Consider the following 244,353-nt stretch of genomic DNA (forward strand, 5'->3'; position numbering starts at 1 on the left):
TTCTATGTTTCAACCTCACAACCTGTGTCCCCTATTAAACTATAGAGGAAACACCAGAGCAGGCAATATCACATGTTTTTAATAAGGCATGCGAGATTTGAGGTTTAAATATGGGAAGTCCCACATTATAAGGGATGTCTGGCAACCCCAGTTGCTTTGAGAAAAATGTGGATGATCTGGAAAGGGTCCAAAGGCAAGCAGTAAGAATGATTAGCTGTCTTGAAAGATTGACAGGAATTAGGTTGTTCTGCTGAAAGAAGAGAAGACTGTGGAGGGGGATTGCAATAACCTTCAAACATAAATATTTGCTGCCACAAAGAGGAAGGGAGTAACCTGCTTGCCATGTTCACGTTGGATACAACAAAAAATAAGAGCCTTACATGTCACTGAGGGAGATGTAGAGTAGATGTTAAAAAGTGTTTCTGAACAGGCCAGGCAGTGAAGCACTGAAATCAGATTGCCTGGGAGTGATTTGGCACAAAAAGTCCCAGTTGCCGGGGATGATGGAGGATGGATGGCAGGGTCAGAGTGGGTAGAATTGAGCACGCCACAGGTAGAAGAGCAGCGGGAGTGACCTCGCAGAGTCCTTCCCAACTATAAACGCTATGAGCAGTGCTAGGCCTGAGAGGATGCTTGTTCATGAGGTGGATAGGGTTGGATGGGTTAGTTCTAGGGTTGGTAGGTGTAGGATCAATGTAGGTTCAATGCCTCTGTAAATCCATAAACAGCAGCAGAAAGAGAGACTCAGCTGAATGGCCATTTTGAAGTGTCGTCATGAAAAATTCATTAGCTCTTCAGGCAACAGTGAAGTTCCCATAGCGTGTCTTGGAAAGGATGGAACTTACCTTAGGGAATAGTCCACATGAAATAAATTACTAAATTCAAGTCAAAGTCCAATTTTCATCTTTTATTGCCTGCCTTTCTTTGCAGATAGGTATCATCTACAGGAACAGAGAGTACTACCATACTTACAACATGATAAGGAAAAGACAGAGCTTTATTTATTTATTTATTTATTTATTGTTGCAATATTGACAATGTTTTAATTTGGTTTTGTTTGTTTGTTTTAAGGTAGTGCCTGGTCCCTGAATCCTTTGTGGTGCACCTGTCACAGAAAATGTTAAGTGGATAGTAGGTGTGATAAGTAATGCTCAGAGTACATCAAATATATCCCTTCTACAGTATACATGACCCTCACATTCCATACAGGAGTATTTGCTCCATCCAGTTACCAGACATATTTAAATTTAGAACAGTAAATTTTTTTAAGTCTCTGTAGGGTTAGAAATTCATTTTCCATGAAAAACCCTGTGCCTCTATATGGAACTTCTAGGCCCAATTTAGTAAGAGTTCATGACACTATGATCAAAAACCAGCAGCCTATAAGAAAAATATATATTAATCACAGAAGAACTGTCATGACAGTGGTTAACTTATCATTTTAATTATACTGCATGATGAAACAGCTCTATTAAATAACTTCTCTAATGACTAAGCTTTACAGTACAAGCTACACTATGACTTTTCTCTAAGATATTAATTTGTCTTAAGACTGGATTTTTTTTCTGATATGGGTAATGTTTCTGCACCGATGTCTTCATAGTGCAAAGTGATTTACTTCTGGGCAGAGATGAGTTTCTGAAATGCTTTTGTATTTTATTGTATTCCTTCTTTAATATTTGAAGGTACCATGAAAAATTATCTAAATTTCTCACTCCTCCCCGGCTTTGTTTCCTTTTGAAGCTATACATATTTTTGCAGGACATAATAAAGGAGAAGCTGTTCATAAAAGGTTATTTTTGTGGTTCTCAATTCTTTGTATTCAGTCATATAAAGGTGACATCATTGCCCAGGGGGACTGTTTTTTGTTTGCAGTGGCACCCCAGAGGCAGCATAAAGATGCATTTAGATAGCCATTGTCCTCAGAAATGTCACATTATCAAATTTAACTTACTGAGCAATAAATTCTTAACAGCTTTCAAATCCAAAAGGGGCAGTGTGGGAATTACTCTTTATATTACATCTTTAAACAAGCATTTCCTGCATTTTCTAGGTGATAGGAAAATTATAGCGAAGTAGAGAGGGAATAAAGGGTAAAAAACAACAATCCGACTCAGTGGGAAAATTCTAAAAGGTCATTTCTTGTTTCTGGTCTGGTAGACTGGGGGCACATTTTTTTTCTGTTCCAGCGCCCAGCTTTTACTTGTGCTTTTCAGATAAGGAAAAGACTTACCCACCTTCATAATGCAATTCTGAGTGAAGATAGCACCTAAACCAAAACCTTCTGAATAGGAGCAAAGACCATGAGAAGATGCTTTCAGCCACGTTTTCCCCCTTCAGTTATCTTTTCTAACACCAGATTCATCTTCTGACACCAGATGCTTGACAAATGGGAACAGTTTGCATCAGTTCCCTCATCCTGTTCTTAGCTACTAGTTCAACTTTGACTCACACCTATTTTTACCTCCATAATAGGCTTTATACCTAGTCAGAATTAAATTACTATTTTAGCTTTGATCATTCACATGCACAGCCTGTCATGTAGTCAGCCTCTGCCTCTGTCTCTCTCCTTGTTGGTGTGACCTAAGTAACTGAGAAAGTATTGCTTTTGATGGCGTATGTGAACCCCACAGTTGAAGGCATTAGTATGGCCCTGTCACTGCCCAGTTCTGGAATCATTACATGTAAAATTTTAAACACTCAAAAGCCTAGAAAGATTCAAATACACTGTTAAACTATGCTTTCTACGTCATAGTTATCCTTCATATGTAAATACCCGTAACTAAATTACAAGCTGCAGATTCCCATTGCAACAACAGGCAAATCTGCAGTCTGGCCAGTGGGTGGCAAGCATGTTTAGTAACTGGAAATTTGATCTCCCTTGCTATTTGACCCCCACTCTACAGTATTTTAAGTATTGCTTTCAGCATATCGCTCCCATCAGAGGTCCTGCTATAAAGCTCCAGTGTCTGTACTGCTCAGAAAGGCAGCTCTAATCTACTCACTCATGGTCCTAGTCTTAAAACCCCATTTCTTCCATTCTCATTAGAGGCCCCCAGATTGATACAGTCCATCATGACGAAAGTACAAGCTTCAGATGAATAATGCCGTATATAACCCTAGGAGGTACTGCCAAAATTTTGGCAGCAGTGAAAACAGATCAAGCTTCTGAGATAGAGGCACGACAGCATCCCATACATGAAAGAGCTACTATAAAATAGGTGAAGGATATCCCCTTTCCCCTTTCCACAGCTTTTCTGCAATTCAAAGGAGGCAGGTACATAGCATTTCTCACTTCTTCATGATCAGATATTTCGAAAACCCAATCGTTTCCAAGACTGTTACTGGTCTTTAAAGTAAAAATGAGTCAATAGCTAGGTGCAGTCCTTAGCCAACCGCACCAGGTGACAGTGCACCACCACCATCTACTGATCAACTGGCTGTACTACCACAGAGCACCCGCTCAGGCTGATGTGAATTCGCAGAGATTTTAATCCTCACACTAAACTTCCTGGACTGAGCTAGTTTGTCTGAAAAGGATAGGAAGACAGATAAATGCAAGAATTTAAATTCTAGAAGAATCATGAAACTGAAGAATTTCAGTGAGACTATTTTTATTTTATTTTATTTTATTTTATTGATAATGTTGAACTACTTCTGGAACAACTGCAAATACAGGTCCTTCAAATGTCATTTTGCTTTGACTTGCAAGTCATGAAAACCTGGTGACACTAGTGCAGGCAACATTGACTAATGTTGTACTGAAAGAATTAAAAACTGCTTTCTCTTCCTGCATTTTTACTCATTCTAATGAAAATCAGCAGAAATATTGTGTAAATGATCTTAGATCATATTATTCCAAGTTATTTAGCTACCTACACCCATTGAAAGAGCTGAGTAATGTAATGCCTTTCATTGCATAAGAGACATGCACTGATTCTTCATGCTAAGATCCCCCTGGAATCTCTGCTAAGGCATGCAGAAAATAAGGAGGTGACTGGTGATGGCCAACACGGCTTCATTAAGGGCAGACCATGCCTAACAGATCTGGTGGCCTTCTGCAATGGGGTTGCAGCACTGGTGGATAGGGGAAGAGCACTGACATCTACCTGGACTTGTGCAAAGCATTTGACACTCTCCCCTGTGATATCTTTGTCTATAAATTGGAGATACATGGACTTGATGGATGGGCCACATGGTGGGAAAGGAATTGGCTGGGTGGTCACACTCAAAGAGGTGTGGTCAATGGCTCAATGTCTAAGTGGAGGTCAGTAATGAGTGGTGTTCCTCAGGGGATGGTATTGGGACTGGCACTTAGCATCTTTGTCAGTAACATGGACAGTGAGATCGAGTGCACTCTCAGAAAGTTTGCCAATGACACCAAGCTGTGTGGAGCAGTTGATATACAGGAGGGAAGGGATGGTATCCAGAGGACCTTGACAGGTCTGAGAGGTGGGCCTGTGAGAACCTCGTGAGGCTTAACAAGGCCAAGTACAAGGTCCTGCACCTGGGCCAGGGCAATCCCCAGCTCAAATACAGGCTGAGTTGAGAATGGATTGAGAGCTTCCCTGAAGAGAAGGATCTGGAGGTGTTGGTGAATGAGAAGCTCCACATGAGCTGGCAATGTGTGCTTGCAGCCCAGAAAGCCAACTGTAACCTGGGCTGCATCAAAAGCAGGGTGGCCAACAGGATGAGAGCCCCTCTGCTCTGCTCTTGTGAGACCCCACATGGAGTGCTGCATCCAGCTCTGGGGCCACAGCACAAGGACATGGAACTGTTAGAGTGAGTCCAGAGGAAGCCACAAGGATGGTCAGGGGGCTGGAGCACCTCTCCTATGAAGAGAGGCTGAGGGCGCTGGGGTTGTTCAGCCTGGAAGAGAGAAGGCTCTGGGAGACCTCACAGCAGACCTCACAGGGTGGTGAGGCCCTGGCACAGGCTGCCCAGAGAAGCTGTGGATGCCCCATCCCTGGAGGTGTTCAAGGCCAGGCTGGATGGGGTTTTGGGCAACCTGGTCAGGTGGGAGGTGTCCCTGCCCATGGCAGGGGGTTGGAACTGGATGAGCTTTAAGGTCCCTTCCAACCCAACCCATTCTGTGATTCTATGAAATAGACTATGAAATATGAAATATGAAATAGGACCTTTCTTCAGGTCCACTGTCTTTTGTCCACTCCATCTGACTGCCTCTTCAACCCACTCTTCTTTTGTCAGTGTTGATGGAGTTGTGCCAATTTACACATATGGTGGGTGATATGGTGCTGTGTTCTGTGCAAGCGTTTTTTTTTTACCCATGTTTTGCCTTATTGTGTGTGTGCACTTAGGTGCTAGGTGTTTTTTTGGCCAGTTATCTTGTATTTTACTCCTCAGAGTGCTAGGCACACCTCTGATACTACAGAAATATGATAACAACAACTTACTCCCATTGAACAAGAAACCAGACACATTACCCAGCAGACTGTCTTGTCTTTGCAACCAAGAGAATTTACAGGTGTTCAGCTGGCCACAGGAGGGCTCTCATATTATTCCCTAAATTCTATAAGGAATACAAAGAACAAAGACCACATGATTCACGTCAGACAAATTCTCTCTCTTCCGAGATGACACTCATAGCTTATGAAAACTGAAGTTTTTCATAGCTCTTAAACAAAGCCCTTCCATCAGAGTTAAGGCCAGCTGGGACCATAAGATCATCTTACAGAATATGAATCGGTTGTTCCCATCTTTCTGTAGCCAGAAGTTCCTGTAGCCACCTTCTCAACTTTCCCAGTCCCGAGACTTCATCTTTGTCTGTCTCACCCTTTCCACCCATCCTCTTCTCTTTTCCTCCTCATGCTCTCCCTTGGTTTAATATCTCTTATGAGCAATAGTGGGGAGGTCATGCTAATAACCCCAGCAGGGTTTGTCAGCTGGATTCCAATGACCAGTATTCTGTTTTTAACGGAGGGGAAACACAAGAAAAGCATACTTTGATTCTACAACTTCCACGTTGGCATTACAGGATTTCCATTTTCGATAATTTGTGTGTATCCACATGCGTGTGCATACATACATGGCTAAGCCTCACATTTAAAGAGTTTCAATTTCCTAGGGCTAACATTTCAGCAGTATTTACTCAGGTTACAAGCAACCCGAGCCCTTCATTTTCATGGGAATGGTGTGTCTAAATATTCCTGAGAACACCGTGCCTGACAGTCAGAGGTACTGCGGTCCTTTACTCTCTGAATGGATGCAATCAAGTTTGGGGCCTATTTTCCTTGGACCAAAACCTCTCATTTTTATCTTAAATTTCTCAAGCTAGATAAAATGACAGCATTGTACCATACATGTAATGAGCTCACATCTTGTACAAGGTTTCCCCAGAAGAGTTATATTCATTGTGCTCTGGAAGATAACATTGAAATAGATGTCTTTTAGTTCGTACAACACTTGCTGCTGAAAGCAGACATAACCTGCAGCTCAGTTTTCATGGGACACTGGCTCTATAGTCTGTTTGATGGCTGTACCACCTCTTTCAAGGAGTGAGTTTAATATATTTTCACAGTTCCTGTCCCCCATATTATTCTTCTGCAGCGTATAAGCATTGTAAAAGTTACGAGGTGGTCCTTATGTCCTTGAGACATTACAGATATGACCTAGCTCTTATTTATGGAGATTATTCCATGCTCCCATGTTCTCATAAGTTGGTGTCACATAAGTTTCTTCCTTCTAAGGGAAAAAAATAAAAAATAAAAATAAAAAAAAAAAATAGAAAGGTTTAAGATTTCTCCTTAGTCTTCCCAACATATGGCTACACACTGTCTTGCATTCAGTAGATTTCCTCTGTGTTGGATGCAGGGGCTATAAAGACATATTTTTTTCCTTCTTTGCAGAAAGTGTCCTTCAAGCTGGAGGGCATTCAGGGAGCACCCAGAGGTGCTGGAATGCTCAGTGAGAGGCTGCAAATATTCCTTGGGAAGCAGAACAGGGTTTGGTGTAAGATTAAAATGAGTAAGCCATAAGCCATCAGGTATGTGGTTGTTCAGATCAGGCAGAGGTTGTGAGCAGAGCTGAGGTGAAGGGTCTGGGAAGTTTGCTGTCTTTTCTAGCAGCAGCTGATCCCTGTGTCAGTGGCAGCAGCAGTTTGTTGCTCCCAGGACCCTGCTTCAATAGGCAGAGATGTGCTTTTCCTTTCTCAGAGCCAGTCTTGCCCACAGCAGTCTTCAAAGGGTTCAGAATCCCAGACACAAAAGCAATTTAATCGTGGGTCATCCCCCACCTCCTGACACTTACACCTCTTGAGAAACCTCAATGTCTTCCTGAGTAATTGTGAAACAAGTCCCTCCAGCCAGTGGTATTTAGGATGAATTATGATGCCTGGCCTTATTAACTCATGAGACAAATAATAGAGCTCTGCCCATCATTTCAGTATTTCTCATTTCACTATGTTTATTGTGCGTGCTGCTTAAGCTGTCTTTTCCAGATGAGTAATTCAGGCAAAACCACCTGCAGAAGCTCCCTCTCTCGTTCACACTCTCCCCTTGGAAATCTGCGGTGGCATCTGTTTCAGACAGACAGCCTTCAAAAAGAAGAATGGGAAGGGCTGATTCTCAGATAGCAACTGAGACAATTACCATTCTCCTATTTTTTAATGTCATTTAATAAAAGTTTTAGCAAATGTTCACCTCTCGTACGTTTGTAATCAAGGGCACAGATGTCAGGTTTAATTAGCAGTCGGTGATGGGTTCTGCATTTATGCTTCAGTCAGTATGATCTACGGTATATGGAGTATAATGCAAACTTACTGTGAAAAGTGTTGCAGTTCAAACGAACAAACTGTTCAGCCATATCTACATTCCCTGGGCAAATACAAGGAGAAAATGGAAAAGAGAGAATAGTGCAGAGTTCTTTGCATTTCTAATAGGCGTACAGGGAAATACAAGGTAAGATATGCAAAACCTAACCTGGAAAAGTCGTGGCACAAGTGTATAAATATTTGCCAGTATGGTAATTAACTTCTTGGCTGAAGCTAGCCTACTTAAAATGTTCAGTCTCAGTGCACTCAGAAAAGAAAAGCAGTGAACCACAAAATAAATAAATAAATAAAAATATTTAAATATAATAACCAATTACCTTAGAACTCTTTTTTTTATTATTCTCCAGGTAAAACCTGTTCATTTTCTTTTGTCATTTGCATTTTAAATACATAGGGAAATAGCTGTTTTCTTCTTTTCACTAAGGTGGGGACTAAATTCTTTCCTAAAGTCTGGCATAAAAACACTGCCATCTCTTCTCCCCCTCACTGGCAAGAACACTTACATTGCTCATCAGTCCTTCAGTCATTGCCTTCCCTACATGCTAGGTACACCGTTGACACCTCGCTTCATATGTTTTCCCTCATTTCCACCATTTCTTCCCTCTGTGCTACGCATTGAGGACAGGTGTTCAGGGACCACCTGAGCTTAGCAGGACTGTTTCTACCTCCACTTTCACACTTCAAGTTTGCAGGGAGTGGCAAAAGGGTGATGGGTCTGGCTTCTGGTTACTTGTAAAATAATGGGAAAGAGCAGCATGAAGAAAAAGCACAAGCACAGCAAGGTGCTTCCTACGACAATAAGCTCTAGATCATCCGCAATTGTGCAAATTGGAAGCAATAAACAATCAGAATCATTTATAGGCATAAATACATGTGAAAGCCAAGCTGTTTCCACATATTATTATTGTAGAATTTAATACATATATATCACACAAGACCACTTGCTAGCAAATTGTATGTGAGCTCGAAGACATCTATAACAAGAACATGAGTACAGTGACAGAAGAAAAAAAAATAACCTTGCAATGTGCATCACATTAACCGTGGTAGGAGGGACACTACTTAGCACCAGCTAATTTAAAGCCGGGCCTTTGGGAGCTAAGAAACTAGTTGCATTTGCTAGCACAGCTGTAGCTGTCTGAGAGATTACTAAGCCTTGATGGGATGTGTGTGGCAATCAGATGTAGCAGAGCAATCATTTGTAAAAAAAAGAATACCAATAATTGCCTTGATATTTTCACTAGGTAGATAAAAATGAAATTTTCCAAAAAATAATTCTAGTAAGGACTGATGGTAGTGGTAGTATAATATGGTGAAATGAATAGCTAAAATATTTTTTGAAGCTCAGATAAATATATATATATATATATTTTTTTTTTTTCTGGAGGTTCCATGATTATAATATAATTCTCCATCTTTGTAAATTACTGATAACTGTGAATTATTTCTAGCCACTGTAAAATGGCATTTAAAGAAATAATAATTAAAAAAAAAAAAAAAGCTGTAACTTTAAAAATCTCTGGTTTGTATGTAGAAAAAAAACAATCAAACTGATGGAGGATTGTCTGTTTGAATCAGCAGATACGTTGTCACCAAATGAACATAAGGGATGAATTCTCATCAGTCAAATAGAACCATTCCTCAGTTTTGACTAAAGAAGGAAAGAGGCTGGAGTAGGAAGGTGGGAGTCAATGGGGAGGGAGTTGTAGGAATCAAGATTAGGTAAGACTGTTTGAACAAGGGTATAGTAGTAGGTATGCTCAGTAAAGGGTGAAGCTTAGAAAGATAACCTGTGATAAATGCATGAGATAAAACAAATACAAAGAATGAAAAGGAAGTAAAATGGAAGTGCTGTATTTGAAACTATGGGTGAGGGAACAGTAAGCAGGTTTCAAATATGATTAAAACAAGGGAAAGGACAAGGTTTTTGAGGGATTTATAATTTCTAACTGCAAAACTGATGTGCTTGAGAGCACACGGTTAAAGTAAGAAAAAAATTGGACAAGAAAATAAATGAGATTTTGGCAATGTAGGCAATAGCTGAATCCATGAGAAAAAGTGAAGTGTCCTGAGCAAGAGGAGGTCTGAAAGCAGAGATGACAGGCAGATGGGAGGAAGGGAAGCCAAAGAAAGAAGATGACTGACACAATTGTCTGGAGAACTTTAGCAAAAATCAGTTTTTAAAATCTTGCTAAAATTATGGCTGTTGAGAACAATGCTTGCCAGGCTTTTTTATTGATTTATAAAGTGGTTTCGTTATTTTTCCAAAGTCTGAGATCTGTACAAAGCCTCTTAATGACAGCTCAGGGCCATTAAGCAAGATCCTTGCATTTTATTTTTGCTGAATTGGAGGGAGAGAACAGAAGGAACTGCCGCTAGGAGGGACAGGGAAGCGCAGTCACTTCCAGGCTCCCAGAACAGAGCTGCACCTGGCTGGGTGCTTGGACGTACATTCCTCCATCACCTTCCAGAAGAGCTGTACCACTGGGGTTTTCAGTGTTTATTTTTGTTTGTTTGTTTTTAGTGATTTTATTTATTTTTTTACTGAGGTGTTTTTATTAAGGCGTTGCACCAAAGCAGTACTTTAGAAAGCTTAAAATTTATCAGTATGCTTTTGTCATCCTTTACTGCAGCACAAAGATAGTTTGGTTTGTTTACATCTGACATCGATTTTGTTGTGTTTTTAACTGCTTTTGGCAGCTCAATCCCATAAGCGGTGTCCAGCAGAGTTTAAATCAAGCTTTCTCCAGAGAAAGTTTTAAGTTCTTCTAGCCCATATCAGAAGGATAGAGTCATTCCTTCCGCTAAACAGAGCCATAAATAACTATAAAGAGGAAAAGAAGGATTTTTGAGCTGAAGAATATCTTTCTCTTAATTACAGTCCATGGTAACCTTATAACAGTCCTTAGTATGAATGTTGTCACTTTTTCTTATCAGGAAATTTATTATGTTGGTGGTCTTACTAAATTCTTAGCTCTCAAAGTCAGGGGCTCAAATGGGGTTTTCAAATATTTGTTGTTTGAGAGTAATGAAAGCAAGTGTGTGTCTATCCATTTGATGCATTATGCATGGCACTAAGTCTTCAGGTTTGCAAGAACTGAGACTCGAGATCAGGACATGCTTAGCTACTCAGCCGTAAGCAAGACCAAAGTCTTGTATTTTGCATGAGAACTGGGGTGGGAGCTGGCAGATGCTGAAATGAATCATAGCTACAGTTCTGTTGTAGAGTATCTGCAGGCAGATACTGAGACCTTGGTTTGCTTGTCAGTGTTCTGATTTTGAATTATCTTGGTGTTTTGTCTTTTGGTTACGTGAAATCCCTTCAGCCTAGCAGTAGGGTTCTGGCTTGTTTGCTGTTAGTAAGCTATCCACAAAGCAACACATCCTCTCCAGCCTATTCCCTGCATAAACTTCTTAGTTAAATAAATAATAATTTGGACATATCCCCACATGCTGATTTAGCATATCCCCACGTTTTGGAGAGAGACTTCCAGCTGCTGCACACTTGAATACATTCTGCCCTAACACAAGAGCAGCAAACTGATGCATCGGTGCGTGGCTTGCCTAGGCACACGTTTCACTGGTAAATATCTAAGTACCAGGACTGGCATTTCTCCACGGGACTGGCAGACTAATGTCTGGATGCCTTTTTCATCGTATGCTTCCTCCAAATGTTTTTCTAGCAGAAGTATGAGTCACTTCAGAAAAGTGGTGGTTTATTGCGCAGTATTTCTGAACTTGCATTTTCCCCTCTGTGAAACCTTGAGTAGCATTTTTTGAAAGCCCGTGCCCTAGACTCCTTACAGTGTTTGGGGTCAATCCAGACTTTTTTTTCTTCTAAGGTAATTAAATATCATCAATTTTTTTGTTGTTTCAGTCCATTTATCTACAAGACAATCTACAGGAGCTGCCATTCGACTCCAGTAAGCGACAGATGTTTCCTCACAGCACACCAGCCAAGGTGGTTATGCAGATCTCACGGAGCCAGACTTGCTGCTGTTCCTGCTAAGAGAACAGCCATGGTGGAAGGAAAATTTGCCACTTCAAAGAGCAGTCTGTGCAGTGGCAGTCACTGCCCTCTCACCTCTCACCCCAGCTCTGTTCTCCCTTTCCACTGCTCTCAACCCCGAGCCTGCTCTTCACCTTCACTTTTCATCCATTGCCAGCTGCTCTTCTGCTAGAAGAGGAAAAGCATCTAGGAAGGAGGACAGCTGTGATCTGCTCATCTTCTGAGCAGACCATGCTGCAGGATGGGTACAAGTTTACAGATGCTGGTGTCTCCTGTAGTTAACAAAAACTCCACAGACCTTTCTCACTTTCCTTCCCCACTGACTTCCCCTTCATCTTTCCCACAGCCCACTGACTCCTTGATCATCCTTTTGTCCCTGCTTCAGGTCCACCACTGCCTCACAGTCTCAGCTGCTGCAGCCCAGCCTCCTAAAACCCCCATTTCAAGTTCAAGATTCCCCCATAGCTTCTCCTCTGCAACCTTTGGGCGATGCTTACAGATCTTTTTTAATCCTACCCCAGTTCTATTCTGGTAGTTCCCACAAGACAATAATTAGTTTAATATATAAACTGGGCAGTAAAACCTAATTTTGGCTTTAATGTTTATTGAAGGCTTGAGCCGGTCCACATCCTTGATTATCAAGGGGGTTACTGTGCATTCAGGTATGGAGATGTATTTCACACGTAACTGTGCCACACTGACTTCCCTATGCAAACAAATACTTAGGTCTTGCTTAGGCAAACATTTCTTCACCTTAGTAGCAGGTACAGGTACTCGTTGACTTTCATATTACTAGCACAGCATGGGTATGGTCTGAGATCTGAAGGGTAAAAGATATTTATGCCAAAGATAGCATTATAATTTTATATCCACACTCAGCGTTGGCTACAGCTAAAACAACAGTTGTGCTCAAGCACTCCTAGATTTCTGGTAAGGATAGGAAGCTGTCATTGTCCTGGCCATAAAAATTTGTTCTCTCTCAAAGATCTAGGACTAGATATCTTCTATAGTTTTAATGTGAAAATGTTGAATACCACAAAATCAGTGGCTGGCTCTGCTTACCAGGAGCATTCCAAAGTAATCTTCAGGGCTTTGTACTCACACACTCACTTTTTTTTTTTTTTTTTTTTTTTTTAATATTTAGTTGTGTGATCTTGCATATGTCATGTAACTTGCACGCTGGTAAACAAGGACTCTGCTAGAAATGATAAAAGTACTTCAAAGCCATTCTTAAATGCACAGACTGGTATTACCACCCAGAAAGGCTGGATAACAGCTTGCTACAGATATGTATTTATGACAAATGTTTGTGCCCCATGGATCACTGAATTCACTTGCTATATAGAAAATATTTAACTGTTAATGCATTATAGATTTGTCGTTGGCTGTCTGAGCATTGCTTTCAGAAGTTACATTTGTACACATGGAAATAATACCACCTGAAAAGATGTGCTAGAAGATGTGAGAGAGAACAGAAAGGAACTAATTAGCCTGAATTTTTGTTTAAACATATTCAACACACCGTTCAAAAGCATCTGTGAAACTACTCACCATAGGAAACTGAAAATTTTAACTACAAGCCTAACCTCGAAGTAAAATATATAGTCTTCAAGGCACTCTTTGAATACCTGTTCACTAATGCCTGGTGCTAACAGCCTTAGTAATAGCTAATCATGTAGTAAGTATATTAGTATACATGACTTGAATGGTCAACTATTTAGAAATTTGTTCATACAATGTGAATATATATAATGTGTAGCCTCGGCTTGGACTAGAGGAATAGTAAATGCTGTAGAAAGGAGACATTTTATTTCCCAGCTTGGGTTAAGAATACATCCTGCCCCTGCTGCACCTCCAGTACCAGGGCTCAAATCTCCCTCCTAAATAGAAATGAGCAGAGTTAGCTAAACTCTCACAGGAGCCTGTCTCAGGGCATTTTACTGTGTTTCAGTGGGATTTACTGACATCTCTCATGTGTTGTTTACTCAAGCTGCAGGAAATCGGCTCCTTTTTTCCTATAAAGGTGTACAGCCAATAGGTACCAATAATTAAAAAAAAAAAAAAAAAAAAAAAGGCATGAAAACATGACTGGGGTATAACTGATATTAGCTTAAGTCTGAAGAGGATTTGAACTGAGCTCTAAGACATGAACTATCCCACATGTCACAGTGAGTGTTCATTCAGAAATCAATGGCGTTACCAATATGTCAGTATTAGATACTTAAGTGCTCATTGAAGCAAGGGAGAAAGGATCATCTCAAGAGGAGCTATTTGGAAGAATAGCTTGGTTTCATGACATGAATGGGTGCATTTATGAGTGCTACCATATAATTATATATATAAATTTAGCTTACTTGGGAAAGAGACAAGCCCTGTGTGCTCAGTACAGTCTTTAAGTATATCTGGGCTCCAATAAAGAGAGCTAACACAGGAAGCCTGTCGTATTGTATATATAGCTTGTTTTTAAAATATGCATAGCCTGTTTAGGATCAGGTGTCTGCATCTCATTGCAGAAGGTCAAATTAGTTATGGAAATAGAGTGGAAAACACCGCTTTTCTTTTCATCATCTGAGAAGTTATCTTTAGATGGAATATTGTAATATCAATATAGAGATATTAACTGATACGTCATTTGGAAATAAGAGATCTCTGGATAACCACTTCCCACAAAGCTTTCGTCCTATCTTCACACCTAATTCTCTTCTGTGAAGTGGTAGCAGATAATGGCATCTCTTAGTCATGGATCCAGATTGGCGAGCTGTATTTCCCAGGCTAAATAAAACCTGAAAGCTATGAGACCACTAGCCTTACAAAGTTTAATTTCCTAACTTTAAGGTACCTTACTCAAGTTAGGTAGGGAAACATAACAGGGTAAGGCCAGAGCAGTGTATAATCCTGATGAGTTTTGATAGTTCTCAATGTACAGCCACGGGAGAGGGGCAGGTGCTATGCTGAGTGGCTACACATTGTCTTTCTTATTTGAGGGAAGAAGGCAATGAGGAAAAAGCAAAGTTAACTTTCCATACGCCTGTAGCTTTTACTATGAATTACAAACCTTTCTCTTCTGAAACTGCAAATTCATTGAATAATGGGTCAGGTGAACAAATGCCGCCAAAACTGAATCTTGAAACAGAATATTTGTTTAGTAGTGATAAAGCAAAAGTTTATATTTTTTGTAAAACATGATCAAGCCCCATGTAAAGGGCTTTTCACTTTCATAAATGTAAATTCTGGACAAAACTCAGTGTAATATCCTATTTCTCAGTGCAATATCTCATTTCTTTTCCACCCCAACCATTCCAAGGAGATATATTCAACACCAACATTTGATGGCAAAATTGTTATCAAAATATTAATGCTAATAATAAATATCCAGGTACCTTGTTGCTTTAGAGTAAACTTTTCCTCATTACATGGACTAATAGTGAAGTACTTTCCAGCCTGTTTCAGCTTGCTCTTGCAAAAACTTGACTCGTGCCAAGTTCTGGTCTACAGAAAATGAAGCATTTTTGATGTAATACAGAAACTTGAAATCTGTTTCCATTGCTACAGCTACCCAGACATACTAATCAGAAATGGAAAAGCACTTCTATGCTGTTTATTTTGCTTCAATGTTCTTAAAATGGCCAACAAAGAGACAAAGTATGGTAGCTCTTTGATGCTATACACAGACTAACGCCTTCTGTGAGGTGATGTAGGGTTTACTGATAATTTAAAACAGCATGCTTTTCAAACAGCAATAATAGTCAAAATTTTGTTTGGAGTCGTTATCTGCTGATGCTGCAAGGACCATGGTATCCATTTTCTATGAAAGGAATAAAACTATATTCAGAAAAATGCATATCCTTTGTAAGAAATAGGTCTGGCTTTCTTTATGGACAGAGATCTCTTACACTTAACTTTCAAGCTATGACTTTCATCTTATTTGTACTAATTTAAATCCATGGACACCCAAAGAAAGAGAAGTAGGATCTTAAAAAAGGTGGTAGACTGTATGCATTTTTTTTTTTTTTTTACCATATGGCTAACATTCTTTCTTTATGAATGAATGTGTCATAGTAATGATGGTTGGTGGTTGGACCGGATGGTCTTGGAGGTCTTTTCCAACCATAATGATTCTGTGATTCTATGATAGTAACTAACAGCCTCCAAGCCTTCATCCAGTTTCTGTTTTAAATCCTCTGGGCTCTTCAGACCATTTTTGGTTCGTTGCAAATGTTCAGACAGGACACGAGACAGTATTCAAATCTTTGTTTTAAGATACAGGGATAAGATCAGATGATCTGTATGTGCTCACTTGGTCTTTTCTTTGAAATGAATAGTCTTTCTGTAACTACTTTACTCATTGGAATGAGCTTTACAAATAAATCCTCCAAACTGTCAATAAAAATAACAACAATAATAAAAAATAGCAATGTCTACACCATTGTTGTCAAGTCTAAGAAAATGTATTTGAACCTCTTAACAATAAAATCAGGGTAAAATACATTATAATCAACTGGAGTGTCTCCAAAAAGAAAATGGAAAATATTCAAGGATTGCAAAATCAGTTTTATACTTCTGGGATATGAGTTGCATAAAATTCAGTAAGGAAACAACCTGTAGCTTGTGGTAGCTAGTCTGGTTACATACTGAAGTGGTAAACAACTGTATTGCTTCCTATAAATAAATATCCAACATTTTTATGGTAGATTTTATTTAAAAATAGAATTATGTTACAAGTAAAAGTTGAAGCTGTAAAATAAGATGCCTCTATGAGGGATTAAACTTCCAGGTATGCGAACTTCAGCCTTACAGGCAAACAGAAGCATAGACAGCATTTGGGACCAGATCATGGGAAATCTGTGAGCTGGTGGGGCCGAGGCTTTGCTTTGCACAGCTGTGTAAAGACTTGCCATAATAGCTGGCCCTAGCAGCAGTCAGGAAACACGAGCAGCGCCTGGGAAGCACAACGCTCAGCAGAGCCAGGCAGCCGTGAGCGCTACGGCATTGTGTCGTCTCCTGGAGAGAAAGCACACCGAGAGATGTACACCGAGAGATGCTCTTACGGATGGGGCAGGTTAAACCTGAGAGAAACCCTCCTGTGAGGCCTGTTAGGATGCGCTGACAGCCACCACCGCATCCCCACGGGCTCTGCAAGGCCACAGCGGGCGCAGAGCCGCCACCTCGGCCTCCAGCATCTGCCTTCAGCCGCTCGCCCTTCCTTTCTTGCCCCATTTCTGAAGGCCCTTTCCACGAAACGATTCCGTGTGCCCAAGCAGCGGAGCCCCGGCTGGCCCTTCGCCCTCCCTAGCCTTTATTTCCAACACCGCTTTCGCCCTGCAACAGGCGAGCAGGCCCCTGCGAGCCACCGCGCCCCTCGCCCGCCTCGTCGTCCCCCCCCCCCCCCCGCCGGGCAGAGGCCATTTTGCGGCTGCCGAGGGGAGGCAGGGGGGCGGCCGGGATAGCGGGGACGAAGCCCGGGGGCAGGTAAGCACGGCCGGGCTCCAGGGCTCGGCGGAGGGACCCCCATCGTCCGGCCGCCCCCCTCGGCGGGGCAGGGCCGGCAGGGAGCGCTGTGCCCCCCCGCAGGCAGCCGGGGCCGCGGAGCCCTTCCCCCGTCTCCTCCCCGCCCGGCCCGGGGGGGACGGGGGCAGCGGCGGCCGGGCGGGGAAAGCAGGAGGGGCAGCGCCCGGCAACATGGAGGGAGGCGCGGAGCGGGCCGGCCCCTGATGCGGCTCTTCCTCCTCCTCCTCCTCCTCCTCCTTCTCCTCCTCCTCCTCCTGCTCGGGGCAGCGGCTCCGGCGGCGCTTCGCTTCCCTCCCGGCGGCGATGAGCAGGTCGGCGGCGCTTCTCCTCTGCCTGCTGGGCTGCAACGTCTGGAAGGCGGTGACCAAAACCTTAGGGGCGCCCGAGGCGGCTCAAGGTCGGTGCGGGGAGGAGGGCGGCGGGACCGGCCCGCTTTGTGCCGCGGCTCCCCGGAGCTGGAGGCTGCATCGTGCCAGCAGCCTTGGGCGGTGGGGGGGGACCGGGGAGAAATCGGGGGGAATTGGGAGGGGGGGGGGCGACGGGAGACCCCCTCCCGAGGACAGCCCCGCGGTGCGACCCCCGCGGCTGGGGAGCTTTTGTTAGCGGCAGGGGCTGCCGCCGGCCTCATTGTGCGGCCCCCTCGCTCCTTCCCTCCCTCCCTCCCTCTCTCCCTCCCTCTCTCCTTCCTTCCCTCCCCGCTTCCCGAGCTGTTGCATTGCGTCCATCCCCCCCGGCAGCCCTCCTGCCGCAGGGCCCGGGGTTGGGGGGCGCCCGGCTCCTGGCCCCAGCTCCTCGCCCCCCTTCTGTGGGGCCGCCGTGCTGCGGGCTCGCCCCCTTCCCCCGGGGCTGGCCGGGCCCCGCAGGGACGTTTTGGGGCCTCATCCCGGCCTTTTGTTCGGTGCAGAGGGCTGGGGCAGCCGGGGAAGGCGATTTGATGGCTTGGCACCCACCAGCACCTCTGGGCTGGGAGCAGGAGCCCCGCTGGGGCGAGAGCCCAGCACCCCGGGGTGCTGTGGGGGTGCCCCTGTGGCAGTCGCTGTCCTCCTGGGCCCAGTTGTGCTGCCCTGCACCTTGCAGGTACCCGTGGGCAGGGCGTGGAGCAGCACCTGCCCCATAACCTGTACCCCGTGTGGATGCCAGGTGGGTAGGAGGCGATGCTCCGTGCCCTGCTGGCTCCCGGCGTGGTGTGACGGGAGAGCTGCTCCTCGCTGCGCCTGGAAAAGGGCCCTGCAGCAGCAGTGCGACCAGGACTGTGTCAGAAAGCAGAAAACCTGGCGACCTGCTGGTCCTGAACGTGCCAGGCCCTGGATGTGCCACGATTAAATGCATCTCCAGCATCGCCAGTTGCCTCGTAGCTTGCGCTGTCAAGTGGCCGCACACCAGCAGGGATGGAAGAGGTCTTACTCCAGCTCAGCCCCCGTGGCTGTGCTCAGTGGCCTTCTTCCCTCTGCGGTAGGATGGAAGTGCATCTTGTAAAGAGGGTGCTTGTGTCCCGTTTCCTATAAGCTTTCCTGTCCTGCCCTTCATTAAGACCCAGTAAGCAATGCTTACCACAAGGAATGAAGGAATACGTTCGAAGTAATATTTTTTTGACTTTTTTATAGTTATAGTTATGGTATACGCTGTAGGTAGACTCTTGTGCTAATATAGAGTATTCAAAAGGTGCTGGTATCTTGTAGCAAAACCTACCACGCTAGGCGATCTGATGTCAATGTCATATTCAGTCCTTCTTTTAAGGACAGAACATCAGCTGTTACAAAATAAGTACTAAACTATGACTCAAGGGCCATTAAACTCAGGACTGTATTGAGTTTACTGATAGGTGAGATGGGGAGAAAAAGACCTGTGTTTATCCCTTGATGCTAGCTAGTACGTGGTATCTGAAGTTCTATTGTAATTTCTGTATCATAGGAGAAATCGGTTGTATGCACGATGAGAATGGTGAGGTATCAGCAAAATTAATGCTTTTCAACTGTCCTGTTGATCTTACCTCCTACTGTAAGCTCAGCTCAGTGTATCTTGGAGAGACTTGTCTCCATAGCTGCTGCATTCCCATCAGAACTGCTAGCTGATGATTTAAGTAATAGCAGCTATGTCAGTGAGTTGAGAACATTTGGATGTAGATGGAACGGTCTAATTTTATCTTCAGTGTAAGAGCAGCTCAGCTTTCATAGGTAGCATTATTTCCCAAATTCTTATTGTGAGCTTTGGATGTCTGCATTGGTAAATGGCTATGTAGAGCTGATCTAGCACTGAAGCATGAGCTGTAATTATTAGTTACCAGCTATTTACTGTGAATCTCTTTTAAAAAAGCTTGTGATGCAAAATTGTTGTTTGTGTACCCATCAGGTGTGAACATCAGGGGGATGGGGATGGGGAAGTGTTTTAGCACCCCGCACATTCCTTGTTTGTGTGCTGAGCACAGCAAGCGCTAAGTGGTTGTACAGCTTAAACCAACTGTTTTTTTCCCTCCTGCCCTTTAGCACCGTGGTGATAGTTCTAGCTACAGGTGAAGAGAGAGCACCACTGCCAAAGTTTAGGGATGCATGCAGATGACATTCTTTCCTCTGAATGGATGTACCCCCTGTGGCTGGGAAGAGACTAGAGTACCAAGGGATCCGAATGAAGGTGGAGGTGAGAAAACCAGAGGATGCTATTGTGAAGTAATTGCTTCAACTGCAGCATTTATTACTGGACAGATTACAAGAGACTATGGCAGAATCCTCCCTGTGGTGGGATAGGTTAGATGAGACACATAGTTAAGATTTTCCATTCCTCTGTTAATGTGAATATGTCTCGGAGTTGGAGCTATTTTAACATGGGATATGTAGCTGGTGTCCTGGTTCAGGAAGGGAAGATGAGCGAGTCTTTGCATCTAGCATTTCTCTTTCTCACTGCTCTCGGCCTTCTGTTCAGACGATTCCAGCCTGAAATTCTGCTCAGGCAGGCTGGTTACATAATCGGTGAATATGGAAAGTACTGGTAATTAAGCTCCGCATTTAGCACCCTATTTAGAAAATTGGATGACTTTGGCAGGCTGTTACCTTATTTGGCTCATTATGCAGATACAGTGTGGCCTCCGAAGGTCACAGAGGTAACCTGTAAGTGTCAGTAAGTGGAAGAATTTTTTTTTATTTTATTTTATTTTTTTTTTTGTACACCAGAGTCCATGCAGATGAGTTATTCATTTTTGTCATTACTGGGCCTTAGCACCCCAGCAATGAAGTTGTATAGAATTCCAGGAATATACTTTAAGGATTGATATGATGTTCTCTCTGATTTCTCTCACATGCTTACAACCTGGCCAGTCTTTCAAACGGGACTAAATTATATTTGATTTTTTTTTTTTAAATGTTCTATTATTTATTTCGAAACTTAAATTGGTTTGAATGTATACTGAAATTAATGTATAGAAATTATAATTAAAAAAAATAATATTAAAAAAAAAACACAAGCAAACAAAAATACCCACAACCCCTTAGGCTGGATTTTGACTGTCAGTTGGTGATTTGGCTGAGTACAGCTGAAATACTCGATGAGCCTCTTCACATGAGCAGCCCCTTTTAAACTTTGGGAGCCTTGGCAAGGTGGGAGTTTAAGAGTTATGTGAGGAGGCGACAGGAACCCGGGCAGAATGCAAGAGAAATCAGTGTAATTTGAGAGGGGTTCAATCTCTTTGTTGGCTTTTAACTTTGCTTTGCAGTGGAAAGCGGTGATGATTCATTCGTGGATGCTAGGGAGGATCTCATAAAAGAACTGCTCCAGTATTACGTTGTCGTGCAGAAGCCCAGGATGGCTTTCAGCTGATGCAGTGGATATAGGTTTTAATTTATGTCTTCCATGGTCTTTATGCTTTGTTAGTTGTTCAAAACTAAGAAGTTTTGAATAATAAAATAACACATTTGAATAATAAATAACATCCAGTTCAAGAACTGTTCTGCTGGTAGACGCGTGTGCTCAGGCTGTCCCAACTTTGTAACCACGGGATAAGATCAGGCAGATTGTTTTTTCCTAGCGTGATGGTGAATAAAAGTTCAGCTGTCACAACTTAGTCAGAATCCACAATATCTTCACCCTCTGGGTGCATGGGCGATAGGGAAATTGATGCTTGAGTGCTGCTTGCCTGCGTGCAACCAGGCATTACATTACTTGGTGCTGTGAAAGCCAATTTCACAGCCATTTCAGCTGGACATTTTGGAAAGGTTTCTTCTCTGGATGGTTCAGTAACTGCAGTGAAGAGACCCTCAAGTTCTTGGCTTCTTTTTAAGCCACTTATGCCAGGCTTGCAGTTCTAGCTGTGATGGTAGATAAAGTTAAGATGAAGTAAAACCAGTCATCTCTTTCATCTTGCACTGCTGCACCATCTCTTCTCAATCTGCCATAAATTACCGATGTCCTTCAAATGCAAACATTATTTCACTGAGACCACAAATGGACTCACAAGAGTGGAAACTAAACTGCTCTAAAACAGCACAAAAGATGTTTTAGTTTAGGAGGAACAAGTTGTTTGCTTAGTGCTAAATGGTATTGTAAAATCTGAATGAGGGGGATGTATTTGTTGGTTTCATTGGTTATCAGATTAAGAAAAATGCTAAACTTTTTTGTGTTTACCTTAAACTCCTAATGCTTGCAGATGGCATGCTGAGAGCTGGGCCAAATGAACAATTGCCTTGGTGAGTTCATGGTGTAAAATTGCAGCCTTTCTGGCGAATGTTTGTGTTCACCTTTTTGGCTTGTATTACTTCGCAGTGAGTGGTTCAGCGTCCAGTACATGCAGTTAGGAGCACGCGTGTATGCGCTCGTCAGGGGGTGGCGAGTTCCCACGCTGGCTTCCCTGTGCCACTTGTCTGCTTGAGCCTTGAGATGGTGTTAATCACGTGTGTTCCCTAATACACAGGGAAAAACAACCTTTTCCCTTCCTCTCTTGTTTTTTTTTTTTTTTTTAATTGTTTTTGTTTTTAACCTTATACCGACACCTCTGACTGGATGAGACCTGGTTCGTGAAAGTTTTAGGGTTGCCTGCTTTCTGTGCCGACTGCTGGCCGAGTGAAGGGTTTCAGATAGCAGTCCCCTCTCTACAGGAGAGGTTTCTTGGAGCAATGAAATCCAATTTTACCATATGCCCGGTACCTAACAGAAGCCTCGGTGTATGTGTGTGGGGATGGAGGGCGGGTTGTGCCTTCAGGGTCATTGGAAAACTTGAGAAATCTTCAGTGATTTTGGTGCACTGAGTGGTAGGAATGTCACTGCCCGCTGTTAGAACAAACTTCAGATTAGTTCTGTACTCCTGTAAATAAGCAATGACTACCAGCAGTCTTGGTGTATGAAGAAAAATGAGAGCAAAACTCATGGCAGGAAGACTTAATGTGTAATCTGGGGGCTAAGGACCATTCCCACCAGCTTCTCCTAGTGAATTCGTTTCACAGAATGGTTTGGGTTGGAAGGGACCTTAAAGACCATCCAGTTCCAGCCCCCTGCCGTGGACAGGGTGGCATTCCCTATGAAGTTATATTTCCTAAGGCAGGAGCAAAAGAGAAGATGGAATACATTATAATGCAAATAACCAGCACACGTTTCTTAAAGGCAAAACTAAACTCCATGACAAGGAATGGGCATGCTGCCTTCTACACAGCAGCTGTGAACATCTCACATGGAGGAGATTCACTGCCTGTCCAGCAGCAGTTCATCTGTCACCACAAAGCAGCCTCCCCAGGGTGGATGCACAGGGCAGCTTGTGCTGCTGCGTGACAGTACGGGTGCGTGCCTTGGCTTCTGGGTAGCAGTGTGGTTGGAAGTGATGCTGCTTGCAGGTATTTGTAATTTTTCCAGTCCATTTGATCAATCCAATTGTCATCTACCTCGAACCAGTGATGTAGGGAGAGAGTTACTGTTTCCAGTCAGCCAAAGGCAAATCAAACAGCCTCCAAAATGTCTGCAACCTGAAGTCAAGGTGTGCGTTTTCAGTACTTCTTTTTTTGTGACACTGATGTTTACCTTGTATGGCCCTTTTTGTAGGATTAATTTCCCTTTGCACCGGCATGTATCAGTTCCGCCTTTGGATCTGAAGAAAGGCAGCTTCTGTGAGAGCTGTGGTGTTGGTGTCCTGCCTCTCCCGCAGGTCTCGGGGGTTTTGCTGTATACCTGTCGGGCAGCACAAGTAAGGAAGACAAGAAACCTGTGTAAAGAGGCTTGTATTTACTAGAACAAACAAGTAATACAAAAATTTTTACGTTAATTTACCTGGGGGGGGAAAGGACATCTTAATTTCTTAGTCTATTCCAACAAGTTTTTGTGAGGGGAAGGAATCCAACCAACCTACCTGTAGCAGCGCTTTTTAGAACCTGCCATATACACTAAAACGTTTTGTTATAGGAAATACCAAAGAGAACTGAGTCCTTTTTTTTTTTTTTTTTTTTTCCAGAAATTCCAGAAACATTTTCCTGTAAGCTGGTTTACATTAAGTTTTCAGCTAATGTAATATCTGGCTTGTTGTGCATGGGTAATAAGCATTATAGACATGCTTTTTCGGAGCACCATCTTTAGTTTTATTGGAAACTGGAAGGATGCATTTGTTACTACGGAGCCATAAGAATGTGAACATACTGTAATTTGTTCTTGCTTTTAATAAATGCATTGAATCTTTCACTTTAAAATATTAACACAGAATCCTATCTGACATATGGCAAGTCTGGGACCTTGAAAGCAGGATTCAGCACAAGGCTACATTTTTCATTCCTTGTGAAATGCCGGTGGGTCAAATAATGTGAGATGTTCTGTTTCGGATATACCCATTTTGCTTTTTCGCTTGTTTGAAGAGCAATGAATTTAGAGATGATCTGAAAGGAAAATTAATTTATGTACAGTATAATCTGTAAATTTGGCTCCCGTGCTGACTGCGTGGGGGGTTGTGTATATTTAAACAGAGCTGCTGTTAGTGCAAAGTATACAATGTAGAATAGAAGTGGTCTAAGTGCAGGCAGGGCACAAAAACACCTCTGGAAATCCAATATTGAAGTTATCTTTTAATTGTTCCCGCTGCTAGTTTTTGCAGTTCTACAAGCTGTCACCGTGGGTGAAATCCTGTCCTTATCCATTATCTGTGCACCTCGTACACCAGGCGGTGAAGCAGAAACCTGTCACTGTGAGCTGAAACCTGTACCTGCACCGGTGGGAAGCTCAGCTGTGCTGCTTGCTGGTTGCGTGGCAGATAGTGAGGCAAGTAAGGGATGGGGATGAGCCCGCATAAACCTTGCTGGACTTGGGGTGACTCCGCAGGGGCCACCCTCAGCCTCCCCACTTTATGGGAAGCAGACTTTGAGGAGCCGCAGTGGCAGCAGTGGTTAGCGGGGAGGAAGCGGGGACGTGGGGGAAGCCGAGGGAAGGAAGCAGCAGCATCCTTTTGGCACGGGGGCAACAACAGAGCTGAATCCAGGAAAGTGCAAAATGCTTCCATTTTTTTTCAAGAAATCCCAGCTGCAAAAGTGATGGAGAACTGTTGTACCGAGTGGTAGGTGTGGGTAATGTAATAGCGAAGTTTAACAGGGAAAGGGAGCTTAATTTAACAGTCAGTAAATGCCAAGGTAAATAAGAGGTAGAGTTATAAGGTAATCCTGCTTTGCTTAAAACAAAAAGGAAACAAACAAACAGACAAAGAGGCCTTTCTTCTTCTTGGAGATGTTTCTAGAGGTGATAGCAATGTTGGGAGCACCCAGTTTCATCCTACATTGGTGATCACCATTACTGAAAATGCTGTCGTCTTCTATCCTTTAGAAGCAAAGCTGTATACTAACGTGGCAACAAGTGTTTCTCCAGTGATGTTATGAGACTTCCTTGATTTTAAAAAAAGAAAAACAAACAAACAAAAATGTAAATGCTTTATTTAGGCTGTTGCTGGGAGGAAATAAATGTATTGGCAGTTTTATCTATCCCTCTTGCTCTCCACCTTATGCCTTGGGCATTTGTGCAAAGTGAAAGGTTGAGATCCAGACATCTCATCTCTCACTTGGTGCATGAGCGTATGACTTCCCATGCAAAGGACATGCAATTGTCATCCTGGGTGGGATGCATCTCGCCTCATTCAGGCATCTGCATCTTAGTCAGTCGTCTGCAGTCCTCCCGCAGACACAACCATCTGATCTATCCAGCTAATGGAGCTGAGCGTCGTCGCTGCTACCCAGGGCGAGCACCCTGAGTCAGATGAATCATGCTGCAGCATCCGCTGGCTGTAGGGATCTCTGCTGATAGCCCAGCAGCCCGGGCACTCCCCAGAAATGCTTTTTGCACTCCCATTTAGTCAGATGAATCCTCCCCTAGATATCATAACTGGAAGTCTCATCAGGACGCTGTTGCCCTGAGCTTAAGAGCTACTGAGTACGTTGCACATAACCACTGCTGAAGGAATGAAAGCACACCCATGGCCTGCCTGGCTGGGTTACCATGCATTTCTCAAGGCTCAAACCAGTTGTTGTCTACGGCACTATTTTACATTTCTAAACCATTTGTCTTTGTAGTGTTACGTTTATGAGTCTTAAGTGTTTTCCTCCCAAGGGTAAATAAACAAAAAGAAAGGTTTAGAAGCAAGTAAGGAGGCTTGCTGAGTTGTTTGGGCTTGTCTCCATGTTGTTTTTTTCCCCACAGTTTTAATGAGTTTTGTGTTCCCAAGAGTTGATTTATTCTGGATTAAGCTGCATTGTTACTCTCACCTTTGTCTGTTTTCTCTCTTACTGGCATCTGTGTAGCTGGGTGATAAATCAGGTGGAGGAAGTTACCCCACTGAAAACGCTTGTACACACAGGGTCAGTTTTCACCTGGATCACTTCCCAAGTCGGGTAGATACCCTGGGAGTTACACAGATGCTGCTGCTGGTGCAGAGGAAGGGGCTGAGAGGAGCTGGTAAATGAAAACGAGGGCTTCATGGTAGCAGTGCCAGTTGTTGCAGGATTAAATCGATTGTAGGACTACAGTGTAAATAGCAGGGGACAACTTCTAGCAAGTGAGCTGTTTTAGAAGTGAGACAACTGTTGAAAGTTTTTTACCACCTCTTTGCTCAAAAAAATAAGGTATGAAGACTTTCTGGATAACTCATTTGCTCACAGGAGACTGAGAAAACTGCACTGGAGCTTGGGGCAGTGCATATGGCCTCGTGGATGTACTCATGGATGGTTTGAGATGCTTGCAGCCGTCTGTCTGCAGCAGGACAGGTTGTTCTCTCTGCTACTCCACTTCGTGCCTGGTCGTTTCGGCAGAGTTTTGTCCATGGTTTAAGCCGATGTGACCGCGGTACGTAGCGCTCACCAGTTTTTCCGCCAGTTGTAGAGGAACGTGGGTTAGCACCTGAGTCATCTTGGCTCTGCTCTCAGCCTCTCCCTCACGGCCTGGGAGGAAACGATGCTCTTTGGCCAAATGAAAGGTGGAAGAAAGGCAGAGGGCAGGCCTGGGTGCTTAACATAGCATCCTGATAGAGTAATTTTTATCAGCTAACTCCAAGTATGTGATTTGGTGCAATTACTGCCTGGCGCCTGATAGCGGCTGGGCACTCCTCTCACACCTCTCTGTCGGCCAGAGTAAATCCCGCTTTCCTCCAGGTAATTGCCTTGCTCTCCTTAGTTATTCTGTTTCTGCATTGATGGCTCCTCCTTTGGGGTGTCTGCTGAGAGAGAAGACATGAAAACTTCTTATCCTACCCTTCTGCCTTCTGTTCCCGTGTTGCCCCTCTCCTACCTTTTGCCTCGCACCAGCAGGAAGCTCTGAAAGCTCAGGGAGCGTGTGTGGCGGCTTTTCATTTCTGCTGGGGTCGGGTGGGCAATGCTAGGGCATGAAACGTGTTCAGGAGCTCTGCAGACAGCACTGGGCTGTGGGGGTGAGGCAGACGAGGACGGGAAGGTGCTGCTGGGCAGCCCGGCGACAGCTCGCCCAGGCGCCGCGTTGTGTTTGCAGAAGGGGTGGCATCGGCCCGAGGTGGCAGCGAGAGCTGTTCCCTCTGCTCTGCCCTGAATCGTGCTCCTGGCAAGTTCGGAAACCTGCTGAGCAGCACGCTGACCTGGACAAATATTACAGTAGTTTAAAGAGCTACTTGTGGTAATAATGTTGACAGGCACTGCGGAGCACAGCAATATACTCGCTCCTTTAGCTTTCCTGTTAGCACCCAGAGCGTTCCTGCGACTCAGCTTATTTCAGCCCGTGGTGCTGCAGTCAAGGTCCTGGCAAATAACTTAACTTTGCAGCAGTCTCTGGGTTCATGATGTATGATTTACAGGAGCCAGGAACACAGATGGTTGAAACGAGAGCTGTATTTCTGTTGTTTTGCAGGGTGTCTGTGTGGGGGAAGTGTTACTTTTTGTGTTTTGTTTTTTTTTTTTTCTCTCCCCCCGCTATTAAAACTTTAATATGAAGAAGCTCATTTTCTTCAAAAGTTAAGATTTTCTTTGTTCTTACCGGGATGGTTGTTTTCATTCTTTAGCATACTGCTTGTTAAAACTTTTTTCGAGGGAATTATGGCACTGGACTCAGTCGATGTAAATGTTGTTGTTAGCAGCCTGTGTGAAAATTACAAAATACACTTGCTCCAAGCAGTCTGAAGCAGTAGGAGCGAGAGCTTCTGATGGGATGAATTTCAAATTTTCTTATTGCTGCAAGCTATTGGGTTGTAACTGCAGCAGGCTTCAGAATATTAAGCTGGTAAAAGTACTTTTAAATATCGGTTGTTGAAGGAAGAGAACCTACATGTACTAAAATTCATGCTGAAAACCATTAGCTTTTCCAGACGTTTGATTAGATAAGAACTTCCTTCTTTACATCAGATCTGAATAGCTGTCTGCTCTGTGAAGCTTTACCGCAGTGAAAACTGCTTGGCACTCCTTAGCTGGGTTAAAAATCTGACTGGAGATCTTGTTTTAATTAGTAATTTTACCTGTGAGCGTGTAGTTAATCTTTCATTAACATTCTTTTTTTTCTTTTTTTCTTTTTTTTAAAGCATGATTTACTGTCGTTGCAGAAAGATAGCTGCAGAAGTCAACTTAGCAGACATCTTTAGAGAAAGGATCAAAGCTGTGTCATGTCACACGTTAACCTTCAGCACAGACAAATCTTTGGGCTTTCAGAGGTGAGGGGCTAGGTAACAGAGCCAAGCCTTTTTTTTTTTTTTTTTTGATGCTGTTGTAGAAAGGTAATGCTTTTACCCTAGTGCAAGAAAATACTGTATATGTTCATTTAGTGCATAATTTAAGTGAGCAGCCCAAACTTTCAGAAATTATTCTGTGGTGAAGAAAAATTAAAAAAAAAAAAAAAAAAAGTAATTGTAAGCTCTCAAGATCAAACTCTTATAAATAAATGATAGTCCTGTAGGTTCAGTCATAGCAGTGGAGGATCTGTTTACCATGGGTGATTGCACATAAACAAAGATGCTTTTTAATATCTGGTGCATTCGAGTATTAAAAGCCTTGCATCAGTTAGCCACTCAGAATGGTCAAGTGTCGTCTCCCCTTACCCCGAGCCTGGCTGCATGGTGGGAAAGCTGAAGCTCAAATCAGGCCAAACTCCTTCTCAGGTGACGTTTCTTCAGTTCATGCATGCCTGTGCTTTACAAAACCGTGGTGATTTTAGCTTTTACAAGAAGTTATGTGTTTAATTGGAGGAAGAGTGAATGCACAGCAGTGTTTCCTGACCATGATGTGGGCAAAACTTTCATTGCTTTTACATTCACTGTTACTTTATGCCACTCTGTCTACTGTTACTCAGATTAGCTGCTAATAAGGATGTGTTCTAAATAATCCATTGTGAAAGAGCTTTGTGGATCTGGGGGCTGACCATAAATAGTATATGACAAGATCAGGTTGCTGGCTGGTCATTGATTATGTGTCTTTTTGACCTTTGTTAGTCAAAATGTTGTTAAGTCAGAAGCACTTTGGACAGGCTTTGAAGAAGGTATTTGTGGTCACCAAAAGGAGTAGCACTTTCTCTTGCTCAGCTGCATCTCAAAATTGTTCTTACAGTGTGTTGAGTGGTAAAATAAAAGTTTGTATTAATAAATGGGCATAACTTTGAAATAGAAGTAACACTTGTTGCTTCAAGAGCTTACTCTATCCACAGGATGGGGAAGATACTCAATTTGTGCAGAAGATGAGTTGAGGAGTACAGAGAAAGCACAGTGATGGAGATGGCACACTGTCCAGGTGAGGGCTGGGAAGTAAACCCAGGCCATACAAGAACTGAGGGTCTTAACTCCTGCTGCTTTTACTTCAGTGTTCAGGGACTGTTTAAGGAATTTACTGGTATTCAGCCAGCAGTTACTGCAGGACCCTCACGAAATTATTTTCAGGTTTCGTCACCTTTTTCTTGCCATTCCATGCTTTTCTTTGTCACGCTTGCGTGAGTGTAAGCAGAAATGCCAGGAGCTGCCTGGCCCTGGGCAATGAAGCTTCCCCAGCCTGGGCTGGCGTTCAGCAGGTGTGGAAGGCAGACAGTAGCCGCCTCGGTGACCATTGCTGCTATCCTGATGTTCGAATTTGAGGTTGTTTTTTGTAAGTAGACACAGAGTCACTTGTCCCCAAAATGGATGATGATCTTGGTTTCTGAATCTGTCTAATTAAAGTAAGAAAAAAATAGCATAATGATGATGATAAGGTGGGCATGTAAAACTTCCAGTGTAGGAAGCGAAATCTGAATGGATTCCAGCTACAAGTACTAAAAACCTTCTTCCTTTTCCTCTTACTCTTTCCCTTACCCACTCCCAATTGAATTGAGCTAAATTTTAAAACTAACTTCAGCCTACCAGAAGACAATCTACATTTCCAAAAGCAGTCATGTGAACAAATATGTATTTCAAACGTAACTTGCAAGCTTGATGTTGTTAGTAACATCAGTCTCATTTCATCTTCTTAAGCACCAGGGGAACAAAACACCTTGAATCCAAGGTGCTGTTGGAAAGTCAGTGATTGTTTGTAGTTAACAGTAAAGAAAATATTGTAAGAAGCAATTATTTTATCTCAGAGTGAGGCAGTGCAAACAAACGTTGATTTCAGAGAAATATGCTGGTAACTAACTGATCTTGTAAGTAATGCTGTCTGTGGTCCTAGTATAATATTTGGTTTAGATTTCTTTGGTTTAAACCCAGACTGATGGCTTCAGATACGGTTTTATGAGGTAGCCATATATTGTGTTAACAGGGACTTTTTGCCCAAGGGGCAAATAAACTGCTGTATGCTTTATACCACGTTAAACAGAATAGGGGAGAAGAAAAGAACTTAATGATAAGTCCATCGATCCTTTTCTTTATCATGAATTATTCAGGCACTGGTGTGATTGATTGTTGTTAGGTTTTACTGGTTTTTAAGCATTGTAGAGAAGTGGTGTAGTATGTAAACATAATTAGGTGTTATCTTCATGCTTTAAGTTATCTTGGTTTGTGTTAGTTACCTGATTTCTGAGACAAAAACAGTGAATCATGATGGACGGTTTTCCTGCATGGCCCTGAAAAAGTATGGATTTTGTGTTTGCCCAAATCCTCACGTGTTCTCCTCACTTCTAGAAGAGTGGGATGGACACAGCTGTGGATTGGAGGCCTCGGCGTTTGTGCACACATGTGCCGACGTGCGCACATGCTAGCCGTGTAAGGCCATATGGTATGAATCAAGCCTTACCTCACGGTAGTAAAAATGTAATGCATTTTCCACCATTTTCAGCTCTGTGTTCGTGGTAGGGTATCCTGTGCTTTGAACGACTTAAGTGATTGTCTTCTGTCCATGGTCATTGTTCTGTGGAATTAATGTGTTATCCAGGATACTTGGCTTAAATTTTGTCCTTGGATCGCTGTGGCTATTTTAATAACGCCAGGAGTTGTCGTCTTTTCTTTCCTGCTCCCTTGCTTTATTCAAAGCAGCTTTGGCTTGCAAATGTATACAGATGTGTTTGTGCTCTCTTGTTCATAGCAGTAGATTTGAAATAAATCCTTGCTAGCATATACAAGGCATGTGAATAATTGTGTGTATGAGTGTGTGCGCTTCCTTGTTTGAGCGTTTGAAACAATCAGCTGAGGCCTCTAATTAAGCACTACTGGCTTCTTGTCTTCTCGTCCTGCAGTTTTCATGGTATTTGCCTACTGTTATCAGGTCTTACAAATTTTCAACTTTCACGGGAACAGTGGATTTTAATGTTAGACTTCAATGTTTTCAATAGTTGTTTTTTTAAAGCTTTAATGTTTATTTAAGTCTATATCACTTAGATTTTTTTTTCCATATCACTTATTTTTTTTTCCATCTAGTAACTCTAGAGAATTCATCCTTTACTCTGCAATAGTGCCTTCATAAATAATCCCTTCTAAAAACACAAATATGCTTACTACTAAAAAGAGACCTGACCTACTTTGTATCTTTCTATCTGTATTAAGATAAGCAGGAGTCAAGAGGTAGTTATGATATATCTGATTCAATATGTCAGTTTGTAGGGTATTTGCCCAGAACCGATGAATTTTGTGTATTTCTGTTTCTCGTTCCAGACTCAGCGGTGCTTTGTGCTAGATACCATGTGGTTTAGCATTGAGGTATTGTCACCAAAGAAAAAAAGAAGTCCTATTTCCAAGATTATATGGCCCTGATGTAAGGCAAGATGCTCAATTAAAGGCATCATGTATGAGAGATGTCTAATGAGAGAATGGGAATTCTGTGGATACTTTTAATATCCATGGTGAGAGAGACAGATCTCTAGCGTTGATCTCTTCGTACAGTTTGTAGATGCTCTGATCCATCCCATCTGAACATGTCTGCAATGGCTGAATCTTCTGCCACTGTCTTTTTGACTTTTGGTGCTGACAGCTGTGGTGCAGAAATTGGATTTTGGGGAAAAAGGTCCAGCTGGAAGTTGCCCACAGCTCAGTGGCGTGGGCTTTCTGCCAGCTCAGGATCCTAAGCTGCAGCTTCTCGCCCTGGGCTGGTGCGGCAGGGCACTGCTGCTCCTTCGCACTCAACATAATCCCGGTGCTTGCTTTTTTTTTTTTTTTTTCCCTGAATAACTCTGCATCCGGATCGTGCGGAGCTATGCGATAATTACAAGAACAGAGCGATTCTTCCAAGGATTCTTTGAACTCATTTGGGGAAATTTAAAAACAAAATCAAATAAAATCATCCCGTTGGCTTCTGTTCAGGAGAATGGTGGCTGCTGTGCAGTTGTTTTTGCCGTGCTGTGTGAGTTCAGAACAAATGTCTCCTTGTTCTGATCTCTGCTTGCGGGAGGCAGATGCTGGCCTTGCGCTACCTACCGCCACTCCAGCTTTTTGGGTCTTACGTTGTTAGTAAATAGCAGCAGTGCATCAGGGCCTCAGCTTGTGACCAGGGGGCTACTGAGCTGTAACCTGTCAGGTTGCTGCATTTGTTCTCCTCTTCCCACTGCACAGGGAGCTGAACAGCACAAGTTGTGCTTTGTGATCCTTCATGCTGCGAGTGCGCGGTAGGGAAGAGCAAGCCAGGTGGAAACGCAGAAAAAAGTTCATATGAAAATGCAAGTAGTTGGAAGAGGTGAACAAAATAGCAGAGGATGCTTGAAAGATATCCACGTGGGTCTTGCTGGATTTGGGTGCTTGTTCTAAACCAGGAAGAGGTGAATTTTCCCATCCTTACTTACCTAAGAGACGTGCTCAGGAGTGAGTGCTGCAGAGGTACTGCCCTGCGGTACCAGGTAGGAGCCCGAGGGTAGTTCACTGTCCATTCGTTCTTGCTGACAGCTTGGGTTTGATGGAAGTGCGTGCTTTTAGAGGTAGCAAAGGTAGTGCGAAGTTACGGAATGATGGGATAGCAATTTTTTAAGTGTCAGCTTCTCTTTGGCATAGGGACTCTCCACTCCAAGGTGTGTTGAATTGTCTAGGTCCAGGGGCTTGATGTAGCACTAGGCAACATGTGTGTGATGAGATAGCCTTTCTACCTAGGTGTGGAAAGAGACTCTGATGGGAAAAGCAGATTTATTTCTTTTATTTTATTTACGAATTATAAACAAGTGTTTCTCTTTCTTAAGCTAGTTTGCAAAAGATTCTGTCATAGGTATTCTCTTCAAACACAGTCTGTTGTGTGCTGCATGCCCTTCAGTTGTTCTGATGCTGACACTGTCTGGTGAGTTTTCTTCTTGCTCTGATTTTACTGTGGCTGGATTTTAGTACCAAACATCGGTCTTTATTTTCTGAGCAACTTTAACAGAAAACTGGTGTGCCTTGTACTTGAATACCAGCTCTCAAAACGCTTATTTTTTATAAGAGCACTGAAGGTTTTATACTCATCTGTCCCTTCCTCTTCAGTGTGCTGGTAGGCTCTGTCCTTGTCCCTCCTCTCTGCATATTTTCTCCCTCTAGGAAATCATCCTGTTCTGCTCACCCACTTACATCACTTCAATATAGGTCATGTCCAATTCCACGCTCTCTCTTAGTTTTGATTTCTCTGTCTGTTCGGCCTCAGTCAGCTCCTGGCTATACCATAATTTATTACAATTGACAGATTCAGAGGCAGAGGTCCCCTGCTATATTATATCTGTTGTACTCATGGCAGATGATAGGGCTGTGACATTCCTCTGCTTGGGTGCTTTAAAAAAAAAAAAAAAAAGTTGCAGGATGGAGGAACTGACATGCTCTGCAAATTATAAAACCCAAAGGAGTTGAAAGTAACAGCTGCCAAACAGCTTTAACTCTTTACCTTCTGTCTTTTTTTTTTTATATCGAGTGACAAATAAAGCTAATATAAGAAGAAGAAAAACTTTGGACTACATCGTGAACTGATGAGAATCAGATGCTAAGTTTTTATTGTGTGATTGTTTAAAAAGTTAACATGATAGCAAGGGTGTTAATCTAGCAAATGTCTTCTGTTCGTGTTTTAAACCCAGCATGAACAGACAGGGATGTTTTTAATAAAAAGACAGATATTTAATTCCAAGAAATATACAGGTCATATGCCAGAACAAATGCAATTTGTGATTTCTGGTTAATTTTTTTATTATTATTATTTTAGAATCATTTCCTTGGGGACCATTTGTAGTCTTTGGAGCACTTCATAACTTTCAGTAATAGTCTCAAGATTTTGTGTATTACATAAACTTCAGATTTCCTTGCTAGTAATCTGTGTTTATTTGACTTTCTGAAAGCTGTTAAAGGCATCAGCAATAGGCTGAACTTGATTTTTGGATTACTGTTGTGTTTTTCCTTTTTTTTTTTTTTTTTTCTCCTCCCGCTTCATTTTAATAGTGTAGACCACCTTGTCTCCTTTGCTTTCAGCCTGGAGCAGGGTGATTGTTACCTGCACAATATGGAAAGCAAATATTTGCTGGCTGATTTCTCCTTTTTGGTGTGGGTGCTTGCACGCAGAACAGGATTTGGAACTAGGTGAAACTCCTCAGCGTTACCTTGTGGGTCACACCACACGTCCCTTCTGCCATCGGATCTGGGAACGTGTCCCTGCAGACGTTACCGGTGGCGTGCGTGATGTGACCACGGCTCCCTTTGTAGACAGGGAGAGGTCATGAAGTGCAGCCACGTGTTAAGCTGTGTGCTTGATGTAAGTATGTTTGGAGTGCAGTTGTGAATATGGATCCTAAGCCCAGTGGAAGTGTAGGAGTGTGGGACTGGAGCAGGCTGGATCGTCACCCTACAGCAGGTGCCATGTGAGCTCTTTGTCGGTCTTTAAGACCTCGTCTTAAAACTGAGTTCTGTTCGATTTCACAATTGGTGTATCGGAAGATGTTTCAGAGCATGCCACCATTTACAATTCTGTACCGTCCCGAACAAATGCAGCAATACTTTTTGTCTGTAACAGCAACCAAAATAGTTAGGTCAGAGCTCCTAAGTGGCTTGAATTGTTTGGGTCAGTGAACCTAGCACTTGAACAAATGCCCTCACAGGGGGAAAAATCACAGGAATAATAAAATGGAAGTACTTTATAAACCAAAGATTGGACACACAGAGTCACTGCCAAAAAAAGATGCAGAAAACACTTTACCAGTACAGAGCCACAAGTGCTTGGAAAAGGAAGTGTTTAATTCCAGTTGGTAATTCAGGAGAACTTAAGTCACTGAGCTGTAGCATTAAGCTAGCATGAACCTGATAATACCTCGTGCTTTCCTTCTCTGGTCTTATCCAAATGAATGCAGAAATCTTTTTTTTTCTCCATGTCTCAGACAAAGTTGGCTTTCCAACTTGCACATACCTCCGTGCAATTGCTCTGGCTTGGATTTAGTTAGTATCAAGGCAAATTGAAGGGTGGGACAAAGTTAGTTTATGACCATCAGCTTGAGGAAAGGAAGACATTCAAGTTGTGAGGGGCAAGGAAGACAACGAGACAATGACTGAGGTTGGGGGAGACCTGTGAAGGTCATCTTGTCCAATGCTCCTCCTCAAGCAGGGACACCAGGACCATGTCCAGGCAGCTTTTGAATATCTCCAGCGATGGAGACTCCGCAGCCTCTCCATGCAACTTATGTCAGTGCCCCATTACCATCACTATGTAGTTTGTAGCTCGGCAGGAACCTCCTCTGCTTCAGTTTGTGCCCATTGCCTCTCCTCCTGGCACTGGCACCACCGAGAATAGCCTGGCCCTGTCTTCTTTATGAGGAAGAAGAATGTGAGGAAAAACTGACACATAATAGCATAATTATGCCACATTCAAAACAGCTTTTTCCTGGTTGAGCTTAGCTGGAAGGTGCTGCTACTGATAAGACCAGAAAGGGTAGAAGGAGTTTTGTATTTGAAAAATTATCAAGCTTTTACTAATTATTCATCCATTAAAAGATATCTTCCTTGGAAATCATGCCTCGCTTGTTTCCTCCAGGTTATTAATTCCATACTGGGGCTAAGATGTTGCCAGCAGTCTGCCAGGTTATTTTGAGTGGAGTTTTACTGCTTTGATAGCCCTTGTTAAAACGTGGATGGTAAAGATACAAGGTGGGCTGCTAGAAATTTTGGGTGTTTAATGGTTAAAATGTTTCATGAACAATGTTTTAACACTGCCTCTGTCTATCCATAGCTCTGGCTATGTAGAATTTAAAATACAGTGAACTGTGGTAGCACTGTGCTTCCACAGTGTAGTGGAAGTTTGTAGGGTCATATTTGTTAACATCTATACCTTACTTGATAAGCAGCTTTATAACATACTCCTTATACTGTTTCTTCCTCACAGTTAAGATGTGATCATACCCTCCTTCCAGATCCAGAAAAATCAGCTTAGGATCTTACAGCATTTCCTGGTTGCTGTTATACAGTTCAGATGACCTTTTTTTACCCCCTTACCGAAAACCTGTAAGCATCATTGGCAAAATTAGCCAGATGGGGACTCAGTCTACACTGACAGAGTTCACGTATGCTCAAGTAATGCACTGCAGTTCTTCTGGAAGAGCAATAATACTCAGGTGAGGGATGGAGCAAGGTGGCATGGGTATGAGCATGCTAAGCTGCTACTGATCTTTGTGATTTTACAGCTTCATACACCTGCGCTCCTGTATCCATGGTAAGTAGCTGTAACAACAGTGTTTTGTTCTGTTCAAAAGGCTGCCTTACTCTTCTGGATAATATGAAGTGGATGTTATTTGCCTGTACAGAGAAGGTTGCTGTTGCTTGCCTGAGCTCAGAGCTTCCCAAAGCCATGTGTGGCTGTGTTTATTCTCTTCAGGTCTGTTTGTGCCACCTGGCACAACTCCATCACATTCAATTTTTTTTTTTCTCTTTTCCCAGAAAGGAGGAAACAGGCGCTTCAGGCCCTGAATAATGATCTAAACATCAACGTGTGATGACTGGAGATAATAAATGAATTATTAATCTTTATTTCTTGTTTCTGTTATGTTTGTTGATACCTAGTTTTTGAACTGCAGATGACCTTACTCAATCACACATCAATCATTTTATATGGTAGATTTTATCAGCATCTCAGTGTATGTCAGTGTGTGATTTTTGACTCTCATTTTTTTTGTGACCTAATGAGGCATCCAGGTACTTACAAAAAATTAGTAATCTATCCTTTAACAAAATAAAAAAGAGCAGGGGGCATTGGGGATAGAAGAAAAGTCTTAAATTTTCCTACATTGACTGGTTTTCTGTACCCTGCCTAACCACAGGTTACTCCCATTTGACCTGCAGCCCCTCTTCAAAGAGTTCTGGAAATGTTCTGGATAAGGGCAGGTGCTGGAGCACCTGGGCATGATAGGTGTTGTTGTCACTGCCTCCAGGCAAAAGGAGGAGATAGAGGTGGAAATTCTCTGCCTTGTGTACACGTCAGGGAATTGGGCACTTCTGCAGCCCTCTGCTGGGCTCTGTCCAGCATGTCCACGTCTCTCTTGCACCTGGGGGCCCAGCACCAAACACAGTTCTCCAGATGCAGCCTCACCATTGCTGAGTTGAGCGGTTGGATCACCTTTCTGGCCCTGCTGGCGATACTTTGCCTAAAGCAGCCAAGAATACTGTTGGCCTTCTTAGTGGCCAGGGCACAATTCCATCCATTTAGAGCATTTGTGGCTCTAATACTGTAATTTAGTTTTCACAGATAGGAAGCTCACTCTCACAGGAACTTTCTTAAGCATTTTATCCAGAGATAACAAGGTATTATTTTGCTTACCTTACTGCCCTTCTGTGGGTTTGACTGTTTGTAGAAACAGCACTGCTTTTTTGGTGAGGTTGAAATTACCTTATCAAAGTTCATGGCCTGAAGAGTATGTGCTTGCTTTGTGTTGTTGCTTTGTTAATGACAAACATAAAATGAACCTAACACTATTAGTATTAAACAGCATAAATATATCCAGTCATGTTCCTATCATTCAGTTAATATATATGTTAATGGCCTTCAAATAAGTGGCTTCATGGTGCAGCAACCCACTAGTGTGAATAAGCATCCCACATGTATCTGTCAGGATTGCTAGCAGAGTCTGAATCTTAAATTTTTACTTGTGATCTTCTGACTCTTTCAACTTGATAAAGGCTTTAACATGGCTGCAGATTGCACTTGTCTTTAGGTTTCCAGAACCAGTGCCTTTTTTTTTTTTTTTTTTGTAGGGAAAAAGTCTATCCTTCTAGACTTCTTTTGCCATTTCATTTGTTAGAGTCAGAAAACAGCTGTGAAAATGAACATTTATGACTGTTTCCGTCTATTTTCTACAAAGCTGAAATCCTGACAGAGAGACTCTTGTAAACGCTATTTTAGATCTTTCTCTGTAACATGTTGCCATTGCACATAAACCTAATAGGACCAGCACTATTATCCCATTCAATATTAAGCTTGTAAAGACCAAACCTTACGGTACCTGTAGTAACAAAGCTGTTAGTAATGTTTCATAAGGATTTTGCTTCACATTTGGCATTGTAAAAGCATTCCTGTGTGACCTAACCCACCAGCCTTTTGAGTAGATATTGAATATTTTTACTAGTGGATTTTTATTCACATTTCTAATAATAACATTTATAAAGACTTAATTTTATAGCATTCTTTACAATGTGAGGCAACTATATTACAGTACGGATTTGTGTATTTTGGGACCAATAATAAGAATGTCTAACTTGGAGGCTCATCAGTTGTTCATTACAGAGGAAGTAAAAGATACAGGAATATTGGTCAGTCGCAGTGTTTTATGAGCCTCCGCAGTGATTCTGCTATGGAAAAAGCAGATGTGATTGCAGAATGTATCGGGTGAGTTGTTCTCAGCAGAAAGGGGGATATTAATGCTGCTGTAAAGACATTGGCAGCACCTTCCCTGAAAGTCTGGCTTCAGATCTTTTTTCCTATTTGGAAAAGATGAGTTCAAACATTTGGAAATACTTGCTAAGTTGATAAATCGAAGGAGAATGTGTCTTGATCAGCGGAGAACCGCATAAATAAATAGATAAATAAATAGGAGATCTGTTTAAGGAAAGAATAACACCAAGGAATTTGGCCATAAGAAAAGTATGCAGGTAAAAGAAATAGCCACTGAAGAATGGTGTTCTGGCACAGCACCTTACTGTGTGGGGGCAGGAGATGTGTAATTACCTTTTAAGATGGAACTTGAAAAGCTTGAGCCTTTTTATGACGTGTGTTTCTTGTGGTGGTGAAGGCATTGATTTGACTTCCCACAGGATTCCTTTATGTCCCTTATTCTAATTTAAAACACTCCTTCTAAGAACAAATGGGGAAAAAATAGAAACATAGAAAAGATGCAGTAGTGTAATGAAGGTCCAGCTAAGATGTTTTTTCCTTTGCATTTTTGTTGCTTTTTTTGAAGTGGAACACTGGAAAAATAAAATCCTTTTCTAAAAATGGCCTGAGGTTACCCAGTCTTTATATAAAAAGCAAAAATCAAAACCATCACAAGAAGTTGGAAAAAGTAACTCTGATATCTTGAGGTTTATGCTCCCTCTTGTATTTATGTTCCAGTTTATTAAGGGTTGTATGTTAGTATACACTGATAATTTCTGTGCAGATTACTCTCTTAAGCAAGTCTCTTTTGTTTCTTTTTCCTGAACGAGAACTCTAATTCTGTTGAAAATAATTACATGTGCACTGAGAGTAAAATTACAAAGTTATTAACGTGTGGACAAGAGACTGAAAGGAAAAATACTGTAGCTGAGTTTCAGTTCTGATTTGAATGAGATTTAAATATGAGAGAATTTGCTTTTTTGTTTGTGGTGGTTTTGGTGGGTGTTAATTGCTAATGCAGAGCCACCTTTGGACAGCAAAAGGACTATGTAAACTGTACCAAACTTGGAAATGCAGACCCCAATTTTGGGAAAATTTAAATGGCTGTGAGATACCTCTGTTATGATCAGTAGCCCTGCAAAGGTGAGACTACTGCAGATGTTGCCTTACTGCGTTGATGGAAGAAATGTCATGTAATGGTGGTTGTTCCTCAGCAAACCTGCTTGCCAAGTGCCAGGCTGACAGTTTGTGTGTGTTTGCGGTGTTAAAAGTCTTAGGTGATAAAGTGACAAAGACTGAAGCTTTTAATGGGCCATCCAAGCATTTTCAACACTTGGATGAAAACAGAGTTATACTAGTGAGCTAATTGATGTTGTATTTAGCTATAGCTTGATGCTCGATCAAGTGTTTGTGGTAGTAAGTCTAGAAAAAGTAGACATTTTGATGCAAAATGTAGAATGATTTAATAAAGATCAGGTCATTTAGTACACAAATCAAGTTGCTTTTGAGAGGAAGTGGTCCGACTTCTTCCAAGAAGCTTTCTGTAATCATTTTGCTTATTGCTATTCATGATGGCAAAGATGGGACCACTGGGCAGGTCCTGCACTTGGGAAGATTGTATTGCTGTGTCTCAGAGCAGAAGCTTCTGGCTTCTATCTATAGAAAGCCATGATCTCAGAAATAGCTAATGTCAGTCTTTCTCCCTGAAATGCTGTACTTTGTTCTGGGAAACACAGTCTACTCTGCATGCTCTTTTGCCTTTACTTCACATCCACGTTTTAAAATACATTATTTTTTTTAATTCTTTTTTTTTAGCTCAGCTTTTTCTGCATGGTTCTTGATGGGAATTGTACATGTGGTATTTTGCAAGAATGCTCTGGGTTATGGAATATCCTTCTTCAGGAAGTACCCCCACGCAGCTAAGATTGTCCGAGTTTACTGCAAATAACTTTTTAACTATTTTCAATATTTTAATTATTATTCAGCCAAAGAATGTTCTGTTTCAACATTTGGCTTGGCAAAATTGGTTGTTAGTTGAAAACTGATCCCAAGTGAAATTGCAGTAGAAGGGGATCCCAGAAGCAAGTTCTTTTTCTGCTGTGTGGCCTGGTCTTGTGTCGTGCTTGCTACTCCAGTCCACTATGGTTTGCCTGTAAGTTGATCTTTTCCTATGTAGCTGTCTTGAAGTTTCCTATTTTTACCCTTTTTCTACCATTTTTTCCCCTTCTTTGCTTCAGGTATTGGTTGGACCTCAATATAGCGTATAATGCTATCCCACAGCTGCTGTGTCTGTCTCCAAGGGTGGGGTTTTAACCTACATCAGGCTGGACTGAACACTCCTTTGCCTGGGAAAGACTTGTTTAGTCCTAATTGAAAGCACGGGGAATTATTTTCTGATTGTCAAAATAGCTCCCTCATGGGCAATTTTGTATTAAGCCTGAAATGTCTTAAGCAAGGTATATTGTGGGCATCTCTTCTCATCTCCAAAAATGGAAAATCGAGTAAGAAAAATGGATGGAAAGATATTCCTGCAAATGTGAAGAAAATCAGGGTGCAACTCCAGTGTTGAAGACTCCAGTCACTCATCTGTCTTGCCTTTCAGCTGGACTGTCACCCACTACCCCAAGTCAGAGACTTGATCTGGGTGAAAACCAAATCCTCTCCTCCTTAGGTGTTGTTTTAGCTGGGCTCAGTTCAGCAGTCCATACAGGTGGGGGTGTAGAGGGAATTGGTGTCCTGTAGAGGATTCCCTGGTAAGTTCCTTCTGGAATCACTTCTGCAGAACATCCCTTCTGGTGCCCACTGGAAAGTTCCCCACCAGTTCTTTTAAAATTCCTTTATCTAACAGAAGTGCTTGACAGACAGGGCCCCGTCTGTCAAGACACCATTATCTGTTTTATTTCCAAATGTGTTGTCACTTGTAGCGCTTGTGAGAATCTTTTGGCATTGTTCTTAGTTGTTCCTTAGACTGCCTGCGGAATTATAACCTCGAATAGTGCAGTAACTCTTGAGAAATGGCCTAACTTAGCACGCGTTTATGTAAGACCATGCTCTTTCCCTTATCCTTTGCTCTTTCAACTTGCATAATGCAGAGTTGCATAACGCAATTTTTTTTTTTTTTAATTAGGCATTCTTTGTCACTTTCTTGTAAATCTGCAGTATTGAGTCAGTGCCAAAGGCAAATCCCATGTTAGATACACTAATGGTCTAATCTGGTGTGGAAAATCCTATTTCCATTTTTTTTCCAAATGTTTTATAAAAATGTATCTGTTGGCGCAAAGTCTGATTCATCTAAATCCAAACTACAGTGAAAGATCACTAATTACTTCGTAATAATTGCGTATTTGGGGGCTGAATATAGACTAGGCTGTGTCTAAATGCATGAAGTACGGCCGTTGGGAGTGCCAATGTAATGAGCTGGTCGGGTGAACAGGTTTAATTATTTTAGTAGTCACACTAGTAAATTGCAATAACTGAGAACCCAACAAAAGATAATACAATTTATAGAACCACTGGCTCGAATTCGGCCGATAGGCAGTAGGTATTTGCTGCTACTGTTTAAAAAACAAAAACAAAAGCAAAAAACATCCCCACCAACACACCTGCTAGAAGTCCCCTTGTAGTGGTTCAGCATCATTGCCTGACTTTGATGCGTGTTTTTAGTCAAAGCAGTGGCTGAATGCTGTCACTGAGGATCTGCCAGGTGGGCTGTACCTACCCTCTGGCTCTGGATAACCCAGGATTTGTCTGGCTAACACCCATTTCAAGCACACAAACAGAAAGCAATGTGGGACAGTCAATTCTCTGCCTTGCTTGCTGTTAGTGAGAGTACCCTGCATCGTATTAGGGGAATAATTGTCACACGTTTGTTTTGACAATGAAGTCCTATCTTTCGAAAAATGTCGATTCAATAATGGAATTTGTTTTTAGTATTTTCCATCATTCTTCTTATATATTTACAAGCATAAGATGAGTAGCCAGTTAAGAGGATATCTGTTTGTAGGTGATTAGTTGAGAAGGATGACGATAATTCATGCTTCATTATAGATGTTGCTTTTGCTGTCAAGATAAAAGGTACCACGCTTGACAGTGACTTATATTGAGCTCGACTTCATACGCTTCTGGAACTGCACGGCAGATAGCTTTTTGTTATCTGATAGGTATGTTTGGTTGTTGTTTTCTTTTTAATCTTGAGAAAAAGATCCTTTCATTTGCTTTATGACTCAAGAAGATAACAACCTCCCCCTGGTTCAGTGACCACATCTGGGATCTCCAGTTCTTTCCTACACCAGCAATTGTGTTCGCTTTGGTCTTGTTCTTACCTGATGAATTTAAATTCCCTGGCAAGAGGATTAGGATGTGGGATATGGAAAAGTTTATATTGAAAGGCACTAAAACAACTATCATGATTCATAACAGGGATGTTGACCTACACAGTAGATGTGAGGACTACTGATACGTTTTTGTAACTAAGCAAAGGTTCGTTCCAGCAGACACATTTTCAGACACTTCTGTCTGATAACCAAGGATGTGAACTGGAAGTTACTGTGCTCTTAGGTAATTGCAATGATTGCTCATCTACCCAACTGTACAGAGCTCTCGTAGGTCTGGTGGAGGTACTGTAGACATTGCAGTAATGCTGTAGGTATTGCAGTGATACTACATGTAAGCACCATCTTGTCCATTGGTAATGAAACATGCACCTAAAGTATAAAAATTTTTAGAGTCCAAGCCAGATTGATGGCAGTTTGAAAAAAATTAAGGAGTAGCTCAACTGTTTGCTGCTTGCTGGGTAAATGACATTGCTAATGGTGGAAAAGGATCATTCACTTGTAGGTGGGCCTAAGACAAGAGGGAAGGAGTAGATCTTCTTATCTGGATAAAAATGAAGGATGTTCAGACTGATCCAGAATCTCATCTGGAGCCTCATGAAGGTCATCGTGTATCACTGTTCATATCAGGTTTCTCTCCTCCTTCACATTTACATCTTTTCTCCTTACACACACGCTTTTTAGTAACAAGCCAGGGCTTCGAAAATGCAATAATCAGCAGCCATCCTGAATCCAGGACATAAAGCTCTCTTTATAAAGGTACTTCCTGCATGGTTGGAGAATTGCTTCATAGGATCGTGAGGGTGCTACAAGGAGAGATTTCTGTGAAGTAGCCATGACTGTTAACATTCATTAACATTCCTCCGATCCGGACCACGTTGCCGTATTCAGGTAGCACGGATAAAGTGGCAAAGCAAGAGAGATGCTGAACTGATAGACCTGCAGACTCTTTAGATCTAACCAAACTTCTTTTGGAGAAAAGGGTTGCCTTAATGCTTTCTTTGATGATAACCCTGTTTATGTTGTGTGTTGCAATGGTCTGGAGTCCCAGATTGGATGGCATCTGTGTACTGTTGCAGAAGGAACGTGAAGTAATTCTGATACATCTGAATACAGGGTTCTGTCCATTGCAAATTGTGGTTTAAAATACCAAAAATGTGAGCAGTTTAAAAAATGGAAAAGTAATGGAATTCTCCTCAAAATCCTGTGTGCTTTACTTGTATGGGATGAATTGCATCAAGGCTGTTTTTCAGTGATGCATGCCAAATTTCTGTCCTCAGGAGAAGGAAACTGCACATCCGTTCCTCGTGTCCCTTTTGCCTATGCAATGCTCAAAAGCAGACAGGGTTGGGAGCCACAGTACTTTTGTGTATTGTATACCTGGGGGAAAACCAAAAACCGAAAACCCTATCTCTTCAGGCAAATATTGATGCAGGTCATTGGAAAAAAAAAATCTGAAGAAATAAATGGCACTTTCTTCACTGTCATAGGTGGTTTTGGTTTTCCTTTCACCCTTCCGAAAATAGGATGCCTGAAGCCACACGAGCCCTGTAGCTTAGAAGTGCAGACTAATGTCATTAGGGAGCCTTTTCTAGGTTGAAATAGAAAGTCTAATTAAAGGCATACATCCAATAACTTTCCTAAATGGAAATTTAGGAACTTCCCAAATTTGGGGAAGTTTTGGTCATATACCATAATGACCTTAAATCAGTTAACAGCCTTAAAAATGAATAAATAAAGTGTTTAAAAAACAAGGGAGTAATCCAAGCCAATTCAAGTTGGCTACACGTGAAAGATTGTATGCGGTATTTGGGGAAAAAAAAAAAACGTATATGATTAAGCACTGTGGGTTTGGTTGTTCTGTTATTCTTGGCAGGTGACTGGTGATCTTTTTGCATCCCCGTACAGCCAAGAGAAAAGGTGATACCACATTGACTTGTGAGCAACCACGTTAACTTTACTTGAAAGTGAACATTTCACTGCTCTTTAAGGGCTGTTTGTGTGAAACATGCTTTTAATGAGCATGGGCATTTGACTGTAACAGATTGAAAACAGGAGGACTCTCACAGTAGAGGAATTTGGATTTTGAAAGCTTGCCCACTACTATCCTTTGTTTCCGACACCGTGGTAAACGAATTCACTGTTACAGCTCTGGCTTCTGCTTGTGGCGAGGCTTTTTTCGGGGAGAGCAGAGTGGCAGTGAGGGCAGATTAGCTGTAATTAAGGGGATGCATTATATTCACGTATAAGAACTGTTAAGTAATGTGCTTTACCCTCAGCTAACATTTATCCTGTAGGGGAACTCAAATGTCAACTGAAATCGAGGTGCAAATGCAGTCATTATTGGAAAGATCTCGAGGAGGCATTGGGATGAAAGCACTCCAAGGAGAAATGGAAACTGATTGATTTTAAAAAGTGGTTTGATGATGATAATGTTCTCTGTTAAGCATGGAAGAAAAAACAGATTGCTTTTTAAACTAGTTTCCAGCCTGCTTTAGTGTTATATCTTTTCCATACTACTCTCTCATTGTATTTTCTCAAAGGACGTCTTTCGGCAAGATCACTCTTTCAAGATGGTTTAGAATAAGATAACTTATTGCTGCACAATTTGTGCGAGGAGTGTTTCTTGCTATATAAAATCATACAGCATCTACTTTGCTTTCTCTTCTAAACACAGTGGACAGCAGGCAAAAACCACGTGGTTGCAAGGTATGGGACTGTATACATCTTCAGTAAAATCTTAATGTTATTATTTAGGTGTAATTAAAAGGAGAAGAGAACATGTAAAATGCAGGAACCTTAATTTTATAGGTAGATTTGTTTGTATCGGTATGCTTGTGGATTGACTTAATGAAGATCCTAGGCAAGTTGGAATTCAACCTTCTGAAGACAAGAGTTAGTTATCCCTTAAATTCATTGCCTCCGTGTGTTCTCTTAATTAGGAGATGATTTTCCTGGACGGCAGTGTGGGTTTTATGCATTGCTTTCACCCTGACAGTGGTATCAGCATTGATAACAGGCTGAGCAACTACATCTTTAGCCACTTTGTAGTGGTCAGAAAGCAAAAGGAGATAATACCACTGGGGGTTAAAGACTGCTTTGTGAAATTGCTCTAAACTGACAAATAATGGTCTGCCATCTATGACATCTGTTAAATAAATGAACACAGCTGAATTCAAGTCAACTAAAGGGAATTCTGCTTTGTTAATCAGTTTCCCTTTTCGTACCAAGTACTTCTAAGACTATCTGACTGTAAACTTTTTTCTTAATTGCCATGCGATTTTTCTGCAAATATCTTCCTGTAGATGCATATGCATATTTCTGCACATATCTTCATGTACACGGAATGATTTTGCATATTAATTTGAAGGTAGCATGGGCATTTAACTGGCTTGCAAAGCAGAGTATCAAAATAAGGAGTGTATCCCGTGCATTGCCAGTGCAGAAAATGGTGATCTTCCCTGAAGATACTGGATTTAAATGCTTCTGGCAGCCTAAAATAGGTGGTGTAAAACCTCCTTGTTATGTCTAAATTACAGGATTTTTATGCTTTTAGAGCTTTATCTGGTAATTGCAGCACTTTGGATCTGCAAAGAAAAGGAGTCTGAATAAGTCAGAAGATCTGAAAGGAAGTCAGATGCCAGGGAGCAGTAGTCCTGCATCGAACAGTCCTGTTGCTTTCTTCTGGAGACAAAACCTCCAGAGCCTGGAGGGGCTGTAGCCAAGGGGGAAAACCTCGGAGGGGCTGGAGGGCAGCCCAAGTAAGACAGCTGCAGCACCATTGTCATGCTCGTGGCACTCTGTCCACTGCACATGGTGTCTGGCTGACAATGGGAAAACCATGCCATGCATGGATGGGGGGTTCAAGCAGCCACACCACGTTGCTGGATCCATCTTGAGGTCTGACATTTTAATTCTCAAACATGTCATGTTTATATGATACTGAATAAATATTCTGTGGTGTTTGTTTTTTGTTTGTTTGTTTTCTTTTTTTTTTTTTTGAGCTAGGACCTTCCAGTCCCCAAAAATGTTAGGTACAATGAGATTTTGCTTGCTGTTTATAATTAAGCAACCACCAGACGGAGTGGTACTGAACTAAAGTTTGTCTAAAATCATGGTATGATGAAGGCCTTTCTGGTCGGGTTTTTTAGCCCTATATTAATACCATATGATCAAGTGTTCTAGCCCTGAAACAAAGCCCACATGAAGTGGAAACTGTGGTTTCTTGATTTAACTGCAAGGAAGTTAGTCCTCGCTGTCCTTTAGGCATCTGAGCCAACACTTCTATTGAGGGTGGAATGCACAAAGGATGTAATGCATAAAACAAAGTTTTGTAGGAGCCACTGAAACTAAGGGATATTCTAATTTTTGGATGTTTCAACTCCACCTTGTCTAGAATCTTTCTTAAGTTGAAGACATTATAAACTTCACGTGTATTTTTTTTTTCCCTTTTAAATAAGTGACTCCTCTTAAACATTCTTTCCTTCTACTGCACAGGAAAATATAATTTTAAGATCTGCAGTGTGGTAGTTTCACTAATAGCTGTAAACGATACGAGGGTGTACATTAATAAAATGCAGTGAATTCCTGTGGTGTCTGTGTTTTACTCTGCCTCTGGCACGGAGCATGACAAAAGCACTTGGTGTGCAGAAGCGGGCTATTAGTGCGTGTCCTGCTGTGGTGAGCTATTTTGTTCTCCTCCCTATAACCAAGGGATGCAATAGGAACCTTCTCAGGAGGAAGACTGCTGCTTTAGAAACACCACCCACAGACTGAATTTTATACATTGCGAAGTCTCAGCAAGCTATTACCTGTTTTGCTAGCTGTCAGGGTATCGGCTGTGAAAGTTTGTGATGCAAAAGTTAAAACGCTGTATCCTTGTAGGCTTGTCAAAAAGCTGCAAATCTCTTGCAAGTTTAAAAGCAAAGCATAATTAGATGTCTGGGTGATCTGTGTAGCCTCTCTTTGCCCTTCACCATTCCTGTTACTCGTGAAGGAAAAATAAGGCAGCATCTTCTCTGTGCAAAGTTAGCCCAAACCCAAGCAGGAACCTTTCATTTCCACCAAGGTTCTCAGTAAGTTTATGGGGCTCCTGGTCAGTCTAAAGCCCTGCTGAGAAAGCAGGGATCTCTTGGGAGCAGGAAATTCGAGTTTTGTGGTGGTTTTTGTCACTTTTTTGATTAAAGAGAAGGGCCTCAGTCTGGCTTTGGGACTTGTGTGATGAACCCACCAGGTGTTAGAGGAGTGGTTCCCGGTCCTCACTCTGCTGCTGGGTCTCTGCGTTTTGGCCCCAGCAGGGCAAGAACTGCCTCCTGAAGCAGGCAGAGGAGGGGTTGTGCAGCAAAAATGAAGGCAGCGATTAGTGTTTCTCCAGCTTCCTCCTTGTTCTCGCAAGGAGGTTGTCATCCTCAGCCCACTCACCCGGCTGCCAGCCCGCTGTGAATAAAAGAGCTACTGTGAGCGTGCTTGCTGGGGAGGCAGCCTCCCCTGCAGCACAATGGAAAAATACTTGCATGTGGTCACCACGCAGTTCCCAAAACATCAAGTCCTTTATTAAAAGGAAGGGGGGAAGGGGGCAGAGGAGGTTAATAGGGCCATTCCTTTGCAGTCACCTGCAAATCCTTTGGTCCCACGTGTAACACCACAGCGCCTCTGCGATGCCTCCGTGGAAGAGTGATGTGGGAAGGAGCACACTGGCTGGGCGTGCAGTGCAGCACGAGGAGTGTCCAGAGCTAAGAAACTTTTCCACATCTGCTGGTGGTCTGTTCCCTCAAACCCCAGGAGTATTTTCAGCTTTTCTTCCTTTCCTTCCAACCTGCCTCTGTCTCCAAGTCTGGGCAGAGCTCAGGCTGGAAATGGGAGGGGTGCAGTGAGCTGGTGCACCCCACAGCTGTTTTTCCCTGGGTTAACGCTGCTATTAAACTGGTACTCCTGGAATTCAGTTTCATACACATCATGTGGTTTGGTTTTGGTTTCTTTTTGCTTGTTTGCTTTTTTGTTGTTGTTTTTAAGATAAGTTCTGTGGTGGAAGGAGTCTTTTTTTTCACTGGACCTGAATTGTAAATACCAATGTAGGGTTTTAGGATTCTATCCTCACTAATGGTACTTCTGAATCTTAAAAATCCCATTAAAACAGAAGCTGAAATACTGCCAGTCAAGTCTCCAAGTCTGCAGAACTTTGGTACAATAGGCAATTCTGCTCACACTTTGACTCAGTAGCCTTGATGCTGTTGTTTGTGTGCTTGTTCCTTAAAAACATCCTTTTCTGGGGCCTTCTTTATGGCAGCCTGGTAGCCGGACACAAATGCAGAACCAAACAACTGTCTGATAAACACTTTGTGTATTCCATATGGTCGCTGACCCTTTGAAGTAAAATTGGATTAGTGTGTTAAAATTTGTTCTTCATGTACTAACCATGTGAACAATTAAGAACTAGATTGCTACATGTACAGAGCATTTAAAAATAGGAGCCTAACCTTATACTCCAGATGTTGCTTGGCTTTTTCCCAAAAGTATGCTGGTGACATAGGAGCGTGAATCCCTGCAGTCTCTGGTATCGTGGAGGTGTGCACAGACTACTCAGAAACTTCCTTTTCTGGACTTGTTAAAGCTTGCAGTTCTGGAAGTAGAGTCCAGAGAGAGAGTCCAACAGTTGTCTTCTGCAGCAACAGTGAGCACTTCAAATAAAACTTGTTAGGAGAAAATTTCTGTGTAAAAGCTAGCAAATATTTTACTGGCTATAAAGAACACAAACTAATAAAAAAAAATCTGTGGTCATTTAAGACTATGAAAACATGAAAAGTTTTAGACTTATGGAGGGATAGAGAAAGCAGCTATGACTGGCCTATTGTGTGTAAGGGTATGCATTTTGTTAGTTTTCCCTTTTTGTTGTGCTTCATATCTGACTGATGACATGTCTTCCACCACTGCTCCATTTGATTATTTTTTTTTTATTTTTCCACCCGTAAAGCAATGTGCAGATTGTCTTCTACCACTTAGCAGCTTACTGTATGGTTTATGTCGCTCTTTGCAGAAGCCATGTTAATGTTAGATGCTTTTTGGAACTTGCTCTGGTCTTATCCTCCAAACTGCGGCGATGTCCCAGATGCTGGGTGCTGTCACACGAGCTGTGCCGAGGCTTCAAACGAGGATAAGCCTGTCTGAATTTAAGAAGCATTTGGACTGTGCACTTAGTCACATGGTCTAAAATTTTGGGTAGACCTGTGAGGTGCCTGGAGTTGGACTCGATGATCCTTATGGGTCCCTTCCAACTCGGGCTATTCTGTGATTCTACATGTATGATGAGTCCCTCGTGTGCCTTGCAGTTCTGGCTGGGGCAGAGCCCAGATGGGTTACAGCTACTCCAAATTTCATCTTGTGGGAAGCCAGCTGCTGGAGCCAGAGGGGATGGCACACTCCTAGGCATCCTCCCAGCACAGGAGGGATCCATCGGAGCAGCGTGTCCAGGCCTGAGAGCTGAGCAATTCCCCTGGGTCACATTGCAGAAGACTGAAAGCAGCGTTTTTGCACAGCTCCGGGCCTGTTGTTCAATACACCTCCACCCCTGTACCCTGCTGCTGTTTTTGATGCCTGCACGATGTGGATGAATCAGCCAGCCCCTCAGGGGGTGGGAGGGGAGGCCTGGAGCATTCCCCCATCCCTGAGCAGCATCAGGTCACACCGTGTGGGTAGGGAAGTGCTTGTGTCTCTTCGAGCCTGTCTTGACTGGTGAGAAGGGAGAAGGCAAAGCGTTGGATTTTTATTATTATTATTTTCCCCTATGCCTTCTGTTCTGGCTAGCCGACATCCCTGAGATGGCAGGGTGAGGGTGGCAGCCCGTGGGGGTGAGGGACCCAGAGGAACGGGGGGCACCGCAGGAGAGCACGGCCCCGGCCCCGCTGTGTGGCCTGGCCCCACGGCAGCACTGGCTGTGCACAGCCCTGGGACTCGGGCCTCTTGGACACAGCAGCGCCTTAGTCCTGTGCAAATCAAAGACAGCAGCCTGAAACACTCAGCTGTGTTTTTTCATCCTTCCCTGTCCAGGGGGAGATGATATTTTGCATATACAAACCCCACGTGCGTAGGAGGATCTGAAAGAGCCAGCTGCTGTAATAAATGAAAGGCAGCCAGTGATCCCAAAAAGAGCAGGGAAATGGGAGTCACAAGGCCAAGGTGTTCTGGCCCAAGACCCCAAAGCAAGAAGCAGCCCTGCTGTCACTGTAAGAGACTTCAGTTATCATCCAGCAATCGTCTTCACCCTTCTTGCTTTTACAGATCGTATTAAACAATATGAAAAATGCCATTAATGGTAAAATTTCCATTATAACACTGGTAAGATTTACTAAGACTTGCTCTTCTTCAGGTGTCATTCATGAGTCTCTTAGACTGATTTGTAGTTTCTAGGGCCTAGTACGAAGCCTGAGAAACACTGCCACGAAATCAAAACAGGCTGATGGACGACGGATGATTGCTTTCCATGCAAGGAGTAGGTCAAGTTACCCATCTGTTAACTGTTGCAAATGAGTGATATATGAGGGTAATTAGGGCTGCCCACACTAAATGAGGAGATGCTGCTGCTTTTGTTGAGTCTGCTAGACCCGCTGCTTCCTCGCCCTGGGTGCAGGAGCTCCAGGACACTTGGGGGGAGGGGGCTGGCACTGTTCTGGGGTGTATCAAGTGGTCTTCCATGGCTCTTCATGGTCGCACCATTTTATATTAAAATAAATAAATAAATATATAAAAATTTCTGTGTTTTTGTACTACAAACTTCTGAAACTTCTAAACTTTTTTTCTTTGCTAATTGGTGCAACCTCATATGAAAGTTGAGATGGGTTGTTTCAAAGTATTGCAGAGACAAATGTAAAATGTATGTCTTGCTTTTTTTTAACTGTAGCAGGACTGCTGTTTAAGCATATTTGTTGTAATTGGTTGTAATTACTATTTGAAAGAATGGGGCTTCAAATGTATTACTGTAGTGTAAATGCAGTTATTTCAGGTGTTTACATTTAAGCACTTGATTGGATATATCTCTAGCAGAGCTTACTTTTATGTCTTTTCCCTTAAAAATAAAAACAAGAAAAATGTGTATCGGTATGCGATGGAGTTTGGGAGTGGGAGGACAGCAGGGCAAAGGTACCTAAATGCGAAGCAAGGTGTTTGACAAACAGCTCTGAAAGCTTAAAGCTGAGGTACTATACATCCAAGTTACTTCAGCAGCCTCTCATCAGGTAAGAGGCAATAGTTTTAAGCCAAGTGAGACCTCAGCACAGGAGTGAAAAATAGCCCAGATCAGGATCCCTGGGTGAGACCTCAGCCTTGTGCACCTTAGGCTGTGCTGGGAGCCTGGGCTGGGGAGGATGCTCTGCAGCTGGTCCTGGCTCAGCCTCTTGCAGCCCCTCTCCCCATACTCTCCAACGCAGCCTGGGCAGCAGAAATGATGGGAGCTCTCAAGGCCAAGGCCACACATCTTCAGTCTAGGCTTTGTTATGGGTGATACAGCAGACAGTCCCCAAGGAATTTTGCCAGGAAAACCATCTAATTTGTGGAAAACAATAGGCATGGTACAAAACTAACTTACGGCCTGCAAAACTTTCTGTTCTGGCTGCAAGTTAAGCACTGCATCCCTAGGAAGTGAATCATGAAATCTCACCCAGTGTGCTTTACCTATCTAATTTTATAAAAGTCTTTTCTTCCAAGGGAATAGGAGCAGTGGCTCTAGAAAATATGTTCACTGAGTTGCCTGGTTCAAAAGAGATTTTAAGAAATTCCACCCACCTCACTGCAGTCTTTATGTGGCAGAAGCAAATACGAAGTTCAATAGCAGCCTCCAAAGTAGACTGCAGTGTTTTATATAAAGTGTATCCACTGAAAAAGTGCAAAATGTATTTTGTTTGGCTTTGGATACCACAGGTAACATAAGAATCAGCACATGTTTTAAGTGAATGTAGTAAGATTGTCTGTACTTAGCTGAGTGATTATCGTGCATATTACATGCTACTTAACATCCCAAGGAGTTTGCGGTCCCCATGAACATAACCACAAAATATTATCAGCTAAATCTTATATTAATCACCAGAAATACTAACTTAAGCTTTTCTTCAGTAATATTAGCTATTAATGATTGTTACTTGCCTCCCTTTATGTAACTACTCACTCAGCTGGGAGCATCTCATTGAGTGGTTCAAAGTTGAAGTTGAAATCCTCTTTGCTCATATTTAGTATCTTAGGATCAGCATAGCTCATCCCTTTCTGGGAGAAACTTGAGTCTACAGATACGTTGTTTTATGATACAATTTAAGGCAATTAGAAATTGATTTTGAATTATTTTGTCTCCCCGGTACTGCACCCACATGTGTGGGTAGGGAATGTTAATGTACCCGTACAGCTTGTTTGCAGCGTGGTAGCATTGGAGCTGTCACTGTTTCACTGTGCTGCATTGGCTGTTACCTTGTAAGAGGGATGGAGCCAAAATCCTTTTCTCTTTGTCAATATCCGAGGCACCTCAGCTGGTCGTCAGCATCCTGGGAGCAGACATCCCCTTCCCACTGGATAAATGCTGCTGGATTTCCTCACGTCTCTTTAAAATGATGCATGTTGTGCTCTACCAACTGGTGGCTGGACGTCTCTGCAGTGCTAGCACAGTAGGATGGGGCTGCCTGGGAATTCTGACTGCTTTTGAACAATAAGAGCAATCCCCTGGCATTTTACTGTTCCTTTAAGTAATTTGGTAACCTCAAGAGAACAACTAGCCATTTGGGTTATTAGACCAATTGTTGAAGTAAATACATCAGCTTTCCTGTAAAACCTCTTGCTCGGGGTTGAGTGTGTGTGTATACATGCAGACACGGGGCTGGCTGTATTTTTTTCCCAGGGCCTAATGTGAAGAGGGGAAAAAAAAAAAAGTGCAGAGTAATTTTGATTCAGAACATATGTTCAGCAAAGCAGAAAGAATTTTGGTGCGGCGGAATGTTAATTTCCCAAATCCCTGAACATGTAGAAATTATCTGAACTTTAAAATGAAATGTATGGCAGTTCAGGGAAGTGGGTGTCAAATAAAGTAATACGTAGCATGAAATGGTACTGAATTTATTGCTAAAAAAAAAGACAGTATTTATAGATTTCCTAAAGCTGATACATTTCAGAAAGAAAGATGATGAGTCTGCATCTATATTTTACATATTTAAAAAGTGGTTAGCACTCCCCTAGGACTTAGCACAATTGTTTTTATGCCTGAATGTGCTGGGACAGGTTTTTAATTTATTGGGATGGTTCACTTACAATATTGGTTAACTGTTGTATACGGTTGTTTTTCTTACCAGTTCTTTCATCACCGTGAGAACAGAATTAATTGCAAACAAGGACAACAACAAACCAACAAACACAGATCATATCCCTGTGTGAAATACATATTTTCTTAGCTTCAAGAAGGTCTCTGTAAACCCACATTAGAGCGGTTTTCAGGGCAGTGGTGTGGAGCAGTAGAGTCAAGGAAGCTTTTAAGTAAACGCTGTCATTTTTATTGTAATTAGCTGCACCAGGTATTTTCAGTTTAGTATTCATGTGTGTGTGTATGCATAAAGTTAATGAACCCTTAACCTATAACCTTATATTCATCTTATTTAGAACATAATAGAGCATATTTTGCACTTTCAGTATCAATAATTGATCTTCGATTTGTACTTATTCATTTACTTATAACCCACCCAGTGCATCCTGTTCATACAACTTCTGGTTGCCCATTTAGTGTCCATATGGCCTGGCTATTCAGGAATTCTTTCCTCCTGCTTCCCCTGTAAGTATTGCTGGTATGCAGTAGGACTCTTTCCAAACATACAGCTGGTTGTTTAAACCAGCCTAATACTTTAAAATGCGAGCTTAATGCATAGCCTAAATGGCCTACAAAATATTCCTGTTGACGCCTGCGCCAAGGGAGCGGAGAGCCAGGGGAATGTTTTCAGTTACACGTATCTCCTTGTTAATGGGAAAGTGGATGTATTTGTCAAAGCGAAAATGCCAGCAGCCCTTAGCGGTAGTGTTGCTGTTAAACAGATGTGTTTTGCAGCACCGCTATAGGAAACAGACGACACGAAATGAAAGAATGAGAGAATCTGTTTGTGGGAGGGAGGTTAAGCACAGCGATGTTTACAGCTATAAATAACTGGAGTGGGTTTGTGCCAAATATAAGGAGTAGCCCCTTTCTACTGTCAAATGGACAAACTACTAAATTATAAGAGCGTTTCTCAGAGCCCAGAGCTCTGGGCAGTTTTTTTTTCAGATATTCCACACATGGAGGGCATAATGTTTAATACCAGGTTCATGTATTTGAAGATATTTGATGTTATATGGAATTACTGATTTAGCAGAGTCATTCAAAATATACTGAAATCACAATACAAACGTAAACTACGCTTAGCAAATAGCAAAATAGAGCAGTGGCAGTAAGGTCAATCACAACACCGATGTGATCGATCCCTGTTAATGCTGGGTGTCCCCACTTGCTACAAGGCAAACATGGGTTGAAAGTAGCTCAAGCCCATTGCTCACATCAATGTATTTTTGTTAGTTCTTCAGTTTTTATACTCTGCATTGGGCTGAGCTGTGTATGTATTTCCCTGTGCTAGCTCAGCAAACTCAAGTTGATGTTCATACTCCTCTAATGAACTCGGGGAAAAACATTTCATTTACTCATCTACGATGCAGTCAGTTGATCCACTTAACTGACATAGCTGTTTATCTAAAACCAGGGCCACCCCCCAGTCCCATTTGGGTTGAGGTGAAGTCAGTTTTGTTTGCAGCAGCTGTGGTCAGTCACACCCTGCATTATTCCCTGGGTTTCATGAGCGCATTGCCCTTGCCAGGCTCCCCTGAGCCTTCTTCCTTTGTATGTGTTTCTTGGTCAGTCACAGCATTTTATGCTGAGATTATCACAGATTTGTTTGATTAGTCATTAATGCTGTGTGGTTCACTGGTTTTCAACATTTTGATCTGTGAACCCCAGGAACCTTTCAGTGGAGTGCCACCTCCTTCAGATCCCACCTAGAGGGGACGGTTCCACAGCTGAGGAGACCTTGCTTCTCCCAGTCACTTCTGCAGATCCCCCAAGCCTGCACCATGGACTGGCAGGCTGAAAACCTTCATTTCCCATCTGCAGTTGTAGCCGTGGGACCATAACAAGCACCACAGAGAGTCAGAGGTGCAAGGCGACCCAGAACTACTGAGGTGTGCTCTGGTGGTCTTCCCTGTCATGGACAGCAATGTAAGGTAGCATAATAAAACCCTGGCTGGTTTTGGTTTGTGTGTTTATAGAAAGCAAACTTGTAAGGAAAATGAGTGTGGCAAGTGTAATTATAACTGTACATCCCAGCTATGACTGTGAACTTCTGGAAGAGCCAATAACCGCCGATTTACGTAATTGACTTCAAGTGTAGAGGAATAGAAAGGGATTTTCAAAAGTTCACAATTTCAGTCTGATGAGTAATTTTTCTCTCATGAAATTTTAACAGCCATAAAATTAATCCCTCTGCCAAGAATTAAGATCACCGTGGCTGTTGGGATGATTTAAACCGAAGCAGGCTTTGGTTGCTGAGTCAGTTGTTGTGCTCTGCATATATATGCAGTCAGTGGAGCTAAAATACAGACAGTACAGCAGCCCAGTGCAAAATATTAATTAAAAAAAATAATTGACTTGGATAAGAAAGCTGATTCTGCATGATTGAGATTGGGTGAAGGAGTAAACAAAGGGTAATGGCAAATGGCCGTGTGTCAGGTTGGGGATGCCTTCTGGTACCAGGAGGAAGGGAGCTGTAGTGGGTCCTTGTTAATTATCTAGAAGACTAGATCATGGGTTATTTTTTAATTATTCCAAGAGGATATATAAACGTTGTTTGGAACAGAAAAATCTTAAAAATTTGGATTTAGAATATATGTTTTTGAAGGACACCAAAGTTTCATTTTAGACAAGCTGGGGCCAATTAATCCTAGTGCCGTAGTGAGAAGAAAACCAAAAGAAGTCATGGCAACTGGCACGTAGTGAAGGCATGCTTTGTAGGGTTAGGAAGAATCGACAGCAGCCGTGTCCCCAGACAGCAGTGCCAGCTGTCTGTAGAGGCTTCTGAGAGCTCAGGAGAGGTTCTGAAAGCTGCACATTCCCCTTGAGAAAGTCTTCACAGCTCCATTCCTAACCTCTCTCTGTCGCTGTCACAAGCAGCCTGTGGTGCAGGTATGCAGTTTTTATTTGGGACTAACTCAGAATAAAGACCTGCGGCAACTGCTGGTGTCAAATACTGACCTACAGCGGGTCCAAACAAGGACAGCGGCCGGCATCGCTCCAAAGCGGCCACGTAGGTGCAGTCCCTTGAGGAGGACTCTCAGGGTGGTATAGCTGCCCTGACCTAATTGCTGGGGAGCCAGGAGGGGTGGTCCTGCTTCGCCTTTCCTCCCCAGTGTTAGGCTTGGCCAGAAGACTTGGTGCCTCTCCGCCCCCACACCTGCCTGCTCTGTTGATCTTGGCACTCGCTTTGCTTCAGCAGTTCAGCGTGAACCTGGCAGCAAACAATTCATTTGGTTAGGCTGGTGCTTTGCTGGGTTAGTCCATGGGATCGGCGCGGTGAGGGGTTCAGCAGAGAGCAGAGCAACTCAAAAAAAAAAGAGCCAGAGCCTGGGCTGTGGAAGTGGGAGGGGAAGGGATGCTCCTGGGTTTGCCCAGGCTGTGTTGGAGCAGCTTGGCTGCAGCCTGCAGAGCTCCAAGGAGCTAGGCTGGAGCATCGGGGTTTTTAACCATGTGCAGCTTCACCCCTGCTTAATTTGCCTGTCTGCCAGCTGGGGATAACCTCTTCAAGGAGTGAAGTGCATATAAATTGACTACTTAGTTACTTGAAAAAAGAGAGTGTGCAAGTGCCTAGATAAAATTTTAATGCAGGAATTTGCCTCTGTGTTTATGAGCTGACGTCGGTGGAGTGCTCAGGTGGAACTGGAAGGCGGCTCGCTCCGTCGGGGATGCAGAGAGGCACTTCAGCTGGGTTTGTTTGAATTGCTAGTGGCTTGTGAAAAACAAACAAACAAACAAACGTAAACCCTAAAAATACGCTTCCGAAATCACATCCAGCTCCGCTTTCACAACAGGTTTAGGAAATAAGTAGAGATTAAATCTGAAATTAATGTTACATGGAAATAAGCTAAAAGTGCTTGTCCCCTCCCTGACCTGTTACACGTACACAGGTTCAATTAAACATGAAATATATCTGCTATAAATTGCATTCATCAGATGCATACTGTTATTTATAGAATTAGGAAAAAGCTGTTCCAAGAAAACGGATCACAGCCATTCATGGATAAGCAAATACAAGCTTTCCCTTTCTGCCCTCCCCCAGGCTGGAGTGATGATGTAGTAGGTATAAAGCTGGCTTGAAATCCCTGTGAGCTGTGCAGCAGTTGAGCTCAGCGTGTTATCCTTGAAACGTCTCAGAGCTGATGTTGCAAAATCAGCTGTGGTCTTGTTTGAATCAGTGGAGAATCCTAATGCTGAGCAACTGAAAAATATCAGTGCATTAATGTTTCATTCCATGTTGATCTCCAAACAGAGTTTCAAAGGACTCTATTAGGAAAAAGAGAGGTTTTTATGCTGGGATTACTTTTTCATGTCTTGTAAAGAACACATTATGCGGGTGGCAGGCTAAAGCTTTGAAACCCAACTTCCATCTGCACTGGCATGACAGTATCTTTATACAATCCCATGCCTAAAATCCAGGGTTTGGAAATGAAATTAGTTTGTGCCGTGCACGGTTCCTGTAGAGATCAAAGGCAGACCTGTTAATGCAACTATTGCTATTCATGAGTTTCATAGCTGTGTGAGTTTTGAGTTAATTATAAATGCTTGTTTAATCACTTAACAATAGGGTATCAGGATCTCATCTGGGCATTATGCATATAGCTCTCAATTTTTTTTTCTTTTTTTTTTTTTTTCTTAAATTAAAGCAGTTTCCTATCTTTTTTTTTTTTTTTTTTTTTTTTTTCCCCCAAGAAATTAATTTTAGTGGTAATACTCAAGGCTCTAGAAGGTGAGGATATGCAAATCCTCTTTCAAATGTTGGACACCTGTGTGATGAATGTCTTTATTTTATTACCCTTTAACTGCCCCTCCCTCCCCCCTGAGCACATGGTTGTGTAGGAGCCTGGTTGTCATTGGAGGTGGTATTGAAGTGCTTTAGTTCCTTTTGTGACACTTTTATTAAAATGTGTGCATTGCCAGTGGTAAGTAATGCATTTTGCGATAAACTAGTGTATTTATCGATTTTAATTTTTAAATGCTTTAGTAAACTTATTTTTTTTAAACCTGAAGAGACATTAGGGAACCTATCTGACCTTTCTATCACAGACTGCTGTGCTTTATTTGAATATTGAGTATTGAGTCCAGTTATTTTAATTAAACTCAACCATTTCAGTCCCCTGGAAATTAAATTCCTGTGCAGTAGAGGAACGAGCCGCAGTGCCAGCAATGCCTGAGGCACTTGTAGTGGCAAGGAATGTTAGATGAGAAATGCAGATGAATCAAACTGTGCTGCAGAGGACAAAAAAAGCCTCAGGTGGGACCTGAGAGAGCAGATTTCTTCACCACCTCAGATCCTGATTATCCAGTGCATCCACCAGACATCTCACAGAGGGGTCTGTCTGCACCAGCTACGAGATCGGCCTCTGCAGCTCCCATTGCATCAGATTTCTGCTGTTTCTGAAGAAGAACAAGGGGGGTTGGGGGTTGGGGACAGGATGACACACTCAGAAATCACAGTCAGTTGTGCATTTGGAGGAAAAAAAATGTCTTCCTGTCTTTTGAGGTGTGATAACTATAATTAAATCTCACACCACAAGAGCTCAGACCATGCAGAGGACTGTACTGATAGTCTTCCCCACAGCCTGTAAAGCAGAACAGGATTTAGCAAATTGATTGCAGTGCTAAAAAGAAGCCCCACAGACAATCATTTGGGCTAGCTTCATAAATGTTCTAGAATTAAACATTAATTTGATTAATTTCAAAATTATACAATAATTATAATCATGAAACATCTAGAAATAAAATTAGTGTTATTTTTTTTAAATAATAATAAAAAAATGATCTTCCCATTGGCTGTCAGCCGTAGTGAATCTGCCTTTTAGTAAGCAGTTCTCTTGTCAAATTATCTTCCAGCTAAGAAATTGCACCTAAATTTTGTAATTTTGGTGTGCAGCTGGTGGGTGATTCTGCATCTCTGTCAGCAAGAGTAAAAGCTCCTCAGCTGTCCTTCTCTATAGTCCCCTGTTGTGCAGTGACCCAGCCTTCTCTCGCAGTCTTTCTGAAGAGGTTGGGTTCTTAGATGGCCTTCAGACTGCTTTCTTCTCCCCTGGGTTGTTAGGTGGCTCTTCTCTGAACTCCTCTGTTTCCTAAATCCTTCCTGCAGTGGACAGAAGGAAGTCAGGATCTTTCTGCTTGATGCTGCTCTTCCGCAGAGGCAGGGACTGCAGCAGTTCTCCTAAGTTGTTCTAGGGCCCTTTTCCAGTGCACTGTTACTGAGGTGAGTTTAAAGCATATTTTGTCTAACCTGTCTTGTGTGCTACTGCTGCCTTCTCATACTTACCAAAGAGTCCTTCTGCTTAAAAACTTGCATGGTCTTCATTCCCTCATTTAGAGAAGGCGCCTCTCTGTATAAACACCTCCCACCCGTTTCAGAAGTGCACATCAAGATCTGTTGGCATCCCATGCTAATTCCATGCAGCAGCCCTTCAGCTTGTGAAGTTACCTATCGAGAGCCTCTGTCCAGGCAACAAGCAGAAGCAGACCCTCTGCCTCCCATCCTCGGTGTGGTCTGGCTCCACAGAAGTCAGTGGCAGACACTCACAACGGTGAAAGCTTGGGCACTTGTGCTAGAGGGGAAAGCTCTGCTGTGCTGCCATCTTCTCTCTGGTGACTCCTTTACGAGACTGCAGGGTTTGCTGTGCGAGGGGGTGCGTGTAGACTCACTTTCAGGTGACCACAATAATTAAGACCAGAGCCTGTGTGTTTCTGGAGGGATTTTACCCGCACATTTCCTTTTTCTCATATGGATGTGTTCTGGTACTATTTTGAAGTTTGTTTGTCAGTAGAGACTTCTTGATGCAATTCGTTAGAAAGATAAGATGTGAGTGCTTGGGTTGGCATCCATGGCTAGGGAATGTGGAACACTCCTTATTCTAGGAAAATGGTTTCCCTCAGATAAATTAAAATCCTATTGTTTGGCTGAGGGGGTGACCTTGCACACGGGCGAAAGGTTAAGAGGCAGAAAGGCTTATCCATTTGGCATGTAGGATTCAAAAACAGGCATGCTGCCAGTAAGCTCGAACTGCACGGAGAATGCAATTTTAAATAAAGTTCCTAGTGGCATTTTTTTAAATGAGCAGGAAGTTTTCTTTCTCTAATCAAAACCTAGATAATTTAAATATCTCTTTCTTTGGTAATATCCTGACATTGTCCACGGATAGGGGACCCCCAGAGGAAAAGATAAGTGGTAACGGCTGCCTGTGTCAGCCTGCTCCCAAAAGAGATCATCTGTCCAGCAGACGTCAGAGGGAGTCTGCCTGACAGAGGGGTGTGTGCACAGCAACCAAATTGCAAGATTGGGACCTAAATAAGATTGTAATCTTTGATTCCCAAATGCTGTCATCGCTTTTCTCTGTTTATTTCAGTATGTGACATCTGACAGTGTGCCATCACTAAAAGCACTCGGGATTTTTCTTCCTATATAGTGTTACTGGCTTATTTGAAAAACAACAGCAACAACAATGAAAAACAGTGTTTTTCACTTTTTTGGAGTTTGTTTATAGTATCAGTTCAGTTCTTTCCCAAACTGGGAGTTCATAGTGATCTAAAGAGGGTTTGGGGGTCCAAGAAGTGGGATTGCAACTGCAGAAACAGTTGCCTTAAGGTTGCTTGTATTTCAGAGGAGGCAGCGTGGTTCATAGAGCAGATGGCACAGGAAGGATTGCTCAGAGAAAGTTTAGACTTAGTAAAATCTAAAAAATCAGATTAAGTAGACAGATGGGCTTCTGGATTGGAATGCTAGCATGTAAGGGGTTTTTAGGTCTTTTTTTATTTCACTTTCCCAAATGATAACCTTGGAGATGCTGGTTTTCTTTATATAGCTGACAATCGATTTGGAACTAGAAAACTGGGAGTTACTCTTAAGCAGCTGTTTTCACTGTAACTAGTACTTTTGGTTTGCTCTCATTTGAAAAACAAATAAGATGTGATTGCTGAAGGAAGACAAAGGAATATAAATATAAGAAAATAAATTTAGGTTAGAGTTTCTTGCTTGACCATACAGATACAGCAGCCTTGATCTCTTAATGGAATTTAACCCTGTATTTGCTGTATTCCCACTTAACTGCTATTCCAACTTTGCTTTGGGATTCTAGAAGGCAGGGTTGCAGGGTTTTCCAGGTGCCTTACATTTTTTTAATGACTTTAAGTGGCCCATTCCTGGCTGCACTGTTAGGCAGGGGCAGACATTCTTCTTGCCCACCCAGACAGGGTATCTTCACTAGCAGCCTACCTCCTGGAAATAAGCAGTTAACATGACTAGCTCTTGCCTTGGACATGAAACACTGCTGTAAGAACATGATGGTAGGACACGCGTGCGTTGCAGGTGCAGATTACTCTGGCTCTACCTGTGCGAGCCTGAGTGGCCCTGAGAGCCAACAGGGAACCATGTGCATGCTCAGGTCCAAAAGAGCTGGATTCACTGGTCAGGAGCCACGTATGTTGGGCAGAGCTATCAGCTCAGGCACAGCCTGTTGTGAATGTGGCTGGCCTGTCTCAGGGCATGAGCGCGGTCAGAATTCATCAGTATGATGAATTCTTACCTCTTACCTCAGCTGCCTCTACTTGGCTGCATGGAGAAGAACCACCAGTACCACTGCACTTGCTTCCTTCCTTCAAGGCCTTGCTACTAGCAAAAAGCAAAGCTCTTTCAAAATCTGGGAGAAGAATAATCCAGCTTTAGTAAATAATAGAAAGCACAAAACTATCACAATTCTTTCCCACTAGTCCACTCTCGTGAGACTCGTCTTGCAGCCCTGCACTCAGCTCTGGGGCCGGTAGCATAAGAAAGACATGGACCTGTTAAAGCAGGTCCAGAGGAGGGCCAAGAAGGTGATTAAAGGGCTGAAGCACCACTCCTGTGAAGACAGGCTGAGGGAGCTGGGGTTGTCCAGCCTGGAAAAGAGAAGGCTCTGGGGAGATCTCATTGCGGCCTTCCTGTACCTTAAGGGGGCCTACAGGAAAGCTGGGGAGGGACTCTTTGTCAGGGATTGTAGTGATAGGAAAGGGGGAATGGCTTTAAAGTAAAAGTTGTTAGATTTAGATTAGATATTAGGAAGAAATTCTTCACTCATAGGGTGGTGAGGCCCTGGCACAGGCTGCCCAGAGAAGCTGTGGATGCCCCATACCTGGAGGTGTTCAAGGCCAGGCTGGATGGGGCTTTGGGCAACCTGGTCTGGTGGGAGGTGTCCGTGCCCATGGCAGGGGGTTGGAACTGGGTGATCTTTAATTTCCCTTCCAACCCAAACCATTCTGTGATTCTACAATGCTGTGGCAGAATGAAGCTCGCTCTTATAAGCAGTTCACGTTCTCTGAGTTCATCTTCCATGGTGATTTCAGATCCCTGCCTCCATTGTGTTTCTTGCTTCCTGTACGTGTCCTTCTCTGAGTCCATGTGTCTTTAATTCTGTCAGAGCTCCTTGCGGTGGTATTCTGTAAAACTCAAGAATAATGTATGCTTTATCCCCACTGTTTTGTTGAGAGCACCAGCTGAAAAGTTTGCCAGATATTTTGAAGGACTTTATTCCTTAGCTAATAATGAGTCCTCTAAGCAGCTTTTTAAAATTAAATACTTCTTTTAGTATAGCTAAAGTTTCAGTCTAAGACCTCCATACTAATTTGAGGTCAGACTGATCATAGATCATTTGCTGTCCTTATTCTGTTTGCTTCTTTCCCTTTTTCATGCCTCCTGTTCTTTAAGAAAAAGTGCCTGAATATCTCATCCCAGTTCTGAAGCTTACTGTATAGTTGTAAGTTTTCGTGGTAATCCTGCTTTATAGATTGTTCTTATCACTGCCTCTGTTTGAAAGAGGCTTTTCTTCAACAATTTATTTCCAGTTTAAAGCTTGTGGTCATGCTATTGCTGTGGAAATTAGTGTGATAATGCAGGTTCTGTGTTCATGACTTCACTGCTGCATTAGATAAGAAGAAAAAGTAGCTGCTGTGTGGGAGAAAGCCCTGATTTAAGCAAGTTGTGTACATTTCACACATATGTCAGTAAAGATAATACATGAAAAGAATGTAGAGTTGTTCAAGCTGCTAGGATTTTCTCTGTCTTCTTAGGGAAAAAAAAAATATTAAAAAAAAAAAAAGAGGAGGATAAATAGCCCCAGAGATCTAGTGGTAGTTCCAGTCATTTGCCTTTCAAGACGTCAGTCGTCCAGCTTGGGTTATGGCCTTCATCATTTCAGTTTGGAAAGAGCATTTTGGAGACCCTCATGAGATGGATGCAGGAGCTACAGGGTGAGGAATAAATGGATTTCTTCCTAGAGATACTCATGGCTAGCTCTCTTGTCTGAGAGAGTGAGGTGGATTTATGTGCACGGGTAAATTTGTGTATTAATCTGTCTTCATCACTTGATCAATTTTAGTATTATTCTCTGTCCCAGAATTTTGCGTGTCTATAAGAAATTAAATAGGCTTAATACTTACATTATTTTCTAGTTTTCCTTCTTGATTACTATTTAATATTCCAGAGCTCATTGGTTCCTTGTTACGTATGACTGGTTTAGAAAAGGCTAACTTACATGTTAGTGATACTGTTAACCACAGCATTCAGCTCGTCTTCTTTCCTTGCTTTTGTTTTAATGCATGACCCATTATTCTTAGCCACATCTGTTCTTCAACATTGTTTGCTAGGCAGTTCAAAGTGGGAAACATTAACAGCGTAGCTATCTGGCTTTAGATCTATGTTGTCCCTGCACATTCAGAAAATAAAAACTTATATTGCTCGTTGTCCTAACATTTGTAAATACATGCACAGTTTGTAAATGCGTAAATACATATTCATTTCTCCTTTGATGAACACGGCTTCCTTTCATATGCACAAGATTTCACAAGTTACTTGTTAGGCAAAGCAAGGTTTCAAAGGACGCGTTCTATACGTGTGCACCAGAGTGTATGTATGCTGTTTTTTCAATATATGTTGTTTTCTTTCACTACTAAATGCAAAACTGGGAACAAGTCCAGAATCTTTAATAGCTAGAATGTATTTCATGCTGATCCCCTCCAAATTGGCATTTTTCATTGCCAAGTTCTAAAGCGAGGGCTGTGATGATGATGAATTTCTCTAATGGGATTTTTGTTCAGGGCTGCCTGATACTTATATTTTTGTGCTCTGGGATTCAGACAGAAGGTCTCTGCTTATAAAAGGGCCCAATATCTTTCTAGCTGAAATGCCCTTAGGAAATAGGTGCTGATATTTTGAGGGGTTGTATTAGATCATGATGCCCTTTTGTAAATTTTATATTGTCATGATGTTTCTTAGCTTACTCAGTTGTGTCATTTCACTGCTGAAATTCACAACAGATTTTGTTAAGCTCTTTGTTGTTCTTGGTGTTACGACCTGGTGGTTCAGTGCTTATATATATGAAAATAATTTCTTAATTTCCTAATAGGCAGTATTAATATAATAGAACTGTATCCCCAGCTCTGTTCCATAGAAACTAATGTGTTGTTTTTAAATACATATGAAAATGAGGTCACGCTCTCTTTTCTGGGCAGCACATGAAGAAATGAGTTGCACATGGAGTATGAGCATCTTGCTTGTTAGTGGCTGCATTTCCCTGACATAAAAAGGGATTTTGCAAAACATTGTCTACCACCTTGTGGAAAGAACTAAGCCAAGGGAGGGGAGTTCATGCAAGAATAAGAGAATCTCCAAAGGTGAAGGCAAGAACAAGAGAAATATGAGAATGGGAGAGAAGAGAAAAAGGAGGTAGGTTCTCATTTAGGAGAATGAAGGGACCATGAAGGAAAAAATCCAAGGAGTGGTTTGGTTGAGGCATTGGACTGCTGCCGGATCTTTTCAGCGCAGCATTGCATTTAAGTCATAGCTATTGAAGAAAGGCAACAGCTGCTACTTCAGAGCATGAGGCAGAGGAACTATTGTGGGGACAGAAAAATATCATCGATACAGAGGCATGCCTTTCCGAGGGACTGTCTTGCACAAGCCACTCCGCTTTATGTAACAAAAGGCTTGTGACACGATGCATGGTTTAGTCATAGGAGTGGACAAATATTGCACATCTGGAAACATTTAAACAAGTAATTAGTTTCTGGAAAAAGGGCACATTACTCAAGTAAGCTGTAGTCCATTGTGTTGGCTTCTGACTATGTGTCTGCAATATGTATGATTCTCCTACTGGCTTAACAATCGCTTTTCCACTGCTTACACTCAGCGGTTGTGTATGGGGAGGGGTAATTCACTTGTGTTGGGAGTGACAAGCAGATAGCACTAGGTGCTGTGACATTTTGGCCCCTTTGGAAAAAGGGCAAGTGAACAGGGAGCCGGGGAGGGGAAGGTGTTTCTCTCTTGTTCACGGCTAGCACTCAGCATCCTATCTGGTCATGCCCTGCTTTGAGGGCAAGGATCTGATCCTGTGAGGTTTCACTGACCTGGATAGATGTCATCAGAGCAGTCTAGTGCCACCTGGGGCAGCCTTTCCTACCAGGATTCAAGATCTCTGGCTGTATCACAGCCTACTTTATTCCTAGGCTCCCCTAGGAATACAGAGGGGTGCCGCACCATCTGTGCCTAATCTATGATATTAGATAGCATGTGTGTATAGAATTATGAAGCTACAATGAGACTGATGTGTTGCCCATCAATTGAATATTGCCTGCCACTGGTGATGTGCTGCCCAGCTGCATAGGAGGGATGTACATGCCTCCACAGGTAGGGCTAGCCAGTTGGGCAGTAATTCGGGGCCAGAGCACGTGGTCTGCCTTGTGACAAGCTGCAGCATCTCGTGCAAAAGAGCAGCTACCTGAAATGGTGAATGGCAGGCCAGGAAAGCAGGTTATACCTGGCACCAACGTGTCCGAGGTCTCTGAGCCCTGTGTCTTCATGGTCGTTAGCGTGCTGGTGCTTTCTAACTGCTGCCTCCTGCAGAAGCTTTTCCAGTGATAATCACTGTGGTTGTTTGTCATTGCAGAAGTAACGCTGAAGGTCCATGTAAGCGATGCCAGCACACATCAGCCAGTAACTGAAGCCTTCATTGAGATTTTTACCAACCAGATCTCCATTGCATCTGGAACCTCAGGAGCAGATGGCACTGCCTTCCTCAAGTTTCAGTATAAGTTGGGCAATCAGCTGATAGTGACTGCTAGTAAACATGCATATGTGCCAAATTCTGCACCATGGAAACCTGTAAGATTGCCTGGTAAGAGACCTTTATTTTTGTTCTGAGGTAAGATTTTGCGTCTAAAGGAAGTTACACAATATGATTTATATGATATATTTTAATGCTTGCAATCCTGGGTGGGAGGAAGAACATCTGTGCGTTTCAGAAGTGCAAGGTTCCTTCCTCAGCTAAGCTGTGGCATCAGGGTTGCGCAGAGATTCGCTCTGCTCCTGCCTGTCCTTGATACAGTGCTGTGTCAGTTTTCAAACAACTGTTGGTACTCTTACAGCTCCACAGAACAGACAGATCTACTCCAGATCTTTTTCTTAATAGGAACTCTGTTTTCAAATGCTCTCTTTCAGCATCTGTGATGTACTAGTTCTTTTCTCTCCTGAGGTATAGCAACCAACTGTTGCATTATAGGCCAGCCCTGGCCTTCCAGTTCTTGGCCATGTCTCATAGGACAGTCTAAATCTGCAGTTGTTATCCAGTTGTAAAGACTTTCTAACATAATTAGCACGGTTAGTTTCTTCAACAGGCAAACAATTACAGTAATAATACTTGCATGCTATTTCTTATCTGAATGCTTCAAAATTTTGTGGAAAATAGGAGCTGTTACATTAGTGGTACAGGAGGGGAAACTGAGTCCTGAAGTGTACTTGTGTACTGCTAAACCAAACAGGTCAAGGGTGCCTTTTTGACCTTGAAACATGACAACTTGATGAAGGTCACATCAGCTTTCATCTGCCTTTCCTCTAATCCCCAATCACAATTAGGGTCCAAGCAGTTTGGGAGTGGTCTCAGACCTGTGTTACATCCAAAGCATACCTGGGCATCACCTTGGATTTGGTAATTAGCCCAGGTCCATTCCATGCCAAGTGTTAAATGCAGTAATATTTAAAATAGCATAAGGCACAGGGCAGTGTTCGGTCCCATGCTCTGACTCTGCTTTATTTATTAATATCAACACAGTGAGTGGGAACATGTGTCTTGCCTCAAGTTCAAGCAGCAAATCTGTGTTTGGACTGGGTAAACAGTTCGAATTTCTTCAAACCCAGAATTATGCTCTACGTATTTCAACATGCCGCTTACTTGTCTGCGTTTGCTTGCTTCAGAAAAGATAGACTGACTTCTTCCATGTTTCCACTACCGTGCTCTGCTATGTTCTCTGTCTGCTTAATGAACCTATAGGGAAGAGCAAGGCTGTTAGGAGTATAATGAACGAATAAGAAGCAACTGGAATGAGTTGCAGCACAGAAGGTTTCAAGTAAATACAAGGAAGCAATTCTGTACAGCAACAGCAGCTGAAGTTTTGAACAGGTTGCCCAGAAAGGTTGTGTTATCTCCACCTTTAAAGATATTCTGAACTGAACTGGACAACCCCATGCATGGCTGAATCAGGTGACCTCCAGAGCTCCCTCCTAACCTTAATTATGCTATGATTGTAGCTAGAAACTTCCTTGATTTTTTTTTTTTTTCTATTTAAATATGCTGAAGTGCAGCTTCCTCAGCATACTTAACATACTTCCTTAAGATACAATCATAAATGATTAGAGCATGCATTAACCTTCCCTTGCCCCGTGTCTCCTATATTTCCTACTCACACCCTAGATCTTTTTAATGCTGTATATTCTTCCATGGGCCCGGAGTTTGTTCAGTTAGGGTTTTTTGTTTGTTGCTTTCTCTTAAATATTGATTTTGAGGGAAGGGAATTAAATATGGTAGTATTGTTTTGGTAAGTCATTGAAGTTTAAAGAGCAGTAATTCTATATGGTTTCCACAAAATCTTTCTATCTACAGCTGAAATCTGAGCTTTACTCAGAAAACAGATTCCTTTCACCTTTAATCTTCTCCATTGAAATTGGTAGATCATTTCCTATTGATTTAGTTGGGAGTAGAATCCTTTCTTTTGCTTCCCCTGCTGTGAACTTAATCCTTTCTTTGATTAAAGAAACAACAAGTTACAACTTGATCCATCTCATGTAGATTTAACAGGTTTGTTCTTTGAATTACTCCTTAAAAGGGCCCTGACACAATAATTCAGACCAAAATACTTAGGCTGTTATTTTTGTGTTCGGCTCCGATGCCTGTTGTTAAAATACTTAAAAAGATCCATTTGTATTTAAATGCCCCCCTTGTGATGCTTGTAACCAGCACAATGTAGAAGTTTTGAAAACTATGAGAGTTTTCTTGTTGCCTTTGGTTTTAATCTGAGTTGAATGATGGGGAATAGGCAGCATATTTAGATCTTGTTTCTGCAGTGTACACCCTTACAGCAGGATCTTCATTTCCTCATGAAAATGAAAATCTTTCATTTCTTCATGAAAATGCCATTTAACAGTATTAGTATTTGTCATTCCACAGACCAGATATACCATTCTGAGCAGAGTTCCACCCATGCCAGTGGTTTAAACTCACGTGCCATTCTGTATGCTGTGGTAAAGGAGATATGGACAGGTTATTTCCACCACCTCAATTGGAAATGACAACCACAAGCAGGAGTAGCTTTGAAAGCTGTAGGCTGATAATGTTGAAAGCACTGTAACAAGCCTTTGCTGAGGGGTCAGGATTCCTCCATCAGAGGCAATATGCATTAGTTGTAACGTTAAGTTGTAACTGATCTCGTGATATTATTGTAGTAGCTTTAAGAATCAAACATTGAGGATTTTCTGTTCTCATAATTCAGCAGAAATCAACTTTTCTCATATCAACCAAAATGATTACTAGCTCTTTACCACTTAAGCAGGAGGATTATTTATTTACATAGTGATAAATGGCAGGAGGAAAAGATTAAGATCTTTTTCCATTAAACTATTTATCAGCAGAGCCATGACTCCAATTATTAACAGTTCATTAATTTAACATCACTTGACTTGTTGAAGTGTTCATGATGCTTCCATGTGTACTCATCTATTTGTTCTTGGCTACACATAGATTTTGCTTTGAAAATAGTTTGAAAGCAAATAAAATTGCAACTGTTATTCCATATTCAGGACATTTAGGGGAGAGTGATGTTACTGAGAAGCCCAGTTCAGACTGGGTGGTAACATCAGCCAAAGGAAACCATGGGGAAGGATGGTTCTAGGAGCAGTTCTAGGAGCCTGCTGGGTTTCTGGTGGGGAAGATCTCACCTGGGAAGCAGTGGCTCTGCAGAAGACATGAGACATGGTAGGTCAGTGGTTGAGAACAAGCTCATGATGCAGCACTGCAACAACAGGGAATAATCTGTAAAATGAGGAAAAACAAAGTCTGAGAAGACTGGGTGTACCATCTCAGCACTTCTTGGTATGGCCGCTCTGAGAAATGTGTGTCTACATGTAGTTCTGGATCTGCAATTCAAGAAGAAAGTTTAAAACTGCAGGGGTATATAGAATGATTAAGCCATATAAATATGGCTTACAGGGAAACACTTGCTTACAGGGAATAATGGAGTAATTTGATCATAGTCCATCAATGCCTGCATAGAAATGAGTAAGAAATCTTCTGTCTAGTGGACTTGTGTTGTAAAGATGATCAATAAATTTCAACAGGTAGAAAGACAGTTTAACAGCCATCGTAATTTGTTCCTAGAATGCTGATGTTGTGGTGTATCCTTCACCACTGGACACCTTTAAAGGAAAACTGGATTGCTTTTCTACAATGTATTTTCTAGTTTAAGCACAGCAATTGGATCTGAAGCAGTAATTAATTCAGAGAAGGCTGGAGTAAGACTAGATCTTGAAAACATTAATTTTTATTTTTTTTTTAAGTACAATATGCAGCCTTCCTCTTACTTCAAACACCTGTATTAGAGTTAGAATAGTTCAGTTGGAAGGGAACTTCAAAGAACATCAAGTCCAACTTGCTGACCCCTTCAGGGCTGGCCACAAGATGAAGCATGTCACCAAGGACATTGTCCAAACGTCCCTTGAGCACATACAGGCACGGGGCACCATCTGCCTCTCAAGGAAGCCCATCCCGGTGTGTGACCACCCTCATGGCACTGACATTTCTCCTCACACCCAGCCTGGCCTTCCCCTGGCACAGCTCTGTGCCCTTCCTCCACCCTGCCATCGCTCACCAGGGAGCAGAGGCCGGCATCTTTCTCTGTGCCTCCCCTCCTCTGCAGGCTGTCCAGAGCCATGAGGCCACCTCTTGGCATCCTCTTCTCCACACCAGACAGCCCAGGTGTCCCCAGCCTCTCCTCACAGCACAGGCCTTCCAGCCCTCTTACAGCCTTGGTGCCCTCCTCTGGATGCTATCAAGGCACTGAACATCTTTTTATATTGTGAACTACACACAATATTCAAGGTGGGGCAGCACCAACACTCAAATGCAGCGGGAGGGAGGATCACCTCTTCTGGCCAGCTGGCTGTGCTGTGCTCAGGGCACCCCAAAATGGGGTTTGCCCTCCTGGCTGCCAGGGCACGCTGCTGGCTCACGCTGTGCCTGCTGTCACCGGCACTCCCAGGTCCCTTTCTGCTGAGCTGCTCCCAGCCACTCGTCACCCAGCCCGGGCCTGGCATTGCTCCATCAGCTGCAGCACCCGGCTTTTACCCTTGTTGTATTCCATGCCACTGATCTCTTGTATAAAGCAATGCATGTTAATTGAGAGGAAATTTAAAAACCGTCAGAAAATTTGAAGGCCTTGTGCTTCTATTAATCAGTTCTGGAAATGTTTTCATCAGCTCGTGCTCACTTCAAAGTGGGCCAAGCACCTTCCAGGTGCAGATGCAGGATAGTGCCCAGGTATCAAAAATGCCTAGTCTGCATTAACTTCCTGCTCTCCTTCTGCCCTTGAAAGCCATGCATGAAGTGCGGGCAGATATAACTCCTGCTCTTTTCATGGGTGCATATTTTGATGGATGCAGGAATCAGGTGTTCTCAGTAGCTAATTCTGTGTGTATTTCTGGTCTGCTGGGTCTGAAAAGTTTGGCATGATATTATGTCATATTTTTACTTTCCAGATATGTATGCATATCCTCCCAACACCCACACCTACCCATCCCCTTTAAGGAATGTGTGTGCCCAGTGGCAGAGGAGGCCTTTCAACACAGACTTCTTGCAATAAAGCCATTTATTTGTCCTCTTCCATACCACATGATAGATTGACACTAGTTCTGCTATATGTAGAGGTTCTATAGTGTAGGTGGTGTCTCAGTAAGGACATGCTGTATTTTAAAGCAAATTATTCAGGCTTATTCACCATACCTTGCATTTCTGTATGACTTTTTATGTAAGCATCTCAAAAGTATAAGTTTCATTAAAATCTTTCTGAGGTAAGAAGTGTAACCATTTCACGTCAGAAATAATTCAGCCAGACTTGAGTTAGTGTTTCACTCATCTTTATGTAATGACAAGTCTTTCTGTGGAGCTGGGAACTATAACCTGAAACCCTGCTTTCCACTGTACCCTTCTGTACTCAGACCTACTGTGCATGGCTTTATCGGGAATCAAAGTGTAGAACATACTGTTTAGTTCAATAATAATTACCCTGGCGATTTAATTATTTGGTTTAGAAAATGCATGTGATTTCTCTCCCATATATAATATGATTTTAACAGCGTTGGTTGCCTGTATTTGCAAAAATAAAGAAGTTCTGTTGTTGTTGGGTTATGTTTCTGAGCATTCGAGTATATCCCACTTAAACCAATTATCTTCTACAGTATTCTCTTCACTGAGTCTTGGCCTTCTTCCTGAACGCTCAGCTACCCTAATGGTCTATGATGATGTAGTCCAAATAGTCTCAGGATTTCAAGGTAAGCTGATTTTTGGAAATTGGAATTGAAACTTAAATGATATTTCAAACAAAAAAAAACAAACCTGCCAGCCTCATACATTTTGAACTCTATAGCGTGGGTGAGACTAGTATTTCGTATGGGATTCTTGTGAGTTCCCTACAGAATGTTCCTCTCTGGAATGGTTTTACTGAATCGATTAATAGTGAAATTCATCCCTAACTGCTGTGACTAGGGAATCCAAGTTACTTGGTAATAAACAAGTTTGAACTTTAGTGTGCCATTTGAGAGCTAGAGATTAAATTTCTTTTGCTGTCTGTTAGATCATCTAACCTCCTCTGATCATCCTACAGTACATGTTTTCTGATGTTCTTACTATCTAAGAATTTTCTCTAATTTTTTCTTGCCTCCTACTGTGAATGCTAGAAGCATAGAAAAATTGAAAATGCCTCATATGATTGATAATATATAAACTTGCTTTTCTTAATTAATTCCTCTGGACCACTTAGCAGACTGCCTGCAAGCCCACATACTACAGTGAAACCCACTGTATTAGAAGAATAAAACCTAGATTCCCTTTTCATAAGGCAAAACACAAAAGTAAAAGAAGCTGTAATATCAGCCCAATGAATATGCTGTATTTTCTGAACTGCACAGCAGAAAATCAACATGTTCATCTAGCAGGGATCTGACCTAACTTAGGCCGGCTGATCTGATATGCTGAGGTAAGTCTGCTAACAAAAGAACAGAACTTCCTAAAGATACCTCAGTGAGACAAAACAAAGGGTCATCCTTCCTGTGAGCACTCTGTACATAAACTCTGTCCTATTCACATCCATTATGAATACCATCATTTTAAACTCTAGCAGATAATAATAAACGGGAGAATAGTACCTTCAATAATAGTGCAAGATAACCTTGTTTTATCCGAGGGAATATAATTCAATTATGCCTTCCTAACATCTTTTTTTATGGTTAGAAACCATCCAGACACAATAGGCTTTTCATTAATGAGAGCACTAGATAGGACTGAAGCTGGAAAAGCACTAAACAAATTACATAGCTGATGGAACGCTCAGAAGGAGCTAGAGAACAACACAGCTGTGGTACATAAATTCTGCAGCTTGAGAGCTGACATTAGATAATGGGGTAAATTAGATGGACAGTGGACTGTGTTAAATCACAAGGGATTCCATAGGACAAAACACAAAACACTGTTTACCAACAGTATTCTTCTAACATTATAGAGTAAATACTCGTATTCTTATGCAAATGGCTACTATTACACAATTCGCTTAAAATAAAAATATTCTTTTTTTTTTTTTTTTTTTACAGCTTCCTTTCTTAAAAAAAAATAAAAATAAACAGGGACACTTAAGGGCCAGGGAGACATTTAACTATCAGTGAGACTCTTAAATATTTTCTGTGTAATCTTGCTCCCTGGGTGAGTTGATCAAGGCTGTTCCAATATATTAGAATAAAGTAACTGATTCTGCTGGTATAGCAGAGAAAGAAAATAAAGAAAGAAAATGTTACCCAGAGTATTCTAAGAGTTTGAATTTGAACTCTTATTCTTGCACAGTAAAAACTATTTTATGGGACCAACCCACGCTCCTTTTCTTGGGAATTGTCCTGTGATGAAACCTAAATGAAAGACAGCCTAGACATTGTACCAGTGTTTGAATGGAACCTCTCTAATCATGATCCAAAATCCTTGTGACCTAGTTTTTCTCTGTTACTTCTCCAATTTATTTCCTAGTTACTTCAAGCTGCTGCAGAATAGTTGATCAGGAGTTACCTTAATGCAAAAACGAGAGCAAAACAGAACTTATTATACTAGGCACAGACTGGGAACACTGGTGTTTGAGGCGCCAAAGGAAAAGAAAGGCATGTCTAGTACAGTAAGTTACCAGTTGCTTTTGAATAATTAAGCAAGCAAGCAACTTCTTATGCAATTGAGAAGTTTGTCTGAGTAGATGCAGCCAACTTCATGTTCATGATAGTGTTACATCCATTGCTGCATCCTGTCAGTAAATGTGAGAGATAGAGCTTGCCAGCTCAGCCCCTAGGTCATTTAAGTTATTTAATAGCAGCACAGTGACGAGCTGAACTTCTGCATTCAGTGCACGGGAACTGTATCAGTACCCTTTGTCTTTCTTTGCCATACAGGCAATCAGAGCATGAACTGATTATATTTCAGATGTTACTTCACATAGATTGAAGCTAAACTGTTGGTGTGGTGCCACGTGTCACACATTCCTTGTGGCAGGAGGTGCCTTACAGGAACTCCTTGAGAAGTTCACTGGCAAATGGAAAATGACAGCATGTAAATCACAGTTGGTATGTTGACAAGAGGATGCCTAAAGAAGATAAGATTGGTGCTAAAAGCCCTTTCCTTTATGGCACTCACCAAAATGGAGAGAGCTCACGTGCCAATTTTATAGTAAAGTGTATTGGTTTTAATTTTGTTTTTATAAGTTAATTCCCATGAGCATCCCCAATGGGGAGAAAGGGACATTCCTGGACAGAGAGGGAGGACAGCTTGTGGCAGCACAGCTTGAGGGGAAAGCAGCATTACTGACGTAAAGAAAACCCTACCTGGACACCCAGTCTTCACTGGGTGTGCATTCACTTTAATGCCCAAATTTCCAAGCATATCCTATTGAATTAAGCATCTGAGAGGTGAATGATTCTCTTCCTGTTTTAAGAGAGAGGAAGAGCAAGATGCAAAGGATGAGTAGCTTGCCTGAGGTCCTGGACTTGACCTCTTAAAAGGAAACCGGATTCCTTGGGGCATTTCAATATCAAGGATTTTGTTAATCTAGGATGTGAATTAAGTGGTTATTCTGTACCAATTATTTGTATTTATATGCACAGGCTAGCTACAAAGGAAGCTGTTCCTCAGTAGCTTCCGCATTAAAATTTGCATCCAAATTTATTCCTGTGCAGGTTTCCTGTCAGTTTTGGGACTTAGCCATGGGAACATTTTGCGTTGTCTGTAGGGTTCAAGAAATTGAGGTTTCGTTTTTGAGTTTTTCTCCCTTTTTAGTTATGATTTGGCAGCTCATGGCTCTCTCAGTGCTACTAAATAATCCTTTTTTAATAGAAAACTCCAGAACCTACCCATAAATTGTTGTGGTAATGGATTCAACAACAGTTATTTTGTTGTTAATTCTTAATTACTTGGATCTTCAGAAATACAATGCCAATTCTTGGCAACTTGAATAATTCATCTTAATCAGATATTTAGTCAGCAGAAAATCCTACATTTTTACATTGAACTGATAGTGATAATCTTAATACTATTTTTATTGTTGTGGTTTTTGCTGTTTTGTTACTGTGGATGCTTATCCATATGGGACACATGAACCCACAGCAGTGCAGTCAGAGATTTGTGAGTGTTTGAACAGATGTGCCCCTGAGGAGCAGCAAATGATTACAATATTGTAAAGCACTAGGGAGGTAAGTCTTTCCCAAGTTCATTTCAGTCAATTTATTTAGTCTTTTATATTGTTTTCCATTTACACCTAGAAATTGGCTGAGAGAGATTTCTTCCCGTTTCACAGGTGTGTTGTTTAATGACTATCTTAAACATTTAAGAATACTGCTAGTCTTGAGATCCTGCTGTAAATACCTTAAAGTTTAAGGAATTTAAGGGGGAAAAAACAAACAAACAAACAGCTTATTCTTGCAGAATTACTAAAGAAATGACAGCTAAACAATGATCAGCTTTTTGAATACACTTGCCTGCCTATTTGACAATTTTTGTTGGCCAACACAAAGCTTGTTCTGTTTTCTCATAGCTAGAACTCCTGCTAGAAGGTAATTCAAGAAAAGATGCCAGCCTCCTGGTTAATGACATTGGCAGTTGTAACATTTAAGAGTTGAGTCAAGCTCTTTAATCTTTATCTCAGTGAAATGACACACAACCTGAAGCTGCTGCTTTTAGGAAAAGAAGCAAAACTGTTTTGAGTTGTCATCCTTGAACCACGTAGTCAAATACAAATTAAGGAAAGAACTGCTTGCCTCTTGATTTTAAGCTGTGGGGGGAGTGTGCAATGAGTATTCAACAAGAGCTCTGGGGAACACAATAGATTCTGATTTAAAAATTAATTTGCATGTAGCACACAAACTTGCAGATGGAGTCTTGCTGTGTGTTGCTAAACAGTATTAATGGTGAGCATCCATTGAAAAAGACTATTGACTCTGTAATCCAGGATTTAAATGAGAGATGAAATAGCACATGATACAGTCTTAAATCATGTTACAGTAAGACCCTTCAATTAACAGCTAGTGATCCTGAAAAAAATGCTAAAACTATACAAGACAGAGGAAAAAAGAAAAATTACATGCCAAATAATCTGGTTCTGTTTAGATGTGTACTTTGCATGGGAAAGTATGGAAACTGTTTTCACCTGAGCTTTGTCAAGTGAATCTTTTTATCCAGTGGTTTAAATAAGAAGTGACTATTAATGTCAGTGGTAGAGACAGTTATCATGGCACAAGCTATATAAAAATACAGTGTGGAAAGTACCTGAGTTAACTGAGACTAGAATTGTAGTTTCTTAGAAAAACACTTTAGAGTGCAAACAATTTAAATTTCTATATCAAAAGAAACAAAGCGTAAACAAAAAAATGATGAACAGGATACTTCCCTGAGCTTTCAGATGCGCTACCTCTGAATTTGATTTTAATTTCAGTGACATTCATTGAAAGAAGCATGTAATTAAATTTGAAGTGATCCTGGCAAATAATGTAGTCAGAAAAGATTCTGACATTAGATGCTTGAACAATTTTCCTCAGTAATGCTTCTAGAAAAACAATAACAATTGCAAAACAAATGTAGAAGTACTGTTTTTCCTCCATGTGCTCAACAGCCTTCTGATGTCTCTGTCCTTCTCAAGCTATTTTAATTTGTAATGAAAACAGTGTATATGAAACATAATGAAAACAAATGTATATATGCTTCCATAAATGTGAACTCCTAAATATTCTGCCCACTTTGGATATAAAGACACTTTTAATTTTTTTTTAGGTGCACGGACTCAGCCACAAGTTCACTTTCAGAGAAGATCTGTGAAATTACCAGAGAACACTAGCTACAGTGATTTGACAGCGTATCTAACTGCAGCCAGCTCACCCTGGGAAGTGGACAGTTTCCCTTATTTGCAGGGATTAGATGGAAATGGAACAGGTAACCCACCACTTCGGTTTTGCTCTATTTTCAAATCGGTCAAGGTACCAACTCTTGACTGTATCAACGTCAAGATTCTGTTCCAACAGAATTTAGATAACATTATATATTCAACTGTCCTATCAAAATTCTGTTCTAATGAGCAGTTTTCACTTGGCAGAATTCTTATGGTATTGACATCAGCTGGTTCTCCTGCTGATAATCATAGTTAAAGGAATCAGTCCTCAAATCAATGCAGAGAGCAAGGTCCCTCCTAAATGGGACCACTGAATAGCAAAGATGAAGACTTGGCCTTGGAAGAACAGAAAAGTTTCTTATACCTGTAGTGTTAAACTAAGTCTCCAAATAATGTCATTTTGCATGTGCACATACAAAAACAGATCAATGTGAAGGGGCAAAAGAGAATTTAAATTGAGAATGCAATAAAGTTTCTTGTTGCTTTTTTATCTAAAAATATGTATATCAAGGATTTAATACTCTGTTGTATTAAATCTAGCTTCAGCAGAAGCAAAATTCAGCAAAATTCTTCTTGCACCAAAGGGAAAACACAGGCAGTGTTAAATTCAAAGCCATAATGCATTTTATGACTACAACTGCCTGTTATTCTTTTTCCACTTCTCATTGAGTCTGAAATAATTGCTGTTATGTAGGCTAGAGAAAAATAGATGAATTGGACACAGAAAGCTTCAAATGCTTAAAATGTTGCAAAAAGAACAACATGTTCTCTGTGTCTGTATTGGGTTAGAAAGAAAGCAGTGGACTTGCCGTGCAGCAAAAGAGAGTGAGATTAGTGATTAGGAAAACCTGCTGTGGTGTAGGTCATTCAAGCTATAGAATCAGTTGCTTGAGGGTGTTGGACCGAATTAGAAAATCACCTGTCAGGATGGCAGAGGCAGAGCTGCTTTGAAGCAGGCTAAATAACCCCTTGAGGTCCTTCCTTGCTGTTTCTCAGGATACATTTACTTGTGATGTTTTGATCTAGGTGACTTTGAATGCTAGGTCATGCGAGTAAAGGGTATGTGACTGAGCTTCCTAGTTCTTCCTTGGGGTGGGGGGAACAGGAACTAGCAAAATAAACTTCCCTTTCCCTTTGTACATATCTGAATATCTCTTTTTTTTATTACAATTAGAAATGTGTCATCTACCGTACTCCAACCCTTCTGTCTGCTTCAGTGAATACATCTCATCCTATCCCTTCATCTGTCGTTTCCCCACTCTCATCTTCAACCTTCAGTTTCCTCTGTCTGTTTATACTCAAACACAGTCTAATATCTTTTATCTCCTTCTAAAATGAAGGGACATACCTATCACATTCATCCCTCTGTATACTTCCTAATCTCCTTTATTTTTATCTCTAAACCCACTAAACAAATTGTTGACAATGTGTGGGGAATTCCTCTCTCCCAGTGCTTTTCTCAGTGCTCTGCAAACCAGCTTCCCACACTTGCATTTATTTAGTGGCGTTTTGGCAAGGCCTGTTTTCACATGATCACCACTCACAGGAACTACACAAGTAGGACATCGTCTTCCTTCTGTTTTACCTCCTAGCCTCCTACGAAACAGATGAATGCACCCTTAGTTTTTTAGTCTTCTGTATGCTAGCATGCACAGACTATGAAAGGATCTTTTCTGTTTGAGCATGTTGTCCTGGATCTGACCTTTGTTAACCTTCAATTAAAAGTGTGTGCCAAAAGATCAAAATGATCTGTAAAGAAATGAATTCTAAGAGACTGAGAAGAGTCTTGTCTTCTGAATATTGTAGTATCTAGTACGGTAGAATATAAACTATGAATACATTATATTCATATATGCATAATGGAATAGGGGAAATGCATTCTATTTTTAGAAGAAGTTTCTCCTGCTGTGGAAACATTAAACTTCAAAATCTTAACCTTGGATTGACTTCATTTTCTTCAGCTCTGAGTGACTTGATGAAGATTTCACCTGAAAAACTTCTGAAGGAATAAAAAATGAGACCAGCACCTGGGAATTAAAAAGAAAAGAATAAAAATATGTATAAATTTTAGAATTCTTAAGCAACTTTGCTGCCTCTCCACCCACCTACTACTCTACTGGTCTTTCACAGGGTATTAGTAGGTCTGTGGACTTCAAGAGAGGTCCTCCTGTTTGTTTAAATCATCTCAGTTCTCTGGCTCACTTTTATGCAGTGACTTTGCAGTTACTTTAACTAAAACATATTCTCTATGAATTCAACAGTTTTTGTTTAGTTTTATAAGATCATAAGTGGATGTTGAAGTAGTAATGTGGGCCAGTGGAGATTCATTGCGTGAATCAGCATGTTCCAAACATAAAAGTTCAAACAATTTTGCTGCAAGTCGTGATAAGCCTGTATGGTGTTAGCTTATTGTTTGTATTAGTCACCACTTGGAAAGCAGTAGGATGGTTTCACAAAATATCCTTTTAACCAACCTAAACAAAACTTTCCATTGTTTGCAGGGATGGACCAAGCTGTCCAATAATCATTAGTCCTGCTGTTTTTGTAGGCTGTTTCCTTTTCATAAAGAGTCAAGTCTAAGTCACAGTGGATTTTCCTCTGATTTTTTTTTTAGAGCTCTTTACAGGTCACCAGATGTCAAAAATGGAAATAAATAAATGAAAGCTGACATTTATTGAAGTCCATTCCCATTTATCTGTGCGTGTGCTTATCAGTTGTATAGCATGTGAGGGTTTCATAAGCATTGATTTTAATTTACCTTCACAACTGAAAGGAGACAAACATATCTTTTTAATGAGCATTTACATACTGTACAAGATGGCAAACTGAAGGACTTTTTATTCTTCTTGCCAGAGATCAGTAGATTTCAGAAAGTTCTTTGTCTTCTAATCTAACTTCAGCCCAGTACTGAGCAAAGTGTCAGCGCTCCTAAAGTAAAAAAATGTGAGCAGTGTCTCATCCTTAAGATGCTTCTTTATGGGCTAGATAATGCATTTTTTGCAGACATTGAAAGCAGATAAGATTTATCAAGACAGGAATGAAAGCAAAATTCAAAAACTTCAATATGTAAAAATAAGTAAAATATAATTTAATTGTAGATATTGATCTAAATGCTTCTAAAATCTGAAGTTGCACTTTTTGTCATTAGGAATTTGGATGTGCCAGAAAGGGATCAGGTCGTGGTGCTTTGCAAGAGGAACTGATTTCTCTGATACCAGCGGGAGAAGCTTAGTGGCCCAAGTCCAGTGACTTGGGGCCGGGCATCAATCAGACAGAAGTTACAGGGACCAAGTGATCATGAATAAAACAACTTTCCCCACCAGTTCCCTCCTCTCTTTCTGCTTCATATCCTAAAGCTGTAGGGATGTGATACCATGCACCATTGGAGCCTGTAATATAAAGGCTTGGGTAGGTTGGCACCTCTCCTCGGGTCCCTATTTGAATTCTTAAACCTTATTTTCTGTTTGTTTTTTGTTTGTTTGTTTGTTTTTCTCTCTGTTACCTGTGTGGCTCTCTTACATGGCCATGTTCAGTGCTCCTGTTTTCTTAAAACTTTAATCCCTCTGCAGGACATGCCCCTGCCCCTCGGTTTGTGGCAGATCAAAGCTGAGTGTGTGCCCTTGTGTGTGCTTTCATCCGTCCTTGGCCTGTCAGCTGGGAAACAGCAACACTCCCCTTGAAATGTGGGAAAAATGTGCGTCAAAGTAGATGCTGTTGTAAACAAGCCACACGCAGAGTTCCTTGTGGTTATTTCGCATGTCTTCAGCTTGGCACCTCTTGCAAAATTCAAAGAATTTAAAGTTCTTGGGGGTTTTGAGGAGCTCTGTCTATTTTTCCCCTGTGCCACCCCTGCTCCTCCAGCCTTTTCCTGGTGGTGTCTTTACTTTGGTGAGCTGACTGCCCCTGAGAGGCACTGAGCTTCACAGAGGCCATTCCTTAACGCTTACTCACTGCTAGGAGACATCATAAAGGTCTTAATGCTGTTGTCCAGCACTCCCTCTGCTGTCTTGAACAGATTTGCCCTAACGAAGACTGGCACCAAGATACTACATATTCCTGAGGACGTCTTGTTGTGACTTGGTGTAGCTGATGGGCACACCACCTGCGTGAAAATGTGCTTGCACAGGCAGTTAGTGCAGATATCAGGCAACAGGATTACAGGAAGGGTGTATAATCTCTCTCTGCCAACCAGGCACCCCAGCCAGGCTCCTTTTCTTGTGTGCAAAGATCAGCCCCGCAGCAAAATTAGCAGCTGCACAACCACCAAGGCCAGCACAAAGGAGAAGGCAGGGCAGCTGCTTGTAGCAGCAGTGCGGATCCAGGTGGGCTCAAGCCCCTCGCAAAACTTCCAGGTCCATGCCTTTGGTTTAGACTTCTGCAGGTATTGCTTTGAGCTCCAGATCTTCTTGGTTTTAAGCAGTACCTGAAGCTTTTTTCCTGAATACCTGAATACATCTTCCTTATTTTTCTGTCATTGATTCATTTGGTTGACCTAGCTGAAGGGTTGTAACATTTTTTTAAACCGCATTGTTGTGAAGTAATGCCCATTCGCATATAGTTTAAATATAAAGAATACTAATAATCTTGCACAGATAAGATAATACTATATATCAATTTAGCTTGGTTGGTTTCAGGTGGTGTTTTTTTTTGTGTGTTTTTTTGTTTTTTTTTTTTTAAACCCTGATTATGTCTGTGATACCCGTGTGTATTAGTTTAAAATGAATGAAGGTGCAAAAATATATACAGGAGAATTCACATTGTATTTTTCTTGTCTTTGCTATTTTTAACTTACTTAATTTTGGAAAATTCCAAAATATATACATCTTGGTGAATTTTGTAATGTAGGGCAGATTAATACTACCTTCCCTTGAGAAATGTCAGTCCAATGCTGTGGTGTTGAACCACCTGAGTGTCTCTTAAACTTCAGGAAAGTCTGTAGTCATAATATTCATTCATTCTCTTGGTAGGAAACAGCACTAGGTATGACCTCACCCCTGTCACTGCGGTCAGCGTTCACCTTCTCAACAGCGATGGGACTCCAATCCCAGTGAATGGCCCCATCTATGTAACAGTGCCTCTGCCAACAAACAGCAACTTGAAGCACAATGCACACGTTCCAGCATGGAGGTTTGACCAAAAATTTGGTAGGTAACATTTAACTGTGCTTCCTTCGATGGCTTCGTTTATCTGAAAATGATGTCTCATTGCATTTATTATGTTATATATTGAAGTTTTCACTGGAGTGTACAGAAATAGGTTTTCTGTCTAAAAGGAGAGAAGACAGAGTTTTATTATTCAAATAATATGTACTGTATATGTAAATATACTTGAGCAGTATGAGGTGCCACTTCCAGGCAAAAATCTTTTGTAAATGTAATATTTTACAATTATTAAATATTATACATAAAACAATTTTGAGAGGACTTGATTTCAGCCAGAGACTGAGAAACAGACATAACGGCTGCCGCACTGAAGTGGAAGTCTGGAGAAATGGAAACTAGCCTTATCTCTGCCACCAGTCAGCTATTTGACCTTTGGTCCATCTCTTTTCTCTGTGGCTCAGTTTCCTGTCTGACAGATAGGAAACATAATACTGACTCCTTTTGTAAATCACTTTGAGGTTGACTAATACCATCAAGAAAGTACGTGTAGATGTTTAAAAAAAAAGTCATGAAATATTTTCAAAGGACAAAAAGCCTAATTAACATGATCTGTAAAATGTTCTCGTTTTTTTACATTGCAGAATAACTTTTGCTGTAGTGAGCGGGATTTCTCCAGAAATCTGTGTTATAGGATCTCTGTTTTTTTTGATATAGGGGTTATTTTTGTTTAGGGTTTTATGGGTTTTGGTTTGGTTGTGTTGTTTGTTTGTTTGTTTTTTATTGATTTGTTTTGTTTTCATTGCTAGCTGGTATACCATGCTGGCCTTCTTTATACCTTCAAAGTGTAAAGAATTAAGGGTATAAGTCTTGTCCTGGTGATTCTACTTCAGTTACTCCATTGTACTTTCTGAAGTATATACCAGATGGTTGCTAAAAAGAAGTCAAGGAAGAAGAATGGAAGGTGAGAAAAGCGGAGGCTGTGAGATAGAGAGAATGAAAAAGAAGCCAGAGATGCAGATCATTATAGACAATCAGTGGAGCTTTGTCCCTGCAAGGCAAAAGTTTGAGCCAGTTTATGATCACATCCAGAAGTAGCACTAGCCTGAATCCACTCTGTTGGGGGAAGGGGTAAGAGAGAGGTGAGGGGGGAAATAGTGTTTTTGCTTCCTTCCTGCCTCTGTTTGCTGAAAAAGGCTTTTTTTTTTTTTTTTTTTTTTCTTTTTTAAATAGCATTCCTGCTAAATCCTTTGTCAGGAATTAGATGTATTAGAGAGTACAGCAATAGGATTTAATAAAGAGTAGTTTTGAACACAGTACAAAATTGAACAGTAGAAGAAGAGTGTGATGATGGGTTCAGGGTTCCCCTTAACTGGGGAAATGTTGGTTTTCTTGTGGTGCCCCTAACAGTAAGTTTTACTTACTTTGTGCCTGACACTGATTTTGATTTGTGATTCTAGAAAGTGTTTTGTTTTCCCTTGTTCAAGAAGAGGCTGGTAAGACTGGCTCATGTTTGCCTTCTCCACAAGAAGCAGTCCATCCCTAATCCTTCCTGTCAGCTGCGTTACAACCGTAGCATGCCTCACTGCTAGTTACTCACTGCTAGTAAAATGGCTCTGATTTTGATTACGGAGCTTTCTCATTTATGGCCAAATTTCCATGCCCCTTTGGTGAGGCCTCCAAAGCTCTCTTACAATGGAAGATGTGTTTTTACTGTTGCATATAAAAAGCTAGTTACACTGTTACGTGGAGTATATGTTAGTATAGATAAATATGGGCTCATTAATTAGTGGTGCAGCTTGAGGCTCCCAGTCTTGAGACAAGTTCAACCTTGTTTGCTTCATGACAAACTGCTGGAGCACTTGGGGTGTTGTGAGGAGAAGGCATGAGGACTGCTAAACAAAAAGCATTTTTTGTCAGGGCTCTTGACTTCACAAAGCCACGGAGAGGAAGGTATTGAAGACGTTATGCTTAGGCTCCAGCTCACACTTCAGCTGAAGTAAGCATCTTTCCATGCAGCTGAAGACATTGAACAAAGGCTCATTTAAGCCCTGATTGCAGCATGCCAGTTCTAGCAGAATTTTGGCCACATCCCAACCAATTTAAATTAGAGCAGCCTAATTTAATAAGTAGAGCAGCTACTCTATCTTTTGCGGGCTACATTAGCACCCTAAGGGCTGTCAACCTAGCCATATGTAGCGCGAACGCGGTGGTACCCTGTCATTCCCCGTGCCTGTTGTGCTTGGAGTCTGAAGGGAGGAGGATGGCCAATAACTGGGATGGCTCCATGCTGGAGAAATGTTTTCCAGGCAAGTAAGTTGGTGTAACGTTTGCATTGCCGGATCTGTGCCTGCTCAGGATAGGCCCTCTAACCTCATTATTCTGATTTTGGCTTTCATTTCAGGAGCTGTATTTTCAGTGTTAATTATGTTGTGGTCTCTCCTTAATAGATTTTCAGTGGCTTAAATTTTCACACTTGTATCTGAAAATTGAGTAAATGCCAGAGATGGAAAACTGTGAATGTATTACGAGGCAATAATGCAGTGCTTCTCTCTAGCGTATTTGCAGTACAGTGGGTGCTTGTTCATTCAAGCTATTGTTTTTGTTCAGAATCCATGTGGTTGTCATCATTACTGTAGGAAGTGTAATTTCTGCTCTAAAAAGCAGAAAAACTTTTTCACTTTTAGGGGAGGGAGTGGAGAAGGGACAGAAACACTAGAAATGTATTTCAATTCTTACAATCGCATACGTTCTGCTGAGCTCATGATGCACTGCTATAAACCCAGTGGCATCTGACTGGAAGTGCAGAGATTTTCATAGTTTCTACAGAAATTATGCGTATTTGCATATTACTGCAGCCAAAAATAATTAATGGCTTCTTAGGATGTTTACCATAAACAGTCTGTATTTTCATTGCCACAGTTTCTGTCTTTTCTCCAGGAAGAACTGGAGAGAGAAGGGGGAGAAGCAGCATAGTTTGCTTAAGGCTGAGGGTAGCTCCACTGACACTGATGAAACAGCCAGCCAGAAAAAGCAGGCTGACACCAAGATAAGACAATCTGCTGCATCTAGTTTATATCGTTACAAACGAGATGTTTCATTACAAAACAAACTTATTGCCTTGCCTGCATGGTGAACAAATTAAAGCACTAATACCTTTGTGAATAATTAATGAAATGAAGAGCATCTATCTATGCTCTGGAGAAGTTTTAGGACAAATGAATGCATCCAACCTTGTTCTTGTGCTGCTCAGCCACCTTTCTCTGCAGCAATTCTTGGTGTTGGTAATAGGCACAGGTGCAGTGATGTTGTGGAGACATACAGTAAAATGCAATTTCATCATTCTGCACTGTTGATATACCTGTATCTCTCTTGCATTTCATGCACCACTGGAAGAGTGCTTATATTCCAGTTTTGAACATAGGAGATACGGATTTTCATTTTTATAATCAGGATTGTTTAGTGATTTTTGTTTTGTTTTGTTTTTCCATTTTCTAAGTCCTGTCTTATTTCCCTCCAAACTCTGAAGTGGTTGAAAACTTTTCATTTTTTTCTTTATCCATAAGCAGATGTTTGGGATCATGACTTCCTCCTTGTGTATTTGCCTTGATGTCAGTAGGATTTACAGCAATATACACCAAATTTCTGTCCCGGACTTCTTTCTAACCTTGTCCATTTCTGTCAGAAATGAATACTACAGATCCCAGTTGAAATTAAACTTTTTACCTCCTGCATGTTCTCCAGCTCCCACCAGCTTGGCTGAATAACACAGTGGTTGTTCAGCTGTGTTCTCCTCAGCCACCATTGGAATGGTTTTTTGCTTTATGCTAAGGTGTCCATTTTTCATTTGAATCAGTGAGCAAAACTGTAAGACCAGAACTCTTCATTTCAAGTTCTCACTTTCATCCCATGTGGTATGGAAGCATTACATTGCCTGTAGACTACTAGATCTATATCTAGATCTGTATGAATGACTTAAAAGTATTACTAAATACTACAGATTCACATAATATGGAAGTGAAGTTTATTCTTTAGTGACAGTACCAATGCATCTGCTTATTTCTGAATCCAACCAAGTAACAAGAAAATATTTTCAACACTTTTCAACAGTGTATGGCAAAAGACTCTTGGAGTGAAGGAGATAAACCTCCTCCCTTTGTCTCCTCACTCCTTCAAATGTGTTCCCTTTTGTGCAGTAACATACATGAAGTTCAGAGTACTATTTCTCTGTTCCTGCTCCTCCCCAAACACTTGGTGTACATCACGGACATGACCTTGTGGGGTTTAAATTGCTAGCTTCTTCACAGGGGAGGAGATTTTCCCCAGTGCCTGAAAGCTCAACCATGTATTAATGTAAAGTGATAGCAGAATATGGATACAAGTATCTTGGGGAACTCTTTTTATAGCTTTATAAAGAGCAATATTTTATGTACTCTCACTGTGCTGTGTCAGTGCTTTCTGGCTGCATTTGATGCCATAATAGATATCTAAATACATTGGGATGTCTGATACTTTTTACTGGGTGACGTGCTGCCTCCACTGAAAAAATATCCATTGATTTTAGTGGAGTCAGAATGTCCTACGTGTTCCTTCTTCAGCAAAATGAAGATAATGTTTTCTGTGCTCGTAAGAAGTTGTGAGAATATACTTGCATATAAAGACTGTGGGTACCTATTTAAACTTGACTGCAATATGGTTTTGTTGTATTTCATGTAGGTCAAGTGCATTTTGTGTTCCTAGCGCTTACAGGGAGAGAGGAGCAGCTCCTGTCAGGATGTGTAGCAGGTTACGTCTGCCTGTCTAATAATTGTAGATAAGGTGACGTGTAAAAGTCTCCAATTTGAACTTCCCATGTGGTAGCAATAATAATTCTCCCAAAGGAAACAACAACTTTTTCATAGTTTAAAAATAAAATGCATTCCTCTTTGTTGTGGATTTGGTTAACTTCTGATTGCCACCATATTCATGCACTGCATGATAGACATGAAATAAATTAACAAAAAAATAATGCAGTCCATGCTCTGAACTTAGGTCAGACAGACTGTGTTTGGACTACATACAGCTGCTTACGTGACCTGGGACTTCATGTGCTTCTCAGTGGGTTTTTCTGGGTTTGCTACGTGTAAGAGATGTGCATAACGCTTTTACTGTAATTGGCTTTTGCATTGCCCCGAGTCCCAGCAAAAAATGCATTACTGTAATCAGCGCAGTGAACATGTTCTCTGCCCCCAAAGCCTGGTTTTAATACAAGCAGCATAACCAGCTTTGCAGACTGCAGGGAGATGAAGCCTCCACAATGCTGATACAAGTTCCTTGACGATTTGAATTTCATTTCCATTCTGTGATTCTGTAATATGCGAGGGCACTGCTTTACTGCGAGGATGACAGAGCACTGGAACAGGTTGCCCAGAGAGGTTGTGGAGTTTCCTTCTCTGGAGATATTCAAAACCTGCCTGGATGCCATCGTGTGCAACGTGCTCTGAGTGATCCTGTTCGGCAGGGGGGTTGGACCTGATGATCTTCAGAGGTCCCTTCAAACCTCGCCATTCTGTGACTCTGTGACTTCCTTCCTATGTTAACTGTCAAGGTTAGATTATTCTTAAAAACTAAATACACCGAGGAATACAGATTTTTAACTAACTGCTTTTAAAGAATTTCGTATTTTGTGTGTTGCCATAGAAATGGCAGCTCCCAAACCCAGCTTTTTACCATATACGATGTCTACATAATAGGTGCAGATATAATTGCAGAGTAGTAGACAGACCTCAGCAGTGAAAGGAAAAGAAAGAAGCTCTTCCCCTGATGCTTCACAGCGTTGCTCGCTGAGGTATGTTTCTCTATCTTGAGTCCTTTGGAGAGGTGCAGTGGATCACAGGAGGCAGCCGGGTTTGTTTGTGGATATGTACATTGTTTTAAAAATGTCTGTTGTGGTCTTCACACGTGTAAGTGATGTGAATGGATTCCTTGATCCTGTCCCCACCTCTTGTGCTGTCTGAGCTGAGTGAGTGGTGGCAAGAGGAATCTGTGGCAAAGCAGAGCTGGTAGGGCATTTTGGGGAGATTAAGAGGACGTTGAAGGAATCAGGTCGGTGCCAAAATTTGCTATGTGAAAATAATCTACCATTATGTTGTCAAGGAAATCAAACTTGAAACAAATAGCATTGCTTCTGGGAACAGGTTTTATTAATAGACTATACATTGTATTGTGTAGATGGCCCTGTAGCTCCACCTACAGAAGCCACGCAGTAGAAGGTGGGACGAGATAGACATCAAAACTCAGGAAGTGGAGAAAAGCAGCCGCACAAGCAAGCGCTCTTGAGTTGGAGAGGAATTGAAGGGTGGAAATAGAGGTAGGAGTGCATAGAGCAGGAGGGCACATCGAGTGTGAAGCGTCTGGCTGGGGTTGGAAGAAGCCGGGGAAGCCCTGGGACAGCCTTGCTCTGCAGCCTTGGGATGGTAGATAAATCACAACAGGCTTCTGCTTCCACTGCCAGCCTGAGACCGTGAGTGTGACGTGAGGCAGAGTGAAGGAAAAGGCATGCAGTGTGTTGAATTGCCTCATCCTTTTACTTGTTACTTATTCTAATAATTTTGTCAATAGCTGACTCTGATTAATAATACGATAAAGTGAGGATTGAAGGCAGTATCTTTCATGTACACGAGTGACCAGGGATGGTGGCTCAGCAAGCATAACTAAGCTTTCCTTTTTGAAATATAATTATTAAGCAAGAATTATGCATGGAAGTCATTTTATTTAATAAGTCACTTCTGTTCTGGCATTCTGGAAGGAAATGCTGAGGGGACCGAAACAATGCTTGCAGTTCCTGTATGATGTGCTCTGCCTTCTGCCCAGACACAATTAAAATTATTAAATAAAAACTGGCATGCTCTTTTGTTATATATTTGACAGGTGATTTGAGGGAAAGATGAATAGAGTTTGCAAAAGCTACAGAGCTTCTCAGACATTAGTCAGGAATTGAACTGGTAGATTTTGCAGAAATCTTGCAGGTAGGTTAGAAGAGTGTGTTTCCCTTAGAGCACACCAAATAATGATGGTGCTGCTAAACAGTAGCAGGACTTAGCCACGGAAGGCTTGCGTAACCAATTCTGTAACACTGGAAGAATAATGAAGCTATGAGCTCAGAGCAGGGACGTTTATTTTTTGATGTTGCCTAGCAACTCAAAAAAAAAAAACAAAATTGTAATATTAACTTAAATACTGAAAATTTTCAAACCTGTGTGCATTGGGGGAAGGAAAAGGAGGAGAGTAATCTCTACCGATAGTCACAAGGAAGAATTTTTCAACCTCCTATTTCCTTGTTTTTTAGCTGCTTATAAAACGAACAAAAGTAAAACTAAAAAAAAAAAAAACATCCTTCAGTAGGAAAACTTCCTATGCAGATTAGAGGTGATTTTCTGCTGGAAAAAGAAATCTGATAAGCAGCTTTCAGCTGGTAGAATGAAAAGCTACAATTTGTGTATGTCAGAAGTTATAACTTCTTTGTTATAACATATTTGAAAATAACTTCAAGAAGTTATTTTCAAAACTCGCCCTTGATTAACTCTCCATAATAACATTGCCATTGGAAGTGTCTAAATCAATTACTTCTAGAAACACTGGCAGGGGTGTTCTGAATATCCTTTGCAGTCCCGCAGTCTGTCTGATAATAAGCTGGCTCTTGCCTTTTGACACACACACCTCCATTTAAATCTCTGCTTAAACAGGACATTCCTACAAGACATTGTAGACATCACAGAAGAGAGCTGTGCTGAAAGAAAACCACTTCTCATTAAAAAATATTTATTTAAAACATCTACGCTATTAAATAGTACCGTTAAAAGCCTCTGTCTTTTCTTTCAAAAAATCTTTTGTCCGGGGAAGTTAATGTTGTGAATAAAAATAAATTCATCTAATGGGATTAGGGTTAATTTGCTCTCTGGCTAATTAAATCCTCTTATTTGCCAAACCAATTGGAAGGAAATCATTTGTGCTGTATAAGTAGCACAACTTTGGTTCCCTGCTTGATACCTTTCAGTGTGATTGGATGATCCTATCACCAAGATGTTTAAAAGAACCAAAATAAAAAGCAAACTGTGCTTAGTCAGTGGACGACCCTCTTAACAAAACCTCATGTGTAAAAGTAAATTATGGAAAAGAAAACCACAGCTGCCATAAATTTAAACACTGGTGTTATTTAGACATTATGACTGTCCTTAGGAGAAGCTGCTGGCTACAGGACACTCCTCTGACTGTCACTGACCAGAATTGTTTTGATCAGCAATAGGAAGGATGCACAGTCAAAGAAAGCAGAAGTCAGTGCAGTGGTAATGATCTGGAAGGCTCTGAATTGGTCAGCTTAGAAAGTTTGATATGAACTAAGCGCTATTACACATTCCCCAGAGGGCTGAGTTCGGTGCTCGAATGCCAATGTGCAAACTCCTATTGAAGTCAGCACACCCAGCTAAAAGGGGCATTTGTCTCCTTTATTCTTGACTTTAATAGGAGTCACATGCATCTATCCAGAGCAGATGGCCTCGCGTGGCAGCGCTGCCTGAATTCAGCCCAGTCCTGCATCCCGTAAGCCAACAGGAGGTTTGCCATTTACTTTGGTTGGAGCAGTGTGTGATTGTCAGCGTGCACGGTCACACACATGGAAGCCAGAGGGGCGTACGTTTCCACTGATTTTACTAGAGATTAATCTAAAATAGTAAAGTCTAGCTTTAAATATATGCAAGTAGTGACTTGATCAGAGGCGCCATGCCTCTAGACTGCAAAAGCAGACCCATTTTGCTGTCTGGATCCAGCAAGCTGTCACATTGAATAGCATCTTCAAAGACAATAGGATGTGTCTTTTCTGGGCAGGCTGGCCATACGTGCAGTGACCTGATTTTGTAGAGAAATAGTCTAGAACAGGTTTTACATAATGGATTTTCTGCAATAGCTGCCCATCTGGATACTCTCCTTGCTGCAAGTGCTTTTTTTTCAAGCTGATTGAGAAGTAAGTTAGATAACAGAAAGGCGTTTTTAGTGCAGAATGTGTGCTAAAATGGAGGTCTAATATGAAAACCTTTTGCTGCTAAAATTACTTAGGGTAGTAACCTCTTCCCCCTTATTGGAAAGTCCTAAAAGCTGTCTGAGATAAATAAGCATGCTCATCACAATCAAAGTTGCAGCAGAGTAATAACTCTAGCAGAACTTCTGCTCTGCTGAAATCTTCAGACTGTCTCTGGTATTTGGGTATTTCTGCAGTCAGATGGAGCTCAGCTTTATCTGATTTTTTTTATTAGAAGTTTTCTTAAAGTACTCTCATTTTTTATATCCTTTGCAGTGTTATTGATGGTAGTTTTCGTACTTCACTTAAGTGTAGAAAGGCATGCTGGGCAGCAGTTTTAAAAGGTTTTTTAGAAGAATTTTGTTAAATGGCAACATTTATTCCAAGATATCAGTAACACTAAATGCAATTTTTGTGAGGAAAGAGTTAAGAAACTCCTAGGTTTTCCCCCTGCCATTAGCTTGAGCCAGGAGACAGCTCCCCTGACTTGAGTCCTGGATCAGCGTGTTGGCTTCACTGAGCAGTAATAGAGGAAAAAGTGGAAGAGAAATGTAAAAATGATCTATAAGCAAGATTGTCTCTATATATAGAAGTTTTCCGTGAAGCACCAGACACTCTTTAAGAATTGATGACAAATTGGCTCAAATGGTGCCGCACTGACAAACTCTACTGAACTTGCTGTTTCTGCTCCAAGGAGATATTGGCGTGTTTTCTTTGGAACTACACAGCCAGTCTTGAACAAAAATGATCAGTTCCATTACATCCAGTCATTCGTATTGCTGCTTGTTTATAATCGTGTGTTCCTTGCTACTTAGCAGTTGTTACACATTGTGTATAACTTAGCAAGCAGTGGAGCTACTCAGTTGTGCTGACTTGGGAGGAAAAAGGAAGTAGATGATATAGGATGTTTGGAGAATAATGAATTAAATTATCATAACACTTAGCCGTGCAGGGAGATAAAACCTCTGTTCCCTCCTAAATCCTTCTGTTTAGTTCTCCTGCAATTGTAATCCTGCCTGCACAGAAGAAGTGAATACTGCTTGCCTTTATTCCGTTTGCAAGCTAGTGAATAGGAGAGGACAGAAAATGGAAGAAGTTCTTTATTCACTGCCCCTCGGTCTTCCCTCTTGCTTACAAGAGCAAGTACACGAGGACACAGCGGGTAGTTAGCTGCACTTTTGGAGAGCATCTTGCTTCCAACTGCAAGGAAGGACCTGGAACAGGATAAGGAATTCATTCTTGATACTGCACAGCAGCAAACTGCTGCTTCCTCGAGGCAGCTTGAAATGCTAAGAGCATAGCCTGTAAGTACAACGTGATTGACTTTTGCTCGGTAGAAGGTCCAACATTAGTCATTACAGTGAGGTGTTGCACATGGAGAGTTAGAAAAACACTGCTTGGTGTTTACTGGGAGTTGAAAAGTGACCAGGGTGTTAGTCCCTATGAAGGATGAAGTATGAGAGAGACCTGGGAACGCCCTAATGGACTTACAGAATACCGCAGGCACATCACTTCCCTCCAGTAACACTGTGTTGGCTTTCAGTTACTTGATCACAAAAGAAACAAGACAGCATTTTGTGTTTCAGCTGTTTCCCCTCAAACCTGTTTTTCTGCTGCTGTTGTGAAGGATGGAGTTCTTCATTCTCCTCGTCCCTCCATATGGGAGGATACTCTTATATTAGGGAACTATCGGTAAGAGACGGCAGAAGTGTGAGGCAAGTTTATCAGCAAACTAGTGAACCAGGAAAATATTAAAAAGGGCAGCCAACGAGATTGTTTTACCATGGGAACCCACACTTGGCATTGCTCTGATGAAGGAACTTACATCAGTGCCATTTTAAAAGTAATTATTTTACATCCGTCCTCACATGCTAACATGTAGGGTATGGTCAACAGAAGCATCTTAACTCCTGTCTGAGGGTAAGTGATATCAGATATATGTCTCTTAGGTTTTTAAAACTCCTAGCTGTGCATAACAGAGCAAATAAATTCCATTTTTTCCCAAGTGTTACACCAACCATTGCATTTCCTCGTGTGTATCCAGTGGTTAGCAAAAACGGGTGATCTAAATGAGCAGAAGACAAACATGAAACCCAACCGACCTTGTGCAGGCGACACCATTGTTTGCATCCCTTGCAAATGCAGGGATTCCTTTCGTTGCTAAAATATGAGCAATCCGAGCTGCTGCTTGGTTGGCAGGATGGCAGCTGAGCTCTGCTCACTGCGATAAGAGTGCAGCCTCTGTTAGCTCCTTGATCACCACATTATGCAAGCTGGGTATTACCGAGCAAAAGGCTTTTAAAGAGGCATTACAGGGATTGTGTTCGCTGGAAGGCAGCGTAATGCCAGTAAGGCAAGCTGGACACAAGGTCCCCCTAGTGAAGAAATCAATAATAGCTTTTGCTCAAAGAGGTAATTAACTATAAAGATAGATGACAAAGATGGCAGTGAAATTCGCTGTGTTACCTATGTATGTATTTTGTCTGTGCGAAAATTTAGGGGGGTTAGAGACTGTAAAAATAGTAAGTTCATCACCCAGGCCCTGCCATTCTTCCTTTTTTTTTTTTTTTAAACAGAACTTTTGTGTGCTGATCTTAATGTTTTCTTTCACGTAGTTGTGTATTTGAATAGTTGGTGCATATTCCTTTTTTTTGAGATAGCAGTTTTCTCATTATCTCCACATGGATTTTTACTCCACAGATCTTGCAGGGAAAAAATAAAAAATAAAAGTGCAATTTAAGCTTACAGTCTTCTTATCAAGTGGCATTTTTCGGCACAAGATAGAAGTGACCCAGTGGGCTTTTTTTCAGCTTGTGGTTCAGGCCTGTTACCATAATGCATTCTGAAAAAAAGTGCATTGGTAGAAAATCTGAAGGGAAAACGGCCATCCTGGGGAAGCAAATGAATCTGCTTTTCCTAGTTTTTCCGGAAACTTTTACACACAACTGGACAATTCAGTTCTGTTCTTCTTGATAATAATTCCCAAAAATTGGTAAAGTAATGACTACACCAAGGTGTTCGGATACAATATTTATTGATGCAAGTCTACACATCCAGGTTTTGATCTGTCTGGTACTGTGAATCAAAAAGCCTCATCTTGCCTGACTTTCTGTCTGAAATAACAGGTTATTGCTACTGTGTACAGACTGAAAATGATACTTGGAGAAGAGAAAATTTGTCAGTAATTTCTTTCTCCTGTTGGCCACAAAGTCAGGTTGGTTTCAAATGCAGAGCCACTAGTCAGATGGTGGGCTTCATGGGTGTACTTACTCCGGAAAAATCAATAGCAGAGAGGAAATAAATACTCAGAAAAGCCATTCTCATATAGAGAGGGTCTGCACAGGTGGATAATCCCAGAAACATGGAGGAAATCATCAGGATCTCATTTTTTTTTTTAATAAAAAATAAAGTATCTCCTCCGTGTGTTCTGCATTGACTGCTAAACGTGCAGCTGACTTGCATCCACAAATGCTCGTGCTTAGTGCTGAGTGACACCTGATGAAAAGCACCTTTCCAGGAGTGCCATGTAGGAGACTACTGAAAGAGAAGGGATTCACAAGTGCAAGGTGCAACTTGCTTTTCAAGTGGGTGTTTGAAGCCGAGTAAGGTAAACACAGCGTTCTGCCTGCCTTTTAGGTAGAAATTCAGAGTTACTCTATGGAAATTCAAAGGGATTTATTCCTTCTGTGTATGCAGCTAAGCTGTACTGGTAGTGGCTGCAAAGAACCTTGTCTAGGCTGCATTATTTTAATCAGTGCGGTCCCCACTGGTGATGCCAAGCCAGGGCTGCAGCTTCAGGAAATGCCTCCTGGACCTGCCTTCCCTCTGCTCACTCCTGTTTTCTTGCAGCTGGAGAATCTTTTTGCACAGACCCATGCAGGTAACCCATCTCTTACCTGCAGTCTGATTATTTAACTCTCAGCAGTGCACGGTGTAGCAATCCTGTGCTGCTTTCAAAGAGGAAAAGATGGGAGCCATCTACAAACCAAAATGGACATTTAATATATTAGAAATCAAGGTGATTTTTTTTTTCTCTAACAGCTCCAGAATTAGAGGTCTTAATAAATGAAAAAAAAAAAAAAAAAAAAAAAAAAAAGAACTGTTTTGGTCATAAAGGTGTTCTGTAGCCCAATTCTTGCAAGATAGCTTATCTTAGAAAGGCTCTCAACTAATACAGATCACCACTCTGGACTATTAACGAGTTTTGTTAACTTAAACACACGGTTTTAATATTGTCTGCTCTACTTATTTTGAAATGATCACTTCCTAAGTCTAAAAAAATTATTGTATTTCCTTTGAGAAACATGTTTTAGAAAACTCATCATCCGTTACCAGGCAAACAGCATTCCCCAATGCATACACACTGTGAATGACTAACATTGCTGAATCAAAGTGATGGGACAACTTACTTTTACACTTACTGGAAATAACATTTTTAAGCCTTTTTTCTGTATGGGAAAAACGACATTTTTGGGAACACCACTTGCACTGCCAAGAGATAGAAGGGTGGTGTGGAGAACTCGTGTGGTCTGAGAGATCTGCTGTCTCTTGAAATAGAGTTTTTAAGGGGGCTGTCTACATATAATCAGCTCCAGGAATATCATTCTTGGAAAAAGTGGAATCTAACATGACAATAATTATACTTTATAACCCCTTTTTGAACCTTTGAGTTATACTAAATTTTAAGGACTTTTCCGTACAGAGTTTCTGAAAAGGCCTCAGGGATGATTGCCTGGGGGAGCCCTCAGGTATTATTGACAGAAAGGCACCATCTCCCACTTCACAGCAAGGCATACAACACCTAAAGCACATTGATAGGTTACTGTTTGCTTTTCCACTCGTTTGCAGAGGAAGGTGTGGATATATCTGTAACGCCTTTCTACAACCTTTATATTTACAGGGACATGGCTGAAGAGTAGTTTGGGCCTTGTACAACAAGAAGGAAATCAGTTGACTTGGACTTATATTGCACCTCAGCTGGGCTACTGGGTTGCAGCCATGTCACCTACTATCCCAGGTAAGATGGAATTGAATTTTATTGATACGTCCACCACTGAGTAATTATTTATTCATATATGATGTTTATATTTTTCAGAATGACCTCATCTGAGATGCCACAGCTTGATCAATAATGGATTATTAGAAAACAGAAATCTGAAAGTAAAGGGCTAAAATCTTTTGGGGACTGTGGGGGGCAAAAATTGTGCTCAAAAGTTGTTTTGAGTTTGCTAATCTCTGAACCATTTCAATGGGAAACTTTTTAAAGTGTTCCTGCTTTGATGCATTTGTCACCACTGCCTGGCAGAGCCATTGCTAGAAAATGAAGGGAGTTGTAACATCAATGTATTGGTATCCAGTAGGTAGAAAAATGTTTTATGAAGTTTCTATACAGAAACTCCCAAATTAATTGATACATCTAAGACCAGCATCATTCCAGATCAGACGTTTACTAATGAACTGATTGACAGTAACATTTTTTGGACTTTTTTTTTCCTCTGAAGATCCCCATTTTGCTGTGGCTTAGGCTTTGCGTCATCTTGGTGATTGATTAATTTTCACCACGATTAACTTAGGGTAAAAGCTGCAGGAGGTGTATCAGTAGAGCGGCCTTGGGAGATGGAAATACTGGTTGCCATCTGCAAGCTTCTGTACAACTTCAGGCAGTCACTCTGGACTAGTGTTAGGTTTGCATCTGTGCCCATGGAGATTATAACGTTGCAGCCTCCTCCTCCTTTTTCCTATCTGAGGCTGCCTCAGGTTTCTTAGTATTAGTTCTTCAGCCAACAAAAATCAGAGATACTTCTCTATAAATGAGCCAATCAAGCAAACAAAAATCTCGTATTCTTAGAGAGGATGAAAACCAAATACAGTAGAAATGAGAACATTCTTGCCTTGGATGTACAAGCCAAATAAACTATATTGAACCAAAAAAACAAACTCTAACATGAGGACTTTGTTTTTAAAGTCTACTTGTATAGTCCATGAAGTCATTTCATGCTATGTAGAGTGGTTTTTTTTCTGTATTATACATTATATAAGCTTTTTATTTAAGGTATATTACCTTAAACTGCTAGAATATTCACTTGATTCATTGCTGACTGGAGTTTAGGTAAAGGTGCAGATCAAAATAAACTATCATATGGAATTTAATGGAATTTTATAAAATAATTGTACTTTAAGAAAAAACAACTGCTCTGAGCCAAATGCCATAGACTGTAGGGAAGTTCCAGTAGCCATGAAATTGGGACTGTAATTCTTAAGTTAGGAGGCAGCCTGTAGCTCTTAATAGGAGAAGGCCTACATTTGTCTTTGCAATTTAACTTGTACGGCGGAATTTCTGCTTTTATTCTACATTTCCTTCTTTCTGAGGGCTAGGTCAGAGTTCCTAAAACTTTATTGTAATGGGAGCAACATTTTCATGAAAAAAATCAAATAATTTTTCTCGTCTTTTTGCTTAATGTATCAACAACAGTATCAATCAGTTATGTAAAGGTAATTGTGAGATAGAATGTATAAATACTTAGATTTCCCAAATGTAATCTACCTCATGTTATTTTTAATCAGGCTAATGTCTTTTTGCTTATTTTGTCTCCTCAATGAATCTATTCAATTTCTTATCCTAATAAATAGACAGAAGTGAGCTTTGCTTTCCTAGCAGTGGCTCTACAGACCACTCAAGATCTGCAAATGAGGATTTACAAACCTCATGACCTAGAACCTTAATGTTGCTCAAGTTTGCTGTCCTTCACGGTACATGCATGTTACTCTGTCAGCTGGCGCCGTACCTCCTTGCCTGCAGGGGGAAATTTGGGCCTTTATTTCAAAATCATGATAAGGATTTTACAAACCAGCAGGGTTACACATGCAAAATTGTGCACAGATGCTGTCCACATGTGTGCATTCTCTGTATGTTAGACCATTTCCTAAGCATTATTGGACCCTGGAGTTACAACACTGTTTCACTAGTGGTTTGCTTTTTAAAGCTACTGAAGATCCACTTGGCTTGGCTTGATCTAGGCTTAAGAGCACCAACACATCTTCCAACGAATCCTGTATTGCAATGTATGTACTGTTCAGTGCAAAGCAACACAAATGTCCTTAGAGAGTTGTTAGCCACAGAGCTGCTACATGCATTACAGTGCTGGAAGATGCTGTGATGACTTTTCTGCAGTGATGACAGCTTTAGTGCACTGTGTCAGCATCAGGACCTGGAAGGCAGCAATCACTGATGCATGCTCCCGTTGAAACTAACTGCTTTTCCACAGAATGATCTATTTGGACTTGCAGACATGAAAACCAGCACATGCTTTCTCCACAACTTGCTCCCTTCTTTAGAGGCGGTCTGCGCAGTAGGCACCAGGGCTTTGAGTGGCAGTGTTGCTCACTTAGCATCCTGATAACCGGGGAAGATGCCCCTCTCTGTTTAAAGTACTGTTCCTCTTCTTGTTTGCAGGTTGTTACAGGTCTAAATTCTCTTTTCTGGCCTTCCAGGTCCCGTTGTAACACACGACATTACCAGCTATCACACAATGTTTCTTTTGGCAATTTTAGGAGGGATGGCTCTCATACTTCTAGTCTTGCTGTGTCTCCTTTTGTATTATTGCAGGTAAGATTCACCATCATTACTTAGGCCATGTTGGAAGTGTAAACTTTTTTGTGCTCATGAAATTGAAAGCTGTTGTATTTAAACTTTTGTACTTGAAATGAAAGAAGAAAGCAAGCACTTGAAAGTAAAAGAAATAGATCAATTTAATGTGTTCCTGGTTGCATACGCAGCACATATAGTCCCTGCCTTTGGTAGGATGGTAGCTGAATGGAGCACACACACCTGTGTTTTCTAAAACCTTCTATCAAACATAGGCATTGATCCAAGATCTATGTAATTCTATCTGTTCTGCACTTGCCGGTGACCTTTTTAATCACTCCTATATTAAAATGAACGTTAAGCTTATAGCAGCAAGTGTATATTAATGTGTGATTTTGTATATGCCTCCTCCAGGCATTTGCTCCAATTTATAATTGGTGCTTGCGACATTTCCCAGTTGACATAAGTTACTCTTTAATTTTATCTTTGCTGCTAAGATAAGCTTTTAATTGTTGGGTTATGTAATAAAAGCTCGATTCCCCTAACATTAATCACTGCTTAAAAATCTCCCATTGAGACGCACTTGCTGTTCTTGTTTCTGTGTACAACAGTCATAAATACATAACTTCTTTTGTTACCGGCTTTTATAGAAGAAAATGTTTAAGACCACGTCAGCATCACAAGAAACTGCAGCTTTCCACAGCATTGGACACTTCTAAGAAGGATCAAGCAACCTCTATGTCCCATATAAATTTGATATTTTCACGCCGTGAGTCAGAATTCCCTGGCGGGCTGTCTGTTGCTAGCAATGGGCACACCGAAAACTCAGGTGCAAAGGAATTAATGAGTGCCGTCCACATGGAGATGGTATCACCTAGTGGAGAAGCAGATATGCATACACCTATGCTCAAACACTCATTCAGTACTTCCCAGGAGTTCAGCTCCCGAGAGGAACTGCTCTCTGACAAGGAGAAAGACAAGAGCAGGATTTCCTTGGATAACCTGACTCCCAGCGGGTCTCTAAGAAAAGACTACCACAAATCAGCAGATGGCTTTCCTTTAAAGACAAGAAAATCTACAGAAACGGCTGAAGGCTACGAGTCCCCTGTCAAAGAGGAATACAGGAGAAGTTACAATGCTATGCTATCTCAGCCTTTATTTGATAAGCAAGAGAGAGAAATTCAAGTATCTATGAACCATATTGCTACTGGAAGTAAATACAATGTTCAGGAACAAATATACCCCACACCTTCAGCCCCTGAAAAAGAGCTGCTGGACTGCAGACCTACTGAATGTATGATGTCTCGTTCAGTCGATCACCTGGAAAGACCTACATCTTTCCCTCGACCAGGTCAGTTAATCTGCTGCAATTCTGTTGACCAAGTTAATGACAGTGTTTACAGAAAAGTTTTGCCTGCGTTGGTGATCCCAGGTCACTACATGAAATTACCGGGAGAACACTCTTATGTTAGCCAGCCGCTGGTTGTCCCAGCCGACCAGCCAATTGATATAGAAAGACTTCAAGCTGAGCTTCCTAACCCCCACGCACGGCTTTTTCCACACCCCCCACAGCAGCTACAGCCCCAACAGCTGACAGCCCAAGCAATATCCCAGCAACATTTGCAAGATGCGGGTGCGACTGAGTGGAGCCAACAAAACGCTTCCATGTCTGAATCCATTTCCATTCCAGCCTCCCTTAATGATGCGTCCCTGGCTCAAATGAATAGCGAAGTGCAGCTTCTTACAGAAAAGGCTTTGATGGAATTAGGAGGTGGAAAGCCATTGCCTCATCCTCGAGCTTGGTTTGTTTCTCTAGATGGACGTTCAAATGCTCACGTTAGACATTCATACATCGATCTCCAAAGAGCTGGTAGGAACGGGAGTAACGACGCCAGTTTGGACTCCGGCGTTGACATGAATGAACCAAAATCTGCACGGAAGGGAAGAGGAGATCACCTGTCTGCACCACAGAGTCACCCGCCAGTGCAAGAGCACCAGCAGAGAGAGCGGAAGGCTTCAGATAGCACAGCTTACACACAGCTTGTGTATTTGGATGATATGGACCAAAGCGGCAGCGAGTGTGGAACAGCGGTCTGTAGCCCTGAGGACAATGCTCTACGATGCCTCCTAGAAGGCACTAGTAAGAGGAGTGGTGTGCAGCTGCCCAGCCTGCAGGAGGAGACGAGAACTGTGGATACCAAACCAGAGCCATTAACTAGTCCGGAACATGGAACATCAGTTCAAGATGAGGAGGAGGATGAGGAGGACGAGGAAGACGACCAAGGGGAAGATAAGAAGAGTCCTTGGCAGAAACGAGAGGAAAGACCACTAATGACTTTCAATCTAAAGTGAGCTATTGTGAAAATCCACAATTCAGTGGAGTATAAAATTGCCAAATATTCTTTCTGTGGAAGTGCTTGATTTTTTTTTTCTTTTTCTTTTTCTTTTTTTTTTTTTGGTGGAGAGAAAAGAGAAAAACAAACTGTGGTGAGCAACATTTGAAAGAACTTAAATGCATTACTGTGTAAATGTTAGAAAAATAATTAAAATCATTCCTCTGATTAAACGGCTGCCTCCAATGAGATAGCTGAACAAAGAGTGTGATTGTTATTCCATATACTTGATATTGGTCATCCAGGATGTTGAAAATACTGACAAATTGTTTTGGTTGGTTTATGACCTCAATCTCCTTATGAATGGGAGCTGGTAAAGCTTTTGTTTTGTAGGCCATTTTTATGTTGATAATGCTACTGAAAGTATCTTAAAAACAAGAGTTTGACACATGGTGTCCAAAATTGTGCATTATCTCAATGAAAGGCTATGCATTGCTGCTTTTAGTAATATTTTGCTTATACTATGCTTTTCTTAATTTTACAAGTTGGTTGTAAACATTTTATGTCCTTTATTATAAACTACTCAGCAATTTATTTTAATGTAAAACTGCAGGAAACTTGAGTAGCATCCCTTAGCATTGAAGCCTTTTTATGAAACCAAACTGAACTTTGTGTCGACTACGATTCCTCCAATTCTGGTCCCATTTACTCAAAGTGCCTTTTTTACAGTAACAATGAACAGTCCCTTCTTTTGCTAACTCCTTTTAATTGACCCCATTTGGGATTTTATAAACTTCTGAACTTCTACCTTTTATTTTAAGCTGCATGCCAAGAGTCCCATTTTGTGCTGAGCATTCCTCATTTCAATACAGTGTATTCTGTAGCTATCATGTATATTGTGGATTCTGTTTAGCCAGGGTAGACTTAGAAGACATTTTAAAGGGCCCAGAGTAGGCAAGAAGATAGTTTCATTGACTGTATATATTGTTAGTTTCCTCTGGAATAATATGAGCTAATCATGCTCATAAAATGAATTATAGACCGAGCAAATGGACTGAATGTGTCTAGAAAAATTTTTGAAAAAAAAAAATGTACTATCCAAAAGTGCCAGAATTATTCTTCTGTGCTTTCTCCATACAGAGCTGCTTGGTTATCCAAAAATTATAATTGAAAATAAACTGCAAAAAAAATCTTTGTGGATTTTTTTCCTCTATTAGTGGTCATCACATTATTTTATATTATTTAATGAGCAAAATACTTTGGTTTTCTCTTCTGCTGTGCATACTCACATGTATATCACTTACTATCAATCAGACTTTCATCAACATCAGCCAATACGGAAATGTAGACCCCTTTTCAGAAAAGCATCCTCTCTGTCTTGGTAGCTACTTAACTGTTTGCTTACGTATCACTGAAGACTTTCAAAATGAAATCCTAGTATCACCGTACCCCTCTATGTCTGCTTTGTGCGGGACCAGTTCTCGTTCTGAGACTTCTGACTTCAGCATGAATTGGGTTCAAAGAAGAAAAAGTATGTGACTTCTGCTCATGTGAGGTCCTTCATATATATTGTTTATCACGTTTCATTATTTCTGTGCAGCATTAGCAGCAGCCACACTTAATAAAGTTAATTATTATATAGTCTCTAAGGTGATTAGAGAAAGTGTTATATAGTCCCTATTTAATATTAAATAATAAGCCCCAACTCACATTCATTGGTTTTGTTGGTTTTTTTTTGTTTTTTTTTTCAGTAGATGTCAAGGTTTTTGTAGAAGGCCAGTGTTGTAATTTCCATTTTACTGAATGTCTTACCTGGGAGTCTGGGCTCAACCCAGGAACGGAATCCAAATTCCCTAAATCCCAATCCTCTCCATCCACAAAGCTACACCACCTCTGTTTTGCTTTGATTCATGTTTGGCAGTGGTATATGTCTTGAAATAAATAGTATTTGTGGAGTGCATTAAATATTGAAATCACCATTTTAGCTGTATGTTGCCTTCTAGTGGTTACGTGCATTCCAGGTCTTCCTGTTCTGTTTAGGAATTTTGCTACTGACCACATGTGAGCTGGATCTGGGGGGTGGGTTACTTACTGTCCATCTGTGCAAGGTCACTGAGCTGCAAAATACTGCTTTAAAGGAATAGTGTTTATGAGATACCAGTAAGTGCTGGTAATGCGGTGTCACTTACTAATCAGAATGCGGTGTCAAATAAACATTATGGTTAAAATTTCAGCCTACTAGAATTACTGTGCTATTTAATTTTAGCTCTGTTATCTTAAGTCTGTCATTTTTAATTACAGTCTCTTTTTCAGATTCCTTTGCAAAGTTTCCACCTTTATTATGTTGTAAAGTGAGATTATTGCTATTAAATTGCAGTGATTTGTTTCTTTGATTGTGTTTGTTTTATGTTCAAAAAACATGGTTTGAGTGTTTGATAATTTGTGGTCCTAACACAGCAAATACATTTGAGCAAACACAATGTAGGCATTTGGCAAATCTTTAAAATAGCATTTTTATTACTGTGTTATCACCAGCCTTTTACTAGGTTGAATTTGATTTTGCAGAATACATAGCTTATGAAATATGTCTCACTATATCCAGCACATCCGAGCCACATGCTAAATGAAATTGGAAGAGTAACACAGATCAGATTATGGGTTGAGATTAGCATGTCTATTGTACACACGCTTGTCTAATCATAAAGTCCAGTGACAAGTTCTTTCTTTTACTTTTCAAAAACGTATCAAGGCAGATACTTTGGGAAAATATGAAGATTTTGTTTGTTTGTTTGTTTGTATTTTACAGTTGCACAATGAAGCAAGTATTAAGGTTCTAAATACAGAACAAAGTGTAATTTAGATGTCAGCAGTTCCAGAAAACCCAGCAGTTTTCTAACCTAGAAAAGCAGTTGTTTTAGTTGTTTTTGTTTGTGGGTTTTTTTTTTTTTTCATGGCAAGTGTTAACAGGGAAAAACTCAAAAGATTGTAATGACAAAGCTTATGAATGTCATGAAAATATATTGGATTCTAAAAATATTAGGAACAGGTTTTCAATTAATGCATCAGCCTTGAGGATTTTCTAATGGACAGTGAGTGAAGTTAATACTTTCTAAATCTTAGCTATATTATCCAAAGTACATTTATATCATAGGACCTGTGAAAGGTTCTGACTGGTGGGAGATAATACACACACTAAGAGTCCACTGACCTAATGGTTTTCCCTCAGCTCCCACTTTGTTCCAGCTGAAGTACGTGCTTCTCAAAGCTGCTGGAACTGGAAAGTACTTGGACTTACTGTGATAATGACATTTTATTGTTGGAGTCAGAGTGCAAACATACTAAACCCAGTACAGATAGAGAAAAAATAAAATAAAATGGTTCCTGTCTCAGAGCATTTGCAATGTATCACGTGCACAAGTGTACAGAATTGCACTGAGCTTGGATGAGTATCATACAAAAAAGGCCCACCACGTGGGAATTGCTCGTGGAGCTTTGCTCTCCTGCAGGAAGTGTGGAGAAACTTTAGTAAGGTGAGTTAAGGGCTCTTGAAGTGCCTTGGTGCTGTTTTTGTGTTCTGCCCTTTGTTCTACCCATGAATGCCCAATTTTATGGCAATACCCTAAACTAGTATGATCAGACATGGTAAGAAACTGTGTCCCATGTAGCTTTTAGCCTGTAGAATAGCACAGGTGCAAATCAATAAGTGTTCAGTTAGACATTTATTCTTTTACTCTTTTTCGTCGAATGTCCCTAGTGAACCAAAAAAAAAAATTTTTTTTTCTTTTTTATTAACCAATGAAAATCCATGTGAAGATTAAAACTTGTTACCACTGCCCTGTTACAGCCCTGTACTTCATAAGCTATTAATAGGCTGCAGCCTAGGGTGTGTGGCATGGTAGCATCCATCCAGCACATCCTTGGACATTGTCAAACAAAAAGAATCTCAGTTTGCTTTTCTAAAATATATGGGCAACACATAATTACTGTTTGAATTGGTGCTGCCGCTTGAGTCTCTTGAACTTTTGAAATTCCTAAGGTTGGAGGATCTGCCACCTGGTGGTGAACTGCTTCAGCAACTCCAGACAGAGCTGATAAAGCAGTTTTGGAAGTAACCCACACAGTACCTTTATGACTGTGTATAAAAGACAGTTTATGACTTCAATGCAGACACAGTTTATAACTTTGCTAACACCAGCAGGCAGCTGGCACAAGAGATCCCTATGAGCTGGAGAGACCTTGCCCAGCATCGTAGTGGTGCTCAGCTCATAACAGAGCTTATAAGGTGGGTGCTCAGCTCATAGCATCACCACTCGCAACGTTCAGATGAAAAGGTCTTGTCTCTGGTGGCTGTGTAGCGTGTTCAGGTGTAAACGTGCCTGTTGTCCTCAGCCTGTCAATGCCACCTCAGGTTTAGATTAAAATAAAGTCGAAACATTGATAACTTCTAACTGTTCAGAAGTTGGGGATGTAAGAGCATCTCAGTTATCCTTTTCCCATTCCCCTGTTGGAGCCGAGTGTAAGGTGACAGGTTCAGGGCCAACCTTCCTCATGTCGTGCCTGGTATCTTCATTTCCAGGCTGCAGGCTGCCTGGAGCTGCAGCTTTGGGTAGGCAGCAGCCAAGTGCCATTTTCAGACTAGAGGAACGTTTTTTCCTTACGTTTCTCATGTAATTCCAGGTGATAAGCTGACACCAGGCCTGGTGACAGTTTGACACTAAAAATATATGAGGAATCTTGTTCTCTTTAGCAGCAATCCTCTGGTATCTACAGACAATTAGCTTGCACAATGTGGCACCTGATATCTCTTATCACGTAACTGAGGTATTTCCTGTTGTATTGATGTGTTTTTCTTCTAGGAGTAAGCATTGTTAGTTGGTCTATTTGATAATTAAGTCTTCTGCCTTGGAAGCTTGCAGACGCAGAGGAGGAAAGTGTGATGACAACAGGGAGCTACAAGGGAAATAGCTACGTACAGTTTATTTTTGTAACTGTGGAGTTCAAGTGACTGGAGGCACAGACTCCTAAATAACCCCAGCTGAGGAAAGGTTGTGCCAGTTTTACATCCTGAAGGTAGGAAACAGCGCCTGAGAACTGCTGAGGGACGAGGAGTCCCATTCTCAAAGGGCTGCCTGGTCCTGCCACAAGAGATGTTGGGCATCAAAGCTGGAAGAAATTATTTCAAAGAGCACCTTTTATAAGCATTGGTTTTAAAGGGTTTTGGTGATTTAGCAGTTGTAGGGAGTTTATGAAAGCCCTGATGATGTTGCCTCAGGACTGTCTTGTCCCCAGTCCTCACAAGTTTTTCTCAGGTGCCCTCCCAGTAGCGTTAGCTCCCAAACTTCTCCCCCTGGGCAGAAGGCAGTACTCTGGGCCGGGGCCTGTAGCCCCGGCTGGGGCATAGATGTACATGCCACAGGCTAGTCCAGGTGGGGTCAGTCCCCTGCAAGTTTATTTTGGAAGGTGTTTTTTTTTTTTTCAATAGAGGGGCCAGAGCCACATCTCAAACTCTTCCGCAGGAAAATCTGCATGAAAAGAAAGCAACACGGCAGGAGACTTGCCCACATGTTGCCCTTACCTACAGGGCCAGCGCAGGGCCCTTCACGCAGTGTCGGATGCCTGTGGAGGTGAGATGTCTTGGCTTCCCTCTCCCCTGTCTTCAGTCCATTTTATGAACCCAGCCCCTGCTTCCTCTTTTAGTGCTGTGCCGTGCTGTGAGGCCAACATAAAATGTGACACCCTAATGACATTTCAGTAAGGTTATTTTTAGGTGTTGGTGAGCTTGAGGAAGCTATCTGCCTCTCTGGGCCCGTGCCACTAGCTCTGCCTTGAATTTAATGCCTCTTAACCCTACATCCAAAAACAAGGGAAGCAGAATGTGACAGCCAGGTTCCCACGTACGAGGGGTGATTCCCGTATGAGAACTGCATTGGTCTTTTATTCCTTGAAATGAGCAAAGTGTGCTTACATAAATATGTGTGAGCACGTGCCTGCATGCACATGCGTGTGTACGTATGTAAATGCATTTAATGTAAAGGTTGACTTAAATGCTAGCTTAAGCATTCTGACATCAAGCAGTGCCAAAGTCAAGGTTGCTCGCCTAGGCTGACTGGAAGAACTGGCACAAGAGCTCATAAAGGTTTGTGTTAATTTACTTAATTGCCCTTGTGGTCTGACATTGCGGAGTTAGAGCCATGCTTGGTGCCAAGTTTCTGCTGTGCTTAAGCCCCTGACTTCCATGAAATGTATTCATATTTGCCTGCTAGCCTAAACCTGATGCATAAATTTTCTTTGTGATTAAAGCTTTCTTAAATGTTTTTAAGCGATTTACTCTGGAATTGTTAGAACATTTGATAGATGCTTTTTTGTTGCTGTTGTTGTAAAAGTTGTAAAATTCTAAAGGGTAAAACATTTCTGTGAAACCTCCACAAAAATTTGCATAGAAATGGAAGAGTTACAATAGAGCCTGATTTCCAATTTTCTTCGTGGGGAAGATACTGTGTCCATGAGACACTTCTCAAGTCAGTCCAATTCTCCAAGCAGTAGGTGTGCATCCTGAGCAATGCTGTTAATCTGCTGCTAGCCATCCAGAAGGTATGAAGAACCTTTATTAGTGCTATCCTTTTATCTGATTTGTAAGTTAATGGGATACTTCTGGTCTGAGCAACCTAAAGAATATGGGAAATGATTTTCTGTCAGCTGTCATAGAAATGTGAGAAATACAGCATCTAACCCAGAAGAGTCAACGTACCATCCCCAAGCACGTTGTCACTCCCAGGAGCCTTCTGTTTGTCATAAAATGCCGCTCTCGTCCAAGGTCTGCTTGTCTCGAGGCTGCAGTGTCCCAAGACTGGAAGAGGACCTTTCCAAGTAAAAGTGTCCTTTGGTCTATGCTAATGGAAATATGTAGCTGAACACAAAAGTATGTGATAGACACACCTTTTGTTTGAGGGTTGGGAATAGCAAGACTTTTAGGTTTACTTCTCTGGACCTGAACTTTAAAAATGATTCCAGCTGATTTTCTGAAGGTTTCCATCTCATTTCAGGGTGTCTTAGAGTGTTAAATACTCCAGGGCAAACCAGATATGTAGAAGAACCGTGATAGTTTTGGCCTTTTACATGTGCTCCGATCTGAGAGTTGCAGTAAAAGCTGTGGCCTCTTCACTCTATTGGGAAACATTTGCATCTGTCATATGAGAGAGTCCCATTCTGCTTTGAGAAAAAGGAATTATCAGAAACAAACAGAAAATTCTGAAAATTTTCATTTTGGAAATATCATGCTGAAATGGTCAAGGGATGAAAAGCAATTTGTGTACCCACTACCCCCTCAGTTCAGAATCAGGGACAGCATCTTGGCTGTACCTGCAGCCTCCCTGGAAGCGCAGGGACCAGCGGGTGCCTTGATACGGGGGAACTGTGAGAAGCTAAGAGAGGAACAGACAATTTAGTAGCTGATGGGAGTAAATTGGATTGATTTGGAGATTGGGCGTGCAGAAGTAATTGCTAAGTAGTGGTCAGACCTCCTGAAGCACCAGTGTTGACACCATCTTTATCAATAAATCTGTCACTGCTAATTCGCACTCACATAGTTTGAGAAGAGTCTGAAAGAGCTAGAAAAAAAATATGTAATATATATAAATTTGTGATAATCTTTAAGAGCCAACTGTGAGCCAACTGTGACTTTCTTTTTTTTGTATGCAAACCATTTTTATTTTTTTTTAATTATTAAAGAATAGAGACTACAGGAACAGCCATAGCAAATGGAGACGTGATCTCACAGTGTGCCTTGGGTGCACTTGTTCAGTGTATTTTGAATCTGTTCACTTACCCTTGCATCTTGTTCAGGGCTGAGGAAGGCAGGATTGAAGTTCCTAGCATAAAGGGCAGATAATTAAAAAAATAGTCACGAGGTAGTACTAGAAGATGTGTATGAAGCGAAGTCTAAACATATTTGTTCACTGCGTAATGGTTTTTTAATATTTATTAGGAAAGGAGAAGGAAATATTAAACTACTATAAATTTTCAAATTGGATCAGTTTTGCTTCCAATTTACGAGATTACAAAAAGCTTGTGGAAGTTGTTTATTATTACCTATAATAGCAGATCCATTTCACATTTTAAATGCAATGAATACTTCAATGTGCTGTGTGAAGGTGGGAGTGTGAAACAACTGCAATGAAAATTTCAGATTTTCACTTCTGCAGTGTTTAATACTCAGAATGCATCAGGGTAACCAGATGATGCCAGTACTCTGAGTGCTGTATTATATATCACTAGCTCACTGGGGTGTAATTAATACATACCACTGGGTGAATAAACGAGCCTGGATTGTGCCCAGTTGCTTGGGATAGACTGGAAAGCCCCTGACCTGGGGTAGGACACATTTGCTCCATCCCAAATTTCTTCTGGAGCAGCCACAGGACACAGACTGAAAAAATGTCTCTTGTGTCTCATACACAAGATATGAGGATGGTGATAAAAATGTAAATGTTGTATATTGCTAGGTCAGTGGCCATCAGTAGTCACAGATGATGAGCAACGCATTGTCCATGAGATATTCTGAGCTGGTTTGTAGCCACATGATGCTGCTACCGATTTGTTAATAAAGTAACTGAGTAGCAGCTTTTGTAAGACCTACCATTTTTGAACTGTACAGCTGTGGTAAACTGGGGGGGGGCGTTGGTCTGAATCAGTGAGCCTTCTCTCTCTGCAGGGAGGCAGTGAGATAGGTTTAGCCAATGCCTTTCAGGGGAAATTCTCCCTCCTAGGTCTTGACTGGTCCTTCAGCTAACTCTTGTTGCCCAGCAAATGTCGTCAGATGCTGCTGCTGCTATTACTTCCAGGGTTTTGCCTATTCCAGCTACAAATTTTCTCCAGAATGAGTTTCTATATGCTGTATCCTACATTTCTCAAATGCATCTGAAGTCTCTCTTAAGGTTAGATATGTTTCCACATGGTGCCACTCAGCTTTGCTCTAACAGAGCATGGGTGAGCCGCTTCACTACCAAGCTGATGAATTAAAATAATTGGGAAATAAAATACCCAAATGTAACCTTGAATATATTCCTGATACCAAAATACTGTTCCTGACAACACTGAGGTGTATCTTGCCTCAAGTTGTGTTGAGATTCAACACATCTCATCTGCCACTTCTGGATAAAACTGTGCATCTAGTTTGGGATGCTGCTTGGAACAATAACCCCTCTTTCATGTTTTTGGCTGTAGCTTGGTGAAACTCCTGAATGTGAGTTTCCAGTGTCATACCTACAATAAAACCATCTAGTGCTTGCTTTAAAACATATATATTGAGGACAGAGGCAATTTTCCTTTCCATAGACATTAGTGACACCAATTCTAAGATGCTACCTATAGTTTTGGTTTTCATATTCTAACAGCATATTGGGAAAAAGAAAAAAGAAAAAGAAAAAGGAAAAGAAAAAGGAAAAGAAAAAGAAAAAGAAAAAGAAAAAGAAAAAGAAAAAGAAAAAGAAAAAGAAAAAGAAAAAGAAAAAGAAAAAGAAAAAGAAAAAGAAAAAGAAAAAGAAAAAGAAAAAGAAGAAGAAAAAGAAGAAGAAAAAGAAGAAGAAAAAGAAAAAGAAAAGAAGAAAAAAAAAAAAGAAAGAAAAAAAAAGAATTAGAGCAGATGACAAAATCTGCACATCTAGACAGTCTCACTTGATGGTTGATCCAAGGGGCAAGATCTGATGAAGCCCTGTATAGTTGTGGGAGTTAAGGCCTCCCAATCCTCAGTATTTCGATATGTATGGGCGAATTTAGATGTCTCCTCACTTGGTAGCCTAGGGTGCCCTTGAACTCATGTCAGCCACTGAAACGCCCGAAGTCTTTGGGTGTTTGAAAGGTCTGATTTTGAGTCCTGGATTTTGTTGCGGGGTTCAGCTAGGAAACAGTTAAGCATTGCAACACCGAAGTCCATTTGTGGAGCTGAGCCTATCTTCATGCTTCTACAAACTGGCTCAAAGCCTCTCAGAGCTGTAGGCAAAGATTAATTTTGTACCTGAGACAAGCTCATGACTGCCTCCATTCTGGAAAGCAGAGGAAGGAGACAGAAGCTGGAAAGACAGCAAGGATGGGGAAAGCTCCAAAAAAAAAAAGGGATTTGTGGTTGTGTAGGGGGTCCCCTAAATACTGGTCTGTCACGTGGTGGGAGCAGCCAAAGAGCTCCATGGGAGGAGCCATGTCTGTAGTGTTTTATCGACCTTTCTCTCCCCCTTTCTTCCAATTTGTTGCCATAAGCAACTGGATATTTTGGCTATATCTAGAGGCAAAGCCAGACTCACTACTGAAGCTCTAAGGAGACCTATGAAAATAACCAACCAACTAATGAATAATTCATCAAATGCCAGAGTTATTTTAAATGATTTCATGATAAGCTCTTTAGTATGAGGTGAAGTGCATCTCCTGATTAGGATGTCTATTTTCCTTTGTTCCTCATTTTTTGCTTTTGTGTAAAATGCCTGTGTTTCTTGGGCATTTTTTTTTTATATACTTTCATGTATTAGAAGGATTTTACCTCCCCGGTACAATCTTTTATCAATAAAAAAGAATAAGTTCACATCCTAACACACAGAGTCTCTGTACCAGGTAAGTTTAAAATGAAACAGTCCTGATAACCTTTGGTGGTCTGCTTCACATGGTGCAAGCGTAGGGGATATACCCACATCACACGTGTTTGGCAGTTTGGGGAGCTCCCAGACATACCACCTGTGACAACAGTGCTCTTGCAAGTGCAGTTGCCCACAGACAGCCTGTTCGGACACACCAGGTGCCTCCCATGCTGCTTACTGCTGGTAAGGCTGCAAAAATGGTGTCCCGGGCTGCAGTAGGCACGGTGTCACCAGCAGGTTGAGGAAAGTGATTATTCCACTCTCCTCAGCACTGATGAGGCTGCACCTGGAGTGGTGGGTCCAGTCCTGAGCTGCCCAGTACAAGAGAGTGCAAGACATACTGGAGACAGTCCAGTGAAGGCCCACGAAGATGATGAAGGGGCTCAAGCTTCTTTCTTATGAGCAACTGCGGAGGAGTGTCTGAGGTCTACAGAGTGAATTTAAGCACTCCAGGAGTCCGTCTGGTAACTTCAGAAACATGAAACTAGATCAGAAGTCCTCAGGGCAGGACAGATGCATACCACTCACTTCTGGACAACTTCTCTAAGTTCTCTAAGCAAAAGCCATGTATTCGTGAAACCTAAAAGACAATTCCTAAAAAAACTAAAGTGACAAAGTGTTGTCATTTTGGCCTTGTAATAGTCAAATCTGGAGAATATCCTCAGCTGTGCCTCTCAGGAGATAAGCTGTAATATCCCTAAGGACATTCTTCACAGATGCTATAAAGTCTAGAATAGCACAGCTCTGCAACTATGCTTCTCCTGATCCCCTTCCTGATCCCCTTCTAATGGGTGACAGCAAGTGAGAGCAACAGAGAGATTTATGTTACCTCTTTTATCTGCATACTGCCAAGAGTCAGAATCCAGGCTTCCCAAGTGTCTCCAATAGCCTCCTACATTTTTTTCCTTTAACTACCAGGCCTCCCATACTCCATCCTTCTCAATGAACTGAGGAAAACTGTGGTAAAGAACAGAAGATGTTAAAACCACAGTTTCTCCAGCACAGTGATTCACTACCGCTGGTTAGTCATTGACATACTGTTCTTCACTTTCTCCTACACATTATTAGGAGGGGAAAAATCATTAGTAATCACTGGGTTAAATCCTCTCCATGCTATGGGGCAGCTGTTCACCGCAATTGGGTTTTGTTATAGAAAAATATTTGGAATTGTGCTTCTGAGATTTCCTTTCCCTGCTATACAGTACAACTGGCTGAAATAAAAGGTTTACTTCTAAAGGTCATTTCAAACTGTGGTAGACAGATTTCCTCTCTGAACTACGGTGCTGGCTTGACTCTGAGATATCATACTTTGCCAAGTGCACTTACAGACTCCGTCAGATTTGCAGTAGTTGAGGGAAGGCCACCTACGTATAATTTTTTTCTCTCTAACTTTGCTCATGTGGAAGATCACCATCACCTTACCGATTTAACCACATTCAGGAACTACTGCTCTTTTTAAGATGCACGTGCCACGTCACAGTTTATTTTATTTGGGATTTGCTGGCTGAATATTTTCTAGCCTTATTGATTTAGTACCCTTGAATTTTTCAGTCACTGCAGCTAGTATTTCAATACCATCAAGATAGAAAGTGCCTGTCAGGTGATGGAAGTCTAACATAGATTGCAGTCACTGGTGATTTGAATGTGGTAATGAGATGTCTGAATTTAGCGTGATAGATCACACATCTGCTGCGGAATTACCCATTCAGAATCTTCGCTCCCTCTGTCCTTGCACAACAAAGCAAAAGGAATACCCATAAGTCCACCTGTTGTTGGGAACAAATACTCAGTGATTATCTGATAGCACCGAGGCAGCACTTTCTCTGCAACTGACACGGGTATGGCACGGGTAAGAACATGGGAAGTTAGGAGGCACCTTTATCGATCGAGTACAGCTGACAGAATGACCCAGGCCTTTGATTTCGTTTACCATTACATGATCTGCTTTTGGCTCTGAGAATTTTAGGTGGTTGAATTACAAGTTCCTGTGGCAACTTGCATGTTGTGAAGGACCAAGTGCAGCAGGACAGAGAGGCCCAGAAATGGTGCTCGATATGCCCAGATTCAGAGATTGACTGAGAAGGCGCAGCTGCCCGGACATCTAGCTGTCTGCTAGTCCAGTGAGATCTTTTATTTAACATGTCATCTGCAATGTCTGATAGAGCACAACATTGCACCATCTTAAATTGAAATGGCAAAAAAATGAAGTAGTATCTTCTTCACATTAAATGACTTTCAAGAGGGTGGCAGAGATAAGGAGAAATTACAACTGGTCCATATTATTCTTAGGTTTTAATGTACTCTTTGGCAGACTGCCAAACCAAGCACTCAGAAATGCTGAACTTCATCCAGAATTCTTGATCCAACCCTATAAATCACGAGAGTTCAAATAATTAATGTGAGATCCTATTTATTTGTTTTCCTGCTTTCAAGTTGTTCAGATTCCAACTGCAATTTTCCTAGCATGGAGTCTGTAGAAGAGAAGAGCCTTGGAAAATCGCTTAAGAAACGTGACTTTTGCAAATAGACACCCGGGACTGGGACCAGCCTCCCGTGCCTGTGACAAACTGACACTGCTCCGTGATAAAATCATCACCATTTTGGCCTCTGCAGCTTCTGCTGTGAAGCAATTCCCAGAACCTTGCTGTTCGAGGCGTGAAACCTCTTAATATCCAGCCTGAACGACTCGTGCTGGGTTTACGCCAGCGCGTTCCCCTGCCAGCGCTGTCCTTGACCGTCAGCAGCGACAAGATCGCAGGCTGGATGGGCTTCAGAAAAACACCAAGTGCTGCAAGAGACGGTGGCAACAGCTGCAGGGGGGGGGGGGCAAGCCACGCTGGTGCCTACCAGCAGTAAAATATTAGTTGGAAATTAGGAGAAATTTCTCCTCAGAAAGAGCAGTCGGGCGTTGGGACGGGTTGCCCAGGGAGGTGGTGGTTCCTAACCCTGGGGGTGTCCGGGGAGAGGTTGGACGTGGTGCTTAGGGACGTGGTGGTAGGGTGGATGGTTCAGCAGAAGATCTTGTAGCTCTTTCCAAGCTTAACGATTCAAGGGCTGTAAGAAGCGGGGTGTTGGCAGCAGGCACCCCCCTGCCCCTGAGGCCTGGCGGCTGCCTCCAGCCCGGGGAGGACGGCAGCTAGGGGGAGCTCGGCCGGGCCGCCGCCGCCGTGCGCCCCGGTTCCTTTCACAGGCTCCCCGCCTCCTCCCCTCCCTCCTTCCCCCGTGATGGCGGAGGACAGCGAGTCTGCGGCCAGCCAGCAGAGCCTGGAGCTGGATGACCAGGACACCTGCGGCATAGACGGCGACAATGAGGAGGAGGCCGAGCACGCCAAGGGGTAGGGGCGCGCCGGGGGCCGGCCGGGCTCAGCTCGCCCCGACCAGGGCTGCGCGGCGGCGGCCACGGGGGCTGCCTCCCTCCCTCCTCCTTCCCTTCTTCCCTCCCTCCCGGCTGTTGTTTACGGCGATTTCCCAGGATTTCGGGGCTGTGCTTTGGGGTCTGGGGGTTTTTAGGAGGCACCCCCGGCTCGGCCGAGGAGCCCCAGGGCGAAACGTGCGCTGCAGCCCCGCGTCTGCCCCGGCCCGGGGCCCTGCCGGGCACCCCGACACGGTGCCTGCGGGTGGGTGGGTGGACGGACAGACGGACAGACGGATGGATGGATGGATGGATGGGTGGATGGACACCCCTCAGCTCCCCATTGTCCCAATCTCCCCGTCTCCGGGCCTGTGCCCGCTGCCCGGGGAGCGGGGGCAGCTCCCGGCCGGGAGGCGCCGTGTGGAGCCTGGCTGCCGTGTATCCGGCACTGCTGCAGCGTGGGGCTGTGGGGAAGGAAACGCGGATTAAAAATACGGTTTCGTTTCAGTGCGCCTTCCCCCCGCTTTTTTTGAGGATTAAAAAACACGGTGGTGAAGGAAGCGCTTTGTTGTCTCAGCTAGGAGTGGCTGGAGTAACCCGAAATAGGTTAATTCACACGCCGCTACGCAGATACCTTCCTCATGAATTTCTGATTCATTTGGGTGAGAGCGTTTCTGTAGGTGATTGATGTTTGGAGATGTAAGCTGTTTGTCGTCTCCTGCCCCTAGGATTTGCTTGGCAGCAAGCAGCACTGCATCTCAAATGTGGCAGGAAAATCCCAGAGACTTGGGGGACTGACTTCAGGAAAAGGCAGGAAAAGGAAAACTTCCGTGCCCGCCACGCTGTTGGCACGTTCATGGCACACACGTGAAAATATTTGTCAAAAATAATTGCACTAATAGCATCCTTGAATATTAAAATGGAGCAAAATAGCATTTAATTGTCATGGTGCTTTTGTTGTATTTGTTTGCACGAATGCGCTACAGTCGATGATTCCCAAATACATAAAAGTAGCACCACTGAGAGCAGGGGATGATTATTCATCGCTCTTCGCAGACGAAGACGTGCCAGGCCAGACTGTTAGCTGGGTAATGGCTGTCTAGGATTCATTCCTATTTCATTCCTACTGCAGTTTCTTCTTCTGTCAGCTCTGGTGACCGAGCTGTAGTTGCCCTGTGCAGCGCAGCCCGTCTGTGGCCCTGTGCTCTGGACACCGGGTGCAGGAGCAGCGCCCAGGCAGCGGCCGTGGAACAAAGAATTGAGCTCCTGCGTGCTCTTGGGCTGCTGCTGCGCTCCGGCTGGGGTCTCGCTGAGCTTTGTGGGACACCTGGAGCTGCAGACTGTACACTGCTCACTGCAAAGCTTGTTTTTATTAAAAGTGCCAAATGTGTTTTAATGAGTGTTTCAAAGAAGCTGCTTTATTCTTCTTTGAATTAGGAACTGAATGCTTCAAGTAATACGAAATTTCATGATGTTAGTGGCAGACTATTGCAGTAAAAAAAAGCCTCTAAGCATTAGTGTCAGTTTTCTGCAATGCTTTTGATGCATGAAGTCTAATATTGACATCTGAATTACTGTATTTTGTGTTCTTGTAGTCTGTGAGAATCTTGTTTGCTGTTGGTCTGCAATTGGTCTGCAGGCTGAAGTATTCAAACAAATTCCATCAAAGAGAAAGACAAGTCTTAACGCTACAGCAAACACGCTGTCTTAAGTCCTACTTTCAATCAGGGGAAACTAACCCGTAGTAATAGGAGCCTGTATGAGTACCCTTTTTCTCCCTGTTGTAGTATCTTCATTTTGGAGGTGGCTTTAAAGTTTCCTTTGAGTTTTTAGATTAGGTTTTATACACTTAAGCAATTTATAAGCAGTCTTACGACTTAAAACTGTGACTGTGCCAACTGGCTTGCTAAATTCTGAATGGTCTCCATTCATGCCGATCAATATTTAATCTTGTGCTATCTTTACCTGTAGTTTTTTATAAGGAGGTAGAGTATGTGTTGCATGACAGTCTCTAACAGGATTGCTTTGTCAATGAAGTTACTTTCAAACTGTTTCTTAATGTGTCCTTCTAATATTGAACACAGTAAATATGGTAAGTGTGTGTGTATATATATATATATAAATATAAGACGTTTTTGTTTTGGTGCTTGAGCACTGATTGTCTGCAGCAGCAAATACCAGTTTATAACTCTCGACTGTGCAAATGTCTTTGTCCTCTGTTTCTGGTCCTGTTTTTTAGATGCAGGATTATGTATGTTGTGTGACTCATATTGCTGTTCTCCTGTTCTGTCTGCAGTTTGCTCCTGCCTGATGCATTATGCTGTACTTGTTCTGTTTCATAATAAAGTGTTTACAAAATAGCTTAGTTAGTGTGTATGTAGAAGAATACATACTTAGTGCACCTGAACCTACCCTGCTGAGCCTGGTTTTGTAAGGCTTTTCCATTCATTCTAAGTAGCTCCTTCTGCTCTATGGCAGAAAGGCTTTGGGCAGAGAATATTTAGTAAACAGATGAGGAAAAAGTGTGACCTTTAAACAATTCTTCCCCCTGCCCCCAATGATTTACGTTGAATGTGTTAGTAGCGTACTCAATTGCAACTTTCCAAACAGCAGTGTGTGTGTGTATATATATATATATGGCTAATATATTTTTAAGGTACTGGAGGCAGTGCTTCAGTTTTAACATGCTAGATTGAAATCTTGGAGTGCAGCCTTACAAACTTGGAGGAGGCAGGGGAAACACGCAAAGCTTTGGGGAATATCTGCTGGGCTTGCTTTTAAGGCACCGCTACTAGATTTTCATGCTGAAGAAGCTTGCGCTTCCAAGTATTGAAATAAACACGAAGGAAGTCTTAGTTCAGAAGGGCTGTTAGTAATGCTAGTTTTAACAGTGGAATTTGAAGGACATATAATAAGCTTTTGGGGTCGGGACCTTCTTATTCTTTTGAAATGCTGGTGACCTGTTACAGGGGTGGGAAAGCCCTTTGCATCTAAGCCTCCATTTTCCGTATGAACCAAGGACAGCCCTAGTATAAATAATACCACGTTGAAATTTGTTGGAGCCTTGCCCACATACATGAGATCTGCTTTTTATGATCAAAAAGATCCATATAGCACCTTCAGAAATGTAGTTTTGCAACCTCACTTACTCATAGAGAGACAAAATATACTGTGAAGGAGAGAGAAACCCTAACCATGCAGTCCTATGCCTTTGCAGCTTTAAAATAAACATCAGAAATACGTGTTGGGTTTTAAATTTGAGAAATTGCTAACTTAAAATTGACACTCCATGTAATTTAAAACAGATGTTGACGTTGCAAAAAAGCTGTGTCTGCTAAAGCAGAATTTGCTGTCCAAAAAGATAATTAAAATAACACTGAAAGATCTGAAGGGGGAAGGATGGTCCCAGATCAGGAAGGAGGGAGCTGAGGCAGTGTGGCCACCTGGGCAGCGTACCTCTGAGGCTCCCCCAATTCCTCCATCTCAGCTTTCCGTACTTCTGTTCAGGGCTCCACACAGGTTGTGTCTTGGCCTGTGCATGCTCCTCAAATGCAGTAGTATCCCCAATTTTCAGTTAAAAAAAAAAAAAAAAAAAAAAAAAAGGCGCATATTGGGAGAGGCGAAAGTCTTTTTTCACATTTATGCAAAACACCAGATGTGTGTACATAAGTGGAAAGGTATGTGGGTGGGATCACGGGCTTATATTTGTAACTTGCAGACAAGATCATCAAAATGTGGGCCTGAGTAGCTTGCTGAAAGATGTACCCACGGCCTGTTTCTGTGGCGGGGTTAAACCTTTTAATCTTTTTGGGACAGAGGGAGGTCTCCTGACTCTTCTCCTGCTTCAGCTGCAGATCGATTTTCACGTTACTTCCATGCGGGCCTCGCTGCTTTCTTATTCATCAGAATGACAAAATCGTCATCGTGGATGTGGTTAAAAATACCTAAGTCTGTGTCCGTACTTAGGTACGCCTCAGTGTGTGGGCTCGGCCTCCTGTCAGTAAAACGCTCCTGGTACAAGCGTGGCTCTGCTGGGCTGGCAGATCTCCCCTGGGCCTACAGCCGAGCGTTTCTCTCAGTATAACCAGCTGTGGGCTGCGTGGCAGGCCGGGCTGGGGCAGGTGTGTTCATCTGTATGAAAATGTGTGTTTCCAGGCCTGGCTGCATGAGATAGCATCATGGGGAGCTGCGTGTCCCCTTCCTCCTTCCCCCGCGGGGTGCCCCTTGTCCCTGCACCGCTTCGGTGGTGGCGGGCTGGTTAAAAACACGATTTCATGCTTGAAGGTCAGCTTTCGTCAAGCTGCGAAAGTAATCTTTTCTAGCCTCTAATGTATTTTGTGTCAGATAGGTGTATATGAACTGACAAGGAGAACTCAGATCTTAGTCAGCACGCAAGAATGTTTAATTAAAAAGAAAAGCTTTAATAGGAGTCTCTGCTACTAATCTTGTTACCTTTGCATCTCCTTTGTGCCATCATGCCCGGCACAATTACTAAATATTGAGCAACAAACTTCCTCCCTTCCCAGCCATGCTCCCGGTTTTTAAACCTTTCAGTTCTTTTCAAGGCAGAGCGTGAGACGGAGCAAAACTACTGAGAACTTTCATTTTTGCTTTTGCCCTAAATCGCGTGGTGTCTCTGGTTGTAACTCGTGTTGGACAAGCCTGTTTGCTCAGTCGGAGTTTCTGCGCTGCCAGATCTGAGCTGCAGGCATGCCCAAAGAGCTGAAGGACGAATGGATCTCCCTTTAAGTTCTCTTTTTACTTTCTGTGGACTATAACAGCAATAAAGGACTGACATGAGCAGCGGACTGCCTATGAATTATTGCTCTGAACAGTCCCTGGGTACCCTGTCAGGCAGAAGATATAGGTGTTTATTTCGTAAGAGGCAGTGTAGAAGCTCTAACACTGAAGGTCGTAAGCCGAGGTCTGGGGTTTGGGAAGGTACCATGTGAAAAAATGGCCGGGGAAAGACAAGGGGGAGGTTATTCAAGCAAGTTTCAAACACACTTTGCTAATTTGCTTTTATTTATTTCACAGCTGGAGTCTTAAAATAAAATTAAAAAATATATATATATATGTGTTTACTGTCCCCAACTTCAAACAGATTTAGAAACATGAGCAGTAAATACCATTCATCTTTTATAACAGTTCAGTCCTGTCTTCTCTCAGCTAAAAAAATGTGCAATTCTATATGAAAAAGGCCTTGAGCTGGTCAAAGAACAAGCTAAGATGATCCTGGTAAAAGTACAGTTTAACTGGGGATAACATTAGTTCAGCTTGGCAAAGCTGCTTTTTCTCCGTAGCTGCCAAATTTTGTATTTTTATTTTTTTTATTTTTTTTTAGTCCAGTCACTTGTTATTTCACCAAACTAAACAAGCCATTGACCGCCAGGTAATCCCAGAGAGCAGAATTCCCCTGTCAGTGTGAGCAGGGCCGGCTCCTGCTGAGAGAGGAGTGAGGAGCAGCGTTTGCAGCAGCTCGGCCCTGAGTCCGATGCGGATCCATTCCCCGGGGAACACCCAGCTGGTGGCTTCACCTCTGCAGTGCACAGTGCTAGAGGGAAAGGCGAAAGTTTATGGACAGATCAAGAAAACTAAGTGGTATCCCAGTAAATGAATCTTAGCAAAGGCAAAATCACTTTCTCCAGTATTTTTGTTTCAGTTTTGCCAGAGGTGAAGAAGTCCTGGAAAAGTTAGGTTTTGTGCAATTACTTTATATATACATATATATATATATAATACATATATTATATATATATAATATATATGATATATTTTTTTATTATTATTATTTTTACGGTCTCATATTTATAACCTCTTGTCAGACATCTGGGTCTGTTCTTTGTCTAGATTCTGTGCAAGTGTCAGCTTGGTATACGGGCCTTCAAATAGATTTAGATTAGATTATTTTAAACTGAGACTTTAGAAACTGTTAATGGAGTCATCTCTGTGATTTGCCATCGTACAACAGGCAGCTTTCTGCCTGCCTCATTTAGACAACTCAACCTTTTGTTTCTGCAGTGTAAATACTCCAAATTTTCTTTTCTCCCCTGTGTGAGCATTTGGTCTACTACCACACTGTTGTCTTTTGAGTAACTCCTTGGGTCTGATCCCAGAAGGTCCCAAATTTATAACTCTTACCTCTCTGGGAGCGTGACTTAACCTGGTGTGAGTGTCACCTTCTTGTCAGGGTTGATCTTTCTTAGAGAACAGTAATGATGCCACAAAATGAGTCTTCGTTTAGTTAAATGTTTTATTAATTGCAGGCTTTTGGTTTCCAGGTTGGAAATTTGGTTATTTTCTTACTGACTGGCGCTGACTAGGTATAGATGCTAAGACACGGGGCGCTGTAGTCTTGAAAGTGAGTGTGTCCTGGCTAAAAAAAACACGGCCCTTGCAAGCGTGTCGATCTTAGTAACTTTGCTAAATTATTCTTTCTTTTGATTTCTTTTGATTTGCCAGTGCTATTTCAAAATTAAAATAAGCAATGCTTTGTTTCTTTGATTTTTATTTTATTTTATTTTTTCCACTGTAGAAATGTCCAGGCCCCCAAGCCCTAACATCTGCCCTGAGCTCGGTGCTGTGTGCACGGTGGCTGGGCACTAAGCCTCTCGCGGAGGGCTCGGTGTTAACTGAGTCATTCCCTCCGTGTTTGCCTTCCGTCTGAGAGCTGCCAACACCTCCCACACTTTGCAAACTCTAATCTAATCTTGATTCCATATCTTGATTATTTGCTAAATTAGAATCTTTTAAAGAAAAAAAGGGGGTTGCTTATCAATAGCCCAGATATGGCAGAACCTACAAGTGCAGTGTACGCTTGGTTTGGTTTGTTGTTTTTTTTTTCTTTGAGGTTGACACCATTGTACTGATCATTTTAAAGTACAAATGTTTGGATCACTTTGTGGTGTTTCTTCCAGAGATTTCACAGAGGACTTTAATCACTACTTAAATTAGAAATAAAATTCCCTGAAAGCAGAACGAGAAGAATCCAATCAAAACTGGATTCAGATGTCCCTGATGGTTGAACATCAAGGAGAATAAATATCAGGCTGTTAGTAGTTACTGAATTCCTGAGGAAGTTGCTTCCCTTGGTTCCTGCACTTCCTTGAGTTTACCTTCAAGCTCAGCTGAATTTGCATTTCTAAATCCCTTCTGTCTGGGAAATCGCACCCCAACTCGGAGCAGACTGTGTGGGGAATGGGGTGGCCAGTGTTTATGGTCACAGAGACATGGAGTTTTTACCTGTCCCTACACTGTGGAACTTAAGCAAGCGATCACTTTTGGAACTGTAAGGGAATTCTTACTCTGCTGTATACAACACCACAATGCACCTTTCTTGATTGAAGTCCTTGGCCCCATTTTCTGTGCAAAATGGTTCTTGCTAAGTACAACACTTCATTAGGCTGATGAACCTCCTGCCTTATATATGGGAATGGCCATTTCTTGTTCGAGCTGAGTAATAACATCAAGAAGAGTGTTGGCTATTAGAGTGTATCACAATTTCATGCCACTGTGTCAAAATGCCTGGTTGTGCAGGGCTCTGACTGTAAAACAACTTAGAAGGCACTTGCAGGAAGCATTTTGTCAGTGCGCTCTCAGTTCCTCCCCTCCTACACCCCCCTTCTTCCTTTGCCCTGCCTTTTCTTCAGCTTCAAACTGCTGTTAGATTTTTTCACATAACACTGATGGTTTTTCCATATTTAGTCTTTATGAATTTTAAGCTTGGTGGTATTGATTTTTCTCACTGCACATTCTCTGAATTTCTGGCAGAAGTCCTGGAGGGGATTTGGGAGCGAAGAAGAAGAAAAAGAAACAGAAGAGAAAAAAGGAGAAACCAAATTCTGGAGGCACCAAATCAGATTCTGCATCTGACTCCCAGGAGATTAAAATTCAACAGCCTTCGAAAGTGAGAGCCTTGTTCTGTTTCAGTTTGTGCCTGCTTTTCGTTTTGATTTTAATTTGTGTGTTGTTGTTTTTTTATAAAAAAGAGTGGGAAGTGCTACCTTAACACGTGTCTGAATTAGGCAACTCTGTCCTGAATAGAGGCAGAAGCAAGGTGTAAGTCCTGGTGTTGGCCAACTGTATGAAGTTAGCTGGAGAGTCCTTGTAACCACAGCATTCTGTAACAGCAGTCCGAATTCAGGCTTTGTAGAAGAGAGCCTTAATCTGCAGTGGTAATGCTTTTAAGTACAGTTTGTGTTTGACGAATCGCCTTTAGTTTAGCCACCACCTAGCATGGCTTAGTGCAGTTTCACTTGTACAGCATAATGCTATTTCGTGGCAAGCTTCAGCAGGAGGAGGGAAGGGCAAGTAAGGGCAGCTGTATATTCTACACACACACACGTCTTTACACAAAATGCAGCAATATTTATCGTGGAGATACAGGCTGACGAATCTTTTTGCCATCTGAAATGTCTCTGCTGTAAGTAAGAATGCAAATTGTGTAAGGGGATGTGCAACCTTTGTGGGCTTTGCGTGCTTTTGACTACCAGGTTCTAACTAAACGGTGAGTAATATGCCCCGATGGCTTTTTTAACACACAGCTTTCATCTCCAGAGAAATCTGAGCCTGAGAACAGAGGCTTATAACATGGTGATAGGAAAGTTCATGGACCACTGAGCATGTCGAAGTAGTTATATTGCGTTATCAGATTAATGTGGAGAAAGTTATGCTGTTGTACCAGTAGTGCTATTAATCCTGCAGGGTTTGCCAAGTATATTGGTGTTACCAACTGATTTTCAGGATGCAGTTGTGTTCTGTTTTGTCAACGTACTGATAGGTTTTGTGTTCTCCTTCTGGATCTTCTCTGTGTCACACCAAGTACTTTGAATGGGCATGCTTGCCCCAGGGGACATTTTGAAAAAGGTGGAGATCTCACATGCTTTCTGCTCTCACTACGCATTTTGACATTGTTTTTCTATAAAGTACACAGCATGAATTGCTAATGCAAGATTATTTGCATGCAACAGCCAAGTAATATCACACTCTTTTATAGATGAAGTGAGGTCAGTTTTAATATTAAGATACAGTACATTTTTTGCAGTATCTTGGGAGTTCCTTGATTTCCTGCTGACCAAATCTGTTGTTACCTCTAACTGCGTTAAAAGGAAGCTACTTCACGTTTTAGATTTCATGTGCAAGACTTTAGTTATCAGCACCTTGCAGTCTTGCACACCACTTCTCTGCTGCATTTTGCAAGTGTGGAAATTTATCCTTGTTCTAAGTTGCATACTTAACAGTGGTGCATTGAGTGAGTATTTTAGTAGCACAAGAAGTTTAGCCAGTTTGTTAGCAATGTTAGTTTTCTCTTTTGCAGGCATACAAGGGATGCTTTTATTTAAGTCGTTCTCTCAGGCTGCAGGCAACTCAACTGTGTCCTTACACGGCTTCTTCTTTTCTGTAGCTGCAAATACACCAGCACTTACTTGTTTCCCCCTTTGTTCAGTGTTCCAGGTGTACCCACTGATTAGTAGCCAAGTTTCTCTGTCTTGGACAACTTTTCTGTTTTAGGTTTTTGTAGACGGCTGATCTGCATTGGTGTGTAGAAGTGTATTTATTTTCTGCACTACTCTAGTGATACTTAGACTTTTATTCCTTGTACTATGTGAAGTGTGGGGAAAAAACATTTAGCATTTGCTTGCTGTTGGTTGAAAGGGAGGGTTGCAAAATATTTCAGAGGGAAGTGACGTTGTACGCTTTGTCTCAAGGAGAATATATACAGGATCACTCAGTGGGGCTTCTGAACTCACTGAAAAGGATTTTGAGGTGAGCTGAGTTTGTAAACTGGTGTCCCAGTCAGCAGATGAGAAAAACAGAACAGCGAGTCTCCTTTTCTTCTCCCTCTCTCATTTGTGATACTGGACTTTTTTACACTGGCATGAGTGTAACTACGGCAATAAATGCTTGTTAGCATTGTGTGCTTCAGGTGACCTGTAGGACTCTTCACCGCCCATCTCAAAAGACCTTTTGAGATCTCCCCTCATTACAAGCCTCAGGGACGTAGCTTTCCCACATTGGCACAAATAAACTTGCCAGATCTCTGATACTATGAGTGATATAGTCATAAAATAACTTTGCTTGGAAGGGACCTCAGGAGTTCTGTAGACCAACCTCCTGCGTAGATTAGATCTAATTAAATCAGGTTGCTCAGGACTAGATGGGTTTCTTAGGTCTCCAAGGCTGGACACTCCACAACCTCTGTGGGCCAGCTATTCCAGTGTTTGATCGCTGTGGTTAAAATAATAAATCCTTACATCTAAATGGAACTTTCTCTTTTTCAACTTGTGTCCATCATTTCTTGTTCTATCATTATGTGAGAGCAGGCTGTTGGCTCATGTTAGTTCTGCCCACCAGGGCCTCCCAAGTTCTCTTCAGCAAGGCTGTGTCCTGGCAAGTCAGTGCTGCCCTCTGCCATTGCACAGCCTTTTTACACTCCAGATGCAGGAATTTGCATTTGACTGTAAACTTCCTGAAGTTCCTCCCTTCAGCCCATTGAGGTTGCTAGGAATGCCAGCTCCGGAGGCCAGCACATCAGCCATTCTTCCCAACTAGGTATCATCCATGAGCTTGGAGAGAAAGCACATACCATAAACAGGACTGACCCTTGAGTTCTCAAAGTTTTCTTAAAGTTGAGTGTGATATTTCTCTTTTTCCAGTCATAAGAAACATTCACCACTTGCTTTAACCTTTCAAGCTTGATAGAGAGTGGCCTGGCAGTAACATCAGCTGGCTCACTCAGCACCCTCAAATGCATCCTGCCTATTCTTAATGGCTTGTGCACATGTGTTTTGCTGAGTGGTCCCGAACTCTCCCTACTGCTGTGGGTAATGGGAGCCTCAAAGGCTCTGCCACAAGGCAAGCCTCAGCCCTGTGGCTTACAGGGGCTTCTTGTGCTGCGTGAATTTGTTCCCTTTACACTGGAATAAACAAAATTGTGCTTCTTTTTCATTCATGTTGAAGTTCATGTAGGTATTTCTTGCTTTCCACTGAAAGAGACCAAAAGGGTTTCCTTTCGGCTTCTCAAGAAACTTCTCTTAAAAAAAACAAACAAAAAAACACTCTGTGCTAAGATCCAAGTTGCTGTGATATAGGTTACTTTTCTCAGGAAGCTGAGGAAAGGGGATTTCTGTAGATGTCCCTAACCATGTCATGTTCAGTACCAAAACACGAACTTTTACTTTACATATGCAAGTAAGATCCTTTTAGAACTTAATATCTTTTTAGATCTTCTGTTTTCTTCTTAATGTAGAAAAAATACTAGACTTTAAAAAAAATCCCAAACACAAAATAATTTGTAGTATGTCAAGAAAAATAAATCTTGCTGCCTTACTGGTAAGAGTTCAGAATTCATCTAGCAGCATTAGAAGTGTTTGTATCAGGCCAGTGGGTAACAGGCAAATTGATTTTTAGTTGAGAAAAGTATTCAATGTCACTATAACTTGGATTTTAGCATAGAGTGTGTGTTTTCTTTATGCTGCAATAGGACTGATCTAGTTTGTTGAACTACTTGAAAGCGTGTAAATATGTTAGTTCACAACTACTCACTGACGGATGGTTAAAGTACACTCATGTCAAGTTCAGCCATACTTAAGTCAGTGAAAGAAATTGCATTATGTTTAGAAGAGTACAAGTAGTCATTAAAATTAGAAAATGATGGCCTGCTTGAGCTACAGGCAGGGAGTCACTCCGTCTGTGACTGAGGGCACTGAAGGCAGCTGCCCATCCAAATGAAGCTTTAATGTCATTATTACATGCGGTTTATGGTGGATTTTCAACACACAAATCCTAGATAGAAAGCGAAATACTGAAGCAGTGATCCGTTGATACTCGGCAAAAAAAATAAACAAAAAATCTGGCTTGAAATCTCTGTCCAGAAATACTTAACATTTTCCAATCCATTTGAGACTATTCCATCAAATATATTTATTGCACTGCAAAGTCTGGGAAAGCCTGAGCATAAGCATCCTGTTAGTATGCCTCAGAACAGGACTTACCACCTGGGAGATGATTTTTAAATGAGTGACAGGGAAGGATGAAGGGAGTGAGAGAGAAATAACCCTTACATTTAGAAGTCTATTACCATGATTCCTCTGCAATTTCATATGCAGGTGAAATTCTCATTCCAGTTGTACTGAGTGAGAATGTTCAAAAGTGAGGATTTAGGAGCTTAGTTCAGAAACGTTTAGCCTGAGGTTTTATGCTTTTCAGATAACTTCTCCAGAAAGATTATTCTACCTTTAAATAGAAGGTTGGTTTATTTTAAGTCTGCTTCCATAAGCCAAAGTCTTTCGCTGTGAGTGTTGGCGTGGTTGGTGTTAATGGGAAGATGGCTAATTCTTATATATCGTACAATACAGTGTGCTACCCAGGATAAAATTTGGGAGTTTATAGAAGGTATATGCTATATAACTAGGGTTAAAAAGTGGATATTTGCAGCAACATCATAACCAAAATATTGAGCCGTACTGAATTTCAGTAATGTTTTATAGTGTATGTATAAAGGACAACTTCAAATATCTGTGTAGTATTTTAAGATTGTTAGATACCTAAGATGATCTATTTTATGCTGTTTATTCTATTTTACCATTGGGAGGGGAATATAAAAAGCGTTTTGTTATTATACTGCTGCCCTGCCTTAATGCTGCAGTATTTGTATTATAAACACCAAAGTTTGATGGTTAAATGCAAATACCACTGAAAGCTACTAAGGATTTTGTGAAGCTGCCTGTCTGTTTCCCACCTATCCTTCTGTCCTGCCACTGAAGATTATACTGAAGCTAACTGTGATGAGAAGACTTTGTGAAAGAATACGTAAGAATAAACTAAATGAACACATTTGTACAGCTTGTTCAAAATAAACATATCCAATAAGCTTCCTCTTCTGTTTGTCTCTGCGCAGAATCCAGCCATTCCAATGCAGAAACTTCAAGACATCCAGAGAGCGATGGAGCTGCTCTCTGCATGCCAAGGTCCAGCAAAGAACATTGATGAGGCTACCAAACGTAAATACCAGTTTTGGGATACGCAACCTGTACCTAAACTTAGTAAGTTGAACGGGGCCTGGGCATGTGATCCTACTGATCACTAACAGAACCTGTACGAGTTGTGTGGTACCTTCTCTAAAATGGGTATTAAGTTGAACTGCATGCAGTAGAGTTCCTTAATTTTTTGTGTTGTTTATATGGGATTCCTGATTTCTCTAGGAAAGTTCTTGCCCCTAAAGAAATATGCAACATAGCACAGTGTTAATGAATCTTACTCTGATGTTCTCTATTAAAATGGGAAATGCTGTTGCAGTAGCATTCCTTTTTATATTTTAGGTCTGAACTCTCAAACAACAGAACATGGAAGTCTTTTCCATTTCAGGGAAGATAAAAAACAAACAAACAAACAAACAAACCACAGTCAAGTGGTGATGGGAGTAAACTTTGATAATTCTCTGATATTTTTTTTCTATAGACAGATTTGTTGTCACAGAGATGGTGACTCTCCTGATGCAGGTTACAGTTTTCCTGCAGCTTTAAGTGGATAATGACACCTCTCTCATGCACGTACACTTCTACTGCTCTTTGTTCACTTGTTTCTTCCACAATGTACACTACAGTACCTTGAAGGCATACGTTCTACATCCCTTCTTTGTTCTTGGTGCCAAGTGAGGAGGTGATGTGACCTCCCCTTGCCTTCAGGTTTGGAAAAATTTTGTCAGATTACTTCTTCTGTACTGATCCGATCCCCTGTTTACACACAGTGGGTAAATTTTAGTCTGTACTGGAGAAGACAGCAGTTGACTCTCTTGTTTCTTCCAATTTTCTGCACCACCTTCTTCCTTCTTCACTATCTTTAAGTTAAGCTGTTCTAGCTCTGCAGTGCCCAACCCCCTGAGTTTGGGGACCCACAAATAAAACAGTCTCAGCACAGAAGCTGTCAGCCACAGAACAGCTGTCTGTTCTGTTCTGAAGGTTTGTCTCCATGACATTGGAGACTGGTGTAGAATAAGCAGAAATAAGGTAAAGTATAAAGCACAGGAGCACGCTGCTCTCTATTTCACAGGCACCAGTTCAAATTAATCCATTTCTGTAGCTTAATCCACAGGGATCATATTTCCCCTGACTTCCTTGCACAGAGAAGTCCAGAGCAGCATCCCTGCTGCAGTGCTTTCCACTGGATTGAACTGACCTGCCCCGGTTCTTCTCTAGACAAACATCTAATCAAACTAATGATAGTAATTGTGACAGTAGTCTTGCTTTGGTATGCATGTAAGAGCCTAGCCAAACAAAGTTGATGAATAAATCAAGAAATATTCCTACCATAACTAAGTTTTTTTCAGAGCCAGTTCAAGTGTGTGTACAGCGTTTCCAGGGCTTCAGTTCAGGGTGGTCATTATATCCTGAAGCAGCTCTCTAGAGATGAGTCTGTCCCTTGCCAGCCTAAAAGGACCAAGAGATTGGCTCTAAAAATGGTTGGTTAGGGCTCTTCAGTAGAAATACACTTTGCTGTCAGAGCAGTTGGCTGTCAGAGGTTCTGTTCAGCGATCTTTCTGAATCACTTCTTGATTTTTGTTGTTGAATCTTTCTTATTTTTATTTTTTTTTAGCTTTATCTGCTGAATGAGCGTAATGAGAAGTCTTCGCTATTTGACATGCTGGATATGTTCAGGTGGAAAAAAATCTGTTGATTCAGGAAGTAGCCGTAGGGATCTTTGCATTCAGAATCGGTCTGCCTTACAGTTAAGGTTGTTAGCAATAGATCCTTTGGTATATAATATTAGGTCAAGTCTGCCATGTAGTGGCAGCAGCGTTTAGGTGGTTGATACTTCCAGAGTTTGTGTACTGATGGCCTTCCAAACTGGACAGCGGGCCATAACTGTTTGTCAGGACTGGGCATCACCTGGGAGAAGTACGTGCTGTGTTTGGCAGGTGCTGCTCCAAAGAAGAGGAACAGTTTCTGTTCACAGCTAGTTGTTATATACTGAATCACTAGAGCTGTAAATTAAGGGAAGGGGAGAAAGCAGATTTTCATGTACAATTTCAGGAATAAATTTAATATTTCTCCAGCATCTCTTAAAATCCCTGCCTTTGCTGTGTTTCTGCTGTGTACTGCTGAGCTCGGGTCTATTCAAGTCAGCTGAAAACAGGATCCAAGCCATAGTTTGTTGGCTGTCAGTACAACACATTTCTCCTGATAAGACCTGGGATTTCATAGCTGGTTAAGTGCTGTGCATGTGCTGATAAATTGGTGCCTTGTGTTATGAAATACTGGCCATCAGTTGAGGTAGAGTAGTTCAGTGCTTGGCTATAGGTATTCTGATGAAGTAGTAGTTAGTCTGAATGCAATCTGTAAGAACTGAGCAGTAGCATAAGCTAATAATATGATTTTTTAAGCATTTCTAAAAGCCTCATGTTCCTGTCACGTAATTCTGAGAAAAAATATGGTGCGAGTTAAATGCAGTGTTTGAGAACTAATTGGGAAGCTAGCAGTGTAACTGGTTTTTGTTTCTTTCTTTGTTTCTTTTTCTCCCCTTTTGCTTTCTTCCTTCCTGAAAAGACGAAGTTATAACTTCACATGGTGCAATTGAACCAGATAAGGACAATGTCCGTCTAGAGCCATATTCTTTGCCACAGGGTTTTATGTGGGACACGTTGGATCTTAGCAATGCCGAAGTTGTAAGTAACACAGTTTTATATGTACCTTAAAATCACTGAAGTATATTCTCACTGGTGTGTGTGGATAGATCTTTGATTTTTTTTCTTCCTACGTGTGTTTTCAGCTAAAGGAATTATACACGCTGTTAAATGAGAATTACGTAGAAGATGATGATAATATGTTTAGGTTTGATTATTCACCTGAATTTCTTCTGTGGTGAGTAGAAAGTTCCACATTCTGTTCTGGCTGGAGTGCAAAGAAGATTGTTTTTATTACATCTTCTTAGGCAGTAATTTGTAATTATTTCTGTCATCAATTCTAGGGCACTACGTCCTCCGGGCTGGTTACCCCAATGGCACTGTGGTGTTAGAGTGTCTTCAAACAAAAAACTGGTAGGATTCATAAGTGCCATCCCTGCAAATATTCGTATTTATGACAGGTAAAATTCACCATTACTTTTTTATTTGTAAAAGAGTAACACTGTGAAACAAAGCTTAAAATGGCATCCATTGCCGTGGAGAACTTGTAGAGAGAAAGAGGCTCAGTGACCGTAGAGAGTAAGAAAAATCCTTTGCATATAGCAGAGATTTTTAAATGGGGTTGTGGGGTCTTTTTTTTTGGTTTGTTTGTTTGTTTTCAAAAAGTTTGTAGCATCCTTACAGTGAAAACCAGCAATAAATATTTAAGGAATTTAATTAATTTAATATAAAATATTTAACACCAGTGACAGGACCCGCGGGAACAGGGTTAAGCTGAGGCAGGGGAAATTTAGGCTGGACGTCAGGAGGGGGTTCTTCACAGAGAGGGTGGTCGCACACTGGAACAGTCTCCCCAGGGAAGTGGTCACTGCACCGAGCCTGTCTGAATTTAAGAAGAGATTGGACTGTGAACTTAGGCACATGGTCTGAACTTTTGGGTAGACCTGTGCGGTGTCAAGAGTTGGACTTGATGATCCTTAAGGGTCCCTTCCAACTCAGGATATTCTATGATTCTATGATTCTATGAATTCTCTTACTGATGGATGATACAGATGAATTGTCTATGCCATTTTATTTATTTAAAGGGTACCTAGTCAGATGACCTTCCTTGGCCAGATAGTCATATGCTGACAATCATGAAGTATTATGATACCACTTAGCATGTTCTTGGATGTCTTTCAGGATCTTAAAGTTGGTAATGGGTTAATTCTTGATAAAGCTCTGAAAGTGGAGTATCACGAACACCTTAGATGCTGCTTGTGTATTGTACAGTTTGCCACCAATGTCACGCTATCATAGATTAGTATTAGCTGCAGATGTAGTTTGTCACAGGCTGATATATTTTTACCTCAGATCCTTCTGTTACAACGTGGAAATCTTAAAGTATGCATTTAAAAATATGCAATATGCAGGGGCAGTTGTTTGTTACTGTTTTTTTTTTTTTTTCACTACTTAATCTCTTTTTTAGTGTGAAGAAAATGGTAGAAATCAATTTTCTGTGTGTCCATAAGAAACTGAGGTCTAAACGGGTAGCACCTGTACTGATTCGGGAAATAACCAGAAGAGTAAACCTGGAAGGAATTTTTCAGGCTGTTTACACTGCTGGAGTGGTACTCCCCAAACCTGTGGCTACTTGCAGGTAACCTAGGTGATGTTCATAATAATACTGGTTCCTGTAGCAGTCATTTTAATGAGCATTTGGTGTAATTGGCTGTTGTGGTTTCACACCAGTTGGTGGCTCAGCTCCGCTATGCTACCCTCTTGTCCCCCCTCCTCAAAAGGACAGGGGGAGAAAATATGATTTAAAAAGCTTGTGGGTTGAGATAAGGACAGGGAGATCACTCGCCAATTATTGTTGTGGGCAAAAGACTCAGTACAAGGGAGATTAATGTAATTTATTGCCTACTGATAGCAGACTAGAACAGTGAGAACTAAAAGCAAACTAAAAACACCTTTTCCTCCACCCACCCTCTTCTCTCCACGGGCTGCAGCTCCGGCCTGGGGCCTGCTCCTGCGGGGGCTCTCCATGGGCCGCAGCCTCCTCCAGGCCACATCCACCTGCTCCACCGGGGGCTCCTCCATGGGCTGCAGCGTGGAGATCTGCTCCATGTGGGACCCATGGGCTGCAGGGCAACAGCCTGCTCCACCAGGGGCCTCTCCACAGGCCGCAGGGGAACTGCTGCTGCATGCCTGCAGCACCTCCTGCCCTCCTGCTGCACTCACCTTGGGGACTGTAGGGCTGGTTCTCACTCCTCACTCTCCCAGCTGCTGTTGCACAGCAGTTTTTTTTTCCCTTTCTTAAATCTACTCTCACAGAGGTACAACCAACATTGCTCACTGGCTCAGCTTTAGCCAGTGGCAGGTCCCTTTTGGAGCTCTGGCTCTTACCTAGCACGTGGCAGCTTCTGGGCTCCTCTCATAAAGGCCACCACTGCAGCTCCTCAGCACCAAAACCTTGCCACATAAACCACTTACAAGAGCATAACATTAAAAGAAATTGAATGCTGTGGAGTTGAATCTAACCTAAAAGCCCAAGTGCATATGAGGTTTTCTTGGCTTCTATTTTTTCCCTCAGTGCCTTGGATAAAACATCTTAGGCTAAAATCTAATTTCGGGTTTGTTTATTGTACCTCAAATAGATTAATAGATACCTCTGTTGACCTTCTGGTGGAAGCTGTGCTAGCAATGGCAGCATTGTATACCTGTGTTTTTCAAGTGGCCTGCTTCCCAGCTGGGACACTTCCTTGTTGACCTGATTGCTTGCCAAAGATGGCAGAGGGTTTCTGGGAATTGTATGATTTTCTTTTTTGAAGTGCTTTCATCTTTCCTGAAGAAAGGAGGACTTGATCGGCATGTGATAAAGATGGGAAAACTATCATGTGGAAAACGTTGTATGTAACAAACTATAAGTTCATTTGCTTGGAGTGGATTTTATTTGTGCAGGGAGAAGTTCAGTTTCAACAGTATCCTTCTGAAAACAGAGTGCTCATTTATGAGCCTTTTGATTTGAAATTGTGTTTGTATGTAGCGACACCAAAGATCCTACAACTTTCTGTAGGTAAAGGCAGATAAAAAGCCATGCTGTGCTAGAGTAACCAGGGATGTGCTGTTGCACAATGATCTCCTAGAAGAGGCCCTTCAACAAACTGCTTAGAGACACGAGCAGAGAGGGACCTGTCTGTTAAGAAAATAAATTTTGTGATGTAAGTATGGTGAGATTGTCAGGGCTGTGGCAGGTACTGAAATGTTTCACCCTGTTCTTACTTGTTCCATAATTTGCTTGGATCCAAAATACAGTGACTGTAGGCTTGTTTAGAAGCTATTGCTTACATGTAGCTTTCCCCTTTTTAGTTTGTTTTGGTTTTGGTGGGGTTTGTTTTTTTATTTGCTCAAGCCTCTTACAGACATTGGTACAGGCTTGCTAGGAAACAAATCTGGAGAGGAGGAGCAGTGCAAGAAATTAAAGAAATGGATACAAGTAAATCTGTATTTAAAACACTACCTAATCTCATGAATTTTATTTCCAGGTATTGGCATCGATCACTGAACCCCAGAAAATTGGTGGAGGTGAAATTTTCACATTTGAGTAGAAACATGACTCTACAAAGAACAATGAAGCTCTACAGGCTTCCTGATGTAAGCAGTATGTCTTCTAGAGAATCCCCACAGTTATTGTGAGGCTCGAAATAACCTTCCATCTGTTTCTGACAGCGCAGGCTTTGGTGTGGAAAGGCTTGCAGTGCATGCAGGGCATAGGAAAATACAGTCTTTTTCACCAACCAGAAATAAGGGCCACACTAGACAGAAGAGACTATTGCTGGAAGCGTAGGTTTGTGTGTAGAGAAAATATAAATGGCTCAAAAGCCTTTAGAGAAGTAAATAAATTCAGAAACCTTGACTTCATTAATGTGTGAGATCGAGTTGAAGATGCGTATGATTATTCTAGGTTTCATTAATCTGACAGAAAATTACTGGAGTAGAAAATTAACAGCTCATGGCTTAAAATTCTTGGAGAAGTCTGATCAAAAGTTGATTGAGTATAGTGGAATTAGGTGATTGTTTTGTTTTGTTTTTCTTCAAGCTTTTTCTTGTATGTCAGAGAACATTGTTCTTCTGCAATGAGTAGGCTCAGCAAAAGCTGCCTCAGAATGTTGTGTACTGTTATTTGCATGGTCTGGCCAAAAAAAACGTTCTGGCATCGCAAGGTTAGTTAAAAATATTTTCCCATATTTGCAGCTAATAGCAAGGCTGGCAAAAAGCCTTAGGATGCATTTCCTTGACAGGGCAAGTCACTGTAAGTAGTCTGAGATGCACTATCAAAAAATCTCATTGCTGTAACAGGCTATGGAAGGCAGTCTAAGCTATATGATTGAAAGCAATTTCTTTGCAAAAGCTACCTTTCTCTTTGGAGGGATGGCAGGCAGTCCTTTGGACCAGTGCCAGATCAGTAAACCTTTTTACGTAAGCAAACCTTCCCTTTGGGATAAAAAAAAATACAGTTTTTAAAATAATACACTTTGTAATGATTTATCTGACTTTGGGGAATTATTTCTGTTGGTTATACTTAACAACAGCGCCTGCAGCATCACGGTACCGGCACATCTGAGTAACACACTAAGCACTCCTCAGTGTAAAGCCTCTGCCATGCCTTCATCTCAGCTTCTGCTGCCAGTGAGACTTGTTTCCTGTGCTGCCTGCATGCTCCCTGTGTCTGCACTTACTGCTTCTCCCTTGTGTGCAAAGCAGCAGTTTTCAGAGCTTAAGCGTTAATAACCAAATTAATTAGGTTTTAATCTTGGAGAACTAAATATAGGTTTCATCAAATCTGAAGACATTTTAAGAAGTCCAGTGGACAACTTCAAATATAGGCAAGTCCAGTACTATTTCTCGTGGAAACAATGCAGGACAAGAATAGTTGAAAGAATAGGATAAGGATCTTACGTACGGAACAAAAAAATGTAACTACAGGGAGTCATTAGAAACCAGAGCAGCTGTACCTTGATCATCTCCCTTTAGTGTAGAACCCCAATTGCAAAATAGAAACAAATTACGGAAATCTAAGAATGCACCATCTTACTCAGAAAATACAGCATTTACAGAGATGTGCAAATAGAAAATAGATGCTCCATTGTGCATTTACTTTTAGATGGGCCTTGGGAGATTCTCCATGGAAAATAAAGATATAATCTTTTTGTTAATGTCTTCTGTTTAGTTTTTGTGCTGTAAATTTTTCGAATTTATTTTTCTGTGAAAAGGTTTGAGTGCTTTTGTGAATATCTATCCTCAGTCTGAGGCTGTTATCAGTTACGTTAGACAAACTGGTTTGTTCAGGCCAAACTGTCCTAAAACAAAAGCTTTTTGAGTTCTTTACCACCACCTTAATGTCCCTCAGCACCAAACACTGTTTCTGGCATTCTGACCTCTTTTCTTAGAGTCCTTGGAATATCATTGCCACTGGGAGCTCAGCTCCCTTTAAGAGGAATTAATCAATCCTAATCATGCAAACAGTATGAACTGAATAGGTTTTCAGAAATGATAAAGGAAAGGCAGTAATTATGTTAGTAAGATATCACCCTCACTGAAGGCAGTGTTTGTGTATGTATCTATAGATAAATTAGTTTAAAAAAAAATGTTGGGAGGGTTTAAGTGTTTAATCTCTTGAGCAGTGAGGGGGTATAAAATTTGGATGGGTTTAGAATGAGGGCAGGAACATGGATGGTGTCTTTGTATGGCTTTTCTTGACTGAGCTCCAGAGCTAGGACACTCGTGGGTACGTGCCCTGTGCAGCTTGGTGTGTGGAGTGGAGAAACAAAATTTAGCCCAGTTCTGTGCACTCTTCTTCCCTTCTGGAACTAGAAATAATCATTTAGGTGTGGCCATTCTGAGTGTTGTGGGGGAATAAAGATGTTCCAGCCCAGCTGCTTTTCCTCCCTTTGTGCTCCTCTATATAGCTTTAGAAGAGAGAGGAAGGTTCAAAGGGAACAGATTAGTGTTTCATATTGCCATTCCTAGGGAGGTTATGAACAAAATACAGCATAGGAAGAGCCATGCAGACAAATCAAGTGAATACCCTTAAGGATTCAGGGCATTTAAAATACTAGAAGATGTGCTGTTGTAGAGACAAACCATAGGCTGTGCAGGAAAGGAGGAAGATTAGACCCAGCACATGGAGGTGGCAAAATGTGCCTTGATTTTTCATCTGGCTGCTGAGTTCCAGAGTGTGTGAATAAAGACCTCCTCCAGAATAACTCCCTGGGAGCAAGGAATAATCAGTTACACTAATTTCAGGCTTCCAGTAATCAAGCCACTACCTGGCTGCTCTTGCAGTTGACTTTGCTGTGATTAATGTGGTACATGCCCAAGTATGTGGCTCAGATGAAGCAGGATAAATGAGCTCTGAAAGAGAATGAGCATTCTCTCCCTCCAAGGAAATATTCAGGAAAACTAATAAAAATTGGGGAGAAAATTTTAGCCACCCTTGTTTAAACCTTAATTTCATAGGATTGGAAAGCTTTTTTTTTTTTCCCCCTCTTCTGATGTTTACAGTCAAGAGAAGTGCAGTATTTGCTGAAATATAGTAACTTTTTTAACTTCAGAAAGCTTGAAGTTACGAGGAGCTTTCTTGTTAACATAACAGCAGTTGAGCCTGTACAGAAACGTGAGTTGGCAGAAGTGAGTTTACAAGCACTAAAAATAGGTGGAGTTTTGTGTTAAAAGTTTTCTAATTAAACATTATCAGTTGACTTTGGTTTATAGCTTGACTAATTTTTGTAAACGTGAATTAGAAGTGTTCTTGTCTTCAGCTTAGCTTCTGACATGGAAGTTGCTTTATGTTTTGTTTCTGTATCTGGGCTCTAGGTAGCTTAGAAGAAGATAAGAAATAAAGACTGACCTGAAAAAAAAAAAAGGAATACAAAATGTATGAAGTCTAGGCTGTTGGCAGTAGCACCTCCTTCTCTGGAGAAATGAAGTTGTTTCAATAATGGAATATAAAGATTGAAGTGCCCCAGACTGTCTCAATAATTAGAAGAGGGGGAATTCTGATTGAAAGCAGTTTTGTAAAATAGTGTAATGAATTAGGTGGCTGGGGTAAAGTAGGCTAATAATGAATGCATTATAGCAAGTGGAATGACTCTGCAACCTGTTTCCAGCCCTTGCTGTGTGTGCAATTTTCCTTTCGACATCTTAACGTTTATTTTTCTTTGTTACAATAAGGCTACAAAGACTTCAGGTTTGAGACCAATGGAACAAAAAGATACTAAAGCAGTACAAGAATTAATCAACACTTACTTGAAGCAGTTTAATCTTGCTCCTGTGATGGATGAGGAAGAGGTGGCCCACTGGTTCCTGCCTCGGGATCATATTATTGACACTTTTGTAGTAGAGGTAAAGCACTCTCTAACTACCTCGGGAATGTAAACACGAATGCCATTTGTAAAAGTTCACATCAGCATCAAGTTTATGAAATGCAGACAGAATGAAAAACATGCTGTAGTTGGGATTTGCTGTCATGATTCCAAATTTGTTCTTTGTATTGCATTCTTGTAGTGAGGAAGTGCTTGTTTGGATGTGACAAAAGAGCAGCTCTCTTATAACAGGATATTTTATAGAAGAATTTTCAAATCTCAAAACATCACTGTCTTATAAGGTTCTTTGCTGTAATATTTCCATGTTTTAAAAACAATCTTCCCACACCATGCCCCCTGCTCCCCTTTGCTTCTCTGGAGATGTGACATGGTAGTAAGTAATGGTCTTCAAATCTGCTTTTTTTTTTTTTTTTTTTTTTTTTTTTTTAAATTAAAAAATTACGACTGATGAAAGGATTTGGTTTGAATTCAGTATAATTCCCTAAGCTGACGGATAGGTTTCTGCAGTATTCTTTAAAACCATTTTTTAGGGGCACCTGCTAATTTGTGGGAATTGTGTGGATTTTGTTGTGTTTTTTTCTGTTGTTGTTTTTTTCTCTTATAGTCTGATTCAGTAAAATATTTTTCCTACTTACTCTGCAGTGAATCTAATGTTCAATGGACTCTTCCATAGTCTAACTTAATTTAATGCCTCTCTTCCTTCCCACCTTCCCTTTCTTTTCCCCAGCTGGAAAAAGAAAGTTGGGGTTGGTTTTTGTCTTCTGTGAATTCAAGCCCAGAAACCTACGGAAGAGTCTACAAGCAGCAGAATTGGCCTGAGGGATGGGACAGTTTCTTCAGTTTCTTCAATTCTTAGCCAGCATTACCTCTTATTCTGTAATAGATATGGCGTGCAAAGCTGTGCTGCATTTATTACTTACTTTCTCTAGAACCTCTGTGGTAGCCTAACCAATAACTGAGTGTTTATTTACTAATTGACTTTTTCTTTTGTAGGGCTCAAATGGTATTTTAACAGACTTCCTGAGTTTCTACACGTTACCTTCAACAGTGATGCACCATCCTGTTCATAAAAGCCTGAAAGCTGCCTATTCCTTTTACAATATTCATACAGAGACCCCCCTCTTGGACTTAATGAATGATGCACTCATAATAGCTAAGTTGGTAAGTATTTTCTTCTTCTACTTCTAAGAATGCTTTCATGAAAGAAGTACTGGCAAGGTAAGAACTGACAGTAATTTATACATTCCATTGCGTTCTGTTTTGTTTTACTGTCTACAGCAGTGTATTTGATGAGACTTCTGTACAATATATATTGAAATATAAGATGCTGCATTTGGTTTTCCTCTTTACTTTGAGCGATGTTAGTGAATGACAAGTGCATGAAGATGAAAACATTTGTAATAGCTTGAACTGTTCAAATATCCAACAGCACACTGGCAACCTTATTCACTCAGTATCAAAAGAATGGAAAGTATCACTAAAATATTTTTCCTTTGAGTTAATAAGTTCTCTTAAAAATATTAAATAAACTGTCTTGTTACTAACTGCTGCCTGTAAAGTTACATAGACAACATCACGTTTTAAATTTTAAGCACTGCTTTGTGTGTGGAATAACACTGAGACGTGATTTAGTTAAATGGAAGGGAAGAGACTGTAAGGGTCCTTGCATAGGAATTGTAAGGGTTTAGTGCTGAATGACTAAAAGCTAACGCTCAGCCCTTAATCATCAGGCTTTCATGGGGGTGTGGTACAACACCGTGGCAATATATTCTGTGGTGGAGAGCTGTGCAGGTGTTGCACATCCCAGCACTTCCTCCGTGTCCCACAGGAGAGGGTGAGCAAGATGCTGGGTGGGTGTTTGGCTTTTGGCTGGGCTTAACCTACCACAAACCATTCTACACTTACATCCAAAGAATGTATTTGGAGGATAGAAATCCAACTCAGTAAATTGTTTCCAAGTTGCATGTTAGTTGAATGTTGAAGTTTTATTTTCTTATTACAGTATATAAAACTAGCTTAGAACCAAGTCTGGTAAAATCTTAGTGTAATTACTGGGCAAAATGCCTGACCTCCTAAGTGAAATCCCAAATTTGGAGCTATGCATTTACGTTCCATGTGTACTGCATGGGGAGAGTCGTATGATGATCCCCTCCAAACCCCATTTTGTGGTCCAAGCTGACACTGTTTCAAGGTGTAGGACAGTTCGCCTTGGGAGTGCCCTTCTGGCCTGGCAGAGGGGTGCAGCAAGTGCCTTTGAACAGCAACTTCTTACACCTCCCAGAAAAGAGTAACCTGAGCCTAACGTGTTGATGTTTAGATAGCGAGTTAAAGCTATGTCAGGGAAATTTAACATTTATTTGAATTTTCAGTGCTTAATTGCAAAGCTTCATCAGTGTGTCTGTACATACAGTGTATCCATGTTCTCCTGAGCTGAGATTACTGCTACTGTCAATGGCTAATTTGGACTATTAAAAAATTTGCTTCTTTAGATGCCAGCTGTCAGATCCTTGCCACCTTGTCTTGTTTCTGCACGTTTTTCACAGCACATTTAACTTAGCGTAGCTTCATCTGTGCACAGAATGATCTTTGTGTAAGGAACCTTACTAAATTCACTGTTTATGCTTTGTGACTTTTTCTTTTAAATAATCCTAAACTGATGAAAACTCCCTTTTTGTAACACGGGGTGCTTATTGAAAAAAAAAAAAAGCGTAATTTTTATACTGAGCAAAGAATGGTCTCGTGCTTAAGTAACTAAGCATTACTGTTTTGTAACTCTGTTATTTTTATGTTAGAATATAGAAAGTCCTCCTGGTGCTCTGCTTTCATGCTGCTAAGACTCCAAGTTCCTAGGTCAGCCTGCCTTGCAGTTAATTACAAGTAAATGGACTGTTTTATCCAGCCTCCAGACAAATTCAGCTGTTCATACATGATGCTTGTCACTGTGATGGCTTAACTGGCCTTATTTTTAAGTTGCTTATGAAGAGTTCAGAGTGGGTTGGGATTCAATGTTTGTGTTGCAGCATAGTACGCTGTGCTACAACTAAATCAGCAACGCCGCTGCATGCAGAGAGCAAATTGGCTCATTCAGAGTAGTGAATTTGGGAGGTAGAGCAAGAGAAGTTGGCAGAGAGTGCATGAATAAGGGAGGGAGCGTGACGTGTCAGATTTGATTTTTGAAGGAAATACCACTTCAGAAAAGGATTAAGGTACAAAAATGTTTATCAATAACAAACGACTGAAAGCCAGCATAAGCTGTACTTACACAGCCTCATCTGGAGTAGGCCATGTGTGTCAAAGCCCTGTATGTCACAGGGTGTAAAAAATGCATGTCCAGAAAGATAAAACAAAGGGAAGTGTTTGAGGGACTCTTCAGACCTTTTACCTTGGGATACTTTATTTGTATGTATATCTAATTAAATGGAAAGATTTATTCCCGTATATTTTTTCTTTTCCACTTAATTAGATTAGTCCCTTGGATATCGTTATGCCTCTGTGGAAAGTATTATTTGTGTGTCATTTGAAACTTCATAAGTAAAATTTTAAAAATGTTTTGCTATTGCCAGAAAGGATTTGATGTGTTCAATGCACTAGACTTAATGGAAAACAAAACATTCCTGGAAAAACTCAAGTTTGGGATTGGAGATGGAAATTTGCAGTATTATTTGTACAACTGGAGGTGTCCTGGCATGGAATCTGAAAAGGTAAGGGACTCTTAAAAAAAAGTTTCTGAACTGTGTTAGGTATAATAATGCTTTCATCTATCCTGGCCAAAATGGGAGGAGTTTAAATTTTTTTCTTTATTTTATTTTTTAATAAAAATTTTTAAAAACCTAAAAAAAAAAAAACTTCTTTTATTTTTTTTAAAGAAAAAAAAATAAAGAAAAGATCCGTGATTCAGGTGCAGAAAACCAGAAAATAATGTTTAGATTTGTTGCTGTACTTGAACTAAAAAACTGCATTTTTCTTCTTCCTTTAGGTTGGTCTTGTATTACAATGAGGACACGTGTTTCTAGAACTCTGAGGTCGTCATTTGCGTTAATTTGATCTCCATAGCTCTTGGAATGATACTGTTCAAGAGGAGTAAAAGCACAACGTCAGTGATACTGAATAGTCCATTAAACCTGAGCAATGAAGAAATCCACATGTGACCAAATTTATGCATTTTCAGATAAATCAGAAGGTCCTTGAAACTCTTTTTATTGTCCATGAAAAGAATAAAAGCACATTCATTTAAGTTTCAAAGCTTAGCTTGCACCTTGATGAGAAGAAGGTATTTTTTTTCCACTCTGTAGAAAAGACTGTTTTGTACAAACTGAACTTCAGTGGTGGATTAGGGTACAAAAATATTTGCTATTATGTGGATGAACTGCTGCATTTCTATTTATTAAGTGGTGGTGTATGTTTGTCAGTGTAACAGAATGAAGGATACAAACTTGAGTATCTTTGCTATATTTACTTCACGTGGATATCATCATTTGGGGAAAAATCATGAAGTTATGATGCGTTTGTAGCTCTATGAAAGTCCTGGATGTTTTTTGTAACTGGAGCAGTATGACAATGTACTGGTTTAACTAGTGCATTTGTTTCTCCATAAGCAACGCTGCCAAATCAATAAAAATACAGATTTGTACTTTGATCTTCAATAGATCAGTGGATTGATTTAACAGTATCGCACTGTTCAGTGCAGGTGTTACCTATGTTGCCGGAATGTTAATACATTACTGTACTTGATTTACAGTTGTGGCACAAAACCTTAGTTTTTCCTCAGTAGAGTACCATCAGCCTGTGTGTAAAACTAAGAATTTTAGTAGTGCTATCAGGATATTTATAGTTTGAATGTTTTCGATGCTTCTGCAAAATTGCACATATTCCTTTGTCTACTTTGATTTCCTATGAAGTCTGTAATTCTAATGAAAAAGTATCTTGTGTAAATACGTATTCATAAATTGTTCCTGGTAGTGTTTTTATCCTGACTTTGGAACAAGAACTTTTGCTGTGTATGTGGCTGGTAGGTGGAAGAGAAATGCTCTACCCTCAGTCCTTGGAAGCCTGTGCGCTGCGCTTCCTGAAATGTAAGAGGGCTGGTCGTCGTTGTTGGGCAAGCTGTTTTAATTCCCTCCCGAATGCTCGGCAACCAGAATGGCTTCTGAAGCACTTTATATGCGTTCCAGCGTAGCGCCGTAGTTAGGTATGATAGCAGATCTTTCACTTGGCGGGTGCTGCAGTAACGTGAGCGCCGCCAGAAGCTGCAGCAAGAAGCTGTCCTAGCTGAAAGTGCCAAATCGTGGTAGTGAAGCCTCTGTGCTGTAAGCATCTTTTGAATGTGACTTGAATATCTCATGAAATGCAAATGTCTAAGCTTTCCTTTTAAACATGCCTGTACCTAAAAACATCAATTTAGATGGAGATGAATTTGTCTGTTCTTCGTAACTGCTAGCCCTGCCCACCTCCTCGTAGCACTGGGGGTTTTCTTTCTCCCCCTTCTTTTCCTGTGTGTCAATTGTTTGTGGTTTGGTTTCTTGTTGAACAGTGAGAGGATTCTGCCCTAGAGACAGCGATAAATAGCTTGGCTTATTGCATTATAGCTCTGTGCTTAAAGCATCCGCCTTCCTTTCCACAAAGGAGGGGACTGAAGATGTTTGTCTGCCCTCCAGGCATGCTAGGGGCCTGGGGAAAACAAGGGCTTTAAAGGGGATCTTCCAGGCAGTCTGTGCAGATGGAGCTGTGAGGCCTGAGCAGAACTAAGTGCCTGAAAACGCAACCGACGGGATAGATACCTGAGGCAGCAACAGGGATTTAATCCCAGCTCCATCCAACACTTGACCTCTCACCTCCCGGAAGGCGGGACGCGGCCCTGCCTGACAGGAATTCACCTGGGAGCACGCTGAGGCACGGAGGAGGCTGACACCAGGCCTTGGTGCTTGCTGCCTCCTCGCTCCCGAGGGCAGAGCCTCGGCAATCCTCACCCAGCCGCTAGTGCTGGGGGCGACTGCGTGGCTCTGCCCCGGGGCTGAGGGACATGGTGCCCGGCAGCAGTCACAGCACAGCTCCCCCTGCTCTGGCCTTGGGTGCTAGGGGAATGACGGGCTCGTTTGCTCTGCCTTCCCTCAAAAATACAAGCGGAAGAAATGCTCGGCAGTGGTTTTTTCTTTTCTCTTTTCCAAAATCAAAAGCGGTTAGGCCACGGTGGGACCAAATGCACATGGGCAGAAGGCAGAACTGAGTTTTCTTGTTGCCCATATCTTAGGATGAGTGCACGTGAAGCAAGGAGTGTGGCCATTCTTCACTTGGGCCATATTCTGGGGAAAAAAACAATGAGTTTGAGGCGTGCAAATTTGTCTTTTTCTGACTAGCTGGATGTTAACTACAGGAAGGGGACAGAGTTGTGCTCCTGTTGAAGTGTTGCAGTGCTGTAGCTGACTAAAAAGTTACAGGGCCAGAGAGGATGAGGGATGAGGGCACATCTGAACCTAAGCTGGAGCAGCTCCTGGGCAGTCCTGTGCACAGAACTGCTACCTAGTGGCTGTTTAATCCAAAACAGTTTCTTCTGTCCCCGATAAGTGCTTCAGCCTTTTGGCTGAACCTGATCTTTTAACTCGAGTGCTTTGTGAGCCTTGGAGGTGTCCCACCTCCAAGTAACTGCCTGACCGCGTGGGTGCAGGCTGGAAGTTGTGGCCACCCGCCCTCGCTTCCTGAGCAGGGCCTTAACTAAAGGGCACTGGCGTGGGTGCTGCTGTCAGCAGCTCTGACACAGGCTCTTGGGCTGTTTCACATGTTGAACGTGCACATGCGGTAGGTTTTGAACAGCTACCAGGTAAGACCCTTCAAAAACTAATAGCTGGTTTCAAAATTGGCAAATCTGAAGGCATTTTGAAGGCTCACTCTACCACCTTTCCCACTACTCTTTTCAAACATCCTGTGTAATTTCTTTTCTTTGGTAACTTTGCAGAGGGGACACAAATCCCTTGGGAGAGCTACAGAGCTGGGCAGGCAGCAAGGTGCTTGAAAAGATGACTGCTGTGCTTTGTTCTTTACCAAAGCTAATCCTCGTGCTCTTCTTAAAGACTAAGAGCTAAATGTTACAACTAGCTAGCATGGGAATTAATTACACTAGGTTCTAGCATGCCTTCAAAATTGTATGCATCTAAAAAGCCAAAGCAGATGACCTCTGTGAAGGACTATGAAGCAAGGCAAAATAAAATCACCTCTTTCCTTGCCGCCCTCAGCGAGGGAGGGCAAATTTCTGGCATTGAATGCCTTTGTTTTGTTTAAACTTCAGGGAGCATGACAACTACAGAATCATGGCTACTGCCTCCCTTCATAGTCAGTATCGTGAGCTTAAGACACTTCTATCTAAATCCAAACTCCAGATGAGCTAGCTGATAGCACTGGGAGGCTAGACTTGCAAAGCTCTGAAAACCGCAACACATAAAACCCATCTTTGCGAAACAAGATGAAACAATTAAGCTATTTTGCTCTTTTACAATACCATAGAATTCACTTTTGCTTATAACATAGAGTGCCAAATAAACTCCTGCGCTGTTGATTTTGATTGCAGTTTGAATTGCAGTACTAGTTCCTTTCCTTCCTACAAAACAGCTGTCTCATTAGGAGACTGTTCATAGACCTCAGCAGAAGGAAACTCCAAACCTTTTAGTCTTGTGTAGCAACTACAGCTGTCATCTGCTACTTTACATACAACAGGCCATGGCTGAATTTCCTGGGGAATAACTTTAGACTCCATTTAGAAACTGAGTTTAGTTTACATTTTCTCACAGGATATGTGTGTTAATAGTTTACATACAGAAGTGTGTTGTTGTTTTTTTTTCCAAATGCAGTAGTAATTTTGTTCTGTTCTATGTATGAAAATAACCTTTTTCCTTCAGCATATTGACCACCAGGTAGAGCTGGAACCCAAGCCTGCATACATGCTTGACCAAACAAAGATTCTTGTTCAGCAGAGGAAAGGATGAAAGTTCAAAAGGGAAGTCTGCCTGTGCTGTTACAGCTCTTTACTTGAAACAAGCATCGAACCAGCTTTAAGAGTTATACTGGCATGGACCTTTGTTTAAATAAACTTTCAATTTTGGTATCAATTTTTTTTGAGTAATTACACTTAATTTGAATCAGTTTTATCTGAGGCATGTTCATCTGTACAAAAATACAAAGCTTGCTTAATGCTTTACATTAATTCCAAAGCTGTGCTTATTACTCCAGGATATTCATTACCAATTTAACTTTGTGATCTCCAACTGCAAATTAAATATTTATCCCCAGACAGACTCATAAGTTTGAACAATATTCTTTATTAAAGCGGAGAGAACCTCGGGTGAATGCAACACAGATGAGTTTGTCGAATCACTTTAATTGGGAAGAACCGAAGTGAAGTCATTCATGCTGAAAAGGTTTTTTTCTTTTTGCGAGGTGGTTTCTTGATCTTATTTGGATTTGGAACAACTTTCTTGATTTTCAAAGGCTGTAAAATCACATCCGAAAGATCGCGCTGATTGCTTTCTGTACGCTTCCGCTTCTGGCTTGTGTGCTCATCCTCCACTGTCTCCTCAAGCTGCTCAGGTTCATGAATTTCTGAAGAATCTGCATTTGCCGCGGATCCTTCAGCTCTATACTGAAACCATGGCACTTCCAAAGCTGGTATCTTTGGAATTATTGCTTCTATTACATCAGTAAATTTATCAGACTGCCTTTTAAAGCCCAGTGCTAAAACGGATGTTAAGCCAAGAAGTGGTGCTATCGTTTCACTGAGTCGGGGAACCTGGCCTGCTGGGGTGTCTCGACTTGCGCTCAGCTGGATAAGGTGCGATGTGATCATGGCAGGCTTTGCAGATTTGCACACCAGCAGAAGCAGCAGCTCATTTTTTTCCAATCCTTTTGTAACTTCATTAACTCCAATCGCAAGTTGTCTTCTGATACTTATGTCAGTCCATCCTGATGCTTGTTGATTGCCTTCTGTTTCCTCTGCTGTAGGGAGCTCATTGTTGCTAGCATCACACTTTCTTTCCATCTGTTTTTTTGTACTGGAACGCTTTTTCTTCCTTGGAGCCTCTACCTTTTTAAGTCCAATTTGTTTAATGCTTTCTTCTAAAGTCTGTAATATAAAATGCATGTTATCTCCATCTATGGTTTTCCACTGAATATCAAAGGGGTTATCTAGACAAATTTTTACAGTGGTTTTCTTTGCTTTACGAAGTGATGCCGTCCCTTGCTGAATTACAGACATCCTGGGGTTCTTTTGTATTTTGCCACCCTAGCTGTGAAGGGAAGAAAAAGGTAAACAGTGTTTAAATATCGTGCTGTTTGCTGGGGACTTCATTACCAGAGCCTTCTCTTGGGAATGCAGAAGAGAAACATCACATCTCAAAATGGTACTTCCAACTGGCACCTTCTTCACACTAGCTCAGTGCTAATCCTTAACAAATCTTCCACAAGGCACAGGTTGCACCTTTTTTTCTCTTTTTTTGTTTTAAAGAGCAGGCTCTAGAGCAAGGCAACACCAGTGACAAGAAACCATTCTGAAGCTGAACCTGAACGAAAGCAGCTAGCTGTTCTGCAGATTAAGAACAGAAGTTGAAGGATCACTTCTCACCGTTGCACAGCTGCATTTTAGAGCTATTATGACGTGAAAAAAAGCTGCAAAATCACGACATGAAACAAGCTCCACATTCTTGAATTAATTTAACATTTCATAAACTTTAATTTGCCTTTTCATTCTTTAATCTTACACCTGCATACCTGCATTTAGATCATACCTGCAATCATACCTGCATTTAGTAGGTATGATAAAAGGCTGCAGAGTGTTAATTATGCTTTTGATGAAGGGAGGCTAACCTCTGCAGGCCTCCAGGAAGTTCAAAAGGGCTCTTTCACTTTTATGTCACCTAGACCACGTCTTTTTGTGAAAAATCAAACTGGTGCAAAGAATGGATAGTTGTTCTCGCTCTGATCTACCTAGTTGAGATCACGAGTCAAGACATGACAGCGGGTCTGCCTGCAGGCCCTGTTCACTCCTTAAGTCCCCAAACTCACGCTTGGGTTATTACGCCATCCTCTTGCCAAGCTACGAGGCCTTTATAGTTATACAGCCCAGCTTACACAGGAGGAGCAACTCAGGAGAAACAAAACACGACTGTATCCTTAGGTATCCTCCTTACCCCAGCAGAAATGTGTGGTGTGAGTGCCGACCTTGAGGTATTTACAAAATGCCATCTTGTCACTCACATCAATTCTCTATGTACTGGTAATAAGCTAAAACAAATAAAGGATCTTACACGTTTTGTAGCTGTGGCAGAGAGAAGAGGAAACTCTTATCATAGTAAAGTAAAAAGTAAAATAAAAATCGGTATTTTTCCTTTTAAAGCCTTTCAGTGATGACCGATGGCCTACAGGGGGTATCAAGTAAAGGCAGTATGGGAAGGAAAAAACATGGCAGATTTCACTGCCGAAAGACTGCCTTTTTCTGCTGCAAAACTGCATTTTTCCTTTCAAAATGGACGCTACGAGGACAAGGAGCGCACAGGGACGGGAATTCAAGCGCCAAGAGGGAACCCAGCGCCCTCCACGCGGTGCCAGCCTCGGGGCCCCTCGCTTCCTGCAGGGGGGGCCGGGCAAAGCGGGGCCTTCCTCCACCTACCTCCGGCCGAAAAAAAAAAACCACCCCACGTCTCCACACCGCCGCTCCGCGATCGCTCAGCGACAGCCTTCCTCCAGCTCCTGCGGTGACGAGAAAAGCAGGGGAGCAAACGCCGCTCGCTGCGCCAGCAACGCGAGGCGGCCGAGAGCGGGGCCGCCCTCCCCGCAGCCTTGGGGCCGTGCCCGAGCCCCACAGCCCCAAAACCCCGTCTCGGTTCCAGTCCTGGTCCCGGTCCCGGTTCCAGCCCGCACCTTCCGGCCCCACACGGCCCCAGCACGGCGGCAGCCCCCCGGCCCGGCTCGTCCCGCCCCGGGGTGGGCGGTGGAGCCGGCAGCGAGAGGCGGCGCCACGGGGCGGTGGCGCAGTGCTGCCTTCAGCGGGCTCCGTGGGGTTTGGGGCCGGTGTTTGGGGTGGTATTGCTGCTGCTTGAACGTGTTTTGCAAGGTGTTTTTATCGGGTAGCGATAGACGGGCTCTGTCGTGTGCGAGCTGATGAAATCGTGGCGAATTAGTGAGGATTTCGTGGTGGCTTCACCGCAGCTCTCACTGCTAGTGCATGAAGCATCGCGTGCACGCACCATGTTCTAACGCTGGTGAGGAGATGAGGCGTAAGGACAAAGCTGAAGGCTCCCCGCAGTGCCATGAACCATTAACGGGTGTCCCAGAAGCTCCTTCTGTCCCCATGTGTCCCAGCACACCGCTCCCCTCGCTAAATGGCAGCCTCATGGTGGAGGACGGAGGCCAGGGACTTGTTTTCCCTTGTGTTTTTATCTCCTCTTACTGAGATTTAATACTTTTGTTTTCTCTGCAAGCCTCGGTTTAATTTAATCCAGTCTTGATTTGAGAGGAAACACCCCTTTTACGTGAGTTTACAGAAGCTGGTGGATTAAAAAAGCTGAAGTGTATGCTATTGTGATTAAAGCCATGCCCGAGGAATGATGAGTACAAAGGTACAGAGGGATGAACATAAAGAATTAGTGAATTGATGTAATAGGTAAGTGGGGCTAGATTTTTTCCTTTACTAGGTACAACTGGAGGTTAGTTAATTTAATGTTTGTTGTTCCTTCTGTATTTAGCAGAACAAAGAAAACCCAGTTTCTGTGGGATGCGGCCTGTCAGCAGTCAAGAGACATTTGGACAACGCCCTCCCAAATACCACAGTGGGCACCAGGTCCCCACAGGGCCGGTCACCAGGTCGGGCTGCAGAGGAGAGGATGCTAACAGTGATGGTGCTGGTGTGATTCAGATCAGGCTCGCATTCATTCACCCCGAGGAAATCCCTTTTTCAAACAAGTGCCTTGGAAACCCTGCTGCAGCTCTGCTCTTGGGCTGGCGGCCTGACCCTCCGGGGTACAGATGCGAGCTCAGCCTTCCCAAGGAGACGAGCGTGGGCACCCTCGTGGGCTCAGCACGCAGCAAATCGAGCCAATATCCCTTCACCAGCCCTGATGGCAGGCCAGCTCTCCCAGCACGGCCCCCAGATGAGGCCACTCGGTGCCCAGCCCCATCACGTGCGGCCCCTGCCGCCCCGCAGGGCGCTTCGGCAGAGCTGGGAGGCAGAAGCTCTGCGTCCCCGCAGGAGAAGGAGCGAGGCTGGTCCCTGGGCATCCCCACAGCACCATGACTCTCCAGGTAAGCAATTCTGCATCCCGGCCAGACAGAAGAGGAGCAAGAGGGATGCACCGTCCGTCCGTGCAATGCCTTGTCAGAGACAGACGTGTTTCTTCACCGTAAGGATTGCTGCTGCAAAATCAAGGTTACCTTGCAGCACGTAAGCCTCTGACGGTTAAACAGTGCATTGCTTTTTGCAAGTGGAGGTTGAGACACAGGCAGCTGATTTTGAACTGTTCCTGGCTCGTGTAATTTTGCGGAGGTAGGAGACACAAATGCTCTTAGTGTGTGCGAATTGTTTTCTTTGTGTGCACATCTGACTTTGCTGGGACTGGCTTGTGCACTGAGAGGTAGGTATGTTATTTAATTTTTAGGTGCTAGCTACTTACTTACTCAGAGCTATAGAAGAAAAAGGGAAACTTCTAACACTGAATCAGTGGTTTGTGTGCGTTTGGGAAACACGAATAACATTTAAGAGAGCACGCATTTTTTTCAGGTGTGTACATCTTTGGAGTGGTACATTTTGAGATGCATTTTGGTAGGAAAGCTTCTTCCTTCTGCTTTCACTCTGACTGCATTTAAATTGTTCCCGAGGAAATTATTTTAATTGCTGGCTTTTATCATTGTACTAAAGCATGAATACTTTCCTTGTCTTGCCCATGCGCTGATGGATTAGGCTGTAATTTCTTATTAGGCTTTCTGTTATCCCTTTCACTTTAAGATTTGCAAGCCCTTTTCATCCTGCTCTCATTATAATGTCCATCTCAGCTTGGTTTGTGTGTGTGTGTGTGGCAAAGAGTGAGCAACACAACGCTCTGACCTAGATGCAGGGAGTGTATTGTCAGTAGCTCAGCAATTTTCTCCTGAGCTGCAGTTATGTGGAATGGCACAGAGGTTTCATTGTGTTGCTTTACAGCTAAGAAGTAGAATCCTGCTTAAATGGCTAAGAGCTGCCAAATCCCAAACATAACGCCACCTTTGTGTAGTGATCATTGAAATTGTAGTTTGTTTTCTTCTGCCTTGAATTCACTCTATGAAATAAATATATTTAAAGAGATCTCTAAGTTTTGCAATCTGCTAAAATATTCTGCTGAAAATAAATTAATTTTTTTCTTTGCACAAAGGAAGTCTGTGATAGTAGTCAGATAAGTCATGCGTTTAGCTTTAATGCATGTGTGTATGTTTATGTCTGCATATATATATAAGTATATACAGACTTCTGCTTTTAATTTGAGGAATTAAAGGGGAATTTTATCATTGTACAATTAAAGGAAATTACAGGCTCTTCCTAAGTATGTTGTATAAGCAAGCAAATCCTAAGCAAAATCTGTGAGTCTGTGCACAATGATTGGATTGAGGGAGATGAAGAAAAAAACATTAAAATTTCATTTCTGTGCATTTCTTGCTGCTTAAGGTATGCATTTGCATATTTTTGAAACAGTAGCTTGTGATATTTCATATAGATCCAGTTAGAATAAAAGTATATAAAGGTAAGCTTATTAACTTTATTATTTTTTTCAGTTATCTTTTGTCTGTACAAGTCTAGTGTGCTTGTAGTTCATTCTTGTGAAGTTTAGATCAGAAAATGATTCAAGGCATTTGGAAGGTTTCCACTGATGTGAGTAGTCCTTATCTCTGTCCTGACAAGGACTCGTGCACAGCAGTGCTGACAATATGAAGATGCAGATAAAACTTATTTCATCTTCAATTAATTACGGCAGCTCAGTTGTGTTTTAATATTGATACCACTTCTTCATCTCAGTGCTAAGAGAGTGTGAATGCTGCTTTTGTTTGTACGTGCGTGGATAATATGAGGAGATGTCTGTGATGGTGTGAGAGTCACTGATACATGTAGTAAAATACATCACATCTACTGGTGTCGGGATGAAGAATGAAACACTTGTTTTAGTACAGAGTGGAACAGAATAGTTCAGCTAGAAGAGACTACAAAGAGCATTGAGTCCAACTGCCCGACCACTTCAGGGTGAAAAGTCAAAGTGTATTTGTGAGGGCGTTGTCCAAATGTCTCTTGACTGCTGACAGGCACAGGGCATCAACCACTTCGCTGGGAAGCCTCTTCCAGTGTTCGACCACCCTCATGGTGAAGGAATTTTTCCTTTTATCTAGTCTGAACCTCCCCTGGCACTGCTTTGTGCCATTCCCTCGTGTTTAATAAACTTTTATCTAGAAAAGCAATCTTAAAGGTGGTGGGCCATCAAATATGTTTTCCTAAGGAAACGTAGGTCCCTTTTATGCATCCATACTGACAGTGTGAGGGAAATGCTTTGTTCCTGGGCATGTCAGAGGTGCACAGTTCCAGTCTCTTCCTTAGTTCAGTGACACATAGGTTTCAGTAATGATTTTGTTTTCCCTTGCTGAGCCCATCTCCATGATACATGCCTATTGAAAGTGTTTCTGTCAGTCATATGCAGACGCGTGTTTGTCCACTGTTAGACTACAGACCCATTTTTCTTTGGTGAAAAATTAAGAACGGGCTTAACATCAGACCTTGCTGAGGCACTTCTGGTGGCAGTAGGAAATCCCAGTACAGTGACACTACAAAAGGAGAACAAGAAGAAAAGTATTGCAAATGAAGAAAAATAAAGTTTGCAAGAAGAAAGTGTTAATATTACAAATACTAGGAATTCCTCATAGGGAGATCTTTATTATATTGCTTACAAAAGGCACATGTGAATTATGGACTATGATTAACAACTAAAGCAATGTTCCCTTCTTTTCTTTTATGACCAAAGATCAGTTTCTTTTGATCCTCTAGGGTAAGCAAATGTTTGAATGATGTATGACTCAGAATGGTTTTGTTTGCACTGAAGCTGGAAACTATCAAAGCTGTCATTTCTGGAGAAAGAATCGATTTCTCTAATGAAATTTGAGAGTAGTATCTTCTTGTTGTATGGATTTTTCTTCCATGGCATCAAGAACAAGTAGATGTAGAAGATAAGAGAATTTTCCTGTTGACCTAACGACTTATCCGAGGGCAAGTACCACTGCAGCTGGTGCTGTAGGCTTTCTCAAGTGCAATGAAATTCCAATGTCAAAGTCAATGTCATGAAAAATGTTCATTCTTATTCAATTACATTCATAAAACGTTTTTACATTTAACAATTTCCTTTTAATGTCAGCAATCTAAAGGAGTTTTAGAAGAACAGAAATTAACTTGCACTTTGTGTCAACTACTAACACTGTTTCTCATGACCTATATATTGAGATATTTCACCACCATGAAGACAGCAAAACCATCCGTTCGTTCATGAATGTACATATCTGAAGTTCTTCCTGATAAGGACTGAATCCACATCCATATGAATGCCACTGTTGCCAATTTAAAACATTAAGCCAAACTGAAATTATTTTGTTTAGCTAAATATTTGTTGTTCACACCTGCCAGAAGGTAACAACTCTTGCTCCATTGCAAAATAAGCAATAGCTTATTACTTTAAGGCAATTTCAAAATGTTGTCTGGCAGTGAGGAGACAGTTTCAAACTATGGACTGCCACCATATACAGGTTAGAAGAAAACTCTCAGTGTTAATACATTTATTAAAAGGTTACTACATACTGTGAAGGCATAGGGCTTCCTGCATGCTCTTGTATACCTCTTAACCCTCATACAATCCCAAGAAGTGTTTGCTATAAAGTGTCCTCTCCTCCTAAGTTTCTTTCCTGTGGTTGGGATCTCTCCCATTAATGAATAAAAGATGATCAGGGAAAGAATAGAATAAATCCTTAGTTTTAGTTAGTTGGTAACAACTAGATGCTTTAATGATGCTTGATGTGCTGTTGGGGAAATGTTTTCCTTATTATTCTGTATAAATCATTACATTGCTACTTTTAAACAGGACCCTCCATAGACTCGCCAAGATGTGCTTGCTTATACCAGGTAGCCTAGTTGTAAGGTGCCACCAATGGGATTTCTACTTCGTCAGGCTTCAAAGGGGAACGGTCATTAAAGTATCAATCAAGCCCCAGAGCCCTAGTCAAGAGTTTCAAGAGTTTCTACAGACAAATCTGTGTGTGTACAAATGGAGCTTCTTTTGTGTCTTGAGTAGTTTCTCCCACATGCAGCTGCTGTCATCTGCCTGTACTCACCTTTTTGCCTTGTTCTGTAGCTGTTGTTATGACATCTGGGAGTCCCAATACAACTGGAACTGAGATAATTGTTACTGTCCTTGATCGACGAGAATCAAGGGTCCTTGCTGCCATATGGTGGTCAGGATGACGCTGTCATCTGCTTCTCTGCCACAGGAGTGAGACGATGTAAAGATCAAATGAGTGTAGATGCAGTTAAATGCTGTTGAAGCAAATAATGAAAAGCAAACTACCCTTCTGGGGTCCAGCCACCTTTTAGCCATTGCATTCTGACTCATTGTAGAAACCTATAAAGCACCAGGCCTGATGGTGTTTCCTACTGGATTCTTGCATTTGCCTCGCTGATTTTGAGCAGATTTTCTTTGCCTTTTCACTTTCTTCCTAAACTGACAAGTTGTAGAAAAGTTGTTCTTCACTGGACCTTGTTGCGTGCAGTCATTCAAAGGAGGAAAAAACCTGTGGAAGCTTTGGCTTTGTGAGTTTAGGTCCATTAGTCCAACTTAATGGATGGAATTGTCTTACATTAAAGGACGTGTAAGAACAATTTATCTTCCCATTTGTTCTTAGGGAATTGATCACTGGAGCAATACTTCACACAGAATCACGGAATTTCTAGGTTGGAAGAGACCTCAAGATCATTGAGTCCAACCTCTGACCTAACGCTAACAGTCCCCACTAAACCATATCCCTAAGCTCTACATCTAAACGTCTTTTAAAGACCTCCAGGGATGGTGACTCTACCACTTCCCTGGGCAGGCTGTTCCAGTGTCTAACAACCCTTTCAGTAAAGAAGTTCTTCCTAACATCTAACCTAAAACTCCCCCTGGTGAAGGGGAGTTTTCCTTTGACAAGGAAGTCAACGTTACCACTTCTCAGAGTGAGCTTGCAAAACTCTGTTCCCAGCTATTACTTATTTCTAATGGCAAGCAAGTTGTTGGCTTTGTTTTGTTTTGTTTTGCTTTGTTTTGTTTTTCATACAGATACAGAATCGTTTATGTTGGAAAAGACCTCTAAGATTAAAATGTTCCAACCATTAACCTAGCACTGCCAAGTCTACCTCTGAAGCGTGTCCCCAAGCACCACGTTGCATACCATTTTGAATACCTCCAGGGACTGTGACTCACGTACTTCCCTGGGCAGCCTGGTGATCACTAGTGACCAGCCTCCAACTGGATTTCACTCCATTCACTACAGTTTTTTGGGCCCGGCCACGCAGCCAGATTTTCACCCAGCGAAGTGTAGGCCCATCCAAACCATGAGCAATCAGTCTCTCCAGAAGAATGCTGTGGGAAACTGTGTCAAAAGCCTCTCTGAAGTCAAGGAAGACAACATTCACAGTCTTTCCCTCATCCACTATGTGGGCCACCTTGTCGTAGAAGGAGATCAGATTTGTCAAGCAGAGTGTGGCTTTTGTGAACCCGTGCTGTCTGGGACTGATCACCGGGTTATCCTGTAGGTGCTACGTGATGGCACTCAATCTGCTTCATGAGCTTCCCCTGCACCAAGGTCAGACTGACAGGCCTGTAGTTCCCTGGTTCCACCTTCTAGCCCTTCTTGTAGGTGGGTGTCATGTTTGCTAGCCACCAGTTGACTGGGACCTCCCTGATAGCCAGGACTGCTGATAAATGATGGAAAGTGGCTAGGATCTCACTTACACCAGCTCCTTCATTACCCTTGGTTGGATCCTATCTGGCTTTATAGATTTGTGTACCTCTAAGTGGTGTAGCAAGTCACTAATCATTTCCTCTTGGTTTATGAGGGCTTCATTCTGCTCCCCATCCCTATCTACCAGCTCAGGGCAGGGTATCCAGAGAGAGCTAGTCTTGCTACTAAAGACTGAGGCAAGGAAGGCATTAAGTACCTCAGCCTGTTCTTCATCTCTTGTCACTGTGCTTACCCCCACATTCAATAAAGAATGGAGATTCTCCTTAGTCCTCCTTTTCTTGTTTATATATTTCATACAGTTCACAGATTGTTCAAGACAGTCTTGTTCTAAGTACCACATAGATAATCTCTCATCTCTAATCTGCCCAGAAGCGATATAAGTTCTGTTCTTAAAAATGGCGACACAGCCCCCAGTGGTGACGCTATAGTCGCTAGCTGGGTAGGTGGGGAAAAAGCAGCTCTGTTCTAACAGAGGATTGCCTTCCAGATATAACAAACCTCCTTTGCCAAGGAATTCTTGCTTTTCTTTTAAATTTAAGACCTTGACTCGCTAAGAACTCTCTCTATGCCAAAGGAAGGAAGAAAACACACTGGCAAACTGTAGATGTAAGCAGGCCTCAAGATCTAAATTCACAGAGTGTTGTTCTTAAAAGAATTCTGCTTTCTCCTTGTTGATTTCAAATAGCAATTGATAGTTTTACAAAAATTAGAAATTTCTCCAAATGTTGTGGCCGGGAACGTTACCCACTAGACAAACTGAATTTTCATAATAACAATAATGATAGGATAGTGGCCAGGTGTCTGTGTAAGATCACTGTGATCAGTGCCCCCAGCTACCTGTTCTTAACCTCTTTCACCTGCTGCTGGTGCCTTAAAGCAGCCAGCCACCAGCTGATGTGCCATTAAATCAATGAATGTATAGTTTGTGACTCCATGAAGGGGCCTTTCTTTGAGGAAATATGCTTGAGCATCAGTCAGTAATTAAATTCTTTTCTTTCTTTAGTTATTTTAAAACAGAAATGCCCGTCTTGTGCTTTCACTCTTAAAATAAAGAATGCTATAATGAGCGCAGGTCTTGCTTATTTTATTTCCTTCACCTGCTCCACCCAGCACAGTCATTTGCCAAGCAGAACAGCATCAATTAAGACAAATACAGGATAGGTTTTCTTACTTAGAACAAAACCAAAAAACCCTCTCCTCTAACTAGAGGAAAAAATAAGTAGCCTAAAGGAGCATGGTACAGTCAGCTGAGATACCACCAGGGTCTTGGGTATTTAAACAAAACTTCAGAATCACCTTGAAACAATTGTTGGATACAGAGCTGATTTTTTACACGTACTGTAGGCTGCTTTTAAATATATATGTAATAGTATATTCTAAGTGATATACCGTGCTTCTGCAAAGGCACATCCAACTCAGAAGATACAATAGTTACTGAAAGCAGCATATAGCATCTTTTTTACACCATAGTACATGTGACAGTACTATGTAGGAGTTTACTGCACTATAGCAGTGGCAGTAAACTGGCAGTTCAGTAGTTGCTGTGCAAAAATCTTGCTATCTGACATATCCTGGGCATGAAACAGACTACAAACTCTATGCTAATTCTAATTTGAGACTTAGGTTATAGACAGAATAGCAGCTATAGCCTTGGGTTAATGTGAGTGTGAGACACAAGAAGATGAAAGGGGTATTTCAGCCTTAAATTTATGCTTCACTTGGTGCTCTACAGTGTTTGAGAGCTGGGTATGGAAGGCTGTCCTGGCAGTAGCACTGCTTCAGTCTCCATGAGGTATGGGTGCGCTGACAGCTGGTTAGCTACTGCACTTTCATCAGAGAGGTGAAAATGAAGGAGGAAGTGTGCAGTACCTCTCAGAGGTACTGGCTCCACAGGGGAGCTCCTTCATTAGAGCCAACACAATGCCATGAGGCCAAAAGGATTTGGAGATCACTGCTGTGCTGTAAAGTTCAGTGACTGTTTTCATGCTCCCACCACGAATGCGACGGACATACACAGCTTTCATTGCACACATTACTTACATGAATGTATCCGTGTGGTGGTTTTACTCGGGTGGGCAGCCAAGCTCCACCACAACCGCTCTCTTACTCCCCCTCCTCAAAGGGAAAGAGGGGGAAAATATGATGAAAAGGGCTCAGGGGTTGAGATAAGGACAGGGAGAGCGCTCAACAGTTATCGTGGCGGGCAAAACAGACTCAGAGTAGGGAGATCAGAGAAATTTATTGCCTATTACTAACAAGCTAGAGCAGTGAGAAACTAAAAACACAAACTAAAACACCTTACCCTCCCATTCACCCTCTTCTACCTCCTTCCCCCCAGCAGCGCAGGGGAATGGGAAATTGGGGCTGCGGTCAGTCCCTGGCGCTTCATCTCTGCCGCTCCTTCACGGTCACTCTCTGCACCTGCTCCACAGGGGGGTTCCAGTTCCCTCAGCCGCTCCTCACAGGCCTTGTGCTCCAGGCCCTTCACCAGCTTTGTAGCCCTTCTCTCCTTGTGCTCCAGGCCCTCGATGTCCTTGTCTTCTCGTAGCAAAGGGCCCAAAGCTGAACGCAGCACTTGAGGTGTGGCCTCACCACAACAGAGCACAGAGGGACAGACAATCACCTCCCTGGTCCTGCTGGCTGCACTATTCCTGGTACAAGCCAGGATGTTGTTGGCCTTCTTGGCCACCTGGGCACACTGCTGGCTCATGTCCAGGTGAGCATCAGCCAGCACCCCCAGATCCTTTTCCTCTGCACAGCTTTCCAGACACTCTCCCCAGGCCTGTAGCACTGCATGGGATTGTTGTGGCCAAAGTGCAGGACCCGGCACTGAGCCATGTTGAACCTCATCCCCTTGGCCTCCACCCATCCAGTCCAGGTCCCTCTGCAGGGCCTTCCTGCCCTCCAGCAGATCGACACTTCCCCCCAGCTTGGTGCTTGCAAACATACTGAGGGAAGCCACCCCTGCAGCCCTCCACTACTAAAACCTTGCCATGTAAACCCACTACAATCCGTGACCATTCTGACACTAGACAATCTGTAATGGTTCCAAGTGGTTAGATAGAAAACTGTTGGAAAAAAGAGGTTTACTCATTTTAGCTATGCTGATCCTATTAAATAAGTAGGCCAAGTTCACCTTCTAATAATTTACAGCTTTATTAAACTTCTTTTGTGGAGAAAATACATAGACTTACTACTAAAACTATGTGAGTAATAGAGCCTATCTATTGAACTACCGTGCACGTTAAAATTAATGTTTCAAGCACACCTCTTGAGAGGCAAACTAACACTTTCTTTTTCTTGCATCAGGCTGACTTTGATGAGGCTGCAGAAGAAGTAAAAAAATTAAAAACAAGACCAACAGATGAAGAACTGAAGGAACTGTATGGATTCTACAAACAGGCTACAGTTGGAGATATTAATATTGGTATTCCTGTTACTATATATAACAGCAAATTTACACCCATACCTTGCAATCAAGCAAATGTTATATAAACCTGCATGATAATCAATAAAGGTATGCATTTATTTTGGCAGAGTGCCCAGGAATGCTAGATTTGAAAGGCAAAGCCAAATGGGAGGCATGGAACCTGAAAAAAGGTGTTAAAGCAATTAAATTTACCACACGTAATCACTTAAATAGAACTGCAAATACAAGCCAATAATTACTCCTACTTTCCTTTGCAGGTATATCAAAGGAGGATGCCATGAATGCTTATATTTCTAAAGCAAAAGCAATGGTAGAAAAATATGGGATTTAGAATACTCAGAGTAATTCCCACTACTAACTCACTCTTCAGTAGCTAATGAACTAACTCTGCTGAGAAAAATAACTGTAGTAGTCTGACAGTAAAATCTTTTAAGTGTGAACCATTGCACGGTAAAGGGTGTTTACACATATACTGTATTTTTGGACTACATCTTCTTCTAAATAAATTTGAACCTATTAAATAGATATTTCTTTAAGAATTGTGGATTTTTGTGAATGTTAAATTACATTCAGCATTTTTACAGAAGCATACAGAGAAGCTCTAAAAGTAAAACAACAACTGTCTTTTTTAGCAAATGATGTTATTGAATACAGTGAAGGGTTTGTGCATGTGTGAGATGAAAAGAAGGAAAAGATGAAAAGTTTTTACTTTTAAGACATGAAGACAATGTTTATTTTTGTAACAGAACAACTTCTTTTAAATGATTACAATAAAAATGTTCTGGAGGAACAGTTACTTTTAGGCATAACTGAATGCAATTTAACAGAAAGAATGACTTAATTATTAAGTTCTGTGGAGTTATCTTACCCCTTCTATTATTAAAATGGAGGGAAATACTCATATGTCAGAATTTTCTATACATTTAGTTATGTATTTTATCAAGAAAGTTTCATTAGAAGGCTCCAGTAGATAAAAGTGATTTCCAGGAAGACTGTGAACGGAAGTATCTCCACTGGTTACTGCAAGCCAGGCTGAAAAAGATTTAAAATATAAAAGAAATGTAAACTATTGTGGTCATTTTACATAAGTATTTCAAATTTATTATTTAATTATTTTAAATCACATATCAACTGTTTTTCTCCGCATTTCTGTATATTTCTGTTTCATTTAAGAAGGTGGTAAAAGATTCAGAAGAACTCCATTCATTTAATGATTTGTTTTATCAAGAAAATGCCTAAGTATAAGAGGAAAGCCATTTAAGTAAAGTACCTTCTGAACCATGTTCTTTTTCATCAGACCCGTTAAAGCAGGTGACATCACAAGACAAGTATTTCTTTCTTATATCACGCCAACTGTGAACACAAAAATGTTATACAATTTTCCATAGGATAACTATGTTTGGGTTTTGCCTCCACATATAAAAAAGCTTTTTCTTTCTACTCAAAAACACAACAGAAAATTTATAACATAACAGACATACTATAGATTAAATTGCACAGAACATCAGGAAAAGGACTTTCTGTATCTGTAAGAGTCTTAGCTCCTTACCTTACTGCACTTATGTCTCAAGTTTTCAAGAAAATATGACCTAGCAGTTAGGAAAAAAAAAAGAAATTCAACCTGCATTAAAAATTCTCACTGATAATAAACAATTATGTTGTCTGCTTATATCCAAGTTCTGATGTTTCAGACCCTTAGCAATGTCAGGTTGCAAGGGCCAAAATGGGTCCTTCTCTTTGCCAGGATGAGAAACCTTAACCACTCAGCTACATAAGCTGTTGTATAAGATCCACTGGAGACAGAAGTGGTATGAACACTAAAATATAAATAGAAAAACACATAAAGGAGGAAACTATGTTTACTGTTTATTTATTTATTTATTTTATATAACTAATCTAATTCAAAATCTAGAACAAATTTCAGAGACAGAAAAAAGAAAACCTGAAGTGACCAGACATAAGTACAGCTTTAAAATATAAATGTAATTCAAAATTATAAAACTTACGGATATGTGTGAAGAACTTTCTGATCTTCTTTTAAAATACATAACAAATGTTTGTTGATTTGTTCATTTTCCAGAAACTCAGGAGGAGTTCCTCCTAACATGTCTAAATATTCAAGCATGCAACTATCTTCTATTTCACGGAATTTGGTCATCAGAAAAAAATATTCACTCTGTCAGACAAAACGATTGGGTGACATATAAAATATACACCATATTAAATAATACTGAATAATACACCCTAACATACACCACATTAAATGATATTTTCACTAATAATTGCTTTAGTAAAAAAAGTATGAAGATTCTCTATTACCAATACACAATGGCTGATTAGCTTAACATTTGCAGGTATAGGGTAGGGTTAGTAGACTGGTTTTTAACTGATTATAACTGAGACAAACACTGTTTTGAGACTTCCAGACACATTTAATGTGTTTTTGTCCAAAGTTTGAATCTCACTATTGAAAGAAAATTAATAAAACATATAATGGAAAGAAAAACCTTGCAGTAGAGACAATGCCAACTAATGTAGGACTGAAGAGACCCACAGATTAGGGAAATTTTCAGGAATCATAATGTCTTCCATGAAGTACTAGCTCAATGAACAACATTGGTAAGAAACACCATGAACAGAAGAATGGAAAGAGCAAATGATGACTGAGGACAAGAGGGCTAGGAAAAAGCCAGCTCATTTGTTTTACTGAGAAAGACTAACAGAATCACCAGAAACTCAGAAGCAGAGGGAACTGAGAACAGATTACAAAGGCAACAGAGAATGAGGAGGGAAAGAAATACCTGGTCAAATGTACCGAGGGCTGGTGCAGGAGATTTATAAAATGCTAGAGTAAGACAGTTGTTTCATATGTTACAGAGCAGGAAGTGTCACTTTATGTTTTGTTTTCATTGCTTTTTTAAGCCAAAGACCAGAGTAAATAATAGCATTCAGAAAAAATAGCATTAGCTCAAGGAGACTATTCTCCCTAGGCTAAGGATAGCCACAGTAAATACTCTGCAATGTGAAATTCACAAGTGTTTTACTCATGCCATCTAATACACTGTTTTTTGTTTTGTTTTGTTGTTGTTGTTAATGAATTTATAACTTACATGTAGGCCATATGCCCCTGAGAAAAACAGATGGACCGGCTCTAGTCCATACTCCTCTTTCAAGTGTACTGCAACTGCATAACTAACATAAGATCCAAAACTGCAGCAAAAAGAGAAGTTAAAACAACATAATAAAAATTAAGTAAAAACTGGAAAGCGTGAATATAATTTGAATTTTAGTGCTAACTGGCTACCTTGAGCATTTATTGAAACTGTAACTCTAGTGGATTTTATGGTTCTATATAAATGACATATAGTGATTTAGCTAACTCACAAAAAGTACCTTCCAACACAGACTAATTTTACAAATGAGACCTTTTTTGCCCCCATTTGTTCTAGTAGTTTCCTGAATCCCAGCAAGGACAGTTATTTTGAATACTTGGGACTAAGTGATCTTCAAAATCTACACATTTGTTCACCCTATATGCTCACTTTAGAGTAAGCACTGACACAAATATTACCAATAAACAATTATAATTTATCAGTGTAAAAATAAATCACAGCACTGCCATTTTTAGAAGACATTGTGCCTGAAGTAATCAAAATATAAATAACCAGAGTCTTTGAGATTAGCAGCATGGTTTAGCATGGCTTGACAAAAGACCTTTGCAGAAGTGTATCTGCCTAGGGTTTTTGCAAACAAAGACAAGTCACTATCTACTCCTACAGTTCCTTCACCAGGGTATCTAAAACGTATACATCTTTACCTGTGACCAAAAAATGCAAATGGTTTTTCTTGCAGATCTTTTAACAAAGTACTTGTAATTTCATTAACTACTTCTGCCATGTCTTCTGGAAAAGGCTCCTTATCACGACATTCTCTTCCAGCAAGCCTTATAACAGACACTACAGAAGAGATGGAGGAAGGGAGGGAAAAGAATTACAGTCATTTCAAGAAAAAACAGTAACATCATTTTTACTAAATTTTCTAATCTATTCTGCAGAGTATACAGATTATTTAAATTAATCCTTTTTGTAGTTGATACAGTGTATTTGCTATTGCTACTGCTATATTTTAATCCTGTGATTCAAGACAGATCAGGTTTCGTTCCTTAACTGAAAAGTGTTGCCTCTCCCACTGATCAAATTTATAAATGCCTTAAGTCAGAAATCCACTTAAAATGATAACAAGGTCATGATCTCAGCTGAGGTTTTGAAACAATTTTATTGCTGTAGGCATTAATAAAAATAACGATTTCAATAAAACCAACTCTGAGGGTTGTGTAAAAAATATCATTTTAAGGGCAACATTAGAATGTTAACAAACTGTATTAGGATCATACAGTTCCCATTTTCCTCTTTGAAGGCTCTTCAGTGCTGCACACAGTAAAATGCAGAATTGTATAAACTGATGGGATTTAATAGCTATACAAAAAGGCATATCTTATCTTTTTACACCCCTTTCAAAATCAGGAGTTTTTCCTCTCAGAGTTTAGAGAAAATAAGTAACCAATAGATCAGTAAAAATGGTGATTTTCTGAGATTTCCTTGACATTGAACACACTGCTAAACTAGCATGGACATAACAGGTGAAACGTATTTTACAAGAGACAGAATAAGCCACCACATAATACCACAGACAGTAGTACAAAAATGTTCATGTCTTTTTTACTTTATTTCAGCACAATTAAAGCATCTGAAGGAGCGTGCTGCTCCCTGACTTTATTCCTCTGGCTCTGCAGTCATTCCTAGGCTATCTTCTTAGTAATGTTGTTAGAAGTATTTCTATCCACACAAAAATGCTTGATAAACTGAATTTCATTCTGTGCAGCCTCTCAACATTAAAAAACAATTCTTATGACTTCACTGTTCTTACATAAGGATATAAGGCACTGCTGATGTGTTTGGAATATGCAGTAGCATATTTTTACTGCATTGCCCTTTCTTGAATCAAACCAGCAGTTTCCAAGGCAGACAAGCATACTATAGTCCTGTGAAATTTATCTCTGAGGATGTCGCTTTTTAACTTAATTAAATATACTTTGATCCAAAGTGGTACAGAAGCTTAGTACACCCAGCATCCCAATGGAAATGTGGAATCCTAGTAGACTTCCTTTCTGAATATAATATCCACTGGAGAAAGACTGCACAGCTGTCAAGAGCATTATATTCTGCAACTGTGTATTTCAGAGACCCCAGCTTTCTTAAAGTCTTTAACTACACAAATGACCAACCTTCAATTGTGCTGCTGAAGAGTTCGCACCATCGATCAAAGAACGAACATTTACCTCCAGACCAGGGAAAGCAAATCAGCCTACAGAGAGCATTTGGCCTTTTGTGTGGACGGGAGATCAACTTATTCATTCCTAGGAGAAAAACAAACAAACAAAACAAACAAAACAACAACAACAACAAACGAAACAAGAAAACATCATATTACTCTAGAACAAGACTCTTCAGGTACAGGAAAATTAAAATGAATGAAGTAAGATTTAAAACAATGGGTTAATATTTTCTGTCATTAGAACTGCTTGTGCTATGGCAATAGACAAACAGTTATGAGATAATCTTCATGCGACTGTGGAAACCAGGTTCTGCTTTTATAAATGGTGATGGAATAGCATTGGGCAACATCTTTTGCAATATTTTCTTCTATTTGAGTCACTGATGACAAAGAACAAGCAGCAAAAGATATCAATCTGGGTTTTCAAGGTGACCCTTTAAAAACACGGGCTTTAAGAGCATACCCAAACAGAAGAGGTAGAAAACATAAAGACCACCTGGTTCGGTATTCTGTCTCTGACAGCAGTAAAAATGGATGTCCAGGGAATAGCTGGATGCAGTTTCTTCATATATGGGAAACATCTATGAATTTCTCTTCCATGCATTTATCCACTCTCCCCTTAGGTGTGGTTAACATCCACAACATCCTCTTGCAATGATCTACTACTACCCTCTGCATGAGTAAGGAGCTACTTTTCTGTATTGAACAGGACTCCTACAACTGAGTTTGATGCCCTCAGAGTAGTAAAGAAAGTGAATGGTGCATCTCTCAGCATTTGCTTCTAAGTATATTTGAGATCTTCTGTCATGTTCCAGTTCTTTTGTCAGTTATTTTTCTTGAATGAAAAGGCTTGGTTTACTTGGGTTTTCTTCGTATGGCAGTGCTTCCATACTCATGACCATGATCCTTACCCTTCTCTGGCGTCTGATTTTGTTGTATCCTTTTTGAGATGGTGTAGGTACCAGAACCACGTTCAGTTTTATCACAGCAGCTTTAGTGCTTTTGTTGCCTGACAGACAGAAGTGACAGCTGAAGCAAGGCTTATAACTACTTCTCCCTTCATACTGAGAAGAAAAATAGTATCAAATATGCCAACTGCATTGTCATTAGCACCAGACACTGTCTTCACTATCAGAAAAGGGATTCTCAACCTTTCCTTTCCTTTCCTTTCCTTTCCTTTCCTTTCCTTTCCTTTCCTTTCCTTTCCTTTCCTTTCCTTTCCTTTCCTTTCCTTTCCTTTCCTTTCCTTTCCTTTCCTTTCCTTTCCTTTCCTTTCCTTTCCTTTCCTTTCCTTTCCTTTCCTTTCCTTCATTGCTGATTAGATTTGCTGACATGAGCACTCAGGTGACAACCTACTACTTACCATGTACCAGGCTGTGTTCTGTCAAAAAACCACCACGAACAACACAAAAACCTAGTAAAAGTAAATTACTTGGAAGCAATAGAGAAACAGAATAATAAAAAAAAACCTGCAACCATTAAAATAAAATCACGTGTTCCTGTGAAAAAAACTGGAGAACTAGTATTTACTAGATAAAAATAAGCAGAAAAAATAACAAAATACATTTCAAAGGTGCTGAAAATCCTTGCAGGTATTATTTCTCCCTGTGAACATAGTTCAGTATATGCAAGGGCAGATTATTCATAAATACACGTACATATCTACATGCAGCCCTTTCTACCTGCACAAAAAGTGTGAGAAATGCAACTGGATCAGAATAGGTAGCAATTCATACCCATCTTAATGCAACCAACAGAGAAGAAAATCTACTGTGATGTTGCTGTGGCTGAAGTTTTCTTAAATCTCAGGTGTGTTTAAACTGGGAAGTGTGTCAGCATCTGTTAAGAATCACATCAAAGGAACTGCAAGAAAAGCAAGATGAACAAACTTGGAGCAAAAGTCAATAGGCAAAAGCCTGTGAGCTTTGAAATTAGTGAGGGATGGTGGAACCAGCACTGCGGAAGATGTAATTCCTTGGGTAGGTTCATTTAGTGTCAGGACCATTACTCCCAGTTACACAGTCACTTTTTCCACAAAAAGACACACACTCAAACATTTTGGAAACTTTTTAACTTGATGGAAAATTAAGAAAAATCTCAAACTGATTCTAAAGATGACACAAAAATTTCAGGCATGAGAAAGAAGCACATTTTTTCAAAGTCCTTAAGCTATTTAAAGATATATCGCCAGTCACTGAGAGCCTTTCACACTTGCCACTCATGCAGATTTTATCACCATCCAGCTTACTTTAGATGCAAAATACCTGAATAATTACGAAGGACACAAGTGCCAGGAAACGACAGCCTAAAGGTTGATCCACTTGTCAGTGCTGCGTAACAAGAAGCAAGACCCAGAACTGTTACGTCTTAGCAGATACAGGGCAAAGCCCGTCTTGCAAGTGAGGAAGGGATATGCACCCGGGTGGCACAGGTGCTTGCTTTAAGTATTTTTTCAGGTTTAAGGGGAGGAGTCTAGGTACCAGAAAAAAGGCAGGGACTGAAATACACGAGTCCCCAAAGGAGACTGGAGCACCATGTGTTAGGTGTGACGTAAAGCAATTGCAGAAGGGTGCTCCGCGTCAACCCCAGTGCTGTAAGCAGCACATGTCAGCATGCCAGTGACAGCACAGAAGCTGGAGAAGTTTTAAGAGCGGAGGCCCAAAGCCTAACTGAAGAAAAAGCCTTTATAAAGGAAAGAAGAAAACCCAGCGATTTAGAAGAACCCTGTTCGGAATAACAGCACTCACACCACTGCTGGACAGTTTTGTAGGGGGCTGAAAATGTAAATGTAGAAGACCAGTGCCTGATTTCAATAAAGCACTGCATTTGTTCAATAGGCCAGTTAAAATTTCTGCAGTCTTGAAAGAAGTGGCACATGAACAACACATCATGGTCACCATGTGATGACTTCGTATCATCTAGTACATTGTGCTGCTGGGGATCAGATGCTATCAGCAACCTAAAAAACCCCACAAACAACTGCATTTGTAGTACTAGCGATGTATGTAATGGTACATATGTACCAGTATGTACTGGTTGTTTTTGCTTGCCTTCTAAATTTCTTTTCTTGGTACCAAAGAATTAGTTTTTTGTTGTTGTTGTTGTTGTTTTTCAAATGAAAATTAATGTTTTTACAAATTAAGCAGTTTCAAGAGATGTCAGTCACAACCAGAATTATTTTTCCCATTTCCAGGGATGAAGATAAAAGAGGGCTTTACAGAACAAAATTTGCCAACTCAGTACCAGTCCAGAAGTTCCTTCTCCTTAAGGATTTCTTAGCTGCTGCTTTATGGCAATTTTCAGTCTCTTTGGACCACAGTAGTAAAACAAGTGGACCTAATAGTAACTCAGGAAGATTATAGGTGGGTAAAGCACTTACAAGATGACCATTAAGTGTGACTCTACCAGAAATGGCAATGCAAGCAAGAGTAATTTTTTATGCAGTAGTTATAACTCTGGAAACCAATCAATGTAATCTGTGTCTAAGAATAAGAACACTGCTGGGGCAGTTGCAATTCACAAATAGTAATTTAATGTGACCCATTTTGAAAAGTAAAGTGAACACATACAGGTCTCTGAAGAAACAAAGAAGCATTGTTTCTCAGTTGAAGAACTGTCATGTATGTTGCTTATTAAATGCTGGTTATTAATATTGCCCAATGTGAAATACATTGTATAACATACACTGTGAACTATTTCATTTGCTTTCTCAACTGTCAACCATCATTTGCCAATTATTATTTTTTTTAATATATAATTTATTACTTTAACAAATCTTTACTGTTTTTAGCACCTTTACTGCAACTATACATCACTTCCTTGTCACTCTGTTTCAAAGGATAAACTTAAATATTTCTCTTTTAAAAGTATACCTGGAGAGACGTGCAGTTAAGCAGTTCTCATTCTAGCTGAAGGAGAGCCATAGGAAGCCTCCTCTCCAGGAGTCTTGAGACAGACTTTTATTTCTTAATGAAATAAAAAGTATCATGCACCTCAACTTGTTTTTACTCTTAAGAATGGCCTCTGAGAATTATATAGAATAAAATATGAGTCTTGTGGATGAAATGTGGAGTGAAAAGTAAAATTTGCAGAATGGAAGACTTTAGAGATGCATTGGTAGGATCTCCTGGGGAGACTGGGACAGATGAATGCCGCCAGAGTACTAAATACTCTCACTCGAACTTCTGCTTATACCACCGGATCAGGTGCAAGACATAGCTAGTAGAGAGCTTATGAGAGAGAACATACTATTTTCTACAAATGCACAAGAAAATGACAATGGGGGAATAGAGAACTTCCAAGCCTAAAGTTGAAGTTTACAGCAGCAGCAGCAGCAGGAGATTGCATGAGAAAGACAATCAACTGTCACGAATCCAGCAACTCCTAAAAGTATTGAAGACAATATTTTAGGATGGACAGAAAGTAACTGAAGCAGAAGAAACCTATAAACAACTATGCCAGGCATCTGCTGAGCTCTGAGGGAGTTCAACTGGACCCTGAACAACTGAGGGCAATTAAAGAAATGTCAAGGCCTAAGTGAATGAACTAAGTGATCGACAGAGATAACCGAAGTGTGAAAAGGGCAGACCTGATCTGAATACATAAAAAAGTAAGGCATTAGGCTAATGTACAGTAAACATATAAAGCAACTAAAGTTACAGGGAGAGGCTTGCAACAGATGCCCAGGAGTAGTACCATACAAAGTCTCTGCTAAGATACCCCTTCCAGACATAAAAAGCTGAGCTCTTATAGAAAATGAAGAGACTGAACACCCCAGAAGGTAGCAATTCCACCAGTGCATGGAGTAAATACGCAATCTCATCACAAATCGTTAGGAAATGTCACGGGGAGACCGTTCTGGCCAAACGAAATAGTGAAGAGATTGGGATTTAGTTCACCAAAAAAAAAAAAGGATTAAATTGATTTATAATAGTTTGTATTTATCGCAGCCTAAGGACAGACATGCATCATGTGGTTTATCAAGGAAAAATGACAGATGAAAAACTGATATCCCATGATAATTTGTTGATGGGGGAGAAAAGATACATAATTAGCAATATCTATAATCGGGACGACAAATATGCGTTTGGCAAGGAAAGCACCAACCAGGACTGGATGCCAACTACCAAATGAATGCAAAACCAGGACAAAAGCAAGTCCTTGCATAGACAGAAGTAAAACAAACCAAATGTATTTGAAGACCACACAGGATGACAGGAAGAGCCATAACATTAGTGCAGCCTCAATTCACCCTGAACCTTTTGCTTCAGTAGTTCAGCAACTCTGGCACAACAAATAAAGTGGAAGTACAGCAATTTCAATAGGAATTGGAAGCAGAAGTATGACGTGGAAGAGGAAAGTTAAAATAATAACAATAACAATAACAATAACAATAACAATAACAATAACAATAACAATAATAATAATAATAATAAATAATAAAAATCTGTGTGCGTGACTTGAATACTAGCTGTAATGACTTAAGAAAATGAATTCTCTCCTAATGTCAGCATATAGTGCATGAACAACCACACAACAAATAAAAAATAAATATTGACTGGGCAGCATAGCAATTGCCACCTGCAGCTGGCTGCCAGTAGAGTTAACTAAGCACACCTTTCTTGGTTGCTGGGCTAAGCTCAGTTAGATAGTGACAGCTTACAAGTATCTCATCTTCCTTCCTTCAGGCACTGCTGTTGCACTATCCACCCACAAATAGGATCACAGAATCACAGAATCACAGAATTTCTAGGTTGGAAGAGACCTCAAGATCATTGAGTCCAACCTCTGACCTAACGCTAACAGTCCTCCACTAAACCATATCCCTAAGCTCTACATCTAAACGTCTTTTAAAGACCTCCAGGGATGGTGACTCCACCACTTCCCTGGGCAGCCTGTTCCAATGCCTAACAACCCTTTCAGTAAAGAAGTTCTTCCTAAGATCCAACCTAAAACACCCCTGGCTCAACTTAAGCCCATTCCCCCTCGTCCTGTCACCAGGCACGTGGGAGAATAGACCAACCCCCACCTCGCTACAGCCTCCTTTAAGGTATCTGTAAAGAGCGATAAGGTCACCCCTGAGCCTCCTTTTCTCCAGGCTGAACAAGCCCAGCTCCCTCAGCTGCTCCTCGTAGGACTTGTTCTCCAGCCCCTCACCAGCTTCGTCGCCCTTCTCTGCACCCGCTCAAGCACCTCGATGTCCTTCTTGTAGCGAGGGGCCCAAAACTGAACACAGTACTCGAGGTGCGGCCTCACCAGAGCTGAGCACAGGGGGACGATCACCTCCCTAGCCCTGCTGGTCACACTGTTTCTTATGCAAGCCAGGATGCTGTTGGTCTTCTTGGCCACCTGAGCACACTGCTGGCTCATATTCAGTCGACTAATGGATGCATGAGAGCAAATATGCTGAGGGGCTTCCAATAAGAACGTTGGATATTTTTCGATACCTTTCTCTGTAAAAGTGCTGTTCATTCATTCAGGTGTTACCTTTATCACCAGCTGCTGGTAGTTGTTAGTGCTCCATAGCACCACCTACAGCTTTCCCAGCATCACAAGTAGGCCTCATCATCCCACTTAATTTCCAACTCTGATATCCCTAGATCAACCGTATGGGACGAAAGGATAATTTGGTTAAAAAAAATATTTACCCAAACATTTACCCAAAAGAACAGCTCATGCTGTAGGCATGAATTCACAGATGGATAGATGTGACAAGAAGGCCATAAAGCAGACTGTGACCCCTCACGTCATCTTTGGCCTATATTTTATATTTTCCAGGGAAGATGGATAGACACCCCCTTCTTAAAAAGGCAAGAATTCAGGGATTGTAAAGTTCACTGATGTCCATGAATTGCTCATACAGACTCCTCCCTGCTCATGCATGTACCAAAGCAGGCCTCAAACTGTGACCAGCTCAACTCATTGACACAAGCAGAAATACGCTAATAAAGTACGGAAACAAAGACGAGATTCCTGTCAAAAAGTCAGTAATGGGGCGAGATTTATCAGAGACAGGATTAACTACAGTTTGGTGACAACACTATTATAACACTATTCCAAATGGAAATTGCCTTTGCTTCAAAGTTCTTATTTATTAAAACATTTTACATCTCTGTATGAATGAAGGCAAAGGAGTCTGTATTTCCTCCTTCTGTAGAGCTGGGACTCAGCTACAACTTTGTTTTGGTGAACAGCAGATAATCTACAGAAAAAAACAACTGGAGAGGGTACCAAGGCCTGGCACACCGGCCAGAGGGACCTCCAGCTGCCTATCACCATAGTTAGGATGCTTATGAAGTAGTAAAGCAGGTCCTGCTGCAACAGTGGCCACAAGTCAAGTCTAACTGATGCAAAACCTGTAGGATAAGCAAGGATAAGGAACAGTGGAACTGAGGTTTAGGGAGTAACCTAGGGAAAAGACAGGTTTTCCCTCAGTTTTATTTGCTCCTGGTAACAATGACAGAGGTAATCCTGCCCTTCACAGCTTCCCAGAGCATAGTTGTCTACCCCAATCTTTCTGTCGACCCTAACAACCACATAGCCTAGTAGTAAGAGCAGTTCATCAGGCTGAAAACTAACACTTGCCTTGCAGTTTAGTTTTCAGCTAAATTAGTCAGCTGATTCCACACAGTTTCACCATTGTCCTGTTGATACAAGGAAAGGGACAAGGATTTGTGACATTTTTTGCAAGCTTTGTTCCATTTAAACCAGCTGGAAAGATGCATGCTGTGATTACATATACAATCCCAAAGTTTGGATATAAAAGATACGTATGTGCTAACCTAATGGAGCAATTTGCCCTTAAGTATTATTTAACAACTCCTACTTAACCAGAACAAAACAAAACAAAACAAACAGAACAATAACAACGAAAGTGCAGAGTCTGTCTTACAGGTCTGCAAGACACCTTCAGCTGATTTCACTGTAATTCAGAAAAAAGTAAAAATGACACATGTAAGAACTATTGCATGAGCAGGTGATCTCCCTGTGCAAACATTCAGCTGAAACTGAATTTAAGTGAAATCTAGGCATGTCTGCTTAGGGAAATGTCTTTTTTGCAAGGTAGGAATTCTATAAAAAAAATAATGGGTTAGTTCTAAATTGTCTTTATCTTTCACCCAGATCTTTAACCTAAGATCTAATTTCGACTCTATTACACTGAAGATAGATAAGGATATATAAGAATTCCTCTGCATAATCAAGATTTTCCTGGATTGTAAAGTTTCATGAAACAAACAAACAAACAAACAAACTTTTATTAGCTATAAATTTTAAGTTAGCTACATGATATGATCAATTAATGGTAGACAAAATCTTCTTGAGAGCATTTACAGTCGAAAGAATAATTCTTTGTTATCTATTGTCAAAGAAATTGCTCAATGGGAGAAAAAAACATCTGCATTTTGTTTTAAGAAAATATTCCCTGGGGGAATGTATATTCTTTTACTCTCTTTACATTTAGAATATACTTAAAATAAAATTCAATAAAAAATATCAATAGTTGTATAAAAGACTTAAAGGGCAGTCTGATAAATCAAAGAATAATTTAGGTTGAAAGAGACCTCTAAAGATCATATAGTCCAAACTCCCAGACAAAAGAGGGCCATCTTTGAAGTCTGATTTAACTTTAAAGTTAGGTCAGGTTGCTCGGGCCATGTCTAGTTGACTTCTGGATATCTCTAAGTCTTCACAACCTCCCTGGGTAACCTTGTTCCAGTGTTTCATGCTCACAGTGAAGATACTTCTTTCCCTCTAATCCCCTGCTGCAGCTCATGTCTTCTGTTTGTCCTTTTGCAGAGTACACCCAAGTAGAGCCTGCCTCTGCCCTCTTCATACCTTTCCATTAGGTAGGTGAAGGTATTAATTAAATCTTCATTTAGCTCTCTTCTCCTAAGACAAAACCAGCTCTCTAAGCCTCTGCTTGCACATCGTCCATTGTACATCCTACACATTCTAGCCACAATCTTGGGGACCCCAGTCAGACTCTTCCTGGTATGACAATATCCTTCTTGTATGGGGGAGTCTAAAATGGACACCGATACGGTCTTGCAGTATACTAAAGACACTTTACATTACTTTTTAACCACACTTTTGAGACATAGGCTTTCAGGGCATTATGAGATTTTACATTTGCTTTACTTGTTGTTATGGCCTCACCTTGTGACAGGTGGACAAATGCAAACTGCCCTGGAATACACACGCAATAACAAAACATGTGCATTGACCAAATACTAGGACAAACATAGAGACAGATCCAACAACCCCACCCTGTGGAGAACATAAAGCCCTTAGCAGAGAAGCACTGAGTGACTGAGTGCTTGCAGCACAGGGCTGTTCTGATATTTCCCAAATGAAAATATTTTTATGGGACTCAGTCTATGAAATGAGTACTCATGAACTGCAGGAGCATGGAACACATCTGTTGGGTAGTCCAGCAGCACAGAGGCTTCTCAGGTATCTAGGTATTGTAAAACTTAGACACTAGACACATCTTATACATGCATCCATGGTTTAACTGGTTGCCTGCAGATTCTGGAAGTCAGGCAAAAAGAGATCCCACACCCAAGTGGTCTGTCTATTCATTGAATTTAGATTTAATGTAGTCTATTCAGCAGCCCATTGATAAGAATAAAATTGGACTATGGTGCCTGTGAGTCAAATGATCCACCTAGCTGGCAGGTACAGAATCCACTATCAAAGCCACTGGATTGCTTACAGCCAGGCAAGCATCTGAGACACCTGGCTGGGAACACGATGGCCCTAACAAGTCAAGGCATCAGCATGAAATCTGCAAATCCATAGTAAATGAGCAGGCGGGCTGTAGGACAGTAGGCAAAGTAGGCAATGTGGTTCTCTACTGACCTCATCTTCACAACAGAAATGTAGCTTGTGCAGCTTTGATACCAGCATGCTTTGATATCCTAAATACTGTCATCCAGTTAATTTCTTATTTCTGCAGCTGTATCACCACCTTACACATTACTACATCACATGCATGCTTGTGCACATTCAATCACATCTTTAATAAAAGTAAAAAATATGTATTTTCCAGAGTACTTCAGCTTTTTAGAAAAAAATAATAATTAAAAAAGATGTCCAACTAGAGAGAAAGCACATCTGTAACAGGCATAGTGATATCCATTACAGCATTTGTAGGACTGTGGACTAATATCCATTTAATTTTTCCTTTTCAGGTAAAATCAATGGTGTGATCTTGCAATTAGGGGGTAGAAAAACGAATAAACCATGAGACAAAATTCTGTAGGAAACCACTTCTCAGTATCTCCTGAGCTCAGGAAACTGCTGATCTTTCTTCTTGAAAAATTAAGACTATGGTAATCTTTCATTAAATCTAGACACTATGAACTAATGGAGAAAACTGTGCAGTATACTCAAATTTTTTGCTACATCGGTCTTATTTTTCCCAGCAAATTATCACTCTGAGCTACACTTTTACCAGATTATATTACAAACAGAAGGTTAACGTAGTTGTTATCATCCAAAGGCAGATGACAAAAAATACATATATGCCTCTGTTCTCCAGAAAGCTATCTACCCATCCCTTTACTAAGACTTGAAAAAATGTAGGAATGTAGAAATTTTCTTGTGGAAGACTTGCACCCATGTGCGTGCTTCAAAGATGAACACACAAAAAGGGGTAATACAACCTTCCCTACATTTCCAGCTGTCAGTTCTGATATGGCACAGCTGCATAACCTTTGTTCAAATTTTTGAGGAAATTGTTAACGTGAGAGAGAGAGGTGAGGAATTCCACAGAGTAGAACCATGACATACATGAAAGGTGAAATTGTAGATAAAGGCAAGGCTGCTAAGATGGGACAGGCAGTGGCTCAAGGATTCAAAAGGAAAGGCATTAAGACAGAAGGACAAAATCTACATTGAAAAAAAGGAAGTGGAAGATTGCAACAGCAAGCACTTGTCACAAGGGGCAATAAAAGCTGACTCTTCCATCTGACTTACAAAGACACTACAGATGACTTTCCGGGGATGTTTAGTGTACCAACGCTACTTTAGTAGGTCATTAATCTTAGCTATTTTTGTGTGTGTTAAACAACAAGTAGCTGCTTTACAGGTAACTGCACAAAGCAAAAGGTGATCGAATGAAGTAACTCAGGGGAGGGATGGCGAGACTGGCAACGTGGAAGCCACTCTGGCAGCAATGGCATATAGCAACAGGGAAGTGACCAGAAAGTGCCACTGCTGTAACTGGAAGTATGATGCATAGAAGCAAAGAAGTCAAGGAACAAAGGTCTGTTCAGATAAGCAGTGAGTGAAAACATACAGCACTGCTGAAATTTCTCTGTGTGGCAGGTTTTTAAATTGATGCTAAGGCCATGGGAAAAAAAAAAAAAAAGCAAAGAAGATGTGATCCCCATTATGTCATTTTCTGTCCTTAATCTTCTAGCTCTAGAAATGTAGAGATTTAGACAATAATCCTTCTTTTGAGCAACAACAGAAGAGCAGGATTAACCAGCAATTCAGCAGATGAACAATTTATTTTCCCTACTTTGCTTTCACAGCATCAATGCTAGATGTGTTCCTATGTAAGTACAATATTGAAGAACAATGCAAAAAAAAAAAATCTTCCTGCTTCCACCTTTACAGTCTAAATAGGGCATTAGCATGCCTTGGTGTTAAAACATGTGGATCAAAAACTTTTGGGTAGGTCCAAATTCATGTAATGTCATAGTTAAAATCCCATTTCTAAAACTAAAGACTTCAGGGTGGTATTGCAAAAGTTTGCCATTTGTGATTCTGTTTATGAAACAGCGGTCTTCTTCAATTCACAATTACTAAAGCGCCAGTGGGAAGAATGATAAGAGATGGTATCGTTACCAAGGACTGCAAAAATCATTCGTAGTGTTTTCTGCCTTTGTTATGCTTGTACAACACTAGATTTATAGCTGTGAACTGAAACCTGAATTAAACCTGAAGTCTACTTAAAAATAACTATTGCACACTACAAATCCCTTGTTAAACATTGTTTGTTTATTTATTTTACAATCAGATTATACCTCCCACCTCTTGCACAACGCAGACAGCCTGACACGCACCACCCTCTCCTGCCCGTGACGGCTAAGTCATGTCCGACAGCTTTTTATCCCTGGCTGAAAGGTCGTCCTTGAGGTCTGAGGGTCTTGGAAGCTCTTCTGAGCAACCAGGCCCACCGAAGGACAGGGGGAGAGGAGGATGTCTGTGGGTTGAGCCATAGCTCCCGGCTGCACACCTCCAGGTGTGGGTGGTGCGCGTGGGGGTGGCAGCAACCCTTCCAGCGTGCCAGGAGCCTCTGAATGCAGAAACCTGGTTAACTATGGCAAGTTGAACAGGGTAGGCCGTGTGTCGCTTGCCCAGCACCCGTGTGGCCAAGCACTCGCTCCAGAAGCAAGGACTGCTCCAAACCCCGCTCTCACCCTTGCGTTCACCTCCACTCCCTCGGTGGGGCCGCTCCCCTACCTGAGCTACCCCACATGCCTCCCAGCCACACGCCCTGCTAACAGCCTGCAGGCAACCCCATGGCCCTGCTACACCCTGTGTGCCACAAAACACCCGTGTCTGCTCCCCAGCAAAAACCCCAAAGCAAGGGGCTCGCGGGGGGGGGGGCTCCAGCTGGGAAAGGCCCCTCAGCGGATGCCCTGAAGCACGCAGACAAGGCACCCGGACCCCCCCCCCAGCCCAGCAGCAGCACTTTCCCCCTTTGTCCTTTAACTCCAGCCCTTCTGCAGGCCCCCAGCCCTTCACCTCCCTCCCTTCTTCCTTCCCTTCCCTTCCCTTCCCTTCCCTTCCCTTCCCTTCCCTTCCCTTCCCTTCCCTTCCCTTCCCTTCCCTTCCCTTCCCTTCTCCCTCCCCTCCGCCTCCGCCCCGACCTCGCCGGCCGCCCCGTCCCGTCCCACCCCGTCCCGCCCCGCTCCGCCTCCCGGGCCCGCTGGGAAGTGGGGCAAAGGTAAGGCTGCCTGAGCGCTGAGTCGGCGACAGGGACAGCGACAGGGACAGCGACAGGGACAGCGACAGCGGCAGGGACAGGGACGTGCGGGGCGAGGTGAGCGCTGCCCAGCCCGGCTGGCAGCCGGGGGGGGCCGCCGGTGGCAGCGAGCCCGGCCGGGCACGGCCTGGTGTGGGGAGGTTAACCCAAAAACCCTCCTCTCTGTCGTCCTGCTGCCGTGATGCCTCCCTGCGGGAGGGATTTGGGGAGAGGGAGCGGGGTAGGGAAATAAATCCTCTGCCTTCAGCTTCACCGAGAGCCCTGGCCTTGTGCTGCAGGCCTGCGACATGGAGAAGCAAGTGCAGGAGTCGGCCGAGGAGCGGACATTTCAGTACCAGAGCTCGCTGCCCCCGCTGCCGCTGCCTCCGCTGGACGAGTCTTTGAGCAAATACCTCGAGTCAGGTAAGGGCTGGCACTAATTTAACAGCAGCGCTAAATTAGCACAAAAGCTCTTCCTTTCAGTTTCAGAACAGGAAGCTAAGTGCCCCGAGCAAGCTGAGTAAAGCTCAGTGCCTTACACCGCTTGTCTTTTCTGAGCATGAAAGGAAATCAGATATATGGGAAGGTTGATTTCTTTGGTTTGTTTTTCCCCCCGGAGGGCTTTCTTTCTTCTTTTTATTTTATCTTTTTTAGCTGTATCAGTTGGCCTAATAAAAGGCATTCCTCGCTCTGAAAGTGTCTTTTGCATAATGACTACTTTGCTTGTCCACGACTGTGTTTACCCAGGACCTTTGTGAAAAAAAGTGATTTTGAACTTCTTTTACTTTTTTTTTTCGTCTTTTCTTGTTAACATTATTAATTATACAGCAGTAGGAGAAGCCAGAGGTAGGCATTTTTTGGTAGTTTACCTTGGAGAGGTTTCTTCCTTGAAACGTGAGCCGTCTAAAGACAATCTTTTAAGGGAAGTTTTGAAAACAAAAGTGCAAATGTGCCTAGCTCTGTGTAGGGCTAGGCTAAAGGACCCTAAGTAGGGCTGTCTGATGAGCTCTTTGTTATCATACCAGACTTTGATACGTCAGGGAGGACAAAGATACATTACCCAGTATCTTGAGGTTTCTTTCCTGTGCTTCTTTAACCCGTTTCAGAGCTCGGAGACATTGAGCTTTTCTCTCGAATGTCTGCTTTGTGTCTTACCGTCCTCCTACCTGTAATACGGGAATGGCAACAGAATAAAACCCGAAGTTCTGTCCTTAGCAGAAATATGTTACGCTGTGATTTCCCTTTCCCAAAAGACAAATCCTGAAATTCACCGAGTTCCCTTTCACCCTGTGTGTATTGGAAATGGTCCCATGTCACGTTGCAATAGTGATAGGTTTTCTTTGTTGTTTGTCATGTCATCACTATTTGATGGAGGATGTTGAAATGGTGGTTTTGGAGCAGGGAGGGGAAGGAAGTGTTTTCAGAGGGGTGCACGTGTGTCTCAACGAAATTCTTTTACTTTATTGTAATGCACAGAATCACAGAATATCCCGAGTTGGAAGGGCCCCATAAGGATCATTGAGTCCAACTCTTGGGTCCCCAAAGGGCCACTGAAAAATCAGACCATATATCTGAGAGTGTTGTCCAAAGGACAGAGGGGCTAAACTTCTTGAAATCCAGCAGGCTTAGTGCCATGACCACTGCCCTGGGGAGCCTGTCCCAGTACCTGACCACCCTCTCAGTGAAAAACCTTTTCCAAATATCTAGCCTGACCCTCCCCTGTCTTAGCTCCATGCATGTTGCTCCATGTGGATTAACTTAATTTGTGCTGTAATAGTTGTGAACATGCAGTAACAGAATTGCCCTTCAGAGCTTAGTTTTGTAAGTCCAGCTGGCTCTCTAAGTTAATAAATAACTCTCTCCTGGAGTGATGATACGTGACAGTGAACTCTTGCTTTTCTGCTTCTGATCTGTGTTTTCATAAACAGCATGAAAAAAAAAATCCAGCTGAGGAGAGATGTGATAACCAGAAGTTATTTCCTACTTGCTGTTCCTTGTACATAAGCCATTCCATAATTTTGGTTGTCGTTGATCTTTAGTCCAGTATTTGCAGAGTCTGCAGTGCACAGTTCTAGGCAGTAGCTGGGATGGATCTCGTTGCTTAAACTTTTCGTTTGTTGAGACTGTGAAGGTGAGTGAAGGAGGGGAAGTGCTTCTGAAGAAGGATTTGAAACCTCCAAATGACCCTTTACAGGTGCTCTGAACCATTCTTTGGAAACTCTTGTCCTCTGTCGCTTGCAGGAGGACCCCAAGTGCTTACCATGAGTCAGGGTGCCTGCTGGTAAGGCACACTTGTCTGTTTAAAGCCAGTCAACTGGAAAAGCTGGACAGTGTAGATCTCAGGTGGCTTATTTAGGGCTTTACACTAGCTGCCTCTGCTTTGGATTCAGAATGACTAACTTTGTTTTGAAGGTAAGACTTCAGCAGAGAAGTTGGGTAACCACTTTATTTACCCTTTCAGCTCACCCCAAGCTTTGGTTTGACTTGAGAGTATGAAAACCCGAAGGTATGGCTTTCTGGTGAAGTTCCTTAACTATGCAACTGAAGCTGGCATTCTTGAGATGCTTCTTGCTCATGGACAGAGGTGATCTAGGCAGAAACGAGGACAAGGTGTATGGGTCTTGGGAAAGTGACAAGACAGATATTTCCCTGAAGCCTATTGAGAAAGGAACTGAGGTGTACTTCCTTCTAGTGCTGTTTCTACATCTGATCAAGTTCTTTTTAAATAGGAAGAGGCCATGTAGTCATAGAATCATACAGGTTGGAAGGGTTAACCTAGACCGTATCCCTGCTGAGAGGTGGTCCAGTTGCAGCAGGTTGGTCAGGCCTTGCTGAGCTGTGTTTTGAGTACCTGCAGGGCTGGAGATTCCCCAGCCTCTCTGGGTAATCTGTGCTGGTGTTTGATCGCCCTCACAAATAAAGGAGAGGGAGGAGGAACAATTTAAAAAAAATAAAAATAAAAATAACCCCACTGTCAATTACAACAACAAAAAAAAACCCTCATGTTTTTCTTGTCAGAAATTACCTGTATTGCAGCGTGATTCCAGTTCTCTCTTTTCCTATTCCTGTGCATCTGTGAGGAGCTGTGCTTCAACCTTGCTACACATTTCCATTCAGTTATTACAGAATATACCAAGACCTTCCTTTTGTATTCTCTTCTTAAACTGAAAAAAAAATCAATTTTCAGCCTCTTCTCATTGTCATGTCCTCCAGCCCCCTAGCCATCTTGGTCACCCCTCAAATAGCACCTGTGCTTTTCGTGTTTATCCAGAGAAATGTGAAAAACACTGGCTTGTATTATAATACTCTTGTGGAGTAGTGCAAGGAGCCCAGGATGTATCTGAAAATGGATCTTAGGTTTTCTCCTTTAGATAGGTAATGCAAAATACTGGAATTTCTTTCGTTATTAGGATAAAAATGAAATTATTTTGAAAAGGAGCGAGGAACACCTAGCCTCGGTGGAAGAGGGTTAGCAGAGGGAACACGTAAAGAAACTGGATGTGAATAACTCCGAGGGACTTGATGAGGTGCCCGTGAGTGTGAGGGAGTTGGCCTTTGTCTCTGAGAGGCCATGTCTGATAATCTTTGAAGGATCTCTGTGACTGGAGGGTGTTCCCAAGGACTGGAAATAAGCAAGCACTACCATTGTCTCTGAGAAGGAGGGTCTGGGGGACTGCAGACCCCTTCACCCTCACCTCAGTCCCTGGGAAGGTGGTGGAGCAAACAATCCTGGCAACCATTCCCAATCATTCGAAGGACAGGGAGGCGACTGGGAGTAGCCAGCATGGATTTATGAAGGGGAGAAATCAGGCTTGGCCAACCTGATACCCTTTTATGATGAGGAGACTTGTGCAATTTGGCACGCTGCTTGTATGTAGGAGTCTTGTACACAGCGTGCCTAGTACAAGTAGCTACGGCTGCTGAAGCCTAAGGCTGCAGGCTGTTGAACTTCTACCCAGTTTCAGGGAAGGAAGGCCACGGAGCTGGCTCAAACTGCAAGATAAAGACTACACTGACAGCCTCTGCGCCCACTGGCAGCTTCTAGATGCGAAGATGGGAGAAAGCAGCTCACCTAGATGTGACAGAAGGAACCCATCCAAAGCAGACCGACCTCCTGCCCTAATGTTACTGTTGGTCTGGGCTGCCAGGTGACGGGTTGGGAATGTGGAGTGTAAGGGCGTAAGTGCCTAGGGGTCCCCTTTGTTCGGGGTCCCTCCTCAGAAACACCCTGTATAGGTATTGGACTAGATGTTCTCCCAAGGTCCTTTCCAGCTTCAGCTCCACGGTTCTACGGAGAAGAAAAAAGTGGTTGAAGGCAAGCAGTTGTAATTCCAGCAAGACGTAGTTGTGAGGAAGTACGATTTTAATTCCATGAGGGTAGACAAGTATTTGGGGCCGTTGTTTCTCCCTGAAGCTAGATTAGAGATGATACAGATACTTCTTTAATTTTTAGTAATTGTGTATCCTTCCTCATTTCTTAACATTTTTAAGTAGGTCACAGGGTTAGCAGTAGCAAGACAGACAAGAAAATATCTGACCCTGTCCAGCAACCTCAAATACGAGTCAGACTTCATTGTGTCAGCCTTGAATGAGCAGACCCCCCACCCAGTTCTTTTTGCCAGTGACTTGCCAGTCTAAGTGTAAAGATAACAGAAAAATCCATTGTACACAGCATTAGTATAAACAAATAATGAGATACACCCCTATACAAACCCACGTCAGCAGTGAGTATGGCAGCTAATAACCATAAATGACACGGTGAAAAGGTTTGAAGGAGGCTTTTTGATGAAAATAATGAGTTCTGCAAATGTTTACGGAGAACTTTGGACTGTGTGGTGTGTGATCCGAGAAAAATCCAGAAGTATTTTAAAATATAAAAATTGGACAGTGTTAACTGACATCAGTAGGGAGAACGTAGGGACAGTTGAGATTTGATGAATACAGGGCTTATAAGCCATGGATGGGCATGAAAATAACGGCAAGTATCGTAGAGTTGGTGCAGTAAGGTGACAGGCATGTGTGGCTCAATGTATTAAGTTACAAAGTTCCTATAAACTTAGTTATTCGTTGAGTTCTCTGGCAGCTGATGGAGATGGGGGGCTCCATGGTATTTCCAGTTACAGTTTAAAATAGATTGGATTAATTTACCTGTTACATATTTCAGGCTTTCAGCAATTGTTGAAATCTGACATTGTATTTGTTTAAAAGTATGTACTTATGTCTTTATTAGAATACACTGATTTAATTACAGCTTTTAAAAGGTGTTTTTCCCTGAAAATATATATCTATTTATTTTTTTTTAATAACTTTGGGGTACTTTCATCCACTCCCTTGTGGACACTTTTATCTTGGAATAAATCTCAGCGCACAGTTGTCTTTAAAAACATTTCCTTTTTTACAGTGAAGCCATTTCTAAATGAAGAAGAATATCAAAGAACCGAGGATATAGTGAAAAAGTTTGAAAATGGGATTGGCAAAGAGTTGCATCAGAAATTAGTGGAAAGAGCTAAAACAAGAAGGAATTGGGTATGTATTTAGATATGTAAGAAATCATAATTCAACTTATTCCTCTGTTGTGTGTGCATGTTACTGCTGCTGCTTTGCTAGGAGAGAAGATATCAGCACCTCTCCAGAGAACGAGTGATAAGCTGGTTGCTCAGCATATGGTTTTGAGAGGCACTTAGCTGTGTTTTTTTTTGTTGTTTTTTTTTTCTTCTTAGTGTCTGCCACTTGACCAATGGATATGAGCACACTTGCTTGTATACGTGTGATTTTTTTCAGTTGGGCAGCTAAGAGAGTTCCCAAACTAATATACGAAGTTACCAGCTTTTGAATGCTGTCTTTCTGTCAGTCTCTTCTTCTGTTACCTGCTTTACCCTGCCATGGAGGGGAGGGAGGTGACTTAGAGTTTGGTCCCTCTCTTTCTTGAAGAGGAAGGGATTCAGTGGGGGCCATTCATGAGAACTTTGTAAGTCTTAACGTGACACGTGCCAGAGTGGGGATTTTCAGGTGACAGAAAACTGCGTTGTGAACTGTCCATGGCAGATCCTCACTCACACAAATCCTCTTTCCTTCCCTTCTTCATGGTGTAATGGCTGATACAGCAGCCACAGCTGGCATGTGCAAGAGTTTAAGATGGTGAATATCAGGGAAGAACTTTTCATAGTTCTACGTAATTTTACAGTTTAATAGCCTGAGAAGAGCTATAAGAGAAGAGCTAGATGTAGCATTACCCTCAACAATTAGCTTTTGAACCACTCTCCTGCCTTCTATTATACAGGAACTACTATTCAAAATACTGAAAAACAAAACGAACAAAACCCATGCGGATCAGGCAGTGATTATTAGAGAACTAATGTCTGAAAGTTATTCTGATGCTGAACATTTTTCATTTTCAGCTGGAGGACTGGTGGCTGAATGTGGCTTATCTTGATCTTCGCATAGCAACGCAAATCCATTGCAATATGGGAGGCCCTGCTCCCTTTATTGAACACTTCTGGCCATCCAAAGAAGGCACTCAGATAGAGAGAGCGTGCATCAATACATGGCACACCCTGAAATTCTGGGAGCTGTTACGAGAGTAAGACAATATTTAGAATCAATTATGTCTTCTTACTGATCTATGCGTACTCTAGTAGAGAAAATATGTTTATGTTCATTGGCACAAAGTCTGTGCAGTAGAAGATGGGCTTGTCTTACCTTGACTTACTTCCATAATTATCACCTCTCATGCTTAATTTTGGTATATTTGTTTATTGCAGAGAGAAGGTGCCTATAGAGAGATCTAGGGATGATGTTCTGGACATGAACCAATTTCGAATGCTCTTCAACACTTGCAAGGTTCCTGGAATTACCAGAGACTCAGTCTTCAACTATTTTAAGACTGGTAAACAAATACGGATTGTGGGTTAATACAAGCAAATGTTTTTGTGTTGGAGGCTAGTGGAGCAGTCATTTTAACCATCAATTACTTGCTTCTTCAAAAACTAAATCAGATACTGGGTGTTGAGTGCTTACATAAAGAAGCAAATAAGAAATCCAATCTACTAATGACTTTTTTGGTACGATGTTTAGTCCTTCCTGAATAAGGTTATAAGAAGGCTCTGCTACAAATTGTGTGTTACCAGCCTGATGCCTCTAAGAATTTTAGTGCTAGCATTAAGAATTTAAAAAGACAAATTCCATACGTTATAAATGTGGGTGTATTACATGTATTATTTGGACAGAATTGCAGCATTGCTTGTAATTGTGTCTTTTTCTCCTGAATGTTTTTCTGGAGTGTGCTCCTGTACATTCTGTTGGGATAATTCTTACATATTTTATGTCACTGCTGCCTCTTGGCTTAGTCAACTTCTTTTATTTTCAGTCTTGAAAATACTCTGTAGAGATTCTTGAAGCCATTCTCTTAAGTTCCTAACAGCTTTCTGGAGTGCTTGGTCACGAGCTGAAGTAAAAGTGTAATGTTCTTATATGTCCTCATCTAACGTATATTGTGGTGTTAGCAGCCAGCTAACTGAAAACGTAACACCCCTTTCCCACACACACATTTGGATGCCTCTGGAGGTGTTCAGGAGCGTTGCTCTAGTTAATAGTGTGAGATGTGAATTCCTGAAAGGCTCAAGAGTTCAAGAGGAAAGATGTATAGCCTTGCCCCACAGAAATTATATAAGGAAATCTCCATGCCATAGAAGGTGAAGAGAAAAACACAAAGCTGAAGGTGCATTTCATGAGGGTTATCTTAGGGTTGCAACTGAAGAATCAATTTAAATACCAAGTCCAAATGGTGGAAATTCAGTGTTATGATCACACTTAATAAACAAAGCTGTAATCTTGTGGATACGCAAGTCATCCACATTCCTTTTTTACCTGAAAATGTTGTAAGATCTTTAAATAATCTTGCTTATGTTATTTTTAATGTCATACACGACATGTGAAATCCATTTCCATGTAGGCTGTCTGTCTCCAGGTGAAACACTTAGTTCAATTAGTTGTGTGTGTGATTCATGGAATATGAATACCTCTAGGGAAGGATTTGGATCATCCAGATATGCAGGTATATAAGACAGAAGGAATCCCTATCTGGAGAGGGATCTGTTTTTCTCCTTTGGCTACAGAGGGGACTGACATAGTCTAAACACTTGTGGTAAGATTCAGATTGCAGAGTAGGACACCTAAAATTTGACAGGTAATGTCAGCTTGGAGTCAAAGACCAGACTAAGATGAAGCCAAAAGACCTTGATCAGTGGAGCCTGGAGAGCTGTTTGGTTCAGCCTGCAGCAGACACCTTACTGAGAACAGATGAAGAGCTCACTAGATTTCAGTAAGTATTGAGTAGATCTCCCCCAGCTGCAATCGGAGATCAGACACAGAATTGTAGGTATCTTAACTTCCAAACTTAATTCTGCCTCTTGCTTTAGACAGCTAAGTTTAGGAGGATGCTCCATAAAATGCCCTAATTTGTTGTCATCCCTTCTTATTTTGGTTATGTTAGATCTTAATTTCATAATCTGTGAGAATGTGGTTTGCATGAAATCATAAATTCCACATCCTTGATCAGATATGTATTGAATTGCATTAACTAATTTAGAAAGTAGAGCCACAAGGATAGCTGCATAAAAATCTAGTTGTTAAGATAAAGGCTGTTGTGGGCTTGTGTTGAGTTAAATAATTGTGGATAAAGAAACATACATTTCTTTGTCCTTGGGCAGAGTCTTGTACTATGAGAGCTGTAGCACAGTGGCTCAGTTTCAAAAAAATGTAGCCATGTTTCCTGGGATTTATCATCTGGTTTTATCACAAACTTTTCCAACTTTTTTTTAGTATTAATGCCAGGTAGACGGATAAGATACGACAGTGCTGTGCAAATGTACTTGAGCTAGTGTGGGCCAGTACCACCTGTTTTTCTGTCTAGTGTCCAAATTTGTGTGTTGGTGCCATTTTTACAGATTTGCATGTGCTGACCAGGTCTAACTCACTTCCGTGCGCATCTCTGTTCTTGAGATGTGTATCTGAAACTTGTCAAATAAACACCCTGAGAAGTGAGGGACTCAGTTCATTTCCAAATCAAATGGAAAGTGTCTTAGCAACTTGCTTACTGCATTCTGTTTCCTGCCCCTCCTCTTTGCACCCCCCACCTTTTTTTTAAACAAAACAAATGTCAGTAATTACTCTTGTTCTGGCAGAGGGTGTTCCTGCCTACAGGGTACACAAATAAATGACGTTTACTGCTAAGTAATGACAGTGACTTGAAGTCATTAATAATGGTGTAGGTATACAAGTTATGTACTTGTACAGATTTTCTCTGAGGCCTCTTAAAACTTCAACACTGCAGTTGGTCTTGGAAATTTATTCTTTTTTATGTGTTCCCCTTTTTAACTGTATGAAGTCTGCCTCATTTTGAAGAAAAATGGGGCTGTAGGACTTGCTGAATAGTTTTCCTTTATCTGTCGCTGACTTTATCCCTGGTGCTGGATTTTCATATTTTGTGCTTTGCTTTGTTTCAGCGACTGAAGGTGAATGCCCGTCCCACTTAATGGTCCAGTGTCGAGGCCGAGTGTTTACATTTGATGCCATACATGAAGGAAATATGCTGACTCCTCCAGAGATTTCCAGGTTTTCACGCTACCTTGTTTCAAATGAGCTGCCTTATTTGAGCTGCATACCAAAGATAGTTCTTTTTCTGTCCTTCTCACTCCAACAAGCTAGGGGTGAGAGAGACTACAATTTTTCCTGCAGCTGTGAACATTCAGATTCTGGTGATTAGTAGATGGCATCTTCTTACCATGAGTCATAATCTTGGTCTTTTGTAGTACACCCTTCAACATCATGCAAAAGGGCTGAATGAAGGTGTTTCAGTAGGAAACGCCATGTATGTGTCACGTTTTTTGACGTGGAATTATCAGGACTAAGTAACATCATTCCTTTCAGGATCAATTTGCACTGATAATTATCTTAGTGCTACCTCAACATTATCAAGGTTAAAGCACCGCTATCCTTTTGATAACATTTCAAACCTAATCCATCTGTGGTTAATTTTGAAAAGAGTAGAGGGGCTGGAATTCCTGCTGGTGAGTGCAGCAGTCAAAAATCCTGGTATACGTTGATTTTTTGCTAGTTACAGTGCAGTGCAGCAGCATTTCATTTACATTTCTTGTCTTTGTGCAAGACCAGGGATAGCTGACCACGTTTGTGGTTCTTTTCATACTCCTGAACTGCTGCAAAGGAACAGAGAGAAATAATTTGGTTCTTTAAATAGTAAATTTCATTGTTTCAAGCTTTTCTATGCTGCATCTCCTCTCTCCCAGTAGCATGCAGAAGTGACAGCTTTTCAAACTGACAGTAGTTCCGTCCACAAGCTTTTCTGCTCTCTCAGCTCTAACGTCACATACAGAGGTAGTTTCAGCATAAGTCCATTCTGATCAATTTTGGATCTATATACATCTACTTGCTAGAGAGGGATTGTACATTTCATTGAGGTCTTCTCCAACTTAAGTGATTCTATGATCTAGGAAGAATTTATGGCATTTGTGCATATGCTGGTTATAGAGCACAGCAGAAGGCTTTTTTTAAAAAAAAAAAAAAAAATTTCCAATTAAAATTGGCAAAAGATGGGTAACCCATTTCCTTAGGCAAGGCAAAAAATAGAGAATCTCACAAATCACTTTTTTTTTTTTAAAGTTTGGTACTTTAGGATTCAACATCTGTATTTCTGACTTACGTAGTTGTACAAGTTAGATCAAGCAAGCAACAAAGAAGTGAACAACTAGAATAGGGACAAAAACCCTAAAGCTTTTTGTTGGCAAAGTAGATCTCTGTTAATAGCTCTTCAAAGGGGCAGTGCAAGGAACCAATAGGAAGAAGTATTCTTGTGTAGCTGAGTCTCTCCATTTAGGATGCACTGCAGTTACTGTTCTGTAAATTTCAGTTTTTGTCTTGAGTGGAAGTTTTTCCATTGTGTCTCATTAGCTGCTATAAAAGGTGCAGAGCTGCAGTATTGCTGACTTGCTGCTCAGGAAAGTTTGATCTTCCCTGTTGAAGACTTAAATCCAGTTTTAAATTGATTTAAGTGCATGATTAGCACTTTAGGGTCATGGTAGTTTATATGTAAGTCTGTACTGTGCTGACAACTGCAATTGGTGTTGTCCATTAGTGACTGAAAACAAAGATTTTCAGCTGCCCTTCACACAAATCAGCTCCTTCAGACTCTTCTTAAAATTCATATTAGCTTGTGAATGTGGAACAAAAGTTACACCTTGACAGAAAAAAAGAGAAGATAAAAAGATAAAAAGGATGCTTTTCATACATCTTTGTATGTTCCTTGTTAACTTTAGTTTTTTGAAATCTTCTTATAGGCAACTTACATATATCCAGAAAAGATGCCATAGTGAACCAGCTGGACCAGGAGTGGCAGCCTTGACAAGCAATGAAAGGACAAAATGGGCAGAGGTTGGAATCTTTCGACAGTTTTTTCCTCATTAAAAAAAAACCAAATGTGACCACTGGAAATACTTCATTTCACTTAGCTCTGCCATTTCCTGCTTTCTAGATACGTGAATATTTAATTGGTCTTGATCCAAAGAACCTAGCTCATCTTGAAAAGATTCAGAAAAGTGTGTTCACCATCTGCCTGGATGATTCTAGTCCCCATGCAACTCCTGAGAACTACACTGAGGTAGCTAAAGATTTTTGGTAGTTCTTATCTGCTCTTATTTGTATAATTTTTTTCTGCATATGTGCGTGTTCTTTCTGTGGTAAAGTAGCACCTTGCTTCTTTATAACTGAGAGAACGAAGCAGATCAATGTGCAGATAATGTTTCTTGTTGATCCACAGGAATAATTAAATAGTTTGAATTGTTAGGACACTGTAAGTGAGAATAGAGGAAATAGACCTTTGTAGTCGTTTTGCTCTCCATGCTTCAGGGTCCTTAGAAACATAGTCATCAACATGTTACCACTTTTAATTGTTTCATCTTTAGTTTGATGAAAACAGTTTGTTTCGGCTGACAGAGACTGGCAGCGTACTTCGTATTTCTGAAAACCCACAGTGTATAATTTTTGCTTTAGGTTACGAGGCTGGGAGTAGTAGGTGATCCAACTGTGCGCTGGGGAGATAAATCCTACAATTGCATTTTCTTTTCCAATGGAACCAGCAGTGCATTCTGTGATGTAAGTTGAAAAAAAAAAAAATTCCCCTTATAAACCTTTCAAGTATTCACTTAGTAAGTTTTCCCTTTTGGAATTTTAAATGTTTAACATGTTCCTTTTTAGTTTAGCATGTTCCTTTTTAGTTTAGCCTGGTTTTCCAGGCAGCTTGTCTGGCAAGTTTCCAAAAGCAGTCTGCTTTTACAGTGTTACGCTGCTTTTACATGTTACACCATACCTGATTTAAAAATATGAGCTCTGAAATCCTAATCTTATTTCTGTCTTTAACACTCCCTCATTAGTTTCAGAAGTAAATTGCATGAGAAGGCTGAAAATGAATTCTTTATGTTGAACAAGTGTGTTCTTAAACTCAGATTGTTTTAATTCTTAAATGACAGTTCTTAAGTGGCCAGAAAGGTCTACAACCTGCTTGCAGTCTGCTTCTCTCCCGCTGTGCTATGCTGTGCCTATCTAGATGCAGAGCAATCAAAACAGCAGGTGGACTTACGTTAGTTCTATAAGTATTGCAGAAGAACTAGAAAAACAAGCTAAACCCTCTGTTGTAAAGTTGTTAGTCTGTGGGGAAAGTAAGTGGGGTAGGGGAAAAAAAAAAACAATTTGATCCTCTTGCAGTCATGCAAGTAATGCAATATCTTGTCCTGTATGATTCCAGCATTCTCCTTTTGATGCCATGGCTTTAATTACCATGTTAGTGTATACCGATCGCAAGATTATTGAGAATGAGGGAAAATGGAAGGTATGTATACTTTAATCTTTCAAATGTATTAGTTAGTGTCAATTTTTTTTTTTTAACGTGTAACATTTTCTGTTTTCTCTCTCTCTTTTTTTTTCTGTCTGCCTTTTCCCAGGGATCAGATAAAGTGAGGGATCTTCCATGGCCAGAGGAACTTGTATTCACAGTGGACCAAAAGGTTATTAATGAAATTGGACGTACTAAAGAAATATATTACGAAAAGGTGAAATTTCTTTCTGCTTCTCCTAATTGTCATTGATTTTTTTCATTGTGTTTGTGTGGTTTTAGCTGTTCTTTGTGCCAGAGAACAGGGGTAAATGTGTAATGAATTGATGAATCAGGGGATTTAAAACCATGGTTGAATTTGTACCACGTTTGTTTTGTGTTGAATATGTTTCATTTGAAGTGGACCAAGTTGTAATATTTGAAATGACTTTTTTTTTTTTTTTTTTTTTTTTTTTCCCTCCTGTGGATCAACAGGTATCTCAACTGGAGATAGTGAGTTATGCCTTCACATCCTTTGGCAAAGCATTGATTAGGAAGAAGAAACTTCATCCTGATACGTTCGTGCAGCTTGCCCTTCAGCTGGCTTATTACAAATGTCACGGACGGTAAGAAAAGCTCATTACCCAGATTATGAATGAAAAACAGAGCATTGAATAAAGGTGTGGATCTGGAGGTGTAACGCAGTGGCCTTGCAGTGCCCATGTATAACTTGCTATAGGGATAAAAGAATGAAGAAGCAAGGTTTTGCTTTGTTTTGTTTGCTTTGAAGATCAAATAAGGCCTTGTTTTGCACCACTGAAATTCAAGGGACTTCTGCTCTTAGCTTTGGAAGAATTGTCTTGTTCCCCCCACAGGGATCGTGTGCATACATATTATGGAACGGAGGGCAGACAAAAGTCCATGAAAACATGAGTTTGGACTATACAAAGTAAATAACAGGGCAAATTTGAAACTTGCAGTGGGTCAGGATTCCTTAATGCCAAACAGTTGCTCAGATGGAGAAGAAATCTTTATCTGTAGCAGCTTGACAGCCATCAGTAAAATCGTTAGCCTTCCAAACCTGTAAAAGGACTCTCAAAGTTCAGTGTCTGTTTCCTTCAGCACTGTTAGATGTGGAAGTTTGGGTGGTAGTAATAGAGACACGGACCCTCCAGAAGCTTGGCTCAGCAGTTTTGTGCATGTCATTTTGTTTTGGATTCTTGGTAAAAGACACCATTCTTCCTGGTACTGGTGATCCCAAATTTCTCTTTGCTAGCTAGCCATGATTATGGCTTGGATGAATCATTACTGACCCAGCAAGTATTGCTTGCTTCAGAAAAAAAGAGGGTTTCATCATGCGACTATGATGTTTAGTCACTGGAGGTGCTTGTCCTATCAGACAGGCTAGATCTTGGTTTGCTAAACACTGGAATAAATTGTCTGACTAAAATAGCTTGTTGAGTCTGTTTTAAACACACTATTATGTTGCATTTCAATTGTATAAATGGTAGAATATGGTACAACTGGGGAAACTCCTGAGAAAAGCTAGATGAGTGTCAGTATGCAAGAGATAAGGATTTGAGCCTTTCCCTTATAAACATTGAGCGTTGGAAAACGCTGCGTATGTCAGGTGTGTCTCTAAATTTTTGAGCTTTTGTGTGGTGTTAGATGGTTTCTTTGATGGAAATATATAGTGAAACTGAACACTGCATAAATTCAGCTTTGTTAAACTAGTACAGTACATCTTTAATCAGCAGAAAATAGCCATGACAACCCAGCCTTTCAAGAAGTGATTACAGCATTGGCGCTTTTTCAGTCGTCTGTCTCGTAACAGCTTGCAGAGCTCCTTTGTGGCTCCTTCTCAGATACACATGCACACACACGCAAATTAGGGGCTTGCTGATGGCTGTAACTGGGCTGGATATGTAGGATACTTCGCAGAATGTTTTTTTTTTTCTTGGAGAGAGCACAGTTTCGTTAAGCTGATGAGATATTCTTCCCTCATTTTTCTTCTCAGCCCGGGCTGCTGTTATGAGACTGCAATGACCAGGCGCTTCTATCACGGCCGCACAGAGACCATGAGACCGTGCACTGTGGAAGCAGTGGAGTGGTGCAAATCCATGCTGGATCCTTCTGCCAGTGTAAATACAGAAATCCTACTTTTAATCATAATGCATTTAGAAGGCGTGTCATTTGAACTACTTAAAATTCACTTTCCTACTGTCTCATTAATGGGAGTTGGCTTCTTTCCAGTAAGACAAATTGCAAGTGTTGGGTTGCTTGAGGTCTTGCTGCAGTTGCTGTGACTGAGGTGAGCCGTCATGCGTGGGTTTGGTTTGATTTTTTTTCTATTTTTTTTTTCGTTTTTTTTTTTTCTATTTACACTTGGTTTTCAAGTCTGTCTTGAGTTACATTCACACTGATTTTCATGCCTGAGAAAGTAACTGGCTCAGAACCGATGTGTTCTGCCATGGAGTGGTTCTGTTGTTTTAATTTTAAAGTGAAAGAGGGAAATGTTAATCTAATCATTGAGTCCAAGAGTGAGGTTGAAATCTGCTTGTGTCCTAGTGGCGACAGGGATGTATTCCAGAGTTTGCCTCTGAATAGCTTAGCCAGTGACCTTTCCTTTTCCCAGCAACTGCCCTTTAGTGCATGGCTGGCGAGGGATTTCATGCCTTTCTTGCCAAGTGAAAGCTGTACAAAAGTTCCTTCTGTTGTCCTCACTGCACATTGCTCAGCCTGAGAAATGAAGGAAGGAGAAGATTTGGAACACAGGGCTACACATCTCTAAGGAAGTTCAGGGGTTATATATTGTTAATGGCTCTGAGAAACACACAGGAGTATAGCTGCCAGGAAGTATGTGTGATGGATGATTAGTCCTGGAGAGTGGATTTTCCTGGTCTTCGCTATCTTCTTGTGGCATATGCTGCAGCTTTAAAACTTAGCTTTTGTGCTGTTATTTACATCTGCTTTCCTATTGCAAGTATGGGCTCCTGTTACTTCCCTGCTATTCAGTTAGCTTCTAACCGAGTATCAGGCGTTTATGGATAATACACAGAGAGGTTTGTTACATCCAGCACTAACAGTAGCCTTCTCCTCTTTCTTTTTGTCATCATCTCCAAATGTCTTCCCAGTGCTGTTTTTTTATGATAATCTCTTAGGGGGCTTTAACAGCATTTAACCTGCTCAATGGCATTGAAATAAACATGCTTAGAAGGCTACTCTTAAGGTACTTGAAAATACCCGAAGTTGGGCACTTTGGAAGAAAATCCATTTGAGTTACATTTTCTTCTTCCCCTTGTGAGCTTAGCAGCTTGGGTTTTATCCAAATAGAGTGGCTACTGGCAGTGGGTCACATTCTGTGCTGCAGCCTCTCACGTACTGAGTACAAAGATAGAAGGTGCTCCTTGAGTAGTTAAAGAGCTAGCAGGACCTAAGTACAAGCCAGGATGTGTGTGTTTTAATTAGAGTAAAGAGGCAGGATGCACTTTTTTTTTTTTCTGCTTTCTCTTCACAGTTTTTTTTCTTTTTTTCTTTTTTCTTGTCTTGGAAAATGATGCTCATATAAATGCAGCCAAACCTGCTAAAAGCTCGTTGGCTTTCTAAGTAAGTGGTAGAAGATTTTTGGTTTTGATTGCTCTAGTTGACAGTGGCTACTTTGCATTCTTTCAGCTTGTTTGGAAAAGAGCATGAGGCTTAGCATGTTAGTCAGTGCAAAAGTGACCTGGATAACAGAACACAGATACAGGGAACAAATGAGCAAGTTCTCATGAAAAAGGAATTTGGATTTGGGAGAAAGAGTTTGAGAAGTTTAAGAATATGGGTGAGTCACAAGGTTCTAACGTACCTTTCAATTCCTACATTTTCTTCTATCTAAAATTGCTAGAAGTTGTGAAAGGGAAAAACTTGCTGATCAGTGCTTTGTAATGTGTTACTTGTGTATGTTGTTTTTTTAACCTGTTTCCCCTTACTTTAAACAGAGTTACGAACGCCTACAGCTGATGCATGCAGCGTTTGCAAAGCACAATAAGCTGAGGAAAGAATGTGAGAATGGAAGAGGTACTCTTGGATCCAAAGTTATTTCTTTCCTTGTGGGTGGAAAGGGAACATTTCTGTGTGCTACTGTATCTTCTGTCTTCTTGTTCTCAATAAAACTCCCCCTCAACATTTTATATGTAAGTAATTTTGGGAAGAGGAACTAAAACCAACTCCTTGTACCCTTCCTTGCACCCTAAAGACTTGTCCACTTTAAATGTCAATTAATTTTTTCTGCCAGTGGGCCAATTTCAGTGTATCGAACTCTTCTTCCTTGCTGAAACAGAAGTTTTCTTGGGTTTTGTTTTCTGCAGGGTACGTGCTGGGTTTGTATTACTTAGCTTATTTGCATTTGCGTTCAGTGTTGCGAGCTGGAGGTGTTGAAGGCCTCTTCCCAAATATCATTACCAAAATATACCCAAGCATTACCAAATATTTGGGAAGCAGTTTTGTGTGCCACAGTTTGAATTTTTTATTTTTATTTTTTGCTAGACTGCGTCAATTTTTGTCCCTTGGCTGCTATTTGAGCTTCAGCTATCCAGAATAGAAAAAGCAGGGAATGCTGCTGTTAATGATGCAGTTTGTGCGTTTCTTTGACAGGATTTGACCGTCATCTCCTGGGTCTCCTGCTCATAGCCCAGGAGCAAGGGCTCCCAGTGCCAGAGCTTTATGTGGATCCTGCCTTCACAGCCAGGTAACCAGGGGCTTGTCCTGTGGGGAAGTGGTAACAAAGTCCCTTGGGAACTGAAGACAGAGGTTGTTACATTGACCTCAGGCCTGATGATTTTCTCAACTCTAGGACAAAATAACTTTTTTTTTTTTTTTTTTTTTGTTAAATTGACTTTGAAATTAACTTTAAAAATGCTGTTTTTGTTTTGTGGTGTTTTACAGTGGAGGAGGTGGGAATTTCATTCTTTCAACTAGCCTGACTGGCTACACCAGATTCAGTGGATGTGCACTCCCTATGGTAGACCATGGCTACGGCTTTTTCTATGCAATCCGAGATGACCGGTGAGGATGTCATTTCAGTTTGGGCCTTCATTCTTTCTCTGTATCACAAAAGGAAAGATAGCTAACAAGTAGAGGAAGGGAAGGAAGGAGAAGAGGAAACATGGTTGAACATGTCAGAAAAGGTTGAAGTGAGGTAAAGAAGAATAGAGGCATTAATGTTCTGGGAAAGCATGTGTGGGAGGAAGGACAGATGGTGGAGGTGACACGAGCACCGAGATGCTGACACTGAGCAGAAAGGAAAGAGTTGGGAAGGTGAAAGGGGGAACAACAGAAGTTAACCTTTAAAATAAGATTTAAAATAAGCTTTCTCCTTAGAGATCATTAAATGTAACACATGCAAAGGTGTTTTTAAAAAGTAGTTATTGACTGACAGACCAGATGGAGCACAGCTGAACACACTGTCCATCATTTTTTGACAGTGATGCACACACCTCTTGATTCAACAAAGAAGAAGCTAAAGTATTTGGCTTCACTTCTCATAAAATGGTAGAATTTGGAAAGATCTAGCTTCAGCTCCTTAGTCTTAAGGACAAAAATTACCCCTTGTTCACCAAATCAAATAAATTACTTTGATTATCGTGTGCTGAGATAACCTGCTATTTTGTGATTCAGGTGTAGTTTGATGACTAGTTTCTAATGCTAAATAAAGACTTCACTGTAGATTGGATTCAGTTTAAGAATACAAAACAATTATACTTTCCCCTGTAGCTCTGTTAACATAAATAGATAAAGATTAGTTAAATAGACAAAAAGTACTTTACAATTCACAGAAACTAGTTTATTCCTTCTCTGCGTTTTCAAACGTAGGCAGAAAAGTTATGTCAGAGTGTATGTAGAAATGGGTATTTAAATCAGAATACCTAGTTTCAAGATCTGTAAACATTGTCACTTTTACTGAAGGCTATGGGGGTTTGAATCCTTAAATTTTCTGTATGTTGAGATGGTGTGTTTATTTGCTAATTTTTGCTTCAGAGCTTGTGGATAATTTGATTTTTGAGGCAAATTCATATGACTTATTTTAGACCATGATAATTAAGAGTGATAACTTCATTGTTTTCTATATTGCCAGGATTGTTGTTAACTGTTCTTCCTGGAAATCATGCCCAGAGACCAACGCAGAAGTGCTGTGCAGAACTGTATTCCAGTGTTTTCAGGACATACTGCAGTTAACAATCACAACTCAGTTATAAGGTTGATAATGATATGAAAGAGTTAGCAGGTTATATGCAGAACTTGTAAATGAAACACTACTCAAGAGAACTGTTAGATCATTACAAGTCTTAGCTTGAATACGTGTGAAATCTACCTGTGTTCATGGGATTTACTGTGGTACCAGTACCCATTTGAAAGTAATGTAGCCATTTGCAACAGCAATGCAAGTAGTAGTACTTGATCCGTGTCAAACTATGCAATATTAAAATATGCCTCAACAATGCAAACGTACTTGGGAGACATGGTGTTGGAAATGGAGAATTTATGGGAGATTTGTATTTATGATCTTAGTAGTAACACATAGAATACTTTGTAGTCTAATGATACTGTTTATGCCCGTGGAGCACTTACCTGTGTACTTCAGAGTAACCACACTCTCCTCTTTAGTGACCGTGCTGCCTATTCATAGTGGTTTATGAAATAGAAGGGCTGCCTTCATCAGGCTGTACTGTTTTGTAAGGTATCTTTCACTTTTACTACCTGGATTAGATCAAATAAAGGTTGTATTCGTGTATGGGGATGTTCATGCTTCATTTATAATATAAGAGCACTGCAATATGAAGTATTTTGAAAAAGCCTTCAAGAAAGTAGTATATTAATTCCAAATTTCTCAGAGTTTACGTCTTCTAGTGAGCTGTGAATTTCTCTGCTGCTTTATACTAGTAATACCCAGTAACAGTAAGCACTGAATGCAGTTTGATGAGACTCTCAGGATTTTAAGACTTTTGATTCCTGTCTTTGAGCAGCTTTGTATTTTCCTCTCCTTAAATAAAATTCTTCCAAAAATCATTTTTTTTAAATTGATTTATTTTTAAGTTGATACTTGATCGGTGTTGACTTTGTGAAAAAGATGATCTTTGGGGAACAGATGCTGAACGTGAAATTGAGGTTCTAAAGTACCTGCTGTTTGCTTTCTTCTCCAGTTTTTGGAGTTTTGGGATAAGTTGTTTTACTGCAATAACTAATCCTCAGCTAGTACTGAAACAGTCCCCTTGCCCTCTAGGAACTCTGTAGCATATTTTTTTTCCACAGTAGCAAGAACAGTCTCCATTTTTATTTGTTTGTTGTAAGGAGTAAAGCATCTTGATTTGAAGATTTCCCTACTAAGTTTATGCTCTGTGCTTTAGTCCTACCTGGTCCCTGAAGTGTTTATAAACAAGTGTTTAAGCACTTGTTTATTTGTTTGTTTTTTCAAGTATGCGTTGATTTGGGAAAACATATCAATGGGGAAGGAGCACAGTGGAGTAGGGACCCTAAGTTCAGCTCAAGCTGGTTAAGCTGTGCAGTCTCGCTGTCATTGACCAGGCACTGTTCAAAGCAGGAGCCTGCAGAAAGTGCCCGCACCCATTACTACACTGGTGAGCTGGGAACAGGAGCCAATTTCCAGCACTGATGGGTCAGAGTCAGCTGCCAGTCTCAACAGGCTTCCTTTTTCCACTGCTGTGGTTTGTATGTGCATTTGTTCAGAAACAATCATACCTGGTACAGCACTTTGGGACACATCTCTGTTAAGGAATACATTGCTACCTTAGGCCTGTGAGTGCCAACATGGTTTTTGCATGATGAAGAGCTATTCTTTTTAGTCTCCTTTTCTGAAAAGTTTTTGGTCACCTGTTGTCATATATCTCACTGCCATAGTTGTCACTTGCTTGAGGTTTAGAAAGAATGCAACGTTAGAATATGTAGTTGCAACGACCCTGTAAAGACAGCACCTGAAATCTGAACAGAATCATTTTCTCATCCCTTTTTCACTAACACATATTTAAAAGCCTCCTGCCACTGGGCCAGACGCTGCGCTTTTCCCTCCCCACAAAAACAATGCCCAGTTCAGTGCTCCTGCCCTGAAAACTGAAGGGTTTGAACCTCTTCTCACAGATAACTAGTGATAAGACTAGAGGGAATGGCTTCAAGTTGTGCCAGGGGAGGGTCAGGTGGGAAATGAGGAGACATTTCTGCTCAGAAAGAGCAGTCAGGCATTGGGACGGGTTGCCCAGGGAGGTGGTGGAGTCACCGTCCCTGGGGGTGTTCAAGAAGAGGTTGGACGTGGTGCTTGGGGACATGGTTTAGTGGGTGATAGCGGTGGTAAGGGATGGTTGGGCTAGATGATCTAGGTGGTCTTTTCCAACCTTAATGATTTTGTGATTCTAGGTCAGCAGACTGATTTCTATGATTCTATGAAACCCTCTCCCTGCTTTTGTACACGCTTCCATTCACTGCATGCCCCCCAGCTCTGCACAGAGCTGGGTGCTGCAGCGGTGCTCCTCTCTGCGCCCTGAGACAGAATCTGCACCCTGAGGCCTTTGCTGTGCAGTTTGGGAAGGCAGTCGGGCTTTTTCGTAATGGCCACATAGTTTTAAATTTGAGTAGCTATAAATTTTTGTGCTGGTGGCAGAATATTCAAAGAGCATTAGGTTCTTAAATAACGGAGGTACATTTGTTTTAATAGTTGTGGGATTTAAGGAAGCTATTTACAGAATTTTACCAAAACCAGAAGTACTGAAGTACCCGTAAAAGGCTCAAAGTATTGAACCAGCCATACAGCTACACTCAGCAAGAGCTGCTGCCCTTTATCATACAACACATGGCCTACTTTGAACGTTGACCAGAGAATAGTAGATGCCTTTTTCAGCCAGGAGCTGCTGATGAGTCCCTTGCTCTACGACCTTGCCGTTCTGGATCACGGCAATCTTGTCAGCATTCTGGATGGTGGACAGGCGGTGAGCTATCACGATGCAGGTGCGACCTTCCCTGGCTTTATCCAGCGCTTCCTGGACAATCTGCACAATGAACAAGCAAACGCAAGACAGTATACCAAAGGCTGGGACAACTTCTGAGCTTCCAAATTTGAAAGTACCCTGCAGTGAAAAGCTTATACCTGTTGACTGTTCAGTCCCACTGTTTGTACATGTAGGGTGGGGGGCAGGACACAGACCGTATATTTTTATATTAGAAACTTAAATATTTTTGCTGGAGGTTGATAATACACATTAGAAGTGACCTTTAGAAGTGACACGTTTTCAGGTTTCTTTTCAGTTTTTCCCTGCAACCTGCCTTGTATCATAGTTCCATGCTTATGTTCTTTGTGCAATTGGTCTGTGCTTGAAATGCAGGTGATATCCTGCTAAAAGCTGCAAGTGGAAAGGCAGGGCAGGCTGTGTGGGGGGAGCTTCTGCTGCCCTGCCCTGAGGCCCTCTATTACTTGGCATGCTGGAAGTCCTCCAACTGCAGGGCCACAGCCTCTGCGTCACTTCCCAAAGGAGGCTCGTTACAGCCAGCCAAAAAGCCTCTGTTACTCCATAAGGAACATTTTGGCTTCTTATGAAAATAAAGAAGAAATGCAAATACTTATTTTCATAAAAACCTTCTATTTCCCATTTGGGGTTTTAATGTGTGGGTGAAGACATCCCAGTCAATGCACGACCAGCCATTGCAATCCCAGTTCCCATTTGCAAAGCCAAGGTACCTTTTCGCTTTCTGTATCCAGAGCAGAGGTAGCCTCATCTAGCAGCAGGATTTGGGGCTGCCGTACAAGAGCTCGGGCAATAGCAATGCGTTGCTTCTGACCACCGGAGAGCTGGGTTCCTTTGTCTCCCACACGTGTGCTGTATTTCTACATACGGAAAAGCAGTGTAAGCGTAAACCTAGATTTGGATCAGGATCTGTGAAGCGTGACATTTCAGCTGCATTTCCACCTAGGTATGATTCTGGGGCAGCACAACTGACTCACAAGTGATTTTCCAAGTGGGTGAGGACCCTCCAGAGAATCACAGAATGGTTGAGGTTGGAAGGGACCTCTGGAGATCACCTGGTCCAACCCTGCTAAGGGCATGATCCCCTAGAGCACAATGCCCAGGGCTGCCTGCAGTAGCTGAGCTGAGAAGCACATTTCCCAGTGTATTTAGCTGCAGAGGAAACCCAGTGATGCTGAGCAGTGTCATTTGGTTTTGGGTGAGGGACTGCAGTGCAGAGAAGGAGAATGGCAGGCATGGGGTGAGACAGCAAGGCTGTGACATTGCAAACCCAACAGCCTAAGCTCAGCACCCAACAGCCTAGGCAGTCAGCTCCTCTTTCTGTTCTCCATAAGAAAGAAATAGCCTGAGAGACACTGTCAGTGATAACCAAATCCAAGTTCTAAGTTTTCAAGGAACTAATTTGAACTAGTCAAATTCAAAATCCCACCTGCCTCACACCCTTAAAACTAACACAAATTTACTCAAGAAATTTGATTCCAACTCTGCATTCCCCTGTTGGACTTCTTGACTGCCTACTATATAAGCAAATATACATCTTGTGTCTGAGAGATAAGATTTTGCATGAAAAACTCACTTACCTCCTAAGTCTGTGGAAGTATATTATCTCAGAAATATTAGTCTTGGCCTGTGTTTTTGACAAAAGTAAGCTGACAAACTGGTGTTAGCTTGAGCTGATCTATTCAAAGAGCAGCTAAGGAGCTCCTTTGCCTAACAGTAGGTACAAACAGGGGAGGCAAGAGAAGAAAGCAGTAACAAGGCTGTGTCTTTCTGACTGTTTCTGCTAACCAGCTGCATGTGTGACTTCATACACCTGGCAAACGAGGTGACTGTTGAAAAAAGGGGGGCAGGAACAGAGCTCTGTGGCCTGCCTTAGTGTTTTCCTGTTGCTTTCACTTAAATCCAGGAAAGCACCCATCCTCCTTTCAGTACTTTTTGCATGTGTTTTTCTCCCGAACTACTTGCTTCGGTACCAGTACCAACTAGGTTATTATTTTAACAGAGACTACTCCCAAAGAGATGAAGACCCCTCCTTCCCTTTCAGGCATCAGTGGCACTAGAACTGAGTAAATGCCTTAAGCCACTGGCACTGCCTAGTTCTCCATCTGTTCCTCAGGTCTTCTAAGGATAAAAATATTAATAATAATTTGAATGTCAAATTCAGTAAGTCAGGGAAAAACTAAATACTTTACCATGCATTTCCTTAGAAAAACATGAATACTCTGTCAATTTTTTTTTCCTCTCAGTTGAAAGTTGGAAATGAAGGCCTGATTACCTTTGGTAGTGATTCAATGAAGGAATGAATATTGGCTTCTTTTGCTGCTCTAACAATTTCCTCCTGTGGCACCTCCCGGCTGTTATCTCCATATGCGATGTTTTCAGCAATAGTGCAGTCAAACAGGATCGGCTCTTGGGAGACGATGCCGATCTGAGCTCTCAGCCACTGGATATTTAGCGTCTTTGCATTTTGGCCATCCAGGAGCTAAAATGTCAGAAATAAGATAAAGTACCATGATTGCAATAATATACATACATACATATATATTATCTAGCAACATTAAAGCCTTTAGCTGTCAGGGCAGTGAGGACATTTCATGCCCTGCCTGTTAGTTTATGCATTTACAGGTGGCAGCAGAGATGAGCAGATAAGTGTTAAACCTATTTACAGGTGCAATCAATAAAATATCATCTGAAATCTTTATAAACCTAGAAAAACTCCAGGTGTGAAACCATTTTATTGCACCCTACTTGTTTATCACCCTAAATAGAATAGCTGATACAGCTCACTCTAAGGTTGGGAATGAAGGGATGGGTGGGACAGATAAACGAATGACCCAATGTGAGTTTTCGAGATGGTTTCATGAACCTTGAAAGCAAACTGCCAGTAGCAGATTGAACTGCATTTTACCAGCAGCGCTACTTCCAGGGTAGCTCCAGCTATCAAGAGGTTTGCTACATGTATGCATTTCTACTCTGATCTTCAGTGAATAGCCCTAGCTTTCCTCATGTCCTCTGTGCAGAGAGGCTTTGGGATGAACTTTCATTAGTATGAAAGTCGTAAGCAACGACGTGCTTTACACTCTACTGTGTTTCACAGTACAGAGTGTAAATCTTTAGATTTAAAAGTTCCAAATCTTGTTGATAGCATTGATACATCATAGAAGTGAACAGAAATGAGGTGAGAGAGCCTGCTTATGCACTTTACACATATAATAGGCACGAACCCTTAAAAATGTGCATTTGTAACCGCTGGACTTTGTTCTAATAACTTGAAACAGCATGGGAAATTTAGGAATTTTAATTTCCTTCTATGTTCACCATGGTTGCATAGACAATACTGAAAACCTGTGTGTTTCTGCCTTTAATTAAAAAAAAATCAAAAATCACATTAAGAACACTGGCAAAAGGGAGTAGTTATACTAGCAAATACTTAGTGAGCTCATTTAGAAGAAAAAGTCTCAAATAAAATATATCAGTAAAATTCATTATGCATGTATCATGGAAATGCAGCTTATACTTTTATATGGAACACTTACCATTTCTCCACTGAGTGGATCATAAAATCTCTCAAGCAGCTGAACAACAGTGCTCTTACCACAACCACTGCTACCAACAAGAGCCAGAGTTTGTCCTTTTTCTACTTCAATGTTTAAGCCTTGGAGCACTTTGACCTCCGGTCGGGCTGGGTAGTTAAATGCCACATCTTTGAATGTTATGTTTCCACCAAATATTTTCTGGTTGAAATGGTAGAATTAGATCAAATTGTTAGGATAATGTAACAGATCATAAAAGACTAAGAAAAAGACTAAGTAAAAGAGAATAGTTCCAATGGAACAAACTTCTTTTTTTCATGGTAATTACTAGACAGTGAGACACTATTGTGAAAACACAAATTTCCTCCTGAATATTCTATGCTGCAAGCAGATTCCAATTAAAATTCTATTCCATAAACACAAATTCTGACAGCTTCTCTTACACAATCTGTTAAACAAGATTACATTTTCAAAAGCGGCAATAACTCTAGGTGACTAACTTCTATCTGCTTTGTAAGGACCTCATTCACATTCTTTTTATATTCTTTGCTGATTTTTTTTTGTTTTCATCTTTAAAAATACTGAAAATTATCTATTATTTTTGATCTGCACACAGAATCAATCCTTCCACTTAAAGTTTTTTTCTAACTAATTTACTATAAAATTAATATTTGTAATACGGACATAACCTACACAAGAAGAAATATAGTTTTTATGTATGAGTATATATAAAATGAAAATACAGACAGATGTAATTGACCAATCAATACTGCAGCTCAAATTTATGATATTTATTAAGGCTACATAGCTAGATATTTTTTATACATATACATATGTAAGCATATATATATATGTATATACATAACTATATATATATGTATATACATAACTTTGTGTTTATATATATATACATGATAGCTGTTTGGAACTTTCTGTCCTCTTTGTTATATGAAAGGCCAGACACCCCCCATTACCCCCATATGTTCATATACATTGTTGGTTACCAAAGTATGTGACAATCTATTATGGAAAACTTGCAAATAAGTTAGGCCTCAAAAAATTCTGGTTAAATTTTAGAGACCTAGTTAAATCTTCAAGATCCATTCTCAGGTAGCTTCACACAGGAAAGGCTTGAAAACTCGTCTCTGTTGCATTAATCCAATTTTCACTGGGTCTTGTTTCACCCAGAGGCAGGTGAGGCTGAGAGGATGGCAGAAGACATAGCAAAACTTAAATACCAATTTAGTTGGATGAGTCAGATGTGAATGGGCTCAGACTGTAGCATCTCAGTAGCTATGATATGAGTGAGTGAAAAAAAAAAAAAAAAGAAAACACAGGCTTGAAATAAATTAGTGGTGCATGATATACTGTGGATGACACTGTGGTTACTTACAGGCTTCTCTCCTTCCTCACTGTAACTGTCTATGGAGGGTACTCTTTCAAACAGCATAAACAAGTAAGCAGCTGACATCTTGGCTTTGGCATAGTTTGGAGTCAAAGAAGTGCTTTGTCCTAATGCCATTGCACCAAATACAATAGCTGAAAAAACTCTAGAAAAATAAAAAGGAGAAAACTATGTTGATACTGATATAGCACAGACACAGAAAGCTTGTATGGCCAGAGGAGGGGCTTCAGATAAATAACTACTCATTAAAAAAGTTGAGGGAGGGTAAAAACTGTCTACTGAAAACTCTGTGACATTTTTCCCTCACTGAGAAAATCCTTTTTTTTTTTTTTTTCTTTTCTATTTTTTTTTTCTTTTCTGAGGTCTATGGAGAAATTTGTCATTCAATATTTTCTTCAAGGGTCACAATCAAAACCTTGAGTTCAGGAGCAAATGGAAGGTAAGAAAGAGGGAGCAAAGGATGCAAGCATGAAATTTGGGGTAAGCAGGTACACAACGAGGCATTCACATGAGTGCATAGGGAAAGGGAAGCTAATGCTAGTACTTCAGAAAGTGTTGGTGTAATCAGCATAACATGAAGGTTTAGCTTCAGCTGTAATTTTTGCCAGGTAAGAATGTGGTAATTGCTAAACCAAAGCATGGGAGGTGACTATTGACAAATATGGACAGGGATTTCAGCTGCAGGGAGTCAAGCAGAAGACTTGGTTAGATGCTGGAGATAAGGAGGGAGCAAAAGGAAGGCTGGAAAAGTGCCAGTTGATAGGAACAATAACATCAATTCACTGTTAACACTTGAAGGAGCTTTTCCAGCTCTACCTGGGCATTTACCAGAATGGGTGGTTGCTGATCTTTCTCCTGCTCTCTACCTTTCTTGCCCCAGGGCTCATAATTTCCTCACTTCCATTTCACTCGTTACTTGCTCCTTCTAATCTTCTAATCTTGTCTACCTACACCCCCTACAGCTAAGCCATGTGATTCTGCTGTGAAAGAAACCTTATTGGTCATGAAAACAAGGGACAGTTTTGCTTTGCCTAACTTCATTTTGCTTTCTTTTTACCCTGATTGCAAGAAAAATCGTATGTAGGTAGCTAAATGTAGTCTGAAATTATCACATTTTGGATTTGTAGCAACATGAAGAAGGAGGGGTAGCATAAGAATGAAGTACTGGGTTGTTTTCTTCAGTTCTATATGCGATGATTTCAAGATACCTATAGCAAAATCAAACGCATTTTTCCATATGGAACCTAAAAGAAACTAAAGAGGATATACTTACAAAAGCACATCTTTAAACAGCATATGTCCATTTTTTACTAGATATGCAGCAAACCTAAAACATGCAGCATAAATAAAGTACATAATAGCTTGTGAAAACGCAAAAGTAAATCCAAAGATATGTGCCTTCTTTACAGAGTTTCTGTAACAGAAAAAATATTATCACAATCTTATTGTACATGCAGTTGTAACCAAGAATGTAACTATCCAATAGTAAAAGTATCCTATAAGTCAGAGGAATCCTCAAGTCTCTTTACCAGTTTATAGTAAAATAATCTCCAGCTCTTTGTAAGATCCTAACCCAAAACACTATAATTCCTGTATGCTTCAGTTTTCTGTCTGTCTGCAAAAACTCATGTAAGAATATTGGGACAGAAGATGAAATTACTCTAAATGTTTTGAGCACGTATAATTTGTATTGTTTTCAATTCACGCATTCATTAAAATTATTTTAAAAATTATAATTCAGGTGCAATTTAAAGATTCACCTAAATAACAAATGAGGAAAATCACCAAGAACTTCAGAATTTCTACAGAGCAGAAACTACTTCAATAGAACAAATCTTTGTGTTTTACCATTCATTGAACCAAACCAAATCTTTAAATCAGTCATTACATTCATGAGGTTTCACTTGATCTGCAATGGTATTTTGATAAAATAACAGAGTGAACAGAGAGATAAACTGTTGTGCGGGTTCCCTCTTCCATTCGGGTTCCCTCCTTGGGAAAATCCCACTGATTTGAACAGGAATCTTACCTAAACATAAGGACAAACCCTGACTTTTGGTTTGTTAAAAAAATATAGATGTATTTCCTCAGAAGGAAGGCCTCATGTTTATAAGAATTAATAAAGACTTCCATCTCAAGAATTAGAGCAGCTAATAGTGATAGTATTGAAAGAAAGTAGGCTTTGAAAGAAATTATCATTTAATCAAAGACCATTAGCTTGAAGAGAAAGATAATTTGTATTTTCTATGTTAAAACTGAGCTTGGAATTAAATATTTTACAATGTACTGAAAGAAGATAAATTGTTTTTCAGTTGATTGGTGTTAATTTTTTTAAAAGGTACATTTTAATAACCTCTTTTTAAAAAGCTTTTTTTTTTTTTTTTACCTGTATGGCACTTGCAAATTTTGCACATACATAAACTCAAATTTTCTTTCCTGAGTCAAAGCAACAACAGTGCGAATGTTTTCTATGGCTTCAGAAGCAATCTGTATTGGAGAATACATGTTCATTGGCAGAAAAACAAGATTACATGGAAATTTTTAAACATAATCTGATAAACAGAACTGGGAATGGCTGCAATAGAAGTGACAGAATATGTCTACAATACTGTTGAAAGTGTGGTTGCAACATATGTAGATACACTGCTGTTAAATATAATCCAATTACCATGGATTATAACAGTAAAGTTGAGTCAGTGTACTTTTTAGCACAGTCCAGCAACAGTTTTTTTTTTGTTTGTTTTGTTTTTTGTTTTTTCCAGTGAGCTGGTTCAACCTGTAACAAGGATGATGCTGCCATGCAGCTATCATTGCTGTTGGTGCCCAGTCAGGCCAAACTGAACAAGCCTGCCTCACCTGAAAATGTATTTGGGGCTGCAGCCTGAACGTATCACCACCTTTTCAAAAGCAGCTAATTTGGGGCTCACCCTGGAAGGAATAATCTTTCCCAGGGTTCATTCTCTGCATATGTTTGAGTACCAGATGATTTTCAAAACTCCTAAAGGAGAAAATCAAAACTACTGCATGTTCATAAAAATGTAGAAAGATTTTTTTTTTTTTCTGGTCCATATGGCAGCTTAGCATCTAATTCTTATTTATTTTATATCTTTGAAAATCTTTCCATTTTGCCACAGTAAAAAAAAAAAAAAAAAAAAAAAAAAAGTGGGTAGAAATTTTCCAAAGTGATTAATGATGCTGGGTACCCAATCTTGACTGAAAACTAGAGGAAGGATAGGTCTTGATTTTCTTAATGTTCCCCTAGTACTAAGGGGATTCACTTGTAGACAATTACTATCATCAGAATTTTCTCATACCAGCAATTGATTTAGGCTTGGTCAACAATCCAGAAAATCAAAACTCAGAAGATAAAGCATCTTGGAAAGAGGTTTTATAAAGTACATTCATAGAGCACTATACTTATTACAGTTCATGATTTAGTTCTGATGTACTGATTTCACAGGGCACAAAAAAACAAACCAAACCAAAAAACAAAGAAACAAACGTAAAACCAAAACCATTCCTCCTCTCTAGAAATTTATCAAGGACCTGGAACTTAAGCTCATTTTTTGTTATGTATTATCACCAGTGTAAGATTTGTACACTGTCAAACCCAATTGCCTTTACAGAATAACTTTCAATAATATCTGGCCACTCCAAGCTGTGTGCTCTTGGTTTGTATAAAGGGAGCTAACTGGCTCCATTATACGTGCACAAATAACTCTGCTGCTGCTGAGGAAGGAAGAAATGAATATTGTTTCTGTACTATCTACCAATAAGAGTAGTTTATTTCTATCTCTCATCTGGAGGTGGCATTTCCTCATTGGCTCTTTGCCAGGAAGAGACCCTTGTCTAAAGAGCAACGTAGATTTTTAACCTAAAGCTAAAATAGATGCCTGGGACCTGTTTTCCTTCATGTTGATATATTGAGAGTGAAATATTTTGCTGAATTGCTATGGAAATAAATATGTTTTATTTTTTTTCCAGAAGCTGTAGAGCTGGAAAATAAAAAAATATTTAAACTAACATGGTCTGCCAAAACCAGATTTTCAGGTCATCACATAACAATCATCTAACTCTTCTTACAAATAATTTCCAAAGCAGTTGACATGAAATAATGATAAGCAGCTGAAATCAACTTGACTATGAGATAACTTTAAAATATTACAGTGCGTAAGAATGTGTAATGTTACTTGTTTGGCAAAACTTTATTCATAATCAGTGACACCATTTTGAATTTCTTCTTGATTATCCTATCGCATAAAGAAGACTTTTTTTTTCCAATGCATATATAGGGATATGGTTTAGTGGGGACTGTTAGTGTTAGGTCAGAGGTTGGACTCGATCTTGAGGTCTCTTCCAACCTAGAAATTCTGTGATTCTGTGATTCTTTTAAAAATAAACCTCTTTTAGCTTCTTATTTTAAAGTGTAGCAGAATACCTCCAAGCTTGTGAATCATCAGCCTTTACTGTAAAGGTAAATACTAGCTTGGAAGCAAACATGGCTTTCTATCTTCAACTCAGGAAGAAAAAGAAAAGCAGTTCTTTACACAAGAGCTAAACTGCAATTTAATCATAATTATGCACTTAGCAGACCGTTCCTTCTACATCACTACTTCTACATAATAATAATAAGTGATTAGACAATCTGTAAGTCAGAAACACAAGTTAAGTTACATGAGTGATTGAAATAATTAAATTACATGGAAATACCTAACACATCTACATGTAAATAGTAACTGTCTCCCTTACAAAGACTAACCCCATCTTTTCTTTATGTCTGTATAATAATAATAGTTTTATAGATAGGTAAAATGAAATTTTGCTCAGCCAATTTAAATATGCTTTAAGGCTGAGAAGGTTTATTGTTTTCTCAATAGAACCCATATTGAACTTGCTTTTCTTCAAAGCAAAAACATATGGTGCTGGATTGTTTCTTTATTTCTTTAACAGCTCACAGGGGTTTCCAAGTTTTACTTTCAGCTCCTGCATTACCCTGTCTTCCATGTTCCCACTTGCCATATACTGTAATTTGTAGTACAAGTTCAACTGGAATACATATTTATATGCCCTTGAAATCAACATTCTTTTTAAAGAAATTTTCAGAAAAAAAAATATTTTGATTACAATCAAAATATAAAATAATTACCAGCCTGCTTTTTAGCTGTGCGTATAATTACATCGTGAACTAGAGAAAAGTTAGGAAACTGGAACATACGGCTAACTGATGCTGAAAATTGCTATTGACGTTCTATATCTCTTTTCAGATCATAAAATGATTGCACTGGATTCAAAGGAGTATTGTGAAACAACTCATTTATTAAATTCAGGTTGCATTTAACATTAAACTCACTTTTTCAGTTTTCAGCTTCATATTTTCTGTATCAACTTTTCATCAGAATAACAACGCAGACTGAGTTTGAGGAGTATATTCTTGACCCAACACCAATATCCCTATTAAGCAGCACTGTGTAGTACAACATAAAAATAGTTTTAAATGCCACTGAACTCACCTTTCCTGCAGCTGCCAGTTCCTTTTTATCCTTTTTTGCATGTCCAGTAAGCATCTTCATTTGAACCATTCCTGTTACAGCAATAACTGGCACAATGGCTAATAGCAGAAGAGTCAACTGCCAGCCATAGGTCAATGACAAAATGATCCCAGTTCCAAGATTCGCTACATTTTGAGCAATTAATGCCAGTCTGGAACCTGTAGCCTGGAAAAGAATGAAACCATTGTAATACATGGATTTATTTGAAAACTAGGGAAAATATTTGTCACATAGATATTTATGATTTATTCACCACCTGAATATATATTATATATTATATAATATTTAGACCATTTGGTCTAAATATTCTGCAAAATGGAATCTTATCTCTTGAAAAACTGCTCAACTCTCCAGATCATTCCCACAAGCCTTTTGTATCTACCCTACTCTACCTCCTTGCTTTCAGGTTTTGCTCCAGAAAAAAACAATGATATTTCATAAGCCTCTTATATAAATATATATACACACATGTAGAACTATGACCATATTTTATCTTTTTTAACTCTAAACATATGAACAAACACAATGATGCAATGAGAACAACCTTCATTTTGAGGCATGTTCTTATGCATTTCGTTGAGCTAGAGCATTTATCATAAAAACACAATGCTGTCTAGACATCTAAGAAGGCTGAATAAATGACTTTAAATAAATGGATGCCTTGGATGGCTCTTTTATACTGGTGATACCAGGACTTAGCAGTAATGTGAACTAAAGCTTTACTACATGACTATACTTCAAATGTATATATATATTTTCTACTATTATGATAACTTTTGTGTGATGCCAAACACACAAAAGCACTTTAAAATAAATAACAGTTCCACATGACTGTGTGCAGGATTTCTATCTACTAAATACTGTCTGTAACTGACTCCATATTAATCAGCCATGAAAAATGCCAGTGCATATTACTTACTTCTTTCACTTGTGAGGCATCATTAGCAAGTCTTGTAAGTAATTCTCCAGTGCTATTTTTAGGTTCATCAAACCAGCTGATCTCCTGCAATATGAAATACATTTATTATGATCTTAAAAACTTAACTAACCTCATTAGGCTACTTAAGAGAATTTAATCACTTTGGATTATGACTAGGTGACACATGATAGGATGTTCTAGCTCTTTAGGTGTAACCATAAATAAATTAGACCTATAGGTTCTGTAAGGTCATGGGATCACAAAACTCAAAGCTAGCCTCTACTAATAATCTGTATATGCTGTTTGCGATAACATAAACATCACCACATTGTTTCATATTAAACACAGTTTACAAGATATCTTTGCTTGTGAGTTCAACATATTTTTGATGATTGGATGTTCACTAAACAGCAATATGAAGGAATGTGCCATTTTGAGAACAGTTACTTGGATGTGTAACAGACATCTATGAAGACTACTGATTAAAAATATAATTTCTCCTGTTAGGTAAAAATACATCTAAATTCTCTGTCAGTTATGAGCACTGTGAAATCTGTAAATCTGCTATGAATTGTTTTGAATGACTGAGTACTGCTGGAAAATCTCTGTGGTGTCTGAAAAGACTTACACAAAATGATATGTGGTACTGGGAGATAGACTATCCCAAGACTCTCTCTTCCTAATGTGGAAGAAACTATTTTCAGGGAAAAAATCTTGTCAGTAATACACTTTTGTATCTTAACAGCAATCAAGATTAATTGGTCAGAGGGATCAGTGACTCTAAAGCACTTGAAAACTAAAATTTCTTACTTGAACACAAAGCATTTATCTTATTTAAATACAGAAAGCAAATATAAAATATTCACTCTAACATTCTTCTAGATTTGCCAAACATCAAACTCCAAAATCATTATAATGAAATGTCAGTATTTGTATTACATTATATGTACATGATTCTTAGCAACTGTAGGGTGTTTTTGTGCACCAACTGTTCATAAAGTTACTGTAAGAGCTTTCATATTTCCTGCAAGTAGTGTTTAAATGCATAACCATTAGGCATTAACAAACATGCTATATTTTTATTTCCTGGGATTTTTTTTTTTTTTTTTTTTTTTTTTTTGTGGCAGAAGTATTATCTTTAAGCATGGTAAAGTAAACATTGTTCTTAAATACAGTAAGAAAAAAAAAAAGATGTAAAATAAATAGTTTCAATCTGGCTGTAGGCTCACATAGACAGATGGTTGCTTTGCCATTATATGACATGGAGCATGTGCCACATGTATCGGTGCTAATAGATAAAATCCTCCCAGGTCCCACTGCTCTACTGCCTGATATTTGAAAATTATGCCAGGTAGATGCTATTTTCACACCAGAGTGAGGACAATAAACATAATAAGATTACTTGATTCTTCATCATGAAAACCTCTCTGTTCCTATTCAGACCCTTCCTCCTGGGATCTGTTCAGATTCAGCATGGTCTTACAGACTGCACTTTCTATTGGGCTAGTAAGAAAAAAAACAATAATAATCTCCTGAGGCTTAATTTCCAATGACATATCTCACTCTTTGGAGGTGGCCTATTATCCCTTCCTGTATAAATGGGAAAGTAGGGGCATCTGATTTCACCCCCAGTGAAAAGTGCTAATGAATGCTGTTGCTGCTCGGGTTGGCTCCGGGAACTTCTCAAGGAGGTAATGACTTTCTGTCGAGACCAGGAAAGACCTCACTCAGCTGAACAGGCTGAAGAAGCAGTGGGATTGCATGTTTGGAAATATCTTTGATCCCAGACTTGCAGATGTAGCAGACTAGAATGGCTGGGATATGCTGCTTTCTGTAGTAAGTGAAAGGCAAAGGAGTAATATGCCTAGGCTCATATTGTTCTGCTTTCTACTACATCAGGGATCACATGCCCACCTACAGCTGGGAGTAAAACATAATAGAAATCCATGGAAGGCTTAAATTTATACTGTGGATTGATAATATCAATCCACAAAAAAGTATCATATCAAAAAAGTACCAACATTTCCTTAAAATACTTGGTGAATTTATCAAGATTACTCAGGACATAAAGCAACTGGTTAAGCATAGCAGTGACAGCAAAAGAGGGGTAAATATACCTGAGTTAATTCTGGATGTGCTGACCTGCAACCTGGCAGTGATGGAGTTTCTGTTTGTACATTAAAGGCACTACAGAAGACTACGTTCACTAGGCAGCTTGCCACTGCACTAGATCAAGGAAGCAGCTCATGCCAACCATGGAAAGCTGGTGACGAGGCTGGTTATGTACACAGCTAGGGTCCTTGTGTATCGGACTCGCATGGCAAGGTTTTGGGAGTGAGGGGGCTTCTGTGAGAAGAGCCCAGAAGCTGTCCCAAGTTAGAAAACAGCCAGATCTCCAAAAGGGACCTGCTGCTGTCCAAAACTGAGCTGGTAAAAACTGAGTTGGTTGTGCCTCTGGGAAAATAGGTTTAAGAAAGGGGAAAAACAACAAGAACAACAAAACTGCTGCACAACAGCAGCTGGGAGAGTGAGAAGTGAGAAGCAGCCCTGCAGCCCCCAAGGTCAGTGCAGCAGGAGGGCAGGAGGTGCTCCAGGCATGCAGCATAAGTTTCCCTGCGGCCTGTGGAGAGGCCCCTGGGGGTGCAGGCCATCCCCCTGCAGCCCATGGGTCCCACATGGAGCAGATCTCCACGCTGCAGCCCGTGGAGGAGCCCCTGGTGGAGCAGGTGGATGTGGCCTGGAGGAGGCTGTGGCCCATGGAGAGCCCCCACAGCAGCAGGCCCCGGGCCGGAGCTGCAGCCCGTGGAGAGCAGCCCACGCAGGAGCAGGGGGTGTGGGGGGAGCTGCCACCCATGGGGGACTCGTGCTGGAGCAGTTTGCTCCCGGGGGATGGACCCCATGGTACGGAGCCACGTGGGAGCAGTTCTTGAAGAGCTGCTGCCTGTGGGCAGCCCCCTCAAGATCAGTTTGGGAAGGGTGATTTCAGGCTGTTTATTTTAAAGGGTTTAATTCTGCTGCTGAATGTACTTTCAGTGGTACAAAGTCCTGTTTTTACCCTAGACTACTACCATGCCCATTTTTGGTTCTGTGACTGCTGGGTAGGATAAGCCACCAATTTAGTGAGTGCAGCTAGTCAGATATCCAGGTGTTATTGCCTTCATTAGTAATTGTTTGCAGATCCTAGCTTGCAGCATATCTGAAGGCAGATCTGAGTTTCTGATTTGACCTCTTAGAGTACAGCCTACTTTCTCTGTGCCTCAGCACAAAATTGTTTTTATTATCCTAAATACGCTAAATAAACACTACCATCACCTTTAAGCTTTCTTAGCCTAGTGTTAAGATGGCCTTTATTAGTTACATCAATTAAAAGGTTTTAAAATATCTACTTGGACCTGCTATAAAGATTTAATCCAGCCAGTTTCTGAACTGAGTTAAAGAAATCATTGCGAGATCTTTACGGATAGAATCATAGCATGACTGCTTAAATAAACATTTATGGCATGTAAACAAACAAGCATTTCTAAAGCTTTAGAAAGCTAAATATAGAACAGTTATACCTGTCTCAGAATTGCTCTAAATGTCATGGATCGGAGCCTCATTGTAAGGATTTCTCCAGCTTTGCCAAATGTGAAACCCTGTTTGAGGGGGAAAAAAACAAACAAACATATTTTTTATGACTAATTACAGTTTTTGTCTTTATAAGATAATAAGTGACTATCTGCATGTAATATTAAAAAGAATGTCACTAAAAAAAAAATACACTAGCAACAAGTGAGCTACAATTTTAAAGTCAAAATATTTTAAAGCTAGCTTTGGAACCTATAATGATAGAGGTAGAGCACAGAATGCAGCATTGTAGTGTCCTTTTTTTTTTTTTTTTTTTTTTTTTTTTAAGAAACAACTATGTATCACATAGTAGTCTTCAAGCCCCACCAAACAATGATTTAATTGCAGGAACTTTTTACCACACCTGTTCTCAAACTGGAGCTGTCCACTTTACAGTAAACAGGCTCAGCATTATAACCAGTAAGACCCTACACTTGTTTTAGATACTGCACAGACACCAGGGATTTCCCTCTTGGAGTCACAAAGCTGTAGTTCTACTGGTTATTTTCTGTGGGAGGTCTCTGAAACTGTAGATACTCACTGACATTGGCACACAACTCGGTGTGCACAGAGCTGTGCTGGTGAATCTGCCTCTCCTAGGCCAGGGCCATGCAGGATCAGACCACACAGGAATGAGACAGGGGACACAGGCAGACACATTTTAGTGCGTTAGTATCCAGAACAGCTACGCCGCCAACGTTTTGTTTTTTTTTCAGGGCATCATAAAGGTGGCAATTATGAGTTTGATTTTGCCTGAATGGAGGGCAAGTGCTACTGTGTCAAGGGCATCAGGACAGAAGGTGGAAGGATGATGTTCAGACTTGTGCAGGTTATTAGACAAGAACAGCCCAAGCAGCTGAGCAACAACTAAAGGGATTTGTGCATGTAAATGAGATGTTCTTCAATTCACATAAAAAATGACCTGAACATGGCAGTTTCCCCACAGTATATGCAATTCCAGGCATTGGCAAACACCCATACCCATGAGAACAATTACATGTAAATGTAAATTTAGAAACTGTTTCAGAAAATGTAGTCAAAAGTAGTTGATCCTGTACCAATTGTAGAATCATAGAATAGCCCGAGTTAGAAGGGACTGAAGTAATCGAGTCCAACTCCTGGCACCACACAGGTCTACCCAAAATTCTGGACCATGTGACTAATTGCACCGTCCAAATGCTTCTTAAATTCTGACAGACTTGGTGCAGTGACTAATAGATGGGTGCACCACCAATAGATGGGTACACTTCTAAAGAGGCAATTTGAATTATTATTTAACTTTCTTGGTATAAAGATGTGAGTACTCTTAAGTTAAGCATATGATGTGGTCTTTCCCAGATACTTTTGGTATGTTTTCTCAGAAATCCAAGGTGTTGAGTGCAGTTCTTGCAGGTGAGGTTGGTTGTTTCAGTTCAACCAGCTCAGATACTGACAGACCTGTTGCATGGAGCACAGAGCAGGTGCCGAGGAAACCATTTGCTCAAGATAGAAGTGTTGCCCAAAGCCTGATCTGGGTCTGTGCTGTTGAAGTTACTATCTGTACTGTCAGTACTGTCTATACTACAGAGGCTGTGATACAGGGTAGGCCTTCAAGCCAAACTTTCCTTTGCTGTGGAGATGGGGATCAGCCTACACTACAGAACACATTTGAAACCTCTTACAACATTTTGAACACATCTGGTAGTGAAAGTTCATCCTCATTTTTCTCATGTACTGTTTGGCACTAAGGCACTGAGAGTTTGACACAGTTGAGATATATTGTATCAAATACCATGAACAATTATGGTAACAAAAACTTACCTGTAGAAAAAACGTGACAAAAGAAATTAGTCCAAAACCTAAAAAGAGTAGTGCATACATGCCATTTGTCTCCCTGATAGCAGCCTTTCCTTTTTCTACAAACATCTATGAAAGAAAATTTTGAAAATTAATTTTATTTACTGAAGTTCTGGTTCAATAATTTCCCCTGTTATCTTGTTTTATGCAGTATGTGTGTGTAAAGGGAAAAGAAGTCAATTTCTTGATGAACTAAGTTTTTTTTTTTTTGAAGATTATAGATCTGAAGTGATTTTCCATGTTCTTGCAATTGAAAGCTAAATTTTTATTTTGCTATGATAAAATAGTAACATATGTCAGTGAACAAACCAACATCAGTCAATTATTATTGGAATTTACAGCTACAGAAGGCTGAAGCCCATCTTAAAATTTTAAAAGACCATTTCTGTAGTCACTGGCTGAAGGTTACTGCATGTTAACAACTAGTTAGTGAGACAGAAATATGGAAGTTATTCTTAATGATGTATTACCAAATCAATAATTTTTTAGGCTAAGACTCACAGATAAACATTTCTATTGTTTGTTTTATATATTTTAACAACAACAACAACAAAAAAAATAGGAGTACATTATTCATTGTATGGAGACCTTGCTCAGTTAGGGAAATAGTTTTAATCTGAAGCTTGTATACTCTTATTTACCTCAACAGTGAGTAAATTAATATTAAAGGTGCAGTATGCTGAAGCAATCCTTATACCTTTATATATGATAATACATAGTTCATGGAGAAAGGGGCTCGTAGAGTTCTGGTTTCACCAGGTTTGCAGAGCAATAAAGATAATTCTCCCAAGTCTAGATAAAACATATTTGTTTTATAAAGAAGTCTGAGGTCTCCAACATTTCTAAGTCCTTTAAATAGCCTCAAAAAAAAATAAAAAAAAATCTATAGGTCTTTGAGGATTTTGTACAGTGTTTGCTGTTGTCTAGCATTTGTATATTTTGGATGTTGAGTAACTGTCATTATGGTTTATTTATGAGTTTGTTATCTATTGTTTGCTCAGAATGACACTAGTTTATCATGTTTTTATACCTTGGTCCATAGCAAAAAAAAAATAATCTACAATTCAATTACTTAGATTTTCTGATCATGATTTGTTATACATACTATCATGCATGTAAATATTTTTAAAAGCTTTAAGAATGAATTAATGTTTTGGAAAGAAAGGACCTTAATTCTATTTTTCCTCTCTATATACATGTATATCTTCTGCAATTTGTTGTGTCCATTAGTGACAATTACTGAAAGACCACAACTGCACAGAATGCTCCCCTTCCCTCAGGGCTGTTTCCTGCTACTACTTGCATTAAAAAACAAAGCATAACACCAGCATAATACCCTTTTCCCAAACAGTTCTTTGGAATGTAACGCCTCACAAACAAGTACAAAAAAAAAAATTAAGATAGGCCATTTCAATATCTTTGTGTAATATAGTGCAGCTAAAACAGTTCCAACAGAAAATGTTTAAAATTCCTACCAGTGCAAGTGCCTTGTGCTTGACAACGTAACTTTATTTTTTAACAGCATAAATTTAAGCTTACAGAAAGTCTCTCTGTAATGAAAAGTCTACCTTACATCCGTTTCATCTTGTTGCTTTTGCATTGCTTTGTCACACTGTACCTTCTCAAATGTTATGGTGAGCACAGCACAAAGATCACCTTCCATGGCTACACTGCTCATGTGAATGGGGTCAATTATAGTGCCTTCTTAAAAGGGGATAAGGATAAAGCAATTTCAGAGAGGTCACAGGGGAACCTCTCCTCACTTCATCATTGGCAAGCTGATCAGCTCAAAAACAGAGATGTGAAATTTGCATAGCTGTTTTGTGAGACTTAGAGCAGAAATTCAGCAAGGACTTTCACCCATTTCTTACCTTTGCAGGGCAAATTGAATAAAAATGTAGCATTTCACGGGTTCATCATAAAACAATTCAGCATTTATAAAAGCCATAAACAGTGACAAAAGATAGAGCATACAAGCAAGGTTATTAATTGTTTTATACTTACCCCTATAACATCTGCAATTATGACTGAAAATACGGGTTGTAAGGCCCCATTGATAATTGCACATAGAGTTCCAACAACAAAGTAAGGCCATTCAGTTTTATTCAATGCCATAATTTTAAAAAATGGCACTGGAGGTATGTTTTTATCCTAAAATAAAAGGATTCCATCAGGATAAATATAATACATTAATGGAGGAAAATGAAGGACAGGTATAATCTTTGTAATCTGTTCGCTATCCCATATTCTATGTTGGGAAACCTCAAACTATCTGATCTTTAAAAAACATATTAATTAACTGCAGAAATTCTTATTGTTACTCAGTACCCAATATTAATCATAAAAAAGAAGGAAAAAAAAATCAATGGAGGCTGTATAAGCTCTCTCACTTCTTCCAACAATTTGAGCCTTTCCCAGGAAGGATTAGTCACAAATTCTGCTTACCCTTTGTGAGACTATGCAGAAAAAGAAATTGGGAATTTAGACCACTTTTTCCATTTGATGGTATTAAATGTTTGTGAGTGAATTGCTCCTTACTCATCATTAAACATGATGTCTTTCATTTTTAGTTCATTAGCCAAATTGATAACTCTCAATTTTTGGTAACTTATTTGCTAATACAGACACATTTTAGGCAACCCATATCAAGATACTTAGACAAAAATGATAATTATTCTCTATTTGGGATGTTGTTACAGTTTTATGACTAATTACCAATTTCTGGTTTTGTTACATTATTAAATGAATTAACTTGCCACATAGGCTGTTCCCATACTCAAGAAATCTTGTTTCATTATATTACTCAGTTAAACTATTTTGAGTACCACAACAAAATTCATTTTGGTTTCAAGGGAAAAGAATTTTCCATAGAATCCTTTTTCACACAGAATCACAGAATCACAGAATTTCTAGGTTGGAAGAGACCTCAAGATCATCGAGTCCAACCTCTGACCTAACACTAACAGTCCCCACTAAACCATATCCCTAAGCTCTACATCTAAACGTCTTTTTTTTGTGTGTTATTTTGTCATTTTACGAGTCTTTAACCAGACATGTAGGCTCTCTTCATACATTACGATAAAAAGTTACTCCCTGTTTAGTGGAATCAGGTTCCTTTCTTGTCCCATTAGTTATGGAAAACACATGCAAATAAGAATACAGAGAGACTCACAAGCTGAACAGCTTTTACATCAAGTTCATCATTCTGTATTCTGAACCTTATGCTTTTCCGAGTGGACTGTCTTTTCTGTCCAGTCAGTACTGATCCATTCAGTGTCTTTTCTGAGACACTGGGTACATTACCTTCTTCCTGTAACTGATCTTCAGTTCCTGCTGTCTGAAATGAAACACAGCATGAGACTAAAAATCATTTTTGGCCACATTAATGATGAACAGTTCTAAATAAAAACAACAATTTCTTGTAAGTAAATGGAATATTGAAAAGAACTGAGTAATTAAAAAAAGCCATAAGCAAGTACTGAAGTTTCATTAATACTTCTCTATACTCAGTGAAAAAAAAAAAAAAGAACATTAACACATGAAAGGAGAAAAATTTTAGCCATAGAGATTTTTTTGCATTTGTTGTCATGTTAAACTGTTCTGACAACATATAGGAGAGTTACATTAGGCATAACTGAAAAAAAACACACATGTGGAAAAGCCTTTTTAAAATATAAAAATATGAAAAAGCAGAAGAAAGATTGAGAGATAATGAAAATATCCAAGGTAGACCCTGTCTGTATAACACAACTTCAGGAGCCTGAGTCACTAAGATGCTAGTGATTTGGAAAAGTACTTGTATAAGAGTTTGCATTTTCACAATAAGGGTGGCGAGGCGGTTGGGTGGTGGGTGTGGAGTTTCCATCCTTGGAGGTATTCCAGACCCGAAGAAAATGGCCCTGACAACTTGCTTAGACTTCAGAGCCCTCCCTACATTTAGAGGGAGTTGGACTAGACGAACCACCAATGTCCCTTAACCTGATTTATTTTATAATTCTCTGATTTGGAAAATGAATCTGAGAATTTATCAGACCCAGAAGCGCATTTTTACCACGATCTTCATTTTCACCTTCTCACATACTTTATTTTCAATGTCACACATGAAAGAGAAAGAAATTTTGGTCATAATTCCTGTAATTCACAGGTTTGAATTAAAATCATACGTTTCACTTTTGCTTCTTTTTCCTGTTTTGAAGTTTAATACTCTTCAGAGAATAGTGTTTTTTGTTTTGTTTTGTTTTGTTTTCTTCTCTAGACTTACTCCACTGAGAAAACACCGCAAAGCTTTTGGGAGCAATTCAATCCAGCCAAGTCAATAGCACACAGTATGATGCAAGCTGTGAAACAAAAATAATAATGAAAAACCTACCTGCATATTAACAAGTTTGTAGTAAACTCCCTTCTGTTCCATTAATTCATCATGTGTCCCTTGTTCTGTGATGACACCATTTTCAAAAGCAGCTATAAGATCTGCATTTCGAACTGTTGACAAACGGTGAGCAATCACAAGTATAGTGCGTCCCTTCCTGATCTGCAGAAAGCATAATGGTGGCTTCACATTAGCGTTATCAGGTACATTTAGTATTTCCCATCTTCATACTAGGGTTCAAGAAAATATTTTAACTGAAAAAAAAATTGCCATGGAAATGGCATTGAAGTAAAGATCAGAATTTTCAATTGAGAAATGCTGAATTTCAGCATACTTTTCAGTTCCTCTGAGATAAACTAAAGCAAAAATGTAATTTCAGTGAAATACTGGAAACCATATTTTATTTGAGAATATAAATTAAAGTACTCTGGCTTTGCATGTCAGACTGTCCATTTATAAACATAAATATATGAACTTTCTAAACTGCCCACTCAATATGCTTTCAGGTTACATATCCAGCTTTTACTAAAAAAAGACTACCATTAAGCATGTCAGTGACAATTCTGTTTCAGAGCATTTCACAAGTATTAAAAAATTATCACTTACACAGCAATTTTGCTTGCTCTAAATTACTTGTTTGACTAAATTGAAAATATTTCTCTAAAATTGTACTTAAGAATATGATTTCTTCTATTGCCATGTCATTTTTACACCTTTTGAACTACTCACTAATAGTAAAATAAATCCCACAGGTATCCAATTTGACACAACAAAGATGTTTTTCCGAGCACATTTTAACACTGTGCTGTGGGATAAATTGGTATTAATAGCTAATAACCCAACAAGTGAATCCGAGCTTTATATTATTTAGTTTAAAAATTATCTGCTATGATAGTGTTTTAAAACTGTTTTACAATTAAGAAATAAAGGTGAAAACTTTTTTGTGTGTGGAGTATTCTTGAAAGCACTTCCAACTAAATCTGACATCTTAATATTGCTACGAGACCTGGAAGTTACATCCATTTAAACTATCCTATAAGAAATGGTACACATTTTCTTGGTAGTCCGAAAGCTTCATTATTTCTGCGATTATGTTTAATGGTTAAAAACACATCAACATGTGGAATAAAAGCAAGCTAATAGCCTTAATCAAAAAAAGGAGAATCCTCCACCCACAGAACAGTAAACAGATTCAGCAGAGGCTTAGTGAAGCCTGTAGGGAACAGCAGTCTACTCTAGATCTGATGTAAGCCTTCTGTAGTGGTATGTGCCCAGCACAGAGAGAGAAAAAGAACACAGAAGGAAGACAAATGAATACTGGGCACACAACAGCTTAGCTTTGTCTTGCTTAACATCAGCAATCTCAGAACTAGTCTAGTCTGAGCAAGTCTTTCTGTTATGCTCTGCCAGACACATCAACAGGGAGTTTCATCTCATCATATGACATTTTAAAGATAGGTTGGAGAGGTTGGAGGCTAAGTAACTTGTTTAAACTAGCTGTATAAGTTTTATATTGCAGCAGTCGTCTTGATCGGCTGTTCTCTGCCCTCCTGTCTCTGGGATTCACTTTATAGGCCATGGGCTGGCAAAAAGTCCCTGAGCACTTGTGGTGGTTTTACCCAGCTGGGCAGCCAAGCTCCACAACTGCTTTCTCACTCCCCTCTTCAAAAGAATAGCGGGGAAGAAGAAAGTATGCTGGACAGTAAAGAACTGCTCACAGGTTGAGGTAAGGATAATTTAATTAAAGAGAAATGGAAGAGGGGAAAATAAAAAATAAAAATCAAAAAACAAAAGCACGCAAAGACCACATGGAAACACAGAGAGAAGGAAAAAATGTTCACTTCTTCCCATCAACTAGCGATGTTCAGCCACATGCTGGGAAGCAGGCCCTCAATATGCATAGTGGTTGTCTGGAAGGACAGACGTCTTCATAATGAGAGCGCCCCCTCTCCTTCCCCTTTCCCACCTTTTACTGCTGAGTGTGACACCATATGGTATGGGATATCCATTTGGTTGGTGCCTAGCTGCCCTGCTGATGTTCCCTCCCCACTTCTTGCCCACGCCCAGACTGCTGGCTTTTGGAGAAGGGTTGGAGGGAGTCTTGGTGCAGTGCCAGTGCAGTAGACAAAACACTGGTGTGATACCACTGCTGTTCTAGTAACAAGTGCAGAGCACTTGTATGGGCCACTACAGAGAAAGATAACTCCAGCCCAGGCAGACCCTGTACAGCACGCCAGGTATCATCATTTCACAGAGCATAGTGAATTACCAGAAATGAGGATAAGCAGACAGAGAGCCTAACTCACTGAAACTGGTGTTAAGTGTCCAAGCAAAAATTAACAGACTAAAATAAGTCTGCAGATGAGAATGTGGATTCTGTTGTCTGACTCTCCCAGACACAGCCCTGCACAGTGGGTAAAGAGCATATGGAGATAAAATGCTTTCTGAAGATCTTGTCCATGGATAAACTGTGATCCATGCTGAAAATGTTTATGCAATGATGGTAATTTGTCTTTACACAGAGGATGGTAAGCTTAGATGCATAATGAGAAAAAGAAACAGAGGAATAAAAAAAAGCAAAACCAAAAACATTGTGGTTGATTCAGCCTGAGGAATAGGTGGAACTATTTTGTAAACAGTTCACACAGTTGCTTAGAGCAGACAACAAGAAATACAGGGTTGGCTATTTTAAATTTATTATTATTATTATTATTTTTTCATTTCTCTAGGTATTATAGAAGCCAGGTCTAGACAGCAGCCAACACATAGAAGCCTCTCATGAAGATACAGTCAAGCTGGTTTTGAATTACTTTGCTAGATATTAATAACAACATAGCCCATTCCTGCTCAGGAATATTCTGCTTAGTCTGCACTGAGCTCTTTACTGCTCCAAAGACTAAAGCTTGTTTGGGAAAGCCTGCTGCAGTGCAGTCCTACCCATTATGTCACTAACTCCCTGGGCAATTATAAACCACTTCCCAGTCTTTGAATGAGCATAAATTATTTGCAAATTCAGGCAATTACCTTACACTTTTTAGGAGTCTCTATTTCTTGCAGCTCTTTAAACAAACGAGCAGTACTGACCTTGTCAAGTGCTGCCTGCACAACTGATTCACTCTCAGTATCCAAAGCTGACGTTGCCTCATCAAGCAGAAGAATTTTAGGATTGCGAACCAGAGCTCGGGCAATTGCTATTCTTTGCTTCTGGCCTCCGCTCAGCTGTGCCCCTCTTTCTCCAACCATGGTTTCAAACTTCTACAAGACAACCACACACGGTTGAACAACAGTCAGTGGCATGGTCCTTTCACCATGCAATGTAGGCAATGTAGGCAAAAGGCAATGTAAAGAAAGGGCACATCTCCCTTAGTAACCCCTGTATGTCAAAACTAACATTCTTCTCAAAAGTTATGAGGAAGCTCTGCATAGCTCTGCATATTCACAGCTCTGGGAACAGCTTCCTCAGCTAAGGAGAATCCCTCCTAAGGAACTCTTTGGTGTGAGTAGGTTGAAGGGAAATTATTTCAGCAGGACAGCAGCTTGCTTACCTTGGGTAGCTTCATGATGAAATCATAAGCGTTAGCTTCCTTGGTAGCTTTCTCAATTTCTTCCATGGTGACATCCTCTTGGCCATAGCGAATATTTTCTGCAATGGTAGTAGCAAAGAGCACGGGCTCCTGATTCACCACACCAATAATCTCCCGCAGATATCTTACATTCAAGGTCTTAATATCCTGCCCATCAATGGTAATCTAAAGAAAGGAAGTGGACACAACCCATTTACTAAGCGTTCTGGTCAAGGACTCTCTCTCCCCAGGCTGGCACATGGCTTTTGATGGGAGACTTGACTATGTCATTTGATCAAGGGCAATGAGACCAGAAGCTGACTTTGAACAACTGTGACACACAGAGCAGTCATCTGGCTTGAGGTGTCTTACCGTGCCTTCCTTGGGATCATAAAATCTCTGGATGAGCTGAACAGTTGTACTTTTCCCACAGCCACTGCCACCAACCAGGGCTACTGTCTGGCCACAGTTGACCTTGAGATTCAAGCCTTTAAGTATCTGTGTGCATAAGAAAGTTTGACCAAAGCATAGCAGCATGTAAAAATGTCAGCATAAATTTGAAGAAACTCTAAAGACTACAGTAAAATATCCTTCATGTTTACAGAATAGCCTGGTACATTCCTTTATTTGGCAGTTTAAGTCAGGTTTTATTGCACTGATACATCAATATATTTGTTATATCTTTGTGTATGTAGTAGTACCCCTATTTATCAAGTCGTTACCCTTCCTAGAACATTTATCATAAAAGCTAGTAGAGGAATTACAATATAGGGCACTTGGGTGAACCCAGGGTTATTATTTTGTTTTCCTGTCAGTTTTTGTATCTGCCATGAAATTTCTGTATTATAACTCATTTCAAGTAAAAATAAAATAAAATAAAAAAATGCTCTACCTACATACATGAAAGATCAGCACATTGATGATATAGTTAGGTATTACCCCAATATATATCATTACTATGGGTATGGCCAAACACTGTAATTATAATTTAAGAATGCTGTAATTCTTTCTTATTTTGGCACGACATTGCTGTTCTGTTAGTGCCAGCAATGCTGATAAAACCCTTATATGTCTGCAGTCATAACGTTTGCTGCACAGTGGTGATTTTTCAGTTTTGAATACATTCACATGGTGTTTAAAATAATAGCAGCTCCCACCAACAGAATTCTTAACTTTCCTATTATCAAGAGATTGGAACTAGTATTGAAAAGTTAAATAATTTTGTAAAATATCTCTGAAGTAGGTAATGCCATAGGGTTAAAATATTGATTATCAGAAATTCTGGGAAATTTTCTAAGAGACCGCTAGGTAAGAAAGGGGGAAAACTGCATTTGAAGTTGTGGAAGGAGTGGCTTGTAGTTTGTGGAGTTTCACTGTACTGTGAAGAGATTGTTCTTTCTGCTCCTCTCTTCAAAATGCAGCATTTCACACCAATTGCAAAAGTGATGGTCTGCTTTTCATGCAGATGTACTCACTCAGAGAGGTGGCAAAAGCACCAACAATCACTGAAGCTATAGAGCTTACATTGCTGTTGGCCTATGGTAGCTTTTCTTTGTAGCTTTCTGTAGAAGTTCAAGAGTCAGAGAGACATCTATAAACCCCTTTGTAATGGGGAACTTCTGTCTTGGATATTTCTTTTTCAGTTACCAATGAAAAAGAACTCATAGTTTTGTATTCACATATTTGCATAGCACTTCATATTATTTCACGCAGAAGTAATCCAGTAGGAAGCTCTCAGGAGGGAGTTCTTAATTTAAAAGAAGAGGGAGAGTTGAAATTTTATTAATTTTGAGCTAAAATGTATCTGTGACAACAAGAAGTCTGGCAATGTCATTGCACACAAAGATTTGCTCAGTGTCTTGGGCAAGTTTTGAAGCCCCTTTTGGTGAATGGTTTCTGCAGCTATCTACTGGGATAAATTCCTACCCATTGATATCACACACATCTGCACAAGTTTAGGAATGCACAGTGAGGTCTGTTAGGCACTACACTCTTAGACCCTACTATAGTCAGTAGGCTGTATGCAACAGTGTTTTCACTAATGCAATATGTTTCCTTGCATCTTCTGGTTTGTTCATCATTCTCATTCTCCTTTGTTGTGCAATGTCCTTCACCCTTCATCCCCATGATTAAAGATCTAAAAAGGTGACCTCTGTAATAGAGGAAGAAGTAAAAAACCCAGCCCTTCTCTAATACTAGATTACTATTCTCATGGAATTCTGTATCAAAATGTTTGTCTTCACTGTCTTTGTATTGATTCTAATGGCAACTAATATAAGTACCAAATTATTTCAATTATCTCTTCAGTAACTTGCAAGCTGCAATATTTTTTGTTTCTTTCAAAGCTGCCTAAGGAAGCCCTATTCTTCTCTGTCTTCACAGTCTACCTGAACAAGATGGGAACAAATCCCTTTTTAGAGATCAGTGAAAATAGACTTCCTTCACACTGGAATAGAGACTTATTTTCCAAGACATTCTTAATAAATGTATTTTCAGAAATTGTTCAGACCTCTTCTATCCCCAGATAATTGCATCAAGACATACCTTAGTGAAAGCTCTCAAACAAAACTCTCTGGTGGGGCAGTTTTTGCATTGTAAATGCAAGAAAATAAGTGTTAGATCTGCTGCCAATTTTTCAGATAAATACTTCTAACTGACTTACAGTGTGAACAATCTGGAAGATCAGTATACCATTATTACATTTTTACTGCATTAAACTAAGCATTCGTATGATTAATGTTTTTCATTGTATTTATGAATTATATTTATTATTATAGTTTCGAATTATTAGGGCATCCAAGCTTTAGTGCAAGTTTCATATAGCCATACTTTATTTATTTATAAAACAAACAAACAAGAAAAGGTGCTCTTAATTAAGTTAACTACACTGCTCTGGCTAAAACAGATATTGGTTCTAGATAAGAATTTTCCTTATTTCTAGGAGTCTTATTTTCTTAATTATAACAACTGGTTTTCCCTGAGACAATCAGGTTATCGTAAGTGGAATCTGAATCGCGTCCATGTGTAATACCTGAATATCTGGCCTAGCAGGATAATTGAAGTAAACATTTTTGAATTCCAAAGTCCCTTTAACATGGTCCAGTTTATAGCCAGCATTGGATGAACTGTCAATTTGAGGTTCCTGTGCAGAATAACAGGGCAAGAAAAGGGAAAACAACAAAAACATTTAGATTTCTAATGACATTTTAGCATGATACAGGGCTGTGAAATCTTTGATGTCAATGTTACCATACAACAAGGCATACATAGCAAGCCTCATTACAACGCAGCAGAGCAAAAATAACTACTTAACAAATGCAAGAAGCTGCCAGTGCAGGTCTTTGGCAAATCTGTCTGCTCTACTCTGTGCACATGTGGCCTCACCTTGAGTACTGCATGCAGTTGGGCACTACAATATACGGAGGACATAAAACTATTAAAGTGTCCAAAGGAGGGCTATAAAGATGGTGAAGGGTTTGGAGGGGAAGACATATGAGGAGCAGCTGAAGTCTCTTGGTTTGTTTAGCCCAGAGAAGAGGGGACTGAGAGGAGGCCTCATGGTGGCCTGCAGCTCCCTCAGGAGGGGAGCAGAGGGGCAGGCGCTGAGCTCTGCTCTCTGGGGACAGCGACAGGACCCGAGGGAACAGCATGGAGCTGGGACAGGGGAGGGTCAGGCTGGGGTTAGGAAAAGGTTCTGCACCCAGAGGGTGGTCAGGCACTGGGACGGGATCCCCAGGGCAGTGGTCACAGCACCAAACCTGCCAGAATTCAAGAAGCATTTGGACAACACTCTCAGATACACGGTTTGGTTTCTGTGTGGCCCTGTGTGGAGTCAGGAGTTGGACTTGATGATCCTTGTGGGACCCTTCCAACTCAGGATATTCTGTGGTTCTAGGAGATAGTAGCTGTAGCAGTATTAAAATGGATAGGGAACTACGTTTTTGTGCATTTAATTTTATTGCAGCACAGAACAGTTCAGAATCAGGCGTATGTCTGCACTAATATGCAAAGGCATAGATGCAATTTATATTGACAACAGAGGACTAATTTTAAAATAGCATTGCTGTAACTATGATACTCTAACATCAAAATGAGTGTAGCCCCTTGCAGCCACTGAAGTCTGTAACAGACATCTGGTAACTAACTCTTACAGTTCAAATTAATCCTTTTCAGTCAGGGTGCCCTTGTCACTGTTATCTTAGTTAGTTACTTGAGTTAGCATGGATATAATTTATTTTTCTTCTTTAACTTGGTTTTCTGAACTACCAGGTTAAAAAAATAACAGGCAGAAATTTACATCTTGGACATTTAAAAGTTCACATCACAGTATTTAGATGCTTGTCCTGCATCTAAGACTGTTATGTAGAATTTTTAGATGTTAAGATATTGCATCCACAATTGTTTGGGATTGATAATTTTGTATTCAGAAAAGAAGTCATATGTTCAATATTTTCAAATGATAGCCATGGCAAAGATACTCACATTGTCTATAATACTGAAGATTGCATAGGCAGCTCCTCTTGCATTAGCAAATGCCTCCATGCTTGGTGCACTAGATCCAACCCCAAAAGCTCCAAGTAATATAGAAAAAAAGATCTAACAACAAAACAAAACATACAAAAACAAACAAACAAACAAACAAAAACACATAATACACAGATGGAATTCTTTTAGATAGCTTCATTTATCTGAGAATATTTGCTATCCTTCCTTCAAGTAGATTCATGCAATATGAAGAAGTCTAAAATCAAAACTGCAATTAAAAAGTGGTAATCATTTAAACAAAACGTAAACATTTATAGGAAAAAAAGAATTTTCAAGATCACTCTAAAATTTTCCTGTTTCACAACTGGCCCATAAAGAGACTATTGTGAGTTTCTGATGGCTGGGGTTCTTCCTGAGAGTGACAATAAGATGTTTCCAATTCCACCCGAGGAAAAACTGGCCAACAATTACTTCTATGGTTAAACACACACACACACAAAATCTTTCTACCTTCATATGACATAAAAACATGGGTAATCTAACCCAAAAGTTAAAGACATAGTATTCCACTCCAATGTACTACCAGCAAGAATAGAAACAAAGATCTGAGGAAACTGGAGATTTCTTCATGTGAAACTAAAATTGTTTGCCACATCAAAAGCAGACTCTAATTTTTCAGCCTTGGGCTTGACATTTTGTTTCTCTGAACACATACTTATTGTTTCTCTGAACACATGCAACTGTACCACTCATTTCAGATGTTGGGAATAAATGTCCATTTGCATTTTATCTTAATCAGATCTAAGTATTAAGCAAACCTTGCATTACAGTGGGAGTTCTTAGTTACCCAGAGGAAGTGACAGTGAGAATGGATTTCTGCAAGGACCAGCAACAACCCTTTTTCTTCAGTCAGGTACTGCTTACATTAAAGCAAAGCTCTTTTCCAACTGTTTTCTGCAGGGTATTGGTAGTACAAACTCACCTGCCTGACTTTGCCCTGAGGTGGGCAAAACGAATTTACACACTTGGTCACAAGTGAAAACAATTAAATGAGCTGCTCCTCTTAGGTTTAAGCACATGGCACCTGACTGTAGTGGAGTGGATGGCTTCAAGAGATGCTGACATAGCAGAGATATAAACTTGTTAGCAGGAAGGTGGTGACTGGGATTACAACTTCCAACCACATTATCATATTCCGAGGTTTCCAACATAAGGTCCACCTTGACACCAGTGAAGATAATGACTTCAGGTCAGCCAACTGGGACCAAGACAGCATTTAATTTGTTATAAAACAAATTGTACCTGAAGCCTGGTCTATGTCTCCTGATTGGAACCTCCTGGCATAGACTCTGGATCCTAGAAATCAAACCTCAATCCCCTAGCAAAGACTCAGTGGGACTGAATACAAAAATAACAACTTCTAATTATTATTGATCCAAGCTAGCTTTTAACAAGGGACTTTCATGTGAGCGGTATTTATGTTGCTACCCAATTTACAGAAATAATCCATGACATTCAAAGCTATATATATATATATATATATATATATATATATATATATATATGTATATTTAATTTTATTTTGTTAACAGAGCTGAGAAAGTGAAAAATGCAGTTTGGAAACTAACTTCAACCTGACTCAAAATTTAAATAAGATTACACAGAATCAGCTCAATGCTCTTCATAAACCTTGTTCAGCTACTGGTGAATACTTACGGTAAAGACATTTCCGATTGTATAGTCATCAGAGAGTATTAAAGTGGTTCCATACCAGAAAGCCAATGCATATGATGCATATATCAGAAAGAAAGCAACGCCTATGGAAATATTGGCTGAAATAACTTTTTTGATACCGATGCGTTTGGCTTCTTCTAAATCTTTTTGGTATCTAAAAGAAAAGGCACAAAAAACAGACCATATAGGAAATTACTCTTCTTTATTTTTCTATGTATATTCATAAATTCTTCAAAGTAAATGTCCAAGTTATGCAAAATATTTTAGTAATCAAATCCTAAGAAAGACCTTGCTGTGAGTAGAGGAAAATGTATTGACTGTCCTTCATGTTGTGACAGATTGAGTTGATCTGCTCAGCCTGGACCATGTCCTAGATGACTGTAAAATGCTGTGGCAAAATGCTAAGCATCTGTAAACCTGTGATTTCTGGAATATTCCAAAGGCCAGCAAATATTTCCGATATCACAAGGAATATTGTTGCGTAAGTGTTGCAGTAAAGAAAGGAGAACTATATCTTACAGAATTAGATACATGATGTTGGGGATAAAGGTAAGAGAAGCAAATGAACTGCACTTTCATTAAATAAATGACAACAAATTTAAAGAATGGAGATGATCAGTGAAATGGAAAACTTATATTGTATAGGAAAATCAAAATAACTTTAATGGCCTAGCAAAATGACACGTGAGAGAGTTCATGATTTATTTCTATTATTAATACAGGAGAGTTAACCCATGGGAAGGAGCAACTAAAGCAAAAGTGCAGTGCTAGTACAGGAACAAACTAATAGATAGGAATTATGTGTACACTTTGATGGAAAGGGATGTTCAACCTTCAAACAGCCAGGTAGTAGAATAGCTTCTCTGCCTGCTGCAACAGAGTTAAGAAGACTGCTTGGTTTTAAAATGGATCTTTTATGCTTATTAGCAGGGGGAAGAAATGATACATTTGTTTACTACAGTAGCAGGCCCTGGTCTCTGTAACTTAGAAGGTCTTGTTTCTGGAAAGACATACATCACATTTGGTGCACCTCAATGTTGTAGGTGTCTGCCAAATGCTACAGTTACTAGAAATGAGCTTTTTTTAAACCATTGGTATGTTATGTATAAGATTTCCAGAATATGGAAAGGTCTACCCTTCTCTCTCTCTAAAAGTTGTAGAAGCACTATGAGATGACAGAGCATCATCAATTTGTTATTTTTTTCTGATTCTCTTTATTCCTTTCTTGTTGATTTATTGTTTCTTTTAGCAGCCACTAGCCCAGGATGAGATGGGCTTAGGAGATGCAGAATCTCAAGTACAAGATGAGTGAATGTGATAGAATTAATTTCCAATTTATAAAGATCTTTTTCACTGTCATAGGGTAGAATATTTTGCATTCATTAAGCATGTCACCATTATAATCTCCAGTCTACTGTTACACTGATGGAAAAAAAATGTGATATATATATCAGGATGCATAGCAGAAAAGTGTCTGACAAAGTGTTTTAAGGATGAGCAGGAAAAACAGTTGATGAGAGCTACAAGGGTGATAAACAGCACTGGGTAACCAAAGAAAGATGCTGTAGTGAACTGGGAAGCAAGGCATAGATGCCCAAAGAGCTTCCTTTAGCTGCCTGACTGTGAAACAGTGGTGGCTGGAACATAAAGGAGAAGCAAGGGATGGTGTGTTTTCTTTGAATGATACAAACATTACTGAACTTTGAATCTGAAAACTCCTGCCAGCTTTTGTGGTCATGATGATTAACTTTAGATAAAAGATCAAAAAGATGGCAAGAATGATGTTCTGTGGTCCAATATAAATAAATACATAACCTTTGTGTTATACTTGTCTTTTCTTGCCACATGCCTGATTTTTTTTGCTTTCAATTTTCACTAGGTGTATGAAGCCTGAAATACGACATACACAGAGATGCATGCACTCTCTTCCCAAAAAGTATCTGATGATGCTTTATGAAACTAATGCAAAATGAAAAAATAAAATTCAGCAGCAAAGACAAAAAATAAAAATCTCTTCAGTCACTATTATAAAAACAGCCAACAAATGGAATTTTTTTTTCTCACCTTTCAGTTTCTTTCCTCTGTCCTCCAAATGCTACCACAGTTTGAATTGCTGCCAGAACTTCCTCTGCAACAGCTCCTGCTTTTGCATATGCAGTCAGTTCTTTGTTAGTGAATGCAGAAATTATCTGTGTGGAAGAAAAATCATTTAACTTTCCTGTTCAAACAAAAACAGAACCAGCACAATCACTGTACTGATTTATTTGAATACCATTTTTTTTTTTTAAACTGAATTTCCTATCTACTTTTTATATTTTGAAAGACTTATAGAAGATTGCACATTTTAAATAGAGTTGTGATTTTCATCTTAAGTCTAAGGGCAAGGCTGCCCAGTGTCACTGTAATTCAATAGCCAGGTGTTACTTAACACCCTAATAACTCTTTCAAGGTAAACAAAGGCAATTACAGTTCTATAGAAGAAGTCTATTTCTCTCTCAGAATGGTCTGAGTTTACATCTCACGTGCTTTCAGTTGTTGTAAGTTGAGCAAGTGGCAAAGAGATCTGGAGCAGAGGTCATGGTCTGCTGGCTGCCTGACAATGTCTGCTCATGCCCATATTCTAACCCCAGAGGCAATGACCTCCTCACCTTGGGGTCAGAGCCTATGGACAGCCGTTACCCCAGGAAATCTGACTACTGCAGGCTCATTCCAGAACGTACCTGAGATGACCTCAGCTGTGCAATCTTACCTCATTTGTGTATTTATTGATCTTTACTGACAGTACTTGGATATTTTGGTGAAGTAGTCATGAAGACCAAGTGAAGAAGGCAAAGGTACTGCTTATTTACCCTTTCATACGAGGGCATACTTAAACAAAGTTTACAGTAGTATAGCAGTACCCATGGAGGAAGCAATGTACTTTTTCAACTACACCAGTGCCATGAGACACAACTTTCTGCATGTAGGCAAGGTCAAAGTTCACTAAGACCCAGAATACATTTTTTAAGTCTTCAAATACCAAGTGGAGTTATGGAAATTATAGCCTACCAGTTTATTGAAAATTCACACTTTTTGCCTACCTTTGCCCAGATAGCTGAAGAGAAGCCCAGAACTGGACTGAATGCCAAGATCACAAGTGTTAATTTCCAGCCTTTTGTAAAACCAACTATAAATCCAGTGAAAAATGTAGCCACTGACTGAAAGAACATCCCTATTTTTTCCCCTATTCCTTCATTGATCTTGGAGATGTCACTGGAAAAAAACAAATGATATCCAAACGAGTAAGAAAGCATGGAAACCACAGCCATGAATTCTTTAGATACACCCACTTCGTCAGTATTTCTTTATGTTTCTAACACCTGAAGTTTAACATAGCTTCAAGTTTGCAGCCACGGAGCACTTGGGGCAGTATTCTCCAACATCTCTGTTTCTCAGGATCCATATAAATGACTGTATAGCTTATAGAGGAGTTTAATGAGGTGAAATATCATTCTTTTGATGGAAGTATTACAACTGATTTGTGATAGAACAAATAGTTAGCAACTAACTGTTATTTAATACTTACTCTACAATTCTAGAGTTCAATTCGCCCACATCATTTACATCAAACCATCCAATCTCCTGTCTCATTACAGCATGAAAAAATTCGTGTCTGATTCTTTTTATTTGCCTGCCAGCAGCTAGTGTCCAGAATGAAACTTGAATGTAGGCAGCAAAAAGAACACAAGCTCCTATTCCAGAATAATAATACGCATATCTGAAAGGAAACAAAAAGGAGATTTACAGCTGAGTTATACTGCAAACAGGACTCAGAATCACACAGAATCACAGAATTGTCTAGGTTAGAAGAGACCTCAAGATCATCATGTCCAACCTCTGACCTAACACTAACAAGTCCTCCACTAAACCATATCACTAAGTTCAACATCTAAATGTCTTTTAAAGACCTCCAGGGATGGTGACTCCACCACTTCCCTGGGCAGCCTGTTCCAATGCCTAACAACCCTCTTGGTAAAGTTCTTCTTAATATCCAACCTAAAACACTCCTGGTGCAACTTTAGCCCGTTCCCCCTTGTCCTGTCACCAGGCACATGGGAGAACAGACCAACCCCCACCTCACTACAGCCTCCTTTAATGTACTTCTAGAGGGCGAGTACGCCAGTCCAAGCCACAACTCCTAGAGATAGCTTATAATTCAGTTCCTTATATGAGCATTCAAAAGAACACAGAAGGCTCTTACAACTACCTGCTATTTCTCTTATATTTAATGAATATTTTAAAAGTTATTTCAGAGTCAAATGTCAGGTTTTATATACTACTTATCTATTATACCACTTTCAAAAATTAACACAAAGATTTTAATTTAAAAATTAATGGCTCAAAGTCCACAAAAACAAAGATAATAAAAACAGGTTTAGAATGACATATTTACTCTTAAAAACACTTCCCACAATGAATGAAAATTAACAGTGGGATTTTAAAGATGCTTAAGCAATGTAAAAACAAAAGTTACTGTTGGGGATATCCACTTTCATTTAATTAAGTCAGGATTTGACTTCATTACTGAATTTTAATCGTTTGTATGCTATTATCATTTAATTGCTTTGTTTAATCTTATTTGAGAAATTTTAGCTTGATTTTAAAATGTGTGTGCATTTCTAAGGAAAAATAATGAAATTAACGTCTAGATACCATTTATGTAATCAAAACTAAATAAGGCTCCACATGTACAAAAAAAAAAAAAAAGAAAAAAGAAAAAGAAGAATAAAATAAAGAGGAAAGCTATCCTATGTACTTTGTTACAAATGATTGCCAAAGATGTTTTATTTGTGATTGCAATTAAAATTAATTGTGAATGCAATTAAAATATTATCATATTTAAACCGAAAAATATTAGTAATAAATTAATAAAATAAATAAATTAGTAATAAAGAGCTTAATGAGTGCTGAATGTTCTTAATCATTGCCAGCATAATAAAAGAAGCTACAAAAAACAGCAAAACTGGGAGGAAGAAAACAGGTTCTGACATTTGTTTGAATGCGTAATTTATGACAACACACAAGAGATTTTAATTCTGGTCCAGAATCCCTATGAACTGTGGTTATTTCACAATATCATTGGTAAAAATTAAACAGAAAATAAAAATACATTACATTGTGAATTACTTGCTTAATGGTAATTGTTGAGAAAGTTACGTCTTAGATTTTGCCAGATTTTTTGCATAACAAATATGGCCATATTTATGTTTAGATTCCAGTACCAGAATTTAGCCTCTTTTTTTTTTTTTTTTTTTTTTTTTTTTTTTTAAATCAACAATTCCTAATTCTTATCCTGCATAGTGGGGTTCTTGTTTGTGCAACAAGAGTAGAATTTACTGTCTGTGATTACATACTGCCTTCAAGGAGCAGGCCGTCACAGCTTATTTTTCAAAACAAACACCCTTCCTTGAGGTTGAACAAAAAGATTTATTTTCCCCCTTTGGAAAGAGACATGACTAAACAGGAGCTGGGGTTTTAAAAAAAAATAGAAAACTGAAGCAGAAGGAAAACCCAAATAGGGCAAAAAATTAAGAAAGAAGAGGTAGGGCATAAGGGCTGAGAGGGAAGGTGATGACCACAACCTCCCCAGCTGTTAGCCTGGAAGTTGCACAGAGAATGACACAATGAGGTCCTACAGCCCCTACTTGCAAATCATTGGTGCTTGACACCTTAGAAGACTGTGAAAAACACCATTGGACTAACACGAAACAGCTTGTCAATAAGTTTACTCAGACCACCTGTTGCATCGCAATCCTTATTTGAATTCTATCCAATAAAAAACCATTAAAAATACATGAGCAAAGTACTTGACCTAGTTTATATGTTTGTGTTATGAGCTCTGAAAATTTATTGGGCATTATATAAAAAGTATTTCTTTTACCAATTTCAAGTTTGTTGTCTTTTATCTGATAGCCGCAAAGTGAATGAAAACTTTACTATTACCTGGTCAATTCTTCCTCCAACTCTCCAAGCAGAGCATAAGAAAAAAAATCTGTAGAAAAATTCACTGATGTATGGTTTAAAAAAGAAAAAAATTCTGCAGAAAAAAAAAAAAAAGAGAGAAAAGCATATTAGTTATTTTTATTAAAAGACATGATAATAAATTCTTTCCATAAAATCTTATCATCACCATGCTGAAGATTAAGAGCTGTCAGCTACCTAGCACCTGACTATGACAGAAGTTTAAGATATTCAGCACATTACAAAGTATTTTCTGAAGCCAGAAGTGAAAATTCTCCCTCTAACATTAGAAACAGAGAATAAATAAATAAATAAATAAAATAAAACAACTCCCCCCCCCCCTCAAAAACAAACAAACAAACAAACAAACACCAAAACCCTAGCTAAATTCAGCTACTGTACAGTAGCCTAAATTCCACATTGGAACTGCAGTATTTTCTCTTGAATGTGTACTGATTTTAAGAATACTTATATAAATATTACACTGTATCCATAAAGCTCACCTTCTTAATAGTGCTCTGAAGTATTTTACAAATGTAGGTTCATAAATAACTAATGTTCAGAAAAATAACGAATATGGAATAAGGTATTTCCAATTGTCTAGGGTAAGCTTTTTTTTTTTTTTTCCTTTCAATTAATTCTTGTTGCCAGAGGTTAAAGATGTAATTAACTTGTATAGTGGATTGTCTACATGTGAAGCTAATCAGGACACGCAGTTCTGCAACATGCATTTGGCACTTCAATCTCAGAATAAATGTCAGAATAAATTTGGTAACAAGGCCTTTATTTACATATTTTAGCTTACATATTTCTTCAAGAACTGCTTCTGATTTCAAAGCATAGCATTACACATTTTCTGCCTTCTCTTTTTCTTTAGTCTTTCATCCATTTATTCAGTTCCTCAACTCCAACTGTAATACTTCAAAGTCTTTCCTTTAAAACTGATATAGCAGTTAATTAGCAGACTGTGTGGAACAGCCCAGAAAACTGGTTGGAGGAAATGTGGTACTGGTCAAAATTACAGCCCTGTTGATTCTCACAGTAGGAAGTGATCCAGTGATGCATCTGACCCACAGGGTACAGGCAAACGTCTTTCCTGGGAACCCTCAACAGCCTGAGGTGAGCTCCTAGTCTGTCCTTTCTTTTTCCCAAATATACCTCACTTATTGTTGTACAAAAGCCATATTTCACCAACACCAGCTAGGAGTATTTACCTGGATAAGTCATGTTTTCTGAAGTAATAAAACTATCTGTCATGTCACCAAAGACGATCATCATAATGGGGAGTCCTGCTCCATGGAGTATTGCCATGGTAGTACCCAGCACCATGAGGAATTTGTCCCGCCAGTCAGAGTATCGAAACTGAAAGTGGAAAAAGAACTGTGCTATAAACTTCTCTAATTACAGCAAATGCATGAGAGTGACAACATAGTGTTAACAATGCAGTTAAGAAGCTGTAGTAATACAGCACCTTGTTCCTGTCCCCATACTCCAAATGAGAAAGAAGAGAAAGAGAAAAATATGCAAAAATGTCTTGTTGCATATTTATGAATCCTCAGGTAAAACCGCAACTGCGTAGAAGAGAGAATGTGTTCAGCATCTTACAGCTCTTAAGTGGAACCCATGCCAGTATGCCCGGTCTGGAGTACTACTGGGAGATGCTTGCTTGTGGTGTGTCTGGCCTTGCTGCCAGAAAATAGGCAAGAGTGCTCTGACCAGGCAGCAGATGTGATTCCCAGTGGTACCCAACCCAAGAAGAAGAAAAGGATCAAATCTTTTTTCTCCCTCAACCTGTAGTGATGGTCTGAAAAGATATGGCTGTGAAATAATCCCTTAATTTAAGCAGTGCTCTTTGGTGTATAGGCAAGGTCCACAAGGTGCACCTTTGGCTGGGTGCTCCTTGAAGGAGGTTTTTACTGCAGTGGTTGACTGAATGGAGTTGCTGTAGTCCTTCAGGTGAGACAGAGCAGATTAGTGCTTCTCTGAGGAGATGCAGGAGTTACCAGTGTGTTTTGTTTTTCTCTTATGCATTTTTACCAATAGTTTCCTTAGGTTTTCAGAGAATATGGGAAAAGGTGGCATCCCTGCTGAATGCAGAGAGTGTGGTGCTCATTGTCATCACTCTTGCATCGTACAAATGTAGTTTTCTCTTGCTTTCTCTGTGGACAGAAGTGTTGCTGTGGACAGAAGTCCAGCTTTAAATGCTGGAATTATCCTTCAGGAAGTCGTTTTCCACAGGCATTTGAGGGACTTGGGAAATCATTCTACTTACAAAAGAAAAATTTCTTCCCTAAATCTACCTCAGATTCTGCTAGATGCAAATTTCACTTAATACTGAATAAATCCTAAATCTACTAATAGGTAAGCTAACAATGAAATTGAGTTAGCCTGTTAAATCTTATTACCGTTATCAGTGAGAGTGAAGTACTGCAGGTGTTGCCCTGTCACTTCCTTTCAAACAGCTTGTGCATTTTCATTTGAAATTTTCAAGAGGGCAGGTAATAATTATCTAAGGAAAGCTGTAATAATAGAAATTCCTATGGTATGTAATGAAAACTTTTTAAAATGATTGTGGTCAAGCTGAGAACCTGATTGGAACAGGTGCCTAGGGAGGCTGTGGAATTGCATCTGCTGGAGATTTTCCAAACTTGCCTGGACAAGGCCTTGATCAACCTGTTCTTTGATGTTAAGACTGTCTTGGAGAATGACAATGGGCCAGATGACTTTCTGAGGTCCTTTCAGGATTGAATTTGCCTATGATTGTTCTAACTATATAAAATGCAAATACACTGTGGCCTGCATATAAAAGAAGATATTACAGAAATTAAAACTGTATGCTTCTGAATCACCTGTTTAAAAATGAATGCAATTGTATCATAAAATCTGCTGTTGCTTGCTGGATATAAATGTAGATTTGGGGGGGTGGAATAGCTGAGAAAAGACTTGTTAGTAGTTAGGATAATACTGATAAGTTAGAATCAACTGCAAGAAGAATGACTTGAACATAGAAGCTAAGATTTCCTTGTTTCTGAAGATTCCTTTAAAAAAGTATTCCATTAAACAGCTATGCCACTTTATTACAGAAATTTTGCAGATATTTTTTCTGGCATGTGCACTCTTATGCTAGGAGCTTTCCTTTTTTTTTTTTTCTCTGTCTCCAGCTCATCACATTTCATGTTACAGCCCCTCCCCATTTGTCTACAAATACTGCTGTGTCAGCACCTGTTGGATGTAGGTGTAATAGTAAAAATTTTCAGCATTGAGAGGATTTAAGCCAGCTTACTCCATCTCCTGTGTATGTTTTTTCTTCAAGATGTATGCTGTTTAGTTTAGCACTGCAACATGAGCAGAAACACGTACACAAAAATAACAAATTTTAAACATTATGGTAGACTGGGATAAGTAAACATACAACATGGAACTTACCACTGTTAATGGACTGACCATATTCAGTTTCTCAGGTTTCTTCTTGTCCTCGCTGCTAAAAAAATCATGATTGTATTTTAAGTAGGAAGAGCAATGAAAACATCAAAGTAAGCCTCATGAATGCTACTGCAACCATTGTTTCTTAATTGTGTTCAGAAGTATGGAGAGAGGTAGAGGAATGTAAAGAACTTTCAATGTTCTCTCAGTACTTTTCTCTGAACGCTATCAAAAACACTTTTAAAAAGACTTCAGATTTGGTATTATACTAATATAATGCTATATAATATAGTATACTATACTATACAGTGTCTATTGATGAACTTGATGATGAGCTTTAAAATGTCTTTGGCCTAGAAACCATCAAAAAGGAAGCATGAGAATGCTCTTATCTAAATAAACTGAGTTTCGCCCACCAACATCTTGTGTTCTCCAAATAAAACTTAGCTCATACAGCTTATTTTAAGGTTGTAGATAAAATCTCAAACTCTTTCCCCTGTTTTGCAATGGGGATTTTCCTGACTCTACAAAGTTCAATGTCAGATCAAATACTAGGTTATCTTCTGCTATCATTGGTGCAAGTTATTTTAAAGGATATGAAGCACTGTGACAGTCAACTGTTTTATAAACTCTTAACAATCCTAATTGGGATGAGTCACTCTTTCCAGTTCTACCACACTCACAAGTCTTTTTTTGGTGGCTGGAAGTCCCATGCAAAGCATCCTAAACCTTCCCCTACAAGGTACATGGGAATTAAGTGTCTTTTACTATATAACGTGGGAAACAGTAAATTACTATGCAGGTCTTTAAATCATGGAATCTATTTTCCACCATGACCCATAACTTTTTTGAAATGAATGCATGGGATAGAGGGGAGAGCATGCAGGACATCTGACTCAATTTGGACCCAGATTCTAGTAAAAAGTTACACTAATTTCAGAGAGCTTGGAGAAGCATGCAACTGAACTGTCCTTTAATTACATTAACTTCAGTTCTATTCGTATTTTGGCTCAGCCTTTCAATGAAACAGAATAGATACTGCTGCCACTATTTATTTATTTATTTTTGGCAATAGAAGCAGGCAAATTTTCAATAACCTCAATTGAAAATCTTAATCATAACATCAATGGAGAAGCAAAGCTTTCTACTCCTCAAACAGACTTCACATGACCTCATGGATTCAGCTGGATTTACCTGTTAATAATTTATCTATACTTAGATATGGTTAAATTTCTTTATCTACATTTAGATATAGATACTGATGTATTTTTACGTCTATGTTTATCTACATTCTCTAAAAAGAACTATGGATATCAAAGACTTTTCCAAAGAAGGAAAATTGTGGTCATGCTTGTGTTCTTCATCAATAAAATTTAAGCCTATGCATGTAGAGGTAAAACATTGGTAGAATATTTTGAAAACAACTGCTATACTTACCATTTACCTTCAGATCCATAATCCTGATATGATACAGCAATATTATCATCCCTTCTGTTTATGTAAGGCTTTGTTTCATCTTTAGAACCCATTTTAAATCTGTATAAGAAACAAAGCATCTCAGGAAAAAACTGTCAGTAATACTTATTTGGGAGAATGTAAAGCAAACAAACTAAAAGCCTACATCCTAATGTGCTGTTTGAAACTAGCCTGTCTTCAGATTTTAGGCAGGACCCCAGTGATGTCCTCTGCATAACCCTTGGGAGTATATCATTTCAAAGTTTCTGCAGTTTTCCATAATACAAAATAAACAGTAAAATGCATTTTAACGTAGAATGAAATGTCACTGGAATTTTTTTGCTCATTTTAAAAATATTCACTATTGGACATTGATAATCTGTCTCAGACAAAATAAATGCACTGACTTACCAGGAGAGCAGATCTTAATCTGTTTGCACCTGTTCTGGAAGGTTATTCAGCAGAAGGTAGGACTATTTTGATTAGGACTGTGCACTGAGGTTGGACTTTGCTCATTCCATGTTAAACTGTAGTGAGGAAAAGCTTTCCATAACTGGTGCATGCCAGCCTTTTGCAGCACCCTTGGAGTCTGCAAGGGAATAGGTGCACACCTGGCTCCAGAAATAGGGTGCTCAACAATGAATGACTTTGAAAAGCCTGTTGTATCATTGTCACTCCCGAAAGCATCTCAGGAAGTCTTCTCTGAAATCCTTCAAAGATGTCTCTATGTTAATGTGTTAATCATTTCTTCTAAGGTGTCCAAGTAATCAGGCTGACTGTGGAGAAGCACATTTCCTGGAGCAATCTGGGCATCAAGTTGGGCACCAAATCCTACCTTACACACTTTGAGAGGAGGTGCTTTTGGTATTACTGTTCAGCCTTCTGTGATCAAACTGAATGAGACTCTGAGGATACCAGTTATATCTTGCTATCCTGAGCCAAGAAGATGGAATTTGCAGAAAATCATATGCTTTCCTTAATGAAAGATGCTCATATGACTCTTTAGTCCTACTCTTATAACAGGCAGTAGATAATGCACAAAAGTTTTATAATATGATATCAACTAGGTTATATTTTATCTCTCCATTTTGCTCACCTCAAAGTTTTATGGAAGATCATTTTCATATCCAGAAAATCGGTGTTGTCTTCTGAAAGTTTGATAGTAGTCATTGAGAAGGGATAGAAGAGCTTAAATGGCCACCTCGGTCATAGCGACCA

The 244,353-nt window shown here is 40.6% G+C and overlaps 7 protein-coding genes across 9 annotated transcripts; 4 read left to right on the forward strand and 3 right to left on the reverse strand.

Moving 5' to 3' along the window:
• The first annotated feature begins 17,479 nt into the window (after nt 1-17,479).
• Nucleotides 17,480-102,761, forward strand: FAM171A1 (family with sequence similarity 171 member A1). The gene is made up of 8 exons (XM_032180729.1): nt 17,480-17,703; nt 67,513-67,740; nt 73,347-73,439; nt 78,454-78,612; nt 83,536-83,712; nt 97,620-97,736; nt 100,211-100,325; nt 100,955-102,761. The coding sequence occupies exons 1-8, from the start codon at nt 17,610-17,612 to the stop codon at nt 102,654-102,656; spliced, it is 2,685 nt and encodes an 894-aa protein (XP_032036620.1). The 5' UTR covers nt 17,480-17,609; the 3' UTR covers nt 102,657-102,761.
• Nucleotides 102,762-116,484: 13,723 nt separating this feature from the next.
• Nucleotides 116,485-147,691, forward strand: NMT2 (N-myristoyltransferase 2). Its single transcript, XM_032181552.1, has 12 exons — nt 116,485-116,594; nt 124,382-124,517; nt 129,510-129,654; nt 132,154-132,272; nt 132,377-132,468; nt 132,575-132,691; nt 133,699-133,869; nt 135,758-135,866; nt 139,446-139,616; nt 140,591-140,758; nt 143,161-143,298; nt 143,574-147,691. The coding sequence occupies exons 1-12, from the start codon at nt 116,485-116,487 to the stop codon at nt 143,592-143,594; spliced, it is 1,497 nt and encodes a 498-aa protein (XP_032037443.1). The 3' UTR covers nt 143,595-147,691.
• A 192-nt stretch (nt 147,692-147,883) lies between these two features.
• On the reverse strand, nt 147,884-150,527 carry RPP38 (ribonuclease P/MRP subunit p38). 2 transcript variants are annotated; one of them, XM_032181553.1, is made up of 3 exons: nt 150,497-150,527; nt 150,246-150,325; nt 147,884-148,866 (listed from the first exon to the last, which is right to left on the reverse strand). In XM_032181553.1, the coding sequence occupies exon 3, from the start codon at nt 148,833-148,835 to the stop codon at nt 147,990-147,992; it is 846 nt and encodes a 281-aa protein (XP_032037444.1). In that variant the 5' UTR covers nt 148,836-148,866; nt 150,246-150,325; nt 150,497-150,527; the 3' UTR covers nt 147,884-147,989. The 2 variants fall into 2 exon arrangements, with proteins under 2 accessions (XP_032037444.1, XP_032037445.1); XM_032181554.1 differs by lacking the exon at nt 150,246-150,325 and having other exon boundaries at nt 150,497-150,519.
• Nucleotides 150,528-151,751: 1,224 nt separating this feature from the next.
• On the forward strand, nt 151,752-161,593 carry ACBD7 (acyl-CoA binding domain containing 7). The gene is made up of 4 exons (XM_032181490.1): nt 151,752-151,876; nt 160,937-161,054; nt 161,165-161,227; nt 161,315-161,593. The coding sequence occupies exons 1-4, from the start codon at nt 151,865-151,867 to the stop codon at nt 161,386-161,388; spliced, it is 267 nt and encodes an 88-aa protein (XP_032037381.1). The 5' UTR covers nt 151,752-151,864; the 3' UTR covers nt 161,389-161,593.
• Nucleotides 161,594-161,955: 362 nt separating this feature from the next.
• On the reverse strand, nt 161,956-166,471 carry OLAH (oleoyl-ACP hydrolase). Its single transcript, XM_032181492.1, has 6 exons — nt 166,342-166,471; nt 164,875-165,013; nt 164,168-164,267; nt 163,064-163,233; nt 162,328-162,410; nt 161,956-162,089 (listed from the first exon to the last, which is right to left on the reverse strand). The coding sequence occupies exons 1-6, from the start codon at nt 166,469-166,471 to the stop codon at nt 161,956-161,958; spliced, it is 756 nt and encodes a 251-aa protein (XP_032037383.1).
• A 12,846-nt stretch (nt 166,472-179,317) lies between these two features.
• On the forward strand, nt 179,318-199,297 carry CROT (carnitine O-octanoyltransferase). 2 transcript variants are annotated; one of them, XM_032182502.1, is made up of 17 exons: nt 179,318-179,352; nt 179,670-179,793; nt 184,772-184,896; nt 185,769-185,950; nt 186,132-186,256; nt 188,874-188,982; nt 190,722-190,815; nt 190,916-191,041; nt 191,434-191,535; nt 192,185-192,268; nt 192,381-192,488; nt 192,746-192,876; nt 194,268-194,391; nt 196,231-196,309; nt 196,886-196,979; nt 197,177-197,296; nt 198,366-199,297. In XM_032182502.1, exons 2-17 carry the CDS (start codon nt 179,679-179,681, stop codon nt 198,484-198,486), a joined length of 1,839 nt encoding a protein of 612 aa, XP_032038393.1. In that variant the 5' UTR covers nt 179,318-179,352; nt 179,670-179,678; the 3' UTR covers nt 198,487-199,297. The 2 variants fall into 2 exon arrangements, with proteins under 2 accessions (XP_032038393.1, XP_032038392.1); XM_032182501.1 differs by having other exon boundaries at nt 179,334-179,448.
• A 1,781-nt stretch (nt 199,298-201,078) lies between these two features.
• LOC116485948 (ATP-dependent translocase ABCB1-like) lies at nt 201,079-243,209 on the reverse strand. Its single transcript, XM_032181792.1, has 27 exons — nt 243,118-243,209; nt 241,684-241,738; nt 239,472-239,619; nt 238,240-238,333; nt 235,823-236,014; nt 235,338-235,509; nt 234,322-234,446; nt 232,240-232,411; nt 230,521-230,634; nt 229,070-229,180; nt 226,411-226,536; nt 226,021-226,224; nt 225,560-225,730; nt 222,476-222,637; nt 221,279-221,443; nt 220,111-220,257; nt 218,071-218,175; nt 216,222-216,299; nt 212,665-212,748; nt 211,707-211,910; nt 208,583-208,683; nt 207,470-207,610; nt 206,185-206,341; nt 204,795-204,992; nt 203,534-203,740; nt 201,972-202,118; nt 201,079-201,285 (listed from the first exon to the last, which is right to left on the reverse strand). Exons 1-27 carry the CDS (start codon nt 243,207-243,209, stop codon nt 201,079-201,081), a joined length of 3,879 nt encoding a protein of 1,292 aa, XP_032037683.1.
• Between the last annotated feature and the right edge of the window lie 1,144 nt (nt 243,210-244,353).

This window comes from Aythya fuligula, chromosome 2, assembly GCF_009819795.1.
Source record: "Aythya fuligula isolate bAytFul2 chromosome 2, bAytFul2.pri, whole genome shotgun sequence".
Taxonomy (NCBI): Eukaryota; Metazoa; Chordata; class Aves; order Anseriformes; family Anatidae; genus Aythya; species Aythya fuligula.

Bases quoted from the DNA above. Each gene is read 5' to 3' on its own strand.
- CROT (XM_032182502.1), top strand. From the start codon at position 179,679: ATGGAGAAGCAAGTGCAGGAGTCGGCCGAGGAGCGGACATTTCAGTAC. The intron at 179,794-184,771 runs GTAAGGGCTGGC...CCTTTTTTACAG, and splicing joins GAGCAAATACCTCGAGTCAG to TGAAGCCATTTCTAAATGAA. The intron at 191,042-191,433 runs GTAGCTAAAGAT...TTTTTGCTTTAG, and splicing joins CTCCTGAGAACTACACTGAG to GTTACGAGGCTGGGAGTAGT.
- FAM171A1 (XM_032180729.1), top strand. From the start codon at position 17,610: ATGAGCAGGTCGGCGGCGCTTCTCCTCTGCCTGCTGGGCTGCAACGTC. The intron at 83,713-97,619 runs GTAGGTAACATT...TTATATTTACAG, and splicing joins GAGGTTTGACCAAAAATTTG to GGACATGGCTGAAGAGTAGT. The intron at 100,326-100,954 runs GTAAGATTCACC...CGGCTTTTATAG, and splicing joins CTCCTTTTGTATTATTGCAG to AAGAAAATGTTTAAGACCAC.
- OLAH (XM_032181492.1), bottom strand. From the start codon at position 166,471: ATGAATAAGTTGATCTCCCGTCCACACAAAAGGCCAAATGCTCTCTGT. The intron at 165,014-166,341 runs GTTGGTCATTTG...TCTCTTCTGTAG, and splicing joins CTTCAGCAGCACAATTGAAG to TGTCTGTTATAAGGCTTGCT. The intron at 164,268-164,874 runs GTAAAGATGTAT...TTTTTGCTGCAG, and splicing joins TTTGCATTTTTTGGTCACAG to TTTTGGATCTTATGTTAGTT.
- ACBD7 (XM_032181490.1), top strand. The intron at 161,055-161,164 runs GTATTCCTGTTA...TTATTTTGGCAG, and splicing joins AGTTGGAGATATTAATATTG to AGTGCCCAGGAATGCTAGAT. The intron at 161,228-161,314 runs GTGTTAAAGCAA...TTTCCTTTGCAG, and splicing joins GGCATGGAACCTGAAAAAAG to GTATATCAAAGGAGGATGCC.
- NMT2 (XM_032181552.1), top strand. From the start codon at position 116,485: ATGGCGGAGGACAGCGAGTCTGCGGCCAGCCAGCAGAGCCTGGAGCTG. The intron at 124,518-129,509 runs GTGAGAGCCTTG...GTCTCTGCGCAG, and splicing joins AAATTCAACAGCCTTCGAAA to AATCCAGCCATTCCAATGCA. The intron at 133,870-135,757 runs GTAACCTAGGTG...TTTTATTTCCAG, and splicing joins AAACCTGTGGCTACTTGCAG to GTATTGGCATCGATCACTGA.
- RPP38 (XM_032181553.1), bottom strand. From the start codon at position 148,835: ATGTCTGTAATTCAGCAAGGGACGGCATCACTTCGTAAAGCAAAGAAA.
- LOC116485948 (XM_032181792.1), bottom strand. From the start codon at position 243,209: ATGGGTTCTAAAGATGAAACAAAGCCTTACATAAACAGAAGGGATGAT. The intron at 239,620-241,683 runs GTAAGTTCCATG...TTCCACTTTCAG, and splicing joins TGGTCAGTCCATTAACAGTG to TTTCGATACTCTGACTGGCG. The intron at 226,537-229,069 runs GTATTACACATG...TTATGCACACAG, and splicing joins CTGCTAGGCCAGATATTCAG to ATACTTAAAGGCTTGAATCT.